The 222146-nt window shown below is 41.0% G+C and overlaps 1 protein-coding gene and 1 long non-coding RNA gene across 4 annotated transcripts; one reads left to right on the top strand and one right to left on the bottom strand.

Annotated features, from left to right (window-relative positions):
- Nucleotides 1-15353: 15353 nt before the first annotated feature.
- Nucleotides 15354-207548, bottom strand: LOC134533165 (class E basic helix-loop-helix protein 41-like). 3 transcript variants are annotated; one of them, XM_063370529.1, is made up of 7 exons: nt 207410-207479; nt 126905-126967; nt 94033-94105; nt 49192-49342; nt 24814-25003; nt 21626-21874; nt 15354-16532 (listed from the first exon to the last, which is right to left on the bottom strand). In XM_063370529.1, the coding sequence occupies exons 3-7, from the start codon at nt 94059-94061 to the stop codon at nt 15637-15639; spliced, it is 1515 nt and encodes a 504-aa protein (XP_063226599.1). In that variant the 5' UTR covers nt 94062-94105; nt 126905-126967; nt 207410-207479; the 3' UTR covers nt 15354-15636. The 3 variants fall into 3 exon arrangements, with proteins under 3 accessions (XP_063226599.1, XP_063226598.1, XP_063226600.1); XM_063370528.1 differs by lacking the exon at nt 49192-49342 and having other exon boundaries at nt 207410-207548; XM_063370530.1 differs by lacking the exons at nt 49192-49342; nt 94033-94105; nt 126905-126967; nt 207410-207479 and adding exons at nt 41781-42003; nt 42094-43926.
- A 5147-nt stretch (nt 207549-212695) lies between these two features.
- LOC134533166 (uncharacterized) lies at nt 212696-214167 on the top strand. Its single transcript, XR_010075255.1, has 3 exons — nt 212696-212817; nt 212905-212980; nt 214095-214167. It is a non-coding gene; the product is annotated as an uncharacterized LOC134533166 (long non-coding RNA).
- The last annotated feature ends 7979 nt before the right edge of the window (nt 214168-222146 follow it).

A 222146-nucleotide genomic window follows, 5' to 3' on the forward strand; every position in this document is an offset into this window, starting at 1 on the left:
AACACCCGGGACAACGTCACTGAGCAGACCTGGGGCAAGCCCTGGAGCGAGACGTTACTCGGCGAGCCGCACACCCAATTACCGTGGTCATGGGCACCGCTTAAGACGGAGGCACAAGCTAACGTCACACTGGGAGGCATACTACCGACTATGGGCCTCACGAGTGCGCGGACCAATCCGGCACCCAAATACATCCCACCACCAAGCGCAATCACCGGACCAAACACGGGGATGCATACACGCAACCCGTGCTACACAGGGAAGTTAGCACTACCCGAGTTCAGCGGAATAGGGCACGAAGTACCCAGAGACTTCCTAACACACTGCGAGGTCAGACTGGCACGGTCCGGAATACCGACCGATGAGTGGTCGGGGCGAGCAAGCGAACAGCTGAAGGGGACCGCCCGCCAATGGTGGAACACCTGGGGACGCTTCGGCATGCCCTGGGAGGAGTTTGCCATGTCGTTCAACCGCCGATTTGACACGGAACACGCACTGGTCCAATGCACGACACAGTTCTATGGCGAACGCCAACGCGACGGCGAACCCGTCGAGCAGTTTCTGGCCAAGAAAATGCAACTGTTCAATCGAGTAGCACCCGGCGCCGCGCCAGCCACCGCGCTCGCAACCATTACCACCCTCATACACAATGAACTGCAACCGTTCATGCGGTGTTACCGCGCAGAGGAAGTTGAGGACTACGTCCGACAAGCCATAGACACGGAACGGAACATCCGGGGACTGCGACACTACGACCCCCCGAACACCGATCGGGACCTGGCCAGACGCCCAATGGGTCAGAGAATAGCCAGCGTCCAGAACCGGGAAGCAGGGGGCTACCCACCCGACCGCCCGCGACGAGCCATCGAGGACGCACCACCACCTGGTAGGCCCGATGGGTCATCGACACAGCAGGAACCCCCACTACCGCGATGCAAGTTGGGCTGCCCTGCAGGTACCCGCCACTGGCATGTCGACTGCCCACGCCGGCAAACACCACACGTCACCAACACGTCGGGAAACGCCCACCCGGGGGCACGGCGGTAAAACCCGCGCCTCCGAGCAAACCGAGCCAACCTACACCCGCCGCGAAAATAGCCACACCGCAACTAAACCAGCTAGTCCGTCCCCGCGACGGCCTACTCCGCATCCCCGTGGAAGTCAACGGACAACCCACGGCGGCCCTGGTAGACACGGGCGCGAGCCACGTGTTTGTGGCCCCCCACCTGGTACCCCCCGGCGCGCTGCAGCCCCACCAAGCCGAGTTACGGTTAGCAACCAGCACGCAACCGGGAAGGACAGTGGGGCAAGCCGAACTCGAGGTACGCATTCGGGACGACGTCACCACGGTAACCGCCCTAGTGGTAGAGGACTTACACGAAGGGATAGTACTAGGCCAACCATGGTTAGCGAGACAAGATGCGGTGATCGAAATGAAACCCAGACGAGTTTACATTGGCACCCGCGAGCGGCTCACGGTGTACGCCATAGGCACTACCCCCGAGAGTCAGGGGGAGAAAGTAACCTTAGACCAGTTCCGCCACAACGTCCCCCACGAGTACCGAGCAGCAGTGGAACGCGTGTTGGCAGAAAGGCAGGACGTCTTCGCGGTAGCCGACCCACTGAAGCGCACCACCATCACCAAACACCACATCCCGACCACCCACGACAACCCAGTACACGAGGCCCCGAGAGGCTACGGGTTCCGGGAGCAGAGGGCCATCCGGGAGCAAGTGGCGGACATGCTTCGCGACGGGGTAGTCGAGCCGTCCAACAGTCATTACAATGCTTGCGTCGTATTAGCCCCAAAGAAAGACGGTTCGCTACGCTTCTGCGTCGACTTTCGGCCGCTAAACGCGATCACGATTAGCTCACCCCCACCTCAAATCAGCGTCGACGCCGCCGTAGCCGGACTCGGCCGCGCGAAAGTCTTCAGTACGCTCGACCTGAAGGCTGGGTATTGGCAAGTGCCCATACAGGCGGAAGACAGGGGGAAAACCGCGTTCACGATACCAGACGGGCGGAAGTTTCAATTTCGCGCCATGCCTTTTGGGCTAAAGTGCGCACCGGCCACGTTCCAGGGAATGATGACCCGAGTGTTGGAGGGGTACCTGGACCGGTTTGCGATCGCGTACCTCGACGACGTGATCGTCTTCTCCGAGACGTGGGAGGACCACGCCAGACACCTGGCGCTGGTCCTAGAACGCTTAGCCACACACCATCTCACGGCCGCACACCACAAGTGTCATATAGGGACCCAGGAGGTCGAATTCCTGGGCCACCTAGTAAGCGCGGCTGGCAACCGACCCCAACCCGTTCACTTGCGCAAGATCGCTGAGGCGGCACCACCGCGGACAAGGAAGCAACTCCAACGGTTTATCGGCCTAGTGAACTGGCTCAGGGGGTACATTCCCGACTTCTCCCGTACCATCGCACCGCTGACCGACCTCCTGTCACCACGGGCACGGTACCATTGGGGCGAACCCGCGCAACGCGCCTTTGAAGAAATAAAAGCCGCCTTCACTCGCTGTCACACCCTCACACGAGTAAACCCCGGACGCCGCCTCTACCTCCAGACCGACGCCAGCGCACTCGGTGTGGGCGCGGTGCTCTTCCACACGGACCCGAACGGGGTCCGCGAGGTCATCGACTACGCTAGCGCAAAGCTCGGACCGGCCGAACGCCGGTACCACAGCAACGAGCAAGAGTGCCTAGCCGTAGTCTGGGCCATGAAGAAGTACCGGCCCCACCTGGAGGGGAAGTGCTTCACACTGAGGACGGACAACAGCTGCCTCACCTGGCTGCGTACGATGCAGGGGCGGAAAGGCAAACTCATACGATGGGCGCTATTCCTCCAGTCGTTCGACTTCGACGTCGAGCATGTTCCCGGCACGGAGAACCAGCTCCCCGACTTACTGTCGAGGGAACCCGACGACCGAACAGAGCTGACGGACGAGGACGACTGGGAGGAGATTCTACCCCCGGACACACCACACGGACACGCATCGCACGACTCGGCATGCGCGCGCATCACGGCCGACACGGACGGGGACGAAGACCCACCCAACACCGTGGCCGACGTCCAAGACCGGGTACGTCGAGCACAGGAAACGTCAATAGACGCGGCAAGACGCCGCCAGCAAGCGACCGCCGGACATGAGGCGTGGCGCGTGCAAGACAGCCTGATTCAGACTCACACACCCGGACACCAGGAAGACTGGAGGACCTACGTCCCGACGGAAGCCCGAGAAGCGGTCCTTCGGTTCTTCCACGACCACGACCTCGCTGGACACCCGGGGACCGATCAGACACGACGAGAAGTCACCCGGAACTACCACTGGCCCCGCGTCACGTACGACGTACGTACGTACGTGCGCGAATGCGAGGTCTGTCAGGCGAGGAAAGCGAGGCGGCGTGACGGCGAGGAGCAACAACGACCCAGGGAACCCACCACCGCCTTCCAAACGATAGCCTTAGACGTAATGGGCCCCTACCCCCGCACGCCGCGCGGCAAACGCTTCCTCCTCGTCGTGACAGACCTCTTCACGCGATGGACGGAGGCGTATCCATGCGGGAACGTGCGCACACCTACCATCATCAGCCTGCTGACCAGGGAATTCCTGTCACGTTGGGGATACCCCCAGTCGGTGTTGACGGACAACGCCAGTCAGTTCCTGGGGCGACATTGGAAGGGCTGGTGCGACGAACACCAGATCGAGCACCACACGACGCCCGCCTACCACCCGAGAGCGAACCCGACAGAGCGCCGGAACCAGGAACTGAAGGCACAGCTCTGGATCCGGCTGGGGGCGGACCACACGCAGTGGGACCTGCACGTGGCTGACGCCCTCTTCTGTGTACGACGCCGCACCAACGCCGCAACCGGCCGCACACCGGCCGAAATGATACAGGGCCACAACCTGCCCTTACCGGGAGAATGGGCCACACACGGCACTCCACACCCCGACGAGACGACGGAGGAACGTGACCAACGACGGGTGACTCTGCACGACGAGGCAAGACGTAGACAGGAGAGGTACGCCAACCGGATCACCCCAACCACAGATCATCCTCCACCCGCCGTGCAGGTCGGCGATCAGGTGTTCGCGCGACTACACCCACTTTCAGCCGCACCCCGCAACTATTGCGCGGGACTGGCCCCGCGCTGGGGCGGGCCATACACGGTACGGCGACGACTAGGCAGGACGACGTACTTAGTCCGCACGGAGGGACGGCGCCTGAAGAAGGTGCACAGGGACGACATCCGGCTCACCGCCCTACCTGGGGAGAGGAACCCAGACGGAGACGCAGGACCCCCCACTCCGGACGAAAACGGACGCCGTACGCCGGAGAGCGACGTAGTCCAGGAAGAGGACGACTCGCCAGAAGCGACCCCCGCTAGGAGCCGACCCGAACCGCGCCCATACCGCACCCTGGTAGTTACGAACACCACGTCCAACAGGCCCCGCGACGAACCCGCGGACACGCCCGTGACATCACCCGCAGAGGCCGCGTCAGACGACGAGGCGAGGCCACAACCACGGCGGTGGCGGCGCCCGCCCACGTACCTCGATGATTACGCACTTAGCACGGCCACGGGGGACACCGGGGGCGACCCCGCCCACGACGTGCCAGACGAGCCGGAAGAGGTCCACGAGGACGCACCGGAGACGGCAGTGGTACCTTGGGAGGGGAGCGTGGTGTACGAAAGCCCCCCACCGCAATACTACCCACGGGGCAAGGACGAAGAGGCCGTGGAGATCGCCGAGCTGTCGCACAGCATAGGTCAATCCGATGCATGCAACGACGACGGGCCAACGCCGATCGTCACGCAACCCGGAGAGACCGACTCCGAGATCGCCGCCTCAGCATCAGCCGCCATACCCGAACGGGAACGGACCCCGTACCAGTCCACGAACTGTCAACCGCCGCCGAAGGAGGACCTCCGCGGACCGGGACATCGACTGGGGACAAGCGAACCCGCCAGCGAGCCCGCGGAACGACCCCGACGGGCCCACAGACCTCCAGTTCGCCTGGCCGACTACGACCTGGGAACAGGGCGCGGAGCCTGTCAGCCGCAAGGCCACCTCGACGAGTCGACCCCCGGATGTTCGGCGTGGGACGACCCGGGACAGGTGCTCGGGCCCTACCAACTGCGGCAACCGCGAGCACCACCCGGGTGGAGCTGTTGCCGGAGCTAGGAGGCGCCACGACGCCGCCCCCGGCACGCCTGCCACGACGGCAACCGGGGCGGCGCGCACGTTGGCCCAGTCGGCCACGATCACCAGGTCCAGTGCGCTGGCCCTACCAGCCGCTGACCACACACCGGCACCACGACGCCGCCCCCGGCACGCCTGCAACGACGGCAACCGGGGCGGCGCGCACGCTGGCCCAGTTGGCCACGAAAACCAGGTCCAGTGCGCTGGCCCTACCAGCCGCTGACCACACACCGGCACCACTACGCTGCCCCCGGCACGCCTGCCACGACGGCAACCGGGGCGGCGCGCACGCTGGCCCAGTCGGCCACGATCACCAGGTCCAGTGCGCTGACCCTATCAGCCGCTGAACCCGCCCAGGCGCCACGACGCCGCCCCCGGCACGTCTGCCACGACGGCAACCGGGGCGGCGCGCACGTTGGCCCAGTCGGCCACGATCACCAGGTCCAGTGCGCTGACCCTATCAGCCGCAGACCCCGCACAGGCGCTGCGACGCCGCCCCCGGCACGCCTGCCACGACCTCAACCGGGGCGGCGCGCACGTTGGCCCAGTCGGCCACGATCACCAGGTCCAGTGCGCTGACCCTATCAGCCGCTGACCCCGCACAGGCGCCACGACGCCGCCCCCGGCACGCCTGCCACGACGGCAACCGGGGCGGCGCGCACGTTGGCCCAGTCGGCCTTGATCACCAGGTCCAGTACGCGGAGCCAACCAGCTGCTGAGCCGCGAACCACGCCGGGATGGAGCGGCCGGAGCTAGGGGTGGCCCCATGTTAGCGGGACCATAAGCGGCGCAAGGTCGGGCTTCACAGGGGGGGGGGGGGCGTTTGACGTCGTCTGGCCGACGACCACCCCAGAGCCCGACCTGCACCCGCCAGTATACGCTCCCGCTAACGGAACACACCCCTGGCCATGGCCCACCCGAGTCAGGCGACCCGAACAGCAATTAAAGACAAAGCCGCGGAAACCTGAGTAGACAAGAGAAGAACCGTACCCATTCCTCCTGAAACATTAAATGAGGATTTTAGCGACAATAAAATCTCTTCCAGACACACCCGTTTGGAGTCTAGCGTAATGAGGTCACGCCTGGCGCGAGAGAGGCCGAGCCTCCCTCGGACGCCATGCCAGTTCGGCAGTTCAGCGCAGCTCATGGACCGGGGCGGACCTACGTCCCACGGAGAGGCAACATCCTTTGTCTACATTGAAAGTAACGTCCGGTAAATATAGTCACTAATTAACCAAACCCCTTTTATTACTTAACCTCTCCGTGAGTACCCGGTCCCTTTTTTCGGTCCCGGACCTAATCCGGCCGCATCAACTTAAGGACACCCCGCACCACACTTGGTCAGCGGGGCTGCTCTTCAGCATACGGCACGGGCCGTCTCCCGCAACGTACAGAACTTTGTTTAAGGTCACGCGCACGGCGCTGACCACAAACCCGCAAGGGAACTTGGACAAACTTAATTGCGGTGCGTGTTTCACCACAGTGGGCACAATACCCGCGCCGAGACATTTGCATACGGGATTGGCCGTCTCCAATCGCCCGCCCCTTAATTCAGTGTATTTTTGTATCCCGTATTTTGTACTGCTAACTTACGTTACCCGAGTAACGAGTGCCACGTAACTTGTGCGCGCCCCCTTAATCCAGTGTATTTTTGTATCCCGTGTTTTGTATTGCTAACTTACGTTACCCGAGTAACGAGTGCCACGTAACTTGTGCGCACCCCCTTAATTCAGTGTATTTTTGTATCCCGTATTTTGTATTGCTAACTTACGTTACCCGAGTAACGAGTGCCACGTAACCTGTACGCGCCCCCTTAATTCAGTGTATTTTGTGTCCCGCCTTTGTGTTACGAAATTACGTTACCTGCGTACCCAGTGAGACGTCTGAGACATAACAGCATCCGAGGCCACGTAACGCGGAACACAAACAATACGGCGCCACGGAATAACAAGTAAAACCCCCCGGGGACCTCTGTAGCATGTTGTATTGTGTACGACTCGCTCCTCTGAATAAAAGGTACGACACCGCCACCTCAACTCCACGTCTCTTATTTAAAATCATCTCACGCAACACCGCCGCCGGCCCTAGTGGGCCACGCAGGGGCACATACATCCACGACCCCAAATTCACTACTAGAAACGAGCTAGTCTGGCGCCCACCCGGACAACACAGATCAAGAACCGCCTTTTCCCACTAGGAGCCACACCGGGACTCGAGCCCGAGACCCCGGACGACGGCACAATACATGGTTTTCAAGAAAAGGTATCAGCTGAAGCTCTGCATATACATTTTTGCTTTGGTATCTAAATCCCATAAGTTGTTGCCATAATGAACCAAATTGATGGAAAACTTATAAACATACATACATTTGTAAATATTTAATAGTTAGTTAAGTTTTCAGTCCTCAAATCTGCATTTGGCATCAAATTGTTATGTTGTCTAGGTTTGCGCAGGTAAATTAACAAAATTCTTTAATTGCAGTTAGGTTATTACTTACCCTTATTTTCTCTTGATTTTGGCTCAATAAGGGAATGAAGAAGTTCACATTTATAACAGGAGTACCTTTAATGCATGTTTTTGTCAATAGAGATGTCAAAACATAAATTATAAACACAGTCATAAATTTTAACTCTCAATAATTTTGAATTATACTCTCTCAATGATTTAAGTAAAAGAGTTACAAAAGTTGTCCAATACACTCAATCAACAAAGTTTGTGTTTGGGTTTTGTAATCTGGTTTCATCTTTCTCCTGACAGTCATCATTCTGCTAATACCTACTCTATATCCCTACCCTATTTCATTCTCGATTACTGACCATAAAGGAAGACAGGTTAGTTTCTAGAGTAGAGCATCACTAATCATCAGCCCCATACAATCAGACCATGCATCAGTAAGTGCAGGGGCGCATCAACAAGGGGGGGGGCCAAGGGTATTCCCCCCCCCCTCTGAAACCTTGAAGTGGGGGCAAACCGGGGCAAAGTAAAGTGCTGTTTTAGGTAATAAAACTGCTTAAATAGCACCATTTTCCACCTTGAAACACAAATTTTCCCGGGGGAGGACCCCCGGACCCCCGCTTCAATAGGGGGGATCGATGATTCTTTATAAAAAAGGTATATTGCCCCCCCTTTTGTAAATTTAATTGTTGCGCCCCTGAGTAAGTGCCTATTTGCTGCAGATTGTGATTTAAAATAGTTTTTTCCTGACTAAAAATACAGTTTAAAACAAAAATAAATAAAAACTTGGAACAACACTGCACAACAGATAGTCTGTAAACATTCTAAGGTTTTAGATTCTTTTTGTTCGTTGGAATTCATTAAGAATGGCAGCTTTAATTAATGAATAATCAGGAAAAAATTAACTAGTTTATTCTTTTTGAAACACTTGTACATTTAAATCTACAAAATTCATTTTGCATGAAGGCCAATAATTTTCTAGGTGATTTTGCTATTTTTTATTTAAATCACCCACATAACTTTTTCTGAAATGGCTCTTCGTTAAGTCGGACGAGACCGTGAACAAACAAGTATCAAATAATTTTTAAATACTTATAGGCAATAGACTGGACATACTAAGTTGATCCAATCATTGTTGGTCTTGTTGTATCTGCATCCAATTGGCCCATTTTCAGTACAAGTGGACCATAAACGTTCTGCTGTATATATTGTTACGAACGTTAGCAGGGCTGCGGCGCGCAGGTGCAGCGCTAGCTGGCTCACAGGTGGCCGCTGGAACATGAGACGTGCTGCGCGCACCTGGGTCGCTGCTTCCCCCCTCCTTCACCCCGCTCCCCGCGCTGCGCTGATAGACACCAGACACCTGACAGCTGCGGAGTTACGCGAGTCGCCGACACATGTTTCGAGAGATTTCCGCCATCGGGTCGGCGCGGAATGACACGACAGGCCCCAGCCGCGCTCGTGATTTCGGGAAGGTGCCTGAGCTGATATATATGAGACGAGGACGCCAGCCTCAGGGGAGAATGACAGAGTTCAGTTGGGAGTTCTCCTGCGGCGGAGTTTCCGGGGCTATAGTGCCGTGGCTGCGGCAGAGTGGCGAAGTCCTTGGACGAAGGTTCCAGGGCAGGAAGTGAGTGAGTGGAGTCGGGAGTTTTCCCGCGGCGGATTTTCCGGGCAATAGAGCGACGAAGTCCCTGGACGAAGGTTCCAGGGCAGAGAGTTCAGTTCCGGGCGAGAGTGTCGTGGGCGCGGCGGAGTCGGTCCCGAGCGAAGTTCCGAGCGAGGCGTCGAGCGTATCCTCGGCGAAGGCAAGTGTGGCGACGGAGTCCCGCAGCGGAGATCCACGAGGGGTGCTGCGGCGAGAGTTGCGCCAGAGGTGCGGCCCAGCGAGGTATGTGGATTGTAAGAATCTATTGACTGGGGAAGCAACATTTTTAAGTACAATTGATTATTTGCCATTTTAGAAGATTATTTGTAAGTGACATAACTAGTGGCCATCAATAAAACTGTTTGTGATAAAATCTTTAATTTGGCTATCCTTTACGAACCCTGTAAATCGCAACAATATAATACAAGGAGGAATAGTTTGTCCTGCAGCATTAGCACAAAAAATTACTGTAGTGCTTGATTTAGTCGATTTCTTTATTATTTCGGGATATTTACATCCCCTTCTTCATATGATCTTTTTTCCGACCAGAGATGTTTGTCTCGTCATAATTATATATGTTTTGGGGTGGAATCTCTCTTACTAGTTGTTCTTAGTTTTCAATATACTGAGATATGATCAATTCAATGACTGTTGTTAGCAAATCGGACTGAATGCTGGGAATGTGTTTTCAAAAATGACTTCACCCAGTCAGGTGCTGGTTGGTTGTTGAAAAATGTTATTATTACTTTTTCTTGTCTATTTACACTAGCCTTAACTATGTATCTTAAATCTACCTATCAACAGGAAATCCGCATTCGCCAAGTTTATCTATACGAATCGCAAACAGGTGCGGATCCAAGAAGGGGGGGGGGGCGATAGGGGCGATCGCCCCCCCCCCCACCTTCACCCAGGGAAGCAAAATCGATGTAGCCAAATACATAAAAACCCGCGCATTGTCTTACATGAAACCAAAATATTGATAGCTGTGTACCACATTGACACAGAGTAACTTCACTCTGGGCATGTTTCCTTCATCCTTCAACTTTTCAGCTGTCCTGAGCTCAAGAGAAAAGCATGGCTTGGAATGTTGGAAGGGGGTGGCGGGCGACAAGCTGGGCTGTCCTGTTACTGGAGTGGAGGGTGGAGTGAGGAGAGTTGCAGTGCGACCACAACCAACCCCCCTCCCCAACTATACGCCGCGCCAACAGACGGCTGCCTTGCCTTCTCGTCAGTAACCTACTGTATAGTCAGTGACAGGACAGTGTTCAGTAAAGGTAGCATCATGTTCGACGAAACTATTGATGCTTCACGAGTCCCAGTTGACACTTGTTTTGAGGTATGTACACAAAGATTCAGTGCACGAAGATGTTTTACAATTTTTAAATGTTCGACAATTTGTGAACAGTGAGGACAAGGACCAAGATGAAGTATATGAACCAACTGTAAGTGGCAAAGATATTGGGCAAGTAGTACTTTCTGCTCTAAAGCATCACTGTCTTGACCTAAGCCACTGTGTTAGCATATCCACAGATGGGTGCAGTGTCATGGTGTCAGAAATTCGTGGTGCTGTGGCTGAAGTCAGGCGAGAAGCTGTGATTGCTGTTCACTGTCTATGTCACAATCATGCTCTTAATTTGGCCATATCAAAATCTTCCAGCATCCAAGCAATGCGAAATACTATTGCAACAATGAAAACGATAATCTCGTTCTTCACTGCATCATCAAAACGCTCAGCTTTACTCAATAAAGTTTTATGTCACCAACTCTCTGGACTGTGTGAAACTCGTTGGATCGAAAGACACGATGGCGTTTTGGAGTTCCGAACATCTTTTCTGAAAGTAGCTCAGGCTTTAGAGTGTGTCGCATCTTGGAAAGATGCTGAAAGTGCTGCAAAAGCAAAGACTTTTTTGACTGCACTTTGTGAGAGTGAATTTATTGTCACAGTCATCTGCTTATCTGACTGGGAGACACTCTTCCTTTGAGTAGACTATATCAGAAGACTTCAATAGACCTTAAGGTTGCTCAAGTTATTCTGGCAGATACGCTTTCTGTTCTAAATACAAAACATACACAGTACGAAGAGCTATTTTCTCAACTTTTCAACGAAGCTGATGGTCTTGCTCAGGAGCTTGGTGTATATTTAACTATACCTCGACTTGTGAGAAGGCAAACACACAGACAAAATTACCCATCAACGAACCCTGTTGAATATTTCCGAAGAGCTGTATTCATTCCCATTCTGGAGCACATTGTCGAAGATTTAAAACATCGGTTTTCGGAAGAAACGCAACAGCTTCACAGCCTGTCAGCTTTGTTACCAACTTCCTCTTCTAGTCAAGTAAATGTCAAAAAAATTTCTACAAAGTATGGCTCTCTCCCGTGGAGTGAATGGGCTAGAATATGTGGAAAGACAACTTAATGCCGAGGTTCGATCATGGGAGGCGAAGTGGACCCTCCACAGCTCTCGATGTTCTCGCTTCGTGTGACGAGGAGCTGCATCCAGGCATCTACATTCTCCTGAAAATCTTAGTCACCTTACCCGTAAGTGTCGCTTCGGCAGAGAGAACATTTTCGACATTGAGAAGACTTAAGATGTGGTTGAGATCTACCACAAAGGAAGACAGACTGACCGGACTTGCATTATTGCATATCCATTATGGCTGCGAGATTGATAAAGAAAAAGCCATTGATCGCTTTGCAAGCAAGAGAACCCGCAGGATGGAATTCATTCTATGATGGAGAAAAACTGTTGTTTTTCAACTTCTATTTATGCACAATCATTATATGTATAAGACATTTTAATTTTAGGTATTACTACAAATGTTATGCCCATTCTTTAGTTATTGTATTTTATTTATTATTTTCTGATAACTGATAACTTATCATTTACCAAAACTAATTTTCTGTGAAAAATTTTACCGACTATACCAAAAGTGTATTTGACATTTTAAGCACAAAATTGCTATAAAAAAAACCACCATTTTGCATGCGAAAATCTATAATCTTTCCGTGGGGTGGACCCCCGGACTCTCCCATTTTAAATACTTTTGAAACCTACATTCGCCTCCCCCCCCCCCCCCTGGCAAAAAACACTGGATCCGCCCCTGCTCGCAAATATATATATTTTTTTCTTCTGCACTGAAGACATTTTGGTGACCAGGTTGTCTGGGAATTTTTAACTTATTATTTATGGCACTTCGGCAGACTTTAAAATGACCTGAAGCCTGCCTTTGAGACAGTGTTTAAATTGCTTGCAAGCAAAAATATTTTTCTTGGCTATAATCGAAAGTAACCCCTTGTTACGTGGATACCAGCATTAATACTGTTAACCTCTCTAGATTAAGCTTCAAAATTCATTACTTACTCTACCGAAGAAAGCATGTTTATACTGAAAGTCTTGCAGTAAGAAGTTTGGGAGGCTAAAACCATTGAATATATAAACCACTATTAATGGTTATCACAAAGCTACAGAACTGACAGTGCTGCGCTCTATCAAAGAAAGAGAGAACTATTTCGAGATTATCTTCGACCAGTACTGCTACCTACAGGAAGGAAGTATAACTAAGACCATTTACACAGTGTCCTTCCCAACGACCTAGTTGGTCCTTCCAAATACAGAGCGTCGAATATTGTTTATCCCGTGGGCTAAAGTAGTACGCTAGGGCCAAAGTAGCCCCAATTTACAGTACTTTAAAGTTATATATTTCATTTTATTTTAATTTTTTACTTAAAACTGATTTCATTATTTATTGTAATTAGACTGTCCATATAATTATGCTAATTTTTTTGTTTTAGATGAATATATGATAAATGATAAAATGACATGGGCTGTAAACTTAGTTTTTAAATGCAGTGAAATTTGATTTTTAAAATATGTATCCAAATTAAATTCAAGAATAGATCTAAGCTTTTTTAATGTTAACATCTTAGCTCTCGTTATACAGCATTTGGTAAGAGTAATTTCGTGAATGCAACGGAAGTCAAGAAACGTGAATGTGTAACAACCACGGTGTTGCCATCTGTGGTGGATGGCGCAAACAAAAGTACACAAATCCAAAGGAAAGCTTTATAATGAATTTTGACAATATGGGCAGTAATTTAATAAAATTCCTTGTCGATAATAAGGTCCAAAGCCGGGGTTTAGTATTTTTTCAAATTTTTTTTTTCTTCAGTTTTATCGAAGCTAACTAACTATAAATGGAGTGATTGGACGTCAACGTGGCTGCTCCAGCAGCGAATTCTAGCGGCGGGTGCAGAAACTATGTGTGATTCACGTCCAGAAATTTATTTGAAAACACAATTTGCGTACATTTATCATTCTTGGCTTTATATTAAAGAATCCTAGATTAAATTCTGTTTCCGAGTTTCGTATTATAAGATTATAAGTGTATTTGCAACATGAGAACACATGAATTTTCTCATTACCGGGGTTAGATGTTACACATCACTAGAGAGAACTGGATGACTCGCTCACATTTATTTAATTTTTTTTATCAAATGCTATTTCTACTGTTGGTTCATGTTTAGTTTTTAACTGCCGATGCCCAATAAAAACAGTGAAAAACTTCATAGTCACTCCACTGTTTAGTAAGGCCCGTTGTACATATTGTATCGCATCCACCTGAGAGAAATTTTAACGAAGGCAGTATTCTCTCAACTTCAAGCCATGGTATATCTCCTTTTTTGTGTTTGCTACACACCTTCTAGTTTAAAATCGTAATTCAGTGCATAGCGGAGTGATGCAAGCAGGGCAGCAACTAGAGTCTCTGGCACCCGGGGCATGAATGGATTCATGCGCCCCCCCCCCCCCCCCCTCTTTTTTTGCTCATACCACACCAATAAAGCGGGGGGTCTGGGGGCCCTCCCACGGAAAAATGGTGCTATTTAAGCATTTTCGGTACCTACATGTAACAGTTTCTGTGCTACTGTAACTTCCATGCATGAACCCACTAGTAGGAATTACAATGCAAGCGATTTCGGCGCCCCCACAGCTTTGCGCCCGGGGCGTATGCCCCGCTTGCCTCCTCCCCCCCCCCCCCCCCCCCCCCTAGTTGCGGCCCTGGATGCAAGGAGTTCTATATTGTCACCTGTTGCACAGAAGGGAGCAATTTTATGTTATCACATGCACCTTTACTTTGGGCGGATGAGTAACCAGAAAATATAAATATGGCCTATTCACCTTCTGTGTCTTTATATGTGGGTTTTCGGATACATAATTTCTATTCTTAAATACAGTTCTTGACCTCTCTTGGGTTTCCATGAACATGCCATGATTTTGTGCAAAGTTTTGTGACTTGAACGCTGTTTACCAGAATACACTAATTAATTGACTAGCACCTGGGAGGGTTGTTACAGACGAACACACATGGTAACCATGTTGCCACCAGTGAACTGATTTGACATTCATCGAGGTGCATTAACAAGTGTGAACTGAGTGCATGGCACAATGTGTTAACATGATGCGGGTGTTTCAATAAAATGACCAGCCGAGATTAATTCCCCTGGTGTTATTGTAATAGCATTCACCAACATACATGCAAAATATTAATTAGCTATGGAACAAGATGCAGTTATCTTGCTGCTCTTTCACCAACACCAGGAAAACCAAAGTACCTACCTTACTACAAAAATTACGTCTTTTAATACAACTGTGTGCTCAAGAACTAGTCAAAACTGTATTTTTCAGATACAACATTAATTGTGTTTTTACAAATGCTGATAGAAAATTTTCATTATATATTATTAGTTATAGGTACCTATTAACGTCAGTTTATTTTATAAATTAGTTTTTTCTTGATACTATTCACCAGTACACTGTTTCTGTCACACTGCAATATTATTGTTTGTATAAAAAAATTGCCGTTTATACACTTTCATTTAATTAAAAAATAAAAAAGAGCATGAGTTTGAATCTTTGTAATACATATTAAGCTATTTAGGAAATATCTTAAGTTCTAAAAAAAAAGTTTATTTGAAAAAGCGAATGAGCTAAGCAGGGGGAATATCAGGGTAACAATCACAAATTTCCTGGACAGTATTTATATATATATAATATATAATTTTACAGTAGGTAGTGTCAAAAATATATTTATATTACAAAGACCTGGTAATAAATATTTCATACACTGTTTTAAGTAGGTAAAAAATTGCAAATTAAGTACTCAACAATATATATCTTAATGAAAATGACAAAAGTATTTATTTAGCTATCCACATATAAAAAAGCTCAACAAGTTGGACAGAACAACGCCCGCAGGGAGCTCGTATAAAACGTGCAGGTCAGTCTTGAAACGGGAAGCGCGGGGCGGGCAGCCCTCAGCCCCGGTCGGTCGAGCACACGGACCACCGCGGCGCGAAGTCCAGCGACTCCGTCTTCCACGGCGACACGGGCGCGCACCGCTGTCTCTGGGGCGAGGTGCGCAGCGCCCTCTGGAAGTTCACCGAGATGGTCACCGGGTGGAGCACCGCGTTCACCGAGCCGCTCGCGCCGCCGGGCTCCTGCTCGAACCCCAGCTGCGCCAGGTAGGGCGCCAGGACGTCCACGTCGAGCGTCAGCGGGACGTAGTACGAGCCCTTGAGGTCCAGCGCGAAGATCGGCACGCCGTACGACGGCGCGGGCAGCGGTCTGTGCGCGGGCGGCGGGCTCGCGGGAGGGGAGTGCAGGCGCGGGAACTTCAGGGGCGGGGAGTGGGGCACCGAGGACACGGAGCACGTGTCGCTGTCCCGCCTGCCCAGCATGCTCAGCGTCAGCGTGCTCTTGGAGTCCTCGTCCAGCGCGTGCCTCTTCCTGCCGGCGGCCGCCTCGTCGCCGTGGTGCTCCGCCGAGAACCTCTGCTTGATGTTGTTCTTGAACTTGTAGAGCGAGGCCGCGGAGCCGCCGCCGGGGGCGGGGGCGGGCGAGTGGGCCGGGTGCTGCAGGCGGCGGTGCAGGATCTGGCCGCTCGGCGCGGGGGCGGCGGACAGCTTGGGGCCGGTCAGCATCTCCCGCAGCTGCGACGACGAGCCGGACAGGTTGATGATGCCCTCCTCGTAGGCGGGGTCGCCGGTGCCGACCCCCGAGTCGCGGTTCTCCGTGCGGCCGGAGGAGTCGCTGCTGGAGCCGGAGCCCGGGGAGCCGGTGCTGAGGCCCGAGGCGCCCAGCGGGATGCCCCCGCTGCTGCCCGACGAGGAGCTGGTCTCCCCGCTGGCGCGCGGGCAGTTCAGGCGGTCCCCTGGACACCACGGCCTCTCGTCACGACACTGCGCACTCCTCAACCAACACTGCACACTCCTCGACCAACACTGCACCCTCCTCGACCAACACTGCACACTCCTCTACCAACACTGCACACTCCTCAATCAACACTGCACCCTCCTCGACCAACACTGCACACTCCTCAACCAACACTGCACACTCCTCAACCAACACTGCACACTCCTCTACCAACACTGCACACTCCTCTACCCACACTGCACACTCCTCAACCAACACTGCACACTCCTCAACCAACATTACACTGCACACTCCTCAACCAACACTGTGCACCCCTCGACCAACACTGCACACTCCTCTACCAACACTGCACACTCCTCAACCAACACTGCACACTCCTCAACCAATACTGTGCACCCCTCGACCAACACTGCACACTCCTCAACCAACACTGCACACTCCTCAACCAACACTGCACACTCCTCAACCAACACTGCGCACTCCTCTACCAACACTGCGCACTCCTCTACCAACACTGCGCACTCCTCTACCAACACTGCGCACTCCTCTACCAACACTGCGCACTCCTCTACCAACACTGCGCACTCATCAACCAACACTGCGCACTCCTCGACCAACACTGCACACCCCTCAACCAACACATCGCACTCCTCAACCAACACTGCACATTCCTCGACCAACACTGCACACCCCTCAACCAACACTGTACACCCCTCAACCTACACTGCACACCCCTCAACCAACACATCGCACTCCTCAACCAACACTGCACACTCCTCGACCAACACTGCACACCCCTCAACCAACACTGTACACCCCTCAACCTACACTGCACACCCCTCAACCAACACATCGCACTCCTCAACCAACACTGCACACTCCTCGACCAACACTGCACACCCCTCAACCAACACTGTACACCCCTCAACCTACACTGCACACCCCTCAACCAACACATCGCACTCCTCAACCAACACTGCACACTCCTCGACCAACACTGCACACCCCTCAACCAACACTGCACACCCCTCAACCTACACTGCACACCCCTCAACCAACACATCGCACTCCTCAACCAACACTGCACATTCCTCGACCAACACTGCACACCCCTCAACCAACACTGTACACCCCTCAACCTACACTGCACACCCCTCAACCAACACATCGCACTCCTCAACCAACACTGCACACTCCTCGACCAACACTGCACACCCCTCAACCAACACTGTACACCCCTCAACCTACACTGCACACCCCTCAACCAACACATCGCACTCCTCAACCAACACTGCACACTCCTCAACCAACACATCGCACTCCTCAACCAACACTGCACACTCCTAAACCAACACTGCACACTCCTCAACCAACACATCGCACTCCTCAACCAACACTGCACATTCCTCGACCAACACTGCACACCCCTCAACCAACACTGTACACCCCTCAACCTACACTGCACACCCCTCAACCAACACATCGCACTCCTCAACCAACACTGCACACTCCTCAACCAACACTGCACACCCCTCAACCAACACTGTACACCCCTCAACCAACACATCGCACTCCTCAACCAACACTGCACATTCCTCGACCAACACTGCACACCCCTCAACCAACACTGCACACCCCTCAACCAACACATCGCACTCCTCAACCAACACTGCACACTCCTCGACCAACACTGCACACCCCTCAACCAACACTGTACACCCCTCAACCAACACATCGCACTCCTCAACCAACACTGCACACTCCTCAACCAACACTGCACACCCCTCAACCAACACTGTACACCCCTCAACCAACACATCGCACTCCTCAACCAACACTGCACATTCCTCGACCAACACTGCACACCCCTCAACCAACACTGCACACCCCTCAACCAACACATCGCACTCCTCAACCAACACTGCACACTCCTCAACCAACACTGCACACCCCTCAACCAACACTGTACACCCCTCAACCTACACTGCACACCCCTCAACCAACACTGCACACTCCTCAACCAACACTGCGCACTCCTCAACCAACACTGCACACTCCTCAACCAATACTGCACACTCCTCAACCAACACTGCGCACTCCTCAACCAACACTGCGCACTCCTCAACCAACACTGCACACTCCTCAACCAACACTGCGCACTCCTCAACCAACACTGCACACTCCTCGACCAACACTGCACACCCCTCAACCAACACTGTACACTCCTCAACCAACACTGCACACTCCTCGACCAACACTGCACACTCCTCGACCAACACTGCACACTCCTCGTCCAACACTGCACACTCCTCAACCAACATTACACTGCACACTCCTCAACCAACACTGCACACTCCTCAACCAACACTGGACCATCCTCAACCAACACTGCACACCCCTAAACCAACACTGCACACTCCTCAACCAACACTGCACACTCCTCGACCAACACTGCACACTCCTCGACCAACACTGCACACTCCTCGTCCAACACTGCACACTCCTCAACCAACATTACACTGCACACTCCTCAACCAACACTGGACCCTCCTCAACCAACACTGCACACCCCTCAACCAACACTGCACACTCCTCGACCAACACTGCACACTCCTCGACCAACACTGCACACTCATGAACCAATACTACACACCTATGACCCAACTCCACACACTCATGAAACCACACTACACTCTCACCAACCAACACTACACACTCATACCCAACTCCACACACTAATGAACCAACACTACACTCATGAACCAACTCTACACACTCATGAACCAACAATACAAAACTCGTGAACCAACTCTACTCTCATGAACCAAAACTACACAAACACCAACCATAACTACACATTCATGAATCAACAATACAAAACTCGTGAACCAACACTTCACACTCATGAACCATCTCTACACATTCACGAACCAACAATACAAAACTCATGAACCAACTCTACACTCTTATGAACAAACACTACACACTCCTGAACTCAGCACGACACACTACACATCACGACATGCTACTGAAACACTACTGAAACAATACGACATTCTCCTGAAACACATTTTTCAAAATGAAGGCTGAAATTCGTAAAAATATAAGCTCAGAATCACGACAGATATTTTGAATTTAGTTGCATATTACACCTTATTAAAGTGGTTGCCCTAAATACTACATTTGAAAATATTTGAAGTTAGAACTTTTTTTTTTGTTATTATGGCTCTTCTAACCACTGTCTATATTGAACACCTGGAATGTCGGATACAAATTATTGCCTCAATAGTCAAGAAAGAAGTGGCGAAATCCTTTAGTTTCAATGATGGCTTCAACGTTGTCAAACATATCAATCCTCGATTTATAAACTGTCAAAGTTTGAATCATGCAGAAAGGTTATCATTCATCGTGTACTTTAATTAGGAATTGGCCAACCATGGTAGCGATTGATGGTTAACTCTGGAATATAACTAGTTAGTTGGGGCCATGTACAACCTGCATGGACATAAGGAAGTCCTGGACTCAGTCATGCGGGGTGGCATGCATTTAAGCAGGTTAAGTAAGGAACAAAAGGTGATGATCCAGGCGAAGAGTTGGGCTGGGCAGAAAATCTACCATGCTTTGTTTGGGTGCTTGGACTCCGAGGTCCGCATTAGGTTTTGTATACCCGTTTGGATTTGACATTAACCACTGGTGGCATGAGCTTACGAAGGGTTTAATTTGCTTTCAAATTTGTTGTTTGCTTTCAAATTATTTCTTCTTGTTAGTGGGAATGGTGTCTTTTTTTTTATTGAATTTCTTTTTTTTAGGAAATATTCATGTAAAATTACAGATAGTTGTAAATTGGTATATTTACATGAAAACAACAGCGTAACTACTGAGTTCGGATTCTTATGCCGGTATTTATGCTTTTTGTTGTCCTAGTACCTTCAATAGTCAAAATTATTTGTCAACCTTTCCTTTAATAGCATGCCAGTATTAACTGCGCACTTTAATAAGTATAATAAACCAAAATCAAGTTCAATTAACTGAAAATTCTATTTTCTTTTCCATTGTTTATTTTTCTGTACATATTTTCATTTTTTTATTATCTCAGCGTGTGAAACAAATATACATACTAGCTGTGGTTATTTTAAAGTAAAATAATTGTATAAATAAAGCTTTTGTTTGGACTTATAAAATAGTAACCATAATTTATACCCTGTATTTTCAGGTTAAATAACATTCAAAAGAGAGTGTAGGTAAGAAATAACTAGAGACAGGAAAAATTCGCGAATTCATTTCGCGAAAGGCTAAAATACAAATAGTTATACCTCAGTGCTGCCTCTGCTATTGGCTCACAACTCACCTGGACGACTCTGGGCCAATGGGGAAACACCCGACCGAAGCTTTATCGAATCACAGGCTGCTACGTTCGTTGGGACGTCTCACAAGACAGCAGCCAATGAGTGGGTGGCATTTGACCGAGTGCACGTAGAACTATGGAGTTCATCATGGAGGTCATTGAACCCGCGTAATTTTTCCTGTCCCTAGAAATAACCATGCAATTATAATGTAGTAGCAAGTGACTGTAATTTTTTTTTTTGGGGGGGGGGGGCGTCCAGGGCCCGTAATCGAACGTGGGGGCCATGCACAGTTGCACCTTTGAATATATATACTGTATAGAAGTCGCGAGTGGATAGGATTTACTCTACGTTTTTCAGAAGCGTATGATGAGCAGCTTGGGAACTTCACCGCTGCAGTGCGCTGCCGTAACGCCCTGTATGGTCTTAGTTGTTATTTACACGTTAGAGCGCAGCACTGTCGCCCGCTGTCATTCCCCGCACCAACCACCTATCATTCACTGCAGCTCAAGGTCGTTCAGCGGGAGGGGGAAGGGGTGTTTGAAGAGTTCGACACTTGTCCGCTAGGGACCACCACAAGTCGATGCCCTAGAGATGGTGGCGATTGCGGCGGTGAATTTACCAACTACCTCAAACCGTATTAGAAATTTTAACCTGGGCTGGCGACTTCTATACAGTAAATATATATATATTCAAAGGTTGCACGGGGACGACAGGGAGAGGAGGGGACAGGGGGGAGGTCGCTCACCCTTCAGTATGTTGTCGCAGTGCTTCTGCAGGTGGCTGATGAGCTGCACGCACAGCGGGTCGCCGGCGAAGAAGCCCTCCACCTCCACCAGGAACAGCATGGTCTCCGACAGGCACTCCTGGTAGCCCAGGCGGTAGTGCTCCGTGGAGATGGGCGCGCGCTTGTCCGGCGGCTCCTCGGGCTGCAGCTGCAGCTGCATCTGCTGCTGCTGCATCTGCTGCTGCTGCTGCTGCGCCAGCTCGCACGAGTCTGCCGGCGGCAAGGAGGGGGGGGGGGGATGTCACACACGCGGTATTTGTCGGCAACTTAACAACCAATTGAAGGACGTTGACTTATCGAAAGAAAACGTTGGCTGCCTTGTTTTGTTTTGTAGTTAAGTTTCTGGGAATATTCACCATTAATGGGCAATATCCGAACAAATGGGTTGAAATTTAGTTTTTTTTAAACATTAAAAAAACCTATTAACTCCCATAATATGGCTATTGTCATATCCGTTTGAACGTATTATAATTCGTAGGAGTAATTAATACCACAATCTTTTGTCTGAATAAAATTTTGATACGACCAAACATAACAACAAGGGGTGGAAAATACATGGGCACACCAAGATTCTGTTCTCATTGTTTGTAAATCTTATAATTTTTATTCAAAACTTTTGTTTGAAGCAAATTTTGATAAGACGAAAGAACCACTGCTGCAAAGGTGTTGAAAAACACAGGGATAAATTTTAAAACAATAAAAAAAAAAAACCTAATTTACGAACCATGTGAAATATTAAACCCGTTATAATTTATTATAAAATCAAATTACTATCTACAAGTTTCGTCCGAAATAATGTTTTATACTACCAACCATTACTGCAAGGGGTGGAATAAACAGGAATTGACTGACAAAAAAAATCTTAACTCCCATAGTAGGCACACTATTGAATCCGTTCAAATTGTTTTTAAACTTTACAAATGTTATGTAAACTTTTGTCTGATACGGAACAACCCAAATACTACGTTGAAGTGTTTTATCTTTTGTTTTAAAACTTAAAAGCCTATTTCATTGCTACCAAGACAATTCAACGCTGTGAAAAAAAAATCCAAAGTATTATATTTTGCAATTATACTCAATAGGCCTCGCGGTTAATACACCATTTCATAAATTCTGAACTAGGAATGTTTATAAAATTACTTTTTTATTTAAGTCATTATGTTTGAGAAATTTCTAATTTTTTTCTTCATATTTAAAACTTAATTTTTTGATGGTGGAATTTCTGAACTGCTCGGTATTTCCGCCTGTGCAGTTTCGCCCCCTGACACGTGGCAGACACCGTGTGTATAGCTCCGGGTGTTCAGGCAATAGCAGCCCAAGCTATTCTGCTTCTAATGTTTCCTGCTTCTACACAAGAGTTTAAATCCATTCCTAACAACACAAACACTGGGTTGTTTATTAAACAGCGTGCCCATACAAATACGTAGACTCTTCCATTATTTCCATTACCAAATTTACAATGTCAAAAATTTATTTTTGAATAAGTTACCTATTTTGAAATTTTATGAAATCAATAAAGACAATCCAACCTCCGCCATCCCTTTAGTTAGCCTATCTCGAACAGAACCTTGCATAAGTCAATTTACAGTATGTTGACTTTGCACTCTAACACACCGTCTGGGAAAAAAAAATCCCTTTCGGCACAGCCTACAGACTTAAGTAGATTTCGAAGTACCTATTTCGTCTGGAAATAATTTGGAAACTTATATACAATTTTGGAACATTTTATTTTAAGAACTTAAAGAACATAACATTTTTATGTTCTCCAATATTACAAAATGATCGATTGAACGTTTTCTCATTTTCCATGCAGCGAAAATATGAATGTTATTAACTCAATGCACCCAGCATTGAATCGCTTAGAACGAATTACTTATTATGCCAACTAAGGTAATTATTCAATTTTTTAAACCTAAAAAAACTATTTTTCACCCCTTGCACTAATAACGAGGTCATATAAAAATTTGCTTTACACCAAGGTTTGATATAATAATAAGTTAAAAGTTAAAATAAATTGGAGAGAATTTGATACTAAGAAAATTTTAATTGTATTCATTTCAACCCCTGTTTTTAAGGTAATTATTCGTTTCATCAATAATTGTTTTAGCTTAAGTTTTAGATAAAGTTTAGGGTTTATACAATAAATTATTATGGATTTGATAGTATACTTTCAAACCTTGATAAAGTTTTATTTATTTTCTTATTCCAACCCCAGATTTTTCTTACCCCTTGCAATGCAATAACTTTATTATCAAAAATTGTTTCAGACACAAGTTTAAGGTAAATATCATAAGATTTACAAACTATTTGAACGGATTTAAAATTATAATTACTAAGGACGTTATTAATGTTTTCCTTCAACCCCTGTTATTTTCCAGTAATTGTTGCCCGTATAAAAAAAATATTCCGGACGAACGCTGTAGATAATAATTTACGGTTATACAATAAATTATAATGGATTTAATAGTGTAGATGATACGGAAATCATGAAACTTTCTTTTAAAATTCTACAGCTGTTTTTTTTTTAAATCCCGTTTATACGATGATTCGTTTTATCAAAAATGGTTTTAGACAAAAATTTTGGATAAACGTTATACCATTTACAAAACATAAAATAAAATAGAATGGATTCGATAGTGTGCCTACTAAGGGAGTTATGATTTTTTTTTTGCCCTCCAACCCTTTTTTTTCACCCCTTGCAGTTATGGTTGGCCGTATCGAACATATATATAGAATTTTTTTAATATATCTATGCATGTGTGTGTGTGTGTGTGTCTAAAACTGCTGTGCTCTATGGCGTGTATCTGGCCACAGGGCACGCCAGTCCATTGGCTGCTGACCTGCGAGGCGTCTCAACTGGCCAAGCCGGGCATGTGTCGTTTTGCCTGAAAGCGTTTTGCCTAATTTTAGGCAAAACGCCTTTTAGGCAAAACGCTGTTAGTCAAAACGCCGTTAGGCAAATCGCTGCTAGGCAAATCGCCGTTAGGCAAAACGCCTTTAGGCGAAACGACTTTAGGCAAATCGCCGTAACGAATTCATGTTTAGGCAAACCGCCGTTAGGCAAATCGCCTGTTACTCGCCAAGCCTCCTCGGGGCCGACAGAAGGAGCGGCACCGCGAGTCTCCAGGGAGGAGAGAGCGCGCACTCACCCACTTGCCGGCACGCGTGCGCCTGCAGGTGCTTCATGTGCTTGATGGCCATCTCGATGATCTCCGTCTTCTCGACGCGGCCGCGGCCCTTCTTCAGGTAGTCGGCGGGCACGAGGCGCGCCAGGTCGGCCAGGCAGTTGTTCATGCGGTCCCGCCGCCGCTTCTCGATGATGCGGTGCGACATGGGGTCCTGCGACAAGCCAGCACCCACCCCTTCCAGTCCCGGGTCACGCCGAACAACACCGGACATTCCAGCAGCTGGGCTTCTTGGCTGTAGCCGTGTCCTTGGCGAATACTTCACCGACATTGCAGTCACCATCGTCAGGGAGCAGTTACCTACCGAACCCGTGTCCTTGGTAAAAAATTCACCGACGTTTCGGTCGACATTGCAGTCGCCATCATCAGAGAGCAGTTACCTACGGTAGATAACTGCTCCCTGATGATGGCGACTGCAACGTCGACCGAAACGTCGGTGAATTATTCGTCAAGGACACGGCTACAACCCAGAAGCCAAGCTACAGTACTTCAGACAATGGCCCGTGAAAGCCTGCAAACATCACACCGTACATTTTTTTTTTAAATGAAACAGAAAAAATTATTGTAAATTTTGTCCATTATCACGAAAACAACTGTACCACCACAAAATAGTGTTCGCAGTAATACCAGGCATTTATGCTGTGTGTTGTCCCAGTGCCTCCAATAGTTGAAAGTTATTTGTAAACCGTTCCCTTTAATAGCTTTCCAGGATCAACTGCGCACATTAATTAAGCATAATACAACAAAATTAAGTAAATTATATTTACCATGGTTTAAAAAAAAGCTTAATTGAAACATCAATTAAAATATCAAATTCTGCACTAATTTTCGTAAGAAATACTCAGTATTATCTCGAAAAACGTTTTTTATACATGCGAAAATAACCATGTGTTGTACAAATTTACTACTTATTTCCTTAATGTGTTGTTGGTTGGGGAAGCGTAAGAAAAATTATTTTCAGGTTGAGTTTTTGCGTAATTACTGACCATATAATCTGTAATAAGTAGGGACTAGAAAAATTCACGGTTTAGATTACCTTCAGGGTAGACTACACAGTCCTCTGTACAATCGGGAAAATAACGCCAGTTCATTGACTGCCGACTTGCGGGTCGTCTCGGCTGGTTTGCCTGCGAGTCGATGCTTCTGTGGTTGAGGGTTCCTCACTGGCCCCGGAGTCCTCCAGAATAAACACTCGGCCAATAGAAGAAGCGTAGCGCAGCATAAAGGTATGTGTATCTGTAATTTTAGCCTGTCGTGAAATGAATCCGCGAATTTTTCTTGTCCCTCTAGTAACAGGACTAAGTCAATTCCAAAGTGTTCAGTTCAGAATAGGTGGCAACACACTAAAAGGCTATCTCGGCTTTGGAAGTACAGAAGCGACGATGTGGTTGATTGTGGAATGTTATCCTTTTAATATCAGTGGTACGAAATCAAGAGTAAAATGTGATCTAATTTTGTCAACTAGTACAATGTTTATTTCCATATTGGCCACTGACACTGTGCAGATTTGTTCTGATGCGTGACGTCATTGGAAAAGAGTCGCCCAAGCCAATATGGCCTCCGCCACACTAACGTTGCTACACCTCGTGAGTCAAAATAGCGCACATACAATGTAATCAGCTGAAAAATACTCAGCAAGAGAAGTTATTAAAAATACATTCAAGAGCATCAAAACTATCTATAATATTTTTACACTCTTCGTTGATAATATGCGAGTATAAAAAACAACTGAAAAATAATGTTCAACTTAATATATTATTATATTGTAAGGTGAAAATGAGAAGACAAATGTGTACAGAGAACTCCAACTAGCAACCTTAATTAAAGAGCTTGTCTTTCCCATTGACGATAATAATTTTTGGAAAAAAATTCAACGATGACGTAATCATGACAATTTCATCTCACACGTAAGTCTCTTATCGTCATTGGTTGTCGGCAATGTTTTAGTTGCTTTGAAGTGTTTTTTGTACATCTTTCAAACTTAACTGAAACTTCCTAGGCTGCGCCAAATCGCAGTGCATGCAAATCATTTCGCAAATATGTAAATGTCTCGCCACACTTGGCTTCTGAAAATATTGGACTAAATGCGAACCCCCACTCAGTGCAAGTTAAAGGGACGAATTGAACTATATATTATAATAATTATATATTAACAAGGAAAAGTAAATACTCAAACGTGCCCAATGTACAGCACAAGGTAGAACCTGAAACAAGCTATAAAAGTTTAAGCATTTCAGAGAACGCAGTATCGTCATTTAAAGGGGACAGGTCATTAAAGACGTTTTAAATTGTGAGATTGGTGGAATGCTGCTAGTTGCCTCTGGGAAATGAAAGATTTCTTGTACAGGTATAGTAATTTCTTTTTAATAAGTCCGCGTCAGAGGAAATCGTAACCTTAATAAAATCACTACGGAAGCTGCCCACATCAGTCAAAAATATAGCGCAGCCATTATAGGAAAAAAGAATGGGAATTATTTACAACACTGTAAAAATTCTCCAATAAACCTTTATTTTATGTTTTAAACGGTGAATAAACTTAAGCACAATTTGTAATGCGTATTTCCATATTTAATGTTTCTACTAAGTGTGATACACAAAAAAAAAACTCGACGAAATAAATACTTATTGAAAAATTATTAATAAATAACACGTTTTCTATGTAATTCCATAATAATGTACCAAACACATAATTTTCCGTGTTAGTATTTTTTTCTACCTTCAGAATAGGTATTAGTATTTGTAATTAAATTACGTAATTTCCTCATGGAAACGTGTAAAAATCGTCTTGTTAACATTTGAAACGCTAAGATATTGACTACATTCACTAAGAGCTGTTACAAAAATTTGTTTACTTATATCATAGGTAAATATTTAGTTTAAAAGACGAAATTACGTAATAACAAAATACAGTTGAAAGCGCTGTGAACATAAGTAACTGTTCAGGCATTCGTAAATAATTTTATTTTTGTGACATATTTGTGACAGTTGCTGTAGTACATGTAACACTCGTACTCTGCGGCGAGGAGGGAAGCGCCCCGCCCTAGGAGCAGCTCCGCAACACGCCACTGCGCCGCGCACGAGGAAGCGACGCAGGTCGGGCGAGTGCGCGCGCCGGGGTCACGTGCGCTGCGGCGAGACTCGCGGCGTCACGTGCTGCTCCTGGCTTTCACCGCGCGACCTCTCCCACTTCCCCTCCTTCTCCCACTCCCGCCCGCCACATTCCCCCTCCCCACCCTCCCCCCTCCCGCGAGCGGGGTCATGCGTGCCAGCACGCGAGGCGAGAACACACACAGCTGCCAACCCACAGAGCGAGGAAAGAAGATAAAGAGCGGCAACTCAATGCCACAAACTAACTTTCGTATTTTATGTGGAAATCCGAGAAGCTGTACTGTATTCACAGGTAAACCTAACAATCTGAAAGTTGTTAATTTTTCCGAAAGTAAATGTTGGCAACTTTTTTTTTTTTTGTGGTCGTTGATGAGAATATTAACCCGTATTATGTTTAAGATTAACCGCCGCGGAAACTCCCTTCAACAGCGACTTCTGCGCGAATTTTATCACGTGTTTATGACGGTTAACAACAAATCATTAAGGTTTTCCGTCATTAAAAAAACAGTCGCAGACACGAAATGACAGTCCTTTACAAGGGGTTTCCACACTACGAATACTGTTACGTTCGCTGTCTTTTGTTTTGAACGTCCACAGTTAAAGCTGTCTACCGAGCGAGGTGGGCACAGTCTCATAGGACCCGCTTTTGAACACCGACCAACATACTGATTTCAGATCCCGAAATCATGCTGATAATTGGTTCCTTCTCAGACCTCCCTTAATTAAATTGCATACAATCAGTTCCTAATAGCCTCACTGTGGATTAAAGTGAAATAAGTGCTGGCATGCATTTATTTTACCAACGGCAGTTCTGTAATTTGTAACTTAATGATAAAAAGTGCAGGAATGTTTTTAAATTTGCATAATGCCTATATTAACTTATATTCGTCGTTCAACGATCAAACACGTTAAACGACATAAAGTAGTATGTTTATCCACGTATTTCGTAGCGAACGTTGTAAGGCTAAGCGGCGTGTATCAAGTGGCACGTTGACGAATTTCCGTAGTAGATACTTTTTTTTTTTTTACGATTAACGGTAAATTATTGTGGATGCAGGGAAATTGCGTGGCAGATAGTTGGCATTGCTGCGTGCATGCCAGCTGCCGACTGCTCCGTCGCATCACGCGATAAGCGCGCAGGCGGTCACGCTTCTTCCAGTCGTCCTCCTCTTGACCCCTCCGGTGACTTCTGGAGCGCACGCCATCATTGACGTCACGTGTCAAGGAATATATGGTCCTTGCGTCGGAGCGTCCCTCGAGCAAACAGGCGTGAGCGGAGTATCGTCACGGAATACGTAATCTCACGTGAATTACACGTTGTTTTTGTCGTGCCTAGTCGTGGACGTATTCGCTTTAGTGAGGTGGGGTTAAAAGTGCGATGCTCGCTGGCGCTGCTAGTGCGGTATCGCCTCTAAGCGCGAGGCTGACGAATGGCACGCAATCTTCCCGTCGTATGAGATTTAAACAATGGCCATATCATTATATGGCACAGAAATGAAGATAAAGGCATAAAGTCCCTTGAATTCTTTCAAGAATACGTACGCGGTTTTTCGTGTATAAAAGTAATTCTGAAAACACGTTTTTTTTTTTTTTTTTTTTTTTATAGCTATACACCCTCTCATAAAAATAAGTTTAAAAACTAAATACGTAAACAGAACTAATCCCCTCAGCAAATTCTTAAACGATTTTCGTAAACAGACACCACTCTGATTTCGTGATCAGTTTTTAAATCACGTGGTTTCTTCTGAAGCTCTGCACACCGTACGTGCGCCCAGGTAGGTGGCTTTAAGGGGGTGCCTCCCATTTTAGGTCAAGATTTTATATTCATAGTAATTACAGATAAACTTGTAGACTTTTTGAATTGTTTGACTAGCACGAAATGAAAAAAATATACACAGCGCATACTTTTTGCATAATTAGCTGCCAAAATTACTTCAAGAAAGGGTTTGAATTTCTTTCAGAAAATATTAATTCATTTTACCTGGCATTTCAAAATTCTCAAATTTGTTACTATTTTGACAGCCAAGAAACATGAAATGAGTTTTTGTGATAGAAATGCAAACGTAACCATATCATGGAGTAGCCAGTGGCATTGCAGTTAAACCTAAAAAGTTTCAGTTCTGCAGTAAATGAAATTCTCCTTATTTGTACAACCCAAAACCGTTGGAAATGTAACTTTGGCAGCTAATTATGCAAAAAGTATGCGCTGTATATTATATATATATATATATATTTTTTCATTTCGTGAAAGTTAAATGATTGAAAAAGTCTAAAAGTTGATCTGTGATTAACATAAATATATAATTATGACCTGAATTGGGAGGCACCCCCTAGTGGATATTACGCCCGTCACACCGTGAAGAGGAATTGTCTGTTCGTCGCCTGGCAAAGGTTCTTCTTTGTTCGGCACACGGAGGCGAGGCCCCCGAGACCTGTTTGGCGCGCCGAACTCGGAGAGGCGCTCCAGGGATAAGCCACGTCTGTGTGCAGGGCCCCGCAACTAGAGGGGGGGGGGGGGGGTCAAGCGGGGCATATGCCCCGGGCGCAAAGCTGTGGGGGCGCCGAAATCGCCGGCTTGCATTATAATTCCTACTACAACTGGTAACTGGTAAAAAGTTTTTTTAACTTGCATGCCAGGAATGTCTAATCTGATTTACAATATAACGTCTCAAAATATTTAATGAACAAGTCTAGTGATTATACGGACTACTTTATGGACATAGTGGGTTCATGCATGGAAGGTACAGTAGCACAGAAACTGTTACATGTAGGTATGTAAAATGCTTAAATAGCACCATTTTTCCGTGGGAGGGCCCCCAAACCCCCCGCTTTTTGGTGTGGTATGTGCAAAAAAAGAGGGGGGGGGGGCATGAATCCATTCATGCCCCGGGTGCCAGAGACTCTAGTTGCGGCCCTGTCTGTGTGACTACGCAGATACTTGATGAAACCGATTTTTTGTCCAGCTGATGATCTCCGCCATTTTGGCTGGACGCCTAGCACATCCGGGGGGGAATTGTAGAGTTTGCATAGTGGAAAATGTTTCAAAGGACTGTTTCATGGAAGTGACTGTTTTTTAACGAAGGAAATTCCAATTTATAATTATTAACCATCATCACGCATGGCCAAGCAGAATTGCAGCAATTATTTTTGGGTTTTGCAATATGGCGACGGTGGAGTAGAGCGTGACTTCAACTACACGTCACCGCATGCCGTCTTCTGACAATCTCCATGGGCTGCCCCACACTTACAAAAAAAATCGCTACTCGATTATAAAATTAAATTATAACATTCTTGCAAAATTCTCTCTATTTTTACTTTTCAATTTATGAAACATAAGACCCTTGGTTTTAGTGAAACAACATTCTGTTATTTGTATTCACGTTACACCAAAAATAGATGGAATTTGGCCAACACTTAACTAGGTTTTCAGAAGCGAGACCGCTCTGTTAATCGCAAACCTCAAACGCACACAGGAACGGACTAGACTAGAAATATATAGATTTATTTTCAGTCATTTCATTTTTAATACACCGCAAGTTGGATAGTTTTCGGAAAAAAAAATTATATATATTTTTTTTAAGATATACATGTATGTATCTTTCGGTTCATTTGCCCTACAACTTTTTTTTTGCGTTCTAAACTTACGAAGTCAAGTAAACATCTACAGTGATAATTACTCTGCAAGTTGGACCCCCCCCCCCCCAACCCAAACACAATTCGGCACCCTGGGCACAAGCCCCGTCTCCGTCTGCCCCCCCCCCCTTCCCAGAAGTTTCGTCCCTGACCGCACACATTACCAAAATTACATAAATTGAAAGCAATTTTGCGGAAGAAAATGTGACAATACTGAATCAAATCAGCCCTTTAAAGCGATTGATTTTTCAAACCACAGATTCACAAACGTTTGAAATCCATGTAATTACAATTGGATTCGCTGTTTTAATGAACTTGATATATATTTATAATTTATGAACTATATATATTTATGTTTTATTTATTTATGTTCTAAGAACTTTATTTATGTTTTAATGCGATTTATTTTTCAAGCCACAGTTTGACAAACGTTTGAAATCCACGTAATTACAATAGAATTCGTCGTTTAAAAAAAACTTTATTTACAGGTTTACCTTTCTCATTTAGAAAAAAAAAATGAAACATTTGTGAGCTGTACAGCTCGATGAGAAAACGAAACATGGATCGTACTGTTTGTTCAGTTTATATGTAGCGAATACGTTATTCATGTGAACAGGGCACCTGAACAAATTGTGGTGCGCCAGCTGATAGGCAAGATTCTATCATGCTGTATTAACAACTGCATAGTTGCAACCGTTCCACGCATGGCTTTACGTTCCGTGTTTAATTTATTTAGAAAATTTTAGATAAAAATATATCGTGTTTCTGCTGAAAATCGTCAGTTGATCATTGTAAAGCTTCAAAGTCAAGTACCTTTACAGTTTTCATTCGACGAAGAACATTTCTAATTGCAAATTTTTATTTAAATGCACATGTTACGAGTACATATGCCCAAATATTAACCAGGCACGTTTCAAACAATACGTCAAAGGGAATTTTTTTTTAACTCTTGTCAAGTTTTATTATAATAGAGCCAGATCTAAAATTAAAAAAATATATATATGCTTAGGTTTACTTTGTAAAATAAAAGACAGTCGCTGACCTAATAAAACAATGTACGTGATCTCTAAAGGTTTAGCACGCTACTTATCCAGTAACATACATACATACATACATACATACATAAAATTCCGTTTTGTAAAATTGTTAGTTTAAGATTTTACTGCGGGGTGTTATCTTTTCCAAATCTAAATTGAATAGATCCAGGCTATCAATCCAGAAAAATAAGAATACAGGCTATTTTATTTTGATGAAGATTTTGAACAGGCATACACTAGATTGCAGAATTTTTTTTCCATTTATGTTATTGCGAAACTAACACCTACTGTGCCTGGCTACACGGCAGCATCACTGGCTCAGGTTTAAGATGTGGCGAGTTCGACTCTGACAGCAGTCACTATTTACTACCACAGAGTCCTTTTTTTTTTAAAGTAGCATATAACCAAGAGGACTTTCGAGTTGTGTAACAGTGAAACTCTGTACAACAATTTTCGAATAAAATTATGTTCATACTCACAGAAACTCAGTTATCGCCAGTGATTTGTAACATCTAACCTCGTTAACGAGCAAACTCGTGTGTTCTCATGTTGCTGAAACACTAATAACTCGATAATCGGATCCGAAATTTAAAGTAAAATTCCTTTAAAATAATGCCGACCGTGATAACTACAAGCAAACAGTGTTTTCAACAACATTTCAGGACGTGAACCAAAAGTGCTTTCCGCACCCGCCGCTGGAATTCGTTGCCGGGGGCAGCTATGTGGCTTTGTGAACTTTGTTTCGCGCCATCCGCCACAGATGGCAGCACCGTGGTTGTTACACATTTCCGTCGCGTTCACAAAATCACTCCCACCAAAAGCCGCATACAGAGAGGTAAGATGTAACACATTAAAAAATAAAACTAGAATAAAATTAATTATTTGCAATGAAAATAGTGAATCGTGAATACGATTATCTCCCAGTTAGAAAGACAACGTCTTTTAAATTCTGCTTCGCGTGACCTGTCTCAGACTTAGCAGTTCTCAAAATAGTAGGTACCAGTAGCGCCCATTCCCCAACTGCCACTTGCAAAGCATCACCTGGTCGCATAAGGAACTCCTGTGAAAAATTTCACGCTTGTAGACCCACCGGTTTAAGCTGTGCGTTGTCTGTCAGTCAAAGTCAAAAATTGTATTAAGTGGAGTTGGGCTTATAAATTTAAGTGAAGCGTCGAGAGAAAAATTATAATCAGCAAAAGCAGAATTAAAGTTTATTTTTGTTTTTTTGCTGGACTTTTTCATAACCAGTCCTACAGTTTCCTAACTTTTTCGTGACCTGAAGGCACCTTGTAGAAGTACAATCGTACTACTTTCGATACAGGTTACATGACACAGGCTACAAGCAGACAGTTGGAGCACAGTATTGAGTCTTAACGAAGGCCTAATTTTTGTTGATGAGCGCGGGAAGAGTGAGGATGAAAAGGAACGGGAAGGTGGGTTGTTCCAAGTTTGGACAGCTGAACTCGCTCGAAGGTCCGATGTCGCTTCACGACACTTCCCACACTAGCGCGCGGGGCTGCTGGTCTCGGAGGGTGAGAAAGAAGACAGGTCGAGGAAACATTAGCGACTACAATAAAGGTATTTACTAAAGACAAGCGATGGGTTTCGAACTGACTTGTCTCCGATATTCGTCACTTAGTCAATGTACATACAACTCATATTAATAATTCAAGTTTTTTTTTCCACTCATCCAAAAGCTTTTCGTAAGTCACTTAAAATTTATATCAAGTTACTGTTTTGCCTATTTAAGGTAAATTTAGATCATTACTATTAATTAAAAACAAACATATAACATAGATTAATCAAATGTCAAAGATGGTCAAGGTCAGTGAAAGTTCAGCGTCAAAAAAAATTGGGCCACTGAAAAAAAATATGATCACAAAAAACCACGTCAATAAAAAGTCACGACAAATCACACGACCTACACTTGAATAATGTCAAGTCACCAAACATTCAATGCCAATGGAAGGTCAGGCCCATGACCATGAAAGACCATGTTGTCTGAATGGTAAAAATAAACAAAACTCGAATGACAAAGGTCAACAGTATGTTTAAAATTACCAAAAGATCAAAGGAAGGAGGAAATCCAGGCTATGTCTAGTTCAATGAAAGCTAAACGTCGAAGAAAGACCGATATAGTCGCAAATTTAGTATTAATTATCTAGTTCGTAAGTTGGATAACGCCAACAATTCCTCAATTTCTCGATAAACACAGCATGGTTATATATGTTGTTGAAATGTAAATTATAAAACACGAATTAAAAATTTAAAAATATGTATTTGATTCCTGAAGTGAACTAAATAAATTATTTTATCTATTCACATTACATTTACATTATTTTGGCATTCTTTGTAGGAAAAAAATCTGAAATTGTATTTAGCTCAAAGATTTTTTATTTTAATTTAAAGTTTTTCAGAATTAACATGCATTTGTTGTGACTTTGATGATACTTTTTTCTCGCTCATTTTTACATTGTCCATTACATAGAGTTCCCATGAAGCATGGTGTCATATGGAAAACTGAACAAAATACTTTACTTCAGGCAACCACAATCTGATGGTTTACTAAATTTCCAGCCTTAAACATACTATGTAGGCTTAACATCTAATATGCACTACGAAAACTTTAACCACCTAGATTAATAACTTAATAACTATTGAAAAAGAACGATGTAAAAATGGATTTTTTTCCTCGTTGAAGTGGTTGGCCACAAGGAAACGTTTGGCCTATACCAGAGCTGTCCAAATACAATCCAAATGAGGACAAGTAACCATAGAACAAAAATTGTAAGTCATTAAACTTCTATAAACTGACTGCAATTGCCATAGAATGAGAATGACAACTTATTTCATTAAAACAATTACTGGTTACAACAGATTATAATTTAAGGCGCCCGCCTACCTGGGAGCACATCCCGAAATTTCACTCGCTGGCTGAGCGACCTTGCCGGGCGACAGCGGTCGGTACTGGAACTAGGCGGCTGCAGCAGTGTTCGCACAGCGGGAGTGCTATCCATTTCCCCCCTCCAAAGGAGAGTCACCACCGTAGTAGGGTGTTTCCAAACCACCAGTACTTCTGCTCTCACGGCGGAAAGAAAGACAGCTGATACCGCGTGCATGCTCCTCTCTCCAACCTCTCCCCCTTCCAGCTCCCACACCACCGCTCCTTGGTTGCAGACGGAGCTCTTATTCCAAGGCTATCCATTTCATTTACGTCTCGCGAGGACCTTTCTGATTGTTGATTTATAATCGTATGAGCTACATGTAGTCAAGATGTTAGACTATGAAGCGTACGGATGTCACAGTTTCTCCAAACATAATTAATATTATTTAATAAAATATATATTTCTCCTTTCCAAAGAATAATTATATGTGTAGTAAATTGGTGAAAACATGCAATAGGAAGGACAAATTCTGTGTAAGTGGAAGCAAGTTAAATAAATTGTGGTTTTTTCGTAGATGAGTTACTCATATTAGAATAATCATTTTATTTTTGTTTATAATGATCAAAAGTAGGTTATGTTTACGTCGAGCGATATATTTCGTACAAAATATCTAGTAGTTAGTTATAATAATGAACTCTTTCATAGTAAAATATTATTCATAGCGTCGAGTTGCGTAATATACAATAGAAAAAAATACAAATTAACATTATTCAGAACCTAATAGTTGTAAGTACAGTTATTTCACATATCCATGAATGGTTTGAAAAATTATATTGTAATCATTTAATACATTTCATTTATTTTTAACACAGTGTAATCTAGTGAGTAATTGAAAACATTTATAAGTGTATTCATGTGTCATTTATCCTATATAAGACAAATACAGTTGCTTTGTTAATACAAACAAAAGGTACAATGTGTACTAAATACAACGAAAGCCCTTCAATATTGTAATTTTATTACAAGTTACCATAAGAAAAATTTAGGCGAAAATATAAAAAACATGGATAAAGGTAAAACTATAACTTTTAACACAAAAGTTTTAAATGAAATATGGATTAATAAAATATAAAAACAAATCGTTTGACAAAAAAGGGCCCAAATTATCTAACTACAGCAACAGCACTCGCGCGTCTCTAGATTTTATAATTCAATCTAGATATTAGCTTAAATATTATAGTTGTATCAACTAGTTTTTAAATTTAAGTAAATATTAGTTTAATCTATATATGTTTTTTATGAATTGTAATATACGTGTCTCGGCTTTTTACTATTAGTTGAACAAGTTTGCTAAGATTGACAATAGGCCTACGCTCTAACAAAAATTATTTATGATTGCCTTTCAAGTGTAAAAGACAGCCGAATAAATACAAAATTAATTACGAGAACTAGTTATAACAAACAAAAAAATTTAAGTTGACATAATATCATGACACACCCACACATACCAACACACACACACACACACACAATGATCGCACTCAAATTATTAAACAACAGTTTCAGTTCAGAACTGGTGTAAATTAAGTTACTGACAATATCTTACTTTCCGACGTGTATCATCGAGTATTTTATTAAAGAATCGTTTTAATTTAAAATTCATGGACAAACAATTCTGATAACGTATTATCTTTGTATTGCGAGCGAAACTGTAGCATATTCCTGAGACTCGCACTGCATCAAACGAAGTCCGCTTACCCGCGTGAAATGGGCTATCACAAACTCGCAGCTAATAGTGAATCGTTTTCAATTATTATTACGGCGGCATTCATAAATTTTCCATTTTTTTTAATTTTATATATTTACAATGAAAGTTCGAATGGAAATAAAATTTTGTGTAGTGGTATTATATAATAATTTTTTTAATTCATCAGCTATACAATGTTAATTTTCTAAGAATCATACCTATTTGAGACTGCCTAGAACATATTTGTATTTTTATGCTGTCATTTTTGTGAAGTTTACTTAAAAGTAACCTTAGTTCAAACAAAATCTAAAATGCTTTTGTATAAGTTAAGACTTTAGTATTTATAAAAATTTAAATTATTTATAACAAATTCATGAAATAACAATATGTATAAAACATGTCCACAACAAATATACACACAGGGGAAAGAGCGAACACACCAAGTTCATTACTCAGTTGTAACAAATGTAACGGAATTAAACAATAAGTACATAAATGTAATATATGCAAATGTATAGTTAGAAATAAATCATATGTGACTATGTCTTGAAAATAAAAATCCACACTTCAACAAAATACAATTTGTCAAGAAACTTTTGTTTCAAAACTGTGTACATTATTTTTTTATGTCACGCACAGGTAATCCTTTCGGATATTGCGGATCCACAAGTTCAGGAAGCATAAATTCTATGTAAAAGTCGTTTAACTTTTTTACCATTTTTCCTTCCCAAAATGATTTACTTCGCTCAATTTTTTGGACAAGCATGCCCAAGGGAGTCCACACTACGAAATAACACGTCTGTCTTTGAGCAATATGCATTTGTCCCTGTACTTGATACATATACCTGTCGTCTTCTTTCAGGCGTAGTTCCCCATTTTCAAGACGACAGAATTTTATTTTATTTTGTTGTATACCCTCTTTTGGAGTAAGGCGTGATGCTGAAAAAGGGCACTTCACCTCGACAACTGAATCTTCGCCAATCAGACCATCCGGGGTAGCTGCTAACCAAGGCATCTCTTGGTCAACAAACAATCCTGATGCTGTAATCGTTTTGCCGAGAGTTTTTTCTAGCTGTTCTAGGGCTATAGGTTCTTTGGCCAATCAGTATTTTGTGGCGACCGATCCTTGAAATCTGCTGTAAATTAAAGATATAAGAGTTTTTGATCTTGGTGTTGATGATTTCAATTTACAAATACGGCCGAAAGAAGATGCTGTTAACCGTTTAGAACGTTCTGCCAACCAAAGCTGAGAGTTAATTTGAGCTGTAGTGTTAGCCTGAAGAGAATTTCTTTCGCATTCATCAAGGCTAAGTTTTACCAAAAAGTTTTGCTTTTGTCTTTGGAATTATTCTTTAGTCATTTCAGGTTCTGCATTCACATTGCCATAGTGACAATCTGGCCCAGTCATTACTAATCGCCTACGTTTAATTTTTTTCGGTTTTTCTTGGAGCCGCTTTATCCTTTTTTCTGCAGATCTTTGTTTGTTCTGTATGTTGCTTTTACAGAAAAAAAACCTGGGCTTTTATTCCTCATTTGTTTTGTAATAAGTTTTTGTGTATCTCCTTTAGTATTATGTTCTATAACACAGAGATTACTTCTTCTTTCGTACCCACCACGTAGTGAAAAGTTTACTCTTTTTCCTCCGACAAATTTGCAGAGAACGGAGTTAAACCTCTCCACGTCATTGGTAGAAACATTATGAATGAGGCTACTGGCATGGTGAGCGACGAGATTCTTTGCTGCCACTATTTCATCCCACATACCAACCGATTTTAGGTCCTCTACTACACACACTTCACCATCCTTTGGCCCTTTGCAAAAATAACCTCTTTCGTGACATTTCCCATGGTCTCCGAACACATGAGAAGGCCCATTGTGGATATCCTTTGTTAATTCATTAATCTTATCTCGCTAAAGGCAAATTTTCAGTACTTCTGTGCTTAATAGCACTTGTTACTGCCACACGAAGATGCAGTTGGTGGTCCGAATCATAATACGTCTCGCCACTAAAGGTACAGAACCAGATGCATTTCTGGTTTTAGATGCAATATCTCTAAGCATTTTGTTGTAGTTTCTGATTATGTGATTTTTGGATTCAATTTTTTCAATGTGAAAGTTTGGTCCGTATGGTTGGCATGCAATGAGCTGCTTCATTACGCTACTGTCACCATCACCTGCACAAAACAAGCACAATGTTTGTGTATCCATACATCAGTATTGTTTTAACAACACATAAATTAGTATTTGTGACCTACTACTCAGCGGCTCAAATGTTAGAAAGTACGCTACATTTGTAATGTATGTAACGTTGAACAGAAACAAAAATGCATTTTAAAATATTAGTAATATAGGCTTATGTTTCAATGACAAATGAAATTTTAACATTTTCTAGTTCCTTAGTGCTAGGGGGTAAAAAATTAAGTGCATTTTACTTTACTGATATAGCGCTCAGTAAAAAAGGGCCATAAATATTTACTTTATTCACCTGGCAGGGAACCCACAAACAAAATGAGCGCAATTATATGAGCTGGCAATCTAAGTAGTCAGATTATTTAACAAGTGAAAACAGTGGCAACAATTGAGCGGTATTTCCATAATTATTGTTACAAATATTATAAGTATAATAGGTATAATCATATTACAATTCCTCTGTTAATCCAAAAACTTTTAAGCCTTACATATGATTCAAAATTAGCCCCTTTGCAACGCAAGCTGGCACCCAAAACAATTACACCGTTATTTGCTGGCAGCCTCAGTATGGGACGATCATTATTTTGGTACTGCCGATTTCAATGAAAATGTGAACTCTACCCTCCCACAGATTACAAGCCAATAAAAGGTTATAGTGAATTAATGGTGTATGCGACAAAAATATTAATGTAAATAATATTTACATCAATATGCACCATATCAGAGTGAATTTCTAAAGATACCTTCTTGTAACTTGTAAATCATTAGAAATGGGGTTTATGCCAATTGTTACTGTCGGAATCATACTGAAAGTAATTATAGAAACATTTGCAGTAATGTGAATTTGACGTTCTTGTACTTTATTATAAGCAGGAATTTTAGGGGGCTACAGCAAAATAAAGAAGTCTTCAGCAACCATAACAGTTCTGTAAAGATGCATTTTGTCATGTTACAAAACAGGTTTTGGGGAACTAGTCTTCGTCGTTCTTTGAAAAATCTAAGGTTTTTCTGGTTCTTCAGTCCAAGACCTGGAATTGGTCAGATTAACAAAAACGTACTATGCTTTGGAGGGCATTTAGTCAATGGGTTCATTGAAATACAAAAGTGGATGCAGCTGATAAAATGTTTGAAGACAGTTCTGCTTTGAATATTTCAATGCCAATGTTAGATAGAATAAGAAATCTTTCCACGGTAAAATAAATGATTACATTAAACATATATGTAATTGGACCGTTCTTTATTTAGACCACATTAGTTATTGACAACTCAACAATATACTTATATTGAACCACCGTTAAGAAGAAAGGTAACTTTAAAAATTAAATTCCGTTAACTTCTGTAAATACGTTTAAACGGAATATTAAATGTTTTTTTTCTATAATAAATAACTAATATCTTACACCTATTAGAATAGGTTCACACTTTTTACTTCCCGTATATTTTGTGAAAACATTTAACCCCCTAACAACATTTTTTAAGGACAAATAGCTCAAATATTTAGACTAGTTATCTCATTCACGAGTCATAAGCAAAGTCAGTCAATATTACACGCATAACATAGGGGATATAGGCACTAGTTGAATTTTGGATATTACATATTTTTTAAAAAGGGTGCAATATGAGCTATCTCCTGAAAAAGCTTGAGCAAAGCCGCGGAATTTTAGCTAGTTGGGTTAATAAACACAAATAAAAACATCCAAAATGTTTATTTTGCGATTGTATGCAAAAATAATATTGATACAAGGTATAAATTAAACACATTTTTTTTGGAAATAATTCTGGCAACATAATAGAAATATTATAGTATTTTAGGGCGGTTTTATTATCGGGAATTAATTAAATGTTTATCTGTAAACCGTGAAATTGGAAGTTAAAATTTAGACTGTATTCCTTGGTTACTGTACAATTATAACTTTATAACGTTTAAATTCTAGATTACTATAAGGATACACCTTAAAACTAAATGATATTCATTGACAATAAAGTTTACTTGAGTTTGCCCAATTTGTAATGAATAACGAATTCGCTAACATGGTTCAAAAGTCAGAACTAAATTAGTGTCATTACCATAAAGGAAATTACATTCTCACAAAATAATTTCCGTTACATATATTCATATTTACATACCATTATAAACAGCATAGAAAATTAGTTTTGTTACTTTTTAAGTTAACTGTATTCAGAGAAAGATGCATAGTTGCTGAGTTATAAGCCTTAATGATATATGTTTTCCCTTATATTCCTTGCGTAAAACATGCGCGTGATAAATTGAAACTAACAAAAAAAAGTAATTTATAGAGTTAAGATATCTTGATATTTTCTTACACTTACCTATTATTTTGTTGTATTTCAAGTTATGCATTGCGACGCTGCACCGGAAGCCCTCGACTATAATATCAGCTTCTATCGCAGTGGATGACTTTGCCCAGTTTTTGTAGCAGACATGGGTATTCACTTCCTCACCCTTGGAAGAAGCTCGGGCGCAAATACAACAGTAAGCATTTCTTGTGCTTATAAATAAAACTTTTCTGTTCTTGGCACCAATGATACATGCCTGGAAGCAAAATAAATACACGATACAGAAAAATATACATAATTCACATTGCTTAAACAACAATAAGAATCAGTAAACTGACTAACATACCACTCCTGATAAAGCATTGAAATTGGTTCCGTAAGATCGTTTGCTCCATGCGCCATCAGTTATTACAGAGATAACCGGTATTCCAGTTTCATCAACCTCCCCTGCTTCGAGGGCTAACTCCATTTCTTATTTTCCAGCTGATTGCATTTTTTGCCAGGCAACTTCTTTAATGATTTCCGATAGATTTCTTTGTCGTCTTTGAAAAGTTTCTTTTGCCATGCATGGCATCTCTAAATTTGAAGTAATGTCTTTGAGTTGAGTAAATCCTTGACCTGTTAGTAACATACTACTCACCCAGGAATCATTAATATCCATCCATCCATTGTTTGTTTGTGGAGATTCCGAAAAAACCACACATATCACATTCGAAGTAGTAAGTACTTTCCATCCCTTTTCTCTCTTCTTTAAGTAACACCATATTATCAAAGCTACAGTCAAAAATTTTACTGTGTCTACTTATTCTTGCTACTTCTGAAAACATGTGATTTATATCAAAAATACGACGCCCCTGAATGATTGTTCGTACTGGTGTGGTAGATGTTTCAGGAACTAATACAGTTGCATTTTTTCCACTTATTTCTGTAGATGCAGGATACTCTGACAGGCCATTGCTATTGACTTCACTTGCTGGTGATAACGGTAGAACACTAACATCTGATTCATCCCAATAATGGTCAGGTATGGCAGTGTGATTTACTTGACTTGTAGTGGACAGGTCACTGTGCATGTTACTGCTCTTTGTAGGGTTTGTTACTTCAATTGACACATCAGGCCAATGAGAGCAACCTGGTTGAGTGTTTTCCAAAGAAAATGTTGTCAGTGTGGTTAGTTGGATGGGTGATCTGAAACAAAATGTTTAATAACATATTACAGCCGTTGTACAGCAGTGTCAAATCTACATTGGTATTTGAGTACGAAGCACAGAACGATCTCCTTTAATGGACTTCACGACGCAATGGGCTATTTAGAGAATTAATGTAGAATAAATTTTATTCAAATTAAATAAGCTTGGAAAGATGAAGTTTAATTAAAGTGTAAGGTGCGTATAATGAAAGGTTAATGTTGTCTGCGTGACCAGCGTGATAGGCAGACATATCATTCCTTATCATACAAAATATTTTATAATCATTTTAAATTAAATGACGGCATTATAAGAATTAATTGAAAAGGTGAGAAGAAACTGCAGCATCTGAGTACATTCCAAATTACAGCTGTAGTTTAAGCACTACCAATCTTACAATTCCAGTCCGGAAAACTCCCTGCCTGTTGGGGCTTACGATCCAAACAAGGACCTCCAACACCGAAGGTTAGTGACTGATATTTAGAGCACTATGTGTCTTTACGCATATTATTTATTTGATGGTACTTCAGTCAGTAACTTATCTTCGGTATGTTCTTTTCTTAATTTTCACTAATAGGCAAGAGACGATCCTTGATAATAGACTTTGTGTTCATAATCATATTGACTATTTATATCATTAACACGTATTAATTTATCTATTTCTGCAGCAGATGTATAAGTTGTAAAATAAAAATGCACCTATATGTAATGTTAAAAAGGCATGATCAAATCAAATTCTCACGTCAGTAACGATGTAATAATCAAATACAAAAAAATGCTGCTTACTTGAAATAGAGCCGTGTGTAGTAGAATATGGCTTTACGATTTTAATATTTTCGTAGACGACATAAGTATTTAAAACTCAAGTAAGCGTTCGTGTGTGGACCTAAAATATTATATATCTACTTAATTGTGTTGAAATATTATATCATATTTAAAAATAATCATTAATTTTGTTTTCTAAATTAATGTTTCATTTGTTTTCCTTCAAATGGTTTTAATAAATTCATAGACTTTTTAAAATCTTCATCTGTTCTGCCCCTTACTTTGACTCGTGAAAAACCCCCTGCTAATTTTTACCCTCACACATCGTAACAAATTCAACGTCAAGATCACTCATCTCCAAGAAATACAAATATGTTTTCTTACCCATCACGCGTCTTCGCATAACTGTTGTCACAGCAGTCACCCTGCAGATCGTCGGTGCAAGGGATACACGGATTTTCCAAAACTGCTGTTTTTGCTCTATCACAGTTCTTAATTTTCTTGATCTTCTGGCTTTATTAATTTTGTTCTGCGCCAAATAAAAGTTTAGGTAAGTTAACCACAAAAATTTAAATGAATATACAAATTGTAAGTTTTCCTGTACTTTCGGGCAGATTTATTATAATATGTAGTATAGGTAACGTGACCATACGTCCTACTTTGGGCGGGACAGTCACGCTTTCAGGCTGTCTGTCCCGATGTCCCCAGCGAGGGCAAAAATTCCCCGCTTTCGCAAACAAAATGATAATTCAACATACCTAATGAACAAAATATGAACAATTGACAAAACACAGTTAAGTGTCGCAGTACTGAAAGCCATTCAGATTACCAAGACTAACATCAACAAATCATTTAATTAGCTTCATTCCTACTTGAAACTAGACCCGATATTTTGAAACAGATTTTTTCCGCCGACAAAAACAAAACTTCCTAGACGTATGATGTCATGTCATAAAGGTTTATTTGATTTATCAACTCAGCTGGCTTAGTAACTCAGCTAACATGGAACTAACTTCTAATTAGTAAAGTCCAAGCTCATGCTATTTTGTATGATATTGGTGTGAAGGACTACAGAAACCAGCCAAAAAAAGAAAAAGCGTGGGCTTAGATAACATATAGTTTTTCGGTAGAAGAAGTTGACGGTAAGTTAACTAAATATTTATCAGTTCTGAATGCAGTTGCTCCGAGTTTTTGGCTTGGTTATTTAAAAAAAATTGTACTTTTTAAATTATTTGTAATCCACATATTACCATTTGCCGAAGGCCAAATTGAAACTTCGTCGGGTTATTTTTGTCGTGGTATTGTGACCCTACGCTTTTAAATCTGTCGTGCTGGAACGCTGAACGAAGGTTTGTCGGACCTGTCGTGTCGGCCTCGCCGTGGTATTGTGACTCCAGCTTAATACAACATAAAGTTATGTAATAAACTCTATCTCTATCCTTCTTTACGAAATTCTGCAGACGTCCTGCTCTGACGGAAAAAAAAATGGCTACAAGGAAATGCGTTCCATTTATTTACTGATCCATAAAAACTTTTATCATCGACCTTCTAACTGGTAAATAGCATGTAATAGCTTCGAAAAATTGCACTGTAAATTGGTTTCAGTTGTTTATTTGTATCGCGGTGAAGCTTTACCGTCGCAACTACGCGATCATTTGGTTTCGTACCATTTTATCTCGTTTTTAACTTTCACGCTCTTCTATCTACATTGTGAGTTGTATTGACCTAATACATATACAGTACAGGTTTAAAAAGTTAAATTTTTACTATTGGTATCTTCTCTTACACAGTTAACGAAACATATACATCCATCAAACGTGACGCATTTAACATCACTCGTAATTCTGTTTTATATAACTTCCTGCATTACGCCGGTTAAACTAGCGAGAGGATTATATTATTTACTAAAACTGAACTTACTGCTACTTGCACGCCTCGTATTCGAACTCAGAGCCTATTGCTCCCGCGCCATAACCGACTACGCTATCGGAGACCGTCTGTGAACACAAAAATGAAGTTATAATATAAAAATTAAAAATAAATTAGGAAACACAATAGTAATTATGTAAAATTATACCTCGTGCCGTCGAAATATCTAACTTTCCCTTTATTCCAGATATCAACCTATATTTATTTCCCTTTCTTCGTTCGTCGTCGACAGCTTTCATTTTAAAAAAAATATACACATATATATTCAAAGGAAACAGCTGAACATAATGATGTAAAATAAAAACAATCCGGCCACGTGCAGCGACTCCACCCCGCAACTGCGCTTGCTTACTGCACGCCCTGTGTCGAGAGTGGAGGGGGCATCAGGCGCGCCAACCTGACTCATCTTTCACCTCCCCCCGCGGAAACGAGCAGATTGCTGTTCTACGGCTGAGAGCGCGCCACGTGATGGACTGCCAACAAGTGCAAAACATGCCGCAGTAACACAAGTGCCTCTCGGAATTCAATGCGGTGACCCTATAATTTTATTGGTGTATATTTTGTATCAAGGTCCATTGCATGTCTCTATATTAGTGCCACATACATCCCGTGAATAGTTTGTAAGATACTGCAGCCTGAAAACCCCGTTTTTGGCCATGTTGAAGGATTCTAAAATATGTTTTTTTAATGAATAATTCATTTCGAATTAAAATTAAGCCTATACCTGAAGTGTGTGTTCTTTTCGTACGGAAACCAATTTCGAAAATTTTCCATAGCTTTCTGTAAAAATGTGTATTTCAAACACTCTGCAATGTTGTACACTTGCTAGGTAGGCGGGCGCCTTAACGAAGAGTTCACTTAAACTAAGGTTCTTCGTTAGCTCCAGATAACTGGATCTTCGTGAAGACTACACCGAATTAAGATTTACGAGTGTTGTGTCCTTTTCCAAACATGATAAAGAAAGAAACCTCAGAACCCTACAATGTACTAAAAACCCTGGGTAAATTGTATTCACAATTGTTCGTAAATTTCAAATGAAACTTTGAGTGAATACAACAAATAATCAACAAAAGGAAAACAAATCGTAACCAAGTTAGCTTATTTTTACTATATTACAACATGAATAAGCGTTTAAGGCAACAGACTATAAAGAGCCGAGGACCGTCAAGAAACAGCTCTGACCTATACGGAGGCTCAGAAAAATAGCTTTGTCTCCAGTAAAGGAGGAAAGGAGTGGACAGAGTTAGGAGACAAATAATAAGTCTATGAAAATTAGCTGAGGCGAATAGAGAAATTGACGTAATTGGTGAAAAGGACTGTGGAGTTGTCATAGTGGATATTCCACAATTCGGTGGGATGAGGCTCTTAGTTACTGTTCATCATCGACTAGAAGCTAATTTTCCTCCACGCAAGCAACATTTTTCACAAACATCTCTATTTCCCCCACATATTTTCCTCTCAAAGAGGAGGGGATCATGTAAACGAGAACGGCGGCATTTCAATGTCACATCTGTATGTTCAAGGTCAATCTCGCCGTAGAAACAACCTTTCCCCGCTTCTCTTACATACTCCACCATACTCCGCGTGACAAAACCTATACGTGTAACTTCAAGCATTTAGCCAAAATTTATTCGGAACGAAATCTTACAATGAGTAGTCAGCATTCATCTACAGATTTTTTTTGTTCCTCTGTGCCATTTCTAGAGTTACGTTAACTTGTACAGTCTGTGCGACCGCGGTCGCTAAACTATGCTGGTTAAGACTGCGAAGTACGTACCGAGTTCAAATTCCGGCTACGTGTGGTAGTACTTAGATGCGAGCTGATACCAGTTAAACACGTAAGCCAGAAGCATTACGATCAGAGTTCCGCTAAGAATCAGGGGCGTTAGCAAACAAAAAAAAAATAGAAAACGTGTTTATGTGTCACCAAGCAGAGTAAGCAGTTGAAGACTCTGTCTCACGCGCCGTGTTGGTCATAACTATGACTGAATGGATTTTCCTGTAATTTTTTTCTGATACTAGTTCTCTTGTACTTGTTGCTATGTCACAAATTTTCTCGCAAGGGTATTACTAAACGAAATTTTCAAACAGGAAAAGCGATAACTTGCGTAACTATTTACCGCTAATAGATAACATTAAAAAATATATATTTTTGACAAATTTCTTTCAAAGGGGCATGAGACCGAACCGTGAAATTAAAATGCAAATAAAGGGCGTACAAAAGGAGGGGGATGGGATCATTCCTCCCCCCCCCCCCCCCCCCCCGGTTGGGAAAACCTAAAAAAAATCTATCATTCTTACCAACAAAAGGAAATAATTTTAAAGCGAACAGCAGGTAAAGTGATGCTATCTCTCCTCATCGAGATGAAATTCTGCGCACGCTTCCGGCTAAATTACCCAGATCCCGACGAGAAACCTGACTCAGCAATTCCGTGGAGCGGGAGAAAGTGGGAGGACAGGACCGCCAACCCAACGGCCGCGGCGGTCATACGCTCGCTGCGGGGCCCCGGCCGTGCGGAGCGCGTGACACCAATTTAGCGCTTCAATTGAGTAATCTCGTGTTCCGTCCGCACCGCCGCGCCGTGACTGAGGGAACAATAAAATACGGATTAGGGGGGGGGGGAAGTGGGGAGGTGTTAAAATTGTTCCGCCTGCTCGACCGTGCGCGCATGCGCGATCGGCGCCAGCACGCGGGCTGTCCCAACAATAGTCGCGCGCAACAGTCTCGTGACATGACACGTGTTCCAACAGCTTCTCGTCCGCGTTGTTCTGGAAGATTCCGCCGTGTTCGTCCGCCATCACGACGCCGATACCTCCTCCGAACCAAAAAAAAAAGGGGGTGTCAAATTGAATCCCCTTCATAGAATTTGGTATTGTCAGTTCAGTTTTAAGCACTGTATTCATCAGACGTAGGAGGATGGGACCCCAAGTTTAAAAAGAAATCGCAACCATCACTGAAAATAGTATGTTACTGTGTGACAAGCCACGTCGCAAACGGCTACTACTGTAGGTCCATATGTGCTAGTGTCAACAGATATGAAAGTTTTTTTATATATAAACATGTGTTCAAATTTTTTAAAAAAATCACCTCCTCCCTCCAAAATAATTCTTGTATCTCCCACTGATATTTATCTAAAGTATATTACTTGCATTAATGTCTACTAACACTTCGTAGAGTTTTTCGACGATTCTATGTAGGCACACTAATATTTTAGCACAACCTGATTACCTCACCAACTAATCCTTCAGGAATTTCTGGATATGCCACTGCCGACCACCTTTTATTAAAATATCACATCACTAAGTAGCCACACTTTCCGGTTCACACGCTGGCTTTCGGGGAAAACGAAGAACGTTGAGTAGTTTTGTGGATTCCTGCGGAGGGAAAAAAACGCGTTGCTGGTGCCGTACTCACCATTTCCGGAATGAACGAATCCACCGCAGCACACCCGAGAACACGCGAACTTTAGAGAACCACGGCGACGACTGCAGGAGCCCTCGCGCGGGCTTCAGAAGCGCCACCACTCGTCGGAGTCCCCGGGTGCCGAAGACGTGCCATTTACCTCTTTGTTGTGGACACTGCGCCTCCTGCACGTCTTGCCCAGGTCGGCGCCGGCGCTGCGCTCCTCCTGCTGCGGCTGCTGCTCGAAGTCGCTAGCCAGCAGAAGGTGCTGCTCCAGTATCGTGGCGTTGTGGGTCACCATGTTCTCGCATCTGTGTGGGCGCCAGCGCGCGCGCGCAAAACTCGAGAGGACGCCGGTCCGAAACACCTTCACGCGACCGCGGCGGACGACCGACTGAACCACCCCCCTCCGCCGCCGGCAGCCTTTATAGACTAACCTGCCGCTCCGCTCACGTTTCTCTCCACACGCGCGCCCCTTCGGGCGTCTCCGCCGTGGCTCGGCCGCCTTCGTCGCGCGTCACGTTGCCCGGCGGAGCGGATTCCAAAATTCCTCTCCGGCGGAACGGTCGCGCGGGCCACTAAGAGTTCAAAATTCGGGTCAGTAAAACCTCTGTTTCAGGGCTGAAATAGGTAAAATCTGTTCAAGATAACGAACGTATCACTTTTCCGGCAGGTTCTTTAGCGTATATACGTTCAGACTTAACAACCGAATAGTGCAATATTAAATATAATAATAAGTTCTTACAGTACCAAAGTAGCTAGTTTGTTGTCAAAAATAATTTTCTTAATTTTATAAGAATGCTTAGTTGTCAAAGTCTGAATGTTCACAGAATCACATGTCAAAAAACTGGCCCCTTATCTTGAACGTGTACTGAATGTTATATCTCACTACTTTGGGAATATACAGCCTTTTATTTTTTTCGTGGGGGAGAAATGTGTAGCAACCCTAGCTTCTAGCTTACCGTGGGTGTTCATGAAGCCTGCTTGCACAGATAGTCCAAATTACCTTTTAATGGCACTCACGTTATTTAGCTACTTGAGCTTGTTCCGACAAAGGAAACCTTTTACTTTGAATTAGATTTACTGATTAATAGAATCCCTTTAAAAACAGATAACTGTTTAGTGTTACGAAAATGCATACAAATAAGGTATAGTACCCACCCTATTTACTAATTAAAAGGTATATTTCCAACCTTGTCTACGTTATTATAAATATTATTCGGTGATATGTTGATTAGTTTCTTTTAGTAGTTTCTGGTACTTCTTTAAAAAATAGTTCTAAACACTGATTTATTAAGAACGCATAACTGCCATAATAAGTACTTTAAGAGGAAAGTGGTGAAATAATTTTCGTCTTATTTTCTTTTTAATCAATCGCCTGTCAGAGGGCACTCGGTGATGTTCTAAATAAAATGAAAAAAAAAAAAACAGCGGCGCACCAATCGAAACATTCATTACACTTTCAGTGAGATTATTGGCATCGTACTATAGAGCATTCACGCTGATAGGAAAATTTAAAATCAATTTCTGGAAATATCCCCATTTATAACCGCCCAAAATTTAACCCTCGTAGGGCCTGACAATACACCCATCCTATTTGACAGAAATTTACAAATAGTGTTTACTTAAAGAAAGCTCTGCCAAGACATTTAAATGTGTTCAATTAATCGTAAACAACTTAACGCTTTTAATTGCTGGAATTTAAAATTATTTCTTTAAATACCTACCGTTATGAGTAGGAATTTTTCAAAGGTTTTATTTTATTTTATTTTATTTAATTCGCTATGAGTTCAATTTGTGTATACAAGTACAAGATTTTATATTAAAATTCACTTAAAACAATAAAATATAACGTTTTGATCTTCGGCGACTGTATGTTCGAACCTAGCCTCTCAGAACCTTAGATACTGGCAAAATTGTCAGCAACCTTATCACAATAATACAATGCAATATCTATGATGCAATGATAGCCGTCGTGTCATGCAACACACATTACTTCTGCACAGCTGTTTGTTGTTGCTCTGAAAGTGTTGACAGATTTGGCTCTATCAATGGTATTGCCACTTACATAAATAGCTGTGGTGTTGTAATAGGAATGGTTGCCTTTGAGGTCCCGTTCATTGCCTATAATCTTCTGTGCGAAATCTTTATCTTAATTTTATTTTGTGTTTCAGCTAATAACAATATCTTTAAGTCCAAAAGAAGACCTGCGTACCTCAAGTGAATGGCCAAACACATTCCAAAATCTCCCTATTTTAATTTCAAATCTTAATAACATCACAAATTCACATTAAATAACAGCTTACATTTTTATCTACTTAATAAAACTCTAACACTGATTGACAGAGAGACAACGCACAGCTTATACCGGTGGGTCAAGAAGCATTAAATTTTGCTTAGGAGTTCCTTACCTTACACAACGTAGGTAGGCACTAGGCAATGGTTTTTGAAAATTCGCCCCCCCCCCCCCTCTCCCCAAAGGGAGGTAATAGGGGATGAAAGTTTGTATGGAAGGTTTTCATTTTTGAAGTTATAAATATGGATATTGGTGTTAAGGCTTTTGTTTATAAATAAAAGGGTATTGTATTAGCGCTTTTGGTAATTCATTAAAAAATGAGGACCAAATACTTTCCCATCGGGCACCCGGCTGGTTATATATAACTTCTCAAATATTGTGTAGCTAATTACTGAGTTATATTTGTCATCGTAACGGAGTCACACTGTCAGGTATAGCACTAAAAAGAGAACGCCCTGACGGGCAGCTGTCAGAGGGCGGATGGGGGGGGAGGCTTGGCCCGGTCACGCGCGGCGGGGCGGGACACGTGGCGCGCCGCAGGGGTGGCTAGCGGGCTCTTCGCGGTGATCCCTCCACGCTGCTCCGACAGGCTTCCTTGTGATCCGCGGCACTTGTGGGCCGCGGTGAAATTCAACCACGTCAAAAAGCCAGCAAACCACTGAATAATAAATTAACGTGTGCGTTAAATAAATTATTGTGTCGGTGAAATATGACCCCCCCCCCCCTACCAGTTTTTTTTTAATTCCGCCAAAAAAAATCTCAAAAAAAAAATCTGAAAAATAAACATTTCTCTAATTTAAGAAAAAAAATTCCTGATTTGAAATAAAATTTCCCGTTTTATTCCTCAAAAATGCCAACGGCTTTAAAATTCCTAAAAGTGGCTTAAGAGTCCTAAAAGCAAGCCGCCATAAGCCGCTGAGGTCATGATCTTAACAATTAGGATGCCATGGCCGCCATTTTGAATTGTTACGTAACCGTTTCAATCTTCGTTACGGCTTCCAACTTGATAATCCGTATTTTTTATGCTAAAAAATAGGGAATTTTTTTTAATTAATCAAAATCAATTAATATAAATCATTCTGACAGTTGGATTATGACGTCACGGCCACCATCTCAAACATTCGTATTTTGTATGCTAGGAAATCGGGAATTTTTTTAAGAATAATAAAAAAAATAACTTTTAATAACAAACATTCCGGTATTTTGGATTATGATGTCACGTTCGCCATCTTGTAAATTAGTAATTATTCAGCTAGAAAATTGGGGAAAATTTTAAATGCATTAATCAAATTTTAATTATAAATTCACTTACGTCATGGAGCTCGGAGTCCTCGATTCGAACCCGGTGAGGGCAAAAAAAAAAAAATAACGACAGATCCTTCCTCCACGGTAGCACCGACAGACAGATCTACCCACCACTAATGCCAAGGTACATATATATCACTGGTTAGTATAATGTCATGTCCTCCATATTGTTTTAATCTGCTGAAGCCCGCCAACTTGTTTTAGTCTGCTGGAGGCAACCATCTTGTTTACATCTACTGGAGGCAGCCATCTTGTTTTCGTCTGCTGGAGGCCACCATCTTGTTTTCGTCTGCTAGAGTGCGATACCGCATTGACAGTTTAATTTTTACCCGCTAGAGTGCAGTAATCATTTTATTACTGTTACGCCTGCCATTTTGACATTTCGGCGCCATATTGGAAATTCGTAATTATTTAGCTATAAATTCGGGAAGGATTACAAAATTTTCATCAAAAAAACACACACACATATATATATATATACGAATAAATTCCTCCCCCCCCCCCCCCCCCAAAAAAATGTTTTACGTTTAAAAAATTATACCACGTCAGTATTCAGACTAACTGAACATATATAGATACAGAAATCTCATATCATTAGGAACATCAGAGAGGGTTTATAATCTATTAGAAAATTGCACTACAAACTATTATACAGAAGACGTCTATCACTGGTGCGTGTGTTGTATTTGACTTCACGTGTGATGACGCCGTACTTGTGTTTGTACACAGGTTATCCTGTTCTGCCATGGTTTGTGATATGGATCACGGAATGACAACTGCTGAAATTCACGATAAGCCTGGCCCCCAAATGAAAATAAAGTTGCATCTTATGAGGAGAGTTTGTAAACTGTTGGAATCTTGATCTTATTATCACATTCGCTTCAATCATGCAAATCCTTGAAAATCTTCGTGGTAGGTTTTGGCTTTCTAGCTAAATATGTCCTTTTATTTTCGATGTGGCAATTTCAACCAGTCGTAAAAAAAGGGCTGATATAACGTATCTGATGAGCCAACAAGAGGAAAATATAATTAAAGCACATTCCAGACACGTTGTGAATCCTGAAAAGACCAGGCATGCATAAAAGATGTTCGAGCTGTCTTGCTGGAGCAATCGTTGGACTCTCAAAGTGTGTGAGGGGGGGGGGGGGGGAGTACCAGAGGGGGGGGGGGGGAAGGAGTTGGAGTAATGTATGAACATGTGACGAGCAAACGTGAGCGCAGTTCGTTCTGGATTCTGTAACAGAGGTTTATTATCTGATCGAGCGACGCGTGATTCTCGAATCTTCATGTCATCGATTTAAATAAATTGTTTTCGGTGTATACTGATGAGAAGGAAAAAAAAAGGGGGGAGTGAAGGGGGTTTATCTCACCCTTTTCTCACCTTCTGGAGACGTCTTGCGGTTAACAACTGCGCCGCCTGTGAGGCGGGATGATAAGTGCAACACTAGCTGGTGCTTCTAGCGCGGTATCGCCTCTATGCGCAAGGCTCTGAACTGACACGAAGTCTTCTCGTCGTGTACAGGGCAACTAATGAGATTTGGGTGATAACCATAACATTATATGGCGGAGAAATGAAGATAAAGGTGTAATGCAACTTATTTCAGTGCTTTCAAGAATCTGTACTGGATGTTTTAATCCCTAAATATTATTCTGAAAACATGCGTTTTAGCAATCTTTCACTATTCTTAAAATAGTTTGTAAAAAAAAAATTGGTTGTCTGTAAAGTCGGTTTACGGACGATAGTTTAACGTGACAACGTCATAATAAAACATTGATGAAATGATTGCATACTTTTATGAATAAAATTGAATCATTTTTTTGAATTATCACTACTTTCTTTGTATGGATACAAAGAAGAAATGAAATTAAATCTTCAATTTAATTGATGAATTTACTTTTATTTGCACTCATTAATTCAAATATGTTTATTACTTTAACGAAGAGATTATTTTAACTATAACTTTTATACATGTTTGCTATTTAACTTCTTCCGATCTGTGTTATTCTGTTAAGGATAGGACGATGATAGGAAAAGTAGGAAACGAATGGGAGTGTTTCAAGTTTAATGTGCCTCGAAAAAAGTCAAATCGATGGTTGTTCCAATCAAGTGGAAGAGAGATATATGCTGCGCAAGCGTACAATGAGCGTAACGGGACACAGCGTAACGGGACAATGTGCGTAACGGGACACTTTTTCGTGCGTGCAGCCGGCGTTCATCGATTTATTAGACGTTGTCACGTCGGCGAGCATGTCCGCTAGTGTATGGGCCGCTTTTATCCCCGCGCGACCAGTGGCGGTCCCAGTTTGACTCCCGCCGGCGGCGCTCCGGCGCAGCGGTGGGGTCACGTGGCGGACGTTGCCGGTCGCTCCTGCTGACGCATGCCGCCCTCACTTCAACCCCAAAGTGTGCGCGGGACTGCTGTCCGCGGTTGGCAGTGTGCTCTCGCTGTACAAGAAGAACTGCCCCCGTGTTCACTCAAACAAATATTATTATTAAGTTGTTTTTGTTCAACACAGAACAACTCCGTTCATCCAGGGAAAAAAAAATTACAGGAGCCATGAACTGGCTAAACGTTGTACAGATAATTTTAATTATTGATTAAAAAAATCGGGACACTTTTGTTTAAGAGAAAAATTTCCATGAATACATTATAAATTCTTCGTATGGTGAAGAAACAACAAAAAACCATAGTGTTATAGTTATACATAGTACATTTTTTTTCTATATTGATTGACTTTGAGTGTATTAGTCCTCTGCTTATCCTAGTTATGTGCTCTACGTTCGTGTTGATGTAGTGTTTGTGTATTTTACTGTATTGATTCTTACGTGCCTGCCTATTAAAGGCTTTTGACTGTTGTCAGGCACTTAACTTGTAAATAAATAAATATATAAATTATGAAACCCCAGAAGGAATCCGAGGTATAGGCCTATGTCATAGAATTCACTTCAAAATTGGTGGAAATTAACTGATAAAGTTGTAGACACTGAATATTTGTGAGCTCAAGAAAAGCCGTTATATTTAACCGTTTTCAGGCAGATTTTACAATGCAGAATTCAGCATCAGCTGAGAAACTTGTACAAGGTCGGTTTCCTCTGCGGAGATCGTCGTCAACTGGTGCTCCGGGTTCGACGCCACGTGTCAGCGCGAGAGCTCGTCTCGTTCGCCTCACAGCGCTGCCGGCACCCTCGCGGCAGGCCAGCGACGGGAACGAAGCGGGTGCAGGGATTGCTACTTTTAACAACTGTGCGGCAAGCAAGTTGCACCAGAAGGTAGGCGGGCGCGATGCCAACTGTCCCTGGCGCGCAAGCGTTGCAAAACCCGAGACGATCTTGCACCAGCCGTGCTTTACTTACGATTATACATTTACCAACAATTTCTTCTACGTCTGCGAGTTATTAACACTAATTTTCTTTACTTTTTTAATGGAACAGAAATATAAAATTACAGATATTTGTATTTATGTACATTTACATGACAATTGCATCACTACAAAATAGTGTTCGCAGTAATACTGGGTTCCGATTCTTTCCTGAGCATTTATGCTTTGTGTTGTCCCAGTACCTCCAATAGTTAAAGTTATATGCAAACCGTTCCTGCGCACATTATAAGCCCGATACAACAAAATATTGTCCAATATCCGATTATCTTTTCCATGGCTTCAAAAAAATTCTTGAATGAAACATCAGTTAAAATATAAAATTATGCCTCAATTTTCATAAGAAATACTCCGAATTATCTCGAAAACGTATTTCATATATGCAAAAATAACCATAGCCATGAGTTGTACAAATTTAAATATATTTCTTGAAGTATTACGTACTATTTATTGGCGACTGGTTTCCAAAGGAATCTTTAGTAAACGTACAGAAAATGTTTTTTTTTTTTCCGTGTACAAAGTAAAGCAGTGTTTCATGAAGGAAAAAGATCTCAGTTCCCCAAAACGTAGCAAATGTTTGTCTTGGGAAGCCAATTGTGTTCCTATGTGCCGTCGTCGTTGTGTTCTCCAGATTATCTGTTTCTATAGCATCGTTGGGTCCGTCTGTTTTGTCGCTGTGTTGTCTAAGGTTGTGGTTTGTCTGTATTTTCTGTTATTGTTATAACTGTCTCGCCGTTTGTTAGCCCACTGTGTTTTTCTGTGTTGTTATATATTTCGACTAGTTCCTTCCACGGAATTCCCTGTTCTGTCTGTGCATTCATACATTTGACATCGGCTGATTTTGGCTTGTTTTTATATTTGTGTTAATGTATCTTCGTCTTTCTTGTTCATTCTTGTGGTTTCTCTATGGCATACAGTGTTATAAATAACGGCCTGCAAGTCAGCCAATGAGCAGGTGGAGTCTAGAATTTGTCCAGTCGCTACTTGTCGAGAGCATGGCTGCTGGAATGCACAAGCAGACAGACACACAGGTGTTCAAACACTAAGTATATGTAGTCTGTCTCACGCTGAGACTGCAGCACAGAGCAATGGTGCCCGCGACTGCCAGGCTGTTACTACCAAAAATTATTAAAATTATTATTTTGTAAACTGTGACAGTAAGAAATTTTAGTACATTTTCTTGATTTTACCTAATATTGTTAATTTTTCTAAGATCATAAAATAGTATGTTTGATAGTTTTATTACAGATTGTACAGGTGCGTTATGAAAGAAAAATCGTAAATACTAAACACCAATTATTATTTTACAGGAGAATCTATTTGTAACGGTCGCTGTTAACAACAATGCATTCCACTGATTGTCTCTTATGGTCAAACAGAGCCAAAAATATTAAATAATATAAAAACTATATGACAACAAAAGTGGTTGAAACCAAGATGGCGACTTTCTGTTACGAAAAATGTTTTCACAAAATTCTTATTCCAAACTTTCCTCTTAAAATGGTTTTTTTTATTAAAGTACATTTTAAATTTTTTTTAAAATAAATTGTAAAGTTGTGTCTACATGTTTTGTGCTCTTTGCGAACATCTGGCAACGAGCACACCGAAACGACAGTGCCAGTAGCATTGGAAACAGAGAGCAGATGCCTCTGCAAATGCACACTAAATGTGAGTCACTGCAGCAGGTCACGTGACCGCGTATTTTCGGCGGCTCGGCGCGGCTCGGCGGCGTGTACGTGCGAGCGATCACGTTCCGATCCGTGACGTCACGCCGCCCGACCCGAGTCACGTGACGACGCTGCGCGCGCAACACGGGGCGCAACCCCTCCCCTCCTCACCCCAGGAGACAGCGTCACCGCGGGGAAGGGGCAGACACACTTCCGGAACCAACCTTTGAGAACATTCCGCGCCCGAAGACGCACGAAAACTATGTTAGTGCGGTTTACTCTCGTATTGCACACTAACTGTACCTAGGAGACATACGACACTATGTCCACTTTCGGGCAAAATTCACTTTTAACCATAAACCGTTTGACGTTATTTCTAGTGGCATGCAACACTAAGAACTGCGATATGTAAACAATTCACTTATTTTGGGTAGTAAATAACTTGAGTAAATAAGTGAGGTACTCTTTCAAATTCTTTAAGCTACTCTCATGAAAAATATGGCTTTTTGTGACATGGTGCCTTATGGCTCCAAGGTACAGAACCTTAGACACCCATCAGTGTGAAATAGACATGTGTCACACCGAGGGAACAATTATCCCCCCCCCCCCCTCCTTTTTATCCCTCTTTGTTGACAAGTTATTAAATTGTTTTACAGAACTGATTTTCATAATGGCTTATAAACAAAAGTTATTCTATGATAGGATAAGCCTTATAATTTCAGTAGCGAATACCACTTTGCCGTATGGCAAAAATGATTTAGGGTAATATGGAATAAATACCACTCAGTTAAATGAATAGTCCGATATTTTGAAAAATAACAGCCAATTAGAAGGATATTTTAAAGTATTTCTGACGTCTTGAAAACTCATCATCAAAAAAACTATGGAAATTGTTTCTTTTGTAATTTCTAACTTTAATTTTATTCTATGGGGTTATTATTATCATCGCCCCTCCGACAGGACAACCTATTAATATTTTATTAGAATTTATATAATTAAATCTAACAAGTGCAGTGCCTGGGCTAGAACAAATCTAGAGCGTATTTTTTTCTTGTGTTTTAATTTTTGGCGCTCTATTTATTTTAGTTTTGTGGTTATTTTATTGTAATTTTTAATATTATTTTGTTAAGGGCAGCTATAATAGGTAATAGTAATTTAATAAATGTACGCGTCATATCTTTAAATAGGTAGATATTTATTTAATTGTGTATTTTATTGGTGGTTCGTTGGCGACGATAATATAAGACAAATAGAGAGTGGGAAGTTTCAAAACTTGTCCATGGCGTGGCGCTAATCGGACTCGGAAATCGTGTGATCGTGTGCCGATAGATGGCAGTAATGTGCGAAAGTAAAAAGGGGAAACTTGGCTGTTGACGCAGACGTGTGTATGGTTTGGCCAAATATTGTAGTAGGACAGTATACGAAAGTCGTCGAAGAAACGGGAGACACGTTACGCAGCGCATTCTAGCGGCAGCGCCTGATCCTACAGCGTTAACGCATTTGTGATAAGGGTATTTTGGCGATTTTGAATGTACGTTTCCCCCCCCCCCCCCCCCCAGTTTTATGAATTATTTCTTATGGATGGAAAAATTCGTGAAATGTTTGATTACAACAATAATTATAATGTTGCTAAATGCTGGAAATCTTTTTTTTTTTAAGTTAAATTTCTTTAGGCGCGTTGGTGCCGAATTCGTCTGCGTGTGCAGGCAATAACTTATTTTATATTCTCTTACACGAACACCGGGGGACATAGCAAGCCTATCGGGGTGCCAAATAAATCTCTGCGATAGTAAAAATATTCTGGAATAAAATTTACAGACCTTAATATTCACACAAAGAAATAGTAGCGACTTAAAAAATACATTATAATTTTGGGATCAACAAAAATAACACAATATTTTGCTAATATTATAGATTGGTATATTTAGCATTGTGATATTGTACTTAACTAATATTTGAAAGCTCATGGAATCATATCCCGGGGAATGGTTCAGAAGCTGAAGCGTTTGTGTTTGTGTTTTCTTTAAGCTAGTCTTCCCGTTCGCTTGTCTCGCACAGTTAGCTTGGTCAAGCACGTGCTGTTGTTGATTTACTTGCCAGCGGCATCGCATGGAAGTTAAACAGAAACGTTCAAAGAAACCCTCCAGCATCTTCGTCGGGCAAGTGAATTATCTCACGAGTCACTAAACTTGATTATGCAAACACCGCTAGAACAGAGAAATAAGACCACACCTGAGCTGCTGTGTTCTTGGAAATTGTGTTCTGAGCCAGCTGAGGATTATGGCATTTTAGAATGATTGCACTCTCAATGAGTCAACGTTGACGAGTTGAGTTTTTTTTTGTGGTCTCTCCATTGTATCTGCCTTGATTAAGTATGACTTGAATGAAAGCTTTTTTTTCTGTTAAATCTTTTATCTTTCGATAAATACTACCTACGGCTCATTTGCCATTGGTGAAAGTCCACACTTCGAACAAATTGAGAGTGGTCCGGATATTAATACCCGGTCTTGATGAACATCAGAAAGTTAATTTACACTTGCCTGTGATAGGTGTCGTTTTAACAGTTAGACGTGTTTCTGTAATTAATAACTAAATGTGCCGAAAAACTGAAGCTATAACTCAATAGTGGGTTTAGTATTATATTTTAGAGTTAGTTATTAATTACAATCATAAAGTTCCGTCTTTTTTTGAGAATTATATTCTGGCTGCGCCCATGAACGTATAGCTATCACGTGATACAAAGTTTTAGCCTAAAAGTTTTAACTTACATGTTTAAAAACAAAGCTGAGGAGATGAATTTCAAACAGACACAAAACACTTTGTCTGAAAATAAGCAAATGACAATGACTATGGCCCTGTGATAGAAAAACTTGGAAATGATCGATATAAAAAATATTGATAAAATTTTAGTGATTTAAAATTAAAGATTAATTTAATTTTCACTATTCAAAAGCTAGGCTTAGCATTATACGTCACAGTATATGAAAATTAAAAATAAAATTAAATATATATTTCTCGCACTTAAAAAAAAATTAGAATAAAGTTACCTCAATTCACCAAAACTGCACCAATACCTAAAATCATTTAATTTTTAATATTTTATCAGTAAATAATTTACGAAACAACAAAAAAATCTCTTGATCGGCTGATAGGTCGAATTCGGCCCGAAACCGAAACCATGACTACTGAGACGTTTTTGCTCGTGCCACAGCGCACATATTATGTTTTCTGTTTACATTCTGTTCAGTCAATTGTGATTCATTCCGTATAGGGAAGTGTGAAGTATAAAGTCTGATGCCAGATAAAAAAAACGTAGGTGTTTCTTAATAGATAAACACCACGTGAACTACCAAATGTAAAATAAATCATGAGGAAGTAATAACGCTCACATAAACTGACGAATTCTTTCTCGAAAACACAAACAAGGGGAAAGGCATTTGCACTTAGTAATGAACACAAACGCTTATCACTAATCTGTTTTCGTAACCGATAACATTTTTCACTGTGTATGTTATTGTAACTGCAGTTGAAGCGCCAGGGAGATAAATGTGGTGATTGCACTGAAAGAAAACTTGTTCATTTACGGAAAATTTTACGGAACATTCGCGTAAATTCTAGGAATAATTGTCCATAATGTCAAAAAAAAATGCTCCGGTCTCCGTATTTGTCTATTTCAGCACTTTCCGTATTTATTGTGGCTTCCGGAGTATGAGTTGAACGTTGCCGAAGGTACATGAAGCGTTCCCGAAGTCCGAAAATGCTCGCTCCTTTTGCAGTTTAGACAATCACGCCACTTGCCCGTAGATCTGTAATCTCGAAGTATATAAATGTGACATAAGCCATCAGAAATAGACGAACACGCTCTAAAGTCCTCAAAATGACATACAATTACTAGGTAGACTTACTGTTTGAATTAAAATTATTTTCTACAGTTACAACTTTTCACCTAGGTACCAAAGAATGCGAGAACTAGTAACGTATTTTTTTTTTAATTTCAGTTTGAATCCGAAAAACTTCCAAAATTTTTTTTTAGATTGATTTATTTTGCTTTGGTTTTCTAAAAGTGATGCTTAAAAAGAACACTAGCTGAAAGCTAGAAGAGAGAGGGCCACTCATGGTCTAACTCTGATTGAGTAAACACAGCCAACAAAAGACGACGTCATACATGATTGGTCCGCTAGATAAGCCAATATCAGGAGAATAGTCGGCCTCTGATAAAGCCAACACGAGGAGACCTCTCGTGATTGGTAACTTGAAGAAGACCCCCTGACCACGAGCATACGCAGAATTTTATTTCGTTGTAAAAAAAGGGGGGGGGGGGGGAATGAACCACTTTTTCCACTGTTTGTTTTCAAATTATTTCCATTTGTTTGTTTTTTTAAAATTTTTTGGGGGGGAAGGGGGAAGGGTATTCCCTTGCTTCTGGCATATATATATATATATATATATATATATATATATATATATATACACACACACACACACACACAGAGCTAAGATCTCGTGCTACTGGCGGTGGAGTGAGTGGCCAGTGTAGCCACTCACCACTAAGGGCGCTTGTGCCTCTGGTCACAAACTCCAGCCTTAGATACAAATATAAAGCGGACCATGAGTCCAAGTCCTCCCCTTCCGCATGCTAGACTCTTTTCTACTCTGTCCAACTCTTAATCCATACCATCCTCTGTATTCTGTACACTCCTACGCAATTAATGCATCTCCTTGCATCCCGCATGGCTGTGCCCAGGGTTTTCGCCGAGTCTATGCAAGTTTTACCTGGGCCCAACTTATCTCTTAGTTATAGTCTGAGTCGAGAGTGAGGGGAGTTAAGTCATGGCTAGAGACCCGGAAAATTCGCAAGTTCAATGACCTCCAGGATAGACTCCAATATCCTCTACACACTCGGGCAAATGCCAACTGTTCATTGGCTGCTGACTTGTGAGTCGTCTCGACTGGGTGGCCTGTGATTCGACACTTCTATGAGTGAGGGACTCTAATTGGCCCTCAGTCCTCCAGATTAACAGTGAACCAATGACAGAAGCAGCACTAAGGTACAATTATTTGAATTTTAGCATAACACGAAATGAACCAACCCGCGAATTTTCCGGGTCTCTAGTCATGGCATCAATCGCTGTCACGGCTGGCCAATCCCCTCCTAGCACACGATGCATGCGACTACCAATCCCAGCGAGACTAGGCGTATAGGCTTCGGGCTGAGACGCACTTAGGTCCCACCCTAACCCGGGTTCCTCCCAAATTAGGTTAGGAAAAAAAACCTCTCGGTTTATTCCCAGCCCTGAAGATGTCTGGTGCAATGCACGGCGAAACGTCGGCATGTGCTTGGACCGCGAAAAGCCGAGACAGTTTGTCTGGACGTCGCGTCGGGACGGCAGAGCCGGGTCGGCGCCCTGGGAGGCGTCGGGACGCCGGCCGGCGTCCTTGCGGCGCCCACAGGCCATTAGCTCTCGTGACCTGCTTCTCTCCCCTCCCTCCTTTCCCCTTCATCCCCGCCCGCAGGCCTGCCAACCTCGCCGCGCGCATTTCACACCGCCCCGGGCTGTGTCAGCCCTGCAGGACTGGCGGGCCGGTGGGGGAAGCCTTCATTTCACAGACGAGAGAGCCACACCCGAAGTTCCCCTAAGTTCATGCTCGCTTTTTTTCCCCCCGTTCTATCTCATTGTATAAACCGGTGTGGCATTAAATTTTGCGGTCGATTAGGATAGGTTAGCTACATTATAAATACTTTGAAACATCGTGGCTGGTTGGTTATATTAGGTAAGTATAGCTACATTAAAAATACTGTAAAATCATTTTATGGTTGCTTAGCAAATAACTTTTTAATATGTAGCTATCCAGGGCTAGGAAACCGTTTACATGATTTCACAGTATCTTTAATGTAGCTATCCTAACCAAATCAACCGTAGTATTTATAATGCAGCTAACCTAACCTTTAACAATGAACAAAAAAAAAACCGAAGATGTACGATCGGGCGTTTGGCTCTCTCGTCTGTGAAAAGAAGGCTTCCCGTGCGTGCAGTGACAAGTCTGGACCGCAGGGATGTGGTTTGCTTCAGTAACATGTCATCAAGCCCTAGAAATAGCTGCTATTACACGTGCTAAATAAATAAATAAATAAAAAAAAACATTTTTTCCTCATTTACCACTCATATTCTAAACATACTTTGAATATTCATTATATTTATACATCTATATAATTTATGACAAACACACACACACATAGCTAACTCATTGACTTGCGACCCGATTATTGTAAATTAAAAACCTGAAAAAACCACATTAATGTTTACGTTCTTTATACAATTCTTGCAATCGGGAATATTAAAAAAAAAACATTATGTTGTAAATACGCAATTTATATTTTGCAGTGTATGTCAGAAAAAAAACCTGAAGAAATGATTCTTTCTCTGTTCTTCGGATTTTCTCAATGACTTACGGAGTAAAATAGTAATTGTGTATGTATATCCAAAATAATTATTTAAATAACGTTCATGTTTGTCCAAGTTTGCGAACTTGTAGGGAAATAATAAAAAAATGGGGGGAGGGAAACATGGATATTTATTATCACTGCTTATCGGCTCTGTAAATACCATGGGCGAAACATATTATATATACACATTCTCGTCTTTGCGCATGAGGCCACCATTGGTCTACGGTCTGCCGTCAGAACAGTCAAAATCCTTTGTTTTAAACAGTTATACGTGTAGATCGTAGGCTTATGTGACCAAAGTCCCAAAACATTTTTTTTTATTTGTGGGTCGAAGTCAGGTCCGTGAAAATAACGTTTAGTCTACCTTGAAGATGGTTGCAACAAGGCCTGCCGAAACGCGAGACGTTGCTTCAACCCAGAAACCAAGATGTAGTTATTGATAAGTGTATTTGTTCACAAAATTTACTCCAACAAACACGCACTTTAGTTAAAATTATTAAAAGTCAAGCAATGATTGGACACAGAACAGAACACATATTAAACTACTAGTAACGAAGAAATATATAAAATACCATTTGTAAACTAATTCGGAAATACAAACTGTCACGACACTTAATAACCTCGCCAGCGCTCCAACTGCCATCCGCCATGACTAGACACCGGGAAAATTCGCGGATTTATTTCGTGTCAGGATAAAATTCAGTTGCGTATACCTCTAAGCTGCTTTCGCTGATGGCACACAGCTGATAGGGCATATTCTTCCGCCAATGAGAAACCCTCCACTAAGAAGTATCGAATCAAAGGCTACCAAGTTGAAACGACTCACCAAGACAGCAGCCAATAGAGGGACTGGAAAAAAATTCACGGATTCATTTCGCGACGTGCTAAATACACGTGTGCTGCTTTTGGTACTGATCACAGTTTAAATTAAAATTCGAGACTGGGTCCCCAACAGGATGATGGGAAAGGGAAGGTTGGGGAGTGATAGGGGAGATACATCCCCTCCCGAAGGTATAAAACAAATTTGAAAATATCGGTGAAGACCGTATGTTACTGGGCAAGAATCCACGTCGTCTACGGCTACTACTGTAGGCATGTGAGTAGAGACCGGAAAAACTCGCGGATTCATTGCGCAATAGGCAAGACTCCAAACTCGTACACCTTCATGCTGAGTCAGTGATTGGACCCCCGTTTACCTGAAGGACTCCAAGGCAATTAAAAACTTTCAACGAAAGAAATATCAAATCACAAGCATCCCAGGTAACGAGTGCCACGAGTCAGTATCTAATGAGTAGAGACCTGCAAAATTCGCGGTTTCGATGGCCTTCAGGATAGACTGCAGATACCCCTGTACACTCGGGCAAATAACCCAAATTCATTGGCTGCCGACTTGTAAGTCGTCTCAGCTGGTTTGTCTGTGATTCGATCCTTCTTCGGTTGAGGGTTTACATATAACTGGTTGAGATTCGTACAGATGAACAGTAAGCCAATAGCAAAAATTATCTAAGAGGTATATGTTTTTGAATTCTAGCCTATCACCGAATGAATCCGCGAATTTTGCAGGTCTCTACTGATGAGCAGGTGCAATTTGTCCTAGTAAATAGAGGATCGTGGAGTCTATCCTAGAGGTCACTGAAACTGCGAATATTTCCAGTCTCTACCTGTAAGTCAGCGTTTTAGTGTCAGTAGTAACGTACTTTTTTGTTAAATGTAGGCTACGTGTTTATAGTTTTAATTTGTTTTAATATCCCCACCCCACCCATGTGCGAGGCGGGTGGCGTGACATCAGGCGGGCAGGAAGGCAGGCGTGCCAACACACCGCGTCACGCCACCGCGCTCGTCCGCGGCCTCGTTCGCCCGAGCGCGTGATGCGGTCACGTGGTGCGGCTCCTCGCGTGTGTCACGTGTCGCCGACCCCGCCAGGGTCGCCAACCCGCGCGGGGGGAGGCCTCCGGCGCTCGGCCCGTCTGTCGACCGCCACGTGTGCCGCGTGCACCGCGACGCAGCGCCGGTCTGGGAAGTGGAGTGTCACGAAAATATCACGTATTTTGAAACGTTACAGAATATAAACAGGGGCATGCAGATTTCGCGAAAAGATTTCGAGACAAGCTGAAAGTTAAAACACTGTAGCATCGTCTGTGTTTAGTGATTGGTAGAGACCTGCCAAATTCGCGGATTCAATGACCTCCAGGATAGACTCTACTACACTCTACACACTCGGGCAAATGCCAACTGTTCATTGGCTGCTGACTTGTGAGTCGTCTCGACTGGGTGGCCTGTGATTCGACACTTCTATGAGTGAGGGTCTCTAATTGGCCCTCATTACTCCAGATTAACAGTGAACCAATTGCAGAAGCAGCGCTAAGGTATAATTATTTGAATTGTAGCATATCACGAAATGAATCCGCGAATTTTGCAGGTCTCTAGTGATTGGTAGGGGCATGCAGATTTCGCTAAAAGATTTCGAGACTAGATGAAAGTTAAAAACACTACAGCATCGTCTGTGTTTCGTGATTGGGCGAGTTTCTACCAGGTACATGTCGATTGTGACGACACCAATCACAGTTATTCATCGCGAAAGTAAACGCGTCCTGAGTGTCCCGGTCAAATAAGGCAACGACTTCTCTCGCTAGACGGCCGCCAATCACAAGGAAGAAACCACAGGTGCGGATATACCTTGTTGCAGTATAACAAGTGTTCAGATCTTTTCGCGAAAAATGCCTGCCCCTAGTGATTGGTAGAGACCTGTAAAATTCGCGATTTCAAATTCCCTAAAGGATAGACTCCATGATCCTCTATGCACTCGTGCAAATTACATCTGCTGATTTGTTTACCGACTCGTAACACCTGTTGTCTGGAAAGATCGTGATTCGCTAATTCTTCTATTAAAGATTTTTTCATTGGCCCAGAGTCCTTCAGATAAACTGTGGCCCAATCACTGAAGCAAAATAATGTCAAAAGTATTTGGACTCTATCCTATAGCGAAATGAATCCGCGAATTTTACGGGTCTCTAGTGATTGGGTGAGTTTCTCCCAGATCGTAACAACACCAATCACAGCAGTTCAGTGCGAAAGCAAACGTGTCCTGAATGGCTCGGTCAAATAAGGCAACGACTTCTCTCGCATACGGTCGCCGATCACAAGGAATAAACCACGGGTTTGGGTATACCTTGTTGCAGTCTATTAAGCGTTCAGATCTTTTCGCGAAAAATACCTGCCCCTAAATATAAACAGTGTATTTTTGTTGCGCATACACAGGTTGAGTCTGAATTCTACCGATAAACTTCGGCTGCACGTTCATCACGACAAAATAAGTTGAAAACCTCTATATGTAGAGACCGGAAAAATTCGCGAATTCATTTCGCGATAGGCTAAAATCCAAACTAGTTCAACTTCATGCTGCTTCAGTGATTGGACCACAGTTTCACCTGAATGACCCTAAGCCAATGAAGAATACTCAACAAAAAAAAACCAGCGAATCACAAGCATTCCAGTCGACAGGTGTCACGGATTAGTAGCCAATCAGCAAGTGTAATTTGCATAAGTACATAGAGGATCGTGCAGTCTATCCTAAAAGTCATTGAAACCGCGAATTTTTCCAGTCTATCTATATGACATATGGTCTGATGTGCTTCCAAGGGTGGTGTTAAGTCTTTGAAGTTGAGTCTGAACAAGATTTTTTTTATTGTAAATAATAAACAAGGACCGGAATAATTCGTGGATTCATTTCGTGATAGGATAAAATTCTAAGCTGCTTCCGCAATTGAAATACTGTTTATAGGGAATAATCCCCGGAATTGAGACACCCTCAACTAAAGAAGAATCGAATCAAGTTAAGACGTCTCTTCAGTCGGCAGCCAATGAACATATCGCTTTTGCCCGCGTGTGCAGTGGACTGTGTAGTCTGTCCTACAAGTCATGGAAAATAATATGAAATTTTCCTGTCCTTAACAATGTAGTAAGATAAGATAAAAGTGAAGAACGTAAAGTAAAGATAAAACACTGAGCGTGTCTGAATTACGTTTTATTGAACTAAGTTATACAACCAACGCGAATTTAGTCGTTGTAGCAAAATTATTTAACTACATATACATTATTTCCCGCTTTTATTTTTGTGGCGTGGCACTAGCACCAATAATTTGAATGAAATTATTTTGCTACGACGACAAATTTCGCGGTGGTTGTAGAGTTTCAGTCAAATATGATGTAGAAGCTCTGAGTTCTATCATTAACAATCATATGGCATGAGTAATACGCAAGTGTCTCGAACGTTCAAATACTGGACACACGTGTTAACCAAATCGAATCAAATAAAAATTCATTTTGTGCAGAAAATAGTGAGCCACTTACACCACGTTTAACAAATTTAAAAAAAAAAAAAGTTACCAACCACTGTGAGACGAAATAACGAAAGGTAGTGCGAAAAAAAAATTACAATTTTGAGGCTATGGCGAATCTATGCAATCGGAATTGCAAGAAAGAACGATTTTAAGGAAAAAACAGTTTGTGAGGACTCCTGAAAGGTGCCGACCACAGATGTGGTCGGGCCAGACTCTACAGAAAGAGGAAGAAAGCTAAGTTGGCAGACGTCGCCTGGCTTAGCTTTTAACTTCAAACCCTTACGACACATTCACGTTAAACACTTACGGCCATGCTTACACCATTTTTTTTTTGGTTTGTGTAAAAAATTGGTCACGTGACCCGATTCTGCCCACGAAATCTGCAACTCACTTCCCTTTCAGTGTTTTGCCAGCTTCTAAGCTTATAAATTACGAAACACAAATGATCTAACACAACGCCAGGTTAGCTTAACCTCGCATGAGTACACAGTGCCAAACTAATTAATAAATAATTTTATTAAAAAAAAAAAGGTGTATTGCCGGGTAGTCGTCATAAAATCCATTTTAAAAATAAGGTAAAATAATAACGTTAAAATGTTTGTAATGTTTCTGTTATAGTTTATTTGTATGCAACAAGGACGCGCTCTGTAGAATTCGTCGAGTGGGGAGGGGGGATGCCCGTGGGATTAACAAAAAAGTCATTTCACCAGGCTTTTCCTGCCCACATGCATGAAATAACAGGAAAATAAAATACATTACTCAAAAAAGTAAGAATACATGATATTATGAAATAAAATTTAAATATAGGTACCTACCGATTAAAGACGCCGTTAAATGCTTTTCGTAAACAGGCTCCAATCGGATGTATTATTCGGCAGTTTTATTATTTTTTTTTGACGTGTCAACGTCTAATAAATCGATGAACGCCGGCTGCACGCACGAAATAGTGTCCCGTTACGCACATTGTCCCGTTACGCTGTGTCCCGTTACCTACGCTCATTGTACGCTTGCGCCGCATCTATCTCCAAAATAGTGATGATTAGATTAAAATGATTCAATTTTATTCATAAAAGTATGCAATCATTTCATCAATGTTTTGTTATGACGTAGTCACGTTAAACTATCGTCCGTAAACCGACTTTACAGACAACCAATTTTTTTTTTTAATCGCGTGTTTCTTCTTCATCTTAAGCGCTGCACGCCCAGGTAGGAGGGGTCCCTTAAGAGGCCACTCCAGTGTTTCAGGGGCACTACGCAACCCGCGTTAACCTCATAACATTCAATGCTATTTTCATTTTGCTTATAACTAATTAACTAATATAGATTTCGAAATGATGCTTGCTTGATATGTAAGACCACGATGCTCTTATCAAAGCCCCTTTCTTAAAAAACGTGCATAAATTATGGTTTTATACTAATCTTTACTAATATGCATATGCATAAGTGTATTGTCTAGGTTTGAACCATAATTTATGCACGTTTTTGAAGAAAGGGGGTTTGATAAGAGCATCGTTGTCTTACATATCAAGCAAGCATCATTTCGAAATCTATATTATTTAATTAGTTATAAGCAAAATGAAAATAGCATTGAATCTTATGAGGTTAACGCGGGTTGCGTAGTGCCCCTGAAACACTGGAGTGGCCTCTTTAATTCTGGATTATGGATTTCTACGTGTCTTTCTTTGATCCAGAACAGTTAGTGAGGACGCTGCTCGCGGGCTGTGCCGGACGTGGGCCGGGGGAATGTGGCCCGCACAGAGGGGTGCGGGGAGGTGCCACCAGTGACCCAGGCCGGCGGAGGCTATTATTAGCGCCTCCCTCGCACGCGCAGCGCCGCGATCAATCTGTCCCAGGGGCGCGGCCGACTCCAGCCGCGCCCGTCGCTGCCGTAACACGGACATCTTGTGCTGCTTGTGCTGCTACAACTGTGTCCAAGACACGGATCGCAATGCTCGGAGATCAGCCGTCACACGCGAAGCCTTTTTTTTTTTTTTTTTGACGTGACAACGTCTAACAAATCGATGAACGCCGGGCTGCACGCACGTAAAAGTGTCCCGTTACGCACATTGTTCTCCGTTACGTGGTGTCCCGTTACGCTCATTGTACGCTTGCGCCGCATCTATCTATCTCTTTTCCGCTCGACTGTTTATACAGTGAAGTGAAAAGTTAATGTGGTTTTCATTGATTATTACAACATCAAATTTCGGCAATACAGGTTAATTATTATTCTTGCATTTTAAAAATCTGATTATTAGTATAATTTGAAGTATTTATTCTTTTATTATTAAAATAAAAAAAGATTCAATTTTATTCATAAAAGTATGCAATCATTTCATCAATGTTTTGTTATGACGTTGTCACGTTAAACAACTATCATCCGTAAACCGACTTTACAGACAACCAATTTTTTTCCCTAATTTTTTCTTCTTTCTGATTTTCGCAAAAAAATATGGCAGATTTTTGTTTACATTTGTATCAGCTGTTTTGTCTGCTTTTATTAACGACTGCAGTCAAGCTGTTCGGAAGAAAATTATATCGAAATATTACTGGGTTGGTATGTGTGTGTATGTGTGTGTGTATAAAGTCAAATACTAATATTCATAACACAATTCTCCAATTTAACCTCCAATACAGGTACAGCTGACACATTTGTAAAAAAAACTGCCGTCATATTGATACGTGTAATACACTGAAATCCGCCTCACCTTTTGGGTTCAACCCCTTCGCTAAGAATAGGACCTTATGCTCCATCTGTATATTTCCCTAATCTCTGGTAATAGGCTTAATATATTAACTTGCACAAGCTTGGCCTACATCATTCACAGTTATACATATGATAATTTCTTCCGTAGAAACATCCATATCAGCTGCGATGAATGCTTGGCTAGCAGTTTTTCTGGAAGCTTTTAGCAGATCTTGTATGAAACCTTCCATCGTGTGATACAGGCTTAATATTCAAATACGTATCCCTTCGAGCTGATTTCCCCAATTGGCTCACTGTCTATCTGGAGGTCTCTGGCCCAATGAGATATTCTAAACCAAAGCAGTATCCAATCACAGACAACCAAGTTGAATAAAGGCCCACAAGTCAGCAACCAACGAAATGGCGGTCTTTGCCAGACTGTACAGAGGACTTGCGTGGTCCAACCTGAAAGGTAAATGAACCCGAGAATTTTCCCAGTCCCTAGCGATGGAGTCGCACAAGGCGCAGGCATTGACCCTGGCGATGTAGAGCAGGAACAAGTTCGCACGTGTACAAGCGCGCACCGCTCTCGTGAGCGATAAGATAAGGCGGGGCGCTCGGGAGACAGGCGCCGAACCTGTGACGATGCGGTTCCCTCATGAGGATCACATTCTAGCAACGGGCTGGGTTCACAAACATAACGACAGACGTCAGAGAACTACCGTTAGTTTATATAACACGTCAGTCGCAACACATCTTCAGTTCTACAACTGGGTACTGTAAAATTTAAGAACAAAATTTTCTTAATCGATCTTATTTTCGTAATCAATGTTTTTTTTTTTCATAAAAAAAATTCCCATGAACAATTCTTAGTAATTTTATTCAAAAGCGTTATTTGTTCTCATTGTGCAATCGTTTAGTAAGTGAAGACGTAATGTATGCGATAAAAAAATCCCTTTCGGCACAGCCTACAGGGACAGGTAGATTTCGAAGTAGGTGCCTATTTCTTCCGGAAATATATTGGAAACTTCTATGAACACCTGGAACATTTTAGGAACTTAATGTAGCTTACATAACACACTAAATATTCGCCAATATTAAAAAAAATATATGGATTTAACTTTATGCATCAAGCATTGAATGTCTTTACGAATATCATATTATGCCTACTAAGGTAGTTAAGCAATTATTTTTATCTTCAAACACTATTTTCATCCCTTGCACTAATACGTGGTCGTATAATTAATTTTTTTGGACAAAGGTTTAAGGTAACATTCAGATAGTTATTAATACATTTCGACGAATATGATACTAAGAAAGTTTTAATTTTTTTTAAATGTTAACCCCTGTTTATACGGTAATAGTTCGTTTCATCAAAAATTGTTTCAGCCAAAGATTTTAGATAAGATTTAGGCGTTTAAAAAAATTAAATGGATTTGATAATATATCTATTTTTTTAAAAAAAGTAATGAATTTTGTCTTTTTACACTTGTTATTTCCACCCCTTGTATTCATGGTTTGTCTTATCAATAATTGTTCCAAATAGATGTTTTAGGTATAAATTATAAGATTTAAAAAATATCCGAACGAATTTGATGTTGTGCCTACGAAGGGAGTTATGATTTGTTTTGTCCTCTAACCCTTGTTTATTCTACGCCTTGCAGTAATGGTTGGTCGTATAACAAATTGTTTCAGACAAAAGTTTTAGATAAAATTTATAAGATTGATAAACAATTTGAACGGATTTGATAGTGTAGCTACTAAGGGAGTTATGAATTTTTTTTAATTCTAACTTTTATTTTTTTAAAACCTTGCAACAATGGTTAGTCTAATAAAAATTGTTTAAGACAAAAGTTTTTGATAAAAATTATAAAAATAATACATAATTTGTACGAATTCGATGTTCTGCCTACGTAGGGAGTTATATTTTTGTCCTACAACCCTTGTTTTTTTCAACCTCTTGCAGTTATGCTTGGACGTATCAAATCCTTTTCAGACAAAAGATTTTAGAATTACTCTTACGAGTTATAATACGTTCAAACGGATGTGATATTATGAGAGTTAAAGCGATTTTTCTGTTTAAAAAAAAAACTTTCCCCATTTCTAACCCTTTTGTCGGATATTGCCCATTAACGAACTCGACCGATATTTTCCACTACTAGATTTTATTATCAGTTTGGAAGTGATTTGCGAAAAATTGCGATAGTTATCGTGAAAACAATAGAGTGTATATGTACACACACATACATATATATATATATATATATATATATATATATATATATATATATATATATATATTTCGAAAGTTGCACAATGGTAACGGCTACAATGGGTAGTCTTATTTTATTCTACCTAAAAGTCGTTATTCAACATTTTTCTTGAGTTCCATGCGTTCATGCGTTTCTTGCGGATATTATAAACCTGGCCTTACGTCTCTTCGACAGCTAGGTCTTTAGACACGGGACACAACCAAACACTAGGCAGGGAATGTTTGCTGAAGACGCCATCGGCCCGAACGAGACAACCCAGCACGTACCCATGAACACTATCTGTCGGCAACTGGTTTCAAACGGAATCTTTCGTGTACCGGCTGCGGCTGAGTTTCACTTGGAGATGAGCGATTGGGGAACAGGAAGACGACGGCGTGGCGTGGATAGAGCCGTCCACACTCCTCTCGCTGATAAGAGATCACGCTTCCCTCTGCTGACAACACGCGGACACTGGCGGATCCGCCCTCCACAGCTCACAGTCATCAATGCTTCGCAGCAAGTTTTCAGTCAAAAGACCCAAATCAGGAGGCTATGGGTGGCAATAAGCGACCTGGGACTCCTTGCGGGCCTCGGGGTTCGAGGCCAAGTCTGGGTACTCGCCCCCCCCCCCCCCCCTGGGTCGGTTATCGGCGATGATGATACTCCTGTCAGACAGCCAGCAACGGCTGCTTGGGATGGCTTCATTAAGCACTTGATCTGAGCCGCCCTCCGCAGTTTGGGACCTCCGGCATTCGGGGACTGCGACACACTCATTGTGCACTAACAGATACAACATATAAACATGCTTTTAACACGCCTTTTTTTTTTGTATTATTAGCTTCACTTGTAACTATAGGGGGAAAAGTTAAATCTGAACCTTCTCTCTTATCGCTGCGCGCATGGACTGCCTTCCCATTTACCACCCCTTAGCGCAACGACAGTGTCTGGAGGGGAAGGCGTGGCGACCCCTCCAAATCAAGGCGATGGAGTGTCAGCCCATCTTACACGAAAGCGACACAAGGGTTATAACACATGAACTGCATGATGTAATCACAACTGGAAAATACACTGCATCGTTAACCCATTTCCAAACCATTCAAACACATACATATTTACAAAAATAAATCAAGTTAACAGAACATCAGCATGCTAACAGTCACGCTATTTGTTTGCAGTCATACTACGCAATCAAATATTGTAAGTCGGTTTGAACCTATACTTCTAACTGTCGTATCGATTTGAAACTTTGCAAAGTATATGTGATCCTGATGAAAATACAATACTTAATTAAATGACTACCCTGATGAGGTACGGGGGAAGGTCAAAGCAACCAAAAAAAAAAACACTTCTTTCGTGCTATGGGCAATAACTATGCTTTTTGTATATCTATAGGCCGGGGCGAGGTGTCAAATTTGCCAGGGGGTGGCTGCCTCGTCCTCCCCTTTTCAAAAAAAAGTATGCAAACCCCCAAAATTTCGAAAATTTCAAAAATCGATATTTTAGATTTGGATTGTTTCACATCCAAGAGGCCTGATCATGGTGTGAAATGTGCCCGGGGGGTCGACTAACCCACTCCCCCTCGAGGAGTGGTCACTTGCCCCCGATTTTTCGAAATTCAGGAAAATTGAAGTCCGTTGATTCTGACGTGCTCCCGAGTTCTTCAGACACCATCGGACACCCTCGGATGAGCCCTCGCGTGGAGGGGGGGGGGGGGGGGGGTGTAGGTGTAGGAGTATTACGAAGTGGTACGTCGGTGGGTCTCCTCTCAGGGGGATGGCTCCTGGCCATATTCAACTAAACGTTCTTTTTCTCAACAATATTGTTAACTGGGTCACTCTTTTGGAGAAACATATCACACACAATTAATATAATATTGACTATCAGTATTATCATCACACAGTAATAATGTTTTCCATATAAGAATGATAAGTCTATGAGTATCAGCATGCTCTTTGTAATTGATAGTTATATCCATGCTTATGATGACACAAATTGATCTCGTGGTGCATTTCGAGGAATTTATAAAAAAAATTGAGTAACAAGTAAAAAATAAAATTATTAAAAAAATTAAAACATGCTTTCTATGTTGTATGAACTTAAAAGTAAAAAAAAATCTTTAAATTCAAGTAAATTGTTCAAAAGCGAAATAATGAACTACAACTCTGTTTAACGTAATTTTTTTAATAAGCTTGAAATAAGAATCAAGTAATAAACAAAACAATATTATCGAAAAAAAAAGGGTGGGGTACTTGATATCAATTGTCTTAATTTTTTACCACTAATGACTATACGTTAGGAAAGAGTCATTAAGAAAATGAAAGAAGAGAGAAAACCACCCTATTGTTTCATTAAATTTAATTGTTTTGTTTATTACTTGGTTCTTATTATAATCTTATTAAAAAAATTACGTTGTACAGGGCTGTAGATAATTCTTTCGCTTTTGAACAAATTACTTAAATTTGAAGATTATTTTATACTTTTTAGTTCGTACAACATAGAAAGCGTGTTTTTTAGTTTTTAAAATATAATTTTATTAATAACGTGACTTGTGATAAAACTATAATTTTACGTTCGTAATATGATTATTTGGACTTCAATAAAATTTTAATGTTGACAAAATATTTTTTTTTTTTACTCATAGATAAAGTTGCCTATCAACGAATGTTACACCGTCAGGATGGTTTCTTGAATTTTTAAATTTAGATCATCAAAATATCGTTGTGTTTTGAATATGCCTGTCTCGTGTTTTTTTAAAAATAATAATAGGATGCATAACTATATAAATAATGTGTAGCGCCTAAATGTAAAGAAATCGGGAAACCTCAGAAAACGATCGTGTTTAAATACCAAAATTTATGCTATAACATTTGCGTGCTCATGCGTGTTTGAATGTATCGATTCTTTCTTGAAGGCATTAGTTAACAGTACATTACTTTCTACATATTTGCAGTATTTATAGCCCTCACTTTCAATAAAGCCAGTTTGTGTGTATTACATTAGATGGGCATTTACGTCAATTAATATTTCGATTTTACGAGCCAAATATGGTTAAGTATTGTGAAACAACTAGGTTTCCTAACATTCGATTAGGTCGTAAACGAACACCACCCTTCATCTCTAATACATTTCTAATGAAAATCCATAATTGTAATGCCATGAATACAAGACATTAAAATAAAAATTTGACGATATTTATTTAAAACGTATAAATGTATTAAATTTAGATTCCGAATCCGAAGAATTTTGTGTGTATCTAGGTCGTGATATCATCGGGGACAAACCTAAATTTCTTTGGTTTTATGCTGTGTGGTTGGTAGAGTCAGAATCGTTAGTGAACGTTTCAGAGAAAAAATAATGAACGATGTTTAACCTGGGAATGAAATCTCTGTTTACTTCTATACTCCTTGGGTAGAGGCTGTGTGAGGGAAGAGACAAGTCAGCACGCCAGAAATTCTTCGGGTAGGAAGCATCAACTATCCTCTTAACAATATTTGATAACAGAGTTGGAGGGGTAGTATTGGACGGACAAAGGTTTTCAATTTTTTTCCATCAAATATATTTAGACAGGTAACCACAAAGTTTGTTTTTGATATGAGATATTCTTTTTTTAATTTTAAATATAATTTTGAAATTAAATAAGGCATCACAGTGCTGGTCGGAATTTTTTTTAACTTGGTATGCTATTTGTGGATTTTAAACTTTTAAAACATCAATAAATGTAAATCATAATTAAACTTGTTACATAATAAATATTTAGTGATTGTTAAAGTTATAGAAAAAGTTTGCTTCTTTTTACACATAAAATGATTGTGCATACGACAACCTTATTAACATTATTTTAGTTATCCCCCCTTTATAACCTCTTTAATCACACTTATGTTCCTCGCCTTTTAAAGATTTGTTGTGACGGAAAAAGGCGTCATTTCCGTTAGGCACGATTCTGATTGGCCAATTGCATCCAACATCCTACAAATTTTAGAACCTGCCCTATATTCAAAGGAAACTCAAATAATCCAAATTTTAAAACAAACATGGCTGCCCCAGTAACGTTTTCGATGACGTCACAACCCTCCAACTTTATTTGCCTCAATATATTGGAAGGTGTTAGAAGCGAAAGTATGACACTGTGCCAAGGGCCTTTAGTGCCGACGAGATGGTTGTTGGGTAGTGGAGAAGGGCTTAAGGGGAAAGGAGCCAAAATCTCCCGTGGTGGGGGAGGGTGTTGGAGTTTCAAGATTGAAAATATAATTCACAGGAAACTTTACAAGTTATGCGATACACGGCCACAGTTTACGTGTTTTTAGATTTGTTTTGTGGATATTGAAGAGTTGTACATGAAATAACAGGGAAAGGGCCCCAAAAGAGTCATCTGCCGCTTAGACCTTTAGTTTCTCCCGGGGGCCCTGGGCTACATTTCCGCGTGCCTCCTTCGGGTACATAAAAAAAATAATCAAACTAAATATTTTGCAGAGTGCTGCACCACGAAAACGCAGATACACGCAGCTGTTCGGTCTTTAGAGCAGGTAAATTGTAAATAAGATCGTCCGGTCAGCATACTTCTTCAGTGACTTAATTTTAACTTGGGTTCAAAACGTTAGGTCGGTATCTCAAGACATAAAATTAAGGGTTTAGGTGTTTAATATGCCACACCTTTACCATAGTGCACGATACTACACGGCCAGTGACTTATTTGTAGGAAACGAATTTTGGCGACCTATCCGTTGCCGATCTGTTGCCCAAATTCCGCGCATGCGCAGAGCTCACTTTTTGGTTGATTTCGTCCAGATGGCGGACCCGCGCCTGGCGCTATTAACACGTATATAGTCACTTTCGTGATCATCTGAGGACGTACCATGCGTGTTGGTGTGCCCAATGAAACTTTATGATAGCGAAACTATCCTGGAATACATTTTGTACACTTTAATGGCCATAACAAGACATAATCGCAACATAAAAAGTACATGAAAAAAAATGAGAAAAACGGTTCTATTTTTGGGCAATGGTGCTGCTTTCTCTAGTATTTTGCCGTAATTGTATAGATGGTTGCGGAAATTTTGCTAGAATTCGTTGGAACCAGTTTCCAGCCTCGCGCAGGGCACCATTTTCCATAAAACATAGTACACTGTTTCTCAATCACGATGTTGCAAGCGCAAGCAAGCCTCCACAGTGAGGGGATTCTCAATTCTAGCCCCTTCCCCCCTCCCTAACCGAAATTTACGTTCATGCTGTAGATGTAATAGAACACGCGATTTTTTTTTCTTCAGGTTCTTAGAAATAATTTAAGTGGCCGTCTGCAAGAGAAGCCATCGCTCTGTTTGGCCGAGCCGTTCATGACGAGCTGATCGGCTGTGATCGGTGCGCGCCGACGGACGAAGCACAGACAACGCCACGAAGTGTCGACACGGGAAACCTTCTTTTCACAGACGAGAGAGCCATATCTTCGGTGTTTTTTTTTGTTCATTGTAAATAAATATGGCGGTGTTGATAAAAGGAAAGACCATAAACAAGGCAACGGTATTTATTTGTAATTGTTTTTAGAGGAAAATACCTAATTGAAGAAACGTACTTCGTGGATTTGTATATTTTTCATACCGTATAAAATATAGGAAGTCTTTGTCTTCCACAAATATTCTCGGGACGCCCCATATTCCGTGAATGTATTTTTTTTGGACAACTCGTGATAACTAATGGTCAATTATGTTAGGTTAGCTATATTATAATTGCTTTAAAACATTGTGTACGGTTGATTTGGTTAGGATAGCTACATCAAAGATACTGTGAAATCATGTAAACGGTTTCCTAGCCCTGGATAGCTACATATTAAAAAGTTATTTGCTAAGCAACCATAAAATGATTATACAGTATTTTTAATGTAGCTATACTTACCTAATATAACCAACCATCCACAATGTTTTAAAGTATTTATAATGTAGCTAACCTATCCTAATCGACCGCAAAATTTAATGCCACACCGGTTTATACAATGAGATGGAACGAAAAAAAATTGGTTGTCTGTAAAGTCGGTTTACGGACGATAGTTTAACGTGACAACGTCATAACAAAACATTGATGAAATGATTGCATACTTTTATGAATAAAATTTAATCATTTTTATTGAATTATCATTTTTTGTATGGATACAAAGAAGGAGTGAAATGAAAGCTACAATTTTATTGATAAATTTACTTTTAATCGCACTCATTAATTCAAATATGTTTATTACTTTAACGAAGAGATTATTTTAACTATAACTTTTATTCATCTTTTCTATTTAACTTCTTCCAATCTGTGTTATTCTGTTAAGGATAGGGCGATGATAGGAAAAGTAGGAAACGAATGGGAGTGTTTCAAGTTTAATGTGCCTCGAAGAAGTCAAATCGATGGTTGTTCCAATCGAGTGGAAGAGAGATAGATGCGGCGCAAGCGTACAATGAGCGTAACGGGACACAGCGTAACGGGACAATGCGCGTAACGGGACCTTTTTTTCGTGCGTGCAGCCGGCGTTCATCGATTTATTAGACGTTGTCGCGTCAAAAGCGAGCATGAACTTGGGGGGACTCCGGGCGTGGCTCCCTCGTCTGTGAAATGAAGGCCTCCCGTGTCGACACGCAGCTGGTCCGGACGACATGGCACGACAGAGATGACATGGGGGACCCACCTGCGCCCGGCCGAGCACGAGGGCAGCGGGTCACGTGGCCTCGGCCGGGCATTATGCCGCGACATTGCCTTCACCTCAGGGGATTGGCCGCCGCTCACCCCCCTCCCCCGGGTGCGTGCGTGTGTTCCGTAACGTGCGGCGCGCGGTTATACTGTGCATACATACACTCAACATTATTTTATAACCGGAACAGAAGTATGAATTTAAAATTACAGATGTTTGTAAACTTGCACCTGAGATAAAATATTAAGTAAAGAAAGTGTCTAGGCCTGTTTCTTTGTCAAAATCCAAAAACTCCAGCACATTGGCCAAAAAAAATATTCTATATGCATTGCGTGTTTGTCACAATCAGTATTTTATCGAGCTACTGCCATACGTGATTCGGTGTCTGTGCGTAATTTTGTGTGTCAGATTTATTTAGAGCATTAAAAATGTTAATCTGTGTATGAATAAAACCAAACAGGTTTCACATGCGTGTAATATTTAGAGTATCTTAGTTCTCCAAACTATATTTTTGTTTGTTTTTTTTAAATGGAAACGAAACATTGATATATAATTACAGATAATTATAAATTTGTGCATTTACATGAAAACAGCTCTATCACTACAATATGGTGTTCACAGTAGTATTAGGTTCAGATTCTTGCCCAGGCATTTATGCTTTGTGTTGTTCCAGTACCTCCAAAAGTTTAAATTTATTTGTAAACAGTTCCCTGAACAGCTTTCTGGTATCAACTGCGCTCGTTTATAAGCATAATGAAACAAAATAAAGTAAAATTGTTGAATATTCGGTTATCTTTTCCATGGTTTAAAAATTATGATTGGATGAAACACGAATTAAAATATAAAATCATGCGCCAATTTTCATAAGGAATACTCAGTATTATATCGAAAAAGTACTTCATGAATGCAAAAATAACCACAGCCTTGTGTTGAACAAACGTACGATATCTGTACTTTAATGTTAATGACTATTTCTTGGCAAATGGTTTCCAAAGGACACTTTTGTAAAAGTACATAAATATTTTTCTGTGTTGGCTTTCGGTGATGGAGGTGACAGATCATTCTGAATTAACTTTAGCACGCAATCCATCTTTCCATAAAAAAAAACTAATTCGAGCGATTTCCACGTGCATCGCACGAAAACAAATTTAAAATATATATATATATATATATCGCTGGCTTTTCGCGACCATTGTCTAAAAAAAACTTTTTGGCTTTCGATTTTGAAATGCGTCGAAGTGGTGGATTTTACCGACATTTCGCCCCGCATCGAAGCAGGCGTCTTCAGAGTATCTGAAATCGACCTATGTTTATTTCTAATGATCAGCTGGTTCCTCGACTGAATATGTCTGCTGCGACGAAACGTCGGTGCAATCTGACGCTTCGATTAGGCTAGTGCTCAGAAGTAAAGACAGTTTACTGGACAATCTAATTGCAGTTCGTTTTTCTTAATCTTTGTCTTTTAAGATTGTTGTTGTTACTGTAGTTCACAGACCAACACAACATATAGAAAACTTATTGTCACAGCCTAATCAATAGAGACCGGAAAAATTCGCGGGTTCATTTCGCAATAGGCTAGACTCCAAACTCGTACACCTTCATGCTGAGTCAGCGATTGGACCACCGTTTATCTGAAGGACTCTAAGCCAATGAAAAAACTTCAACAAAAAACGTATTAAATCACAAGCATCCCAGTTGACGTGTGTCACGAGTCAGTATCCAATGAGCAGGTGCAATTTGTCCCAGTACATAGAGTATCATGGAGTCTATCCTAGAGGTCACTGAAACAGAGAATTTTTCCGGTCTCTACTAATCAGGCATATGTGGCAGCTTCGTTGCGCATTCCTACGTACATAATTCACTTACCGACGACTATCCGCTTGTAACGAGGACTGTTATCCCTACCATGTGGTCCAGTTCACGAAACAGCACTCCCTTGTAGCCTACAAAACCTTACAATACGTGGAAACTTGACCACAGCTTGTAGCACAGACATATTACTGGGTGTTACCACCGCAAACAGTTATGAACTCCAACGTGGACTATTGTAGCCGCTAACGTGAAACAACCATGGGTTTTCTCACGACGACAGTTGCACGCTGCAGTGAAATGACACGGTCGTCATTAGTGTCGATGAGGGGCCATGAGATGCTAATGGGGAATTGCCGGGATGAAGTGGGTAAATGAGAAAGGGAGTAAGAGAAAACCTCATCTGCAACATGGCAACGTCCGCCACGTTTGCTATATATATATATATATATATATATATATATATATATATATATATATATATATATATATATATATATATATATAAATATATATATATATATATCCTGGTTCGAAGCCGCCTTGGTGGGAGGCGAGTGATCCGACGGCTCAACTACCTATCCCCCACCCCCCTTCAACGCTCTTTGAAAAATAAACCGCTCTGCCTCTAGAACGTTATCAGATGAGGCGACAGGCACCACGTGATGTGAGTGTTGAGTCATCTCGTCAACAGGCGAGCGGTGGCGTGACCAGCAGGGGAAGGGGCAGAGGGGCAGGTAGGGGCGAACAACCTATCAGAGACACGTCTCCTGCCCCCCTCCCTTTGACCACTCTGGCGCGTTGCGGCGCACCTGGAACCCCCCTCCCCATCACCCTCCTGAAAACTCTCGCACCCAACCGTATTGGAAGACTTTACGACACGTGACTATAACATGTTTACCGCCTTGGCTTTTTTTTTTTCCTTATAGAGCTTCAAAAACGACTTGATTTTGGAAAAAAAAAATTAAACGCGAAGTTACATACAGAGCGGTGGCTATGTTGAAGGAAAAAAAAGTCATGCTGATGGCTAAAAGCGAGTGCTTAGGTACATTTGGGCCCCTCGAATGCGCAAATATTAAATGCAAAAGTGAAACGTGACTAAATATTACATCGATTTTAAAACTTCGAGATGTATCCAAAGCAATGAACTAGGTACAAGTTTTAAAAAAATCCCTTCCGGCACAGCCTACGTGCGTAGGTATATAAGATAGATTTAACTTTTTCTCCATATTCCATGCAGTGAAAATATTTTTCATGTTTTTAACTTAATGCATCCAGATTGTATGTCTTAACGAAATTCATAATATGCCTACTATTATCCAATTATTTTTGCTCTTCAAGCAATATTTTTTATTCCTTGCACTAATAAGTGGTCGTATACATTTTTTTGTACAACGGCTTATGGTAACATTAAGATGGTTATTAATAAATATCGACCAATTTGATAATAAGAAAGATTTAATTTTTTTTTAATTTCACCCCCTGTTTTTACGGTGATCGTTCGTTTATCAAAAATTGTTTCAGCCAAAGGTTTTAGATCAAGTTTACGCTTTTTAAAATAAATTAAATGAATTTGATAGTATATCTATTTTAAAAAGTAATGCATTTTGTCTTTCTACTGTTGTTATTTCCTTGTAGTAAAGGTTTTTATTATCAAAAATTGTTTCAGACAAAAGTTTTAGAAAAAAATTATAAGATTAATACATAATTTGTGTGAATTCGATGTTGTGCCAACGGAAGGAGTTTCAATTTTTTTTGTCCTCCAACCCTTGTTTTTTTTTAACCCCTTGCAGTTATGATTCGTCGTATCAAAAACGTTTTCCGACAAAAGATTTTGGTAATACTCCTACGAGTTATAATATGTTCAAACGGATGCGATATTTTCCATATTATGGTAGTTACAGCGATGTTTCTGATTTTTTTTTTTCTTCAAAAAAACCTTTTCCATTTCTTTCCACTACTAGATATTATGTATCAGTTTGAGTTTGGACGTGATTTGTGAAAAATTGTCTGTTATCATGTCCACAAAATAGTGATATATATATATATATATATATATATATATATATATATATATATATCCCCTACTTTTGATTTGACGATGGTTTTGGGGTCTATGGACCATGAAAAGCAAAACTATATAAAAGTTTCCGAAAGTTGCGACATGTTATCGGCTTCAATTATCTAGCATTTCTTTGAAATATACCTAAAATGTTAACTAAGTAATCCGACAGCTTTTTTTATAACATGTGCAAAACTCTTATATTTTTACTTATCTGGTATTCTAATCTGATTTTTGAACGAGAATAATTTATAAAGTTGTGGGGTTTTTGAAGAAAGTGCAATTGCAAATGTAATATCATTAAAAATGGCATCACTAACGGTTAAGTATTCAAAATATTCTAATAAATCTTTAAATAAGAATTATATGAGCATTGCGTTCATGCTGTTCGAGTCTTCCGTTGTAGAACCCAAACTTTAGAAAACAGTAATTATTATTATTACTATTATTTTATTGTTTATATTATTATTATTATTATTATTATTATTATTATTCTACTTCAAAACCTGCACCGCCAAACTCAACTTCTATTAAGTGCGTTTTAAAGTATCTCGTGTTCCATATTTCTTTTTGTTGACCTCGTTGCCCCTACTTTGTTTTTGTCCGAGTGATATTCCAATGATTGGCTTTTTTTTTTCCAGGATGATTCTTCAAAAATACAAATTCACTGTTTTTTGATAAACTTAATGTACTTTATTTTCGTTTACCTACGCTGTTAGAAATTACAGTAAATATAGAATTATAAATGTAGAATGCACCTTCTTAGTCCTGCGAAATATATATAGTAAATTACATAATAATGAGCATATTTTAATTGTTTTAGTTTTGTGATTGTATATACTACTATGAATTGCACAAAATTTAAAACATGTGTGTGTCTGTGTATCGTAAAATGATTTTAGATCTTTTTAGATCTTTCATAATGTATCTAGACCTGTCGGTTATGCATTCGTTTCAAATTATTATCAAATTTTCTTAATGCCTTTCTTAAAGTTATGGTATTTTTGCTGTTTTTTTTATATGTAATATGTAGTACATGAAGTCTTGAAATAATAACTTATTACATAGCCGTATACCAAAATTATTAAATGCTCTACGAAATGTATTGATTAAATAACAATTTAAAAAATTAAAATAAACGAAGGTTTCTTCGTAGATCCATATAAGTGATTTTTCATTAAATATACTCCAGCATATAACTTCTTAGTTCTGTGTTACTCGTGGAAGCAAGAAGAGACCTTTGCTGTAGACTAAAGAAGTTCTTGAAGGTTTATTAAAACTAATATTATTCTTGTAAGTTCAACCTCAAGATAAGAAAAATCAATGCCTTTTAATTTAGAATATCTAGTTTTTTTTCCAACCTGTATTCTTCTTAAATTTTAGATGCAAATTTTTAACAGTGTAACAGCGTTTTTCCTAAGGACATTTACCCTTAAATGTTACTACTTTGCTATCCCTAGGGACCGGGAAAATTCGCGGGTTCAACGACCTGTACGATGAACTCCATAGTTCTACGTACACTCGGTCAAATGTGACCCACTCATTGGCTGCTGTCTTGTGAGACGTCCCAACGTAGCAGCCTGTGATTCGATACAGCTTTGGTTGGGTGTTTCTCATTGGCCCAGAGTCATCTAGGTGAGTTGTGAGCCAATAACAGAGGCTGCATTAAGGTATAACTATTTGTATTTTAGCCTATCGCGAAATGAACTCGCGAATTATTCCGGTATATAGATATCCCTAACTACGGTTCTCCTTATTTCTTTTTTCCAGAAGACATTATTCCTAATTGCATGTTGCCTAGCGTTCAGGCAGACGCAACCACAAACCGCTAAGACCAAGTCATCTCGTCTCCAGTTGAACCATCAGACTCCTCGACGTCTCAGAACGTGCGTCATCCAGCCGGCTTTCCTTCGCGGCATTTCCTTAGACACGTCTCTTTACTCACCGACTTTCCTCGTCCCTATTCGTTGGTCATGATTTCCGTTCGCTGGAACTTTTCCGGCTAGAGATGTTCTTTTTTTTTCCCTTCTTTCTTTGATGTGCATCATCTTAGCTCTCGGCATACGGTATTTGGTGGGAGTAATTTCGTGAATGTGACGTAAGTCAATGAACGGAAATGTTCAACGACCACGGTGCTGCCATCTGTGGCGGGTGGCGCGAACCAAAGTTCAAAAAGCCGAAGGGAAACTTTATAGTATTAACTGTTTAGTTACTTTTAACAAGGTAGGCAGTATTTAAATAAAATTACTTGTCGAAAATCAGGACCCAAGCCATGGTTTAATTTTTTGACGTGACAACGTCTAATAAATCGATGAACGCCGGCTGCACGCACGAAAAAGTGTCCCGTTACGCACATTGTTCCCTTTACGCTGTGTCCCGTTATGCTCATTGTACGCTTGCGCCGCATCTATCTCTCTTCCACTCGACTGTTTATAAAGTGAAGTGAAAAGTTAATGTGCTTTTCATTGCTTATTACAACAACAATTTCCGCAATAAATGTTAATTATTCTTGCATTTAAAAAATCTGATTACTAGTATGATTTCAAGTATTTATTCTTTTATTATTAAAATAAAAATGATTCAATTTTATTCATAAAGTATGCAATCTTTTCATCAATGTTTTGTTATGACGTTGTCACGTTAAACTATCGTCCGTAAACCGACTTTACAGACAACCACTTTTTTTTCACGTCTTTTCGCTTTTATCGGAGCCGTTACGTTATGTAGTTTAAAAATTTTGGTTTGCTAATCAAATGATTCAGTATTCGACGTAGTTGCTCGGGCGGCGAAGTTTAGCGGCGGGTGCGGAAACTACGTGCGATTCGCGTCCGGAAATGTAGTTGAAAACACAGTTTGCGTATATTTATCACGCTAGGCATTATTTTAAATAATTCTACGTTGAATTTTGCGTTCGAGTTCCGTATTGTAAGTGTATGTGCAACATGATAACACGTGAATTTGCTCGTTACCGTAGGTTAGATGTCACACATCTCTGACGAGTACTGAAAGACTCGCACACCTTTTTTTTTTTTTAAGTGAAACTTCTAATGCGACTTCCAACAAGGTTGCGTTAAACGTTTAACGCTACCATGGAGGGGGTATGAAAGCACTGTTGCGTTAAACGTTCAACGCTACTGGGGAGGGGGAATAGAAAGAAACAGGGCGAGAGTGAATGCGTGGCACTCGAACGCATGCGCGTAGTATACCTGTTACAGGCCAGCGCGAGCGTTAGCAGCGAGTAGCGTCCAATATTCCAAGCACATGCGCGTGTTATTCTTGCTATGCAGCGAAGTAAACAGTGTGTGCGTCGTGAAATTAGCTGTAATACGTACTTGTTCTATTTCACTAAAAATCAATTTCTATCCCTTCCTATTTTCATTTCCACATTACGAAGTTTCACTTCTTCCGCGCGGAGGGACTCCTGCACTATTTTTTTTTTACATTTAGTTTCCCGTCACTTTTATTTGTTTCCTATAAGGATTGACGTCTCGTCCACGGGATCACTACAGACTATATAGCACACAACCACGTAGTCGTAGGTGGTCATGTTAGGAGCAGGCCATGGAAGTCTTTAAGAATAACTTGTTTTTTTTTACTACATACGTTGAACTGTTAGGATGGAAATAATGTGACATAACCAAACGCTGTATTAAACACTCAACATACTGAATCAATCACGTACCAAAGTGTGACAATATTTACACATCGCTGTCACAGTCATTTACTACAGATTTGGTGCACACTTTCTGGCGATACGTTTACGTAAAACATATACGTTCTGTTCGCGCCACGCGCAGTGTAAAAATGCGACAGTGTTCCGTGAACTTTTTTTTAATATCAAAATTATAAGGAAGCAGACTTTGTTAACATTCTGTGACTAGTTCTACCAGTTTTGCAGCATACCTAACGCATTTCAACATGTTAGTAAACTTTGAGGGGCTCAATTGGTTGAGAAACTGATGGATGCCTTTTGATGGCATCTTCTCACGATGATATTTCCAGTTGTTCTTGTAATGGATTAGGGACATTTTGCAACCTTTTTATGAAAAGTTCAATCTGACGGTAAAAATACACATCGCATGCCTGAAAAAAGAATGTAGGCTATATAATATGTATAATATATAATTCATATAAATCCAATTAATCAAATATTATATTAATTATTCATTTCCTTTGATTTAAATATATACACATGAATTTTCACATCACCAATGAGATATCGAGAAAACATGAAGAAGAAAAAATATCCAAAGTGGGATCGAACCCAGTGTGGTAACCGGACGCATTTAAGAGTATAATGAGGAGTAGTTATGTTTCCGTATTTCGTTTTTTAACTGTACTTTTAGGAGAGTGAAAATGGTTACAACGCGTGTTTTAAAATAATTTTTAGGCATGAAACTCCTGGTACAGAATTCTTAAAAACACTCAAGGGACTTGCATTACAGCTTTATCTAAATATCTAAGCCATATAATGTTATGGTTAGAACCGAAATCTCGTTGCAGTCATGTGAACGACTAGAAGACTGCGCACCAGTTCAGAGCCCTGCGCCTAGAAGCACCAGCGAGAGTCACACTTATCATCCCGCCTCACCGACACAGATCGACGCCTGACTAGCCTGGCCCCTGCATGTGCGTTTAATGCTTTGTTCCATAGCGTGCTGCTTTGGGTCAAGCTCGTTTTGTTCCGTTGATTCTGTCAGGCAAGCACTAGAGTCAGGAATTGTTCCTATTTTGGTCAGAAAAATCCAGTCATTTCGATGGGTTTGATTTTGAGTGAAAACCCTGTTCTCTATCTTGCTGTCGGTTATGCATTCGCTCGGGAAGCACGCCATCTGTCTCTTTCGGCCAGCAACTCGTATCACTCGGAAAGCAACCACTTTTCGCGGCGCGTCGATAGCCAATCGTTATGGCCAGGTATTTTGTCGCTGGGCCACGCTGCTTCAACGATTCCGAATGTAACGTAATACGGGTGTATCAGATGCGCCTCGATTATCGATCGACTATTTCTCGAGAACAATAAATAGAGAGTTGGATTTCTCTTTTACTGAGTATTGCTATTGGGAAGTACTTCTACCCTCGCAAACGGACGTCGCAATCTGCGACCCCAAGTTCGCGCACTCCCCTGTCAGACTTGTCTTAAGAAGTCTGCTATGATTGTCCGTGTTGTCGTCTTTATTTTGTACCTTTTTAGTCTCACGCAACCATTTTGTCTTAGGAGGCCTACCGTGTTCTTCTGTGATTTCGTCGTTGTGTTTTCCAGAATATCTGTTTAGTATCATCGCTGGGTTTACTTTATGCGTCGCTGTGTTGGTTCAAAATATTTTTTTTGTCTGTATTTACTGTTCTTGTCACAACTGTCTCGTCGTTGTGAGCTCACTGTGTTCGTCTGTGCTGTCATATTTTCCCGACTAATTCCTTCCACGGAATTCTGTGCTCTCTATGCATAAAGCTTTCGACATCAGATCCTTTTGGTTTGTTTTCTGTGTGTTTGTGTATTCTTATCTCGGTCCGATACTCCATGACAAACAGTGTGATTCCTCAATGGCGTTATGTCAAACATGAACGTTTTAAACCCGTATGTAGTGATTTTGGAAAACCACGTAAAATCGAAGTCAGGATGGCCGGGCCGTTTTCGTCCTCCGAAATGTGAGTCGAGTGCGTTACCACGGCGCCACCTCGCTCCTTTTTCGTATGACGTAATGACTCCACTGACGTGTCACCAGGGGCCTGCCGTATTCCGATGGGAACTACGCTATTAAAAATGACAGTAAATTTACGGACTTTTCAACGAAGAATTCACCAAAAATAAACGAAATGCTCCGTAACTTCAGACGGATGGAAATTTTAAGAAAAATATGCCGTATTTCCACTTCTGAACTTTGTTTCAGGTATGAACAGGGTAAAAGCACGCGCGGAAGAAATCAATTTATTTTCCATGAGCCCTAACCGGTTTTCGTACTATTTCATTATATTTCAAGGTCATTCTTGTGGGTTCATGTCCGAAGTAAGTGAACTTTGTACCCGTACATTTCATGAAGATCCATGGCTAATAATTATTTGTAACCAGAGTTATTCGTTAATATTTAAGTTGGACAGTTTTTACAGTGTACGCTTGCCTCCACCACAATGAACCTCTGGAAGGTGGCCAAGACCCTCAATCAATTGTTGGAACTTTTACATATATAATATATATAATATATAATATATAATATATATTTATATATAGCAAAATAATCAGATCGCTCGTTAGAACGCAGTAAGGTACGCCCCGCGCTAGAGAGCCTATTTCCTTGAAAATGACTGAAAATGTAGAGCACGATTTCGAGTGGCCGACTGCATCCGACGTATCACGTGTTTTAGAACCCCGTCCCTATATGCAAAAAAAACTCGGAACCACACACAATTCATGGAACGAACATGGCGGCGCTAGTGACGTGTTCGGTGACGTGACGGCCCTCCCGACTGAAGGCGGCGAGAGAAGTGAAGGGGTGTCGGCGGCGGCCTCGCGCAGCCAGTCTGTGACCCGGTTCCCCCCTCCCCCCAGGGCAGGCCGTGAAGGAGAGCGAGCGGCGTGCTCGCCTTGGCATTGCACTTGGTGCGTGCTCACCTCGGGCCGGCGCGCTCAGCCCCGCTCAACCGGGCAAGGGGATTGCTTGCAGGGCAACAATCGGTCGTGCGTCAGCATTTGTTGGAATTCGGCTAACTGTCTCATGAATAGCGGCAGGCATTTTTCGCGGAAAGATCTGCACACCTATTAAGACTTCAACAAGGTATACCCGCACCAGCGGTTTCTTCCTTGTGATTGGCGGCCGTCAGGCGAGAGAAGTCGTTGCCTTGTTTTTTTGGCCGAGCCGTTCAAGACGCGTTTGCTTCCCGCACTGAATTACTGTGATTGGTTTTGTTACAATCGACATGTACCTGGAAGAAACTCACCCAATCACGAAACACAGACGATGCTACAGTGTTTTAACTTCAAGCTGGTCTCAAAATTTTTTTCGCGAAATCTGCATGGCCCTACTCATGAATGCTCGTTCGTTGCTACTGCACGATCAGCCAGCACGCATATAAGCTAGCGGGTTAGTGGCGAGAAAGCTCTCGTGAGGGGAGGTTGTCGAAGGATGCAGCTCTGAGGCCTGCCATCTAGTGGCACGGGAAACAAAAAATATATATATAAAATATTACAAAAAAAATCCTTTGGGAAACCAGATGCCATGACACAAGTTCGTAATACTGCGAGAAACAAATATTGCACCTTTGTAAAACACATGGCTGTGGTTATTCCTTCACACGTTAAATGCGTTTTCTTCGAGATAATACTGAGTATTTATTACGAAAATTGACGCATTATCTTCGAATATTCAATAATTGGCTTATAAACGCGCGCAGTTAATGCAGGGAACGGTTTACAAATGACTTTAACTATTGGAGGTACTGGGACAACACAAAGCCTTATTGTGAGGACAAGATTCAAAACCCAGTATTACTGCGATCACTATTTTGTGGAGAATCAGATGTTTTTTTCATGTAAATGTATTAATTTACAACAAACCTATCTCTTCAAAATATTAGTACAGATGATACGTAAAAGAGGATTTTCACACACTTGTCTCGTCCAACGAGTGTGCTATGGCTGTGCTACATAAAGCCCGGGTTTCACCTGAAAATTGCTCTGACCTATAAACCATTGATCTGCCAATCAGAGAAGTAAAAATATCTTGGCATATGACATTTCTGTGAAATACGAACTGTCTTCAGCTATAGGTAGGGGAATGCATAATTCTCGAAAACATTCCGAAGACTAGATGAAAGTAAAAACTCTGTAGAATCGTATATGTTTCGTGACTGGGTGAGTTTCTTTCAAGTACATGTCGATAGTTACAACACCAATAACTAGAGACCTGTAACATTCGCGGATTAATTTCGCGATAGGATAGAGTCCAAATACTTTTGACATTATTTTGCTTCAGTGAATGGGCCACAGTTTATCTGAAGGACTCTGGGCCAATGAAAAATCTTTAACAGAAGAATTAGCGAATCACGATTATTCCAGACAACAGGTGTTACGAGTCGGTAACCAATCAGCAGATGTAATTTGCACGAGTGCATAGAGGGTCATGGAGTCTATCCTTTAGGGATTTGAAATCGCGAATTTTACAGGTCTCTACCAATAACAGTAATTCGGCGCGGAAGCAAACGCGTCCCGAGTGGCTCAGTCAAATAAGGCAACGACTTCTCTCGCAGACGGCCGCCAATCACAAGGAGGAAACCGCTGGTGCGGGTATACTTTGTTGCAGTCTAATAGGCGTTCAGAATTTTTTTTCGCGAAAAATGCCTGGTACTAGCTATAGGCCTACACGTTAAGAGTGCCTGATGCAAATGCACTAGTGTTAGACATCCCCGTCTATTAGGCAAGGGCGTCGCCAGGGGGGGGGGGGGCAGTTGCCCCCTAGAGCCTTAGAGATATAAAATAATGTAGCCAAATGCAAAAAAATACATACTTTTCCCACAACTTGCCCCCCCCCCCCCCCCAGGCCACCGGTTGGCGACGCCCTTGCTATTAGGTGTGGTATATTTTACTAACTAGCTTGACTTTAAAGTCTTACACATGCGTGGAAAGGGGGAGGGGTAAACAAAACAACCAATTGGTTGCTTCAGGGCTCCAGAGGGGGCGTGGCCCCCCGGTCACGTGGCAGAGGTTAGAAGGAAATCCTGACTGTAAAATATCCCGCGAAATGGTCCATAACTGTTGCAGTGATCGCAACGGAAACCAACTGAAACTCGCTGTGCTAGCGTCACGACGTAGTTCGTCCAGTGCGTCACGAAACCAAGCTTGCGAAACAGCCCGAGAGACGGAGAGAGATGGTGTTCCGAGCGGCTCTTGCGTCCTCGCAAGTTGCGGAATGGGCGAGGTTTCTGTCCGAAACGCCGATCTCTGCCGGCCTCCATTCCACACGTCGGGCGACCCAAGGCTTCGTTTAATATATATAAATATATATATATATATATATATATATATAGGTATATATATAAATGAAACAGAAATATTCACGTAAAATTACAGATATTTGTAACTTGTAATTCTGGGTTCGGAGTCTTACTTGGGAATTTATGCTTTGTGTTGTCCTAGAGATAGATAAAGTTATTTATAAACCGTTCCCGGAATAGATTACCTGTATTAACTGAGTGCATTAATAAGCATAATAAAACAAAACGAAGCATAATTATTGAATTTTCAATTATATTTTCCATGAATTAAAAACAGTATATTTGAATAAAGCATCAATTAAAATGTGAGTCAATTTTCGTAAGAAATACTCAGCATTATCTCGAAAAACGTATTTTATATAAGCTTATACAAAGATAAAAATAGCCATGAGTTGTACAAAGTTACTATATATATATATATATATATATATATATATATATATATATATATTACAAACTGTTACTTGGCAACTGGTTTCCAAAGAAATCTTTTGTAAAAGTACAGAATTACATTTTTTTCTGTGTAGGTCACGGTTCAGCTCAAAGCCGCTTACCGCGCGAATAACCACCTACTGCAATGCAATTTCCAAACAACGGCGAATAGGAATTTTTAAAAAAAATATTCGTCGCTATTCGACGTAAACATTACCAACATCTAGGGCAACAGGTCAACGAAAACAACTCCTTAAGGGGCTCGCCTAGTATGTTTGTGTTCGTTAGGCGCGATGATAGGTGCGACGCATGCTGGTGATACTAGAGCGGTATCGCCTCTAAGCGTAACGGAAAGGAAAGGCACGCAGTCTTCCCGTCGTCCATAAGGCAACTATGAAATTTGAGCCGTAACCGTAACAATATGTGGCTTAGAAATGAAGATAAAGGTGTAATGCAAGTGGCTTGAGTGTTTTCTAGAATCTGTACCAGATGTTTAATGACTAAACATTATTCCGAAATAACGTATTTTAGCCGTTTTCACTCTCCTAAAAGTACAGTTTGAAAAAGAAATAGGGAAACAACGTTACTCATCCGCCTTTAGCGTATTCTTAAATGTTTTCCATAAACAGACTCCACTTGAATATCTGGAGCAGTGTGTGTGCCCGGGAAGACGGACTTAGACTTACCCTTGAGATCTTCTTCTTCGGGAAGCCATAGTCTTCTTCTTCGCTGTTCACTGCGGTGGCAAAGTTGAGGTTCCTGAGAATAAAACACACGTAAATTAAGTTATTTATGGATATACGACTCTCTCATACATTACTGACCTCTAAATCACTTTAAAGCTTGGCAAAGAGAACAGGGATAAATATAAAAAACAAAAATGAACGAGTGAGTTGAGTAAAATGAGCAGTGCACTTTTAAAACAGATGTACAAGTTAGCAGTCGCCAACTCCAGCACTAACAAACAGCACAACGCATATTTTCACGACAACTGCATATATTTCATGAACAGTTGAGTGACAAATTCCAGTGGCAGAACAGGTATTGATTTCAGGAGGGGATATGAAAAAATATATATATAATAATTTTTGTATTATAAAAACTACCGTTAAAAACAACGTATTTGGAAAGTTACATTGTATTTCTCAACATACATCACTGCCTTTGCCTTCGTGGTTTGTGATTCCAGGTGTTTAAAGATCTCACCTTCCCACGCCCAAAAATAACATAGGTACTGCCTTCACCGAGATTTCACATATTTTTCTATAACTTATTCTCCTTCCCCTTACCAGTTCAAGCCACTGGCAACTTCAACCCAGCCTGCTGTTGTCCATATTGTTACGATTTACATGGGGGGAGCAACTGTGTTCTTAAGGGCTACCCCAATTAATTAGTACATTTTTATTTATTACTAATAATTACTGCACTCAAGATTTATGTCCACAACAATTAGTCTTACACTGGTGGTCACTGAAACCTTAACATTTTCCACTGGAGATTGGCTCGACAGTGGCTCGCTCTTCTGTCCGCCTCTGTCCGCTTTCTTCGCACACTCGCCCACACCGCGCCGCAGTACAGTTCTCAACTATCGCTCGTCGCACCCGACTGGCTCGCCAGGCCTTCTCGCAGGTATCGCCTCCCGATAGGTCCGGTTCGCTCACCAAGGGCCACTTGCCCTCCTCACCTCTCGCCGGTCGCAAGGGTATCGTCAGCATCACTCCCCGAGGGGGGAAAACTCTCCCCCCCCCCCCCCCCCGTACTCACAGAACTCCCCGAACCCTCGGATCTCCCCCCCCCCCCCCTCCGGAGGCCGGCGTTGTCTATTATACACCCGTGTCGTCCTTCTCGAAGGGACGAGAGAGGCCGTGGCGTGTCGCGTCATCCCGGGGCCGACCCCGACGCCCGAAACACCCAGAACAGCGACGCTTATTCCCGCCAGTTACGTTACGGTTGTTATCCCAAACAAAGGCAGTGCTTAATCTCTACCTTGCCCGAACGTCTTGGAACAGCTCCGCCCTTGGTGAACTACCGCGGCCCCGTGCTCTGATTCTCGGCCGTCGCTCACGGTTGTTCGCGCGACGACGACCCAGCGGTCCGCCGACGGTAAATATCGCGGCACACGATCTGCCGGCGCGCGGCGCGAGTGATCCAGGTCAATGTCGTCGGAGGAGAGATTGTTCCAGCGCCTTTCTTCGGCCGCGTGATCGTGTTTACGGCCGTAATGAGCCGGGCAGGTGGTCCCGTGGACCGGGCGGCCTTCGCGGCGATCCCGGCTGGAAGGACGGCGTCGTCGAGTGGAGAGCTCCCCCTACCACCTCTCCCCTCGTTATAACACGAAACTCGGACACGAAATTCAACGTAGAAACGTTTAAAGTAATGGCGAGCGTGATACACATACAAGCAAATTGTGTTTTCAACTACATTTCTTGACGCGGATCACGCGTAGTTTTCGCACCCGCCGCCAGAATCCGTTGCCGCAGCGGCTTCATCTACCACAGAACCACCTAATTAGCGGAGCGAAATTTTATACCATATAATGAAACGGCACCGATGAAAAAAACGTAAAAAAGACTCGAAAAAAAATACTAAACCCTGGCGTTGGAGCTGATTTTCGACAAATAAATTTTACTAAAATACTTTCTGCACATTTGGTTTAAAATTAATTTAAATATTAAATACTATAAAGTTTCCCTTTGTCTTTGTGAACTCTGGTTCGCAACGTCCACTACTGGCGGAATTACTCGTACCAAATGCCGTATACCGAGAGATAAGATGTTACACATCAAAAACTATAAAAATATATCATTCCCACCAAAAAAAGGAAATAATTTGAAAGCAAACAGCGGATGAATATGTCCTCCCCCCACCACCACCCGAAATGAAATCCTGCGAACGCCCTTGGCTGGCTGTGGAGTCGCGAGTGTTCCGCGGACTCCTTCAGGAGCGAACCACGTGTCGCAGAGACGACGTGGGCTTGGCTGGAACATTTACTTTTGCTGGCAGGTAAAATACAAATAAAAGTAAATAAAACAAAACACATAAATATTTTTCAAGCCATCCAGGAATTAAATTTTGACGATGGTTTTGCCTATTTAGATTTTATTTCTAGATAAATTATACTCGGGTAGGTTTAATAGAGAATATGATCGAATTCCGGTAAAATTTCTCCAAAATGAAGTTATGCAAATTGAAATAGAAAGTTATTCACCAGCACTTTAAACTACATGCTAATAACAGTTAAATAATTACTTTTCCCGTACTTTTTTTTTCATAGAAAACCAGGTAAACAAGTAAAATTAGAATTGGAAAGGGATTGGAAGAGGGGGCGGGTGGTTACCCAGCACTGGTGCCACCCCTGCACGTATGCATCAACTCGCGTCAGTGATTGGTCTAAAGTTCTGTTGACACGCCCTGGGCGACCCCGGTCCAACGACAAAACAAGAAGTACTGACCCGATGTGAGGAACCCATTAGTGGGAGTGATAAGCCTCTGACCAGAGTCAAGACCAGAGTCAAGTCTGTGCCGTGTAAGTAAGTAGTATCGGCGGCACCCCGTTTCCCAACTGTCGATTACAAGGACATGATGTTCTGTACAAAAACTGTCAACAACATTAAGTTGTTTACATACGTAATTGATAGAATGATACGTAGACAATTATTCTGCTACCAAGAACCGTCGAACTGACAAAATACATGACACTGTTCACGTGAGTCAATGAGCGCGCTAAAATTGCTTGAATTACCATAAAATCATTGGGTTTAGCCCAAACCAAAAAAAAAAAAAAAATCCTTTCTGCACAACCTGCAGACATAGGTAGATTTCGAAGTACCTATTTTTCTTCTGGAAATGATTTGGAACTTCTATAAACTCCTGGAACATTTAAGAACTAAACTGGAGCTAGTATTGACCGTGAATCGCCTCTTACCTCGCGCCTGCCACTCATTCACACTCTCACGGACCCGTCGCTCCTTATAGAGCCTCTCTCGAGGAGGGTCTCTCACCCTCTTCGCCGATGTCGCACTTCCCTTCACTCGCGGAACTCTCCGAACTCTCGGAACTGTCGCGGAGGCCGGCGTCGTCGCTTATATACCCGTGGCGTCCTTCTCGAAGGTACGAGAGCGGTTGTGACGTGTAGCGACATCCCGGGCTGACCCGACGTCCGAAACATCCAGAATAGCGACCCTTATACACGTCACTCCTCGCAGCGGCCTCTGTAAGCCCGGAATTCCTAGGTTGCTTAAGGTGAAAATAACTCGAGGTGGGGCAGTGTAGGGGAAGAGGAGGGGGGTGGGTAGCGAGAACCTTTGTCATTCGTCCAGACACGCGTTGCATGCCTTAAGTCAATGGACGGCGCGTGACGTCAGTAGCCGTGCGGGACTTCAACATTATTCTTCAGAGCTGCACTGATCAATCACAGAACACGTCGCTAGCGCGGGAATCACAATAGCGCGAACGGCGCGAATATTTTACTAACCGATCACGTGGCGTCAGTGCGACAAAAATGACGGACGCGACAGATTTCCCGATAAAAAAATATTTTCTATTTCCTTCACGTCACGGGCGCGACGTTACTGAAATGAGAGTTAGAATTTTCCTCTCAAAAGATGGTTATACTGGTGCGTTGGTTAGCTTGATTTTTTTTAAAGGTTTTGTTTACTTATTTTATTTGTAAAATCTCTTAATTGTGTTTACGCAAAATGATTTTTTTAGCAATGAGAGTTAAATTTTTAACTAAAATGATTCAAATATGTCCATAAAAAAACCCAAGCTTTGATGACTGTCGTATTTTCGTTGCGCATGAAATGGCAAGAAACATTTTTTATTTGTGGTTTGTTGCGTGGCTGGGAGCCGCCTGTTCACAATAGAGCGATATCTTCGCTGTCGCGCCGCGTCCTACGCACCCCGCCGTCGCGCTGTTCCAGCATCTCACTCGCGGTGACTTCTCCCCACAAGCTGCAACACAGTCCGCACGCAGTGGGCGGGCGTATTAATTCCTGCCTATAAATACTCGAACCTTCTGCCGGCCAAGAAAATGCTCCGCCCGCTTGCTGGGGCGCCAAAATGCAGTTCTGGCAGCGCGCGACTCGAAGTTCATTCGCTTTCGTCGAGTACCCGGTCTTTCGCTTTGTGCCCAAAGCACGTTTTATCCGCTCAAAAATGGCTCGGATCGGGTATCAAACGTTTGAATTTGCATGTAAACGATTATGACGCAAACAGTTATCTGCATGGACCTGAAAAATTTGCGGTTTAATTACGTGATAAAATAAAATTCAAATTTTTAAACCTCTAAGCTAATGGCGCTATTGGTGGTACACAGTTTACAGGAAATGCACTTGGCCAATGAGAAACCCCCCCTTCCCCCCCCCCCCCCCCAGTTAGAGAATTACCGTATCACGTTGAGATGTCTCACTAATCAGCAGCCAGTGAACGGGTGACAGTTGCCCGAGTATACATACACATGACTTTTGAATATATCCTAGAGGTCATTTAAAAGGCGAAAATTTCCGGTCCCTAGTTATCTGTAACACATACTATAGAACTCAATACCGGAGACTCTCCGGAAATCGTGGAAACTACTGCGTTCAGCGATCCTAGCGAGAGTTGTTAGATACTTAGCACTGAAGGAAGATTTTATGTATATGAATTTCGGTAAATATTAAAACAATTAGAGCAGGCCTAACGGATTTTAAGTACTATTTTTACGGCTTCAACGTGTCTAGTTAATAACTATTCAGTTGTACATTGAACAATAATGTGTGGTTATTTGACCTGTTTTCGAGAGAGAGAGAGAGAGAGAGTGTGTGTGTGTGTGTGTGTATCTTCTCGCAGTCCGAGATGTTAAATCAGCGTGTAATCAGTTGGGATGCACTGATGTAAGGGATCAGATGCATGTTACTTACGACTGTAAAAAATACCGGGTGCAAAATACTGTGATAGCGTTCTATCAATTTTCAACAACTAACATGTAGGGACCGGAAAACTTCGCGGATTCAATTACCTCTAGGATAGCCTCCATTATCTTCTGCATTTCTCAAGCAAACACGCGTTTTCATTGGGTACTAAATTGTGAGGCGTCTCCACTGGGTAGCTTGTGATTCGACGCTTCTTTGGTCGATAGTCTCTCATTGGCCCACAGAGTTCCAGTTAGACTGCGAGCCAATAGCAGAACCAGCAGAAATGTACACAAGTTTGAATTTCAGCCTATCACGAAATTAATCCGCGAATTCAGGTCTCTACTAACATGTAATTATATGCTTGCAAACCTATTTCAAACTGAAACGTTTTCATTTCTTGCAGATGTGTTGGTATAATGTTAGCTTAACTACATTCATTACATGATGGCATATTTACGAATTTTTCTAGCGCGTTAATTTCAAACTATTAAACAAATTAATAGCATATAAGCCTTTATACAGCCACGATATGTTTTACTGTCCAATTGCTGACCAGCACACTTCAACTTCAGAGCAGACACCCACCACATAGACTAATACCTCCATGCTCCTGGCCATAAGCAATTATGTAATTTCCCTCCACTTTTATAAACAACGTTCTATACAACTCTCGCAAAGGTATAGCTAGTATGTCCATGGTTTCCATGCTAAACAGGCCGAGTGTCTGAAGTTGAGTATTTGTCTGTACGCAATCACCTATTCACAGTAAACACATAATCAAGTCTTTTTAGTGCCGTCATTGGTCAATAACAAGGTCACATTCTTTGACCGGTTACACGCAACAGAGTGACCACTTCTCTTCTTGTTTATAGCCGACTCGTGGTTGTCAACTTCGTGCCAAGAGAACTGTTGTCTAGTCAATAACGTGGAAAAAAAAAAGTATACGAGCTTTAAGTCTACAATCATTATTAAGGGCATGCATTTTTCTCGAAATAGTATTATCATACTTTGGACTGCAATAAGGTATTCCTGCGCTAGCATCGATTATTACCTTGTAATTTGCGGCCGTCTGCAAGAGAAGCCGTTACCCTATTTGACCGAGCGTTTGCTTCCGTACTGGATGGCTATGATTAGGGACAGAAAAAAATTCGCAGGTTCAATGACCTCCAGAACAAACTCCATACTCGACCAGATATCACCTGGTCATTGGTTACTGACTTGAGAGACGTCTCCACCTGTTAGTCTCTGATTTGACATTTCTCTGGTTGAGGGTTTCTTACTGGCCCACAGTACTCCGCATGAACTGGGAGCCAATAGCAGACCCTGCACAATGGTATAAGTAGTTCAATTCTAGCCTATCACATATTGAATACCCGAAGTTTTTCCAGTCTCTAACTTTGATTGGTGTGCTGACAGTAGACGTGTACCTGAAATAAACCCGGTCAACCACGGAACGCAGTCAATGCTACAAAGTTTTAACACACAGCTGGTCTGGAAATCTTTTCGCGAAAAGTACACTGCCCTACTCATTGGTTGCGTATTCTTTGGCGGGTTACAAGTGATTGGGTAACAACTGCTTCTCCTTGTTTACAACTGGCTCAGGGTCATCAAGGGCGTGTCAAGAGCACTGCGGGCCAATCACCAACGAGAAGCAGATGTATATGCGCTTCAAGTCTAGTTTGATACCCAATGAATTCAAGAAATAATATTTGCATTAATTCCTGGTTTCAGTTTATAATCTTATAGTTAACGCACAATGTTGCATTAGATTTTAATTTTCTCTCCTGCTCACATGATCATTTATATGAAATTTTTATATGTATGTCGTTGGCTTTTAGGTCTTTCCAACCTTGACGATTAAAATGTGCTCCCATGTAAAGATACAATAATTTGCAGTCTAATCTGCTGAAAAATAAAAATGCGAACTTCGCATGGCTCTAGTAATCACTGTACATTGTCTGCACTCTCCGTTGCAGTAGGGTATCAATAGGTTCAAATGAATGAACGAATAGGCGTAACTTCCCTTGACACATATGTTTTTAGAGACGACGTGTGGTGATTAAATGAGAATGGAGAACTGACAGAATGAACGGAAAGGGGGGGGGGAGCACCCAAGACACAACACCTCCATCTCAAGGGTGTATGTGTGTTGATAAGTCGGGGTGATAAGTGCGACGCTCGTTGGTGCTTCTAGCGCAGTGTCGCCTCTGAGCTAGCATGCAGTCTGTCCGTCGTGCATGGAGCAACTATGAGATCTGAGCGGTAACCAGAACATGATATGGCTGAAAAATGAAGATGACGGTGTAATGCAAGACCCTTGAGTGCTTTCAAGAATATGTACCGGCTGTTTCATGCCTAGTAATTATTATGAAACACGCGTTTCAGACATTTTTACTCACCTAAAAATACAGGTTAAAAACTAAATACGGAAACATAATTACTCATGTGCCATAAGCGTAATATTAAATGTTTTTCGTAAACAGACCCCACTCGGATGTATTATGTAGTTTTCAAATCGCATGTCATTTTTTATTCTGAAGCTCTGCGCACCGTATGTGTGCCAGGGTAGGCGGGGAGTTTTACCACTTGCAAAAAAATTGGTTGTCTGTAAAGTCGGTTTACGGACGATAGTTTAACGTGACAACGTCATAACAAAACATTGATGAAATGATTGCATACTTTTATGAATAAAATTGAATCATTTTTGTTTTTAATAATAAAAGAATAAATACTTGAAATTATAATAGTAATCACATTTTTAAAATGCAAGAATAATTAACCTTTATTGCCGAAATTGTTGTTGTATGTAATAAGCAATGAAAACCACATTAACTTTTCACTTCACTTTATAAACAGTCGATGAAACAGTTCACCTGTAGATGACTTGTAATTAATTTTAAAAACAGGCGTTTAGTTATAAAGTTTAAATATAATTTTGAACAAGTTTTCATATAAATAAATTGTAATCAAAATCTGTCATCAATTATATGAATCACCATAACTTTTTCAATTGTAACATAACCTATTATAACTGCTCTCGCCGACAGATGCTACTTTTTTTTAAAAAAGAATAAATACTTGAAATTATACTAGTAATAAGATTTTTAAAATGCAAAAATAATTAACCTTTATTGCCGAAATTGTTGTTGTAATAAGCAATGAAAACCACATTAACTTTTCGTTTAAATATAATTATGAACAAGTTTTCATATAAATAAACTGTAATCAAATATATAACATAACCTATTATTACTACACTCGCCGACAGATGCTACTTTTTTTAGTAAGAAAAGAATAAATACAGCGTAACGGGACAATGTGCGTAACGGGACACAGCGTAACGGGACAATGTGCGTGACGGGACACTTTTTCGTGTGTGCAGCCGGCGTTCATCGATTTATTAGACGTTGTCATGTCAAAATTTATCTGGATCAGACCTCGCCGGGAATCGAACCCGGGTCACCTCGGCGGGAGGCAAACAGTGATATTCGGTGTCGGCTATGGAAACATCCTGCTCAAGGCCAGGGACGCTCCGTGTCTATATATGACAACGATATATCGATACATTGGAAATATCCGTATTTAAGGTCAAAATATGGATATTTTGCTATCGATATTTCCTTAATATCAATTTTTTGACACGATTCTATCAAATTAGAATAAAATATATTTTTCATTATTTTTTCAATAATCTGGAGACATATATAATCCCACGTTGATTGTATACATTAATAAATTCGCTATAACAGGCAATGATATTGTCTTCTTTGAGTCTGAAGAGTATCTTATAAAAATAAAAATTTTAAATTAGAAGTCAAAAATTAAAAAAAAAAAGTTGGCATGAATTAAGTCATCAATACACTTTAAAAAAGAGAATATTAAGTAATAAAAACACTGCCTAGTTTAAATTACTTTTTTCCAGTAAGAGCAAAAATTGTATTAGGTATTTTTATTATAAAATGTTAGATGTAGCTATAAAGAAGACAATGTTGCATGTAATTAAAATAATAATTTTAAGATTAGCAAAAAAAAGGGTATAAGATTCTACAGGGACTGATAAAGCGATATATTGTAAATGAGGCGATATGGGCATCATTAAGAGGATGTGCGGATGTGTGTGATGTGTGGGGCCCCGGGCAGGCCTCGCCGCTGAGCTGTCGGGGCAGAGCACGTGTCTCCAGCCGCGCTCCACGCGCCGGACCACGTGACCCGGTCACGTGGGCGGCCCGCGCCTGGAGGGGGGGTAGCGGGGCGTCTCGTGACCGCGGCCCGCCCGTTGCGCAAGTCCGCGCCCCCTCCCCTCCTGCCGGCCGTTCCCGCTCCGGGACGAGTAGGGACCCGCACCCGGGTTCAATGACCTCCAGGACAGACTCCACGATCCTCTGTATTATTGGGCGAACGTTGCACTGCATAACATGTCATTGTTTGATTTGAGGGTACCTAATAGGTAGAGACCTGAAAAATTCGCGGGTTCATTTCGTGTTATGCTAAAATTCAAATAATTATACCTTAGTGCTGCTTCTGCCATTGGTCCACTGTTAATCTGGAGGACTGAGGGCCAATTATAGACCCTCACTCATAGAAGTGTCGAATCACAGGCCACCCAGTCGAGACGACTCACAAGTCAACAACCAATGAACAGTTGGCATTTGCCAGAGTGTGTAGAGGATATTGGAGTCTATCCTGGAGGTCATCGAACCCGCGAATTTTTCCTGTCTCTACTAATAGGTAGGGACTGGAAGAATTCGCAATTTCATAGACATCTAGGATAGGCTCCACAATCCCCCTATATACTCGGGCAAATGCCACATGCTCAATGGCTACTGACTTGTGAGACCTGTCAACTTGGATGTCTCTGATTCGATACTTCCATGGTTGAAGGTTTTACATTGGCTCGAAGTCCTTCAGATAAACGGTGAGCCAACAACATAAGTAATGTGAAGGTACACGTTCTTGAATTCTAGCATAACGCGAAATGAATCCGCCCATTTTTCCGGTCTCTAATAATTGGTCGAGATTCCTCCAGATTAACACAACATTTGAATGAATCTGCAAATTTTTTTTTTGCCCGGTGTCTGGCGATGAATAATCATAGATAGAGACCGGAAAAATTCGTGAATTCACTTTGCGATAGGCTAAAATACAAATAGTTATACCTCAGTGCTGCCTCTGCTATTGGTTCACAACTCACCTGGATGACTCTGGGCCAATGAGAAACACTCAACCAAAGCTTTATCGAATCACAGGCTGCTACGTTGGGACGTCTCACAAGACAGCAGCCAATGAGTGGGTGACATTTGACCGAGTGTACGTAGAACTATGGAGTTCATCCTACAGGTCATTGAACCCGCGAATTGTTTCGGTCTCTAATCACAGAGCGCGGAACACCTCACTGCTCAGGCGGGAGTCGGTGGAAGCGACGCTAATCTGAAGTGCTGCGTTCTCAGTCACGTGGCGTTGCTGCCAAACCGCGACACACTCGTCCTGCTGACCACCGCTCTTCGTCACAGACCGTTAGAAACATTAGAAATCGTTCTAACATCGTTAGAAACACACCACTCGAGACGCCTTCCAGCTGCACATTCCGTGGACATGTTTAGTATGTTGTTGTCTGCTTTACTCTTAAAACTTATCTTTTAAATTAAACATTGAATATTTCGTTATATCGTTCCAATGGGATTTTTTTTATTAGATTGTAGGCAGAACCACAAGTTAGAAGTTGTTTTTGGTTTCCCAAGGGAAAAAAAACGTGCATACGCACTGAATGTCATTTCAAACCCTCTTCGGCACAATTCTCAGGTCTTGCAGGGGAACGCAACGGTAGTAAAAAATAAGTAATCAATTAAATCGCAGGGTAAAAAAAAAAGAGGATGGCGTGAACTCCGATATTTTTTATAATGTTCTTTAAACCATTTGAATGCCAGCTTGCAGCTCATTCATTTAGTCTTGACGAGATTACTACGAAGCCACTGGATCTCAGCTCGCTTCCTGCGCTTGGGTGACGCCTTAGGTACATTTTCAAGTCTACGAATTAACGTAACTATTACGAACTACGCGTAATAAAAGTCCAGGAAGGTGCGTGAAAAAGATAGTTGGGCAAGCGTATTTATAATTGAACTTGAAATTCATGATGGACAGAAAAGGTCTCAAGAACTTTGATGTACGCGTACGAGCGCTCCATTACAATTGTAGTATTTTAGATAATGGGTTAGATTATTTTTTTATAATTTAGCTTGGTAATGGAATAGGCAGTTTATTATGTCACGTATTTGTATTAACGTGAAATTTGCTTAAGTTTATTGTGCTATTAAGATGCATGTATTTTAGTCGCAATATTTTTATGAATATTCGTTGGTGTATGCATATATATATATATATATATATATATATATAATGATTGTTATGAAGCATACGGACTTTAAAAAAGGTTTAGCATGTGCATGATAAGGCACGTTTAAGTATCTCGCAACAGCCAGGTCGGTTCACGATTGTAATTTAATTATATAAACTGCTTAAAGTTAGCTTAAAGTTTAACTGGTTTGTTTTCTTTTTATTACCACTACCCATTTGATGCTTTTCTATAATATTTGGATGATGATAACCTGTTGGATACAATTCTGTAATCTCACATTGCATGCTCAAGGGGGTGGGGACTCAGGCTTCGGGGAAGCGAGTGTAGACAGCTTTTTTCGGGCGGCTTTAATTGACCCTCTTGGTCGCGTGCGTGTGGGGAATTTTTGTCGGCCTTGACTGTGGAAGTAGGTCAAGGTAGTGCCAATTTAAGTCCGTACACTCCTAGGAGATACCGCACCGTCAGGCTTTTCCGGACTATCGGAAGTCCACCGAAATACTTCAAGGCGAAACCAGGATAGAAAACAATTTTTTTTTGTTATAATTAAGTTCAACGCTAGTATCTTCATCTTATGTCGTCGTGTTGGTTTGACAATACTACTCACCACAAGATGGGCATTTTACGATTCCTCCTAGCGAGATTATTTCAAGCTATTAAACAAACTTCTGACGTATAAGCTGCGATTGGTTTTGCTATCCAATTGCTACCCAGTTGACTTCAACTTTCAGATCAGACACAAGCTCCATAGACGCATGCCTCCGTGATCAGTGGCGGATCCAGGATTTTGGTTTGGGAGGGACTTGACCCAGCTGAGGCTAGGCTTTATCAAGGCAAACACTAAAACAATAGTGGACCCAGATGCTTTTGGAGGGGGCTTGAGCTCCTTAGCCCCCCTTCTGGATCCGCTAGTGGGGACATATGGATTACCCTTTCATTTACAGTTCCGTGAGAAAAGTTCCAATTCGGATGATCGAATTCTGATGGTGGGTATAGTCTTGGATAGAGTCATAGTAAACGTGGTCTGAGTAACTGGTGGAACTGGCCGAGCAGTGTCCGAGGTGTACCACGTGTGCCTGCTCGGCCAAGCACGGGCGCGCCGACGCTCGCAATCAGCAGCTACAGTCCGTCCTTCGAGCCTGACGCGACCATCACGTGGCTGCCACTCTGCCAACAAGGCCCCTCCCGTCGGCATCCCCCTTTTCTGCTTCGTCCCTCACATCTACATTTGTATTAAAATATACAAATGAAACACCACCTCAAAAATTCAAAACATAAAAAAAAAATATTGCTCCAGATTTGTTTTAAAAAAAATCCAGTTTTTGATCATGATTATTTTCCTCTTTTTTTTTTACATCAGTGAGAACCTTTGCTGTAGCAATATATATCTATAATTCAGAGATTTAAACCATTTATTTTGACCGCCCTCCCCCTATTTACACTCACAGAATAGTTGGCAAGTCCCTGCGTTGCACTGCACCTGACTGCAGGCTCCCTGGGTTTTCTGAGAGGTCCCAGAGCTTGTATAAGCGCCATGTGATACTCTTAAGGCTGGGGGTTCCTCTGAGTCAACCACAGGTCAGTCTAATTAGGTTAAGGGGGAGTGGGTGCCAACGATGCTGGGATGGGTGGCCTCAGCCTCTTATTGTAGCTCCTCCTCCAAACAACTCCGGATCGCAAATAAAATGGCGTATACATTTTTCTACGGCTCTCGGTAACGGCGCTGCTGGGAGGTGTCGTGTGCATTCAGATCCGGCACGTTTAAAACTAAATAAAAATGTATACAGTAAACAGTAACAAAAGTAACCACCTGAAATTAAAATTTTCAGTAAAAATCGAAAACTATTTTTAACCCTAAAATGTTTGGTTTATTTGGGCATACATATTTATCTGAAGTTACAATAGTGTGGCTTGTAACACAAATCTTTGTTTAATGTAATTTTAACTTTTACATGAATATTTAAATTTATTTAAATTACATTGGAATATTGTTTTACTGTATGTATTAAATGTAAAAAAAAAGTTTGTTGGCACCAACATAACCTGACAGTGGCTTATATATAAACATATCCTTTGATGTAACAAAGAAAGCGATATTATAGTGTAAAACATCCATACAACATGAACAATCAACACAAAACCGATAGAGCAAGCAGAAATAGAGATCCTGTGTCCGATTGGCTGCACAGTCTCACCAATTTAAGACGGACACAGTCTGTGATTAACAAACAGCCTCAATCAATCAGGGGACATACGCACTCCTCGTCAAGAGTGCATAAAGACAGGGATGCCAGACAGAGCCTCGGTAATAGTTAACTGGCAGCACCATGAAGATGGAGACTGAACTGTGTGCCGAAACGTTGGTCACAGGAGACATCCAGACGCATCTAAAGCCCAGAAGACTATACCGATAATCACGAAAGCTTTAGAACTACGAATTAACAGGTTATTCGGTTAACACTCGTAGGCATCGAGTCATACCTACACATACATCCATTATTAATATTATAAATGAGAAAGTGTGTTTGTTAGTTTGTGTTGGCTTGTCTTTCACGCAGCAACGGAGCATGATTTTTAGCATCGAAAAGGTTTATGGGCTGGAGAGGGCTACTTTTCATCCCGGAAATATGTACGGCTCCTGTGGGACAGCTCTAGAGCTTAATTCTGTGATAATAGTTGAAATCTCAGGCGTAGTTAGTGCGCCTGCAAACAATGGTATTCGGGGACCTTACACAGCGTTCCGGTAATGCAGATAGCCGATTCCTAGCTCTGTCAGGGGCAAGCGTTCTACCCCATTTTAATAGAATTTATTGAATGTGTATTCGTACTTATTGTTTTTTTTATGCGTTCGCGCATAGTTCATCCAATTGAGTTGAAACTTTGCACACTTGACCTTCGAAACACGAGGAAGGTAACTGTTTAAACGAGATTGCGAAAAACCACCCGCATCCCCAGTTACCACCCTCTTCTTAAAAGAGGTGGGTCACTTTCTACATGAAAATTTAAAAAAAAAACACGCCCATCCCCTTTTCTCACGCCTTTAACAGAATTTTCGTACTTTTTGATGAAATTTAGCACATACAGTGCTTAAATTAAGGGGAAAACTACTGTATTCAACTGATTTACATAAAAAGGGGAACGTCCGAAAACCAACCGCATCCCCCTTTCCCATACTTTATGGCAGAAATTTGGCTCTGTATGAAAATTTGCACACATAACATTCAAAATTACAAGAAAATTACTGTTAAACTTATATTTTAGGAAAACGTGTAAGGTGAGATTCTGGAAAACAATCAGATCCCTTAAAGCTTAATGTCGGTACATATAAATAAAATTAAGCACAATTACCCCTACATTAGAATTTTCGCAACTATTGATTAAATTTGCACACTTGTTCAAATTAAGAAGCGCCCGATTTAAAAAATAAAAAATCCTCTTTACCCAGTATTTAGCCTGTGCAACGCCGGGTACTTCAACTAGTAATTTAAAAAAAATTGAACTTCATTCCTGAAATCGTGTCCGAAAAGGCAGGTGTTCGTCTGAACTGCTTTGCGTAGCCCCTGCCTGTAGGCAACCGTAGGTATGCCCCTACTATAGGCAACCACAAACATTCCCCTGCCTATAGGCAACCACAGACATGCCACTGGACACTTGTAGGCAACTGGAAATATGGAATGGGCATGTTGGGACTTTCACAATTATATTAGACTCTGTAATCCTTGGTACAGACCTAACAAAGTAAAAAATTTCACTTTATTTAGTCATATTCGTGATGGATATTCAATCTCCCGGCAGGACTTTTTTTTTGTGGCAACTTGAGTTCATATACATAAGCCCTAGGAGGGTGAACTAAAATTTCTGTTTATAAACACGTATCAATGTGATCAGTGCCAGCTAAAACTGCTCTTTGAGAATTCGACCTTCGCGTGTACAGCGGTAGCCAGGTTTACAAGTCCGAGCGTAAACCATCCTCCGCTATCTATAGAACGTGTATAAATCTTCCTTAGAGTCCCGAGAGCCTACGATAGTGGTGTACATTACCAGTCAACCTACAACAATAATATTTTAGAAATGGTTTTCGGTGAAAGTTGAGATTCTGTTACTATTTCCATTGTATCCTTTAGTATCATGTAAATAAATTCTCATATTTTTATTTTAAAGTGCATTAATATGATGAATTCTCTTGGATCGCGGGTTCTAGCACCGTCGAAGTTCTGTCGAACACACAGGCATCGCCTTCAGAGAATCAGTTCCATGCCAATATTCAGCATGGCTGAGTCTTTCTAAGGTCCTAAAACATAGCTTAAAATTTTTGGGGGAGTCAATGGCTACTTCCCTCTTGATTGATATGATTATGGGCCGATCAGAGACGAGCTCTGGAGAACTGCACACTCTGTTGGCCAATCAATGGCATTTACTCTCCTGATTGGTTCAAAAGTTTGGCCTATCAAATGTGATCTCCACAACGTTGATTAGTTTAGCTTAGTTTTTCAAGCAATTTTTTTTTAATGCGCCACTACATTGTTCTCGTATGATTGTTAAGTATATGCACAAGTAACAAACGTTAGACAAAGAAAATATGCCCCACATAAAAAGGCCTTTATTGTTATAACCTGTCATTCTACCGTATACTTGACTCCAAGGCTAGTCCTCGTATTATACAAGGAAGGTAAACTGATGTGTCACTTGAGTTAGACGCTACCTTCTTATTTACCAATTCCTTAATCCCCATAGGACGTACACGACCAATTGCCGTTGTTCTTCTATTCTAACACACACGGTGACTTGGAAATGTACGGATGTTTGAAAGGCAGCATGGTGGTAAGGTGTACAGCCAATCTGCTAGTCCTATACTTAAAGAATATGGCAGATGTGCTAGCTACATGGAGACGGAGATATCGGTGCAGGGTACGAGAGTTGCATAGAGCCGGTCAGCTGGTGGATGACATGAACTCGGAATGACTAGAGACCCTACTAATTTCGCGTTTCATTTCACTCCAAGCTTCCCTCCAAACATGTGTGCATTTCTTCGTCGTGTGTGATTGGTGAGACGTTAATGCGATACACCTAGATATGTTATTTTTATGGGTAAGTATTTTTGGGGAAATTTGCCGGTAATTTACTGGGAAGTTTTCTGCTAATTCGAAACATTTTCCAACAAGCTAGACTTTCACAGAAAAACATGAATAAAATTTATTAATTTTTTCATACAACCAGAGCCAAATAAAACAAACGTTTTGTGTTTCTTTACTACCTAATAATTCACTTGGTTGGAGCCCTGTACCCTCTACAAACTGAGAAATAAAATTGTTGTTTAAACAGTGCCAACTAAATCTGGAGAAAATAATTAATTGTATAGGTAACGAATCTCAGCCTAGCTAAAATTATGTGCGCAAATGGTGGTAATGAAAGAAAAGGAAAATTTTCTGGAATAAATAGGTGGTTATATTTTTCAGCAAAATTTCCCTCCCAAAATTTCTTCTCACATCTCTAGACACACCTCAAGACACAGACTTTGAGCCAATTGTAAATATTTAACCCTTGAACTTACTAATTCCGCGAAGTTCAACTCAAGGAGGGAGATTGCATCTTAAATAAATGACAGCCAGTTACTATTATACCATTTCTCTAGTTCAATTCCTGCAATTTATCTCAAAGCAATGAGGCTCTCGTATCTGCTATCACAAAAAGGCATTATTTTAGAGTTATGTGCAAACCATACTTTTTTTAATGCCAAGAGTTTCTTAGCTACCATGTAGAAGATGAAAGGCTAGCAGTGGTATTCGCTGGTCTAGTTTAATGATGAGGTATCCTACCACTTCTAACTATAGGCTATCTTAAAGATAACCTAAACTTTATTTATTCACACTCGAGAGCTTGTGAGTTGTGACTTTTTCACTGATAGATAGCATTTTCTATTAGAAAAGCCTTTGCTAATTTGGTCGAAATGGAATCCGAAAGCTAAAGACTATATGTTTTCAACTGGATTATAATCGTGCATCCAACCGCAAACGTGACCTCAACGTAGAGCGGTTTCAAGTGAAGTCTGCTAGTTAAATATATCGGCGAAGTTATGGCAGGGGTAGTGTTTTTTTGCATAAATCTATTAGGACTATAGATGACTGTTCGAACACTGTTACAACGTGTGGTTTTTTGTGAGTGGGTGAATATTTTTCGCACGCATGTCTACAGTCGGCACACGAATCACAACCACTCAGTGAGGAACAGGAAGCGACATAGTGCCCCGCTTGCTGAGACAAACTGCAGAGCAGTCGCTGCACTAACTGAAACTACCTGACACATTCCGCACTCTTGTGCGGCACGAATACACGTGGCTCGAACAAACCAGATACTTCACGAACTGCACATCTGTACTTTATAGGAATTTCCCGGCAAAATAATGCAGAGGCTTCTCTAGTAGACAGCCACCGATTGCAAGGAATGGACTGTTGGCACCAACATACATCACTAAAAATCATTGCCCCTGGTTTTAATGCACAATTATGGGATCCGACATACAAAATCAGGGGAGCAGACAATATGTGCTTTCAGCAGCATGTGCGCTACAATTGAGCACATCTGGGATGCATTAGGAACTAAGCATTGCAGCTGGACCAACATCTCCCCACAACTCGCGCAGAGCTGGAAAACGTCCTTATGGCAGAGTGACAACTTATCCCCTAGCAACCCGCAGATGTGTAGCATTATTGGCCGTTCGGGAAAACCTTGCATGTAAGGTTTCCCGGAAGGACTGTTGCTGTAGTTTTGGTGTCTGTTTTGTGTGCTGTCCTCTGAAGCCAAATCCCGTCTCATGTCAACTGTAACGAGTCTCTGTAAGGGATCTGGTGTTGATCATCAAAATATTTTTGTCTGATCTAATAATTTTGACGAGTGTATTTATCTCGCATGTGCAGGATCGTGGAGTTCAACCTGATAGTGAAACATCCTTTAAATGTAGTAGGGTCGATCTCCAGGAATAAGCCACGGAGCTACGAAGATTGGAAATGTGTGTGCAAAAATTTGCCATGTTCATGACTGAAGTAAAAAATGTAACGAACCCCTGTAATCTTTTCAATCTAGATAGAAGAAAAAAACTTGTTGTTGTTGTTATAATGAAGTCTAATGCTGTGGATTCCTTGTTGATGTGTTGTTAAAATCTTTGTTTAGCTATGCTCAACTCATGACTACATTTATACAATTTTTCTAAGCTAGTTCGTTCCAAGCTATTAAACAAATTTGTAGTATCATCGACACACAACTATGCGGTTTGCTCTGCTAATCACTGAGGCTTTGACTTCACAGAGGACACACCGCTCCGTGGATAAGAGCAACAGGGGGAGCCTGGCTCGACGGGTCAAAGTCAGGCGATAAGCTAGAGGACGCGCGACGGAACTCGGACCTGTTTGTCGCTCAAGGCCACGAGCCAAACACGCTGTCGTCGTCGCGAACATTCTGGCCGCGATGTTGACCGCCGACAAACCGAATAATCGCTCGATCGCTCCGCGTGCTCGGGGAGCATAGAAGTAAACAGAGATTTCACTCCCACGTTAAACATCATGATTCCTTTTTTTTTTCCTTCTGAAAAAGGCCACTTAAGATTCTGACAATACCAACAACACAGCATAAAACCAAATAAAATTTAGTTTCGTCCCGAATGTTATCAGGATCTAGGTCACTTTCAGAATTTCTCGGGTTTAGGATTTAAGTCGATTTCAGGCTTTACACATTTTAATATATATCTTTATAAAATATCGTCTAATTTGTATTCCCGTGTCTTAATGTTCATGACAAAAAAAAATCAAGTATTTTTATAAGATCTTATTAGAGACTGAAGGTTGTGTTTGTTTCCTAAAATCGATATATGAACACAAATGCCCCTCTAATGCAATATACACAAATTGGCTTTATTTAAAATGGTAGCTATAAATACCGCAAATACGCAAATATGAATGTAGAATTATTGCCTTCAAATAATCAACTGTTACAATCACACGCACACATGGGCGCACAGATTTTAGTTTAAATATTATTATTTAAACATAAATTTTACTGAGGTCTCCCGATTCCTTTACATTTGAGGCGCTACACATTATTTAAAAGTTATTCATTCTATTTATTATTTTTAATACATCAGACAGGCATATACAAAACACAAAGTTCTTGTGAAGAGCGCAATTTAAAAAATTGTAATGCTGTTTCCTCAATACTAAATGCTGTACACATAAAAATAATCATATTAAGAAGTTAAAATTACAGTTTCTTCACGAATCACATTATGTATATATATATATAATTTAGCTCTGAATATGTATGAACGACATTCTGATATTGGTTACAGGCGAATCATTAGTCTACAATAAACGCATCGTAGGCCGTATCCAGTGAGGGCCCCCCGCGCCTGCCGTACGGCCAGTTGGGCCATTCTGATCTTCGACCTGCGATCCAATGATCTTCGCCCAAGAGTGATCCCTCGATCTTCCCGCTGAACGTTAAGCCAACGCATTCTGGGCACGGTCGCTGCCTCATCTCTGTTGATTTTTTAATTTCGACTGAAAATAAAGCATCGGTATTTAAATGCTGTTATGAATAGGTGTTGCTAACAAAAATATTTAATACAAAAGTAATTGAAACGAAATAAAGAATCATATTAAAGCATTAAACTAAAATAATTTGCATTACAAACAATAAAAATATAGGAATGTGGATGTAACGCTAGAAAAAGTATATATTTTTTTAACTTTTATTATTTGTGATCTTAAAGTTAGTTATCATTCTCTAATTTTTAAGCCTTATGACTAAACTACCCCCTCCCCCCGTAAATTCCGTACGAATTCCGGGCATTGCTTGCGCTGTGTCGATCGAAGATCATTTCCCATAAACCAATCCGAATGTCGGTTCAACTCAAAGTTCCCCGTGATCTTGGTTCAGCGCTCAAAACACAATGATGCAACAATAAATGTGGTAGAACCATTATCAAACCAGTTACTGAAACGAGATCACGTTTGAGGAGAGGCGTGAACCTCTGTAGGTTCAAGGTGGAGTCCATGTAGCAACCTGTTATTGCTTGCTTTATTTTTAACAGGTTGCTATCTGAGATAACACAGAATGTTTAGCATTGGGCCACACACAACATCTTTATTCCTTTATTTTTAAGTATTATAAAATCATATATTGCAGAATGAAAAAAAAAAAAAGAATGAACGAGACAATGAATTTTTTTCTGTTGCTAGGCAATAGGAAGATAATTTTTAGAGACCGAAATTCGCAATTCTGTAGTTCGAGGAAAAATTTACCAAGTACAAGAAATGATCATATTATAAATAATTACCTGGTTTTGGTACAAATTCATGAAATGAAATAAAAATCACAGTTAATTCCATTTAAAGCTTGTGTCACTGGTGTACTGGGTGTTGCCGATGTTATGGGATAAATAGTTCACGATGCTTTTAAGTCGGTAATGTATTGCCCTTGACGACATGTGATATTTGAATTTCAAGCGACGCCCGAACATGCGGAGAGAAAGAACATCACGATATTGTAAACATGACTGCACGTGACACAGTGCGGTATTGTGTAACGCGCGCATCCTACTTAATGTCTGTAACAGCACCCGTTCCGTTACTACACAACAACACACTCGCATTGAGAGGGCGGTACGGAAACCTCCAAGACGCCATCTTGGATGTAACAAGTTTTTAGTCACAGAAGTTTTGTTTCGCTACCAAAATTTTGGTTTCGTTATAAGGCATACTATATAATTTCATGGAATGCTGGAAGTTGACAAAGATTAACTGCAACAAATAACCTTCTATAAGTTACAGTATAATTACGAACTTTTCAACAAAAATTGCACTTTAAATAAACGAAGAGTTCTTCGTAGTTTGAAATAACTGAATATTCGTTGAAACTATGACAAATACAACTGGGAAGTTCTGTGTTTTGTCGTGAACAGAGTAAACTTGTGCGTGGAAAGTAGAAAAATATTTACAATACATTTAACGAGTTTTAAAGGTATTTTTCGTTTTTTTTTTAATTTCCTCCTTTTCACGTTATTTACACGATCATATTAAGATTTCAGAAAATTTAACACTCACATAAGCAAGCTTGTGCGAGAGTACTATTAAAATGTTTATGCTATGTGCTGTATTTTAACTAAGAAAAATAAAGAAAAATATTACAAAAAAAATTGGTTGTCTGTAAAGTCGGTTTACGGACGATAGTTTAACGTGACAACGTCATAACACAACATTGATGAAATGATTTATCCAGAAGAAAAGGAAATATCATATTCGGCCTGAGACTGAGCCGTAATAGGTTTTTGCAACCAAACCATTTAGGCATTAAAAATAATATATTCTTTGAGGAATAATTTTTTTTTTAATTTTTAAATCTTTTGCATGATAAAATTTACCTCTGCATACTTTTATGAATACAATTGAATCATTTTTATTGAATTATCACTATTTTGTATGGATACAAAGGAGTGAAATTAAATGTGCAATTGAATTAATAAATTTACTTTTATTTGCATTCATTAATTCAAATATATTTATTACTTTTGAAATGTTGTGTGCGCCATATTTATTTTTACAAGTACAAAAAAAAATTTCGTAGCTGCCGGGTTTTCAACCGACAACCTTTAGTTAGTTAGGTACGCTAACCACACGCCCACGAGGCCATACTAAGGTAGTGTAGTTTCAAATGTTATATATATATATATTTTTTTATAAAAACTTTGTTCACGTTAGGGGTATAATATTAACACGATTTTATAACAAATACGCATCCCAAATACACCAAACTTATTTATAATGTGTTACAATATTTTTTTTAAAACATTGTGCAATAGATCCCGGGTGTAATTTTAATTATTATGTGTAACTGTAAAACACCATTGTTCGTTCAAAACGTATTTGAATTTTCAACATTACTTTTAAATAACCGTACCGATTGTGCTGAAAATCGGTGGACGATCGTTAAATTACATAATATTAATAATTCAAACAACGAAAATATGATTGAAAAGTGAAATCGATGGTTGTTCCAATCGAGTGGAAGAGAGATGCCGCGCATGCGTACAATGAGCATGAATAGAGATGCCGCGCATGCGTACAATGAGCAAACACGTCACATCCGTAGTGGGACATCCGTAGTGGGACACTTTTTCGTGCGTGCAGCCGGCGTTCATCGATTTATTAGACGTTGTCACGTCAAAAATAATTGCGAAAATACAAAAAAATCTAAAACTTAACTATTTTAAATGCCTATTTTAAGAGAACAAATTAGTTTTTAGGTGAGAAAATATTACATTGATTTAACAATATACTAAATTTAAAATCACGATTAAAATAAAAATACAAATACACATGCTACCGGAGAGAATAAACCCCTAATTATAAATGTAAGACACATATCAGTTAAATTATGAGCTAAAGATAGATATATTTTTTATTCGAAAATTACGTTTAGTTTTTATTTTTTCCAAGAAGAATAGCTACATTTTTTGGAAGAAAGATGATTCATACTCAAGACGATATTGTGAGTTTATTTTGGAAGAAAGTATAGTCAGTACACATAAATTTACGAAGATATGCGCAAATTTACTAGAATCCCAATTCTAACAAACGTTCCACGTAAATTAATGGGAAAAAAATTAACAAGTGCATGTTCCCTCAGTGAAACTACTGGCTGTTCAAAGAATGTATTCAACTAGGCCTATCAGGGTAACATCAACAGTTATGTTTTAGCAGTCCCAGTAAATATAGGATATTGATGTGTACCTACTCCATGACTTAACGAAGGAGAGTTTTTATAAATGAACGATAAAAATTGTTACGTCCCAAAATTGGTCGAATCTAAGTTGCATCATTCGGCTTACACCTCAACCTTTGAATATATATACTGTATAGAAGTCGCCAGCCCAGGTTAAAAATTCTAATACGGTTTTGAGGTAGTTGGTTAATTCACCGCCGCAATCGCCACCATCTCTAGGGCATCGACTTGTGGTGGTCCCTAGCGGACAAGTGTCGAACTCTTCAAACACCCCTTCCCCCTCCCGTTGAACGACGTTGAGCTGCAGTGAATGATGGGTGAGGGGTGCGGGGAATGACAGCAGGCGACAGTGCTGCGCTCTAACGTATAAATAACAACTAAGACGATACAGGGCGTTACGGCAGCGCACTGCAGCGGTGAAGTTCCCAAGCTGCTCATTATACGCTTATGAAAAACGTAGAGTAAATCCTATCCACTCGCGACTTCTATACAGTATATATATTCAAAGCCTCAACCACGCATAAAGCAACGGAACGAAAACTCGCGCGATGGTGCGATGGTGCGGATCTCCGGCGAGAGAGCGAGTCAATACAAACTGGACGCGTGTCGCGCAAAACTGTTTGCACAATTGGTAGAAAGAAAAAAAAAGTAACAGTAGGTCGTGTGCACAATATTTCACCGCCATGTTTACGAACCTGCTGATTCTCAAAAGCGCATATGACGGACGTGTGCATGGGAGACAGGTCGTGCGCATAGAAGGGAAATGAATATATTTTATTTCTGTTACGGGCGCATGGTGCAACAGCCAATGTGGGTAGAGTGGGATGAAATTTTTGCGGCACTATAGAGTAAACTACTGTTTATAATTATCAATAATATTGTGGCAAGAAATTTTCCCGATATTACAATGTTTACAATGTTCAGGCGTATGTTATTTCTGCTTTAAAAAAGTATTGCTTCATTATCTTTGAAACTCATTCATACATTATTGCGAAAAAAAATCATTATCATATCTAAACTAATATTGAAGTGATTTCAAGAAAATAAACCACAGTTTTTCTTACTATTAGATGGTCTTGTATAAAACTCTAAAGTCTCTGTACTACGCACTGTGTTGATTTTTTGTTGTTGTTACTTTTTTTATGCATATTTCTAAAATTTTCAACTTGATTCTTTACTTGCATTTATTGTTTTCTAAAAATATTTTAGAAATACCTACATTTACTAAGTGTAATATCATGGGTGTAACAAATCGCTTTAAGTGATGATAGTTACGAAGACTTATGCATCTTCTTACACCCATGTTAATTACACTTAGTACATATCTGTTCAGAATATGTTTGTGGCAGTAATGATGAAAAAACGAACAAAAAATGTAAGCGATTCTTTCAGTACTCGCCAGTCATGTGTACAAATCTAACCTCGGTAACGAGCACATTCACGTGTTATCATGCTGCAAATACACTTACAATACGGAACTCGCGACACGAAATTTAAGGGGATTGGTGCACCAGCATCGTATTATAAAAAACAATATATTTGTGAATGATTCAGCTGCTAGAGAAGATTTGAACCATTCTGGTGTAAAATTTATTTTTTTATTTTTTTATTTTAATTAGATTATTGCTGATTTTCGGGAATATTTTAAATTCAAGCTTTATTAAAAAACTATAAAGAATTCAGTGGTAAAACTTTCGCAGATAAATTTTCAGACACGGGAGATATGACTGTGAGCATTATTTTATCTGTAATCATTATTAATTTAACGTATTTACAATTTAAATTTTAATAAATGAGCTGCTACGAAATTGCGTGATATTCATTTGCGAATTTAATAACATTCGCGTTTTCATTTGTAATTCAAACGCCTACATATCTGTCGGCTGAATGATTGACTTTATTTTAGTCTTTAGCTTATTGCAGTCGGACCTAAAGTAAAAACGTAGCTGTAGATGTTTGAGCCGCGTGCAAGCTCGGATACGAGAAATTATGGAGCGCGCTGGACAGTAGTGACACCTTGCGACAGTTTCCCGAACTTGTTGCAGCCCGTTCCCACCCTGCCACAGCTGTCTGCTGTTTACGAAGGGGAGACGGGATTTCGCGTGAAACTGATATGAAGTCAACGTATTCATTTTCAGTAGATAAGAGAACGTGTTTGGTCTAGCTCGGCGTATAATTGAATGGTTATTCTCTGTTATTATTGAGCACAGTGATTTAGCTAGATGTTTTTTGTTGTAATCGTGAGATTTATTCAGGAATAAAATGCCGAAGAAGCAGAGTACACAAAAGAACAAAACTATCGAAAGCCATTAGAGCGCTTAGAAAAAAGAATAAAGAAAGATAAGATATTATTTTATTATAGCTTTTTTTGCCATACATTTATTTTTCAGAGTTGCGTATGTACAACGCGATGGACGCGATGCGACAACAAAAAGATGTGTAAAATTGTAAACATGTTTTTTTTTTCCAGCAATACGTGAACCATTCATAAACTATACTCAACATGTATACGTATAATTACGTTTGAATTTTTTTTATGAGAGGCATCAATGTTAACAAGTTTTTTAAGCCACAATAGACTTTTTTCAGAAAAATAAGTGTAGCAGAAAACACTCAACATAGTCTCACACAAAATCAGTTTACATGAATGCAGTTTTAAGAAGTAAGCTACGTAAATAATAGTTAAACATTATTTAATATCTGCTGGTAACGTTTCCAAAGTATCAGCTTCGCCTTCATTCACGAACAATATTCGTGAGCTTATTTATTTATTTTGCTGGCGTTTCGTTGGTGACTGTTAGGACTGCAAAATTAGTAAACATTTTTCACCCTATCCTGAGTTAAATCTAAGTGTGCGCGGTTAGATGAGGACCTAGATGTGTCTCATGCTTACGCCTTTACACTCTACTCATGCGGGTATTAACCATGCGCGTAAGGGCGCGTTGCCAATGACCTGTACGATAGTCTCAACAATCCTCTACGGACTCGAAAAATGTCACTTGCTCATTGGCTACTTGACTTGTGACAACTGTTTGTTGTAATGCCTGTGATTCATCGTTGATTTTGTTGAGAAGTTTTCAGTGATTCAGATCCTCCCATTTAACTGTAGCCGAATTGAAGAAGCAGTACAAATGTTACATGCTTGAATTCATAGCGAATGGAAACCACAAATATTTACTGATGTAGTGGTTAGTAAAAAAAAATATTATTCGTATCGCGTCCATCGCTTCGCGCCATGTTGGCTCCTATATTATATGGATTTACAAAATATAACGATTCATTTACGACACTTAAGATAAGGTGTGTAGGATTTTAAGAATTCACTTGAATTAATATTTAAGAACATATTTCAGGATAACTTGTGAAGACGCTCGTACAGACGGCACCGGTTGTGATGACTCATTGTTACCAGAGCAGGTATATACGAAGTGGCATGTGAAACCTCAACACAACTCGAAAATCACTAAGTGTTACATTGAAATGTGTCCGCTACAAATGTTCAGGAATTATAATTTTGAAATCGAGTAGAAATATTCCTGCAATTAGCATTAGGTATATTTTAATAGACATTGAAAGCGAATCATTAAGTAGCTTCAAAATCCAAATACCAGAATACAGATAGTCTGTAACAAAACAGACCTCACCGACTAGATATGGTCCAGATTGTTAATACTAACACATTTGAAAAAACTGACCAGTTACTGAATATGTTTAAAATTTTTAAACCTGTTTAGATGATTGGTGATGTAATAATGTCTCTTGGAAACTACATAAGATTTTAACTGCTTTTATTTCTCCATAAATTCGCAAATCACCATGGCGGCCATTTTACGATCACGATTTAGTTCTTAAATTTTAAATTAGTTTATTTGTTGAGAGCCTGGTACAATGTGTCTGACCACTAAAGCGATCCGAGCCGCATAGTGTATACTACTGCGAGGTTGCTGAAGTAGGCTCGGGACGGGACGAATTTCGCTGTGAAGAAACAAAGGTTTTTAATACATGTAAAATTATCCCAAAGCCGAAAATTTGTACAGTAGTAGAATGAATATTTCTTAGTAACACGTCAAACGTTTACCGATGAAACCTTGTGATCACACCAATAATGAGCAGTTGAGTCCTTAATGATAATTTCTACAATGATCCACAAAAATGTTTCGTAAACTTAATAACTTTAATACTTTTTTAAGTCGGTTCTCATTATGACACCAATGTAATTTAAAAGAATGCCCTACATGGTAATTGTGATAAACACCTCAAAGTTTAAACGTCATATTATTAAATTGGTAATTTTAATCATAAAAGGTAAGAAAAAAATATATTTGTATAGAAATTTGACTACATGTTACATAAATTAAATATGTTGAGCGTAGCGTCAAAATCACTTCATAAATATTGTCTGTGTGTGTGTGTTTTTTTTAAAGGTTTAAATGTGTATATTTTGAGTGTCTGGTACAATAGTCTGACCACTGATGTATTTCAAGCTGCGTAGTGTGTGTGCAGCAGTGTTAAAGTCGCTCGTGCTGGGACGTTTTTTGCTCCAGAAAACTAAGGTTTTTAATGTATGGTAATTCCAGACTGAATTTTACTCTGAAAGAATAAAAGTTTCCTAACTACAAGTGATTTTTGCTGCAAACGTAGATAAAAATCTTCCAGGATGCGATTTGCTTAGGTAAAAGTGTTAGTATGATAAATTCTTTAATTTCTAAATTATTAATAAATAACAACAATAGAACTTCCCAGAAAGTTGTGATAAACTGACGATATTGCGCGAGTAGCAGACCCGTACGTGACTACAGAGAAAGGCTATTTTCCTTGACCGTTAGGATTTCTGGGACAAACACCCTCTCACAGCTAGGGTCATAAAATACGGTCAAACTCTTGCAAAAACATCCACCACCGCTCTTTGCCACTAGCAATTCAACGAAGTAAGCTAGGCGCAGCACTCCAATGAATTAACTTAGAAAAAAAATTACTAAATATGTAATTCTATCAATACATTTTACAACACAACTTATGTATTATTTATTTTCTGGAAAAAAATAATATTATCATCCGAATTATGTTATAAAAGTGACAAAACTCAATAAGTACATTTACGGTGTATGGTTTTCTTCAATTGTTATGTAGTAAACTAATTTTATACAATGAAATATATATATTATAATATAGGCTACATTAAAATTTTGCATAGTTCTGATCGAAAATAATATAGTGTACTAGCTGCCCGACCCGGCTTCGCACGGTTGTATTTATGGGGGGGGGAAATGAGACCAAATCGAATAGCACCGATGGTTTCCCGACTCTCAAGCACGCAACGTTGTCATGGAGACGAAGTACCCACTGTTTCCCGGGCTTAAACACCAATCAACATTGATAATCAGTTTATTATTAATTATAAATTATTAAGACTATTAATCGAAATAAACACTACCCTATCTCTCAAGTTGGAAACAATTACACATAAATGCCAATTTTCATCGAAATCGGTTGACTTGGTAAAGAGTTCACTGGACCTTTTTAGAAATCAGATGTAGTTAGTAATTGTCTTCTTAATTTGAATAATTTATATCACTTTCAAATCCCGACCGACTTTGTTCTACCAGTGTATAGTTATTTACCTGTATATATCTAAAAATTGGTGGTCTGTATTTAATGAGTGATGAGGACTACACTAACAATGAAATAGTCGTTGCCATGGAGACGAATGAAGCATCAACAATGCTACAGCCGTTGCCGTGGTGATTTTCTGCCAACTCATACATACATCACATTAGAAAACTCTAAAATTATCAGATTAAGACCATTAATCGAAATAAAAACTATCCTATCTCTCAAGTTGGAAAAAATTACACATAAATGCCAATTTTCATCGAAATCTGTTAAGTGGTTTAGGAGTCCATTGAGGACAAACATTGTGACACGAGATTTATATATCGTCTGTCATTTGTAAGAAGGGGCTAACTACAAAACATAAACTTTTCAGGAGAGCAGAAAAACAAAATGAGCACACTGTAATGCATCACTGTATTTTAATTATTTATGGTTAGCCCCTGTCATATCTTAAAAACTATTAGAGATACAGTTATCCCCTTCTTACAGACCATGAAGGATGAAAGAAAACATGTATTTCTGCAGTTAACTCATTTTCAACAAAAATGTAAGATGGCCCCTTCTTACAAATGACAGACGATATATTAAGATTAGAAATAAAAAATAATTATATTTTTTGGTATTAAAATCATTTTGAATAATAAAATTTTTGTAACAAAATACGAACACACATATATATAAAACCAGAGGTCCTCTAGAATTTTGATTTACAAGTTCCAAGCAGAAATTGTTTATTATTAATTTTATTGTATCAAAAATCATTCATATAAGAAAAAAGAATATGTATATCTCAATAGATGTAACATGAATACACCATATCATATGCATTAAATATATTTTAAGTAATCCGTAAATAAGACTAAGTTTATTGAGTGTCGCAGTACGCAGCGTGTTTCAAAGCCCGCCGGCCGTGAAAGATCAGTACGGCCGCAGTACACTGCAACGCTCGGGCAGCTTTAATGAGGCAAATAATTATGCTAGACTCTTTATAAATATACTATCTTAAAGCTAAAAGTATAATTAAAAAACATTAGACATTTTTTCGCATTGGGCTCTTCAAATCGGTGTAAATCGTATTTTTATCTGGGTGGCAAAGATAAAAAAATATATGTCGTGAATTAATCGCTTTATATCATATCTTAAATATTAAAAATTTATTTATTTTCTAACATTAATGGGTGTATTACAGTTTCTAGATTATTTTGGTAAGTTTACGGACAGTCAAAATTAAAAACTGTATAAATGGGTAGCATTTTAATGGACTGATGCAAGTTGCTGTCACCTAGGACTTAAATGCAAATTTTCGGTGATAACGTACAAAGTCTACAGCGGTAAACTTTCTGTATGTTATTAAGCATAGTCAACTCTACCACAGTACAAAAATTCAGCTTTGGACAAATTTTCCACAGGTTTGTGCATTTTTAAGTCTTGGTTTCCTGGAGTAACACGAAAGTCTACGCGGGGTAGGGCGGCTACCTGATCCGAGAATGAAGGATAGGGCGAGATGGGAAGCGAAGATAATAGCTGGTTATCGCGGTTCGCTTTCCGTCCGTGTTGGAGAGAGAGAGAGAGAGAGAGAGAGAGAGAGAAAGGCGATATTGTGGAAGACCTTCGAAAGATTCCCGCTAGATGGCAGGCCTCAGAGCTGCGACCTTCGACAACCTCCACCCACAGAAGCTCTCTCGCCACTAACTCGCCAAATCTAACCCGCTAGCTTATATACGTGCTGGCTGGCCTTACAGTAGTAATAAACAAGCATTTATGAAACACTTAAGCTCATTTCCAACAAATTCTGGCGAATGACTGTTTTTTGTCCTGCACCAATCCCCTTAACGTAGAAATCTTTAAAATATTACCAAGCGTGGTAAATATATACGCAAATTATGTTTTCAAATACATTTCTTGACGCGAATCACACGTAGTTTCCGCACCCGCCGCTAGAATTCGTTGCTGGAGCAGCTACGTCGACCATTGAATCATTTGATAAGCAGACCGAAATTTTAAAATATATAATGAAACTGCCCCGATAAAAGCGAAAAATACTTTAAAAAATACCATACCCCGGCTTTAGAGCTGATTTTCGAGAAGGGATCTTATCAAGATACGTCCATCTTGTTAAAATTAATTAAACAGTTACTACTATAAAGTTTCCCTTTGGCTTTATGAACTTTGGTTCACAACGTCCGCCACAGATGGCAGCACCGTGGGCACACATTTCCTTTCCATTCACGAAATTACTCCTATCAAATGCCGTGTAACGAAAGCTAAGATGTTAACACATCAATAAAGAAGTCACTATGTAAATAATAAACATACATGCGTTTCAACACTGCTCAATATGTTCTTAATGCACAAATTAAAATAACATTGTGAAACGATACCATACGCTTTACCACGGTGGCCATTATTCACTGACTCACGGCACATATTCAAGTTAATTTCGGAAGTTCTGGCGGCCTCTCAGTTGTTATGCCACTGTTGACAACATAATGTTATCTTGGCTCTGGCTCTTGAATTGTGAAATTATACTTAAGTCGAATTCCACAGATCACATTTAATTATTGTCTCCTCTGGTGCAACATTTCTTAAAGCGATACCGAAAAAGGTTTTTATAAAACTATTCCTAAACTCGAACTTGAAGTCACAAGTGAATGCACAGATAACTTTTGCATGACTACTTGACTTTTCCCTCATTATATGCCACAAAATTTAAATAGTGTATTGAATTTATAGCCATCCACGTATGAAGTCATATAATTTTTATATATTGTTACGAACGCAGACAGGACCGCGATGCGCGCCAGGTTCGAATCCGGCTGGCGGCCCCGCAAGTCCACTGACGTCACGTGTCATCCATTGATGTAAGGCCTGGAAATTCCGGGCTTACTGAGGCCGCCGCGAGGAGTGACGTGAATAAGCGTTGATGTTCTGGATGTTTCGGACGACGAGTCAGCCCGGGATGACGCTACACGTCACAGCCACTCTCGTCCCTTCGAGAAGGACGCCACGGGTATATAAGCGACGACGCCGGCCTCCGCGACAGTTCCGAGAGTTCGGAGAGTTCCGCGGGTGAAGGGAAGTGCGACATCGGCGAAGAGGGTGAGAGACCCCCTCGAGAGTGGGGCGAAGCGGAGCGACGGGACCGTGAGAGTGCGACTGAGTGGCGCGAGGCTGTGTGTGAGGACAGGCGCGAAGGTATGGGGCGAACCACTGTCGAGCCTAGCTCCAGCGAGGAGTGCGAACTGTGGAACTAGACAGCCATTTAGTGACTTGCGAATAAACATTTTTAAGTGCAAGTGATTGGTGATCAGACATTATTAAGTACAATTATTTATTAGTAATGTAAATAGTAGTAATTAATATAACTGTAATAAAGCTTAATTGGGCTATCATTACGAACCCAGTTCCCCCACAGTATACTCGTGACAATATTCAATATTTACTGTCTAGATGAACAGTCTTTCACAGGTTATACATGATCAGGTTTATATGTTCTAGCAAGAGAGTATCAAGGGGAGGGGGGTGTAAGATGGCAAGGGCCAACCCCTTCTTAAGCGTAGAAAAAAAAATAGAAAAAAAAACAAGGTGCCAGGAGCTGTGGTTAAATAATTTGTAACTAATCCTTGCAAATTTTGTTTAAAAAACCTTTTCTTTTCTAAATTATGTTCTTAGTTGTTTGTTATTGTATGGCACCATGGATCCTCCTTCCCCATGGCAGTGGTTGAGTTACAAAGAATCTTCACTTTCCATTCTTTTAAGTTTTTAGCTGCTATGTCCATGGTCTCCTCTGCTGATTATAATATTTTTTTTATATCTTATCCGTATCTTCAGTGATTATGGGACATAGTATATAAATTACAGTAGACAGTTGCAGGCTGTTGCACATCTAACTTTGCAACTTACAGACTGATATTAGTATTGCAAACTCACCCGTCGCAGTATCGGAAGATGCTCTGCTCCTCTTTACATGATCGACTGTTGCAGTCGTTCGACCTGCAACACAAGCGAGCGATCGTGTGAAACTCTGGTAGGTAATCATACATATGGCCCAGAAACATAAATGACCAACCGGCCGCCAATTTGTTAGAAACACGCGCATCCTTGCGTGTGCATACGTCATCCACACAAATGTGTTTATCACCTGATTTGAATTACTTTTCCAACTTTTGAAGATAAAAACAAGGAAAACTGAGAATTAAAATCTAGAATCAAATGCTTATTATTTTAATTTTTTAGAACATGAAGCACTGCGTACTTCTCACGTAGAAATATATTTATATTATCCAGCAGGTGCGCTGTGAATTACTTTGAAACGATAAAAAAAAAGTTATGGAATTTCTCTGGAATAGTTTCTTACCTCTCACACATTTCCAGTATTCCCCTCCACCACCTTTTCCACACCCAAACCATCATTCAAATGCCAAGGGCAATCACGGGGCGCCAAATGTACACGACCTATGCGGGATTGAAGGTCTTTCTAGTTCACACCGTCACGCACATGAATATGCTCAGGGATTTAAGAGGATTCAAACCAAAGACCCAGTGACGATACGAGTCATTTAGAAATTTAGATATAGATTACGTTCCTTGCCTCGCCACAGAAGAGTATGTCACGATTGAAGCAAACTTGAAGAATTATTTCTATCTTTCGTGGCCACTCTTTATGGATAGTTCTATGGATGTTCAATAGTCAGCTGGTCGTTTTATGAGGGTAGTTTCCTAAATTTGCGTCTGTAATTTCCTATTTTCCCCCGTGTCGACGCCTCGACGTCTTGAAGACTTCGTCTTTCCCGGCGTCGAATAGCGTTAGCGCCAGTTAACAAATGTTTGAACAAGCGTGGTGATTCATTTTAAACGCAACGGTTTCTAGTGTCATTATACCTACTGTTTAAAGGTATCCCAGACTGTGGAATAATTTTTTTTTTGCTAACGAATGTTCTTGTTGGCTTTATTTATCGACAATACTCGTAAAATCACTCCAAGAAAAAAAAAGTTGTTCAAGATAAATTAATATATTAATTGAACATTCACATTACAACTATAAGTAAATATACAGTATAAATATATAGTATATAGTAAATTCATTTTTTATTTATAACAAAAAAAATTTGAACTTGGCAGTCAATTAGAAAAAAAACACGCATCGTAAGAAAATGGAATTTAACGCAGAAATAGGGCTTCTATGACACATATATAAACCGAAAAAATGCAAGTTTTTGCATAATTGTGCGACGTACAGTACCTAACACCACACTTCACTTGGCGCCTAGTACCGCCTGCTGGACCGCACATAGAAGCTCGGGGAGCGAGCAGTCAGTCCTTGGAGAGTCCGTGACTCACGCCGCCAGATCTCGTGACAGCCACCGGGCCCACTCCCCGCCCCCGCTCCTCCTTCCTTCCCGGCTAGACCGACACAAGTGTTGTCCCTGCGACAAGCCGTGAGCAGCGACATACAAGTCGCAGAGCCGAGTCACCGCTACTTCGTCGCTTACAGCGACATCGCAACCCCGAAGGTTCGCCGATGCACATCAAAACAGAACCTTGTTTGTAATGCATGTGGGTGTGAGAGATATCAGAAACTAATTTAATAATTACGTGTATTCGTGCATGGCACTGGAAGTGTTAGGATTTTTAATTTTTTTTACGTAAAAATCTTGTTTTATTATCTCATAATAAATTTCATAAACAATTTGAAAATTATATATGCTCAGAGAGAAATTTAACTAGCTCACATTTTATCACCATGTTTCATTACGCATTCACTACATATTTCAGAAATTTTTAAAAATAAATTATGTATCCCAGATTCTAAAAAAAAGTCAGCTTATTAATATAATAATGTTGAACGCACAGAAATTGGCCAGTGCCCTACTTGGGTGCAATAATATAGACCAGTGGTTTCCAAACTGTGGGTCGCGACCCACTAGTGGGTCGCGGAAGGGGTACAGGTGGGTCGCGACTCGATTCTAAAACTATCAGAAACCATCAGAAAAGATAAGAAAAATCGAAACAAATCGAATTGTGTGTAAACACATATCTATTGGTAAATAAATAAATGTTTTGCTACAAAGTGCTTGTATTTTGTTAACCAATTTCTAATCAGTACACAAATTGTTTATCAATAACCAATCGGTATCTTTAAAAAAGCATACATATATATTTATTTGCAATATTTGATGGTAAATTGTATATACATAAGGAAGGGATACGATACAAATAAGGTTTTTTACTCCACCATGGACCGATAGACCGTGGAGTTATTCCTATAAGGAAAGGTGGGTCGCCAGCTGAAAAAGTTTGGGAACCACTGATATAGACTGTCGAGTCGCGCGTAGCGCTGAGAAAGTTCTCTGTCGCTGGACGAGCAGCTACAGGCGTGCCCGCGGCAAGTCGCCGTCTATTAAGCGGCGCCGCTACTGTTGTCGACACGCCTAGCGCTGCTCTATGTTGACGAAAAAAATAAACATGGCGGCCGCATAGCAGCCGACAATATATTTTAAATTTCCCGCTTACCACTATAAAATAATAAACATGGCGGACTACATACGTTTTTAAAACTTCAACACAAAACAACAAAATTTTTATAAGCATATATACAACATCTGAAATTAATATTTCCAAGATGGCCTCGTGGCCGTGCGGTTAGCATCGCTGACAGATCGAATCCCCGCAGCCGCGAAACATTCCGTTTTTGTACTTGTAAAACTAATTCCGGCGCGCGTGACACTAGCGCTCCCTAGCTCCTTAACTTAGAACCATCGCCCCAGCCTCCACGTGACGTCAACAACCACCTCAGATAGGGATCGTCCATTAATCACGTGAGGCTCGAGAAAGGGGGGGGGGGGGGGGGTTTCGGGAAAAATCACGAAATATCACAAGGGGGGAGGGGGGTGTAGAGAGATATCACGTGTATTTATTTTTTCGCGCGATTTCTACTAAACCGAAAAGGGACGCGTGACCTTGACTCGCCGTAGCCAGGCAACAATATCCCCGCCCGCCGCAACATGAACCACCCGGCTCGGCTTGCCAGTCGCTAGTAAGACTGTGATTTTGGCGCCGAATACATGCGTAAATCACATATAAGCCTTTCCTTTATTATTTTTATGCCAGTGAGAATAAACCTGCAACCTTAATGTGTGTCTGGACATTTTTATCACTGTGCTTAATTTTCCAGAATTACATTAGATTATACCTATATTTAAAGATAATATTCTGAAATTTTTAAAAATATTTGTGCCAAAAAAATACACGTGATTTATTAGGGGGGGGGGGGGCGGGTAGTCTGAAACCTCACCACAAATCACTACGGGGGACGGGGGGTTAAAAATTTGCTAAAAAAAACATCACGTGATTAATGGACGACCCCATAGGAGAGAGCGACGTGTCGCGACATTGTCGATGTCGCGGGTTTCGGCCTGGCTCTGCGACTTGCAGTTACAGCGCGACCGCTGCACGCGACACGGCTGTCGCCGCGACAGTAAATATTCCCCAGCTCTCGACTGACACAGTGAACATCGTCGTGCGGAACCGAGTCATGGATTCTGCGCAGCAAGCCATCATTCGCTCGCAACCTGCGGACAGAACTGTCCGAACCAGCTGGTGTGGACCGCTGAACGTATTGGAAGCCCTTTCAAATGACATTAAACACTTGACGCATCTCAATACACTGTAACTGAAAATCCAAGAAATCATCCGAAGCGTGGGCAGTGTGCTTTGCTAACCACTTTTAACCGCTCATGAAGATACGATTAAACGCCAGTTCGCTGCCTTGTACTTAGAGGCAACCGGGTACTTAATATGCGTGTAATTTCCCCTTCAGCGCTTCCTCGTAAGTAATCAATTCTAATTATGCGGGCTCTCTAAATGCTTCACAGTGGTGTTTCCATCAGCAACACAGACACACCATCAACGACGATAAGAATAAATTTGGTTTGAGATTTCGATAACTTATGTTCTGCTTTGAACAATTAAAAAATACAATTAAATTTTTTTCGCAAATATTTTCAAATGAAAGTAGTAGTATATAATAGGGGCTCCGAGCGCACGGCGCTGGCGCGTGGATTGTGATTGTCGGTCCGCCATCTTGGATTGTGACGTCACGGCGGCCATCTTGGATGAGTGTAACGGGACATAGCGTAACGGGACAAGTTTGACCTTGACCTTTGACCCTCAAAATTCGCCAAAATTGGGCAAAAATTGCCCAAAATTCCTCAAAATTCTTCAAAATTTACATTTATGTGGAAAAAAATTCCACCAAAAATTCTGAAAAAATTCCACAAATTAAAAATTTCTCTTTTCGAGGGAAAAAATTCCCGTTTCGAGGGAAAATTTCCCGTTTTTAGTCCTTAAAAATCCCAGCGGCTAGAAATGTCCATATAGAGGCTTAAGCATCCATGTCTACAGCCTCTGATAAGCCTCTGACGTCATCATGGAATATGTCATTTTGAATAAAGACGTCACCATTGCAATTTCCGTTACAGCCGCCATCTTTAAATTTATTATCCGATTTTAAGGAAATTTTTTTTAAAAATTATAAAAAAATTAAATAATAAAATTTTAATAAAATACTTATAAAAAATATACTTTTACGACACGGAGGTCGGAGTCCTCGGTTCGAACCCGACGAGTGCAAAAAAAAATTCAAAATGGCGACAGGCTCCTTCCTTAATGGTGGCTGCAGGCAGACTGACTCCCACCACTTTTCTTAAAGCATATATATCGTCAGGTAGTATGACGTCATGTACGCCATCTTGAAATTTGGACGCCATCTTGAAAATCTTTATTTATTATTCGATTTTAATGAAAAAAATTCCAAAATTCATCAAAAAATTAACGTATTTGAATTCTGTTTGATTATATCGATGTACGTCCTTGGTTCGATTCCCGGCGAGAGTAAACGGTCGATCCTTCCTCCATGAAAGCTACCTAGACTGATCTACCACCACCAGTACCAAGGTATATATCATCAACTGATATGACATCATGTCCGCCATCTTGTCTTCATCCGCTGGAGACCACCATCTTGTTTTCGTCTGATAGAGTGTGCCGATACCATGTAGTATAATTATCTGTTCACGATACTTTTGTCCTCAACTGTTGACATTGAACATTGACCTTGAAATTTGACTTTGTCCTTGAAATTTGACTGTGTACTTGTCGACCATCATGGATTCGACATTTTATGTTCAGTACATGCTACCAGGAGCTACCACCTGCTGAAGTACTCCATCTTGTGTGTACTTGTATTATAGAGTACATTTCCATCTGGATAATTTTATTCTAACCCGCTTCAGTGCAGTAATCATTTATTACCGAGGTGCCCCCCCGCCATCTTGAAATTCGGCCGCCATCTTGAAATCATGTAATAATGTAGCTATAAAAGCGGGAAAAAATCCAAAATTCATAAAAAAAATCACTCATTAACTTACATATTGATTCGATCCGCTCCAGTCCTTGGTTCGATCCCTGAATGATGCAAAACATTTAATTTTATATAAAAATAATAATTTCAATAAACCATGTTCAAAATTCTTAAAGAGACTTTAAATCCTCTACTACCATCATCCTATCAGACATCAAGACCACCATATTAGAAATTCGTAATTGTAATGCTAGAGATTCGGGAAAAAGTTCAAAATTCATTAAATAAATTTGTAATCTATATACTGATTGATTAGATCAACTAAGGTCCTTGGTTCGATCCCTGGCCGATACAAAACAACTTTAATTTTAAAAAAGTACCAGAAAAGTGTAAGGTTCGAGAAATAAAACACCTCAAAGTCTTTTACAAACATAATATTTATTACACAATTTCTATCCTACTACAGAATCACTTGCGAAAGCCAGCAATCTTATAAACATTTAGCCCTGCATAGACGTGCAACGACTACTTCTTAGCTCCAAATGGCTCCAACAGCTCCAAAAGGCTCCAAATGCTTAACACAGCTCCAAATGGCTCTAAATGCTCCGAACGGCTCCAAATGCTCCAAATGTCTCCAGCAGCTCCAAATGCTTGACAGCTCCAAATGCTTCAAAAGGCTCCAAATGCTCCAACAGCTCCAAAAAAAGGCTCCAAATGCTCCAATAGCCTCCAAATGCTTATAACAGCTCCAAATGGCTCCAAATGCTCCAAACGGCCTCCAAATGCTTGACAGCCTCCAAATGCTTGACAGCTCCAAATGGCTCCAAATGCTCCAAACGGCTCCAAATGCTCCAAATGTCTCCAAAAGGCTCCAAATAGCTCCAAATGCTCCAAACGGCCTCCAAATGGCTCCAACAGCCTCCAAATGCTTAACACAGCTCCAAATGGCTCCAAATGCTCCTAACGGCCTCCAAATGCTTGACAGCTACAAATGCTTCAAAAGGCTCCAAATGCTCCAAATGGCTCCAACAGCTCCAAAAGGCTCCAAATGCTTCAAAAGGCTCCAATTGTTCCAAGAGCTCCATCTTCAATTGGTTCCAACTGATTCCAATTACTTTTATTATCGAACTTGGCATGATTACTAACATGTCTTTATTAGTATACATTTTGACTGGCAGTGGTAACGTATTGTGCACCTTTAAGTTATAAGTTTTATTTAGAAATCAGATTTCGATAAATGGTAGATACCATTTGGAAATAAAATATATTAATTTATCTTCAAGTTTATACACATACATTTAATTTAAGCCATTATTGTATGTAGCCAGCTTCCCTCAGTTCTTTGAGTATGAAGGATATTTCTGTAATGTTCGAATAGTTTCCTGCACAAAGCGATCCATGTAGTAGTCGTAGCCTGTCAACCAATATGTTAGGATCTTCCCATGAGGTATAATCAATCTCTTCTGCTGCGTTCATCATCCTTGCATGTTTATTATAAATATTATGATATCTGGTGTCTTCCGTTTTAACACCAACCTCAGGGTTACTTTCCTCATCGTGCCAGTGATTATCACAAACTTGATCAGGATAATTTATTTTATTACGACGTTTCCATCGTTTTGGTCTCAAACCACCATCACAGTCTTCGCTCTTGCATGCGTTTGGTGCTTCAGCACAGTACTCAATCATGTCAGCCTTAGATGTGTCAGCACAGTCTTCGTTCACGCCAGCTCCTGATGTGTCACCACAGTCTTCAATCATGTCAGCACCACAAACTTGATCAGGATAATTTATTTTATTACGTCGTTTCCATCGTTTTGGTCTCAGACCGCCATCACAGTCTTCGATCTTGCCTGCTTTAGGTGCTTCAGTACAGTACTCAATCATGTCAGCCTCAGATGTGTCACCACAATCTTCAATCATGCCCGCTTCAGATGATTCATCAAAGTCTTCGACCTTGTAAGCTTCAGATGGTCCTCCATCTTTCTCATTTTCATGGAGACTACTAGATATTGGAGTAAATATATTTTCATTTCTAATGTGGTTACAACTTCCTTCGTTTGTTTTAAATTTTAAATTATTATCTTGATCTAGATCAGTAATTTTAGCATTAGCTTTTTCGCCTTCGTTCCTCTTCCGCGATGTTGTAGCCCAGTCTTCGTTATCTTTATTCATCTTAATTGTACAGGTCTTGTAATGTCTATCCAAGTAATATCTTCTACCAAAGGATTTCTGACACTGACTGCAATGAAATGGTTTTTGACAAGGACCCAAATTACACTCGCTTCTCTCATGTCGTTTAGCATTCTTTCTCAAGGTAAACACCTTGCTACAGTATCTACAGTGATGACGTTTCGATACAGCAACAAATCCCGTTTCAGGATTCATATTAGTTACTGAGACTAATGCCAGATGCAAACTAAGAGTTTTAAATTAGATATATTACTTAAATAGAATTTTTTTATTATTTCATCAGCGAGAATTAATTTATCTCATTCAAAGGTACTTGTTGCAAGTAGTTCTGCTTTTCAACAACAGATGTCGCCACATGTTACTTGCAGGTAAATAATATTTAGTTCTTTTATGCGGGATGCGGGATGCTCACTAACGATCGCAATAGAACGATGGCTTCGCTAGACTCCAAGGAGAAGGAAGTACGTCCATCCTGTTAGTGCTTCTTAGATTTCTCAGAGATTATTTGACTGAGTAATGATATTTTTATTTTAATTTCCACCTGATAAAAATATTACAAGTGATGATTAAGTAGCAGAAGTTCACTAATTATTAGCAACCTTGAATAAAAAATGACATGCTTCATTAAGTAAAAAAATCCTTCATGCAGAGATAAATTCCTCATCAGTAACCAGAAGCACTCGGAGAAAACCATCAGATGTCTAGTCAGGAATAATCAGAAGCACCCAGAGAAAACCATCAAAATATTGTCAAGAATAATCAGAAGCACACACGGAAAAATCCACCATAATACTGTCAAGAATAAACGGGAGCACACGGAGAAAACCGCCATAATATTGACAAGAATAATCGGAAGCACACGGAGAAAACCGCCACAAGTTTTCTTTGATATCATAAAATTTCAGGAAAAAATAACAAAAAATAAAAATAAATTAATAAAAATTTTAAAAAATAAAATAAATAAATACATAAAATTCTGGCTTGTACTAGAACTATATCTTTGCTCAACAATGAGAAGTTCACAAGCTAGCAGAAACTTGTGGCGGTTTTCTCCGTGTGCTTCCGATTATTCTTGTCAATATTATGGCGGTTTTCTCCGTGTGCTCCCGTTTATTCTTGACAGTATTATGGTGGATTTTTCCGTGTGTGCTTCTGATTATTCTTGACAATATTTTGATGGTTTTCTCTGGGTGCTTCTGATTATTCCTGACTAGACATCTGATGGTTTTCTCCGAGTGCTTCTGGTTACTGATGAGGAATTTATCTCTGCATGAAGGATTTTTTTACTTAATGAAGCATGTCATTTTTTATTCAAGGTTGCTAATAATTAGTGAACTTCTGCTACTTAATCATCACTTGTAATATTTTTATCAGGTGGAAATTAAAATAAAAATATCATTACTCAGTCAAATAATCTCTGAGAAATCTAAGAAGCACTAACAGGATGGACGTACTTCCTTCTCCTTGGAGTCTAGCGAAGCCATCGTTCTATTGCGATCGTTAGTGAGCATCCCGCATCCCGCATAAAAGAACTAAATATTATTTACCTGCAAGTAACATGTGGCGACATCTGTTGTTGAAAAGCAGAACTACTTGCAACAAGTACCTTTGAATGAGATAAATTAATTCTCGCTGATGAAATAATAAAAAAATTCTATTTAAGTAATATATCTAATTTAAAACTCTTAGTTTGCATCTGGCATTAGTCTCAGTAACTAATATGAATCCTGAAACGGGATTTGTTGCTGTATCGAAACGTCATCACTGTAGATACTGTAGCAAGGTGTTTACCTTGAGAAAGAATGCTAAACGACATGAGAGAAGCGAGTGTAATTTGGGTCCTTGTCAAAAACCATTTCATTGCAGTCAGTGTCAGAAATCCTTTGGTAGAAGATATTACTTGGATAGACATTACAAGACCTGTACAATTAAGATGAATAAAGATAACGAAGACTGGGCTACAACATCGCGGAAGAGGAACGAAGGCGAAAAAGCTAATGCTAAAATTACTGATCTAGATCAAGATAATAATTTAAAATTTAAAACAAACGAAGGAAGTTGTAACCACATTAGAAATGAAAATATATTTACTCCAATATCTAGTAGTCTCCATGAAAATGAGAAAGATGGAGGACCATCTGAAGCTTACAAGGTCGAAGACTTTGATGAATCATCTGAAGCGGGCATGATTGAAGATTGTGGTGACACATCTGAGGCTGACATGATTGAGTACTGTACTGAAGCACCTAAAGCAGGCAAGATCGAAGACTGTGATGGCGGTCTGAGACCAAAACGATGGAAACGACGTAATAAAATAAATTATCCTGATCAAGTTTGTGGTGCTGACATGATTGAAGACTGTGGTGACACATCAGGAGCTGGCGTGAACGAAGACTGTGCTGACACATCTAAGGCTGACATGATTGAGTACTGTGCTGAAGCACCAAACGCATGCAAGAGCGAAGACTGTGATGGTGGTTTGAGACCAAAACGATGGAAACGTCGTAATAAAATAAATTATCCTGATCAAGTTTGTGATAATCACTGGCACGATGAGGAAAGTAACCCTGAGGTTGGTGTTAAAACGGAAGACACCAGATATCATAATATTTATAATAAACATGCAAGGATGATGAACGCAGCAGAAGAGATTGATTATACCTCATGGGAAGATCCTAACATATTGGTTGACAGGCTACGACTACTACATGGATCGCTTTGTGCAGGAAACTATTCGAACATTACAGAAATATCCTTCATACTCAAAGAACTGAGGGAAGCTGGCTACATACAATAATGGCTTAAATTAAATGTATGTGTATAAACTTGAAGATAAATTAATATATTTTATTTCCAAATGGTATCTACCATTTATCGAAATCTGATTTCTAAATAAAACTTATAACTTAAAGGTGCACAATACGTTACCACTGCCAGTCAAAATGTATACTAATAAAGACATGTTAGTAATCATGCCAAGTTCGATAATAAAAGTAATTGGAATCAGTTGGAACCAATTGAAGATGGAGCTCTTGGAACAATTGGAGCCTTTTGAAGCATTTGGAGCCTTTTGGAGCTGTTGGAGCCATTTGGAGCATTTGGAGCCTTTTGAAGCATTTGTAGCTGTCAAGCATTTGGAGGCCGTTAGGAGCATTTGGAGCCATTTGGAGCTGTGTTAAGCATTTGGAGGCTGTTGGAGCCATTTGGAGGCCGTTTGGAGCATTTGGAGCTATTTGGAGCCTTTTGGAGACATTTGGAGCATTTGGAGCCGTTTGGAGCATTTGGAGCCATTTGGAGCTGTCAAGCATTTGGAGGCTGTCAAGCATTTGGAGGCCGTTTGGAGCATTTGGAGCCATTTGGAGCTGTTATAAGCATTTGGAGGCTATTGGAGCATTTGGAGCCTTTTTTTGGAGCTGTTGGAGCATTTGGAGCCTTTTGAAGCATTTGGAGCTGTCAAGCATTTGGAGCTGCTGGAGACATTTGGAGCATTTGGAGCCGTTCGGAGCATTTAGAGCCATTTGGAGCTGTGTTAAGCATTTGGAGCCTTTTGGAGCTGTTGGAGCCATTTGGAGCTAAGAAGTAGTCGTTGCACGTCTATGCAGGGCTAAATGTTTATAAGATTGCTGGCTTTCGCAAGTGATTCTGTAGTAGGATAGAAATTGTGTAATAAATATTATGTTTGTAAAAGACTTTGAGGTGTTTTATTTCTCGAACCTTACACTTTTCTGGTACTTTTTTAAAATTAAAGTTGTTTTGTATCGGCCAGGGATCGAACCAAGGACCTTAGTTGATCTAATCAATCAGTATATAGATTACAAATTTATTTAATGAATTTTGAACTTTTTCCCGAATCTCTAGCATTACAATTACGAATTTCTAATATGGTGGTCTTGATGTCTGATAGGATGATGGTAGTAGAGGATTTAAAGTCTCTTTAAGAATTTTGAACATGGTTTATTGAAATTATTATTTTTATATAAAATTAAATGTTTTGCATCATTCAGGGATCGAACCAAGGACTGGAGCGGATCGAATCAATATGTAAGTTAATGAGTGATTTTTTTTATGAATTTTGGATTTTTTCCCGCTTTTATAGCTACATTATTACATGATTTCAAGATGGCGGCCGAATTTCAAGATGGCGGGGGGGCACCTCGGTAATAAATGATTACTGCACTGAAGCGGGTTAGAATAAAATTATCCAGATGGAAATGTACTCTATAATACAAGTACACACAAGATGGAGTACTTCAGCAGGTGGTAGCTCCTGGTAGCATGTACTGAACATAAAATGTCGAATCCATGATGGTCGACAAGTACACAGTCAAATTTCAAGGACAAAGTCAAATTTCAAGGTCAATGTTCAATGTCAACAGTTGAGGACAAAAGTATCGTGAACAGATAATTATACTACATGGTATCGGCACACTCTATCAGACGAAAACAAGATGGTGGTCTCCAGCGGATGAAGACAAGATGGCGGACATGATGTCATATCAGTTGATGATATATACCTTGGTACTGGTGGTGGTAGATCAGTCTAGGTAGCTTTCATGGAGGAAGGATCGACCGTTTACTCTCGCCGGGAATCGAACCAAGGACGTACATCGATATAATCAAACAGAATTCAAATACGTTAATTTTTTGATGAATTTTGGAATTTTTTTCATTAAAATCGAATAATAAATAAAGATTTTCAAGATGGCGTCCAAATTTCAAGATGGCGTACATGACGTCATACTACCTGACGATATATATGCTTTAAGAAAAGTGGTGGGAGTCAGTCTGCCTGCAGCCACCATTAAGGAAGGAGCCTGTCGCCATTTTGAATTTTTTTTTGCACTCGTCGGGTTCGAACCGAGGACTCCGACCTCCGTGTCGTAAAAGTATATTTTTTATAAGTATTTTATTAAAATTTTATTATTTAATTTTTTTATAATTTTTAAAAAAAATTTCCTTAAAATCGGATAATAAATTTAAAGATGGCGGCTGTAACGGAAATTGCAATGGTGACGTCTTTATTCAAAATGACATATTCCATGATGACGTCAGAGGCTTATCAGAGGCTGTAGACATGGATGCTTAAGCCTCTATATGGACATTTCTAGCCGCTGGGATTTTTAAGGACTAAAAACGGGAAATTTTCCCTCGAAACGGGAATTTTTTCCCTCGAAAAGAGAAATTTTTAATTTGTGGAATTTTTTCAGAATTTTTGGTGGAATTTTTTCCACATAAATGTAAATTTTGAAGAATTTTGAGGAATTTTGGGCAATTTTTGCCCAATTTTGGCGAATTTTGAGGGTCAAAGGTCAAGGTCAAACTTGTCCCGTTACGCTATGTCCCGTTACACTCATCCAAGATGGCCGCCGTGACGTCACAATCCAAGATGGCGGACCGACAATCACAATCCACGCGCCAGCGCCGTGCGCTCGGAGTTCCTATTATATACTACTGAAAGTGTTTCTGAACAATATTTGCAGTCACGATTAATTTTATTTTTTTTAATTCTATACATATTTTAAAACTTAAAACTTTTTGTGACGAACGTCTCAGCAACATCGGGTAAGGTAGATCGCTAAAGGGAATTATACAAGTAAATAAGGAAAGGAATGCCATGGTCTGTCGTAAGGAAAAATTGCCATCGTTTGAGAGAAACGATTTAGGGTATCCACGGGTAAAAAAGGCGGGGAGGGGGGGGGGGCGAAGTCGGGATGGCTGCACCGAGTATTGAACCCAGGTCCTTCCCGAGTCCGAGTGCAGTATTTAGCCACTGCGCCACGTCACTCGGTGGAAACACTGCAGTGTTTCATTGAGGCTCAGTGGCACGACGAGCTACTCGAAACTAAAAAACAAACATTAATTAATTATTAAGATCCCACTCGGCACCAAACAACTGCTTGTGTAACACGCAGGAGTCTAGGAGCAATTGGACTAATGAGTAAACTGTGATATTAATGCTCTTGAGGTTCAATACTTTGTTTTCTTAGAATAAATATACATTAAATTTCCCTTTATAAAAGAATCAATTAAGTTTTAAAAAAAATATTATAGGGTTAGATATTAATTGAATTTTTTTTTTTTTACTGATACAATTTTTTTTGGAATGATGACCTTTACGATGTTTCACATCGGTTGGGGATATCCCAAACCAAGTTCTCGTTTGCGCTACTGGCAAGAAAACGCATGTAAAGGGAATTTATACCCAAAATATTTATAAATAAACTTTTTGGGTCGTTGGTTTGATACACTACTGCAGGCCATGGCTGTAAGTGTAAGTGCAGGCAAGGTAGCACACTGATGCAGGGACGCTGGCCAACTGGCTGTGCGTGGGGAGGGGTAAGGTCGATAAAGGCGCGGGGGTGTGAAGGGGGCAGAAGGGGCCAGAAGGGGGGCAGTGCAGCCCCCGCACGTCATCAGAGTCCAGTCAGAGGGGCCGTTGAGGGAATGACCATCTGATGCAAGCCTTTCAAGTTTTCATAACTAAAACAAATATTGTTCCTTTTTTTTATTTTTAAGAAGGCAACCGCATGCCATTGAGGGTTTTGTGAAAATATTTTTTTTTCTAAATTAAAGTTAAAATATTTAAATCACCCATTTAAAAGTTTGGAAGTAGTGTCGGGTGGCACCATGGGCCTATATTCCGGTTGTAGGAAAATGGGGGGGGGGGGGGGGGGGGGCAAACCCCTCCTTGAATTAAGAAGTCCCTCACTGAGGGGGCTTGCTTGCGCTTGCAAAAGCTTGACTATAAAAAAGGGGTTTGATAAACGTAAATGCAAAAACTTTTTTGTTTATGGAAAACTTTATAGTTTAAAGTTTTCTGCTTATTGCATGTATATAGACCAAGGTATGGGAAGCATCCAACATAAAGACACCTTATGCAGAGGTTTTTTTAATTTGTATTTATTCGTCTTATTTTTGCATGTAGCGAAGTTAAGGCGGGGACACCACCTTGTCTTCCACTTAAACACAGATTCAAAAATAATTCATAAAAATTTGTTTAAAAAATAAAAAAATATATTAAACATAAAATCAAAAAATTATAAAAATAGTTCACACTTAAACTAAGGGGGGGGGGGGGAATCTATATAATTATTTTTTTTAGTATCTGTATGTTCTTAAATGGTGGTCTGATTTCTTACATAAAAAGTACACAATATAAATATAAAATACTTATGTTGGTTAAACCCCCCCCCCCCTCCCCTTCCTATCTGCTACTTATGCGGAGCACGAATCATCCCACTACTTTGCTGGAAGTACGTGCTTGTTTCACCACTGTCACGTGCAGTTTATGATAGTCCCCAGTTATATGTTTCTGATTTGTAACAGTTTTAAGTTGTAAGCTATGACAGTTCTAATTTGTGTATTTCTAACTTATGATAGTTATAAGTATGCTGTTTCTAGGTTTTGTGGTTCGGCGTTGTATGTTTTAAAGTTATGTCGTTTCTAAGTTATGTAGTTTAGATTTTCGTGTTTATAAGTTGCATGTTTCTAGCTTATGACAACTCAAAGTTACACGTTCTAACTTATGAGTTGTGTATTTCTAAGTTACGATAGTTCTTAGTCATGATTTTCTAAGTTGTGACATTTCGTAATTATGACTGTCCAAGTTCCGGTGTTTCTAATCTATGTGTGATATTCTAAGTTATGTTATGTTGGTTCTAGCTTTAATGTTTCTGAGTTATGATGGTTCTAAATTATGACATTTCTAACGGATATTTAAAGTTATGACTAACCTAAGTTGTCACTTTCTAAGTTGTGTGTGGGTTACGACTTCGTGCAAGGTGAGCGCGAGCGTTTTCGGTGTCAGCAAGCTGAAGAAAAACAAGAAGAAAACGTCAAGAATGCTCGACGCTGCTGCCACCTGGCGGAGAACGCGAAAACTGTGCTTTGACCTTCGCCAAGGACATTGGTCGCGCAGACGGCAAAGTGAAGTTGGGAGCATAAACGTGCTAACCACCGCTGGAATCGAAAACAATCAGCGGAGTGAATAAACGGAAACATTTCCTTACGAAAAGCCAAGTACTTTTTTTTTTTTTGCCTGACAACATGGCGATGTTCATGAACATACGCAGTCCTAAAGTCTAACGCGAACGAATGAGCACAACTGTAAGAAACAAGTTTTGATGTTACGAGTTACGAGCAATGAATTCTTGCCCAAAAGTGACGAAACCATGACAAAAGTCAGAAACTTTTTTTTTATGATTTGTCGGAGATCCGGGACTTCAAAGCGAAATTGCAGAGGATATTGGAAAGTATGAAACAACTGTGAGTAAATCTATACATTATGTGATGGACAAAATAGAAGAAAAAGCAACAAAATACTGGATTCGTGATGTAACTTTTGACTATCTACAATTAAATACTAGGGAAAACAATTCTAGCAACACTCGCCCTTATGCCTTCTAATTGTAATATAAATAAAAGAAAGAAAAGAAATGATACATTTTAAGATTGCATGAATTGTCTGTCTTTGTAGGTGCGGATGTGAGATGTGTTATTCTTGCACACACTCATGGTCGAGCACTCACACACACGCATGTAAGAATATGCACATCCACAAATGCCACTGCGCACGCTCACTAGACCTCATGTGTGAGGACACACGTTGGGCTTGCAAACAATCACACTTGTCTCTGCACAGCTCAGAATCTTACACAGTTTACATACTTTTAAATTACAATCTTTTACAATCCAACGCGTACACACAATTTAATATGTATTTAATTTTATTGTTTGTTTACTATAAGAATGAATAAGGATAATAAATAAATGTTTTGACATTTTTAAAAAAAATTCAATTTGATATTAAATTAGTGTAACTCATTCCATTGTCTATGTTGGAATATCAACGTATTGTTTCTTTAAAATATCCTATTGAGAATTTTATCTTTCCATTTTAATTTTGTTAGTGTGAATTTGTTGTAATAGTACAATACGTTAGAGTTATGAGACCGCCAGATCTTTACCCTAGTCAGATTCGTATTTATAAGCCATATTATTAAGAACAAACATTTATTATTTTTTTTAGTAATTTTATATATTACTTTTAATTAATAAAACATATTCATACAACCAATTAACAATACAAAAAGTAACACATCTTATACTTGGCGTGTGGAGGGGAGACACTGTCTCAAAGTGAAAAAATAATAATGAAGGACTGGATTGAATTGTTACATTCAGAGGAGCTGCTTAATCTAGCATATACTCATATACAGTGAGGCAGGCTTTTTGAGCTAAGCAGTTTATTCATAGGTTAAGAAACTATCTATTGACTCGGTTTTGAGCATTGGTGATAAAACTAACAAACAAGCAAGTGCTTCCAACAGAACTCCATTTTATTCACTCCACTCACTGTGCTATAGTAGTGCCTTCACCTTTGAAGAAAATATTTTAAACTGCATAAAGCAATGATGTACCGCAACACATAAGATTTTAGGTTGCTTGATTTTGTAATGACTGTACAAAACGTATTACGGTACTCACCATGGTTTCCAGAAAGTATAACAAATAGTTCCACTTAAATCATTTTTGTTTCCTGCATTCAAAATAACATGCACGGAATAGGCGTACATGCTAACGAAAACGAATAATTTGAAAAAAAAAAAAAAAAAAAAACGGAAGATTAAAGTACAAACAGATATCAGAAGTAAACGTTTATTTGAATTTTACGATTTGCTTTATTTAATTTTCCAATTGGATCGTATCGATTGCCACATTGTCGTAACTGGCACGTCTCAAAATAATAATAATAATAATAATAATAATAATAATAATAATAATAATAATAAGGCATTAAATAGTGTTGCCGACGCGTCTTGTCGGAGTCTCGCCAGGGTCTCACCAACAGGCTCGCTGAATGGGGGTTTTTATACTCAAAACCACACCACTGCCTTGTTGGGTCGAGAGTGGAAGGACCACTAGGCCTCGTTTCCAGTGCATAGCGCGGGAATCCGAAGGGTATTCTTACAACGGCAGGCGTTCCCATAGTTTCTGTATTTACACGTACGTTAACGGAAGTTAACGTTACAATAGTATTCCAAAAATTAAAAAAATACAACACATACGAATATTAAATAGTTATTTAAAGTATTTTTTTTCGTACACTAATAATAAAAATATGTTAAAACACACACACACCTACCTACACACACCTACACACACACACCTACCTACACACACCTACACACACACACACACACCTACCTACACACACACACACACACACACACAACTCTACGCGGGCTATACAAATGATAATTCTTTCTAAATCGGTAACCAATCCGTCTAAGAAGGAAATTACAGCTAGGAATTACAATTAGACAAGCTTGGTATTCACAGTCAAAATAAATCCTCGGGAATCTGTACTCGTGGGATTTACATAGCCCTTAGAATAAAATTTACTCTCAGGAATTACAATTCGCATGCCATCAGCATTATAATTGTACTATTGTTGATGGACTGAGTATCTGTTTGAAATGTGATAAGGATCTGCCATATTTGATTTTGTAATATTATTGTCACAGCTTGGAACGCGACTTGGCATAGGGTTCGATTCGGGCAGTCGCGCTCGACATGCGCCCATTCTCGACATGTGAAGCACCATGTTATTCGAAACTGTGAACCATTCAACAGCTTTCTTAATGACTCGACGATAATCTCTCCGTTATTATTTGAGCTGTTATTTACTTTGTGGTAAGGTTGTATCACAGTCTGCCTCGCCCTGACGCTCATGTTTCTCGAGGCAATGTACTAGGCACCTTCAGTTTCCAGGGCGTGAACAAGAGCAAATCGGATATTCTTATGATGGGCCAAATGAAGAGTTGGTTGAATCTCAGCAACTCTGAGTCCATCTATAAACGCACTGGTGGCTAGCTGCTGGCGGAACTCTGTGCTTCTGTGTAGGCGAAGTGCACTAGTCGCTCAATGTCAGCTTCGAACTCTTGGAGGGTTTCCGAGGATCAATGTTGACGAGTCTTTAGGGCCGTTCTAAACACCTCGCCTATCAGTCGGTCTCCATTACTCAGCTCAAGGGCTTCTACTAGTACAGCATAGTCCTTCTGCTCCGGAACTTATATAGTCTGAAGCAGCTCCAGTGGAGATCTTCGCAGGGCCAGGACAAGTGCTGTAGCCTCTCATCCTCGCCCCAGCCATTCACTTCACCAGCTGTCTCAAACTGTCACCTGTAGACATCACACGACGATTGACCATCAACGGTGGCTGGCTTTAATTTTGGGTGGCTGTTTGCAGCGCCTTCCCCCATCACTTCACCAGAACAAGTCCGTATCCAATCAGCAGTAGCTTCCTTGATCACTCGTCAACATTCTTCAGTTACAGCTGCTACTTGCTGTTCGGTGGTCTGCTCGAGTTGGGCTAGCTGTCGTTCTTCATGTTCTGCTAGATGTTGCACCTGTTGGGCCAGATGCTGTTCCAAACATTGCCCTTTCCCTTCCAACTGAATACTGGTTTCATCCATCTTCTTCTTTAATTCCTCTTGAGCAGCTACCAGTTCGCCTCGCATTTCCTCCTGACCTCTCATTTCTTTTTGAGCTGCCACGAGATCATTATGCATATCTTCCTGACCCCTCTTCGTGTCATCGATTTCAGACTTCGTGGCTTTCTTAATCTCTGGCACGTGTCGCGACCTTGCTCCCAGCTCGTAACATTATGGATATTATACTTAGAATATTGCATGTAGCATAAAGAGACAAGTAGCACTCACGCCTAAACGAATTTTGAGAATTTTTAAAATCCTAAAAAAATTAGGGTGATTGTGTAATATGTAAAAATAATACTTCATACGTAAGATAGCTTGGAACACCTCTGAAAAAAAAAAAACATCGAATATAAGGGGCCCGTCTAGTCGGGGTGTATGTGTGTCCTTGAGGCAGGATGATACGCGCGACGCTCGCTGTTATTTCTAGAGCGGTATAGCCTCTATGTACAAGGCTGTGAACTGGCGCGCAGTCTTCTCGTCGTCACAGGAAAACTGTGAAATCTGAGCGGTGACCGTAACATTATATATGGTGGAGAAATGAAGATAAAGGTGTAATGCAAGTTCCTTAAATGCTTTCAAGAATCTGTACAGGTTATTTTATGCCTAACATTTACTCTAAAACACGCATTTTAGCCATTTTTACTCTTCTAAAATACAGCTTAAAATTTTATCCGAAATCAAAAGTACTTTTCGGCCCTCAGCGAATTCTTATATGCTTTTCGTAAACAGACCCTACTCGGATATCTTGAGTAGTTTACTAATCGCGTTGTTTTTCTGAAGCTCTGTACACTGTGTGCGTGTCCGGGCAGACTGGACCATTTTAAGTTCGAAGCATTCACAGAGGCATCTTCGGGTTACTCTCACAAACGGAATTCCCTGACCTTCACCAGACTTATAAAGGTCTTGTAATTTTTCAAACAGGTCTTGTAATTTTTCACAGACTGAGTCTGCAATGCACCCATGGAAAACAACCAACATAATTTTTTGCGATTTATTTATACTTGCATGAACCCAACGTGCGGACGGATTGTTATTCAACGTTGAGACAAAACGGTTTGCAAACAAACAAAAAACCCTGGGACAAGTGGCGGTATCTGCGAGGCCTGGGCTATTTATTTAATGGAAGCTCTCTCCTGGAAAATTTGAAGCCTATCTGGAACTTAAATTTCGACGATGGTTTCGCTAATTTATCATAAGTAATTTCGACACTATTTCCTGATAAATTATCCCCAGGTCAGTTTTATGAATGCTTACGATGATATTCACACGTGGAAATAAACACTTTACAAGTTATTCCAATACGAAATCATGAATTCAAAGTTTTATTGACTAGCACTTTAGTTCACATGCTAATAAACTTTTAATTTTTCTTTTCCCATAATGTTCACATTTTCAGCAGGACACCAGACAAACAAGCGAGTCCACGCGCGACAAAAAGGAAACTTCTTGCTTATTAGGTATAGATAGAGATCAATTATTTACATTTTCAATCACTCTATTCACTTAAAAAAAAAAGGGGGGGGGTTGTCTGTAAAGTCGGTTTACGGACGATAATTTTACGTGATAACGTCATAAGAAAACATTAATGAAAAAGTGCATACTTTTTATGAATTGAATTGAATTATTATTGAATTGAATTATTATCACTGAATTACGCGTATCTTTATTTTGTATAACACAAAGAAGGAGTTAATTGAAATTACAATTTTTTCATTGAATACTAAATAAAAGCTGTTGAATTTTTATACGATCGTTTATATGAGATAATAATTTTTTAGTCAAAATTGTAACATAACATATTATTACTGCACTCGCCGACCGATGCTACTTTCTCTTAATAATCAAAGAACAAATGTATGAGATTATATCGCTAATCAAATTCTTAAAATGCAAGAATTAATTACATTTTATTGCCGCAATTGTTGTAATAAACAATGGAAACCACATTAACTTTTCGCTTCACTTTATAAGCAGTTGATAAAACAGTTCACGTGTAGGTTGTGTGCTGCCGCTGTCTCTCTTCTACTCGGACGCATCGGCCGATGGAGTGGAAGAGAAATGGATGCGTCACAAGCCGATCGTACCTCTCTATCGCTTGTTCCACGCTCTCGCTTGCACGCTCGTCTCAGGCGGAACATGACAATGAGTCATGCTTTTTCGTGCGTGCAGCCGGCGTTCATCGATTTATAAGACGTTATCACATCAAAAATAATTGCATACATAAATAACTATTTTCCACACAACTAAATTATTTGCACATAAATAATATAAAATAAAAATGGTAGTGTCAATCGTTGGCCGTTACGAAAACCGAGGAGCAGACAAACACAAGCAGCGTTACGAGAATTCCGTAGCATCACTGCTGCGTCATTTCAAATTCTCCCCTGTCGTCTCCTCTTCCGGCCGTTACAACTAGCATCTAGCATGCTCCGCTACGTACCTATCCCCTTACCCTTGCCGTCTTCCCATTCGACCGCTGGCGCATGCGTTGTAATGGCGTCGCCGCTGACGCCCTCCCCTGCTCTACCGGTTCCCCCCACCACGTGCCTGACTATTCCCCTCGTGAGTAACGCTCAGGAAAGAAGTTTCGCCTTCAGTAAAACTAGAAAGCCCCGGCGCGGGGCCCGGGGAGACTGCCCCTGCCTGGGACCTCAGTGCTAGCAGGAGTCTCACCCGCGGGTCTCGCCGGCTCGCCAAGAGCCTGGTGGGTTGGCGGACTGGCGGACTGGCGGTCTGTAGGGCTGGCGGTCTGTAGGGCTGGCGGGCTGGCGGGCTGTAGGGCTGGCGGGCTGGCGGGCTGTAGGGCTGGCGGGCTGGCCGGCTGGCGGGCCCCACCGAGAGGGGCGTCGTTGCGCAAAGGCGCGCGGTATTATTACCACGGGGCGCCCAGACGCCGCGCCACTTGCCCGCGGGTGCGCTGTCGGGGAGCTGTCTTCGCATCCCGGCTCAGGTATTACGACACCCACGCGGTTAGTTTCATGATCTACCTGCAACGCGTCTGCTATTGCCGCTCTGTCAACAACACGTGACATTCATATTTTAAAAAACGTCAACACACGGACGTACTTCATGGAAACACAATTCCGCGTTTTCGCAAAAACATTTATATAAAAATGTGAAATTATTTTCACAATATACCACTAAGTAAGTGAATAACTGTATTGACAAAACACGTATCTGTAGCCGTGTTGTGCCACAAATTAATAATGCCATAATACCTTTTAAATGATTAATAAAATGTCTAACTATATGACAGAAAATATGAAAATACTTTTATTAGTACAAAAAACAGATACACTTCTTCCAGTGGGGCTTCATTCAATACGTAAAATGTTAGTGAAATCATTCCTTCACTTTTCTTAGTACTTAGAAATATCCTAATTTAAAGCCTGTAAATTATAACATTCGTTTGTTTATGATATATGATAGGCTGTTGTACGTTAAGATTTTATATTTTTTTTATGAAAAGGAAAGAAAGGGAATCACAGAATATTCACGGCTGGAAGAGGACATATTCGATATTTCGAGAAGTACCAATATTAGGCCACAGTGGTAGACGCAGGGAGGGAAGAGAGATATCCCCCCCCCCCCCCAATCGAAGTTATGCAAAATTTTCAAAATATTAGTAAAGACAGTGTATTACTGTGTGAGAAGCCAAGTCACCTACAGCTATTACTACAGGCCCATATGTCAGTGTGTTATTGTCAATACTAACGTATGTTTTTTTGAACATACGTGTTTAAATTTTAAAATGCCCCCCCCCCCCCCCGAAAAATACTTTTTTGTATCTGCCACTGTAGGTCTACTTTTACTTAAGTAAGCCTACGGCACGGAATCATTGTTAAGAAAATCTGACTTGTATTTGGTCAGTTAATTTTATATAATTGATAGGGACATTTTATTTATAAAAGGTATTTCTTGAAAATATTTGAGGAAAAACGTTAATAATGACATGAATTTATAATTTATTTATTTATTCATAAATTGTGACAAGCACACCAACACTCTGAGGAGAGATTACAGGGGTGTGCTCGATACAAAAAAAAACACACACAATACACAAGAGACACCACAGAGACCAAGGACACAAAACAAAACAAAACAAACAAAAAAATAATAATAAACAAAAAATATTAATAAATTCAAAAATACAGAAAATTAGTGGATTAAGAATACACAGTTTATTGAATTGGCTGCAAGTGCTACTAAAATAATTTACTAATTGGCTAAGCTTGTTACTATTGGGTCTAAACTATTATAATTGCTTATTAATCTAAAAATAATATCATTTTTTCTCTTGATTGTACAGAAAGTAGACGTAAGTCGTCTATGATACTGGGGGACTTTTAAACCAGTATATATTATCTAAGATGTATTTACAATTGATTTTAGATGAATAACAATTGGAAATAAAAATATGGTCAAGGAGGGCACGCCGATCAAAAAGTGATGTTAATTTAGGAGGGGGAAATTATTTTTGAGTAATAAGTTTAATACATTTGTTTTGAATATTTTCAATTTTATCAATATCAGATGAATTAATGTTGTTCCATATTACTGAACAATATTCTATTTTTGACCTAATAAGTGCTAAGAAAAGAGAAATAATGGAATCTGAATTAGTGGCATGGTAAGTAATATATTTAATTAGGGCAAGTGTTCTTCGAGAACTAGAAATTAAAAAATCTACATGTTTATGAAAAAATAATTTAGAATCAAGAATAATTCCAAGATCTTTTAAAGCAGTTGTTTTTGGAATTAAATTCTCTAATTTGTACTCATAGTTTATAGGAAAATATTTCCTGGTAAAGGAAATTATTTTTGTTTTATCATGATTAAGATGGACAAGATTTGATTTGCACCAAAGATTAACTGCCTTGATGTCGGATTGCAATAAAATGCAATCATTGACTGAGATGATTTTTCTACAGATTTTAAGATCATCTGCAAACAGAACACCAGTAGAGTGGGACAAGACATGTGTGATATCATCGATATATAGATTAAAAAGTAAAGGAGATAAAGTACCGCCCTGAGGAACACCATAACAGGCATTGTGAAGAGTTGAATTACAATTGTTAATAGAGACAAAGAAACTTCTGTTACTGAGGTAACTCGAAAACCAATTAACAAAGTTGTCAGATAAACCAAAATTGGATAGTTTAACAAGTAGAAGTGGATGACTAACAGAATCGAAAGCTTTGGCTAGATCAAAGTAACAGGCATCAACCTGGCCCCTGTTAGTGACTTCATAGTAGATAGGATTGAGGAAGGTAATTAAATTTGTAGCAGTAGACATTCCAATTCTAAAGCCATGTTGATTTACAGTGAGTCTATTTTTTAAGGGAAAGTTGATAATTTTGAATATATTTTTTTCAAAGATTTTAGAAAAGCCATTTAATAGAGATATAGGTCGATAGTTTGATACCTTTAATTTAGAACCACTTTTGTGAATCGGGATAACTTTGGCAATTTTCCATACATCAGGAAATACTTGAGTTTTTATATTCATGTTAAATAAGTGAGTTAAAAGAGGAACTAAAATATGAGAACAGCCTTTCAATATGAAATTTGGTATCCCGTCGGGACCCATTGACATAGATGTTTTTAAAGTCTTGATGCCCCAAAGTACTAGACTTTCAGATATTATAGGAGCAGAAATTGTGTCATGTGATACAGATGAACAGGAAACATTGTTTGTGTGAGTAGGTGGCACATAAACACTAGAAAAATAATCCGCAAGCGTATTAGAAAGTATTTTAGGATCATTGGAAACACTACCGTTAACTTCAAGAGATAGATGATCATAATATCCATGTTTCATGATTTTTACAAAGCGCCAGAATTTATTCGGGTTATTCTTGATATTATTATTAATTGCTCTTAACCAATTGGTTTTATCACGTTTATTAGGTGCTTAGCCTGTTTACGAAAAAATGAAAATTTAGAGAAATATAATGAATTCAGTTTCTTTTATAAAGTTTGTGAAAATGCTTCTTGGACTTCAGAGCTTGAATTAGATCTTTTGAAAACCAGGTTGGGTAGGAGGAAACCTTTCTTATAAAAGTACGAATGAAACTTATTTATTAAAATCCTTCCAATATCAATAAAAAGTCAGTCGATGATTATGCCAAATTTAACTTACAACCATTTTAACATGACAAACTTAACTGTGGTTATTACAGAATAATATTCGCCAAATATGCGAGAGCTGTTTGTTACACACGTGTTCAAGGCTTATAAATACGCGAGTATGGATAACACTCCCATAAGCTCCACGCGCAAGGAACAAGGAGTCTCTCATTGGAGCCATGCCTCTGTTGGAATCCTGAGTGGTGGCTCATCAAGTTTGGCGGAATCATAACAACTATAAAGATTTATTAATGTTTCAGTAGATACTTATCGTAACTGTACTGGATACACATAAAATAAAATTACTCTGGTCTATCCATTTAAAGAGTGGAACGATTTAAGTGAAGGACGTCATCTTGGTTTCAACAGTTTTTTTTAGGCCATAACCATTTTATATCTTTAATATTTCATAATATTCCTTCTTACGATAAAAAGCAATGTTCCGTAACATTAAAATTGCGTAGTACATGCACTATATTATTTACAAATATTAAAAAAATTAAAAATAACTTCTTACATAATTTCTTAACAAATAATTCGTCAACTTTTTTCTGTTACAAACATGTTTGGCGTTTGAATGAAGTGCGGTCATGTACATTATCGTGTGCTAACCGTCTTAGTTTGCATAGACGCGGAGTATAAGTGTCATTTTTATGTGAACATTAAATAAAATGTCTACAAATCTGATCCTGATTACCGGTATATACGGACCAACGATGGCTGGACAAACGAGGTTTAACCATAACCCAGAAGAATACCCGAAGTTAAAAGTCACTGGCTGTAAAGTTATTGGCGTTATGTATTGAGTTAATTATTTGGGAATGACTACAGCTGTAATAATACTGTAAATGGACAATTTTTATGGTTTCTGAGCATTTCTTATTACGTGATCTCTGTCTTAAAGAAATAAAATATTCTATATTAATTTTTTTTAAAATATATATGGCATAAAAACTGTTGAAACCAAATTGGCGTATTTCGGTTTATTCACCTTAAATTCCAAATTACATATTATATTATGTAACAGCCATAATAGGAAACATCAGCTGTTTTCGGAATAAAATAAGTTCATTGTAGTTCACTATGCTAAATTTCAAATGATTAAGGTAAACGATCGCCAAAACAAGTGTACAATTTTTTTTTTTTGAATTTTGTTTATCCTGCTCTCAAGACAGTTATCGCCAAATCCTTACAGCCATATTTTTCTCATTGTATGTAAATAAAAAAGACAAAAAGTGTTTACTGGAGTCAAGACGGACGAGCCAATTATTAACATATAGAATAAGGTGTTACTTGCCGAGCGGAGCGTTTGGAAGCGAATTTGAACTTGTTGCTGATGCATGTTTTCCCACACATGGGCTTGTCCTCAATCATGCCGAGTCAGACGTGATTAAATAATAATGGCTGGGAAGCATTTCACAGAACCACTGAAGCACGAGTGTTACAGCCGACAGCAAATTCTTATTTTCAGACACTTTATGGTACGTAAAAACATTCTTTAATGGATCGAGTAAATCATCCAATTGAATCGCACACAGGAAAATAAGTAGATGTAGCTGAAACATGTTTGATAAAACTGTTACAAACAACAAAATAAAAGTGTGTTTTTTTGTAGTCTTAAAAGAGGAAGAGACACATCGCTTCACAATAACACTCCGCAGTGAAGGAAAGAGTCTGTAAAGTGATGAAAGCTTCTTAGAAGTCAAGACAAGAATTGCAATACTGGTATGTGAATCATCGTAGTTAACAATTCCACTTACCTTAAGGCAGTGGTGGATCCAGGATTTTGGTTTGGGGGGGGGGGGGGGGGGGGGGGCTTGACCCAGCTGAGGCTAGGCTTTATCAAGGCAAACACTAAAACAATAGTGGACCCAGATGCTTTTGGAGGGGGCTTGAGCCCCTTAGCCCCCCCTCTGGATCCGCTACTGCCTTAAGGGTCTCTGCTAACTTGATTATGAGATCAGTTTATCTTAGAATGGGAGTAAATAAATACGTATTTTGTACCGGATCGTCAATGTATTGCTAACGTTTACATATTATGTTAGGCCTAAATAGAGACAGCGTGAAAAAATATGACAATGAACCATTGTCCTTTTTGTTAAATTATAAATAACTTTGTTTACTGGCAGTTTTACGACACAGTTACCAAAAACAAACATTCCGGCAGCAAGTAGTTTTGGAAGACTAAGTTAGCAAGACTGGGGTGTCCTCTCAACCAACGATCATGTATCTTGGAAACTTAACGTGGTTTTTACGTACCCGCATACACTAACCGACTACATTACCATCTATTAATTACAAATGAGGTAACGTGATCGAAAGTACTTGACGATAAAAGGTAGTCAAAATTCTATTGTCAAAGGGTTTTACATTTTAAAAGCTTAAACAGAGGTCTGGATGCTCGATAAAATTTCAGAATGCTGAAAGGTTTTTTTTTGTTATAAAAACAATTATTTTTTCACATTCGGGATGACGCTCTCTGTGAATTTACAAAAGAACTAGCTAGCTATAGTAGCGCTATCTACCGTGTCGATTTGAAACGCTACGTGGGCACATATCGGGCTGTGTATCGCTGCTCTCGACTGCGCAGTTCTGGAGTCGAGCACGCGCGTCAAGGACTAGCCCGGAGCTCGTATCAGCAGAAACCAGTCCAGCGATTACACGAGTGACTCACCGGCCGCTCATTACGCGGAGTTATGCAACCGGCCGTTTACAGTCAACACCACCACAATCTGGCCTTGTTCATCGTTATTAACTACGCAGATGGCAGTTCGCTGTCGGCAGTCGCACGCAGTTCACAATCTTCCGTTCCTCTGCCAGCACGTGGCTTCGTTGTTGATGCTGACGGCGCCGCAGGGCTGGACGCACCAGCTCTAAAGGCGCGCAGATCGCTAAGGGCGACACTGGCTCGCGCAGCACACGCCTCTTCGCCTCTACGCGCCGGGCGCCGAACTGTGTGGTGCAGGCGTCTCTGTGGGACTTCAAGCGGCGACTCCATCATTTAATACTGAGATATTAAAGATAAAGGCTTCCAGCACTTTCCTATACCACTTATAATACTGTATTTAGAATTTTTCAATGTCAAAAAGGTACGTGAAAAAAACAACTGTTTTAGCCAAAATCTATCCAAAAAAAATACACGTTAAACACGAAACCTTGAAACAAAAATTTGTATGGACCAGTGCAGCGTCGTCTGCCCGGGAACCACACACACGGTGCGCAGAGCTTCAGGAAAAACAACGCGATTTCAAAACTACTCAAGGTAACCGAGTGGGGTCTGTTACGAAAAGCATTTAAGAATTCGCTGAACGCCGAAAAGTACTTTTGATTTCGGATAAAGTTTTTAAACTGTGTTTTAAGAAGAGTGGAAATGGCTAAAAACGGCGTGATTTTTGGAGTAATTTTCAGGGCATGAAATAACCGGTACAGATTCTCGAAAGCACTTAAGGGACTTGCATTACACCTTTATCTTCATTTAAATGTTACGGTCACCGCTCAAATTTCACAGTTTTTTTCCTGTGACGACGAGATGACTGCGCGCATTGTGCTTAGAGGCGAGCGGTCATCCGCCCCTCCCGAAGGTCCGAGCCAGGTCGCCAGGTCCGCCACTGCTGCTGGGGATGCTCGTGCTCCTGGCCGCTGTGACGATGTCCTCAGGAGCGCGGAGGCAGCTGCAGACACCGCACTCCCCCCCCCTCCCCCGGGGTCCCCAGGCAGGGCCGCTGCACGACGTGCGACCTCACAATCAGCGCGGGTCAGGAGCGCCTGCGCCGAGCCGGGGAATGAACGAGTGGGTCACAGTCGGCCAGGGTCAACGGGGCTGTATCCCATATTGTTTTGTTTCAATATTTCGTGTTTTTGCGCACACTTTTACATACGTGCATATTCAAACCATATTTAATAATTTATAAAATATTTTTTTTACTACATTTGTCATTATTTATTAAGTTTTAAGAACTTCAAGGGAAAAAAATTATATCAGTCCTAGCACGTAATGAAAGGATGAAATCGCATAAGTTTGGGACTAAGCGTTCGTATGTTGATTCTTTATTTTTAGATTATCATTCATTAAATCAATGAAATTTAGGTTTTACCAAAACCATACAGTAACCTGAGTTTTTCAAGGTTTTGTGGAAAACTAATAAAAATTTGTCTTTAAGTTAATTATAAAAAACATTAAATAATGACGAGCACGGTAAAATTTCATTTTACAAAAATTAATTAATTAAAAATAATTTGCAAAAACAGGAAATTATCAGACAAGCAAGATAGCTCCGGATACCGCGGCGTGGAGTCGCCGGCTGAAGGGCGCGCCCCGGGGGAAGCCGGCGGGAATCGATCCCGGGCCGCCCGGCCGGGGGGCCTCGCTGGTCCCGGCCCACGCGCCGCTATTTCCGGCCACCCCCTCCCCCTCCCCCTCCCTGCTGGAGGAGTCCACCCCGGAGCCCAGCTGCTACGGTGCAGAGTACATGGCGGACACTTGCCAGACTCGTACCACCCGGGGCTGCAAGAGTCTCATTGAAGTGAACCCTTCTTGCTGAGAGGGTCTACAATTTTCGAGCGTTATCAAAAATTCCGATCGCACGAGCGGAATAGTCAAGGTACGTGGTGTGAGAACCGAGAGAGGAGGAGAGTGACACAGCGGCGACGCCACTCCAACGCATGCGCTAGCGGTCGAATGGGAAGACGGTAGCGGAGCATGCGAGATGCTGGTTGTAACGGCCGGAAGGGTAGACGGCAGGGGAGAGGTAGCAATGTCGCAGCAGTGATGCTACGGAATTCTCGTAACGCTGCTTGTGTTTGTACAATCGTCAGTTTTCGTAACGGCTAACGATTGACGCCACTATATTTATTTTATTTTGTTTAAAGTATCAAAAATTTATTCATTCGTGTGGAAAAGAGTCATACACTCGCTAATAATTTTTTTTAACTGATACTATTTGTGTAAAACTACACACACCCCGATGGTGTATTATTATCACAACATTACGTGTTATTTTACTTTATGTAATGAAATTTTATTAGGACGTTGGGGGTGTAAAACTGTCAGAAGAATTGTTATTTTACACGGAAACTGTGTATTTTACACCAATGTTGAGTTTTTAGGATATCGCCCTACATTTGATGTAAAATTATACGATGTAGTAGAAATTTTGCACAATAAATGTATGATAATACACAAACTTTATGGGTTTTTTCCGAATTATACAACAAAAATATCGAACGTGTAAATTTACACAAATGTTTTTTTCCAGAACGGATTAGATTCCAACCTTCCAGCGAGATAAAAATTTATCATGAGCACTGATTAGTTCACCAAGTGGTTCGGAACCCACTCAACCTTTACGTTTCACCACTTCCATGACAAAGGTAGTGCGGAATGTTTGTCTCCGTGTTAGCGCCGCGATAAAAACGCCATTATTTTCTTCAGACCTCACCATTGTTCCCGAGCATTTCCGTACGAGTTCTCGAGACGAAGCGACGCTGATAAGCGCTTTGTGCTGCGGTCGGTCGTGGATGGCTCAGCAGGAAGGCGTGTTGACCGCGAGGAATACATAAGGACGGCGCTAGCACGACGCGCTAGCGTCCCATCGACCCTATGTCGACGATCTTTACAAACACAGACGTGACTTGAAGAACAGTTTTATTAATTACTTACCTATAAGGTACCTAGTAACCTAGTTCTGGAAACATGTTGAAGCCGCTATTCTTGGTCAAGTGTGAATATTACGTCATCTGCAGTCACCCCGCTTGACAATCAACAGCTACATCTGGAGTATGGTGATTAATACCAGACTATAAAAGCAACGCAGATTGTATAAAAAATATTTTAAATATGTATGCTTTATCGTACCAATAATTTGGAAACAAATCATAGCAAAAAAATCACAGCTCCAAAATTGCTGAGTAAGATTGAGAAAATGGTACTTCAAGCGGTAGCAATATGTTATCATGTGTGTAGCCACATATGTAGCAATTTTTTTGTAACTATGATTGTATCTGTGTGATGCCAAGTGTGTATTTAAACTAAATAGCAGTGCTTTATAAAAAAATTCCGTTGATATTGAGTTGGGAGATTTCATACGAGGTGTAGCAATTTTAATTTCTACTTAATACTTCAATTAAATGTTTACCAGAGGCGCAACGACTTGGAAGTAGTTTTCGGGAATAGTCTTAAGCCCGTGATGGAATTTCGTAGGAAAACAAGACTACGAGCACATCAGAATTTTTTTTGCACGAAACGTCTATTTCAAACACTATGCAGCGTATCTACTGTGTGGTGGTTGAAAACGTTTTATTGGCAATGTACCGCGCTGCACAGCGCAGTTGTAAAACAAGAGACTCGTTGTGGGCGGACCTGGGTTGGGCGCCCAGTCTACCAACCCAATTTGGTTTCTAGCGGCTTCTTGACGTTAGATAGGCCCTACTCCGGTCACATTCCGGAACGCTGACGAGACGTAAAACCAAAATAAAAATTATCTTGGATAAGAAAGTCAAGTTTTCCAAATAGGGTCGAATTAAAAAAAAATGCAAGTTATTTTCAAAGTCCTTATGATGTTTATTATTTAATAGGTTTGGTACTAATTTAATACAACAAATACTTAGTTATAGTATTTTCACAAGCCTTTTTATTAGGTATGGACATTTCTGAGTATCAGCGGGATATTTATTGTTTTATGGGAACATGAATGATTTTTATTTTCTTTATTATCGCGCCATGAAATGGCGCGTTGCACACGGAAAGACTCGCACGCCAGCCTCCGAGAATTCCGTTGCAGAGTAGACTTGAATCACGTACACATCCGCTTTGCTTCGGTGATTGGCCAACGGCTCTCTCGACACGCCCTCGACGAACATACTCTGAGTTCATTCATTTCTTCATTGATTCCTTCATTCGTTAATTCCTTCGATCCTTCCGTCAATCTGAATTCAGCTATTCCTTTGTTAAATCTTTCTTCATTCAACCATTCCTTCATTTATTCAATCACTCGAACCTTTTTTTTGACCTAATCACGCGCAACGCAATGCAAATGTTGAAAAAGCCTCTTCTTGCCTTGTTATCAGCCAGAAGACGGGAGGAAAATCAAATTAAGTAGGCTAAATTACCTCAAAAAATATGTTTTAAATCTTGTGACATTATTAAAGAATATTATTGGACTGAATGTGTTAAAAAAATTTCAATTTTAATCCACTTGTAAAATTAAAAAAATTATAATAATAAACTTGTTCGATGGAAAATTTGAACTTAAAACTGGTTATTTGCGCATTTCTTTACAATTAAACCATTTAAAAATTAAAAAAAAAAAAACATTAGCACTTTAATGTTTCGTGATTTTCAAAAGCTTTAGACGCAACACCAAATTTAAAAATAAAACTTTATTTTTCATACCAAATTCATATTAGCATTATGTATTTTTTATCACCTTTAAAATCTCTTTAATCTGCCATGTGTTCTTTGCATTTCAAAGATTCGTTATGACGGAAACGGACGCCATTTCTGTTTTTACTGATTCTGATCTGCTGTTTCCGTTCAACATCGACATAATCTATAACCAGCCAGTTTACGTGGATAACTCTGAACTAGTGAGCGAATGAATGAATTGTGGCCTAACGACTAGTGGACCTCGGGGTCGATAGAGTCGACAAGGAGAGATGGCTGGAGCACTGGAGTGCCCCGGGAAAACCCTCTGGCTGGCCTAGCGGCGACGTCCGCCGCGTTTTCCACTGGTCCGGACTCCGCCGGGAATCGAACCGGGATCACCTCGACGGGGGTCAGGCAATCTGACAACCCAACCGCCGTGCCACTTATTGAACCAATGAGAATCCCTTAAGAGAGCAGCCAAGGAACACCATACGTTATTATACTGGCCCTAGTACATACGCGACGATCATCACCCATAAGTAGAGACCGGAAAAATTCGCGGTTTCAATTACCTCTAGGATAGACTCCGTGATACCTTTGAATATATATACTGTATAGAAGTCGCCAGCCCAGGTTAAAACTTCTAATACGGTTTTGAGGTAGTTGGTTAATTCACCGCCGCAATCGCCACCATCTCTAGGGCATCGACTTGTGGTGGTCCCTGGCGGAGAAGTGTCGAACTCTTCAAACACCCCTTCCCCCTCCTGTTGAACGAACTTGAGCTGCAGTGAATGATAGGTGGGGGGTGCGGGGAATGACAGCGGGCGACAGGGCTGCGCTCTAACGTGTAAATAACAACTAAGACGATACAGGGCGTTACGGCAGCGCACTGCAGCGGTGAAGTTCCCAAGCTGCTCATTTTACGCTTTTGAAAAACGTAGAGTAAATCCTATCCACTCGCGACTTCTATACAGTATATATTGTCGCGGGTTGAAATTTTGCAGGGTTGTTGAAATCAAATTTAGGGACTTTACTGACGGGACTCTGGGCTGGCTGCTCTGTTCACTCGTCAGCGCAAGTGGCGTGACCATGTAATTGGGGCACGGGGCCGGCGCGGCGCGCTGCGGGCTTGCAGAATTTTGTTTGTTTGTTTGGCCGCACGCTGGCGCAGCCACGGGCCGCAGTTACTGGGGCGCGCTGTCGTAACAAGCCGCGCGGTGTGGCCTGCACATTGGGGTAGAGGGGGGGTAGTCTTCCCAGATGTTCTAGTTAGTTGTTTAGTAAATTTGACTTCAATAACGAGCTTTTGTTATGCTAGGCGCGGCAGGGCGCGCGAATTTAAGCGCAAGTGATTGGTGACTCGGGGCTCACTCAGGCGGAGGCTATGCGTCTCACCTGTGGTCACGAGTTGTTAGTTCGTTCGTGATGTAGGAATTCAAGCTTTCGGGCGGAAGCTATGGTCGACGCCAGAGGCCACGAGTCGTTTAATTTAAGTTAGGTCATAATGTAGTCGTCAAGCTTTCGGGCGGAGGCTATGGCCCTCGTCAGGGGTCACGCGTCATAGTTTTTAAAATGTAATGTTCGTTCGGGATTTCAAGGGCAGGAGAGGCCCCTACGTTATTTTTTTAAAGTAATCGATCAAGAAAGGCTTTTCGGAAAATGTGAGTATGGACTTATCTTTGTTTTAATTTTAAGTATTAATTATGATTTGAGGTATTCGGAAGGACTAGGGAAGTGTTTAGTGAAGTTCTCTCATTCTCTCTCTTGTAAGGTCGTTCAATCGTTAAGGAAGTAAAGAGATTATTGTTTTAAATTGTAATCCCGCTATTTAAATGTTCTTTAAAATGATGTTGAGTATTTGACTTTAAGAATAAAATAATTTTAATTAAGTATTATGTTATTTTGCAAAATCTCCTTAGTTCAGCTCTCACCAGACATCCTGTACGGGATGACGAACCTATGATCCTAGGTACAGTAAAGTATTTTATGAAGTTAAGACTAGTTGATGCCAAGCGAGTTGTTTCTATGTAAAGAGCTACGATTCTCGCCCCCCCCTCTGAAGGTGGATCGTGACAGAAATGGTAGAGTTCGCCGGATAGGTTCTATTTCTGGAGAGAGAGAGAGGTAGATTTTTATGTTTATTATTAAGTTAGTTTCAGCTTCTGATAGCAGGTTATTAAGAGTTTACTTGAGGAGAGGATTACGGAATTTAATCTAAGTGGAGGAAGTCTTTGAGATTTTTTTTTGACGTAACATATGTTTATTTGAGTATACTTGTAAGGATAAAGTTTATAGTGATAAGTTGTTTTAAGTCGTTGAGTTTATCAGGGATTTTTACGTGAGGAGAATACGTTATAATTTAAATGATTAATAGAGATAATGCAAGTGGTTTAATTTAATTGAAATTAATTTTAAGATTGTAGGTTAAGAGAGTTAAAATTTAAAATAAAGTTTTTTTCGTAAATAGGAATTATTTTCAAGTGAAGTTTGTTTTGCTGTCGTGCGCGTAGGAGACGAGACGTACGAATTAAATCAGTCGAGGGAAGGATAAACGTTAGAAAGGAATTAAAGAGAAAACGAGAGTTTATGTAAAAGAGAGTTATAGAATTTATAGTGATGTTTTGTTTTAATTAGAAAAATGTTGAGAGTTGTTTCAGAACGACACGTCAGTGGACGTGGCAGAGTGAACACGTGACGGGGAGGTGCTGAGACCTAGCGGAGAACGGAGGAACCGCAAGCGAGGGTTGGCGCACCTGATGGAATTCGGTGACGTCACGGGCTCATACGGAGACGTGGACAGGCCGTGACCTTGTTTTGATCAGCTGTACGGTAACTTAGCGATAAGAAAATAGACTATTGGTTAAATACATTTAAATTTAAGTGTGTTTTAGAAGAAGAGGAACTTTCAGTATGTAAGTAATTTATTTTAAGAAGTGTATGATGTATAGGCTAGAAGTGTTTCGTTGTAAGTTGTTTATGTTTTTGTTAGTTAAATTCTACCTCGGTTTTAAAAATATTTTTTTGGGATTTGTAAACATTATTAAGGAGGTACACTATAAAATCGATAAGCATTGAGAAAAGTGGGAAGGATAGTTTTTGTGTATAGAGGGAATTTACTCCAAAAGAACAGAGAGACAAAATTAATGTTTTCATTAGGGCGAGGGACCCTAAGGTGAGGCGTTGTGTCCCTGGGAAGAAAGGGAATTGTAGCGCAGACCATAGGAGATGGGCTGACTACGGAATTAAGGGTCAGGAGAATCCTGAGAGTTGTGAGTAGTTTGGGGCAGGAGTTCCCCATGGTAGTACCGAAGTGGCTATCCTGTATGGGATAGGGTACCATTTCAATGAAGTTTGTTGGTGGGGTTAGAGCCCCCTGTGTAGTGGGCCTATAGCAGATAGGCACTACAGTGAAATTTTTGGTTATTTTGTGAGGTAAATTCCCTGGAGGTTAAGTAAGATTGGATTCAGTTAGGAAGGAGGGAAATGAGAAACATTGCTGTAGAGAGTTAGTGTACTTGCCTAATGTGAAATTGAATTTTACTAAATTAATTTAGGAGAAAGTTTTGTTCGGTAAATAAATAATAATGGAAGATAGCTAGATAATTAATTAATTTTTTTTTGAGTAAGGTGTTTTAAGTAATGAAATAAAATAAGGTGAAGTAATTTGAATAATTGGGGAGGAGTTTCTTTAAGAGTTTAGATAATTGTTTTTGAATTTATTGAGATATTCAGCCAGTGAAGTTTGAGTGTGAGAGATACAGTGAGATTTTAAGGAAATCGGTTGTTTATTAATTAGGACAAATGAGATTTTTTGATTAAGAGTCAGTAAGCATAGTTAAAATTTACGACATGATATTTGTTGACAGTTTACAGTTATTAAGGAGAAAACAGAGTAATCTATTTATTTTTATTTTAAGGGTTTGAAGATAAGATTATGAATTTTTTTTTTTGAAAGTTTCTTGGGCATGTTTGAATAATTTTTATTTGGATTTTAAGAAATTACAGAGAAAATTTAATTGATTTACATTAGTTTGGAAGTATGGAGGTTTAGTGTTCGATTAGCCCTAACTTGATGGTCGGATCCCAAAAGAATGCCGTAAAACCGATAGCCAATTGAGAGGAATGCGGTAGGCGCTTGTGTAGAGAGGGGTTGTGGGAAAACTCCTTGGGACTGATGGCAGATCAGGGGCCCTAAATAGTGTGTGATGCTGTAAAACCAGTGCAGAGAAAGCCTGGTATGCTTAAATTTTTGGGCACAGGTTATGTAAACCTGGGGTTCCATGGGATTTAGTCATGTTAGCTGCTGTGGGACATTGAGATTTCCAGGCTCCATAGTAAAGTCAATGTAAATTTTTGTTTTCTTAAAATAATAAATTTGTTTTTAATTTATTTGAGATATTTGATTTGGAACAGTGAATACAGACCCCGAGGAATAAGAGTTGTCATGCTGTGAGAGGAGAAGGTGGTAGGCCTAAAAGGGTACAGGCACCACAGAGGTTATTTGTATTGCATAATTTAAATATAAGGAAACTTGAGAATTTGAAATTTTGTTGTTGGGTTGGACACCCATAAGAAGAGTATAGGCAGAATTTTTATTGTTATGAGATGTCTAATTTAATTGAAAAGAAGAAAGTTTACAAGATGACAAGAGTTCGAGAGACAAGATACAAGATCACTGAAACAAGAGCCAAGACTGAAGATTCAAGAGAAGAGAAAGCTGGCAGCCATGGACTTACAAGTGGAGATTAATAAGGTCATGTAAAGTTTTATTTTTTTTTATGGAAGACAGTAACTGGAGTTTTTTTTTTGTTATAAACATTATTTACAGAACTTTTTAGGTTATAGTAATGTAATGGAACTAGTGAGTTGTGGTAGCTGTCAAAAAGAACTAATACCTTAAGTTTAATTTTTAAAGTTAATTTTCTTAATTTACAGAGGGATTAGTAGTTTTTTTTTAAACCTTATTTAGGTTGGAATTTCAATACAATAGCTTATTATAAATGTGTACGAACAGTTCAAGTTCACAGTACTGATAGGTAGGTCAGATGATCTTATTGATTTTGATGATTTGTTGTTTTGAGTTGATTTTTAGGTGTTGTGAATTAGACAATGAAATAGTTCTGAAAACTTAAATTATTTCAAGCTAAGAAATAGTAAAGTTAATTGTAACTCAAAGGACACCAGAATTTAATTTTTTTTTGAATTAGTAATGTTTGAAAATTTTATACTTTACCAGAAAGGTTATAAACAAACAGATCGGATGGAACAAGGATGCAGTAAATCACAATTTCATTTAGAATTATTGATTTGCTTTTGAGGTTATGAAGGAAAAGTAGCTATAATTTAAAAATTTGAATAAAAATGGTTTTTTTTTATTTGTTTGAAATAGAAAGTTTAAAAGTTAATTAGTCATGATCTAGGTGGGTGATGGGGTGGGAATTGGCCACTCTTTTTCCCTATAACCTCCCTAACATGGCCTTCTATTACATCTAACAGAAGAAAAAAAAAGAAGAAAAAGAAGACTTAGTATTAGTTAGAATGTTTTTTCATGAAGATACCTGATGAACTTTTTTTTTATTGTTGGGAAGAATAGTAGCAAGATTAATCAGATGTTTTACTCAGAAGAAGAAGAAGAAGAAGATAAAGCAGTTTTATGACTCGACAAGCCAGAGATTGGTGTTTCCCCTCTGCGCTTCTATTGACTACGTTGTTTACTCTCATGGGATAGCTGGTTCGGCACCATGGAGAGAGATTGGTGGGCATTGTGGTTGCCCCCAGAAGAAAAGAAGAGTAGAAAGGTTATGGGTGGGTCATGTGAAGTGACCTTCAACCCAGTTACTTCGTGGGGACTATTTGCTGTATAGAGAAGATCAAGACTCAAGAGTTAGGGAAAATCATTGGAGGTCATGTTTCCCTTCCTTAAGTTTTTCCTATCAAATTATTTGCCTGATTAGATTATGCTAAGGGTGGGATACTTTATGTTAGCAGTTGAATTAATTAATTTTATTTTTTTTGTGTGTTTGCATCCTTGCCCATCGATTGCAGTTTAGTAGTTAGTTTTGTATTTGTCAGGCGTGATGGTAATGCCTGTTGATGATGTTTCAGAATTGTAATCTGTTCGTGATGAGGATGGCACAACTCCGAAGCAGATGTGGGGAGAAGTTGTGAGCTGCCCTGGAAGCCAGTCCAGTAGCTGTTGGAGTTGAGTGGTGTTTGCTGATGGCCAGCCCAGGGAGCTACTCTTCTCGACAACACTGACTTCGAGGAGTTGCACCAACCTTCACGAGATAAGAGTTTAATTAATTGAAACACTGTAAGGACACTTAATTTTTTTTGAAGAACGAAAGAAGTATGGTAATAAACGGAAACCGAAAAAAAAAAAAAAATAATTATTATCAAGAATTTGCACATTGTTTAACGAATACTGAGAAACTAAGAACAGTAATTTAATTTGTAAAGAGAGCTTCACTAACAGAACAATTTTTTTAGAATTGAGAACTCGAGCCTCTGAAGGTTCCTGTGAGAACAAACCAGATAAAAGTTTTACATTTAATTTTATGAATACTTGTTGTTTTAAAATAAATCTTATGCAGAATCTAGATGTATGTTCAGACAGCAAGGAACTAAGAAAATTATTATTTTTGTGAAATGAGGAATTTATAGTTATGGTTTAATGGAAAAAGACAATTTGTAATTTTGAGGTAGCTCGATGGGGCTCGAGCTCTGTGAGGGGAGGGTTATGTCGCGGGTTGAAATTTTGCAGGGTTGTTGAAATCAAATTTAGGGACTTTACTGACGGGACTCTGGGCTGGCTGCTCTGTTCACTCGTCAGCGCAAGTGGCGTGACCATGTAATTGGGGCACGGGGCCGGCGCGGCGCGCTGCGGGCTTGCAGAATTTTGTTTGTTTGTTTGGCCGCACGCTGGCGCAGCCACGGGCCGCAGTTACTGGGGCGCGCTGTCGTAACAAGCCGCGCGGTGTGGCCTGCACATTGGGGTAGAGGGGGGGTAGTCTTCCCAGATGTTCTAGTTAGTTGTTTAGTAAATTTGACTTCAATAACGAGCTTTTGTTATGCTAGGCGCGGCAGGGCGCGCGAATTTAAGCGCAAGTGATTGGTGACTCGGGGCTCACTCAGGCGGAGGCTATGCGTCTCACCTGTGGTCACGAGTTGTTAGTTCGTTCGTGATGTAGGAATTCAAGCTTTCGGGCGGAAGCTATGGTCGACGCCAGAGGCCACGAGTCGTTTAATTTAAGTTAGGTCATAATGTAGTCGTCAAGCTTTCGGGCGGAGGCTATGGCCCTCGTCAGGGGTCACGCGTCATAGTTTTTAAAATGTAATGTTCGTTCGGGATTTCAAGGGCAGGAGAGGCCCCTACGTTATTTTTTTAAAGTAATCGATCAAGAAAGGCTTTTCGGAAAATGTGAGTATGGACTTATCTTTGTTTTAATTTTAAGTATTAATTATGATTTGAGGTATTCGGAAGGACTAGGGAAGTGTTTAGTGAAGTTCTCTCATTCTCTCTCTTGTAAGGTCGTTCAATCGTTAAGGAAGTAAAGAGATTATTGTTTTAAATTGTAATCCCGCTATTTAAATGTTCTTTAAAATGATGTTGAGTATTTGACTTTAAGAATAAAATAATTTTAATTAAGTATTATGTTATTTTGCAAAATCTCCTTAGTTCAGCTCTCACCAGACATCCTGTACGGGATGACGAACCTATGATCCTAGGTACAGTAAAGTATTTTATGAAGTTAAGACTAGTTGATGCCAAGCGAGTTGTTTCTATGTAAAGAGCTACGATTCTCGCCCCCCCCTCTGAAGGTGGATCGTGACAATATATTCAAGGTGATACTCTATGTACTGGGACGAATTGTACCTGCTCATTGGATACTGACTCGTGACACGCGTCAACTGGGATGCTTGTGATTTGATACGTCTTTTGTTGAAGGTTTTTCATTGGCTTAGAGTGCTTCAGATAAACGGTGGTCCAATCGCTGACTCAACATAAAGGTGTACGAGTTTGGAGTCTAGCCTATCGTGAAATGAACCCGCGATTTTTTCCGGTCTCTACCCATAAGGAACGGGGAAGAAATTAAACTAGCACGTGGAGTAAGTACAGCGGACAGTGCGCGCGTCAAAGGAGACCTCTGTTCGGGTGCAGTGTTGCCAACCAGCACTCCGTCAAAAGGACGAAATAACTAGGGACCGGAAAAATTCGCGGATTCAATGACTTCTAGTATAGCCTCCATTATCCTTTGCATTTCTCAAGTAAACACGCGTGTTCATTGGGTACTAAATTGTGAGGCGTCTCCACAGGGTAGCTTGTGATTCGACGCTTCATTGGTCGATAGTCTCTCATTGGTCCAGAGAGCTCCAGTTAAACTGCGAGCCAATAGCAGAACCAGCAGAATTGTACACATGTTTGAATTTCAACCAATCACGAAATTAATACGAGAATTTTTCCGGTCTCTAGAAATAACCCACATTTCTACTGAATTCACCACAAAAATATTCAACAAAAGCACTAGATTATTATTTTAACATTTTTCTTTCATCTTACAGACAAAATGTAATACTGCAATTAAAAAAAACTGGCGTCTTTTAATTTGTTCATTTGTAATGACGCAGAACACAGTCAACTGAGAACGATAGCCAGAAAACTAAACAATCAATTATTCAATTATTTCCCTATATTTTTCTGTTGTTTTGGACACAGTATAAAATAACGTATCAGTCCAGTTTATTTGTCGTCTTCATTATTCCCATTTTTTTTAAATACTTCATAAATATTTTTTTTATTTCAAGATGTAGTTCCGAGACTCCCTCGAAATGGGTGCGATGCCACGGGCTGGCAACACTGTAGGGCCGTGGTCGCGGACCGCGGACGTGATACGGCGCGCAGGACGAACCGGCTGACGTCACTTCCTGCCGCGCGCACGACGCCGCGCAGGCAGCTGGCCGCTCGCTGGCGCACGCGCATTCCAGGGCCGCCGGCCGCCATGACACCCCGACCGGGGTTAGGCTGGGTTCACAATTAAAAAAATTAAGCGAGTGCATAGAAAGCCATGCACACGACCTGTGCACACGACCTGTGCGAACTGCGAAATCGGTTCACAATTGAATTCTTACTGTTAATTTCAGCCAATGAAATTTCGTGAACTATGCGACATCTGTTAGCAGTGTTAGTAAATAAACATATTAACTTTCAAAATAACGATAATACTATTATTATCTCGACATTTTCTTACCACAATATGGTTAATAAATATAAACATATTTCTAGTCCCGCCAAAAAAACACCCTGCTCTTCTCTCATTGGCTGTTGTGCCATGCGTACGCGACCGAAATAAAATATATTCATTTCACTCCTATGCGCACGACTTCGCTCCCATGCACACGACCAACTTTCTGCTATTGTGAATCGTTAGGTTAGGAAACATGGCGTTCATATCCTATGCACACGACCTACTGTTACTGTTACTGTTACTTTTTCAATTGTGAACCCAGCCTTACGGCCCTGCCACATTCTCGCGTGATCTGCTGACCGCGTGGTCCCCGTGGAAGCCAAACAACAAAGTTTCTAAGATAGAACGTCTTGTTTGGGCCAAATACCGCTCTCCGCTAGGGGTGAAGGATCCTTCAGCTTCCTCAGGGGGATTTCCAAGCCGATCAAGTTAGTATGAAAGTCTAACTCTAGGCAGGAAATTTCAATGGTTTCGTTAATTAGTATTAAGTTAATCATGGATAAAACAACTAATGTAATTATTACTGCAAGCATATATAGATACCTCGGCAGGGCCACTACAGGCTAAGAGAGGTAAAAAGTTTCGTTTGTTTGTTGTCCGATGGACGGATGTCCCCGGTGCCTGACTGGTCACGCCCGTACTCGATCTCTTACAAAGTTCTGGACTATTAGATACTAACTGGTTGTTACCCAGTTTCTACCTGATGACACATTCACGGGGTCCAGTTCTGTAAATCTCAGCGGGCGAAGATAAACCGATAGCACGTCTGATCCATCTGGTTCAAGTGATCATACATAGAAAACAGCACGGCAGATTGTTAAATATGATATATATATATATATATATATATATATATATATGGCTTGACTCGAGAGCTTTATACAAAAGAGAAATTTATGTAAATGTAGTAATGATATTTTGATAAAATTTAACTTCGAGTTTAATTTAAAAATTTGGACCAAAAACTGTTATTTTCATGCCTACACGCGTTTATAATTTTATTTACTTTTTCGGCTACTTCATATTCCGTTTCAAACGGAAAATAAATCAAGCACAATGGTGCCAAAGACTAAATTATATAAACTTACCATTAATATGTTTGGAAATAATTATTTTCTCGCGATTTCACAGTTTGTTTATGCTCATGATGCTTATTGTCGGATATTGTTCATGACGTCAGATGCTGATGGTGCTGACTGACCCGCCAGGCCTCCGCAGTTCATGATCGCCGGCTCCGGTCAGACAGATCCGCTCCGAGCGACTGTACCACCAACACCTGACGTCACAGGCGCATCTGCACCATCAGCTCCGACACGTCAGTCAGATGCAAATGCCTGAATGTGGCACGCCCTTCAGGAAACGTCTGCTGCGACATAGCAGAAGTATCGCCATATTGCAACCAGGGCCGTCGAGAAAAACAAATCGTAGGTTCGTGTATTTATTATTCGTGAAAATATTTTCATTTTGTCTGGAAGTTAAAACACTATGGCATAGCCTGTGTCTCATGATTAGTCGAGTTTCGTTCAGGTGAATGTCTACTGTGAGTAAACCAATCAGAGTAATTCTGTGAAGAAGCAAACGCGTTCTGAAGAGCTTAGGCCAAATAAGAGAATGGCTTCTGTAGCAGACCGTCAATCGCGAGGAAGAAACCTTAAAATATGTTTGACAATATCATTGCCTTTGTGCTTTTATGTCATATAAGTAAATGCAAAAATAGTTTGGCTGCTCCCATTATAATATAGAAGTGGAATAATACTGTTAGCCATATTTTCATAGATGAAATAAAGCTGTTATAAAAACCATTACCCACCTATTTGTTGCTTACATGAAAATTATTTAAATGTGGTAAAATAATTAAATACTCTAAATTTTTATTTTATTTTTCAGTCTAACGGGCGTTCGGAATTTTTTTTTCGCGAAAAATGTCTGCTCCTAACTAAGGACCCAGGGGCAAATTTTTTTTTTTTTCGTGTGCCTCCCCATTACTTAATGTACAAATTTCCAAATTTACATTTTTAAAAAATCTTAAGTATGTAAACGTTACCGTGGCCATAACTGAACATGCGGTGCATGTCGCATGACTTGTAAGCTTACTAGTGAATTATATTAATAAAGGCCGGAAAAATTCGCGGGTTCAATGACCTCCAGGATAGACTCCAATATCCTCTACACACTCGGGCTAATGCCAACTGTTCATTGGCTGTTGACTTGTGAGTCGTCTCGACTGGGTGGCCTGTGATTCGACACTTCTATGAGTGAGGGTCTCCTAATTGGCCCTCAGTCCTCCAGATTAACAGTGAACCAAAAACAGAAGCAGCACTAAGGTATAATTATTTGAATTTTAGCATATCACGAAATGAACCCGCGAATTTTTCAGGTCTCTATAAATTAACAATGGAATTGTAAATTCGTTTTGCATAAAAAATGTGGAAACTCGACCGCGGACCGGAGATTGTGTTGTCGTCTCGGCGGGCCTGGTCGCCACACCCTCCACGCTGAGGTAACAATGCTCGGCCAAGGTCTCTTGAAGAGAGTTTCCCTTTAGGAAAGTTTTAAAAAACGGCGAGGGAGTCGTTCAGCACTCGCCAGAAATGTGTAACAGCCGACCTCGGTGACATGTGAACTTACGTTGCGAATAAACTTATAATACTGTTACGAATAACGGGAGAGATCAGACCCCGATGTCATGTTCGTAGCTGGTTGGCGGCCACTGGCGTCACGCGCCGTACACTGACGTAAGGCATGCCACGCGCGCCTGGCCGGATTACAAGGGTCGTCGCTACCCCCCTCCCCCCCCCCTTCCTCGGCGATGTTATCTACCGCTGAGCGGCCTTGGGAATTCCGCGGGTCGCCGAGCGGAGTGGCGTGAATAGGGAACCGCCTTTCCGGACGGTCGGGTCGGCCCGGGATGACGTGACTCGTCACTGCCGCTCTCGTCGGTTCTGGAAAGACGGTCCACAAGGATAAAAGGGCGAGAGAGTGCCGAGAGAGTTACGGGCGTACTCCGAGGGCGAAGGGAAGTGCAACCTCGGCGTTGAGGGTGGGAGACCCCCTCGAGAGAGTGGTGCGACTGAGTGGCGCGAGACTGTGTGTGTGTACAGACGCGAGGTAAGGGGCGGACCATTGATGAGCCTAGCTCCAGTGAGGAGTGCGAACTGCGGAGCTTAACAGACATTGACTGACTTGCGAATAAACATTTTTAATTGCGAGTGATTGGTGATCAATAATTTTTAAATACAATTATATATTAATAATGTTAATATTAGTAATAAATTGAACTGTAGGAAAACGTAATTGGGCTATCCATCCCTTACGAACCCAGTTTTTCACACATAGGTCGTAACAATATGAAACTCATACACTAAATAGAAAAATATAATTATTTTAAATAATGTCAAGTGTGATAAATATACACAAATTGTATTTTCAAATAAATTTTCAGACGCGAGTCACACGTGGTTTCTGCGCCCGCCACTAGAATTCGCTGCCGGATAAACTACGTCAACTATCAAATCATTTGAATTGCAGACTGAAATTTTAAACTATATAATGAAACGGCTCCGATAAAACCGAAAACGACTTGTATAAATACTAAATTCCGGTTTCATATCTTATTTTCGACAAGGAAATTTATTAAAATACAATACATCTTGTTAAAATTCATTAAAAATTTAATAATTACTATGAAGTCTCCATTTGGCGTTGTGAACTTTGGTTCCCATCACGCTTCACAGATGGCAGCACCGTGGTTACAAATTTTCTGTTCCATGCGACTTCCGTTTCATACACGTAATTACTCCTACCAAATGCCGTATACCAACAACTGTATAAACTTTTATTTAGTGACTTGATTGGTTAATATGGTTGCCTTTATAAAAAAAATCAAATATAAGTGAAGGTATTTTTTTTTTTAAATGAGGACTTATGTCATAGATTTTTTTTTCTGGGATTTTGGGCCCCCATCAAGCTGAGGCCTGGTGCCCTTATGGAAAACACTGAACTGTGCTTGACCACCCCCATTGGTGATTAATAAGTATGAATTATAATTTTCGTCGTTAAATACAGGTCACTTCCACAGAATACAGCCTTGTAATGCGAACGCCACACTTCACTCAATGTTCTGGGTGGCCCTCGGACCATCAGCTGGGCAAACAGCAATGCCACGCAGTGCCCACTCAGCAATATTGCAATTTGCTATCACCGGGAATTTATAATTATAACAATTGTATTTTATTGAGATTTCAGTTATTATTATTTGACAAATTACTAGAATGACACGACTCCTTAAAAAATAATAAATAATAACACTGAAGTTCCAACAGTCTCAGAATAATCCCCTGAAAAACAGGTAGGCTAATCGTATATATGAGTCGAGCTATAAAGTATTTTCTGTTACCAGACACTTGTGCGTAAACAAAGCATCAACTTCTGCCACACTTATCCTTTCTGTGCATCAGTGCCCATAGGCGTGCGCAGGACTTCAGTATTGGTGGTGCCAGATTACACAACAGCCCTATCATTCACGGACCCGAGCCTAAAGCGGGGGGTCCGGCTTTGAACGTTTTAATCGCCAGGAAAACTACTAAACTATTTACAGTTTTAAGCTTTGTTGAGCCATAAAGTAAATTGCAGAAATTGTTTGCACGGAATTCATGCTAGTGGCTTTGAAAAACCGTAATTATATGTTTTCTGAAGACGCCAAATAAATGCTAGTAAAAAACATTCACAAATGTTAAGTTTTAAAATCAACAAATGAAGAGAGTTTTTGTAACATACCTAAAATATGTAAGATATTAAAATAATAACAATACACAAATAAGAGTGGGCAAAAGTTTTAACTTTTGGAATACAACAAAAATGTTTTATCGGCGACTGCATATAAGTCATCGAGTAAGCCTATCCTTTTAAGGGGATTGGTGCACCAGCATCGTATTAAAAAAAACAATATATTTGTTAATGATTCAGCTACTAGAGAAGATTTGAACCATTCTGGTGTAAAATTATTTTTTTAATTTTTTTATTTTAATTAAGTTATTGCTGATTTTCGGGAATTTTTTAAATTCAAGCTTTATTAATAAACTATAAAGAATTCAGTGGTAAAACTTTCGCAGATAAATTTTCAGACACGGGAGATATGACTGTGACCATTATTTTATCTGTAATCATTATTAATTTAACGTATTTACAATTTGAATTTTAATAAATGAGCTGCTACGAAATTGCGTGATATTCATTTGCGAATTTAATAACATTCGCGTTTTCATTTGTAATTCAAACGCCAATATATCTGTCGGCTGAATGATTGACTTTATTTTAGTCTTTAGCTTATTGCAGTCGGACCTAAAGTAAAAACGTAGCTGTAGAAGTTTGAGCAGCGTGCAAGCTCGGATACGAGAAATTATGGAGCGCGCTGGACAGTAGTGACACCTTGCGACAGTTTCCCGAACTGTTTGCAGCCAGTGTTTTCTCTCGTTCCCACCCTGCCTCAGCTGTCTGCTGTTTACGAAGGGGAGACGGGATTTCGCGCGAAACTGATATGAAGGTCAACGTACTCATTTTCAGTAGATAAGAGAACGTGTTTGGTCTAGCTCGGCGTATAATTGAACACAGTGATTTAGCTAGATGTTTTTTGTTGTAAGCGTGAGATTTATTCAGGAATAAAATGCCGAAGAAACCTCCACCAAGCATAGTACACAAAAGAACAAAACTATCGAAAGCCATTAGAGCGCTTAGAAAAAAGAATAAAGAAAGATAAGAGATTATTTTATTATAGCTTTTTTACCATACATTTATTTTTCAGAGTTGCGTATGTACAACGCGATGGACGCGATGCGACAACATAAAGATGTGTAAAATTGTAAACATGCTTTTTTTTTTCCAGCAATGCGTGAACCATTCATAAACTATACTCAACATGTATCCGTATGATTACGTTTGAATTTTTTTTATGACAGGCATCAATGTTAACAAGTTTATTAAGCCACAATATACTTTTTTTCAGAAAAATAAGTGTAGCAGAAAACACTCAACATAGTCTCACACAAAATCAGTTTACATGAATGCAGTTTTAAGAAGTAAGCTACGTAAATAATAGTTAAACATTATTTAATATATGCTGGTAACGTTTCCAAAGTATCAGCTTCGCCTTCATTCACGAACAATATTCGTGGCCTTATTTATTTATTTTGCTGGCGTTTCGTTGGTGACTGTTAGGACTGCAAAATTAGTAAACATTTTTCACCCTATCCTGAGTTAAATCTAAGTGTGCGCGGTTAGATGAGGACCTAGATGTGTCTCATGCTTACGCCTTTACACTCTACTCATGCGGGTATTAACCATGCGCGTAAGGGCGTGTTGCCAATGACCTGTACGATAGTCAATCCTTTACGGACTCGAAAAATGTCACCTGCTCATTGGCTACTTGACTTGTGACAACTGTTTGTTATAATGCCTGTGATTCATCGTTGATTTTGTTAAGGAGTTTTCAGGGATTCAGAGCCTCCCATTTAACTGTGGCCGAATTGAAGAAGCAGTACAAATGTTACATGCTTGAATTCATAGCGAATGGAAACCACAAATATTTACTGATGTAGTGGTTGGTAAAAAAAAATATTATTCGTATCGCGTCCATCGCTTCGCGCCATGGTGGTTCCTATATTATATGGATTTACAAAATATAACGATTCATTTACGACACTTAAGATAAGGTGTGTAGGATTTTAAGAATTCACTTGAATTAATATTTAAGAACATATTTCAGGATAACTTGTGAAGACGCTCGTACAGACGGCACCGGTTGTGATGATTCATTGTTAGGGACACCTGTATTTCGAGAATACATTTCGTGTCAAGGTATTTCACAAAATGCTGTAGTTTTTCTCCTGTGGTTATTGGCTGAGAGCGGTGAGAGGTGTCGTCCCGCTCTTGACGAGGCCAATGAGAATGTGGTCACAGTACTGCTGCACCCTCACAATTTGCCTTTCCTCTTATAAAAAGCTACAGTATTTTGTGAAATACCTTGACACGAAATGTATTCGCGAAATACAGGTGTCCCTACTCATTGTTACCAGAGCAGGGGCCATCTCGTGTACACGAAGTGGCATGCGAAACCTCAACACAACTCGAAAATCAGTGAGTGTTACATTGAAATGTGTCCGCTACAAATGTTCAGGAATTATAATTTTGAAATCGAGTAGAAATATTTCTGCAATTAGCATTAGGTATATTTTAATAGACATTGAAAGCGAATCATTAAGTAGCTTCAAAATCCAAATACCAGAATACATATAGTCTGTAACAATACAGACCTCACCGACTAGATATGGTCCAGATTGTTAATACTAACACATTTGAAAAAAAACTGACTAGTTAATGAATATGTTGAAATTTTGTAAACCTGTTACTTAAGATGATTGGTGATGTAATAATGTCTCTTGGAAACTACATAAGATTTTAACTGCTTTTATTTCTCCATAAATTCGCAAATCACCATGGCGGCCAATTTACGATCACGATTTAGTTCTTAAATTTTAAATTAGTTTATTTGTTGAGAGCCTGGTACAATGTATCTGACCACTAAAGCGATCCGAGCCGCGTAGTGTATACTACTGCGAGGTTGCAGAAGTAGGCTCGGGTCGGGACGAATTTCGCTGTGAAGAAACAAAGGTTTTTAATACATAGAAAATTATCCCAAAGCCGAAATTTGTACAGTAGTAGAATGAACATTTATTAGTAACACGTCAAAAGTGTAAGTACTGCCGCAAACCTTGTGTGTCACACCGAAAACGAGTAGTTAAGTCCAAAATTAAATTTTTTTGCAACGATCCACAATAATGGATATTGCAAATGCAGTTTATGGAGTAGACCTCAGTATGGAACCCAAAATAATCTAGAAACATTGCCCTATCTGAGGATAGTGATAAAAAGCACAAAGTTTAACATGTTTCTATAAAATAGACCTTTTAAATCATTAAAGTTAACGAATTCACTTTCATTCAATTTTAAGGAAATATAAATACATCTTACATAAACTTAAAGAGCCCAACGTGGAAATCGCTTAAAGTAATCGTTGTTGCATATTTATTCATCTTTCAATTGGTATATTTTTTAAGTGTCTCATACAATTAGTCTGACTACTAAAGCGATCCGAGCCGCGTAGTGTATACTACTGCGAGGTTGTCGAAGTAGGTTCGGATCGAGACGAATTTCGCTGTTAAGAAACAAACATTTTTAATACATGGAAAATTATCCCAAAGGAAAAATTTTGTACAGTAGTAGAATGAACATTTCTTAGTAACACGTCAGAAGTTTACCGATGAAACTTTGTGATCACACCAATAAATGAGCAGTTGAGTCCTTAATGATAATTTCTACAATGATCCACAAAAATGTTTCGTAAATTTAATAACTTTAATACTTTTTTAAGTCGGTTCTCATTATGGCACCAAAGTAATATAAAATAATGTCCTACATGGTAACTGTGATAAACACCTCAAAGTTAAAACGTCCTATTATTAAATTGGTAATTTTAATCATAAAAGGTAAGAAAAAAAAATATTTTTTTATAGAAATTTGACTACATGTTACATAAATATTTTGAGCGTAACGTCAAAATCACTTCATAAATATTGTCTGTGTTTCTTTTTTTTTTTAAGGTTTAAATGTGTATATTTTGAGTGTCTGGTACAATAGTCTGACCACTGATGTATTTCAAGCTGCGTAGTGTGTGTGCAGCAGTGTTAAAGTCGCTCGTGCTGGGACGTTTTTTGCTCCAGAAAACTAAGGTTTTTAATGTATGGTAATTCCAGACTGAATTTTACTCTGAAAGAATAAAAGTTTCCTAACTGCAAGTGATTTTTGCTGCAAACGTAGATAAAAATCTTCCAGGATGCAATTTGCATAGATAAAAATGTTAGTATGATCGACTCTTTAATTTCTAAATTATAAATAAATAACAATAGAACTTCCCGGAAAGTTGTGATAAACTGACGATATTGCGCGAGTAGCAGACCCGTACGTGACTACAGAGAGAGGCTATTTTCCTTGACCGTTAGGATTTCTGGGACGAACACCCTCTCACAGCTGGGGTCATAAAATACGGTCAAACTCTTGCAAAAACATCCACCACCGCTCTTTGCCACTAGCAATTCAACGAAGTAAGCTAGGCGCAGCACTCCAATGAATTAACTTAGAAAAAAAATTACTAAATATGTAATTCTATCAATACATTTTACAACACAACTTATGTATTATTTATTTTCTGGAAAAAAATAATATTATCATCCGAATTATGTTATAAAAGTGACAAAACTCAATAAGCACATTAACGGTGTATCGTTTTCTTCAATTGTTATATAGTAAAATAATTTCATACAATTAAATATATATATATATTTTATAATATAGGCTACATTAAAATTTTGCACAGTTCTGATCTAAAATAATATAATGTATTAGAAATAAAAAATAATTATATTTTTTGGTATTAAAATAATTTTTAATAATAAAATTTTTGTAACAAAATACGAACACACATATATAAAACCAGAGGTCCTCTAGAATTTTGATTTACAAGTTCCAAGCAGAAATTGTTTATTGTTAATTTTATTGTATCAAAAATGATTCATATATAAAAAAATAATATGTATATCTCAATAGATGTAACATGAATACACCCTATCATATGCATTAAATATATTTTAAGTAATCCATAAATAAGACCAAGTTTATTGAGTGTCGCAGTACGCAGCGTGTTTCAAAGCCCGCCGGCCGTGAAAGATCAGTACGGCCGCAGTACACTGCAACGCTCGGGCAGCTTTAATGAGGCAACTAATTATGCTAGACTCTTTATAAATATACTATATTAAAGCTAAAAGTATAATTAAAAACATTTATTTAGACATTTTTTCGCATTGGGCTCTTCAAATCGGTGTAAATCGTATTTTTATCTGGGTGGCAAAGATAAAAAAAAAATATGTCTTGAATTAATCGCTTTATATCATATATATTAAAAATTTAAATTTTTTCTAACATTAATGGGTGTATTAAAGTTTCTAGATTATTTTGGTAAGTTTATGGACAGTCTAAATTAAAAACTGTATAAATGGGTAGCATTTTAATGGACTGATGCAAGTTGCTGTCACCTAGGACTTAAATGCAAATTTTCGGTGATAACGCACAAGGTCTACAGCGGTAAACTTTCGGTATGTTATTAAGCATAGTCAACTCTACCACAGTACAAAAATTCAGCTTTGGACAAATTTTTCACAGGTTGTCGTGGTTTCCTGGAGTAACATGAAAGTCTACGCGGGGAAGGGCGGCTACCTGATCCGAGAATGAAGGATAGGGCGAGATGGGAAGCGAAGATAAGAGCTGGTTGGGTGTCCGTGTTGGAGAGAGAGAGAGAGGGAGAGAGAGAGAGAGAGAGAGAGAGAAAGAGAGAAAGGCGATATTGTGGAAGACCTTCGAAAGATTCCCGCTAGATGGCAGGCCTCAGAGCTGCAATATTCGACAACCTCCCCTCACAGAAGCTCTCTCGCCACTAACTTGCCAAATCTCACCCGCTAGCTTATATACGTGCTGGCTGGCCATACAGTAGTAATAAACAAGCATTTATGAAACACTTAAGCTCATTTCCAACAAATTCTGACGAATGACTGTTTTTTGTCCTGCACCAATCCCCTTAACTAACTAAACTCTCTCTCTCTCTCTCTTTTTTAAATAAACCCTGGCGGACGGCGGCTATTATTCCGTGCGCCTGCCGAGTGGAGTGAACAGTGGACACCGAGCGCGCATTCTATGTAATTCGAGGAGAACTAGGAGAAGTTTCGTAGCCGCGGCCCGCGTGTACAACACAAGTAATTGCACCTGGCTTGTTTCCGTGTGTATAGTTGGTTCGATTGATAATTGATATACTGATAGTGTTATGAGCACATATCTGTAACTCGACACGATTGGAAAACATATTTTTTTTGGAAATAATACGGATTTTTGTAAGTATGTATTATTTGTGCTTGTAAAAAACAAAATAACGTTAACCCTAATGGTGGTGCCAAGGCACCTGTGGCACCTACCGTGCGCACGCCTATGTCAGTGCCATCAGTACGGATTCAAAATGATGCACATCTCTTCCTCTGGGAAGAGTAATCATGTAGGTTTTAGTCTACGGAATGGATGTATAATGTAAATGGTTAAATAACTCTGGTTATCAGTTGGTTTGCAAAACAATCCGTAAATAAAAAAAGAAGATAATTCTAGAAGTTTGTTTAAGAGCTTTGCAGGAACTCGCAAGGGAAGACGCGTAAAAATGTCGTGTAATGAGTACGTATTGCTAAAAAGAACTTGGTAATCGGCATTTTAAACTCTAACCAGAACCACAAATGTTTAGCTACCCAGAGATGGAGTTGTTCTCATATTGTCACCTACTTCCTAAATTCGTAACGTTCGCAGCAGTTTCAACCATTTTGAGAGTTGTGGACCTTATTTTTTTTTTACAATTTAAACAGGATTACAAGAGTCACGACAGATAATTCGGCTTCTTTTCCTACAGTTATTACTTAAGACCCTGTCGCACTGTCAAACTTTCTCTTCCAACACTTTCCGATGAAGTTGGTCAAAAAATGCACTATTATGACGATACTAAAACGTCACTACAGCAGCCATTTTTGTTAAACAAAGTTGAATGACTCGAGTTTCCAATAGATATTGTGTATATAGGACTAGTTTTAAAATATTTTGTGTTTCATGGAACCAGCCAATCAGAATCGTAAATGGCAATGGCCATCGTTTCCGTCACAACTCACAACTAATCTTAAAAATGCCGAAACTCACGTGGAAAATTAGAAAAAAATTGGTTGTATGTAAAGTCGGTTTACGGACGATAGTTTAACATGACAACGTCATAACAAAACATTGATGAAATGATTACATACTGTTATGAATAAAATTGAATCATTTTTATTGAATTATCACTATTTTTTATGGATACAAAGAAGGAGTGAAATAAAATCTCCAGTTTAATTGATAAATTTAGTTTTATTTGCACTCATTAATTCAAATATGTTTATTGCTTTAAATAACAGATTATTTTAACTATAACTTTTATACATGTTTGCTATTTAACTTCTTCCAATCTGTGTTATTCTGTCAAGGATAGGACGATGATAGGAAAAGTAGGGAACGAATGGGAGTGTTTCAAGTTTAATGTGCTTCGAAAAAGTCAAATCGACGGTTGTTCCAATCGAGTGGAAGAGAGATAGATGCGTCGCAAGCGTACAACGAGCGTAACGGGACACAGCGTAACGGGACAATGTCCGTAACGGGACACTTTTTCGTGCGTGCAGCCGGCGTTCATCGATTTATTAGACGTTGTCACGTCAAAAAGCAAATGATGTGTCTATCACTATTGAAGATTAATGCGATTTCAATTTACAGTCATAACGATTCAAGAAATGTTATCCGGCCCTGTGATAGCGGGATGGGTAACGGGAACAGCGGGGACGACGCGGGGCGCGCGGAGTTGGGAAACTGCGAGGCGGGCCGGAGACCCGCGAGAGCAGCAGCCTCCAAGGCCGCGGCGACCGTGCTCCTTGACACGGTTCCCCTCTCCCCGCGGACTGCCGCTCCAATGTCACGTGCGCCGCCACCTGCCTGGCGCGCGCTATCTGGGTCGGCGCGCCCTCACGTGCCCGCCAGCGGCCCTGCAGTCCTCCCTAGGGGCGCCTATCCCCGCTCCGCCTGCCCGGTGCGCACAGCTCCGGGATAAACAACGCGATTTCTAAACTACTCAAGATATCCGAGTGGGGTCTGCTCACGAAAACCATTTAAGAGTTCGCTGTGCGCCTAAAAGTACTTTCGATTTCGGATTAAGTTTTTAAACTGTATTTCCAGAAGAGTTTAAATGGCAAAAAAGGCGTGTTTTTAGCTTAATTTTTAGGCGTAAAACAACCGGTACAGATTCTTGAAACACTTAAGCGACTTCCATCACACCTTTATCTACATTTCTCTGCCGTATAATGTTACGGTCACCGCTCAAAATTTCACAGTTATCCTGTGACGACGAGAAGACTGCGCGCCAGTTCAGAGCCTTGCGCTTAGAGGTTAAACCGCGCCAGAAATACCAGCGAGCGTCGCGCTTATCATCCCGCCTCACCAACACGCACTCCTGACGAGGCGGGCCTTAACTAGCTCTGTGTTACGATTCTTCCCTTCAAAGCTATCAGTGGAGACCGGAAAAATTCGCGAATTCATTTCGCGATAGGCTAAAATACAAATAGTTATACCTCAGTGCTGCCTCTGCTATTGGCTCACAACTCACTTGGATGAATCTGGGCCAATGAGAAACGCCCGACCAAAGCTTTATCGAATCACAGGCTGCTACGTTGGGACGTCTCACAAGACAGAAGCCAATGAGTGGGTGACATTTGACCGAGTGTACGTAGAACTATGGAGTTCATCCTGCAGTCATTGAACCCGCGAATTTTTCCGGTCCCTAGCTATCAGACAAGTTGTGGTATGGCCACTCCGCAGACACCTGCAAGGCACCCGGGTTGGCGGTGGTACGGCCACTTGGTAAAGACCGGCATGCCGCCCTCGATGGCGGTGGTTGAGTCCGGCAAGTAGCCCTGAGTGGCCTTTTTTCCAGCTACGGATAATTGCTAACCAGAGTGGAGAATGGAGGGAACGAGCGGAATTCCGTCGCCTGGGGCTCTTCTAGGACCCGTCACAGCGCCCGGATCGCGAGACCCGTCAACGCTACCAGGACATCATTGCGTCACGCCCTGCTGCGGTGTTGCCTGGACGAGCAACTGGCAACAAGAGTCCACTGGGCGCAAGAAACATCGTGACGACATACAACTGTTGCTTTACTTATTTACACTTATATATTTTGGATTTACACCTCGTCGACGAAGAGGTGGGAAATAAAAGCATACTTGTGCGGATTATCCATCGAAGAATGCATCTCATTATGTAAACTGTTATTCGTTATCGGACCAACGGATCTTGGTAAGCTGCACGGCGGATTCCTCTTTCAAGTACTGTCACGAATACAGTCCTGTGGAACCAAGATTTTCAGCTGACAAATGTATTAAGTTTGGAAAAGATTTGCTGATGCTCCAAGTGGAATCCAGTTGAGTTAGAAGTAAGAAAACTCAGTTCCCGTTAATTTGACGGAGGTATACTTACGTTTACGGAGCTCCCGTAAATAATTTGTAACCAGTGTTTTTGATGTATAAACTTCTTAGCTCTCGGTAGGTATACATCGTTTTGTAGGAGTAATTTCGTCAATGGAACTGAGGTCGATTTAACGTAAATGTGTCCTAAAACACGGTGCTGCCATCTGTGGAAGTCTCAGGTATCTCGCAAAGATGGCAGATCCACGTGATTCTTCCGTATATATTAACTTTCGCGGACATCGGGGGATGTACAAAGCGTATTGGTGTTCCAAACTATACTTTAATAATTTATGTTATAGTTTATAGTCATGAACAGAACTAATGACAATCTAAAACTACGCATTACAATTTTGAGAATCCTTGGTTAACACTGAAATGTATGTAGACAAGAAATTGTTATTCTAAATATTTTTAGAGTAATGTGGGGGGAAACGGGTTGGTAAGGATAGCCCAATTATTTTTAAATACTGTTTTATTCATTACTAATAACTACAGCTTAAATGCAATCAAGAACACTCATAGTCCTCTCTTCCGTATGTATATCAGTCTCACGCAGATCAGTCGCACACCGGAGCTCGGCTCGACAGTGGCTCGCTCCTCTGCCAGTCTCTGTCCGTTCACCGCAGTCTCGCGGGTCACCCTCGCTGGTGTCGCCACCACAGAGACTCCTCCTGGTAGCCGCACAGTCGCTCCTCTGCCAGTCTCTGTCCGCACACCGCAGTCTCGCGGGTCACCCTCGCTGGTGTCGCCACCACAGAGACTCCTGGTAGCCGCACAGTCGCTCCTCTGCCAGTCTCTGTCCGTTCACCGCAGTCTCGCGGGTCACCCTCGCTGGTGTCGCCACCACAGAGACTCCTGGTAGCCGCACAGTCGCTCCTCTGCCAGTCTCTGTCCGCACACCGCAGTCTCGCGGGTCACCCTCGCTGGTGTCGCCACCACAGAGACTCCTGGTAGCCGCACAGTCGCTCCTCTGCCAGTCTCTGTCCGTTCACCGCAGTCTCGCGGGTCACCCTCGCTGGTGTCGCCACCACAGAGACTCCTGGTAGCCGCACAGTCGCTCCTCTGCCAGTCTCTGTCCGCACACCGCAGTCTCGCGGGTCACCCTCGCTGGTGTCGCCACCACAGAGACTCCTCCTGGTAGCCGCACAGTCGCTCCTCTGCCAGTCTCTATCCGCACACCGCAGTCTCGCGGGTCACCCTCGCTGGTGTCGCCACCACAGAGACTCCTGGTAGCCGCACAGTCGCTCCTCTGCCAGTCTCTGTCCGTTCACCGCAGTCTCGCGGGTCACCCTCGCTGGTGTCGCCACCACAGAGACTCCTCCTGGTAGCCGCACAGTCGCTCCTCTGCCAGTCTCTGTCCGCACACCGCAGTCTCGCGGGTCACCCTCGCTGGTGTCGCCACCACAGAGACTCCTCCTGGTAGCCGCACAGTCGCTCCTCTGCCAGTCTCTGTCCGCACACCGCAGTCTCGCGGGTCACCCTCGCTGGTGTCGCCACCACAGAGACTCCTCCTGGTAGCCGCACAGTCGCTCCTCTGCCAGTCTTGTCCGCACACCGCAGTCTCGCGGGTCACCCTCGCTGGTGTCGCCACCACAGAGACTCCTCCTGGTAGCCGCACAGTCGCTCCTCTGCCAGTCTCTGTCCGCACACCGCAGTCTCGCGGGTCACCCTCGCTGGTGTCGCCACCACAGAGACTCCTCCTGGTAGCCGCACAGTCGCTCCTCTGCCAGTCTCTGTCCGCACACCGCAGTCTCGCGGGTCACCCTCGCTGGTGTCGCCACCACAGAGACTCCTGGTAGCCGCACAGTCGCTCCTCTGCCAGTCTCTGTCCGTTCACCGCAGTCTCGCGGGTCACCCTCGCTGGTGTCGCCACCACAGAGACTCCTCCTGGTAGCCGCACAGTCGCTCCTCTGCCAGTCTCTGTCCGCACACCGCAGTCTCGCGGGTCACCCTCGCTGGTGTCGCCACCACAGAGACTCCTCCTGGTAGCCGCACAGTCGCTCCTCTGCCAGTCTCTGTCCGCACACCGCAGTCTCGCGGGTCACCCTCGCTGGTGTCGCCACCACAGAGACTCCTGGTAGCCGCACAGTCGCTCCTCTGCCAGTCTCTGTCCGTTCACCGCAGTCTCGCGGGTCACCCTCGCTGGTGTCGCCACCACAGAGACTCCTCCTGGTAGCCGCACAGTCGCTCCTCTGCCAGTCTCTGTCCGCACACCGCAGTCTCGCGGGTCACCCTCGCTGGTGTCGCCACCACAGAGACTCCTGGTAGCCGCACAGTCGCTCCTCTGCCAGTCTCTGTCCGTTCACCGCAGTCTCGCGGGTCACCCTCTCTGGTGTCGCCACCACAGAGACTCCTCCTGGTAGCCGCACAGTCGCTCCTCTGCCAGTCTCTGTCCGCACACCGCAGTCTCGCGGGTCACCCTCGCTGGTGTCGCCACCACAGAGACTCCTCCTGGTAGCCGCACAGTCGCTCCTCTGCCAGTCTCTGTCCGCACACCGCAGTCTCGCGGGTCACCCTCGCTGGTGTCGCCACCACAGAGACTCCTGGTAGCCGCACAGTCGCTCCTCTGCCAGTCTCTGTCCGTTCACCGCAGTCTCGCGGGTCACCCTCGCTGGTGTCGCCACCACAGAGACTCCTCCTGGTAGCCGCACAGTCGCTCCTCTGCCAGTCTCTGTCCGCACACCGCAGTCTCGCGGGTCACCCTCGCTGGTGTCGCCACCACAGAGACTCCTCCTGGTAGCCGCACAGTCGCTCCTCTGCCAGTCTCTGTCCGCACACCGCAGTCTCGCGGGTCACCCTCGCTGGTGTCGCCACCACAGAGACTCCTGGTAGCCGCACAGTCGCTCCTCTGCCAGTCTCTGTCCGCACACCGCAGTCTCGCGGGTCACCCTCGCTGGTGTCGCCACCACAGAGACTCCTGGTAGCCGCACAGTCGCTCCTCTGCCAGTCTCTGTCCGTTCACCGCAGTCTCGCGGGTCACCCTCGCTGGTGTCGCCACCACAGAGACTCCTCCTGGTAGCCGCACAGTCGCTCCTCTGCCAGTCTCTGTCCGCACACCGCAGTCTCGCGGGTCACCCTCGCTGGTGTCGCCACCACAGAGACTACTCCTGGTAGCCGCACAGTCGCTCCTCTGCCAGTCTCTGTCCGCACACCGCAGTCTCGCGGGTCACCCTCGCTGGTGTCGCCACCACAGAGACTCCTGGTAGCCGCACAGTCGCTCCTCTGCCAGTCTCTGTCCGTTCACCGCAGTCTCGCGGGTCACCCTCGCTGGTGTCGCCACCACAGAGACTCCTCCTGGTAGCCGCACAGTCGCTCCTCTGCCAGTCTCTGTCCGTTCACCGCAGTCTCGCGGGTCACCCTCGCTGGTGTCGCCACCACAGAGACTCCTCCTGGTAGCCGCACAGTCGCTCCTCTGCCAGTCTCTGTCCGCACACCGCAGTCTCGCGGGTCACCCTCGCTGGTATCGCCACCACAGAGACTCCTCCTGGTAGCCGCACAGTCGCTCCTCTGCCAGTCTCTGTCCGCACACCGCAGTCTCGCGGGTCACCCTCGCTGGTATCGCCACCACAGAGACTCCTCCTGGTAGCCGCACAGTCGCTCCTCTGCCAGTCTCTGTCCGCACACCGCAGTCTCGCGGGTCACCCTCGCTGGTATCGCCACCACAGAGACTCCTCCTGGTAGCCGCACAGTCGCTCCTCTGCCAGTCTCTGTCCGCACACCGCAGTCTCGCGGGTCACCCTCGCTGGTATCGCCACCACAGAGACTCCTCCTGGTAGCCGCACAGTCGCTCCTCTGCCAGTCTCTGTCCGCACACCGCAGTCTCGCGGGTCACCCTCGCTGGTATCGCCACCACAGAGACTCCTCCTGGTAGCCGCACAGTCGCTCCTCTGCCAGTCTCTGTCCGCACACCGCAGTCTCGCGGGTCACCCTCGCTGGTGTCGCCACCACAGAGACTCCTGGTAGCCGCACAGTCGCTCCTCTGCCAGTCTCTGTCCGTTCACCGCAGTCTCGCGGGTCACCCTCGCTGGTGTCGCCACCACAGAGACTCCTCCTGGTAGCCGCACAGTCGCTCCTCTGCCAGTCTCTGTCCGTTCACCGCAGTCTCGCGGGTCACCCTCGCTGGTGTCGCCACCACAGAGACTCCTCCTGGTAGCCGCACAGTCGCTCCTCTGCCAGTCTCTGTCCGCACACCGCAGTCTCGCGGGTCACCCTCGCTGGTATCGCCACCACAGAGACTCCTCCTGGTAGCCGCACAGTCGCTCCTCTGCCAGTCTCTGTCCGCACACCGCAGTCTCGCGGGTCACCCTCGCTGGTATCGCCACCACAGAGACTCCTCCTGGTAGCCGCACAGTCGCTCCTCTGCCAGTCTCTGTCCGCACACCGCAGTCTCGCGGGTCACCCTCGCTGGTGTCGCCACCACAGAGACTCCTCCTGGTAGCCGCACAGTCGCTCCTCTGCCAGTCTCTGTCCGCACACCGCAGTCTCGCGGGTCACCCTCGCTGGTATCGCTACCACAGAGACTCCTCCTGGTAGCCGCACAGTCGCTCCTCTGCCAGTCTCTGTCCGCACACCGCAGTCTCGCGGGTCACCCTCGCTGGTGTCGCCACCACAGAGACTCCTCCTGGTAGCCGCACAGTCGCTCCTCTGCCAGTCTCTGTCCGCACACCGCAGTCTCGCGGGTCACCCTCGCTGGTATCGCTACCACAGAGACTCCTCCTGGTAGCCGCACAGTCGCTCCTCTGCCAGTCTCTGTCCGTTCACCGCAGTCTCGCGGGTCACCCTCGCTGGTGTCGCCACCACAGAGACTCCTCCTGGTAGCCGCACAGTCGCTCCTCTGCCAGTCTCTGTCCGCACACCGCAGTCTCGCGGGTCACCCTCGCTGGTATCGCTACCACAGAGACTCCTCCTGGTAGCCGCACAGTCGCTCCTCTGCCAGTCTCTGTCCGCACACCGCAGTCTCGCGGGTCACCCTCGCTGGTGTCGCCACCACAGAGACTCCTCCTGGTAGCCGCACAGTCGCTCCTCTGCCAGTCTCTGTCCGCACACCGCAGTCTCGCGGGTCACCCTCGCTGGTGTCGCCACCACAGAGACTCCTCCTGGTAGCCGCACAGTCGCTCCTCTGCCAGTCTCTGTCCGCACACCGCAGTCTCGCGGGTCACCCTCGCTGGTGTCGCCACCACAGAGACTCCTCCTGGTAGCCGCACAGTCGCTCCTCTGCCAGTCTCTGTCCGTTCACCGCAGTCTCGCGGGTCACCCTCGCTGGTGTCGCTACCACAGAGACTCCTCCTGGTAGCCGCACAGTCGCTCCTCTGCCAGTCTCTGTCCGTTCACCGCAGTCTCGCGGGTCACCCTCGCTGGTGTCGCTACCACAGAGACTCCTCCTGGTAGCCGCACAGTCGCTCCTCTGCCAGTCTCTGTCCGCACACCGCAGTCTCGCGGGTCACCCTCGCTGGTGTCGCCACCACAGAGACTCCTCCTGGTAGCCGCACAGTCGCTCCTCTGCCAGTCTCTGTCCGCACACCGCAGTCTCGCGGGTCACCCTCGCTGGTGTCGCTACCACAGAGACTCCTCCTGGTAGCCGCACAGTCGCTCCTCTGCCAGTCTCTGTCCGTTCACCGCAGTCTCGCGGGTCACCCTCGCTGGTGTCGCCACCACAGAGACTCCTCCTGGTAGCCGCACAGTCGCTCCTCTGCCAGTCTCTGTCCGTTCACCGCAGTCTCGCGGGTCACCCTCGCTGGTGTCGCTACCACAGAGACTCCTCCTGGTAGCCGCACAGTCGCTCCTCTGCCAGTCTCTGTCCGTTCACCGCAGTCTCGCGGGTCACCCTCGCTGGTGTCGCTACCACAGAGACTCCTCCTGGTAGCCGCACAGTCGCTCCTCTGCCAGTCTCTGTCCGCACACCGCAGTCTCGCGGGTCACCCTCGCTGGTGTCGCCACCACAGAGACTCCTCCTGGTAGCCGCACAGTCGCTCCTCTGCCAGTCTCTGTCCGTTCACCGCAGTCTCGCGGGTCACCCTCGCTGGTGTCGCTACCACAGAGACTCCTCCTGGTAGCCGCACAGTCGCTCCTCTGCCAGTCTCTGTCCGTTCACCGCAGTCTCGCGGGTCACCCTCGCTGGTGTCGCTACCACAGAGACTCCTCCTGGTAGCCGCACAGTCGCTCCTCTGCCAGTCTCTGTCCGCACACCGCAGTCTCGCGGGTCACCCTCGCTGGTGTCGCCACCACAGAGACTCCTCCTGGTAGCCGCACAGTCGCTCCTCTGCCAGTCTCTGTCCGCACACCGCAGTCTCGCGGGTCACCCTCGCTGGTGTCGCTACCACAGAGACTCCTCCTGGTAGCCGCACAGTCGCTCCTCTGCCAGTCTCTGTCCGTTCACCGCAGTCTCGCGGGTCACCCTCGCTGGTGTCGCCACCACAGAGACTCCTCCTGGTAGCCGCACAGTCGCTCCTCTGCCAGTCTCTGTCCGCACACCGCAGTCTCGCGGGTCACCCTCGCTGGTATCGCTACCACAGAGACTCCTCCTGGTAGCCGCACAGTCGCTCCTCTGCCAGTCTCTGTCCGTTCACCGCAGTCTCGCGGGTCACCCTCGCTGGTGTCGCCACCACAGAGACTCCTGGTAGCCGCACAGTCGCTCCTCTGCCAGTCTCTGTCCGTTCACCGCAGTCTCGCGGGTCACCCTCGCTGGTGTCGCCACCACAGAGACTCCTCCTGGTAGCCGCACAGTCGCTCCTCTGCCAGTCTCTGTCCGCACACCGCAGTCTCGCGGGTCACCCTCGCTGGTATCGCTACCACAGAGACTCCTCCTGGTAGCCGCACAGTCGCTCCTCTGCCAGTCTCTGTCCGTTCACCGCAGTCTCGCGGGTCACCCTCGCTGGTGTCGCCACCACAGAGACTCCTCCTGGTAGCCGCACAGTCGCTCCTCTGCCAGTCTCTGTCCGCACACCGCAGTCTCGCGGGTCACCCTCGCTGGTGTCGCTACCACAGAGACTCCTCCTGGTAGCCGCACAGTCGCTCCTCTGCCAGTCTCTGTCCGTTCACCGCAGTCTCGCGGGTCACCCTCGCTGGTGTCGCCACCACAGAGACTCCTCCTGGTAGCCGCACAGTCGCTCCTCTGCCAGTCTCTGTCCGTTCACCGCAGTCTCGCGGGTCACCCTCGCTGGTGTCGCCACCACAGAGACTCCTCCTGGTAGCCGCACAGTCGCTCCTCTGCCAGTCTCTGTCCGTTCACCGCAGTCTCGCGGGTCACCCTCGCTGGTGTCGCCACCACAGAGACTCCTGGTAGCCGCACAGTCGCTCCTCTGCCAGTCTCTGTCCGTTCACCGCAGTCTCGCGGGTCACCCTCGCTGGTGTCGCCACCACAGAGACTCCTCCTGGTAGCCGCACAGTCGCTCCTCTGCCAGTCTCTGTCCGCACACCGCAGTCTCGCGGGTCACCCTCGCTGGTGTCGCTACCACAGAGACTCCTCCTGGTAGCCGCACAGTCGCTCCTCTGCCAGTCTCTGTCCGCACACCGCAGTCTCGCGGGTCACCCTCGCTGGTGTCGCTACCACAGAGACTCCTCCTGGTAGCCGCACAGTCGCTCCTCTGCCAGTCTCTGTCCGCACACCGCAGTCTCGCGGGTCACCCTCGCTGGTGTCGCTACCACAGAGACTCCTGGTAGCCGCACAGTCGCTCCTCTGCCAGTCTCTGTCCGTTCACCGCAGTCTCGCGGGTCACCCTCGCTGGTGTCGCCACCACAGAGACTCCTCCTGGTAGCCGCACAGTCGCTCCTCTGCCAGTCTCTGTCCGTTCACCGCAGTCTCGCGGGTCACCCTCGCTGGTGTCGCCACCACAGAGACTCCTCCTGGTAGCCGCACAGTCGCTCCTCTGCCAGTCTCTGTCCGTTCACCGCAGTCTCGCGGGTCACCCTCGCTGGTGTCGCCACCACAGAGACTCCTGGTAGCCGCACAGTCGCTCCTCTGCCAGTCTCTGTCCGTTCACCGCAGTCTCGCGGGTCACCCTCGCTGGTGTCGCCACCACAGAGACTCCTCCTGGTAGCCGCACAGTCGCTCCTCTGCCAGTCTCTGTCCGCACACCGCAGTCTCGCGGGTCACCCTCGCTGGTGTCGCTACCACAGAGACTCCTCCTGGTAGCCGCACAGTCGCTCCTCTGCCAGTCTCTGTCCGCACACCGCAGTCTCGCGGGTCACCCTCGCTGGTGTCGCTACCACAGAGACTCCTCCTGGTAGCCGCACAGTCGCTCCTCTGCCAGTCTCTGTCCGCACACCGCAGTCTCGCGGGTCACCCTCGCTGGTGTCGCTACCACAGAGACTCCTGGTAGCCGCACAGTCGCTCCGCCGCGCGGGTAGAGACTCCCTCCGCTCCGCTCCTACTCTTTCTACTCTCTGCTCGGAGGCTACACCCTGACGTCACGAGTGTTCATGAGCCAATGGCGCTCGCCTCGCCCATCCCCCGAGGCGACGACCCCAGAATTCTCCAGACCTCTCTGCGTCCAGGCCTGCAGACCGGCCGGGCTCCGCGACTGACGCGGTGGTGCGTGGAGGGGGAAGGCCATGGCTCACAGGCCGCTGATGGCTAGTGACACACACACATCTCCCTCCCGTGGTTCCGTGGCCTCTCCGACTCAGCGGCAGTTGGCGACAAGCGTACGTAACAACATATTCGACGCCATGTTGAATAAAAGTTTTTTCGAGATTTTATAGGGAGTATTTACAGACTGATTTCTGATACATACGTGTACGCAGTGTTAGTTTGAAAAATACTTGAAAGATAGCGCCGAGTTCGTAATGCTTTAGATAACCAACTAAATGTTAAATATTTTTTACGCCATGATTGCTCTAACACAATTTTTCTGGCTAATGAATTATAGGTATTTTTAAAGTTGCGATTATATCTTGTTTACGATTATTCAAGTTTAACAAAATTATTCCAGGAGGAGAGTGTCAGTACCATAAAGTTTACTTTGGCGCACCGTACTCTTAGTACATTCCCCTATGTTCGCGAAAGTTAATATATACTGGTTCATGTTGCCACAGGTGGGTTCGCCATATTGACGATTTCTGCTCGCGGTTATAGCAGTTTCTGCATGCATGCGCATTGGACTTCCAAACTGTTTAATTTTCCGTTGTGTAATGCGCGCTTATTTCATTGCATTTCTAGTGCACCCTCAACGTGTCTATTGAAGTATAACCTCAAAAACGCAGGGCGATGATAGTTCCGGTCTAGGGGTAAATGTGACATGTGCAGCATTGAGGCATTTGTATGCGACGCGTTCGGTACTCCTGTTGTTCAGCTAGCCCTGGGAAATAAATAGTGCAATCTTGTTAAAAAAGAATTATAGTTAGGTTTTAAAGGGGAAAATGTTTTACATGTTTTACCCTGAAATATATATTTTTCGTATATTTATCTCGCTCGGCATTGTTTGAATAAAGAATTATTCGTAAAATTTCGTGTCCCGAGTTTCGAGATATGAAGTTTATTTGCCATATGGGAAGAACTGAAATTGCTCTTCAGCGAGGTTAGATGTTACACATCACTGGAGAGTAGGTGCTGGAAGACTCGTTCACATTTTTTTTTATTACTGACGGTGAAAAAAATATAGGTGTAGAGAAGGACTTACAACTCGTAGAGAGAAACTAGTGAAGAACTCAGTAATGGCCTATTGTAAAGTATCTTGCCAGCATTTGCCTGAAAGATTTCGTGAAACAGTGGAAAACAGAAACCTGAATGGATGTTGCGGGATTCGAACCCGTGTCTCCACGAGAGCGAGTCCTAAGTCTTATAGTCGCGCCAGCTCGCTCGATCCGAGAGCTTGTACTACTACAGTCCTCTCAAATTTTCGAAAATAAAACGATGTAAATTCATAGTTAGGATTTTTATTTCGCACACAGATACTCACAAACGCTTTACCAGACTAGTTGCAAATTATTTTTTTGTTAATTCCTGATGATTATAAAGACATTTTTGAAATTCAGACGAGAGAAGTAAAGTCGTATGAATTTTAATGAGCCGAGGAAACACAATATTAACTTCTAGTGAGTGTCAAAAACGAGGTTAGTCAGACGAAAATTGCAATCATAAATATTTCACTTTTTTTATAAACATCAGAAACCTGAATGACATAATAATTTTATCACGCAAATATCAACGACAGGTAATAAGCAATGCTTCCATGGGAAAGTAGCAGTAAAAAGAGTGCAGTTCGCACAGAAACAAGAGAAGCGCTAAGGGTGACTCTAGCACGCGCCTCAAGCTTCCAGTCGCCTTGTGCTCAAGGCAGCCTCTCGCTGTGCTTATACAACTACGGGACTCCAAGCGGAACGGTTTCATCGTTGGAAAGTGAGGAACGAGGGAAACTGGGATTGCTCACTGCACACGCCTTGAGTGGTCTCGTGGATACTCAGTTGGAACCCACAGTGCACACAACATTCCCGGGGAAAAAAAATTAACGCCGCAAAAAAAAAAAAGAAGTATTTTTCCGAAAACGCAGCCCACCAAATGTTCCGTGAAAAAAAATGGAACATATTTTGTTGCTGACCCGCAGAACTAATTTAAAGCCAAAAATTTCATAAAATGTTTATATTTTCGAACACAAGAATTTTTTTGTTTCTCTCTCTCTCTCTCTCTCTCTCTCTCTCTCTCTCTCTCTCTTCAGACATGTATAAATACGGTTGTCAGTCTTAGTATGAAAGATTAGTAGGTAATTGAAGAACTTCCTCTTCTTTTCTATAGCTATGGATTGGGAAATTCTTCATGTTCAATAATCTGTGCAGCAGAATAAAAAAAAAAACACGCGAACCTATAATAAAGTCAAATGATTTGTTCATCAATTATTCATTTCCATGAGTAGCTGAGTTGCCCATCATTAAGGATTTTTTTTTTTTCAAGGAGAAAGTAGATTGTTTGTCGGACACTATTATACCCGTGTTCCTGTTGCAAACAGTAATTTTGTACTGGATAAATTAAAGAGGGAGCAAATCATTCCACGACTTGCTAAGTCAAGTGTGTGGATATTGTACTACCGAAAGTATGATTTCAGCCTTAAAAATAACTACGTTATAATGCCATTCATATAACCTGTACGAGCAAGAAAGAAGTAGTGTAAGAAGAGGTGTTTGAAAAGTATGTTAGTTCGAGGCATGGTTTCTTTATTTATTATTTTTATTTTTATTTTATATCACCAATACAAATACTATATGTTTGACAAAAAATATAGCACAAAAGCTAACTTGTGTGTGTGTGTGTGTGTGTGTGTGCTACTAGTACACTGTATGTTAACGCGGGGGAATTTGCTATGTATTTATTTCAATGAAAATATCACAAAAACTCTAATTAATTAGTTTTGAAGCTGGATGTTTTTTTTAAAAAAGCACAAATAAAAATAATAATGTTCGCAGGCTTTCACGGCCATTGTCTGAAGTAGCTTGGCTTCTGGGTTGTAGCCGCGTCTTTGGCGAATAATTCACCGACGTTTTCGGTCGACATTGCAGTCGCCATCATCAGGTAACTTGCTTCCTATGATGGCGACTGCAATGTCGACCGAAAACGTCGGTGAATTATTCGCCAAGTACTCCCCGCTACAACCCAGAAGCCAAGCTACTTCATAAATAAAAATACACAAGTACGTACTGGAAGAATCTGAACATAAGTTAAACCTTTCAGTCCTATATTGATAAATACTTTTTTAACACATTATTTTTGTTGCGAGAAACAAGCGACTCTCGCTACGGCTGCGTGTGCAGAGTGGACCGGAGCGAAGGGCGCGCGAGGCAGTCCGCCGCCCGCAGCGAAACAAAAGGGGAAAACGCGCAGGGGTTTGTGAGTCAAGGCTGGCCGCTAATGGGCTCGCGAAACTGCCCGCCTTCAGGCCACGACCGGCGGTCAGCGGGGCCAGATCGCAAGGTCGGCGCGCACGGCAGGCGACTTCAACACGAACCATAGTGTATTGGGGTGGCAGAGGTCCGCAAGCAGAGTCAGGTAAGTGGAATCCGAGCACACACTTCGCAAGACTGTGCAATTCGACCTCTCAAGTGCGTCTCAGGCCGGCGCCTGTACGCCTCATCGAGCCGGGAGAGGGTCGCATGCATCGTGTGCTTTACGCGGGGATTGGCCAGCCACGACAGCGAATGACACCATGACTAACGCCCAAACTTCATTATAGTTAGAGACTGGAAAAATTCGCGGTTTCAATGACCTCTAGGATAGACTGCACGATCCTCTAATAATTATAGTCTTATGCTTGCTACAGTTGGCCCAGGTAAAATCTGCATACAAACAAAACAAAAAACCCTGATCACAGTCATTCGGGGTGCAATATGGCATGAATTAAGCAAGTTAAACCACAGCACAAAGAGGATGGTCTGGGAGAAGAGTTGGTGTGCTAATACAGCAGTACAAAGCAATAATTTCACCGTTGCTTAGCTACCAGCTGTGGAACCGTTTAGTTTGTTTTTTGTTTACATTTTTGTAATCATTTCTGAATTTTTTGTTTTTGGACAGCATTTGGATTCTTCTAGAGCGATTTGTGTAATTACATAACACGTAATTGTGTAATTAGAGACCGTTTGGGTCTCTGTCAGTGTTTCCGAATGGCGTAATGTGATTGGCCGCTGCTTCGGCGGCGCGGTGCTTCAAACTTTCAAATCTTGAAGCGTCCGGCCAGTGACGTCACGAGAGTTTGGAACGCTGAGGGAGTCCGTTGGTCCATCCCAGCTTGGGATCGCGTCTCACGCGACGATTAGGCATTTAGGATCAAATTTACTGCAAAAAGGTTTTTGGAAACACACAAATTGTGTGTATTTTAGTGCATTATTGCTTGCGTGCGACGTGTGAGTGAAAGTACGTCGCAGATATTAATTGTGAACTATTTGCGGTGCTACATAATGTGGTCCAGATCAGCGGCTGCAAAGGTAGGCCATCTTGTATGATCACCGAGACACATTTTTGTGATGCCTACTCGATTAAAATGTGTTTTTCACGTCTGAACGCGCGTGAAACCTTGTTTAAACACTGAATAAAACTCTAATGCGCCTTTTAATGTTCACGTTTTATGAATATTTTTGTTAATTTCATATTAAAATAACCGCCAAATAAGCACATACAAACGACCAAGTCTAGAGGTCTGGAATGCGACCTCTCGTGTATTTACTGAACTGAACTAGTCTAGATACTGAGTTAAATTACTCAAAACACTGTGTTTAACTGAAATTATAACAATAATTCTATGTACCTGAACGTAATCGAAGGTGAACTGAACTTTTTTTTTTTGCTGTGTCCATCATATAGACGACGTTATATAGCAATTAAATTTTGCAATATTTTTATTTTACCTAGATGGAAAGGTTACGGTTAAATGTGTATTTACATATTGTGTGCTAATAAATTTTGTTTAATCATTCACGTTAAAGCTCGCTATATAACAAAAAAAAGAGAGCTACTATTCTTTATTACAAGTTAATAAATTTTTATTATTTTTATATAATGCAATGTTTGTTATCATTTTGCAAACTAAACTTGCCAACATTATGAACAAATTCATAGTTGTATTATTATGCTCAGTGCTATATACATGGCGTCTAACAAAGTTGAATTCGGCAAGTAAGTATTACTATAGAATTCTCTACTTTACACATTACCTGCCTTGCAGAGTGGTGGTGTAGTACTGAGAGAAACTGGCGACCCAGTGGCGCAACTGTACATTGTCAACTGTCTTCTGCACTGCTGTGTAGTTACATCGCACTGGGCTGGGTAGAAAGTATCTATGTGTGTATGGAAGGGTCGGAAACGTGGACCTTGCGGTCCGCACGGAATGTCTGGTCGGTCTCGGAGCCGCCCGGGCTCAGTTACACTGGGCGAGATCACTGGGTACCCGCACGCGCATTCACTCGTCGTGAACAACCTATCATTGTAATCGCGCCGACTCGTCAAGTCGCAGCCTGTTTTTCTCCAGTGAGCACAGTGAAGACTGGTATAGTAAAATACATATTGTCTCTATTTTAATGTTATAAGATAAAATAATTACAAAATTGGAACCGACTGGAAAACTAGTGTTTTAAGATAATGGTGGGTTAAATCGAGCCGTTGAAACAACAATATGTGCCGTGTCGAATTGAAAACGCCATTACGCCACAGCAGTCGAGAGAAACTACAGGCCCGGGGAAAGGGTGGGGGGGGGGGGGGGCAAAACATTTTGTCGGCCCCTTCTCTATTACTTCATGTACAATTAATTAAACAACTAGCAACAGCTGATGTACCCGTGCTTCGCTACGGCAGTCTACAGGAGAACACTGCTCATTACTTACGAAAAAAATAAATGGTTATAACTAACACAACCAGAAGAATAAAATAAAACCCAAGACGCCATCGTGGATTCAACATTTCTAAGAACCTTCAAATTCGCATTTATTTAAACAAAAAAACAGTGATTCAGTGTGATGGCAAATATAATAATAACAACCAAAATACTGGATTAAGATCCGAAAGTGAATTTTTAGGATTGTAACGTTAATGAGGCATCAACATGCAAGAGTCATCAGGGGACGCAGGGGACGAATAAACGAAGAAAGAATTGTCAACATTACAACAGCCGTTGCCATGATCATCGGGGAAAAGTGGTCGAAAATCGCCACAACAAATAAAATTTTAATTAAAAAAATTAAAACAAACTTCGAAAAAAAAATCTGTTGGAGGTGCAAACTAACCTACCCTGGATGGTCTACGCGCTGCACGAACTACAGACAGACAGTATGAACTAAATAGATGATTTCTCCTCCTTTTGGTTTGTTAACCCAGCCCTCTTAGCATAAGCTCTACCGGCCTGGGGCCCCCACGGGCGCCAGGGGCTGAGGCTACCCATTCCGACAATAGTCACCACGATTCGCCCCCAGCAGCGGTGCCCACGTGGAGGCAGAGGATTGCCACTTGGTGCGGAGAGGCTATGTATTCGCATCCTTGCACCCATTCCGCGAGCCTGTTGGATCATGTCTCGGACGACTAGAGCCGGCGACAGCTCCGACGTCTCAGGCGACAATCACCTTCCCCGCGGGGTCGGGTCCACTGCCGCCAGACAGACAGTGTGTACGTAACACAGGTCCTCCTGCAGAGCGGCCCAAGGCCTGGCACGCGCCGAGCGGGCGACCCAGTTGCGCCCGCGGTCAAGGAGACCCCGCTCCGCCGTGGCCGTGGCGCTAGGGGCGGCCCGCCGACACCTGGCGGCCACACGACGGACCGTCCTCACTTCCGTCCCACGACCTCTCTGGACTGTCTCCGGCGCGCGGTCTTCTCGTCGGGGTTCTGAGCATTAAACTGGCGGAGAAATGACGATAAGGGTGTAATGCATAAGCTCCTTTGCAGCGGTTTTCAAGAATCTGCATCGGAAATTCCACGCCAGTAAAATTATTCTGACAGCACGTGTTTTTGGCCGTTTTATCTCTCCTAAAAATATAAAGTTTAAAAATTAAACACGGAAACAGAACTATGCGCATTCGCTCCCGGATCTTAATGAATTCTCAAATCGCGTGGATATTTTTTTTTTTACCTGAAGCTCTGAGACCAACACCGTTTAGTGTGTCCCCATTGTCTAGGCAAGCTGTTCTCATTTTTTTTTTTTCAGTCAGGGAACCCTATGACCGATTTTTTTTTTTTTTTTTTTTTTTTTTTTGGCGGAACCACAACTCCTGCAAAGAAAGTTGTTGGACAATAATTGTGCCTGCTTTATGTGACATCCGTCCTGACCCACGGAACCTCAGGGTTCGCGGAACACCTGTTGGGAACCGCTGGTCTATGGGAGGACGGAACAAGCACTGCCTTTCAAATCTATTGCAATGTAAACGCTCATTGTCACGGAGTAAGAGCTGTGTGTCGCTCGCCAGTCACAGAGCATAGAGGCGAATATGCGCTCAGAGAAGGCGCTCAAGTCGACATTGAAGTCATTCTCCGGTACTAGGTTGCGCAGGATATAATATAATAATATTACATATGTTTAATATTCATTTTTTATTTATGAATGTAGGATAAAAAGAGAGGGAGGTTTTGAATTGAAAAATCTTTACATTTAGTTATAGAGGGTAGCGACAGCGCATACTTTCGTATCCTTTCCGATAAGTTTGTAAACGTTTACATACTTCTGCTTATGTTTGCATGATTACGCATGTTTAAAATACATATTAGAGTTCCCGTAAAAAGTTACTATCCATCTTATCTGTTAAGTTTCATTTTTAACACACCTGGAGACCATGCACCAATGGTATTTTTATTTTAATTCCTTAGAATTATTATTTTCCCCAAGATATTTAACTAACTCTCATAATTATTTTCGAACTAAATATTTCGCTACGCATACCGAACCTAAGTCAAAACGCTACATTAGAAAACCTGTAGCTAATTCCTGCCCACCCGCACTTTCTAAACCTGCTACATCACCTCCTCTAACTGGTGTAGGTTGAACGTGTATCACCAGGATGCAGATGTAGTCAAACCTACCACTGGAACGATTAAGTTTGAGTAACTTGAGCACCACATCCCATAACAATAACGCCAAATTACTGTTTGTGCGTGGAAGTCGTAGAAGGTACCGCTCATGTACGTGTTAATAAATCACCGTGGTGAGAACTAGACAAATTTTGATATCTGTTCTTAGGGACTTATCACGAATCCATATAGTGTTTTGAACTTTTTGTAACAGTTTATGTAAATGAGTGTGTGTATTTTTTTCCATACAAATATAGAAATAGTGTGCCTTGATGCATGTGCCCAGATGCCTTTAAGTCAAATTGTGTTTATCAAACGAACTACAATCCGACTTTGTAACACTGTTGTAATCTTATCGCTGTGATGAATCAACTGTCGCAAAGTTTGACGGAGAGTTTTTCCACGTAAAACACGAGCAGACAACAGTTGGCAGAACTTGTGCCAGTTCCAGAGAGCTGTGTCGTCTCCCCTGCGGCGAGGCTGTTACCCCCTCCACCGCCTCTGGGGGAGTCCAGACCCGCTGCTTCCAGCCAACAGGAGGTCGGCTAGCTCCGTGTACCACCTTTACACAATGGAAAACCTATTCTGGATTCACATTAGCATAGGATATGCGTCGTGTGCACATTTGGCCGCATTGTCTTCGAACCTACAGACTCACAACCATTCATAGTACGGTCGTGTGCAAGGGAAGAGAAGAGTAGAGTGGCATTTGGGCGGGAGATTAGTGACTCGCGACAAATGTTCAGAAAAAGAAACAAAAAAAGTTCCACACTGTAAATTTGTATATTTGCATGAAAACAACTATCGTTACAAAATAGTGCTTGAAGTACTATTGGGTACATTTCCGTTCATTGACTTCCGTTCCACTCTCGCGAATTTACTCCTAACAAATGTCGTGTACAGCTAAGATGTTAACACGTCAGAAAGAGTGACTGCAGACATTATATCGAGCACATTCAAAATTATTGTGACTCTTTTAACAGTTTTACCAAAATGTTCGGTCTGGAATGGTTTTTGATAACTGCAAACCCTAGGGCAATAAACGAATAAAATGTTTAATGTTTACCTAGGTAGGCATATATTATTTCCATGGAATCTTTACTTGCGGCACCTAGCCGGGACAATGTCAAGCTAATATTGGTGTGATTATTTTCGAAAATATAATATAAATTCTACGAAAATGCCATAGGTATACATTGAATAGAAAACATTCAATATTTTTTTCTGCAAGTAACAGTGAAACTATCTATTTTGGAACATTCGGGAAGTATAGGATGCTTTGTACATTAAGTCAACATAATGATCCTGAAGTGTCTAAAATGTTCTTGACGAAATATGAACTTCGACGAAATTCTGTGCCTGTACACCGAGCCAATATAAAATTTATATAACTGTTTTTAACATGGGCTATTGTAACTTCAAGATGTTTTCGCACAAAAAGTCAGGAAAAACGTATTATCTATGGGTGAAAATAGTGCGAGAAGTAGCGATTAGGAAGAGTATAAATGTTTCTGTTGATAATGAGTTAGAGGTCGACGAAACGTTTATCCGCCACAAAAAAATGGGGGTGAGACTGTGTCATGGACACGGTCGTGTGTTATACGTGAATACGTGTACGTAACAGGTAATATTTTCTATACAAAATATAAAATACGCTATTTTTATTTTAACATTATATATATTCACTGTAACTAATATATGTACACTAATGTTTTATATATTCAAGCTATAGATTTTGACGAGAGCTGATGATTGAAACTCAAACGAACGTCGTAGCTTCTCCGAGTCAAAGGTTATACTAAATGGAAATCTCGAAACGCAGAAAATGACCTCAAAATGGTGGCGCTTCCCCCTCCACCGCGCGCGATGCGTCACAGTCCTCACTCAGCGTTTTGGTATCCTATTCGTTGCCGATCTGTTGCCCAAATTCCGCGCACGCACAGAGCTGATATTTTTGTTTTACGGACCCGTGTCTGGCGCCATTATGTCACATATAGTCACTTTTATGATCATCGGAGGGCGTACCAAACATATTAGTAGAATAGAAAAGTATTTTGGCCCAGGCATCAGGCTGTGGATTGTTGACGCCATCTTGGAATGCGACGTCTAAGATCCGCCATAATTAAATCGAGCTCCCCGCTCACTAATGCTGCACTTTTCGTTAGGCACACCATCTTGGATGTGTATGACGTCACCGTTGCACTTTCCGTTACGCTGCTATCTTGGATTATAGAACGTTGCAATCTTCGTTACGGCCGCCATATTGAATTATATTAACATGTCCGCCATCTTCGATCTGATTTCAGACACTTTTTTCGATTCTGACATCATGTCCGCCATTTTGTTTTCGTCTACTGGAGGTCGCCAAGTTGGATGATGCCATGACTGTCATATTGTTTTTTTTTCCTATCTGCTGGAGGCCGCCATCTTGGATACCGACATTTTTGTTTCTTCTGTCTACTCCTAGAGAGCGCCAGCATCGTTCTGTCTCATTACATAAGGTCGATGTTTCATTACCTGCCATAGCTGTTATGGCCCTATACTTTTCTATAATACTATTCATATTGGTGTGCCAAATTAATCTTTATGATAGCGAAACTATCCTGAAATAAATTTTTTTAATACTTTTATGGTCATAAGAAGAAATAATCACAACTTAAAAGTACTTGAGAAAATTAGAAAAGAGGTTCTAATTTGAGCGATGGTGCTGCTATCTCTCGTAGTATTTTTGCCGTAACAGTTGTAATGATGGTTGCGAAATGTTTGCTAGAACGCGTTGAAACCAGTTTCTAGCCTCGCGCAGGGCACAGTTTATTAAAACGGCCGCCGATCTGTTCCCTTACTGGGATTCTGTTTGAACACGTTCTGGAATGCGGGCCCCGCGAGTTATGTTACGGTTGTGTCCCAACAAGGCAGTGCTTGATCTCGGAATACCTCCCTGTATGTTTCCCTAAAAACGTTTTCAAAATCTCAAACTGCATGAGTTCAAATTCAAAACATGACCGATCACTAGAGACCTGCAAAATTCGCGGTTTCGATGGCCTTCAGGATAGACTGCACATACCCGTGTACACTCGGGCAAATAACGCAAGTTCATTGGCTGCCGACTTGTAAGTCGTCTCAGCTGGTTTGTCCGTGATTCGATCCTTCTTTGGTTGAGGGTTTATAACTGGTTGAGATTCGTCCAGATGAACAGTAAGCCAATAGCAAAATTATCTAAGAGGTATATGTGTTTGAATTCTAGCCTATCACCGAATTAATCCGCGAATTTTGCTGGTCTCTACCGAACACTAATCATTTTCAAGTAAGCAGAAATGTTTTGCTCACTAGTTTCCTTCAGCAATGAAGGCCTCGGAAACTAACTGTTTACAGCTTCAAGGCTGGGGGTAGTGGGCAGCAGAGCGCTGCCAGGTTTTCCCGGCGGGCCCCGGGCTGCTGTGGCGACGATGATAGCCCAGGGGCAGCCAGCAATAGCTGCCCGGGACTGCGTCGCCACGCAACCACGCTGGGCACTTTGGGCACTGCGGTACCTCGGGCGTCGCTTGTATAGCCGAGGGAACATCAAGCTGGTTTACACGCCCGACAAAATCCAGACGGGAATCGTTAAAGCAATTATTTTAAACGCCGATATCGGATGACGCTCTCCTGGTGCTGCGGAACCTATGCGCACCGCCAATGGCGCAGTCCGGGTGTCACGTGTAGCGACACTGAACGAAGTTCGCGAAGAATGCGTCGTCATCTCGAGTGCGCACAAATATTTTTTTTTTCCGGCCAACTTCAACTGGAATCAAACTTGACACTATAAAAGTAAACAAACACACTGAAACGGAAACTGGCGTGTTTTTTTTTTTTGACGTGACGTCTAATAAATCGATGAACGCCGGCTGCACGCACGAAAAAAAGTGTCCCGTTACGCACATTGTCCCGTTACGCTGTGTCCCGTTACGCTCATTGTACGCTTGCGCCGCATCTATCTTTCTTCCACCCGATTGAAACGACCATCGATTTGACTTTTTCGAGGCACATTAAACTTGAAACACTCCCATTCATTTCCTACTTTTCCTATCATCGTCCTATCCTTAACAGGATAACACAGATTGGAAGAAGTTAAATAGCAAACATGTATAAACGTTATAATTAAAATAATATCTTCGTTAAAGTAATAAACATATTTGAATTCATGAGTGCAAATAAAAGTAAATTTATCAATTAAATTGTAGATTTCATTTCACTCTTTCTGTGTATCCATACAAAATAGTGATAATTCAATCAAAATGATTCAATTTTATTCATAAAAGTATGCAGTCATTTCATCAATGTTTTGTTATGACGTTGTCACGTTTAACTATCGTCCGTACAGACAACCAATTTTTTTTAAAATATTAATCCGTAACATACGATGCAGGTTTTGTATTGCAGTTTATGGCTCGAAATGGTAATGAATCTAGCTTTCGACTTATCTGAAAACTGACCAGGTCTAGTGTAATTAAGTAAGTAATAGAATATTTGTAGATGTCCGTGTAAAGAATTCAATGATTTCTCCTGGCGGCTGCAAGTTGGCTCTCGTTATTAGTCAACAACACTGTATACTGTTAAGTTACTGCATACGGGCCTGCAATAATCGTGTTACAGTTTGGACGACAAGCTGTAATGACTCTTGTACACAGGGGCGTAAACAGTGAAGGGGGGAGGGGGGCAGACGGGTCTTGTGCCCAGGAAGTTGCATTTGGGGGGGGGGGGGGGGAAGCTGCTAAACTGGTAGAGTAGTTTATACTACAGATAATTACTTGACTATTGTAGTGTTAGAACAGACGAAATAAAATGTTGGAAGGCAGAGGGAAAAATGAACTGAATTATTAGTACTGAAAGATACATGCATTTATTTATTCAAATCTTTAAAAACTGGTAGTTTTGTCTGCAAATAAATCTATTTATTTATTAAAATCTAAGTTGAATAGACAAATTTGTTGCCAGATTGATACTACCTGTTAACATTAAAAATCTCATGTTGTATATAATCGATAATTATGTTAAGTTTTAATATTTTTCCACTTATACTATTTGTTGATTTTTCTAAGACCATAAAATAGTGTCTTTTCGCAGTATTATTACAGTTGTATAAATTACGAAAGAGACAGATATAAATTCAAAAGATCGCTATTTTTTTACAGGAAAAATTATTTGTAGCATTTGGTTACCATAATTAACAATAAATTCCATTTTTTATGTACTATTGTCAAACAGAGATAAAAAAATTTAATATTAAATGACAAAAAATTATGCAAAACAACTGTTGAAATCAAGACGGCGTCTTTTCGTTACATTTTCTTGAAATAAAGAATGAAATATTATAAGATGATATCATCAATGAAATACAAGAAAATATATTTCCAGAATTCTTATTACACATTTTCCTTCACAAAATACAATGTTACTGTTATATTTGAAAAAAAAAAAAGGTACACACATTAGTAGTTAAGTTACATTCCTATGGAATCACAATTCTAACATGAAATATTTTAAAACAAATATTTTAACACAGTATATGTACGTATATTTGTTTTTGCTTACATCAAAGAAATCTGTCTGTAAATACTTCCTACAAACAAACCTTAACCTTATTGAGCTGAATAAACATTTAAGAATTAACAGTAAAAATTGAATCAATAAGTTATTTTATTCAACATGGCGTCGAATATATGTAGGCTAACAATTCCCTGTATCTCTACAGTAGTGCGAACGCTGTGCTATCTCTACGTTTCAATGTTAACTAACGATTGTCAAAATTGTAACGCGTATTTTTATGACTATAAATTATATTCTAAAGTGTTAAAATGTAGTACCATTATAAAGTTTTATTTTTTATTAGCTATGCGCAGTGTAAATTATGCGATGTAGACGAAAGAAATATATACGGATGAATCACGCGAGTCTGCCATATTTTCGAGATTTCTGACATTTCTACAGATGGCAGCACCGTGGTTACATATTTCCGTTCATTCTACTTCCGTTCCATTCACGAAATTAGTTCTAGCAAATGCCGTATACGAAGATCTAAGATGTCTACACATTAATAAATCATTATATTAAAAAGTGGTCTAAATTTGTTTGTGCTCATTGGGTACAACTGGCAACAGAGCACAGTGAAATAAGGACAGTGCTAATAGCGGATATCGTGCATTGGAAAGAGAGAGTAAATGCCCATATAGCTGCACACAACAATCTAAGGATGAGACATGCTATAGATTGTGTAGGTATAGCATTGTGGAATCCACCTCGTATAACCAGAAAATAACGTGAATATTTCAAGTTCTCGATGCCCTGACACGCCGAAATTTGGATAACTCACATGTGTAATTATAGCAAAAATTTGACAACTATATGCAACATACAATATTTTTCGGGTTGTGGTTGCTGACCAGTTAAACATTCAACAGAGCCACAAGTGGTTTCAAAAAGAAAAAATAAATAAATATTTTGTTTATTTGATTTGTTCACATTGTATCATAATTTTTGTATGACATGATTGTCCAATATCAATGTGAAACTTGTATACACATAAAATATAGAGTGGATGCTATAAACTAAACTAAAAAAAAAGTCATGAGTTTAGATCGCATTTCGATTACTTCGCGAGACTAGAGCAAGAAATTGAATGCACTTGAAAATACACTGAAACAAGCCGTTCGCCATGGGATGAATGTCATGTTACTATGAGTTTCATTAACAAAGTTTTTAACCTTGATGTGAGTTCTTTAAACTGTAAATGAGATACTTTTTTTTCAAACCAATCTACTATATTAAAGCTTAAGTATGTCGTAAACTTCAAATGTTCGAATGAATGTTTCTCCTAAATTGAATAAATGTCAATATGTATTTAGTTGAAATAGGCTAACACGGTTAATTTAATACTTCAAATGGAAACTCACACAATTGTAATTAGTTTAAGCACTCTGTAGCAAGAGTCTGTTATTTTGAGGGAACAGGTAGTCTGAGAAAAATGTAAATTTTAAAAAAATTGGTAGAATTTCTCTGTCGCAGGGCAGTAACTAATCATTAGAAATGTTGTACCTCTTTCTAGAATGAGTAATGGACTTGCCACAGCTAATTAATCGCAGAAAGTTTACAGGTGATATTGCAAATTAGTAAATTATGCGTTGTGTTGATTAAAAGCCCAATTAACACCACGAAAATACATGCAATATCAATCATCTCGGCTCAGTAAAAAAATATATAGACACACAGTGTATTCGAGCTAATATGGACTTTTAGAATCGAATTCTAACAGTTGTTCCTGCCAAAAAAAAAGTCACAAAATTTAATTTAAGCAAAGCCTATTTTACATTGGCCCCAAAAGACGGCATATAAAAACACGTAGCCTAAACTCGCATATTAACGACTTCTTGACAACAAAAAAAAAATTACGAAATTAACCGTGTTAGTCTATTTCAACTAAATATTGACATTTAATCAATTTAGGAGAAACATTCATACGAACATTTGAAGTTTATGACATACTTGATCTTTAATATAGTTGATTGGTTTGAAAAAAAAAAGTAGCTGGAATACACGAATGCAAACTACACGATAACCGAAAGTTAGTATGGCGAGTGTGACTGCATATGAACTTTGAGACGATACAGCAGTGTTGGCGTTCATGCTGCTAGGACAACAAAAACAAGATAATTAAGGAGCCGGGGGGGGGGGGGAGAGAGAGAGAGAGAGAGAGAGAGAGAAGTGTGGGGTCACAGGAGGGGAGCGGGGACAGTGATGTCAGACACTTCACCAGCAGAAATCGATTACAAGACAACCTATCGGCGACCGGCACAATTAACCGTTGGACGACCATCTAGACTGGTCGTTCGAGAACATTTTTGGATGTAAGGAGAGTTGTTTCCCACCAGGGCGACCCCTCCCCCTCCTCGCGGCCAATGGGAACGCACGTTGTGGGAAACGTGACCCGGCCTTGCGACACGCTGTTTTCGAGCGAGGCAGCGCTACTCACCCCTCGAACTTGACGTTGTGCGCGCTCGAAGAGTCGTCCCAGTAGCCGGCCGTCTCCATGGCGTCGCGCGCTGCCTCATGGGAAGCCCCGAGCACGACCGGCGCGCAGCTCGCCCCGCGCAGCACAGACCGGCGCCGCGCCGCCACGCCTCGCCGCACGTGCCCGGCCGTGACGTCACGAGTCACGCGACCGCCATGAGCCCCGGTCACGTGGCCCGCCACGAGCTCGCCCGGTGGGGAGGGGGGAGGTCGCGCCGGGTCGCGCGGGAGGGGAGGCGGTCACAACACCCTCCCCTCCCGTCTTCTCCTCCCTCGTCGTCTCTCCGAACACAACACACACCCGTGCACGGGGACACTTGAAGATAGACAACAAGTGTCAAGCGGTCCCGATGTAATCACGTTTTGTTTTGTGCACTATATCAAATTATCGCAAAATTCGCAAATCGTCAAAATGGATAAACAGAATTACCAGGAATTACGTGATTCTTCTTAAAAAAAAAATTAACGCTGCACTCAACTTTTCTGTAATCTGCAGCGACGAAGTGTTCAGAACACACCACACGTGCGCTGAGGATTGTAACTGAGCGATCGTCACTGCAAACATTAATTTTCATTATTTAAAACTGTGTTGTTTTTTTAGGGAGGTGAAATGCCATTTCAGGCGTAAAACATGAACTCTTACGATGAGGGACGAAACAATATCGTGCCATTATTTAAAAGCTTGAACGGATGTATATAAAATGTTTTTTTTTTTTTTTTTGCGGCCATACGCGGAATTAGGTAGCGAAGCGACTGCTTAGTTTCCCACCACGTTTTTTTCCTAACCTAACTAAAAACTAAGTGTGTTGGGAAGGGTTCCGGGTTAGGGAGGGAGACTAAGTGCGTCTCAGGCCGAAGCCCATACGCTCTAAACATGCAGGGGTTAGCCATTCAGGAGGGGTAGCATGCATCGTGTGCTAGGAGGGGATTGGCCAGCCATGGCAGCGATTTGCGCCATTACTCACTCCCCTCACTGACTATACTAGACTAAAACTAGATAAGTTGGGCCCAGGTAAAACCTGCATAGGCACAGGCAAAACTCTGGCCTCTGAGATGCGGGATGCAAAAATTTCATGCATTATTAATATCAAGTAGGATGCTTACGGGAAACAGAAGGATGGATCTGGAAGAAGAGTTGGACAGAGTAGAAAAGAGTCTACCATGCAGGGGGTTGGGGGCTTGGACATTGCTGTTCGTATTGGTTGGGATGGCACTGGGTGTTTCGGGGGTGACTTTTGTCGTTTCCCGCCGGGCTGCCAGACAGCCCACTTAAATTAGGAAGAAAGAAAAATATTTAGTTTAATTATTTAAGCTGTAATTCAAAATCTCATGCCTTTCAGAACACAGCCGGCACTGGAGGTGAGGCCTGCCAGGCGAGCGATGCCATCAGACATGAGGGTCAGCACTAACACGACAGGCAGAGAACCCGAGGGGGCTGACCATACACCTGCGTGCTTCGCACTATTTTGAATCTTGCACTATGGTTTGTTTATGGTGATTGTGTTTATTTTTTTTGTGGGGGGGGGGGGGGGGAGGAGTTTCGCATGTTAAACGCTACGGGGGCGATGCGCGAGGATTGATTTCGGACGTTTGTATTTTTGTGTTATGTCGGGATCATAATTTCCGAGTGAGGAAACATGCGGATTTGAGAGTAATTTCAACTTATTCAACAAAAAAATATATATTCTTCTGGATTGCTTTGGAACCGAAAAAATACAAAATCTAGCTAACCTATAAATACTAAAATACTCAAAGTATGTCTTAAATGCTTAGAGACCGCCCTCCTTTCCAATAAAATTTATGATATGTGGCTGTAATACATTTTTCGTAACTCCTGTAAAATGTATGAAAATGAAATAATCAAGCCAGTGGACTGAGCTGTGTATTTAATCATATTATAGTAATTATATGGGCCTACACAAAGAAAATGTATTAATAAATATTTGTTTAAACCCAAATTTGTATAATCGTGTTATCTGAACGGTACTATTCGCTTCCAAACGAATGGAATCTAATACATCTAGTCTAAAGAAAGAATAATTTTTCGAGGGAAAAACAAACAGGCACCTCCGTATTTCCGTGCTCGAGACATCAGCAACTTGTTCCAGTTGCTAGTTTGCATACAGGCCTAACTGGAGTGGCTTCTTGCTTGTCCAGTGAATTTCCACTCGGGTCTGTGGTCGCGTAGATGAGAAAAACTGCCCAAGTGCCAGAGGAAAAAAAATCTAAGCATTGTGGGGATAAATGTTATAAGAAGTTAAAAACTCAGCTATTGGTGTTAAAAATAAAAGCGATCGAAACAGAAATTATAATTTTAATTCGTACTTAAATATATATTTAAAAGCTATTTGCGATTTTCTCAAACACTCTATTACAATTACGTAGGTTTCTTTAATGCACATGTTAGCTCTTCATGGAAGGTACAAAAAAAAAACGAGATTTTAAATAACATTGTCCAATAAATATAAATTCATAAGAGTTTCTACTAAAAAAATATTTGTGTAGAATTAAAATATATAGAAACAACAATAGCGTGGAATAAGCGACATGCGTGTCTCTAGTTCGTAGACTGTAGGCTACTGGCTGCACGCATGCAGCTTGTTTCTGTATTAGATTCCACACGGCAGCTAAAACGTTTCCATATTTATATTGTTTCCAAATTTATGCTTGATAAAAAGTTTGTCACTGTATGGAATTTTGAAAGAAAAAAAAACATTGTAAATGGCTACTAACATTATTTGAAAAGACTTTTTTAAATTTATTTTTATTTTTTCTGTTTGCTTGTTTGCTGGTTGTGGTTTATTTGTTTTTTTGTTCCGGCATCAATCGAAAACTACTTGACGAATTTTGAAGGAACTTTTTTTATTAGTAAGTTACTAGACTAACTTAAACACTACGCTATATATAACTAATAAATTCCACCCCTAAGGAGAAAAGAGGTGAAATATAATTTTAGATTAATTATATATCCGAAGCTAATCAAGCACAAGAAAATATATTGGCAATAACAAACAATCCAGAATAACCCACCACAATTTTACAGTTTTGCGAAATTCCTTTCCTAAGAGATGAAAATAGGTAAATATACTTTCAAAATAAATAATTATATCTCTGAAGATGCTCAAGGATAAAAATGAAACAAGTGCGTTTTTAATATATATATTTTTGGATTGGCTATTTCGTGAAATGAAAACGAGGCGTTATTTCATCAAGGTAAAATATATCCTCGAACACACTCAAACGGGAAATAAAATCAGATATTTAATCTATACTAAAAATTAATAAAGCTTATGCATAGCCACTTAAGAAAATATAATTCTTAAACGGTTTTGTTTTGAATCAAATCTTTTAGACACCGGAATATTTATTGGGTCTATTTCATAAGTAAAACTGTTCGGAATCAAACAAATATTTTTCTTACAATGGTAATATATAAGCAATAGCCTGAGATTGCGCGAGAGAAGTCACGGGTTATTAGCTAGTTACGAATGATAAAACAGGTTCGAAAAGGATGGCCCAATTTTCAGTTAGAGTTTTATTTCTTAGCTACTATTTACACTATTAATTAAATTACCACACTTAAAATATCAGTCCTAGCTCTTTCATTGCGTCAACAGTTTACCCTCCCCACCGGAGCTCGGTTTGACAGTGTCTGTCTCTACTGCGCATCTCTTTCCGCGCACTTCTGTACCAACCCACTGCCTCGCACTACTCCCTATTCCCGGATACTTCTGTCCCCGATGCACCAATCGTCGACACGAAGTCCATCGCTCGTCGCCCGCTATCGCTCACCAAGGAGCCACTCACCATCTTCACTTCACTCTCTCATCACTCCGAGGGTCCACCGTCACTCCCACACCACTCGCCGCAGGCCGGCCTATAACGTAAACACCTGCCGCGTCCCGACCTGGAAAGTTCTCGTAGCTCTCCGAAGTGTCACGTCATCAGAATCCCCGACTTAACACTCGAAGCTCCGAGAACAATGGCGTCCCAGTTACGCCACTTCACGCAGACGGGGCTCAGGGAACTTGCCGAACCGTCGAGAGACTCTGAGAGTTCCCCGGGCTTAATGACAAGGTGCAGGGTAAGGGGGGTAGCTAGGCGCAGCTGCTAGTCGCATAAGGAGTAGCGGTAAAGGAGGGATGGGCGCTACCCGTATTGCGCCATAGCAACAGACAGGCGCGCGGGCTGGCAGGCCAGCATCGTCGCTAGAGTCCTCGTAACAACATTGACCTACATTACCTTAGTTGAGACCACCTGTCAGTTTTCTTGTTCTCAAAATAATTTGCCACCTTGCGTGTATCCACAAGATAAAGATTTCCAAATTGGGCTTTAAATGTAATATTATCACATTATGAATTTGTAGCACTTTTTACCAATGAACTGTCAGGGGTATGATTGAACATTGCCATTGTCCATTCAGAAACAACTACATATAAATAAGTAATGCATTCGCCGCCAATAGTAAAATTGTTTACGATGGTGTTTAGCACATTTTGGGTGCGACAGTTCGAAAAAAAAAAAAAACACATTACATAAAATTTGCTTGGTTGAATTATACAACGTATTTTTTTCTTCTTTTCAGTCTCGTCAGCTAGAAAAAAAGTCATTGATACCACAACAGGTAGTAATATACAAAATGAAAATAGATAATGATGAAAGATATATACAAAATAAACACGAATTAGAGGAATGAATCATGCCACACGATTCTATGGGCGCATATTTGTCGGAACACTGAAGATTTTTTTAACATCCAGATTTTGATAGCTGAATATTGTTATGTTATAAATAAAATAAACACTGGTGCATGATGCTTCAGACTAATAAATCATGTAGCCATAATTATTCCGCTAATTTTACAAGAAATTTCAGTTTCTGTAGTCTAAATGTTCGCAAAAGTCCCTGTCAAGAGAACCACCTTATCTGGAACGAAGCGAACTTGGTGTAGATAGTTCCGATCGTGGCCACGGAGAGCAGGAGTGTCGCTGTGTGGCCTAGCGTGCAGGGATGCAAACTTGCGGGTTTTCCCCCCAAATTTAGGCGGAACCAAGATGTAATGTTTATTTTTTAGGGGGTACATTTATTTAGGGGGATTCTTTAGGGGAATTTTTTTAGCAGGTACATTATTTAGGAAATTTTTTGAAGGCGTGAAATTAAAATGTATATCTTGAAAACAAAGTGAAAAAAGAACAGCAACACAAGTGGCGCTGGTGGCTGAATTACGCACTACGACCAACAACATCAACTTGCTGGTCAAGATAATTCCGTTTTTACTTTTACCGTTCAAAGTATTTACGTTGTAAGTTGTCTGGTTGAGGTTGTGTCCGTTAGTTTGTTGTGTACTCGTGCGTTTTATTGGATTGCAAAGTAAGTCGTTTATGTTTTTCTGTGGTGGCAAAGGATAAAAAAAAAACAAGAACAATAATTAATTATTCGTGTTCAAATCTTTTCCAGAATGCCAAAAAAATATATATATATATATATCAGCAAAAATATACGAAATGTTGGGAGACCGATCCAAAACTTCAAGGTTAGTAAACATATATTCTTTAAACAGAAATTAAATTCGTACATATATAAAATCGTAGATAATGAATGTTATTTTTCAAAATTATTATGCTCTGTTTGGGCAGAAAAATAAGGAAATGTAAGGTTCAAGAGAAAATAATTTTAGCTCTCAAATAGGGTGTACAATGAAAACTTTAGGGGTTTTTAATCGAGATCTAGGGGGATTTGAAGTTGGTCCTAGGTGGAACACTGTAGGAGTTGGCATCACTGCCCGCGTGTCGCCGCACGTGCCTGGCGCTGATGCCAAGAAACTGTAAAAGCGGTCACATTTTATAACGAATCCGTTCAAGTAATTGATAAACCAAGCAGTTTCTACATGTTCGCAGTAAAGTGCTACTACTGGCAGTAGTTTTACTAGTTTCATATTTATTGCGGGTGCAAACATCAAACACAGTATTATTTAATTTAATGCTTTGAATAATTATTTATACAATTTTATAATATTTAACATTTAAGATACTGACACATTTCTTGTGATTTTTTGTCAGTACTTTGTATATACACCAAGTACCGCTTCGGATGAACAGGATTGATGAAAATGACTAATCAGTGAAATTTATAACCATCCTTTTATTTCAGATAGTAACGACGTATTTCCTCTTTAAAATATAACTAAAAATCTATATGTTTGGAATATTGTAAATAAATAAAAATTACTACTGCAGTTGCGTTTAGTCGCATTAAAATATGAAATTGGAAAAAAAAAAAACAGCACTTTCAATAAACCACACACACATATTTGTTAAAAAATTGTAGTCCATAAAAAATCTCTGATAACTTTATGAATGATTATTTCTTATAAAGATATAGTCCACTAATATAAATAAATGTATGTATATGCATGTGTGTGTGCAGGATATCCTTTAATCCCCCCACAGTGTTAACGCCTTAGAGGCAGGCCAACCTTACAACACTCGAATTGCAGCTATATAGGCTTAGAGTTATGCAACCCACATTACTGATGCATGCGCGGGTTGCTGCACCTAAGGCGTTGACAGTATGTGATAAGGTAGCCTCTTTACACTCCAGCCAGCATCACTTGTTGTGGCTACTTCTCATGGGATTTATTTTACTAGGAAGCATCGTCCCGCCAACAGCTAGGTCATTACTGACGGTGACACCACCACGCCAAGCAGGGACTGAACCCAGGTACTTACCACGGCGCCACCTAGACCACTGTTCATGCAAATTGTGGGTTCATAACTTTACCACCATTAAAATACTTTTTTTTTGGTTGACACCTGATATATATCTGCTCGCAGATGTATAAGATTCATAAAAGTTTATTAAATACGTTCGAGGCCAAACATTTTTCACACTAGTACGATAGGAACACCGACTTTTTTTGCTGAGGTGGTAGTAATTTTCGAGCGTTACGAAAATTCAGATCGCGTGTTGACTGAATTGTGCCGAACATTATCTTTTTTTTTGTTTATTATGTTCGCACGACGAAGTTAACTAAAATCTACAAGCATCATGGTCAATTTCTGAAGGAGAAACCATTTTTTCCTGCATTTAAATTTGCAATTTATGTGCTATTGTGGATTGTATTCTGTTAACACTATTTTTTTTTCTTTATAATTACACACTACCACTACCAAATACAGCAGCATTAATTTTTCGAAGGCTAAAACAATCAAAATAAGCTAAAAAAAAAATTATGTTCGTTGTAGCCAGGAGGCTGTGCTAGATTTGTGTTGTGTGAAATCGTATTGCTATAAATATCAATGCGTTAATATTATGTTGATTGTAGCCGGATTATTACCGGGTTGAAATCGACGCATATTATAGTCAGTAAAAAACTGATCATAATCCATTGGTTAGTTTTTGTGTCATGCTGTAAAAAATTAGTACACATGCAGATAAATAGTTAGAAAAAAGGTTTGGCCTTGGTATCACTTCTTAAAACCAAGTTTTAGCAAATCCGCCACTATTTTGAAATGGTATGTGCATTGCAGAGGCCTGGCACGTAGTGAAGTAATGTAATAAAGATGGCGCGTGGCTCGCTGGTGGCGCCACCTGGGCGGCAACGCGGAGAGACACCGTCACGTGACCGGCCGGCGCAGAGCGGTGCTGCCACGTGCTGCGGCGAGGAGACCCGGAAACCGCCCTGCACGCGCCTACAGCTCCGAGCGACTCCGAGCTTTGAATATACGAGGGTTATTTTTTTTTCAACCTCCGATCGGCTGTAATAAAAAAACGGGAATGAATTGGGAAATTATTTTAATGTCAAAAGAAACGTACATCTTTACTATATTTTTCCACATAATCACCGTGCAGATTGAGGCATTTGTCGTAACGATGCACCAGTTTCCAATACCCTCTTCACAAAATGATGCCTCCTGCCTATTCAGCCAAGTTTTTACAGTGCTCTGCAGTTCATCATTGGTGTTGAAGCGTCGTCCTCCAAGCCACTTTTTCAACGTGGGGAAAAGGTGATAGTCACTCGGTGCCAAATCCGGACTGTAAAGAGGGTGATCAAACACTTCCCATCTTCAACTGAGGTGTGAGTTGGCCGCTCCACATGGTTGGTGGAAGGGGGTAAACACTACGAGACGTGTCGATTCGTGTACGAGCGATTAGGGTATCGATTAATGGGCATGCCATGGAGAAATGAAACTGTAATCACACTGCAGGGCACTGTTAAAACGTGGCTGAATATGCAGGAGGCATCTTTTTATGCAGAGGGTATTGGAAAGCTGGTGCATCGGTACGACAAATGCCTCAATCTGCACGGTGATTATGTGGAAAAATAGAGTAAAGATGTACGTTTCTTTTGACATTAAAATAATTTCCCAATTCATTCCCGTTTTTTTATTACAGCCGATCGGAGGTTTTAAAAAAAAATAACCCTCGTATATTCAAAGCTCCGAGCGAGGAACACGAAGAGACACTGCTCTACGTCAACTTGGCCGTCTCTGAGGCTCGTTCCACAATCACACGGACACGGAGACGGATCTCATGGAACAGAGTTTCCACAATAGCACGCAGACGGAGATAGGACTCGTACGGATTAGCCCCGTTCTGCAATGGCACGGAAACGGAGGGATACGGATGACGGAAACGGAGACGGTTCTCCCGGGACATTTCACCACCGCATCTGCTACTTCCACAATGCACAGAAACGTTACAAATGACAGTCAATGAGATTGTATTTCAAGTTTACGAAATATTAATTTAATTAAAAAAAATTAAGCTTTGCAATCATAGCACGGGCAGAATTTATCTATACAATAAAATAAACGACAAAGTGATAATAGAATAGATATTCTTTTACTTGAAGATTTTTTTAACCTATTTCGAACATAAACATGGCTACCACCATAGGCGTGCGCAGGACTTCAGTAGTGGTGGTGCCAGATTACACAACAGCCCTGTCATTCACGGACCCGAGCCTATAGCGGGGGGTCCGGGGGTCCTCCCCCGGAAAAATTTGAATTTGAAAGCGCAAAATGGTGCTATTTAAGGTGTTTCCGAACAAAAACATTAAATACACAGATGTAAAAATTTTAACATTTTTTATGACAAATTATGGCTTTGAACGTTTTAATCGCCAGGAAAACTACTAAAGTATTTACAGTTTTAAGCTTTGTTGAGCCATAAAGTGAATTGTACAAATTGTTTGCACGGAATTCATGCTGGTGGCTTTAAAAAACCGCACTTACATGTTTTCTGAAGACGCCAAATAAATGCTAGAAAAAACATTCTTAAATGTTAAGTTTTAAAATCAACAAATCAAGGGAGTTTTTGTAACATACCTAAAATATGTAAAATATTAAAATAATAAAAATACACAAATAAGAGTGGGCAAAAGTTTTAACTTTTGGAATACAACAAAAATGTTTTGTCGGCGACTGCATATAAGTCATCGAGTAATCCTTTTCGGGATCCGGCTTTTTAATTTTAATCACCCATTTATGCATCATACAGACAGATATATACAGCAATTAACGAACCATAACAACCATCAACTAGTGAAAATAAAATTATAATTAATTAATGAGTGATCCACGTAACAAACACAGGATGTACTCGTGTACTCATTAGAACAGTAAACTGATGAGTAAACACTACACAGTAGTGCTACCTGGCGGACGGCGGCTATTATTCTGTGCGCCTGCAGAGTGGAGTGAACAGTGGACACCGAGCGTGCATTCTATGTAATTCGAGGAGAACTAGGAGAAGTATTTACATTTCAGAAGTTTCGTAGCCGCGGCCCGCGTGTACAACACAAATAATTGCACCTGGCTTGTTTCCGTGTGTATAGTTGGTTCGATTGAAAATTGATATAGGTACTGATAGTGACATAGTGTTATGAGCACATATCTGTAACTCGACACGATTGGAAAACATATTTTTTTTGGAAATAATACGGATTTTTGTAAGTATGTACTATTTCTGCTTGTGAAAAATAAAATAACGTTAACCCTAATGGTGGTGCCAAGGCACCTGTGGCACCGTGCGCACGCCTATGGCTACCACCGCAGCCCAGCACTCCGCTTCTATTGGTCGCACGGAGCAACGTACACGTAAGAGCTCAGCATCGCCGAGCTAATCCGTACGGGCCCGTCTCCGTTTACGTGACATTGTACAACAGGTCTTAGCTCGGCGATCCTGAGCTCTTCCGGTTACGTTGCTCCGAGTGACCAATATAAGCCGCTTACTTGGCTGCGCTGATAGCCATGTTTGTTTGGGTTATAAATACTAAAAAAATGGTTTCAAGTACAATAATATATAGCGTTTATTTTTATTATACACGTAAATTCTGCCCATGCAATCATATATAAGCAAAATATTGTTTTAAATTAAATCACCTAATATCTCATAACCTTGAAATACAACCTCAATGGTTGCCATTTGTCACGTTTCTGGGAATAGTGGCAGCAGCAGAGTCGATAATGAAATGTTTCGGGAGATCTGTCACCGTTTACGTGTTCCGGCTCCGTTTCCATGCTATTGTAGAACTGGGTTAATGGACTAACACCTCGCTGTAAGAAGAATGGCTCGTATTCACTGCTGGATTCACAATTGCACGGCAGCAAAATACCTCATTATTGTGAAAATGTGATTACATCTGCTCGACAATTTAATAATAATAAAAAAACTATTATACACAGAATGAGCCTGGGTTCAAACTTCAGCTGCATGTTCATCACGTAAAAATAATTTGGAAACATATATGACATACGGTCTAAAGTTTGGTTCCCAATATTGATATACGCTTTTGAAGTTACAGCTGAACTGGTTGTTTCTTTTTAAACAATAAAGAAAATATTTCTGATGAAACGCCAAGTCTCTGGGTAATGTCTAATTGAACTGAATCTTGTCGCCAAAGTAAAATAATTTAACGGAAATAATTTAGAGTGAAACCCTTATTTCCCATAACGTTTTGTGAGGTGGAACAATAATGTGGTTTTTAATGACTCATTAGTAATCTAAATATCAAAAGTAACAAGAAAAGTCGCCTTTTTGTACTTCCCTATTCACCAAAGTTTTTGTACAAAAAAAAAAAAAAAAAAAAACCTAATATAATTAAGAGCGAAAACTTTGACGCCTGACAGATGCAAGAATTTGAGCACTCACTTCGAAACAGCTGCCTAAAACATGGGCTGATTGTGCCCCTGTTTGTGTACGTGCATATGAAGGTATTTCGACTAATAAAATAAAAATTTACATAACTTATAGCACATAAACTTGAATGCTGAACAAATGTCATTAAACACCATAATAGAAAATATGTAGTCGGATCTTTATTTGTGAGGAAATATTGGGACATAAAACATAACTTGTTAATTAAAGGATGTTTTACTTTAGGTACCACAGTTCATAAATTTATCACTAAAAAAATGAAGATTGTATTTTAAATATGGAAGTTGGCCAGCACATTTAACAACTGCCCGCACTTACATCAACATAAACACAACTGTGCAGTGCCTGTCAATTCTTTGATACATGTATGTGTTCCGGCAGTAAATTGGACACCATATTTCCCGGGGCAGAGTCTTGTGGTGTGGTGACTTCCAAAATTGGCATGCGTTCCTAAAATTTTACGTGATACATTTTGTGAACTAAATACCTAAATTAAAACCTCATTTAATTAATAAGTTATGTTTTAGGACAAGATATTTCCTCACAAATAAAGCTCATTTAATTAAGAAGTTATGTTTTAGGACAAGATATTTCCTCACAAATAAAGCTACGAACACTTTTTTTTCCTTACGTTGTTTGATAACAGAATTCAAGTTTTGAATCTTTTAGTTGTTTTAGTTTAATTAATTCAATTTTTTTAATTTTAGTGTACATCACGTAACATCCAGTGCTCATTATAAGCAAGGTTTCATGTTCTGAGAGTTGCACACTTACCAGGCATCGGAAGTATTTCAATCTAAATTTTATACTAGATTCCGCAAAAAAGGCGGGGAATAGAAAGGTAAAAAAGGTGACATTTTTAGTCACTTAGATTACTAACCTTTAAAAACCACTTTAGTCCTCTGGTTCATAAGGGCATTACCCTAAATTATTTCCATTAATTTTACTTCAACGACAAGATTTGCAGTGTTTGCAGAACTTTGTTCAATTGTACATTACCCCAAACGCTTGGCATTTCATCACAAATAGTTTCTTTATTATTATAATAGAAAAAAATTAAAAAAACACACCTCCAGTTGCAACTCCAAAGGGGTACACCAGTCTCGGGAGGCACTTTAGACCATGTGTCATATGTTTTCAATCATTTGTACGTGATGAACCTGCAGCCATAGTTTGTCGGTAGAATTCACACACATCCAGTGTAAAATGTTTCTTACGCACCAAACACATGAAAAATATAAATTATAATCTCTTTAATAAATACAATTTTGGATATGTTTTGATTAAAAGTTTAACATTCATTCGAAAAAAAATCATTTGTGTGAAACTATTTCAAAGATTTCACAGATGAATAAGTATAAACAACCTTTAAATCTATATAATTAATAATAGTAACACTAACGCACCAGTATAAAAACTTACGAAAACCAAAATTCGAAGCTTATTTCAGCATCAACATGCCCGCGACACGATGGAAGCAGGAAGACTTCCTAACCGGGAAGCATGTGGCGTTCCATCGCACTGCACGTGTCGTGCTACTGAGACTCCAGCATGATGCGCAAGGTAGTACCCCCTCTCTGCTCCACGTGGGGACAACTTATGATGGGATCAGCTGCGAGACCAGTGAAACAGCCTGCAGCATTTTAATACTTCCACTCTAAACATATTTATCTGGTTATTAGAAGTCACCTAGGTACTACTTTAAAATAAAATAATTTTATAAACAAAAATGAGAAAATAGTACATATACAGACTTAAATAATTTGTAGCTAATGCTATGACAAGAATTACGATTATTAGTTTATTTTTCAGCGCATCAGTGCTCCAATCTTTTGAATCCACTTACTGTTTAAGAATTTTTAACTGGTAACTGGGTAGCTTTATGGGTTGAATTTCTATATAGCAACAAAATGTTACAATATACTCAACCATCAAATAATTATATTCGCATTATCTACCTGCGGTTTATTCCTATATGAAAAAAACACATTTACATAGTTGTGATTCTTTGTTGAAAAAAAAAAAAAAATTACTAAGTACATGGCTGCGTTGAAAAACCTACAATAAAGAACAAAATTATCCAGCACTCGAAACTCAAGTTAAATTATATTCCAGATGAACTATGATAGTGAACACTGCAAATGAATCTGTAACTACAAAATAACAAACTGATAAGTCTCAACTCCATAAAAATTTAAAAATAATTGTTACAAATGTTTGTAGTAACTAGTTGTTAGGTTACGTGGAAAGACAACCATATACACTCTCTTCCTCAAAATTCTCTTAGTGTTGTATTTATACTTGATTTTGAATAAGAAACCTTCGAAGAGGGTACTGAGAGGGCATTAGTAAATCAATTAACATCAAAACTTAACATAACATTACATGAAGATGCATGTTTATGTGGTCTGCAGATATTTTTTTTTATTAAAACAGACTGTTTAGACTAATTTTGGTACGCTTTTATGTAGCTTAGTTGTAAGCTTAATCAAGCTCCAAGTTTCCTAATGCTATGATAAGCTACAGAATGCTTTTATTTACTTTATTTTGGGAAGAAAAAAACACACTCACAAACCACCCCCCCCCCCCCCCCCCCCCCACTCTAAAACCACACACACCAATTTTTCTCTTTAGGGTTTAAAATAAAAGCCTAAAGATTTATGAAATTCACCCTATATTTTAACAGATATAATATTAATGGAAAATGGAGAGTGAACCCAAAAAATATACATTGACTAGTGTGACTAGTTTGAGCTTGTCCTTAGTCAAATGTGAAAACAGTAAATAAATTTATGAAAGGTTCAAAACAACTTTTGCTTATTTCTTCTGGAATCTTAAATATTATTTACATTTTTAAAATAATTTTTGAATCAAAATGTCTGTTTCATCTTGGATACATACAGCAAGTAAGATGCTACTGTATCACATGGTGTAAGATATTTTGTAACTATACATTTATATGCCATTGACACCATGACAATTACTTCTTTTAATGCCCCTCTCAATATTGTGTCCGTGTTTCGTGGTGTTGTAGTCCATGTTTGTTGGTATTTATTTTTTTTCACTTCTGGCATGTGTGATGAAAAGAATAAAAAAATATATGCTGTTTTCAAGTTTGAAATGTGTTTTTTATGTGATTTTTCTCGTTACTGTTTAGCAAGAGCGAAAAAAAACTTTGAATACTTGTTTATGTTTAACACTAGGCTTACCAAGCAGTCATTTAGACCTTTATCCTTTTTTGTTTTGTGTAGTTCCTACAATTCCAACAATCATCTGAGGACGAAATTTCATGACTTATAACTATTTTTTATGTACTTTTACATGATGTACACACATTTGCTTTCAATGCTTTACTTTTATGTTATTTTTGTATGGTACTGCTAGTCTTACCGAACAGTCACTTTGACTGTACTGCATAAATGAAAATCAAAGTTGGCATAACAACTCGTTATTAAATTTTGACAGAGTTTATTTTTCCATTATGATCACCTGTTATGTTTAAATAAATTTATGTCACTGGTATACATTGTAAAAAATTA

The sequence above is a fragment of the Bacillus rossius genome, chromosome 6 (assembly GCF_032445375.1).
Source record: "Bacillus rossius redtenbacheri isolate Brsri chromosome 6, Brsri_v3, whole genome shotgun sequence".
In the NCBI taxonomy this organism is placed as follows: domain Eukaryota; kingdom Metazoa; phylum Arthropoda; class Insecta; order Phasmatodea; family Bacillidae; genus Bacillus; species Bacillus rossius.

What these genes read in the sequence shown, in the direction of transcription:
- LOC134533165 (XM_063370528.1), bottom strand. Translation starts at nt 207,468, where the DNA reads ATGGAGACGGCCGGCTACTGGGACGACTCTTCGAGCGCGCACAACGTC. An exon ending in CACAACGTCAAGTTCGAGGG is followed by an intron (nt 126,968 to 207,409) that starts GTGAGTAGCGCT and finishes CTTGTGTTGCAG; the next exon opens with GTCGAACGACTGCAACAGTC. An exon ending in ATCTTCCGATACTGCGACGG is followed by an intron (nt 94,106 to 126,904) that starts GTGAGTTTGCAA and finishes TTTTATTCTCAG; the next exon opens with GAACCTCAACTTTGCCACCG.